A 228,891-nucleotide genomic window follows, 5' to 3' on the forward strand; every position below is an offset into this window, starting at 1 on the left:
GTGTTATCTCAGTTGGAAAACTGGGTTTTGGCCAGGTTCGAGTCCCAGCCACGTGAGTTCAAGTCCGAATCTGAGGTGCACGGTTTCACCAGCACCGCTCAGGCCCTGGCTCTTTCCTCTGCACTCCCCTACAGATGCTAGGAGTGGATTTTGGATGCAGAGATAATCCAACTTGATCCCTATTACCCTTGAGAGGCCCTTAGTCTGGTGGGGGAGACAGATGAATTCAGATGAATTATGATGCACAGAGAGAAGAAAACAGAAGGGAACAACACACCATTTCTTCTTTTTTTTTTTTATAAATTTATTTCTGGCTGTGTTGGGGCTTCGTTGCTGCGCACGGGCTTTCTCTAGTTTCGGTAGGCTGTGGCTACTCTTCCTTGCGGTGTGGTGGCTTCTCTTGTTGCGGAGCATGCGCTCTAGGTGTGCGGGCTTCAGTAGTTGTGGCACACAGGCTCTAGAGCGCAGGCTCAGTAGTTGTGGCGTACGGACTCAGTTGCTCCGTGGCATGTGGGTTCTTCCCGGACCAGGGATTGAACCTGTGTCCCCTTCATTGGCGGGCAGATTCTTAACCACTGTGCCACCAGGGAAGTCCCAGACCATTTCTTTAAATAACTTTTTTCTTATTTTGAAGAGATTGCATGCTTTTTGCAAACATTTTGGAAAATACAGAGAAACAAAAATTAAATAAGGGAGAGAGAGAGAGAAGGTAACCAATATTCATAATTCTGCCACTTAGGAGAACCCACTGTTAACATTTTGTTATATTTCCTTCCAATCTTTCTTCTAAGCCTAAAAAAAAAAAGGTTTTTTTTAAACAGTTCAGTGGGCTTCCCTGATGGCGCAGTGGTTGAGAGTCCGCCTGCCGATGCAGGGGACGCGGGTTCATGCCCTGGTCTGGGAAGATCCCACATGCCGCGGAGCAGCTGGGCCCGTGAGCCATGGCCGCTGAGCCTGCCTGTCCGGAGCCTGTGCTCCGCAATGGGAGAGGCCACAACAGTGAGAGGCCTGCGTACCGCAAAAAAAAAAAAAAGAAGTAAACAGTTCAGATCAGGCTATCATGCAAAGTTATTACTACCTTTTCCAGTCAGTATTATTCCTAATCATTTCCCCTTATTATTTGAAATGTGTAAAGTGGCTGTTTCAGTATCTACACAATATACCATTGTATGGATCTACCATAATTTACTTAACTATTCTTTGATGAATTTCAGCTTATTTGCGATTTTTTTGTTGGGGAGAAACTAATTAGACCAGAATGGAGGAGAGGAGAGTGAGGGAGGTGAGAATCAAGAAAGAACCAAAAGATGACATTGGATTTGGCCTTTGAAGGAAGAGTAGTTGGTTGCTGGAGGTGGAGAAAGGCTCCTTCAGTAGCCAGTGAGCAGGGGTAAAGGTGACTAGTGGGTTGGGGAACTGTTATAATTGTCCAGAAATAAGGGGACCTGAACCAGGACAGTGGCCCCAGCATGGAAGGGAGAGGGGCCGAACTGAGTGGCATCTTTGAGCCAGGGTGAATGGGCATTTGCACGGAGTGGGATGGTGACAGAGGGGTAAATTTTTACTTCTAAATTAGACAGCCTGGGGAGAGGATGAGGAAAGCCAGGGAGCAACAAACTAGGGCTCACAGTGCCACCTGCTGCTGACCTGCCATGTCACTCAGGCCAGGTGACTTTCTGTCTTTGAGCCCCTTTCTGGCAACCCAAGCCTAAAAATACCCACCACCTGCCCCTGCCCCTGTCAGCCTAGGGCCTCTGTAAACTGAGACTCAGAGCGCCCTTAATGAACAGGGGCTAAAACTTGAGTCAGGGTGTGGTTTGGCCTGACCACTCTGGATGTCAAATCGTGTCCGGTTTCTATGCTAAGCATAAGATATGGTGGTAATTAAGACAAGGACTTTGCCCTGGGCTGGGGGTGGTGGTGGTGGTGGTGGTGGTGGTGGTGGTGGTGGTGGTGGTTCATGTGCAGGGAGGAAGAGCTGGGAAGTCATGAACAAATGATGATGATGCAATTGATGATAAGCCTTGTTTGTGTGCTGGAAAGCCCTGAGCAACTTCCTACCTGGGGGCTGGGAAGGACTTTTCCTAGAGGGCTCTTCATGCTACAGAACGTTTTGAAGCATGTTCTCTATACCAACACTTGTACTAAGTACTGGGATTAGATCAGGACACAAAAAGGACAAAAATCTTTGTCCTTGTAGCGCTTACGTTTTACTGGTGGAAGACAAACAGTAAAACAGGCAAACTGTGTCACGATAGAAATTAAGTGATGTGGGAAAAACTAGACCATGGAAAGGGGGAATCGGGACTGCATGTAAGGGGTTTGGCAAGTTTACTAGGGTGGTTAGGGCAGGCCTTACTGAGTGGGGAACACGTGAGCAACCCCTTGAAGAAAGTGAAGGAGGGGGCATTCAGGTGTCTGAGGGAACAGCAATCCCAGCAGAGGGAACAGCCAGTGCCAAGGATTTGAGGTCAAGTGTGCTTCATTTGTTCTAGGAACAGCAAGGGGTCAGTGTGGAGGGAAGCAAGAGGAGGAGATGAGGTTGGACACTGCTGGGTGGATGGAATGTTAGATGAAGCAAAGCTCTGCAGGGATTTGTAAGGACTTTGGCTTTTATTCAGAGTGAAATGCACAGCCAACGGCAGGCTTTGGGCAAAGAAGTGCGGTGTTCTGACTTAGGTTTTAAAAGAATCCCTCTGGCTCCTGCAATGAAGTAGACTGGGACACGGGGCAGGGCTGGAAAAAGGGAAACAGGTTAGGAAAATGTTGCAATAACCCTGATCAACTTGGGCTGCTATAACAAATTACCATAGATTGGGTGGCTTATCGACAACAGACATTTATTTCTCATAGTTCTGGAGGCTGGAAGTCCGAGATCAGGGTACCTGCTAGCGTGATAGATTCTGGTGAGGGCCCTCTTCTGGATTATAGACTGCTAACTTCTTACCGTATTCTCACATGGCAGAAAGAAGGCTAGAAAGTTCTCTGGGGTCTCTTTTTTAAGGGCATTAATACCATTCATGAAGGCTCCACCCATATGACCTAATCACCTCCCAAGGCCCCAGCTCCTAATACTATCACATTGGGGGTTAGGATTTCAGCATATGAATTTTGAGGGGATAAAAACATTCAGTCTATAACAAGAATATTGCAATAATCCTGGACAGAATGTGGACGGGGTGGTGGCAGTAGAGATGGGGTGGAAGAGGTCAGAGTCTAGATATATTTTGCAGGTACAGCCAACATAATTTCCTGCTCCAGTGGGTAAAGGGGTGAGAGGAGGGATTCAAGGATGATTCCAGGAGTTCTAGGCTGGGGGCTGGAAGGATGGAGCTGCTAACCGTTCTGGTGGGGAGGCTGTGACAGTGCAGGTCTCTGCGTTTGAGAGGAAATGGTTCTGTCGTGGGCATGTTGACTTTGAGATCCTATTGGAACCTCACGTATGAGATGGTGAGTACACAGTTCACGGGAGGAGCCTGGGCTGGGGATAGAAATACATTTGGGGATCTCGAACACACCAAAGCCGGAACTTGATTGGATTTTATGTTTTTTAGTTAAACTGAGTTGGGTGTGAACCTGGCAAACAGAAATGGGCTAGGCGGTTTGAATGATATCTGAAGAAATTTGCTAGTTAGGCCACCTAGAGCTCGGTGGGGCAGGAAGGAAGCGCTGCTAGGTCTAGGTGGAGTGGGAAGAAAAACCTCTTTCTCTGTTTTGCAATTTCATTTCGCGTTATTGCACACAGCACCTCAGTATGCATTCATTCCACAATTCCACATGCATCCTTCACTCGACAAATAGCCGTTAGATATTGTTTCATCTTCAAACAGGCCCAAATGGAGGAAAAGAGGTGAAGCTCCATGCAGCCAGCGAGTGCCAGGGACAGAGCTTGGAGCCCAAGACTCTGTCCCTGCACCCCCAAGAAGCTCACTGGTGGGCAGGGATCGGAGTGGGATGGAGGTTGGGGAGGCGACTCATGACTGGTTTACGATCGGCTGGAGGAGAGCGGGATCGCTCCCACCACCTGGGGTTTGGGACGGCGGCTCCTTTAAGGCCGGGAGGGTGATCTCAACCTCGCGCTCGCTGCCCCGCCCTCTCCGGCGGCGCGCTCGGTGCGCAGGCGCGCCGCGGCGGCACTCTGCTGGGCCCGGGACGAGCCGACGGCGGCGAGATACTAGCGCTGCGGTGCCGTCAGCCTGCCTCGCTCTCACAGTCCGGCTGCCGCGCGTCGCCCGCACACGCGCCGCCATGGGCTCCTGAGGTACCCTCCCCACCGGCCCTGAGCTGGAGGCCCCGAGGGGGTCGGCCGAGGGCTTCCGGGGGCGGCGGGGCTGCCCCGTTCTGGAGAGGCCCGCTCGGGGGGCGCCCCGCGGGTCGCATTGGCCGCGGGTCCCCGGGCGGGGAGCGGACTAAGGTGGCCGGCCTGGCGGGGAGGGAGGGGGCGTCTGCGGCCCCGCCCGTCTCGCCCTGCGCTCTCTCCCCACCTTGCGAGGTCGCGGGCCGCCCGTGGGTGTGCGCTGCCCCCTCCTCGCCAGCGTGGCGGGGCCCGCGCCTGGAGTGTAATCGGACCTACCCGTGGGGGTGGCCGGGAGAGAGGGGAAGCGGATGGACAGGCCCTTTGCAAGTGGGATGGTGTGCGCCCGGTGGGTGTGCTGGCGCCTGGCACAGCCTAGTGAGTGGGGGAGTCGGCCTTGCCCTGTGCGGGTAGCTGTGATCTGGGCTGGTGGCTAGCCTGGCGAGGCCTCTAGGGATGCGTGCATGAAGGTGTACACGCGTTGCATACAGGTCAGCAGTTTGGAGGGGCACCGGCAGGAACCTGGGGCTCCAAGGATATGTGCTTGGAAAAGGAACACAGAGACTGGTTTAGGGTGTGTGCATCCGTCCCAGACATTTCTTCTCTGGGCACACTGCTTGGGTCTAGTGCTAGTTGACTCTAGGCCAAGGCAAGGAGATGGGGTTGAGAGGTGGGCGTGAGTATCTGTTCCCAACCCGTATCCCCTCTGGGGTTGTGCAAGGCCAGACATTACACACCCACACACACGCACACACCCACACCCAGGGCACTGTGGGGCAAAGCAGGTGTTTGCACGTCTGATACCTGCGTGTGAGGAGAAGGTCATGTATTATTTATTTGACTGCTGGGTGCTTTATGTAAGGAAAGAAGCAGCAATCTGTGCCCTGGAGGCCCTTGTGCTGTGGAGGCAGCCAGGCAAATAAGCTCACGCACCTGCAAAGGCGGCGCAGGTCTCAGAGGTGTGACTCCCGCACAGCTTGTGTGTGCAGCGTCCCTTCCCATCTCCCTTCCTTTCCAGCGTGCTTGGTGGGCCCCCTAGGCTCTGCACATCGGGACATCTTGCTGGAGGGTGCCGTGTGTATCAGAGCTGGGACCGTGGGTGGGAAGGCCCCAGCGGTCAGGTCTGTGTGCCCATTTTATTAGGCTTTGAACAGAAACACATGATGCCCCTGGGATCCAGGACCTCTCAGGTCGGTCGGGGAATCAAACTTAGAATCAAGTAGTCACAATAATGTGAAAAATATAAAACAATAGAGGGGATGCAGAGTGGGTTCAGTGCTGGGGGAGGGGAAACGTGGCCAGCAGAAAAGGTTCCAACATGGGGTGGAGGGGGCGAGGGGAGCTGAGCTGAAACTGGAAGGCTGACTAGCATTGCTCTGATGCTTTGGTGCTTTCCACGTATATTTCCCCACTTAATTCTCTCAGAGGCTGTGCGTGTACAGAACTGTTTGTTATCCCTCTTTACAAAAGAGGAAACTGAGACCCAGAGGGAGCACATGACTCCTTGTCCATGTATGTGGCAGGCCTGGATGGAGTCATCCATGAACCAGGACCTCTCTTGCTGCCAGGTGTGCTGCCTTGTAACTTACTGAGCATCTACTCCATGCCAGGTACTATGCTAGGGGCACAGGGGTCTAAAGATGAATGGGACCTGGTGCCTGGCCTCTAAGGGCTTCCAGTCTGCTGGGGAGATGGACGTAGACAGTGACCCCAATCACAAGGCCCCCATAGCCAGTGTGCGTGGAGAAGTCACCATCAATTCCCCCCAAGAATTGGCCACAGGCAACCTGGCTCCTTTGTGCAGCCTCTGGGATCCTGGATGTGTTTGAAGTTGCTCCCATGTGGTAGTGGGTTACCCCAGGAACCCCTTCTAAAGGCCTCCAAGTGGGTGGGAAGAAGAGCTTCAGGGCAGAATGGGTGCAGGTGATCTTGTCCTAGTTCACTGGTGTTGGCCGAGTTCTGTGGAGCTCGGGCTTCTGTCTGGAGGCTGTTTTCTCCTCCTCTGCCTTTGAGGTTTTGCTCCTGGTTTCTGGCGGGCCGGCCGAGCTCTCTTCCCCAAGAGGGGCTCCATGCTATTTCCAGTCCCTCCTGTGCTCATTTCTCCCTGTGAATTCCCTGGAGTGGGAAGGCAAAGTACGGTCCTTTATTGTTTTGAAACCAAGTAACTGTGAATACCCTTCTCACTCTGCTGGGCCTTGAGACTGGGGATTTGGTGTGTGAGTTGTGGAAGGCCAGCTGCCGGGCCCTGGGAGAACTCTGGGGGGGGTCTACCACTGGACCTTCACAGGCACTGAGCACTTGCTGAAGACCTACTGTGTGCCCAGCACCGTGCTGAGTCGTGGGTTGTGTCTTTTAAGAGGCTGTGGTTGGCTGAGGCTGTCCACCGTGTAACAGATATGCGACAGAGAGTGCTCTGCTTGTGGTGGAAACAGAGGGCCCTAGTGGGGCCGGAGGACAGTAGGAACAACAGCCTTTCTTTAAGCACTTACCGTGTGCCAGGCACAGTTCAAAGAGCTTTCATGACCGACTGAGTTTCATCCTCCCACCACAGTGAGGTGGGAACAGTTACCTTCACGTTTTGCAGAGGAGGCAGCCTAGGAGGGTAAAGCCGTGCTGGGCCGTGGAGCTGACCTTGGAGCCCACGCTCTTCCCCCACTAACCCTGGGGTGTGCCCGACATCATCGTAGAAGCGAAACCTCCTGCACCTTGAAGGACGACGGGGAGTGCTCTGCCTGTGGAGGGAGAGGGCATTCTAGGCAGAGGAAGCCCCCCTGCGCAGAGGTGCGGAGGCCTGAAATACCTCGCCCAGACATGGCTATGGTGGGCCCAGGGCGTGAAGACCTTTGAAGGCCCCACTGAGGAGTTTGAGCTTGACCCCGGTGTGGTCACCAGGGAGCCCTGAAGTTTTCCAAAAGGAAGCGACAGCCTCAGCCACGTGTTCCGGGACAGTGTGCCCGCGGCTCCTTCTTCCTTCGTTCCTGCAGGTAACTCCAAGGAGACTGGGCCTTTCCCTCCTTTGCTTTCCCTCGGGTCACTGGCATCCTTTTCGGTCCCTGCTGCCTTTCGCTTCTATTCTTCCAGCAGCTTCTGGTCCCGACAGCCCTGTGTGACTCAGGACAGGCCTCTGGAGCTCACTGCTGTAATGGTGGCTCTATCCTGGCCTCCGTGGCTGGTGGAAGGGTGGCCCCCTGAACTGGAACCGGGTTCTTCCTGGCCCTCCCGGGTCTGGCAGGTCCTTGCTGACCTCTCACACTGTGGCTGTGGACAGGGTGGGCCGCTCCTTTTCCCCCATCTTCCATCCTCCATGCCCCCATGCTCATCAGTGCTATAAATACAGGCAAAGGGGGGTGGGGATGTGTGGGTTCACTGAGGGGATGCCTGCCCTCCCCGCCTGCTTTGCTGGGTGTTGAGCGGCCAGCTGAGCGCCCCAGTTTGTCCCTCCCTCCAGGGCTGAAAGACTAGGGGTCTTCGCACAGGATGTCTGCTGAAGCACAGCTTTGGCTCTGGGAGCCCATGGGTGTAGGACGTGAGGGGAGGAATCAAGGAAAACTTCTGAATTGGGTGCCTGGGGAGAGGAGGCGGAGAATTCAGGAAGGGGACAAAAATGGTCACTGGGAACATAGGAGAAAGAAGCACCCCTTTGGGCACCGGGGAGAGAGGGAGGTAAGCTGAGCCTTCTCGAGGAAGAATTGGGAGCTGTGGCTCTCTTGTTAGCTCCGTGGCCTTGGACAAGTTGCTTACCAGGTTCTGATTCCCATTCTTAAAGAATAGCGGGAGATGATGCAACTTCCTTCATTTGTAAAAGAGGAGTAATAATAGTGGAGCCGTGATATGGCTGTGACGCTCTGATGTCTGCGCGGAGCTCAGCACAGCATCTGGCTGTACGTGGTACGTGCTCAGTAAACACTGGCTTTTATTGTTACCTTACAGGCTGTTTAATTTATTCAAGAAAGAGGTGTTGCACGCCTGTATGCCCGTGCAGGGAGCTGAGTCCAGCTGGGGAGAGCCGTTCCAGTTGTCATAGGTGCTCTGAGGGAACACTGAGGCATTCCCGCCTGGGCAGGCACCTCTCTGACCAGGTGACATTTACGCCGTCACCATGTATAAGGAAGCAGGTTCCAGGCAGAGGGAACAGCACGTGCAAAGCAAAGGTCTGAGTTCTTTGTCTGCAAAATTGTTTGGCATTGGGGCTCAGCACGTAGTAGGCCCTCAGTAAATGTTAATTGAATGTGATCTTCTTGGCCTCAAAGAGGACAGGAAGGGGAAGAAGTAAAGCGTGAGGGGCCCTGGAGAGAAGATTTGGAAGGTCCCCCAGTTTCGGATTGTCTCCCGTTTCCTGCCCATTTTGTCTACCTCTGCCGGGTGGCATGTGGTGCAGGTACCTTAATGCAGTGCAGCTAAGCTGCCAGTGTTCTCATCAGGGACTCGTGCTAGGCCCCTGCTTTGTCCAAGTCCTGGGAGGGGCGGTGCTGGAAGTAGGCTGCGTTTGTTCACATTCCTGTTTGCTGCTGTTTTAGTGCATCTGAAACCCTATGCTTGGGCAGAACTTAGAAGGATGACATGGGGCCTCGGTCTGGTTGGTTGTTTTTCCCGTCTTGGATTAATGGTGGCTCAGTGTCTGGCACGACGCCTTGCACAGAGTAGGTGCTGAAATCGCTTTGACTAACAAACCAACAGTTGGATGGGTTAGTATCATTGCCACACAGGATAAAGCTGGAATTATTCTTGAGAAGTGATAGGTCCAAACAGGATTGTTTATTAGAACTGAGTTATACCAGGAGCTGACAGGTACATTAAACAGCCTTGGGTGTGTTCAAGGACAGGCTCCGTCCAATGGTCTGGAGGTCTCAGGCCTGGGCTGAGAGGCAGGAAGCCCCACAGTCACCTCCTTTTCCTTCTCCTCTGGGGCGGAAACCAGAGAGGGAAGATCCCACCCAGAAAACTTTTGTTCCTAACCTACTAATCACTTCCAGTTCTACCATGTTTTTAAAAAGTCACACACAACAAAATGAGTATTTCATGGAAGGTTTGCAGTGTTTCAGCCTGTGAAAAACAATGGGGTCCTCTGCTTTTGAAAATAGTACTTGTTGATTATAGTAAATTTGGAACCCAAATTTCCAAATTATAGTAAATTTGGAACCCAAATTTCTAATAACCAAGAAATAATCACTGTTGAAGAGTGGGCATATTTTCCTTCTAGGCATCATTCCTGCATTAGCTCATTGTTCACATAACACCGAGTTGCAAGCGTTTACCCATGACATGAAAGTTAGCCGTAGATATGAAAGAATCAGAGAAGTTCTAAAACAGAGCCCCTTGGTGCTTTATTTCAAGGTCTGTAGGAAAGACGAGGTCTCCACCCTTCTTGCTGGATGGCACGATGATGTGAGGAGCAGGTGGGGCACTGCACAGAGTCAGAGAACCTGGTGATGACCTTGGGCCACTCACTTGCCCTCCAGTGGGGTTATTTATCCTCCTCTGCCCACCTCCTGGCTGCCACAGGGCTCACTCAGATGAGGTCCCAGATTAGAAAACCTTGAAATCCACCCCGCCCACAAGAGGAGGGCCTGGTTTCTGTCTTGGAGGGAGAGCCGGTCTTCACCGTCAAGTGAAGATGGATAGAGAAGGGGTGCGTGCGTGCGTGTGTGTGTGTGTGTGTGTGTGTGTGTGTGTCTGTCTTATTTTCCAACCTGCAGTCTGTTTTGTGATCCCCCTGAAGACTTCAGTATCCTTGTTTGGGAGCCACGATCTGAGGACCCTGTAGCTTCAGGCCATGGGTGGTCCCAGGATGGCTGTCCCCAGCCCTCACCTCAACGAAGCGGGTGGAATGAGACCTCTGGAAGTTACTACATCTGCCGCCCAGAAAGTGATTTTCAGATAAGACAGCCTCCCCACCCTGGGAGAAGTGTGTGGAGTTTGGTGCCTTTATTTTTCTCCTGCTACAACCCCTGTGGGCAGCCTGCACGCAGGGAGGCCCGGTCCTGTTGGCAGGTGGCTGAACACCTCCACTCTGCTGGGTGGGGCTGTTTCCCAAAGCCCTCTGGGTTATCTCTTACAGGAAAGCTCCAGGGGAAAAATAACTAACCCCACAGCTGCTGCTGCTGTAGCCACTGGCAGAGGCTGCTGGTCTCCATCTCTAGCAGCCGTGGTTTTTGTTCTGTCTGGAATGAACAGAGAACCTGGGATTCCACCAGCAGTCATTTCGGGTGCCTGCAGGCACAACGATAGGTGTTGGTGAACGGATGTGTGTGAGGAAATTAATATTAATTAATGTTAACATACTATTTAGTACTAATGTTACTCTTTTTTTTCTTGTTTTTAATCTAGTTTTTAAAAATTTTTATTGGAGTATAGTCGCTTTACAATGTTGTGTTAGTTTCTACTGTACAGCAAAGTGAATCAGCCATACATATACATATATCCCCTCTTTTTTGGATTTCCTTCCCATTTAGGTCACCACAGAGCATTGAGTAGAGTTTCCTGTGCTATACAGTAGGTTCTCATTAGTTATCTATTTTATACATAGCATCAATAGTGTATATACGTCAATCCTAATCTCCCAATTCATCCCACTCCACCCCACCCCTTCCCCCTTGGTATCCATACATTTGTTCTCTACATCTGTGTCTCTATTTCTGCTTTTTATTTATTTATTTTAAAATTTATTTATTTTTGGCTGTGTTGGGTCTTTGTTACTGCACATGGGCTTTCTCTAGTTGCGGCGAGCGGGGGCTACTCTTCCTTGCAGTATGCGGGCTTCTTATTGCGGTGGCTTCTCTTGTTGTGGAGCCCGGGCTCTAGACGCGTGGGCTCAGTAGTTGTGGTGCATGGGCTCTAGAGCACAGGCTCAGTAGTTGTGGCCCACAGGCTTAGTTGCTCTGCGGCATGTGGGATCTTCCCGAACCAGGGGTTGAACCCGTGTTCCCTGCATTGGCAAACGGATTCTTAACCACTGTGCCACCAGGGAAGTCCTCTGCTTTGTAAGTAAGATTATCTGTACCAGTTTTTTCAGATTCCACGTATATGCATTAATATTTGATATTTGTTTTTCTCTTTCTGACTTACTTCACTCTGTATGACAGTCTCTCCGTCCATCCACGTCTCTACAAATGACCCAATTTCGTTCCTTTTTATGGCTGAGTAAGATTCCATTGTATATGTACCACATCTTCTTTATCCATTCCTCTGTTGATGGACATTTAGGTTGCTTCCATGTCCTGGCTATTGTAAATAGTGCTGCAGTGAACATTGGGGTGCATATGTCGTTTTGAATTATGGTTTTCTCTGGATATATGCCCAGTAGTGGGATTGCTGGGTCACATGTTAGTTCTATTTTTAGGTTTTTAAGAAACCTCTGTACTGTTCTCCATAGAGGCTGTATCAGTTTACATTCCCACCAACAATGTATGAGGGTTCCCTTTTCTCCACACTCTCTCTAGCATTTATTGTTTGTAGATTTTGTGATGGTGGCCATTCTGACCGGTGTGAGGTGATATCTCATTGTAGGTTTGATTTGCATTTCTCTAATAATTAGTGATGTTGAGCATTTTTTCATGTGTTTGTTGGCCATCTGTATGTCTTCTTTAGAGAAATGTCTACGTCTTTTGCCCATTTTTTGATTGGGTTGTTTGGTTTTTTTTGGTATTGAGCTGCATGAGCCGTTTGTATATTTTGGAGATTAATCCTTTGTCAGTTGCTTCGTTTGCAAATATTTTCTCCCATTCTGAGGGTTGTCTTTTCATCTTGTTTATGGTTTCTTTTGGTGTGCAGAAGCTTTTAAGTTTCATTAGGTCCCATTTGTTTATTTTTGTTTTTGTTCTCATTACTCTAGGAGGTGGGTCAAAAAAGATCTTGCTGCGATTAGTACTAATATTACTAATCCTCACTGGAATTGGTGTAGGGCTTTGCAGTTTGCAAATTGCTTTTCACATATATCATCTCATTTTATCCTCCCAATGGCCCTGGCCCCTTGGAATTATTGTGCCTACTTGGTAGACGGATAGACTGAGGCTCAGAGGGGTGAATTTGCCTAAGATCCTGTGGAAGGAAGCACCCAGGTTTTTGATTTCGAATCCTGCGTGCCCTTGCTCCTCTGAGTGACCCCTTCAGCACAGCCGTGGCCCCCAGAGAGCCTGCATTCCCACTGGGAAGGCCAGCAGGTGGAACTGCTGCTTAGACTTGGAAAGAGCGTTCATAGAGGATCCGGTCGAAGCTTTGGGGGCCCCAGGAGACAGCAGTCTGCTCTGCCTGCCGGTGGGCGGGGGGCCCAGGCTCCCTGGGGGAAGGGCAGTTGAGCTGGGGGCTCTGATGGACAGTGGAGGTGGGCAGGTGGAGAAGCAGGGGAGGGCTTTCCAGGTAGCAGGACCACCTGGAGCACAGGTACAGGCAGGTGAGCAGAGGAGTGGAGGGAGGGAGCTCTCCCAGAGCAGTTGGCGTCAAGGCCTCACCTCCCGGAAGAGAAGTACATCTCTACATGTTTGTCAGTAGGTTTTAAACAAATAGGGCGTATGAAAATCTAGATTTAGCAAAACAGTACATACTTGCTTTACAAAGAAAGCTTGATGCCCTGGGCAGTGGTTAGAAAAACGTTAATGGCGATATAACCTTGGTGCATTTAAATATGATTCGATTTACAGGCGTTCCTGGCTGTCCAGTCTGTTGGAGCAGAGCACGGGCTGGGAAACGGGAAGGCTGGCGAGGGTTCTGCCTCTCAAATGCTGGCTTTGCTTTGCCAAGAGGTGTCTCCTGCTTGGTTGGGGGCGGAAGACCATTTCTTCCATTTGCAGTTCTCAGTAGTTGAGCCAGATTCGTGAGGGTGGGAGGAAGCCCTGCCCTACCCGCTGCATTTACCCAGCTGTCCTCACTCACAGGGAGGACACTAGGTGTCCAGAGGCCCTCCTCCATCCTCTGCCAGCCACCGCTTGATGAGTGAGGTTTAGGTGGCCGTGGCTGTTACGTAACAGGTCCGTGATGGACACAGCAGTAAATGTCGTGGAGCCTGAGTGTGTCTCGCATGGCTGTGGTGTCCCTACAGCTCACGCATGGGAAGTGGCCAGAGGTGCTTGTCACTCGTTCAGGATAGCTAGACTGGAAGCACCCCGCCGTCTCGGGCTCTGCACTCCCACCTGTCCCCTCCAGACCTGCTTCTGGTGCACGCTCCGTGGCCTGCCTGCTCTTCCCATGGCACCTTTGCCCAGGGAGACCAATTAGGGTCGGGTGTCGTGGTGACTCCAGTCATCTCCCACACTTCCCCCTGACCTGGGACCAGGGCACCAGAGCCTGTCCGTTATGGGGATGGCCGAGGGGCTGAGCGGGTCTGGCCCTTCACTCACAGGTGAGGAAATGTGAGTCCATGGACCAGGACGCTGGTCCAGGGCGAGTTGGGGCTGATTTGGGTCCAGAGCCATCTCCCGACCTAGTGCTCTCTCTGTGTCTACTGTGTCTTCATCTGGGCATCCTTGGAACTACATGTTGTCAGTATTTTCCCCAATAATTAGGCTTCTTTTTGGATGAGCAATTAAGATGTATCCTGCCTCTCTAGCAACATTTTCAAAATTACAGATCCTTGAAGGCTTTCACCCAGCAGTTGCACTTCTAGGAATTTATCCTACAGATGAGTTACCACGTGTGCAAGGTTAGTCATGGCTGCCTCATTTTTAATAGCAAAAGGTTGGAAGCAACCTGAAAGTCCATCAGCAGGGGCCAGGGACAAATTATGGTCCATCCAAACCATGGACTACTGTGCAGCCATAAAAAATAAGATGGAGACTCCATGCACGGGTACAGAACAGTCACCAAGATAGATTGCTGTGAAGGTAGCGGGTACAGGACGTGTGTCTGGTGTGCTTCCATCTGCGTGAAAGTGAAGGGAAATAGAAAGTGCATTTGCTTATGTATGTGCTCAGGGTCTCTGGGGATTCACACGAAGTTGGTGACTGCACTGTCTCTGGGGTGGTGGCTGGTGCCGGGAGACTGTTCACTGGAGACCCTTCGTACGCTTTGAGTGCCGATTCATGTGAATATGTGACTTTTTCAAAAAGTTAAACTGAATACAATTAAATAAACAAGAACCATAAGAAATGTATCCTCACCCTCTTGCCCAGTGCAGGAAGATCAAGGCTACCCCCTCAAGGACGAGCCATCCTCATTCAGGCCCCTGACCATCAGCTAATCAAGAATGCAAGCTTGGGTCTCAGGAAGGGGACCAGGTGTATCTCGGGAAATCTGACCCATGGCCCCAGCCCTGGAGAAATGTAACCGCCTCCCTGTTGTCTGGCTGGTCATTTAAATCCCTGCTCTGATATGCTTATTTCCCCTGAAACCTTCAGGGGCTTCCCCACTGACACATAAAGACCCTGTCCCAGGCCCTGTTTACTGGGTCCCCTGTTGTTGAGCCACCCTTGACTGGTCGCTCTTCTCTCCACGTGCCTCCTCGCCTTCCCGCCTCCGTGCCTTTGCTCATCCTGTTCCCTCTGCCTGCTTGCCTTTCCCTCTCTAGCAGTCTCCACGTGCCCAACTCCTCTCTGCCTCTCAAGGCCCAGCTCAGACCTCCCCTGCTTCTTTATCTGTTCCTCTCCATTGGCACTTACGCCTTTTACATTGTGTCCTAGGTGTCTTGATTCCCCACTGGGCTGTGGGCTCCTTTAGGGCAAAGTCCACATCACAGCCCCTGTTTTGTTAGATGTTTGCCGAGTGGGTGAATGGTGGCTGCTCTCTTCGTGGTGGGATCAGGAGCCATGGGGGGCGGGGCCCGTTTCACATCTGTGAACGGTGGTGCCTGGCACAGGGCAGGCCCCCCCTGCAACAGGAATAACAAGTCTTATGCCCCAGGGCTTTGTGTACATTCTTTCCCTCATCCTCACAAGGACCCATGAAGTGCTGTGGTTCAACTGTGGTTCCCCCGTAGCATGAAGAAGCAGAGCAAACATCTCGTCCAGGTCACACAGTTAGAAATAAGATTTGGACACAGGTCTGGCTGCCTCCAAAACGCCTGCATTTGATCAGCTTATTCTACTACTTCCCCTGACTCATGAGTAATACTGATCCCTTGGCCCACTCTTATTAACTGCCCCACTGGCCACGGGCAATCTTATATTGTTATTTGAGTGTATTTTCTTCCCCACTGGACTGTAAGCTCTTAAGCAGTTAGAGTCTTGCCGGAGATACCCTTTGGACTTAGCACATAGAAGGTGCTTGAAAGTGTATGTTTATTAACCTACTCCAATAAAGTATACAACTAGACGTACAGTGCGATGGATTTTTACCTCTGTAAATACCCGTGTAAACCACTGTCCAGATCAAGCTGTGGAACATTCCCAACCTCTCCCTGGGGGCTCCCTGGGGCCTCCTCCATCCAGGTCATGAACCTCTGAGGTAACCACTGTTCACACCTCGTCACTACTGACTGTTTTTGACCTTTTTGCAAATAGAGTCTCATACGGGAAAACCTGTAGTGAGTCACCCAGGTTGTGTAGAGCAGTCCTTGCTCCCTGTGCCACGGAAGTTCACGCTGTTTAAATATACAGTTGACCCTTGACCAGCATGGCTTTGAACTGTGTGGGTCCACTTATACGTGGCTTTTTTTCAATAAATACATACCGTGCTACGTGATCCGCGGTTGGTTGAATCCGAGGGTGTGGAACCACGGATACAAAGGGCTGACTGTAAGTTATACGTGGATGTTTGAGGGCCGGCGCCCCTGACCCATTGTTGTTCAAGGTTCAGCCGTCACTGTTCATTCTGAGGATAGGCATTTGGGTTGTGTCCAGGCTTTTTCTGTTATAAACAGGCCTGCAGTGAAGTTTCTTGTTCTTGTCTGTGTGGCGCACATGGACTCCTGTGGGGTGTGCACCTGGGGTGGAACGCTGACTTGCCCAACTTAGTACACGTGGGCATGGATGAAGTTCAGACTAGGATTTCTCACTGGGCTGGAGCTGGGCTGCTTTTTTTGAGTTTTATTTTCTTTATGTTTTTATACAGCAGGTTCTTATTAGTTATCCATTTTATACGCATCAGTGTATACATGTCAATCCCAATCTCCCAATTCATCCCACCACCCCCACCACCCCGCCACTTCCCTCCTTGGTGTCCATACGTTTGTTCTCTACGTCTGTGTCTCTATTTCTGCCCTTGGAGCTGGGCTTCTTACCAAAGGGGTCCCAGGGGTCAGGGCAGGTTCAGGGATCTCAGTTTAGACAGCCTGCACCCAAGGGCTAGCGGGACTGTTGAGGGTTCCGCATCCAAAGGGGACCCGTTTGCTTAGGGCTGGGTGGGGTTTAGCTGGATGAAAAGGTGGTCTCATTAGAGGGACACAGAGTCTAGCTAGAGAGACCGAGCACTGGCCCATCCGTTCTCAGTTTGAGAGAAAACTGTAAAGATCAAAATTTGGCCTGGTATGTGTTGGAAAAAAAAAAAAAGACTTAATTACAAGGCTGAATTAAGTAAGTGTTTGCTGAAGGATTTTGGATTACTTTGTTGTTCTCTTTTATTTCTGCACCTACCCCCCCTGCCCCCAACACCAAGTGAAGGACAGATACATGATTGGATGGTTTTTCTTTCCTGTTGAGAGATTCGTGGGAACTTGACCCCAGGAGAACAGGGACAGATGTGGAACCACTAGCATGGCCTCAGCTTGTCCGTGTTGATCGAAGGGGCGTGGAACTGAGAGGTGGGACCCTGCCCCCTCGTGAGGGCATGTGATCCTTTTTCCAAAGGCTAACCAGGCAGCACCGCCCAGCCCTTGGCTACGCTTTCCCTCTAATCTCCTCTGGAGAAGGGCCAGGCTGTGGGTTGCTGACCTGCTCTGATGTGGGTCAGCCTCCCCCAAAAGACAGCCACCCAGAAGTCCACAGAACAAACAGCCCCCAGAGACCGGAGGGCCCGTCATCCCCAGGCAACTGAAGTGAGAGCAGTGGCCAGTTCAGACTAACCGTGCTCAGGTCAAGTGCTGCTAGTGAGCTCTGCGAAGGTGGAGATTCCTCCGTGTATCTTAAATAAAAGAACCGAAACCCCTCCCAGGCTGCGTTCGTTCGTATTCCGTATTCTGGAGATGTGCGTGCGAGCGTGTTGCCAGCCCAGTTTGGCCCGTGGGTGTGTAGCAACTGCCCGAGCGAGCACTTCATGGGTGCAGCTCAAAAGGCTTTGGATCTGAAACTGATGAATGAAACTCTGACCTCAGAAGATTTAAAAAAAAGAGCCAACTACCAGAGACAGGACTGGCCTGGGTCTCAGAGACCATTGGGAGTGTACTCTCTCAGCCTGGCTGAAGGATGCAATGATTGAAACGGGAGTGAATCATCACAGGTAACGTCGTACGGTGCCAGGGCCTGTTCGCAGTGCTTTCCTTATAGTGACTTGTTTCGGGGCCGGGCCCTGTTCGCAGTGCTTCCTTATAGTGACTTGTTTCTTCCCTGCAGCTCCCTCGTAGCTCAGTGTGGCTGCAGCCCATTGTACCGCTGAGGAAGCTGCAGCAGGGAGAGGTTGTATAACTTGCCTGCAGACGCAGAGCGAGTAAGTGACGGAGCTGGAAGTCAAGTCCAGGTGTCTGACTCCACAGCCCACGGCTCTTCAACAGCCCTTGGATATCTGGGCCCCTGATAGGACGGCACGGGCAGCGTGAGGAGCCGTTTACCAGGATTCTGTGGGCAAATGACTTTAGCTCTCCAGGCCTCTGTTTCCTCATCTGTAAACTGGGTGTATTAGTTTCCTACTGCTGCTGGTAACAAATTGCCGGAAACTTAGTGACTTAAAATGCAAACTTATTATCTTCTGGTTTTGAGGCCAGAAGTCTAAAATGTATTTCATGGGCCTAAAACCAAGGTGCTGGCAGGGCCGTGTTCCTTCCGGAGGCTCAAGGGGAGAATCTGTTTCCTTGCCTTTCCAGCTTCTAGAGGCCACATGCATTCTTTGGCTCTCAGGGCCCTTCCTCCAGCTTCAGAGCCTCTCTTTCCCACTCCTGTAAGAACCCTTGTGATAATATCTGGCCTACTCAGATAATCTGGGATAATCTCTTTATCTCAAGATCCTTTACTTAATCACACCTGCAAGGTCCCTTTGACCATTTAAGGTGAAATAGTCACAGGTTCAGGGGTTTAGGATGTGCACATCTTCGGGAGGCCATTATTCAGCCTTCCAGGCAGGAAATCCGTGGGAGACACGAAACAGCAAGGAGTCTCCCAAGCATGAAGCGAAATGGTCGAATAAAATCTGGGTGACGTGGTGAGATTCTCCGAATATACCTAAATTCCAAGGCAGGTGTCTGAGTCTAGTGACTACACAGAGCTCTGTAGCTTTTCTGGAAAAGGTGGGTGTCTTCAGAAAGGGAGTCAGCCAGAGACGTCCCTCCCAGAGAAGGACGGGGTGGGGCTTGTGTTAGGGGACGTGAGCGTTTGCATCACTCCGAGCTGTTTGCTAAGGCATGGCTTGGTTCATCAGGCCTCGCCAGGGCCTGGTTGAGTTTTACTGAGACCCCTCACTTCCCTGTACTCCCATCCTGTGCTCTCAAGTGCCCTTCTGGCAGCTAATAGGAGGTGGAGAGGACATTCATAAACTGGAACTCCTCCCTTTTCTTGGGAGCTGGGTCTGCCCGACCCTGTTCCCTTGATCCCCTGAAGCCTGGCTTTCTGCACCCACAAGGTGCACTCTGTCCGACCTTGCGGCTTGGTGCTCCCCAAGGCCCTCTCCGGGGACCTTGATACCCCTGCCAGGATGTTCTGACTGCAATAAAACCTACTCCACACGGCTGTCAGGAGCGCTTTGTCAACTGTAGAGTGCCACAGGCCTGCTCTGGGTACACCCCTCTGGGTACACCCCTCTGGGTACACAGACACTGGCCGAGTGTCTGTCAACATATCCCCAAAGCAGTCATTCAGCAAGTACTTTTTCATCACAGTACTTGGTCCCTGCCCTCATGGAGCCCCACTTACAGGATGTTAAGGGAACAAATCTAATCACAATTATGGTAAATACCAGGGAAGACATGCCACGTGCAAACTGTAATAGGCCGTAGAAGGGGATAGCTACAAAGGCAGGTGGGAATAAAGATCTGGGGGTGTGAGGGGGGAGCAGGATAACATGCCATTCCCGGGACTTGGTACAAGGATGGTGGAGGGTGTCAAGGAGTTTTAGAGTTGGAAGGAACTGCAAAGCCCAAACATTCATTCGGTTGCCCCCTTATCCAGCCAAAGCCTGTTGAGTGCTAACCATATCCAGGCTCTGAGGTAGGTGCCGGGGATCAGAGCTACACATAAGACATGACCTCTGACCTCCACAAGCTTGCAGGCTGGTTGGGGAGAAGACGGATGACTGATCACCCTTCAGAGGTTCCTTGATCAGTGTTCCTGCCAGGAGACTCCTAGGCCTGTTTGACTGGGAGCTTCCTTATGCTGGCAGGACATTGCTAGCTCGCGCCAGCTGGTACAGATGTGTCTACCTTGGCAGGTTCTCACCTTCCTGTTGCTCGCACCAGGTGGACTGGGCTGTGTCCTGACGGAGGCACGTAGGACAAGTTCTTTGCCCTCGTTGGTGTGGCTCTCCACGATGGAAGATGTGTGTGAGATGGTGTGACTCAGCCTCCATCCTTTGCCCTCACCCAGCCCATCCCTCCCTCCAGCCAAACGTCCAGGTCCTTAGCTGAGCTCTGGATGGTGGGGAGGGGACCAAGTGACGGAGAGCCGGCAGCGTGCAGCGCGTGGCTTAATGCCGGACATTCATCAGTCATCTGATTGATTCTTCTCTTCCAGGTCCCTGCTGTGTGTCTGGCACTGTGCCGGGCCTACAGAGCGTTGACTCAGGTGTGGGGAGACGGGAACACTGTCAGAACAAACCTCACGGAGCGAGCACGGTGCGGCTGGGCGGGAGTGAGGGGGCCGGCCCTCGGTGAGGCCGTGACGTTGAGGATGACCTGTGAGTGAAAGTTGTCACCCGCCACGAGGACCAGGGCAGAGGGGAGGGTGCGTTGGCACAGGGGCCAGAGCTACATGTGGAGGGACCCGGTATTGCCAGCACTTAGGGAGGGAGGCTGGGACCCAGCTGGCAGGACCCTGGGCTCTGCAGAGGAGTCAGGACTGCATCCCACCTTCAGAGCCTCACATGTTCTCAAAGGATTTCAGGTCAGGAGGCGGGATGGGGTCATGTTTGAAAATAAGTGAAAAAATAAACCACACTGGATTCCTGCTTCCCTGAGCATCAGCCTCCCCGGAGCTCTGGAGGATGGGCCACGCCCAAGTCCCTTCTCCACCTTTCTGGAATCCAGAGCGCTCGAAATCCCAGAGGTTCTTCCTAAGTCTGCAGCAAGCTAATTTCGTGGCAAAAATCTGACCTGAATTGATGCGAGACTAATTAGGGTCTTTAAAAATATCTCACCTTTCTCTGTGGAAGTACTGTGTGTTTGATTTTGGGGTGCCGCCCAGACCCCTCTGGGGGTGTTACTGCCTAAGCACCATATACAGCACCGTAATCCTTCCTAAAGTCTGGAAAGCTCTGAATTCCTAAGCTCATTTGGCCCAAGGGTCCTGGTTATAGCACGATGCACCCAGGAAACAACTTCGGAGACATCCAGTCCCGGCTGGGTGGTGGCGCTGAGATTCCAGCTCAGTTTCCCCGACTCAGAGCCTAGGATTGCAAGGGAGGCGGGTGAGTGAGGGCCTGGGTGTGGAGCCACCTTGCCAGTAGGTGGGCCACTGGGAGAGAGAGGCAGGACTGGGCCTTGACTGGGCTTTTGGTCTGATTCAGCCTGGGACTGAGGGCGGCGGGAGGGCAGAGGCAGAGACATTGCAGAGAAAGTTAAGAGCCATGTCATCGACCGGCTTTTTCCACTGCTTACAGCACCACTCTTTAGACCTTCTCTACTCACACATCCCTATGAGTAGAAGAACTTTGGGGGCATGCACCCCCAATATATGGGTAGTGATGAAGTTATTCTGTACTTGTATTACGTTAGTTATACTTTGTATATCATGAAACCTACACCAAAAACAGAAATCAAAGGATGAGTTAAAGATGTAATAATTTTTAAAAATTAAAAAAAAAAAAGTTTTGTTGGTGGTACAAAAACCTTTTGACTTCATGTACTTATTTTTGGAAACTGTCCTCTGATGCTCTGGGAAAGAGCCGTTTGTTTAGATACTTGGTTTTAATGGCCGCCGTCCCTGAAAAAGATCCCTGCCCAGGACATGTAGCTGCACACAGAGGAAATGCATCATTGGCTTTTTTTCTAAATCGGGTTACTCATTTTTCCATCCCATCCACTGTGTACGCAGAGGATTTGTTGAAATTTGGCTAGTACATTTCCATCCTCCCTGATGCCAATCAGATGTTCTTGTGAACTAAATGGAAGGTATTTTAAAGTTCTTAACACATGAGTCCAAAACCCACTCAAATGCTTTGGAAATTTTTAAACAGATTAGAAAATTCTGTTACGTAGGCTTTTAGGAGCTCAGATATGAGCGTTTTTGTAAGTTACAGACATACTGTTTTTGGTGATAAAATCCGACAACAGGAGAAGCATTTTCACATATACTTTTCCAGAAAGCTCTGCCCTAACTGAGGTTTCTTTCGAAGAGCAGTTCCTTTCTCATTCATTGTGATAACATGCCTTTCCTGTGAAGGGACATATTAAATATGCCTTAAGATGGTTTTGAAACATCCCTGGGAAGCATCTCTCTGGTAACCAGTGGTCACAGGAAAAAATGGGGAATTGCAACTTTTATTTTTGGTAAAAGAAAGATGTGTTGGGCTTCCCTGGTGGTGCAGTGGTTGAGAGTCCGCCTGCCGATGCAGGGGACACGGGTTCGTGCCCCGGTCCGGGAAGATCCCACGTGCCGCGGAGCGGCTGGGCCCGTGAGCCATGGCCACTGAGCCTGCGCGTCCGGAGCCTGTGCTCCGCAACGGGAGAGGCCGCGGCAGTGAGAGGCCTGCGTACTGCAAAAAAAAAAAAAAAAAAAAGTGTTGAGCTCCGTTGTTAGGTTTGACAAATCTTTCTGATTGCATTTCTACAAGATAACCAGTAAATCTCTGATACAATTTCCTGAGTGACTGCCCATCTCTTTACAAATTTGGTGGAAAATTCTACTGTTCTACAGTCTAAAGCTTTTTATTATGGAAAATTTCTAACACAAGTAGAGTGCATAGTATTGATAGAATGCATTTCTACCCGTCAGTCACTCCGCTGCAACAGTTAGCAACATCTGGCAATCTTGTTGCATCTGTCCCTCTCCCCCTTTTCAAAGAGCAAAAGCCCAGATGTCATGTTCTTTTTTGCCCTTAAATAGTTCACTGTACATCTCTTCTTAATAAGAACCCTTTACAAACTTTTAAATTTTGAAATAATTATAGGCTCACAGGAAGTGGCAAAAATAGTATGTAGAGTCCCATGTACCTTTTTCCCCCCAATGGTGACATCTCAGATTACTGTAGGACAGTATCAAAACCAGGACATGGACATTAGTACAGTACTGTTAACTAGACGAGAGACCTTATTCAGTTTTCACTGTTCTTATGTGTGTGTAGTTCTATGCAGTTTTGCCTCCTGTAGACCCCTGTAGCCGCCACCACTATCAAGATACAAAGTATCTCACCGCCTGGAGGGAACTCCCTGTGTTACCCTCTGGGTATCTGTGCGCCCACTTTCCTTGCTGCCTCCGCCAACCACTAATCTGTTTTCCATCTTTATAGATCTCTCATCTTGAGAATGTTATATAAACGGAATTGGGCAGTATGTGATCTTTTGAGATTGGCTATTTTCACTAAACATAGTGCCCTGAGATCTGTTTGGACTGTTGCCTGTGTCAATAGTTTGTTCCTTTTTGTTGCTGGGTAGTATTCCATGGTCTGGATAGAGCAGAGTTTAACCTTTCACCCGTTGAAGGACGTTTGGACTGTTTCCATGTTTTGAGGATTACAAACACAGCTGCTGTGAACATTTGTGTATACGTTTTTGGGTGAATGTACAATCATATCTCTAGGATAAATGTCTAAAAGTGATTACTGGGTTGTATGGTAGGTGCATGTTAATTTTACAAGAAACTGCTAAACTCTCTTCCAGAGCCGCTCAGCCATTTTATACTCCCACCAGGAACGTATGTGAGAGCCAGTTTCTCTGCATCCTCACCAGCATTTGATGTCACTGTTTCGTATTTATATGTGGGTAGTGATATCTCATTGTGGTTTTAGTTTGCATTTCCCTAATTGCTAACGTTGAACAGCTATTTATGTGTTGGCCACGATCCTTCTTGAGTGAAATGTCTGTTCATGTCTTTTGCGCATTTTCTGATTGGATTGTTTGGGGTTTTTTTGGTTTGTTTTCTTTTTTTACTGTTGAGCTTTGAGCATTCTTCCTATACTCTGTATTCTAGGTGCTGGTGTGTTGGGTATGTGGCTGGAAGATATTTTCTTCCACTATGTGGCTTGTCTTTTCATCCTCTTCACAGAGCCACAGCATGAAAGTTGTTACTTTTAGTGAAGTCCAGTCAATTTTTCCTTTTACAGGGTCATGCTTTTGGTGTCAAGTCTAAGAACACTTCGCCTAGCCCTAGGTTTCAAAGATTTTCTCCTGGGTCTTCTAAAAGTTTTGTAGTCTTACACTTTACATTTAAATCCATGATGCGTTTTGAATTAATTTTTGTATATGGTATAGGGTGTAGGTTAAGGTTCTTTTTTGCTTCTGGATATCCAATTGTTCCAGCACTATTTATTAAAAAGATTATTCTTCCTCCATTGATAAGGACTTTTATTTTTACATACCCACCATGCACCTAACAAAATCAGCAAGAATTCCTGTGTGCTGTGTATTTCAAAGAGGTCTTCTTTCAATCATTGGTTTGTTCGCACCAGGACCCAGCAAGGTCTAGTAGACATTGCATTTAGTTGTAATGGCTCCTTGGCTTTGTTCTGTAACAGCCCCTCAGCCACCTTTGTTTATAAGCCCCTAACTCCTGGGAGAAACCAGGTCATTTGTCCTATAGACCGTCCCGTGGTCTGGCTTTGGCTGCTGCTTCCTGGTGGTATCATCTGTTTTGCTACCCTCTGTATTTCCTGGATACTGGTGGTTAGTTCTAGCGACTTGTTTCGATTCCAGTTCACTTTTGGGGTGAGGGTCCTTCCTAGGTGGTGCTGTGTGCTGCCTGTGCACCTCACTAGGGGGCTCAACACTTCTGGCTGCCCCTCTTTAGTGATGTTGACCTTGACTGTGGGTTTGGAGGGTGCTGCCTGTTCCATCCCTTATCAGGTTCCCCATCCGCCTCTCACTTAGCGGTTTCATCGTCCGCTGATGATCTGTATCTATGCCCATTATTTGTGTTAGGAGTTGCAAAATGGTCATTTTTTTGGTCGCGTTCTGTCTCCATTTACTAATGGGCTTGTGTAAAGCGGAACACTCCCCCGACAATGACGTCGTTACCCTCAAATATTATAGACGAAGCAGCTGAAGCTCTGAGAGATGAAGTCAAGCCAGCAGGCAGTGGAGTCCGGCAGGAGCTCGGCTTGGTGACTTCACAGCTGGAGCTCGGTTACGCCCCATAGAGACTCTGCCCCAAAGTCCCTGCCGCTTCAAAGCCTACCCCACCCCTCTCCCCAGCCTTGGCCAAGGCAGTTGGTGCTTCCTCGGGGTCCCCTGGGTGCTCGGCACTCACCCTTGTGCAGTGCGGTGGGGTAAGTAAGGCCTCTGGGTACCCCTGTTGCATCGAGCAGGCGTGTAGAGGAGCCGTGAGTCCTTGAGGCCGAGGCCGGGTCTTCCGTGCCCAGCACAGCACCCAGAGGCCTCCGGATGTGTTTGTTGGAAAGAAGACTCCAGTGTCTCCCCTCAGGCTCTCTGCCTGACCCTGGCAGAAGTTTAACATTCAGTCGATCAAGAAAATACAGGGGACCTGCCAGAGCATCTGGGGTTCTGAGCTGCATCCGTGTATCCCCCCCTCTGGCATGTGTGTGCCGCATTGAAGAAGGGCAGCCGGGGGGGGTGGGGGAGGCTTTTCCCTGGGGAGCAAACTCCCACTTCTCCCAGGTCCGGGGCTTCACCGGACCAGTGTCCTGCTCACCTGTGGGACCCAGGCAGGCAGAGGTCCTTTCCAGGTAGGTGCCCGTCCCGAGTGTGAAAGGATGGGACCCCAGTGTACATCCTCTGCCACCAGCACCCACACTCTGTGAAGTTTGCGGGGTCTAGTGCCGTGAGCTGCCTGGGGTCCTGGGAACAGGGTGAGCTCTGGGAGACAGCCTTCCAGGAGCTGCCTTCACCTGCCTCTCTGGGTGCCGGGGACCCTGCATCTGTAAGTCAGAGCATTGTCTGAAGTGTTTTGGGGGGTGATTATGAAAACCCTCACGTCATTTGCTGCTACCCCAGGAAGCTGTAAAACCCAGTTTCACGTCATTTTTCTCATCTCTAAGATGTAGATAGTGTTGCTTACTTCAGAATTGCTGTGAGAGAAAGCATGCGATCATGCTGGGGAAAATGGTTTGCAAACAGCGAGGGCCGCCCGAGAGTGAAGTAGATGGTTTGTATATCCCAGGGCCCCCAGTACGAAACATGGCCAGCGTGGGTCGGGCCGCCGGAGTGCTCGCCCAGGTTGTGGCTTCCCCTCCTGGGAAGTACCTCCCTCCCCTTCCTGCAAGAAGAAGTCAGGGCCCTGGTGAGACGGCCATGACCCCTGTCCTGGAAGGGGGCTCTGGAGCCCGAGGGCAGCTCATCCACGGCCCGGGTTGGTAGACAGGAGGCACCTAAAACGTGTTATAGGACCTGGGTTTAAGTCCAGCGTCTAATTTGGGGGCAAGTCACCTGCCCTCTCTTGAGTGGACTTCTTGGGAACCAGATGACCTACATAAGGAGGGCACTTGAGTGTGAGGAAGCAGAGTCCCAGCAAGAAACGGGGCGGAGCCTTCATCAGCTCCCACAAGCTACATAGATGCCCTGGTTACCTGTGGTGCAGGTTAGGGTGGGGTCAGAGCTCAACCGTCTCCCCTCTGGGGAGTCTGTACAGGGCCTTCTCAACACTGCCGTTAGTAGAGGACAAAACAGCCTTTGACACACCTGGCCCTTGCTCAGAAGGAGAAGGTTGGGGAGTATTTGTACTTCCTGAAGCCCCCCCTCCCATTTCCTTGTGTTTGTTCATTTAATTTGGGATGACAGACAAAGATGATGATTTACAACCCAAATCTTCTTTTTCTGGAAATATTTCTGGCACTGCTTTTCAGTTTTGCAACCATACTTACAGGAGCTATTCTTAGACTTGTCACTGTGTCTCTTTTTCAAAGCACCACCAGTCTTTATATAGGCACCTTCTCCAGTTTTGAGTTTCTTTATATAGATGACATCTCCAGTTTTGAGTTTTTAATCTAGATTCTTCTCTTGGTTGGTGTGTTATAGATCATTTATTTTTATAGGAAAATAGCAATATAGAGGGCTCTCCTGGGGTAATAACTTACAGCTAAGAGCAGACATGGCTCAGATGGGGGCAGAAGGGTGGGGAGATGGTGGGCAAAGAACCTCTTCTTCATTGCGGGGTCATGGTGCACCCCAGGAAGGCCCAGGGAAACCTCCCGTTGGTGTCAGAATGTTTTGGCTGAGAATATCAGCTCAGACTGGGAAGGCACTGGGAGAGGTCATCTGGGCTGACCTCAGGGTTCAGGCTGAGATGGTTGGGCTTGGGGGTTTGGCCATTTTCTGGGTCAGGCAGTGGGGACCCTCTGGGCCCAGTGAGCCCGTGCAGACACACGGCTGGTTGGGGTGGAGCTGAGACATGAGCCCCGGCCAGGGCTCTTTCGACTCTCACCTTTGCATCTGTTTGCATCAGTGGTTGGTTGGTCCCCTGGTCCATTGCAGGTTAGTCTTCCAGGGCCTCTGTTGCCAGGAGGCTCCGTGGCCCCAGGACGGCGTGCCTAACCTGTCAACAGGTGGCAGCACTGAAAGGCACTTCCGTCAGGGCCTTGGGTCTCGGAAGCTCGCGGATGCAGGAGTGGCCAGCCCTCCCAAGAGCAGTTCCGGGTGGTTCTGACAGCATGGCTTTGCTCTTTGAGAGCGGTTCTAGCCCCCGGCCAGCATTGGTCCCTGTTTGTAAACTTGCCAGGAGATCCCTCACAACAGCTCTTCCCATAACATCTGGGTTGCCATCCAGCGTGAAACCATTAATTTGTTGCCACCAGGAAGTGCGGGGCTGACATGACAGCCCGCCTGGGGTAACTGCCTGGGACCCTGGAGTGCCATCCTGTGTCCCGCCCACTCCCATCTCTCCCACCCAGAATCTTCCTTTAGGCCAGCTTCCTCAACTCTGTTCTTTGCTCCTCTCTGAAGTACCTCAAATTCCTTTTGGAATAAGTTGTGAAAATCAATAGATAATAAAATAAATGTTACAAATGGCCTTGGTGCTCAGCTCGGTGCTGGGGATTTAAAGATGGAAAAGTGGTCTTGCCTCGAAGAGTAGGCAGACTTAGGAGGATAAACGCGAGCCAATGACAGAGCGGCGTGTTACGTAGAACAACAGAGGCGGGTGAAATGCGTGGAAGTACCTGACTGGGGAAGGTGAACAGGACAGGCTTTTAGGAAGAGTGATACATGAGCTAAGTTAAAAGGTGAGCAGTTTGTTGGTGGGGAAGGGCCGCGAAGTCTCCAGAACGGCACAGCTGGTTGGTGAGGAGTGGATGTTAGCCATCAGGGAAACTGGGGAGAAATGGCAAAGAAGAGACACGTACCCGTAGAGGGGATGCCTCAGTGCTAACGTGATCTTGCTAGACCCGGAGGTGTAAAGATGAGCGGAGCCAGCAGGTAATTACTGAGCACCTGCTGTGTGCCCACCCTGTTCCAAGTGCCAGAGATCCAGCCGTGAGCAGAGCGGGGCCCCTGCCCTCGGGGAGCTTGTGTCTGCTGCAGGAGGTAGTTAATGAACATGTGAGTAAGGTACAGTTTGTCAGATGGAGTCGGATGGTAATGAGTGCTCTGGAGAGAAATCAAGCAAAGCAAAGTGGCCAGGAGCGCCTGGGGTGAGGGAGGGTTTGCCACATTTGAGCAGGTGGTCAGGGCAGAGGCCTAAAGGAAGTGCAGGAGTGAGTTGTGTGGCTGGGCAGAGACAGCCAGTGCAAAGGCCCTGTGGCAGGAGCAGGCTTGGCGTGTCCAAGAAACAGCAGGAGGCCAGTGTGGCTGGAGGGAGGGATCGAGATGGGAATTGTGATGATATCAGAGAGCACGGAGGGCCCGTGTGCTCTGTAAGGACAGCAGCTTATACTCCGACGGAGATGGGAGCTGTTGGAGGGTTTTGAGCAGAGGAGGGACCCAATCTGGCTAACATCTTGGAAGGTTCACACGGCTGCCGTGTGGGGATGGTGTGGGCAAGGGCAGAAGCAGAGAGATCGGTCAGGAGCCTGTTCCATTAATCCAGGGGAGACATGCTGGGGGCTGGAGTGAGACGTGGTCAGGGTCTGGTCACATTTTGAAAGTGGAAGTAGAGACCTGGAAGGTTCTTTCCAACACCGCCACTGACGCTCGGAAGGAGGCTAACGTTGCGCTTCCCTCTCTCTAGGCCAGCTCATCGCTTACCCCGAGGGTTTCTCTCAGGAAGCCCCCTGCTGCCGGGCACCATGACTGTGAGGGGGGCCGCCCTGGCCCCAGATCCAGCGTCGCCCACAACAGCAGCAGCCTCGCCCAGTGTCTCCGCGATGCCCGAAGGCAGCCCCACAGCTATGGAGCAGCCTGTGTTCCTGATGACAACCGCCGCTCAGGCCATCTCTGGCTTCTTCGTTTGGACGGCCCTGCTCATCACCTGCCACCAGGTACCCAGGCCGGGCAGGAGCCCCTGAGCCAGTGAGCCCCAGCCCTCTAGGGAGGTCCTGAAAGGTTTGTTGTCCAACAGAGTGTGAGTTAGGCCAGGCCAGGCTACACTGCAGTAAAAAATAAGCCCGAAATCTCAGGGGCTTCACCCGCGGGAGTCAGGTTCCCGCTCAGTCAGCCCAGTGCAGGTCAGTTTCCGTCCTGTGGCCCCAGCATCTTGCAGCTTTTAGGACATCATCCATCTGACAGCTGTGGGGAGGGGCGTGTGCAGAAAGCACTCTGGGTGTTTAACTTTCTCAACCAGAAATGGCCCACTTCCAAGGGCCAGAACTGGTCATGTGTCCAGCCTAAACTGCAGGGGAGCCTGGGAACTAACTGTTCAGGGGCACAGGATGGCAGTGACCCCTTCGCAGATGAGAAAATTGACACCCAGAGAGGGAGGAGGGAGGGGAACCAGCCTAGTCACGTACAGGTTGGTGGTGGAGCTGGGATAGAAGTCAAGTCTCACGTCCCCCTGTGCTCGCTGTCCCCGGGGAGGCTGCCATGGGCTGGGATGTGCCTTGGCTGCCCCAGGAAGAAGGTTTGAAGGTTGCCAAGCGAAGAGGGGAGGCTGAGCCTGTTCGGGTCCCAGTGTTCCCCGTCCCTTCTAGAACTCGACTGCTTCCAAGGTGGTTGGCTCACAGCAGATGGGGAATACTTTGTTCTCTTCCTCCCAAGCCCAGGGCTCGGCTGGGCCAAGCATGAAGTCATGGGAGCGGAGACGAGAGACTCTGGCTGCTGGGACTGTGCATCGTGGTTAGAGCAGTTCTTGGCACTTGTATGCAGCTTTTTTTTTTTCTCCTGCTTTCTAAAAACCACATTGCATTCTCCCAACTTCCCAGCAAGGCAGGCAGCACTGCACCTGTTCAACAGATGGGAAAATGAGACAGGCCATCACTGCAGCCATTCAGCCAGGAAGTGCTCCCACCTTCTGCGAAAGTGAGGGTCCCGTCCCTCCCGCCCTCTACACCATAAGTTAGTTAAGGGACGGGGTGGGGTGGGCGACCACCTGGACGCCTGTGTGTTAGCTCCATGCCCCAGGGGCCAGGTGTTTAGAAAGGCCAGGCGGCGGAGGGACACGCACACGCGTGTTAATAGCCTCCTCTGCACCAGGCACCCAGTTCCCAAACCTGGCCGTGCACACGGGTCCCCAGGGAGCTTGTCACAGCTGTGGATGCCGGCGCGTCCCTGGCTGATGTGCACGGTCTTGGGCGTGGCCTCGTGGCCGGTGTCTGTGTGGTGGCCCTGGCGCCACCACGCGCAGCCTGCAAGCTTCACGCGCCCTGTGGTTGATGCTCCCACAGCCTCACGATGGAAGTTTTGTGTCATCACACTTTACAGAGGAGGACGCCAAGCCTCAGGGTTGAGTAACTTGGTCCCAGCGCTCGTGAGGACGGAGCTAGACACGGGCTGGCCTCCTCCTTCTGTGGAGCAGGCGGGCCAAGGCGGGCCGTGGGCCCTGACTGACCCGGCCCCTCTGCCCCCAGATCTATATGCACCTGCGCTGCTATAGCTGCCCCAACGAGCAGCGCTACATCGTCCGCATCCTCTTCATCGTGCCCATCTACGCCTTCGACTCCTGGCTCAGCCTCCTCTTCTTCACCAACGACCAGTACTACGTGTACTTCGGCACCGTGCGCGACTGCTACGAGGGTGAGGACAGCGCGAGCGGCGCCGGGAGGGCCAGGGGAGGGGGGTGCAGAGCCGGGCCGGGGGCTGTGCACCCACCTTGTCTGGGTGTCCCAGCTTCCTCCCTGAGGGGCCAGCCGTCACTTCTTGAACCCCTTCACGGTTTCCATCCAGGTACCAGCACACATGTAGCCAGCGTCTCACCTGCTGAGGCGCTTTGCGATGCGGCCCCCAAACACCTCCACAGATACCTGGGAGCAGGGACCCTCCACCTGTGTCTCATTTCTCAGTGCCGGCATCTCTGATGGGGGAGTGGGCAGCAAATAAGTGGTCCATTTGTAGGTGGAAGCCCCAGGTACAGACGGGTAAGGGGCTTATCCAGGGGTCCGTGGTAAGGTGGTAGCAGGACTGGACCTCCCTCCCCACGTGTCTTAACTCTGAGGGCTTTGTCCCTGGAGGAGCCTGTGCTGCTGGGACAGGTGACTCGCTGCCTTTCAGGGGGCAGTTCTCGTGTGTGGTGTGAAAGCACCACCCGCTCCTATACCGAGTTGCGAGCACCGGCCAGGCCCTGTGCTGGGCCCTGGGCAAGCCCGCCCTCAACCCGCCTGCTCTCCGGACATCTGTGCCACCTAAACTGTCAGCACAAGGAGACAGGGACGCTCTCTCCCAGTGGCCCTGGCCTGGGGTGGGCGGGGAGCAGCGTCTCAGAGAATGAGTCAGCGTCCGCCATGTCGTACCGTGGATGAGCGTTCGTTCTGGGCAGAGAGGAGTCCCAGCGTGCTGGGCTGGGAGGTGCTGGGAGCTGTGCAGGGGGCCGGCCACAGCCAGAGAGAGACCAGCAGCTGGAGGGCATGGCCATGGGAGCGGGGACGGGGACATACAAAGCCTTGTGGGACACAGAGGGAAACTTAGATTTTCTTTTTACGGGTGATACACAAAAATACGATGTGATTGGAAACCGCAGTTTAGAAAATCTCCAGGTGGTGGGTGGGCGAAGGGGAGGGGGTGGCCAGAGGCCCCAAGACAAGTCACAGGCCAGCGAGGCTTTGGCCTGTACCCAAAGAAGCCAGCAGGGATGGGAAGGAGGGCCCTTGAATGCAGGACCCCTGCTCTGATGCCCACCCTCCTCTCGTGGTCCTGCGTTTTCCCATTTTCTCCCCGTACCTGCACTGTTGGTCTCGGGTAGAGTGACCAGACCTGGTATTCCTTATGCCGAGGCCCGGCAGCTCTGACCACGACTGGTTATTTGCTTCCCAGACCCCAGAGGGCTTTGCCCCAGCCCTGGGCTCAGTGGATATTGGGGTGCAGCATGCTCATCCCCAAAGAAGCTAGAGTCTCTCTTCTTGTCCCACTTTGAACCTGAGGACTCGCAGGGCACAGGAAATGCCTTTGGACTTAGCGAGGGAATGCAGGCACCTGACAGGCACAGACTGCGCCCCACCAGCCCTGCGGTCACATTGACCCCTTTTCCCGCCCACCCGGCACATCAGTTTCCCCAGTGGCTGCAGAGCCTCCTCCTTCATCTTGCCTCCAGCATCTCCTCGGAAAGGCCTCCCCGTCGCTCCCGCTCCCAGCCCCCTGTCCGAGTCCTCTCGGCCTCACCGCGGTTTGCAGTTAAGCTCAGACAGCCTGCGAGCCCGGTTTGCTCCGTCTCCCTCGTGGACTGTCAGCTCCATGAGAGCAGGAATGGGCGGAGAGCCTGTGCGACAGAGCCAGGCACGTGATGGGTGCTCACTCCTTCTGCGTCTTTCGAATGAATAAGGGACTTTATTGAACACCTGCTGCATGCCTTGCGTTCGCCCACATGGGGCCTCATCGAATCCCCAGGCTGGCCCGGCTCTGTCAGGTGAGAACACTGCGGCCAGGCGGGGACCTGCTCAGGGCATAACTGGGGCTCTAGCGCCTGGTGTTCCTGGAAGCAGTGGAGTCCCCAGGGAGACCTTTGGGCAGCTGGGGAGCTGTAAAGGCTGAGGTTGGGGAAGGTGGGGCTGAGAACCCTTTTCCGTTCAGCTGCCAGCCTTGCCCGGTGCTCAGGAGCAGCCAGTGCCGACTGGTTTCTTGAGAAGCAAAGAGCTGATCCCTGCTGGGGGCGGAGGTGGGGGGTGTCTCCTATGTGATGGGGGGCAAGTATAGGCTCCTTTCTCTCCTGGGCCCTGAAGTCTGGGGCGCACGGCAGAAGGGGGGCACCGCCGGGGCCTCCACACCATCCTCACTCCAGGCCTCAGAGGCAGCAGCAGATGGTTGGTAGCTCCCCCCACCCCAGAAGCCCTTTTGTTCAGGCCCTGCCTGTCCCAACTTTCCTCCCAGCCACGTAAAGGTCCTCCCGGGAAGCCTGCTGCCCTGCAAAGCACATCTCCTAGCAACGCTATTATCCGCTTGGCCTCTCCGAGGGAGTTTACAAACAGCACAGCAGCTGCTGTGAAGTTCAGGCTGCCCCCGAGTTCACCAGCTTGCAGTGTCTGAGTCAGTGGGCTTGGCCCTGGCCTGGCCAGCTCGAGCACCTCTGCTCTGTCTCGGACCCTCCCCTTTTGTGGTCTTATCTGCAGCTGCCAGCAAGAGCTTCCCCTGTAGAGTTGGTGATGGGGTGTGTCCCTTACACTTCAAAGAGAAGCCCCCTCCCCGTTCATTCCTTCTCCCACCCTTCCTCCTCAGTGTCCCAACGCCTGGAGCCAGCCCGTCCCGCAGGCCAGGTCAGAGCCAGACTCTCTGCCGGGCATCGCAGGGACATTTGCTTTTCTTTTTAACAAAATTAAAACAACTAAAATTTTACTTTTATTAAGGTAATACATGCATATGTTTGAAACACAGAACTGCCCCAGCTCCTCCTCACTCCCAAAGTCATCCTACTTTAAACTCTTTAAACTGGTTTCTTTTTCTAGAATAACCTAAAAATATGATTATACTGTTGTTTCTTGATTTTTCAATTTTATGTAGTGTTATATAGTGACTTCCTGCTGTGGAAGGTCTTGATTTAGGTATGTTACCTCCAACTACGCACACACACACACACACACACACACACGCACACGTTTTCTTTCCTTCATCTTTTTCATGTGACCCTATCATGATTTTTCTTAGTCTGCGTTCAGCGTATACATCATTACACGTCTGTAAATGTTGTTCAAAGCTGAGCCTTACAGTGTCCCAAGACGACGTTTCCTCGTTTGACTTCATTTTTCCTCTGGTTACTACTTGTCTGGCTTTTTGGTTTGCTCTGTTTTCTGTGTCTCTATCATTACTTTATTCCGCAAATGCTTCAGTCAAGTGAAAAAAGAAGCCCTCCTGTCAGTGACGCCAGACACATCAGCTCGCCTCCTAGTTCTAGGGTTTCCGGGTGGTGGTGCTCCTGGAGCCCTGCCCTTCTTGCTCCCGTCTGCACTGCTTGCCCTTGAGGCCTCCTTCTGCTCAGCTGTGGTCCTGGGTCTTTCCTTCACCGTCATCCCGGGAATCCTGTCGCCTCTCCTGTCCTGAATCACCTGCTCCTTGGATGCCATCTTTTCCACGTTTGACATCTGCTCTCTTCTTAGTTCGCGCACATCTAGGAGCTCCCTGAGAAAAAAAGTTGCATGGGAGTTTCGTTTTTTGAAATCTGAAAATTATCTGCAAATATCTTTATTATATTGTTTATTCGATTGGTGTTTAGTGGGAATATGATTCTAAATTAGAAATCATTTTCCCTCTGAATTTTGAAGGCATGTTTTTCACATTCTCTTAGTTTCCAGTGTTGTTTCTGGAAAGTCTGCTGGATTCTGATCCTTAATGATTGTATGTGACCTTTCTTTTTTTCTTTTTGCGGTACGCGGGCCTCTCACTGTTGTGGTCTCTCCCGTTGCGGAGCACAGGCTCCGGACGCGCAGGCTCAGCGGCCATGGCTCACGGGCTCAGCCGCTCCGCGGCGTGTGGGATCTTCCCAGACCAGGGCCCAAACCCGTGTCCCCTGCATCGGCAGGCGGACTCTCAACCACTGCGCCACCAGGGAAGCCCCTGGAGTTTTGTTTTTTGAAATCCGAAAATTATCTGCAAATATCTTTATTATATTGTTTATTCGATGGGTGTTCAGTGGGAATATGATTCTAAATTGGAAATCATTTTCCCCCTGAATTTTGAAGGCATGTTTTTCACATTCTCTTAGTTTCCAGTGTTGTTTTTGGAAGGTCTGCTGGATTCTGATCCTTAATGATTGTATGTGACCTTTTTTTTTTTCCCCCGCTGGCTTTTAGGATCTTGCCTTTATCCCCATTGTCCTGAAACCTCACAAGAGGTGGGATGTTCATTGTGCCGGGCCCCTGATGGGCCCTTTCAGTTCAGTGTGGAAGCAACCCCGTCCTGTGGTTCTGGGAAGTTTTCGTGAATGTGTTTTTTCACTTTTTTTTTTTTTTTTCTTTTTTTTGCGGTACACGGGCCTTTCACTGCTGTGGCCTCTCCCGTTGCGGAGCACAGGCTCCGGACGCGCAGGCTCAGCGGCCATGGCTCACGGTCCCAGCCGCTCCGCGGCATGTGGGATCTTCCCGCACCGGGGCACGAACCCGTGTCCCCTGCATCGGCAGGCGGACTCTCAACCACTGCGCCACCAGGGAAGCCCCTGAATGTGTTTTTTGATCATGTCTTCCCCTCCGCTTTATTAGCCCTTTTTCTGGGATTCCTGTTAAGCAGAATGTTGCACTTCTGGATTGAGCCTCAAATTTCCTTTACAATTTCCTGGGATTTTTCATCTCTTTTTTGTTCTGCTTTTCAGGAGGTGTTTTTGTTTGTTTGTTTGTTTTGTTTTTTAATCTTTACCTTTGAGCTTTTCTGTTGAAGTTTTTTTCTCTCTCTCCCTTTTTTTTTTTTTGGCTGCATTGGGTCCTCGTTGCTCCGTGCAGGCTTTCTCTAGTTGTGGCGAGCAGGGGGCTGCTCTTCGTTGCTATGTGTGGGCTTCTCATTGCGGTGGCTTTTCTTGTTGCGGAGCACGGGTTCTAGGCACACGGGCTTCAGTAGTTGTGGCACACGTGCTCGGTAGTTGCAGCTCGCGGGCTCTAGAGTGCAGACTCAGTAGTTGTGGTGCACGGGCTTAGTTGCTCCACGGCATGTGGGGGTCTTCCCAGACCAGGGATCGAACCCATGTCCTCTGCATTGGCAGGTGGGTTCTTAACCACTGTGCCACCAGGGAAGTCCCTCTGTTGAGGTTTTATTTCCTTTATCATGTTGTAAAATGTCAGGAGCTCGTCCCTGCTCTCTTTTTCCTAGCCTTGTTCTTGGTATTGGTTCTTCTTTTTCTGGGGATGCTAATTACAGTTTTCTTCTGTTCCCTGCATTATCTCTGTCTCCTGAGTTCCTTCCGTCTGTTTGTTTGCTTTGCTCTTTGACCTTTGGGTAAGAAGCTTTCCTCAAATATCTCATGTCCTTGGCTATTTTTTATATTTAAGAATGAGGGGCTTCCCTGGTGGCGCAGTGGTTGAGAGTCCGCCTGCCGATGCAGGGGACACGGGTTCGTGCCCCGGTCCGGGAAGCGGACCGGCTGGGCCCGTGAGCCATGGCCGCTGAGCCTGCGCGTCCGGAGCCTGTGCTCCGCAATGGGAGAGGCCACAACAGTGAGAGGCCCGCGTACCGCAAAAAATAAAAATAAAAAAAGGATGGGGCTTAAAACTGCTGGGCCTCCTCCCAGTTGGGTGATAGGACATGGGGCGTTTCCTCTTCCATTTTCGTGTGGTGGTGGGGCAGGCACCAAATGAAGGCTTTGATTCTGCACCTGTTTCCCCAGAGAATAATGTTCTCATCTCCTGCCTGGGAGGAAGGAGCTGAGGGGCTGAGCTACAGGTGCAGCCCGGGAAAGGCCTTGGACATCTCCCCTTGGTATTTAGACTTCTTCTCTATATTTTCTGCAAGTCTTCGCATTGCTGTCCTCAGCTGGGCCAAGTTCTGTGAGGACAGAACCATCACAACCTGTCTTGAAAGTAAAAAGCCCAGAGCTCCACGTGGACACTTGTAGGCCAGCGTTTCCGTTTGCACCCCTACCCACAGCCATCAGAGCTGCGTGGTGCGCCCCGTCTTCGGGTTCCTGGGGTTCTCACCGGCTCCCTCCTGTCCCGGGGTTAGTGACCGTGCCGCATCTTCCAGAGCTTTGGTCGACATCCCTTGTTTGCTGCCTCTGGTGCCATGTCCTTGTCCTTGAAGGTTTGTACCTTCCCCCCATTCGTTCTCACTTCAGGGGCATTTCAGGGGAGAGTGGAGGTAAACCCTGCGAATTTGGAGGTGGTGTTTCCATTTTCCAGGGAGAAGTGAATGCTTGTCCACGGTGCCCCTGCTCTGCAGCTACTGCCTGGTAGGGGCCGGAATTCACAGAGCCTAAGGAACGCGCCACCAGGGGGCAGGCAGGGTGGAGGGGTAGAATCCAACCCCCTTACCTACATTTAGTGTTTGATTGTGTTTGGGGTGAGAGGTAGCCCCTAAAGTTCCTGGGGAGCTCCGTCGGCAGACATGTGGGTGGCCAGAGCTCAGACGAGGGAGACGCCCTCCACAGGTGTTTCGCGCGGCACTGTTTCCTCAATAACGTTCGTGTGGCACGTCACAGTTTACCATGCATTTTTCATTACTGTTAGCTCATTCTCACCTCTCAATTACCTGGTGGGGTATATATTATCACCCCCGTTCTACAGATGTGAAAAAAAAATTCACGTAGGCTAAGAAACTTGCCCAAGTTACCCAGAGAGTGATTGCCAGAGGCTGGACTCAGCCCTAGGTCTCTGAGGCCCAGGACTTGCTCCGTGCCAGGCTTGGTGAAGGAATACAGGACAAGTTTCTCCCCTGCAAAAGTGTGAACTCTTGTTAAGGGAAGAGATTTTACATGCATGAAAGAAGCAAAGGATGACGCCTCATTTTCTGAAAGCTGTCCCGGTTCCAGATTTGGGACAAAACTTAGCTTCCTGGAATCTGGCCCAAGTAAAACGTCTTCCCAGGTAGGGAGCACACAGCCTGGATGAATACAGCTGAGGACCACAGAAGACCCAGAGGCCGGTGTGCTGCCAGGAGGACTCACGGGCTGGTGGTGGCCCTTGCTGGCCATGGCTCTGAGAGAGCCAGGAATCAGAAGAGCTCAACCAATCAGAATAAAGGCAGACATCCGGAAGAAACCAATAGAAAGAGGGACGAGAATCAGTGTTTCGGGTGGCAAGAAGCATCAATGAGCAGGAACGGCAAAGGACAGAAAAGCTATGAGGAAGGAAGAGCAAAGTGCCGTCGGAGCAGCTCAGTGTCTGGGGACAGGTGCTTAGGGAGGACCCCGCCCACCTGGCTGTAGCACGTCGCATCCGTCGTTGTCAGCGGTGATTACCAGTCACAGAAAAAGCGGGAAAGAATGTTTGGGTGCCCCTGTTTGCTGAGCAGAGAAGGTTTCTGTCCAAAGTGGTCAGAATTAAGTTTTCCGGGCTCATCCACAAGTTACTCTGAAATATATCTTTCCAAATAACCAAAGTATTTCTGTGCAGCGAAAAGGGCTAGGCCCTGAGGCCGGCTTTAGGGGCTGCGGGTGTGTGGAGGAGGTGAACTTGGGATCGTCAGTGACCTGTAGCCAGTGTCACTTGCAGTGGGGGACTCACGAGGACAGTCCTCTGCAGCTGGCAGGGACAGTCAGAGTGTGCTTCTTAGCGGGTCCTCTCTTGAAGTCCCTCGGGCCCCTGAGGGCTGTGTGGTTGCAGTTGTCAGACCAGGGGGGATGCTGGATGGGAGGCTGGGTGGAGAGTAACCTCTTGGTCTGCAGCTTCCTCTCCAGACAGCTCTTGGTGGGAGAAGTTGCCAGTGAGGAAAGAAAGCCTCGCATCTCAGGGTCGGAAGGGACCTGTAAAATCCTAGCTGCTTGGAACCCCTTAATGTCTCAGCTCAGAGGCTGCCTAGCCTCTGATTGCATGCTTCCACTGGCAGGGAGCTCACTACCTTTCATCTCTGAAGACTACCTGCCAGAAATTGTTTCTTATACTAAGCTGAAGTCCTAGGATCTGCCCCTGGGATGAGTGGGTCCTGTCTGACCGTCTGGACGAAGGTGGTCCACACTTATATGAAAGTGATCCCTAATGTCTTTTCTCCAGGCCTCAAGTCTCCAGTGCCATCCTCCTTTCATCTCCATTCTGGTCCTTTGCCCCTGATTGTGTGCATTTGTCTCTAGTTCCTTTAAGATTTGGTATCTAGAATGGAGCTGAAAGTTCCAGGTACCTGATTTTCCAGGGCGAGAGGGAGAGAGGCCGGGGTGGGGTGGGCGGGAACCCATCCCTTCCCTCATGCTGGATGCTCCCTGTGGGCCCCTTGGTGACTTGTGTGTCTGGGGCCTCTCCGGGGGACCAGAACTGGAGCTGTGGTCAGAAGCGTGGTCAGGAGACAGTGCTGCCGGTCGAGAACCCCACTCATAATCTTTTTTGCTCTTCTGATGTCCAGAGCCAGCATATCACACTGGGGTGTGTGTTGAGTTGCCCAGCTGGGGTGGGGGGTGGGGGTATTTTGCATGGCTCGGAAGGGCATTGATTTGTCCAGATGGTCAGTGGGTCTTGGTGTGGGCTGGTTGAGGAGATCTCGAGGAGATTCTGTCTTGTCTCCCTTCTCTGAGATGCATTATTGACTCACTAATGACTCTTTAACAGACACCGTCAGCAAACTGGTATTTGGCCAGACTGTCTGGCCCCATAGCACTGTGAAAAGGTCAAAAGTCCTGAACTGAGAGATGGATGAAATTTGATGATCTGACCATTGAATGCAGAGCTGCATATGGACAGACAGGTGGACCACGTAATCAGGAGCGTGCCGCGTGTGCTGTGACACAGGAAAGGATGTGAGCTCGGGCACCAAGCTCTTCCCAGGAGTGGACTGCAGGACGGCCTAGCTCGGTGGTTCTGGACAGAGAGGCTGATGAACCTTGGGCCCCTGTGGCCTCGCCTGAGGGTTTTGTCTTTGGGGACTGGAAGTCTGATCACCTTGGGGAAGGTGCAGCTTCCCAGGCTGTGACAGGGTGAGCTCCTTGAGTGCAAGACTGAGTGTTGGCCATACCCGCCTGCCCCGCCTCTCTGAGCCTCACCTGGAGCTGTGGCCTGTGTCCATCCATTCGTTTCGTTTGTTCCTTTCGTGTTGATTGAGTATGGAAGTGTCAAGCCCTTTGGTAGTTGTTGTGGGTGGGCCTCGGTTCCTGCCTGCAAGGTGTTTACAGTGTTTACAGAAGACAGTGGGTAACACTATGGACTGTTCATTGTGAGCACAGCCTTATAGATAAGGCATCACACTCCCACCCCTAAGGCCCATCCTCACAGCAGCCTCACCAGGAAGAAGCTGTTGTTATCCCCAGCTTAGAGATGAGGAAACCGAGGCACAGAGCACTTAAGAAACTTGCCTGAGATCACACAGCTCCTAAGTGGTGGAACCATGATTCACACCCAGGCAGTCTGGCTCCGGGATCCATGGCTTTCTGGCTGCTTTATGCTGCCTCTTGTACTGGAAGGATCAGACAGATCAGCAGAGAGATTGTGGGGTGTGATGTGAGCATGGCGACAGGACGGGGAAGGCCGCCAAGGACAAGGTGGCATCTGAGCTGGGTCTGCCCCTGGGGTTTAGCAGAGAGATGGGGATGTGCCGCCGAGGGGAGGTGAGAGATCACGGCGCGTCCTGGGAACTCCGGAAGTGGTGTTGCGTACATTCCACTTACTGTAGCTGTGTCCATAACTACCCCCAAACAGACTAGTGTAAAACAGCCATGTATTGTGTTCATGGATATTGCACGTCAGGAATTTGGACAGGGCACGCTGGGGACAGTTTGGTCCTGCTCCGTGGTACCTGGGCCTCAGCTGGAGACCTGAAGGCTGGGGGAGGGGCCATCTGATGTCTGGTTTACTTACGTGTCTGGCAGTTGACGCTGATGTCAGCTGGGGGCCTCACTTCCTCCCCCACATGAGCCTCTCCATGTGGACTCTCCACGTGGGCCAGCATGGGCTTCCTCACCGCCTGGTGGCTGGGTCCAAGGGCAAGCGTCTCAAGAGAGGAAGAGCCGGAAGAAAGAGGCCTTTTCTAAGCCCAGCATCAGACATCACCAAGCTTCGCTTCCGCCGTGGTCACCCCAGTTCACCCAGATGCAAAAAGAGGGAAGAAGACCCCATCTTCTGAGAGGAGTGTCGTTGTCATGGGATGTGGCTGCCTTTGGAAGATACCGTCAACCACAAGACAGCTGGACCCAGACTGGAATGGGCACATCCACCCTACTTGGCCTTATATGGTTCTGGACGAAGGTTATTAGCAGCCTGACATGAGATTGGGCGTGATGCCCCCTGCCCCTCACCCCCCTGCCGTCAGATACCCCGAAGTTTCTGTCAGTGGAGAGTGATCTGGAGCCCAGTCAGTGGAGATTCCTGCAGCCACCAAGCATCCCGAGCTGCTTCTGTGTCGGACAGGCAGCTCACAGGGCCCTCAGCCCCGTCAGGGGACAGATAAACAATAGTGGCCGTGACAGCCAACACTGAGAGTGCTGGCCGCTCTCCTGAGCGCTTTGCATACTCACTGAAATCCTGCCACCTCCTAACTCCGCAGGGGCTCTTTCTGTCTCCATTTTAACAGGTGAGGAAACTGAGCCACAGAGAGGCTCCCAGCAGAGTCACACTGCAAACCCTCTGCTGTGTGTCTCTAGGGGGACGGTTGCAGCACAGGTGACAGATGCTGTGGGTCATGTTTATGCAGGGTGCCACTTGGGCCCCTGTTCCCCAGCCCCAGACGTGCAACCTTACTAGGTTAGAGCAACTGAGGGGCGTACAGCCCGCAAATATATTCCTTTCCACGTTGCTGAAGGCCAACTTCTACCTCCAAACGTACGGCCAGGATTTCCTGTGTTCCAGTTTCAGGCAGTCAAGCGTTTGTGGTGTGGTTAGTATGTGCCGAGGGCTGGGCCCACGCTCGAGGGAGAAGCAGGCTCCCAGTCAGTAATCACACTCCGGGGGTGGGCGGGGCGGGGGCACAGCGTCTGTCTGCAAACCGGTAGGTTCCGTGGGTGGGGACGCATGAGCCCCCATGGTGGTGGCCGAGGACTTCTCATGGTGGGTGGTGTCTGATGGGTTGACGGTACCAGCAGGTCAGAGGGCAGGGCGTCCAGGCCGTAGGATCTGCAAGGGCAGAAACACGGAGGGCAGGAGACCCTGCCGAGGGGAAGGGGGCACCTAGTGTTGCTGGGAAGGAAGTGTGACGGGTGGGCAGGGACCAAGCCACCTGGCGAGAGATCTTGAGCTGAGCTAGGGGGCTGCACCGGGGGGCCTTGAAGGCCCTTCTGCTGCACCGGGGTTGGCTGGTCAGATAAGAAGGAGCCCGCTGGCTGCAGGGCTGCTGGTGCCTCTCCCGTGATCTTATTATCCCCTGACCCCGCCTTGACCCTCCCCTTGGCCTCACTCCTGCGCTGGACACGTCTCCTGTTCCCCTGCGCTAGGTCCCTGATCTGCCTCCTGCATCCTCTCCTCCGTGGCGTCCTCCGCTGTGCACCTTGTCCTCCCCTCCACGCCCTGGCTCCCTGGCTCCCGGCACTTCTGTGTGCTTCTAGCACCCTGCAGGCAGCAGCCTGCCTTTGCTGACCCCGCAGAAGTCCTCTGACCAGGAGACCAGTTACAACATAGTGCTGTATTTGCGGCATTTACAGCGTACTTCTACTGTGCCCTAGGTCGCTGTTGTAAATTTTGGATCTCTGTGGGTGATGTCAAGCTGTGTCATGATTCAGGATGAGCTGGCCCAGCTTCCTAAGAAATTTGCACTATATTTTGTGCACCTCTCATAGGTTTTGTTACGGCTTGTCATGCTGTGCTCACTGAGATGCCGCTACCCGCTGCTGAATGCATAAGGGGTTCTATCTCATTCTTGCTGAGCATTTCTCCTGAGATCCCTCTGGAGAAAGTTTTATTGTTGCTTTGTCATAAAATTGTGATCTGTGACACACAAACAGAAAAGTGCATAAAGCTAATAACCAACTGTAAAGCCGAAACCCAGACCACGCACACTGCCAGCTCCTCAAGCCCGCAGCACCCCGTCCCGAGCTCCCCTCCCACAGCTCCCCACACGGCCCTGGATTTGGTGCTAATCACTTTCTTGCCTTTCTTTGTGGTGTGACCAGCAGTGTGTGTGCGCCTCCCTGAACAGCATGATTTAGCCGTGACTGACTTTGATTACAAATGGAATATTCACTGCGGATTCTTATGTCCCTGAGGTTCCCTCCCCGTTGCTGCCTGTGACTGTGGTTCTTTCACTTTCGTTGCTGTTTAGAATTCCACCATCTGTTTATCCATCCTGTTGATTTGAGTGCTTTTTCTCTGGACATTGTTTTCACAGCCTTGGTCATCTATAATTTCCTGAGCCTGTGCTATGAATACCTTGGGGGGGAAAGTTCCATCATGTCAGAGATCAGAGGGAAGCCCATCGAGTGAGTATGAAGTCCCCCCAGCGCCCCCCCACACCACCCTGTTTCCTGGGCCTGACGTTCTCCGAGCTCTCCTGGCGTCAGCCGGTCACACAGAACATCCCTGCCCGTGACCTTGACCTCTGCCTCTCCCACACTTCCTGAGCGAGGCCATTCATTGGAACTCTTGGGAGGGCCTGTCTGGCTCTTTCTCCTTCTCTCTCTTCCTGTCCTTTCCTGTTTGCCTGTTTCTCCCTCTTGTAGTTTTTACGTTCAGTGCCTTTTAAGTTGGTTTGTTACCCCAAGGTCGGTGTCTCCCTGCTCCTGCATATACCCTACTGCATATGCAAACACTCTCCTGCTTCTCTCCCTGTGCTTGGCCTTGTGCTCAAAGACTGCCCAGGATCCAAGCCCCATCCTCACCCTACCCCGCCCTACCCCAGCTTGTCTGGATCTGCAGGAGGGTGAGGGCGGCCTCCCGCAGCCCTGCCTTCCTGAGTCCGGCTCTTTGCTCACCAGCCCCTTCTCTGCTCGCCTCTTCCAGGTCCAGCTGCATGTATGGCACGTGCTGCCTCTGGGGAAAGACTTACTCCATCGGATTTCTGCGGTTCTGCAAGCAGGTGGGCACCCCCAGCAACTGCCCTGGTCAGGAGTTGCAGGCCAGGCACCAGGAGCCTGGGTCTGTGCCCTGGAGTAGCCGCTGCAGGGGCCGTGCTGCCCCTGGTTGACATAGGGACAAAAACGGGCATAGGGCCCACCTGCAGGGTTCCCATTTCCTGTGAGGCACCCCAAGCCCCAGCACCCACTCCCTGAGCAGTTAGGGATGCACCTGCATGGGTGGGGTGTGCTCAGAGGGGAAGCAGCAGGTCTCCCAGGAGTGCCTGATGCAGGCCTGGGCAGGAAGTGGTCCCAGACTCCTGCTCACTTTGACCAAGTTGTGGCGTGTGAGTGTCTGAGGAAGTGCATGGCGAGTCTAGAATCTGTTTGAAAACTTCTGATTAGCTGCGGCTAGAGGCCAGGAGGGTTTCTGCATTAAAGAACATGACAGAACAGGCCTGAGCAGCCTCTGGTCCCTTCCCCCATTTCCCACTTGTCAGGCAGTCTAGCAGCTTCCAGTTTCCAGAGCTGCCGCCCCAGTGGCCTCGAGTGGCCTGGGTGGAGGCAGTGTGGTGTTGTGCGTAAGTGCACGGGTCTGGGTGTCTGACCATCTGAGTTTGAATTCCAGCCTCTCCTGTGACTGTGTGACTTTGGATAAAGTACGAAACCTCTCTGAGCCTTGGTTTCCTCTTCTGTGAGATAAGTGTAATGATACTTACCTCAAGGGATGGTTTGAGGAACAGGTGAGGGAAAGCCCTTAACACAGCCCTGGCTCAGAGCCCGCTGTCCCTTGCCCGGGAGGCAGGCAGGCACCACGCCCAGCTGGCATGACCTCGATTTAGTCTCCTCTGGGGCTCCACAGGGCCTGTCAGCCCGTCCAGCATCATGCAGCGTCGTCACGAGGGGAAATGAAACCCACGGCGCATCACCGTGACCTGCGGGAGGACTGGCCTTTCTGCTCCCTTTTGGGCGGGGCCATGCCCGCAGTGCAGACGCACCCACAAAGCACTGCCTGGACGGCCCAGTCTGCAGTTCTGCTTCCAGATCCTCCTTCCCTAGGGTGTTTCTAAATTCAAAACCTCCCCGCAGGACCTGCAGGGAAGGAGTTCAGACTGTCTTGGGTTCAGGGTGGGGCCTGTCAGAGCCATTGTTTACCAGCGCTGGCCCAGCTGTGACTCACCGCCTTCTTTGATGGTGATGTTGTGTATGAAGTTTTGACCCCAGATCACTAGCTGGGTTGCCTTGTTGCAAATTATTCCCCAGCCCTGTGGGCTTTGATGTTCCACTGCTGTTCCTGGAAGTGGCAGGGTCAGGTAGTAAAAGGAAAGAGCTGAAGAAGCCGCCTCCCTCCTTTCCCACGTGAGAGAGGACACCGCAGCTTTGTCACCAGTGCCGGTGCCTGGGTCCGAGTCTCCTGGAGAGTTGGCCTCCTCTGCCACTTCAGCTTCTCCGTGCCTCAGTTTCCTCATCTGTACCCTGAGGACGCTGACAGTACTTAGAAGTCACGGGGCTGTCGTGGGCCCCAAGTGAGCTGACCCGGGGCAGCACCAGCCTATTGGCAGGCTCGCAGGGCTCGCCTGGGACACGCCGCTGACCCTCCCTTTCCCCAAAGCGTGCTGGGCCCGCTTCCTCTAGGGGGTGGGGGGCAGGGGAGTTCTGTGGGGTTTGCTGACAGCAGCATCGCCCCTCTAGCCCCCGTCACACGCGCCTCTCCTCCTGGCAGCCACGCGGCTCCGGCCGCCCCGGGCTCCCCTGCAAACTGCACTCGAGCCTCTCTCGGGACAGAGACTGTGGGTTCCACGGGTTACTGTCTCTGCTCCGGGCCCTTGTCCCATTTGGAGCCACGCTAGCTTAGCCTTGTTAGATGGCTCCCGACTCCACAGAAGGGCCTCGTGGCTTCGACTTACTTGGTTTCAAGAGAATCGCGCTTCTGGTGATGTTATGGGCACCGAGGGTACCTCTGGCGTTTACTGGCGCCTCTGGAGGGACGTGTGGAAACCTGGCTGAGGGATTCTTCCCGTGGCAGAGGCCTCTGCTGAGCGCTCAGAGTGGGAGACCTCCAAGGACGCCCGTGCGGTCTTGTTCTCCAGTCCCCGCACAGCGACCGTGCAGCACGGGGCTGGTTACAGCCATCTACCGTGAGCAACCGCTCGGAGGCCGGGTGGCCGCCCACTCGGGCTTCGGCAGCGGTAGTTGGCCAAAGGCCAGAATTCAGACGCCTGCCGGGACTCTGGACCTTGGGCTTCAGGCTGCCTCCTATTTTGTGCTCCTGTGGGGTCATCTCCATCCCCAGTAAGACCCCAGCTTGACAGAAACCCTGGACCCAGGCCTAGAGCATGGGGCAGGGAGCCAGACCCGGGGCAGACAAGGAGACCCTCACCTGCCTCTGCTCTCTGGGGCCACCTCCCTGCTGCCGCCCCTCACCAGCACTTAACCCCTTGCACTTGTCCGCTCTCTGCCCCTGGGCCGAGCTCATGCCCCTGGCATGAGCTGCTCGCTCTGCCCGTTCCCCCGTCCCTGGCACATTCACGGTGGCCCCTCCTCTGGTGGAATCTCTGTCTCCTGCGTCTCCGCCATTCTTCCTTCACGCCATCCTGTCTTCTCACGCAGCTGCATCGCCCTGTTACTGTCTCGTGTGTTTTGCCTTCCCCTCCTGACAGCAGTTCCCCCAGGGGCAAGAGGTTGGGCCGCCCCATCCCCTGGCATCCAGCCCAGGCCCAGCTGGCCAGAGGAGCTGCTGCTTCCGTGGTTTCTGTGCTTATCCTTGACTCTTGACCTTCTCTCTGCAACAGGCCACCCTGCAGTTCTGCGTGGTGAAGCCGCTCATGGCTGTCAGCACCGTGGTCCTCCAGGCCTTCGGCAAGTACCGAGACGGTGACTTTGAGTAAGCAGCGGGTCCCCCCACGGCGCGTGTGGGGAGGAGTGGGCGGCCCTGCCCCGAGGCTCGTGCCCTGGCCTCCGATTGCCCCACCCCCGTGTCCATCCTCTGAGTGGAGGCCAAGCCTGACCCCGGCCTTGCTCCCGCCTGCCGCACCCCTGAATCGTGGGGCCGGAGCCTGGCAGTGGTACCATCGCACTCGGCCCCGCCTCTGGCACCAGAGTGAGCGCTCAGCGTCTGTCACCTTCAGGCTGCAGAGTGGTGCTGGGCGGGGGCCGGGGAGAGCAAGAAGGGACAGTGACCATCCCAGGGCAGGGGGCGAGAGGGCCAGGGCCCTGAGCGGCCCGTCTCGAGTCTCCTCTCCTGTGTGAATTGACACGCACACAAGACTGCGGGGGGTTAGTGAAAGTGACCACGTGGCCCACGTGGCCCTGAGCTTGCACGCACTTCAGACACACTCCCTGTACCCTACACGACAGCCCCCAAGGGCCGGTGAGCAAACAGAGGCTCACCGGGGACGTCCCCTGGCTCAAGCGCAAAGAGCAAAGCTGAGCTTCGGAGGGAAAACATATGGGAACATATGTATATGTATAGCTGATTCACTTTGTTATAAAGCAGAAACTAGCACACCATTGTAAAGCAATTATACCCCAATAAAGATGCCAAAAAAAAAAGCTGAGCTTCGTGTCCCTCTGGCCATCAGTCTGAGGCCCCGCCCCCGAGGACACCTGGAGTCCTCCACCAGGAGCGTGGGCACCGGAGCTGCAGGTGGCAGGGCTGGCCTGTCCTGCAGGTGCTCACCCTTGCACTCCCCGCAGTGTTTGGACCGCTTTGATCACCCGTCCCCTCCCTTTGATGGCTCGGGGAGCATTGCTGAGAGCTGTGCAGAGTGGCATGTGGGCAGGGCAAAGGGGGGAAGGAGGCCCCTTGTCCCGCAGAAGGGTCAGTTCAAGCCAGAGAATGCTCCCTGTTCCCACAGCGTCACCAGTGGCTACCTCTACGTGACCATCATCTACAACATCTCTGTCAGCCTGGCCCTCTACGCCCTCTTCCTCTTCTACTTTGCCACTCGGGAGCTGCTCAGCCCTTACAGCCCCGTCCTCAAGTTCTTCATGGTCAAGTCTGTCATCTTTCTCTCCTTCTGGCAAGGTGAGCCTCCTCCCAGCCCCTGTGAGGCTGGCCTGTGCCCCTCTGTCCCCTAAGCCTTGTCCTCTTCCTCCTGCCCACTGTCCCCAGTGCCCCGAGGGCCCAGGCCATGGGGCTGTCCCTAGGCGATCCTGGCCTGGAGCTCAAAGGGACCTCTGTCCACTGAGCACCTGTGGGATGTGATGTCTGGGCCCTCAGGGGCCTTTCACAGGAGCCATGACCGTGGGCGGGACTGCTTCCTGGACAGGGGGATCCAATCCAGGTGGTGTCCAGCCAGGACCTGGGGAGTGTGGTTTCCCTGAGGCCTTGGCCTGTGTCAGCATCCCTGCCCAACAGGAGTAACCGTGGACCCTGCTTCCAGCCTCCCTGGGGAGTGTGGCATTTGGGGGGCTATAAGGAGGAAGGGAGCTGGGGAAGGGGGTCCAGTCTGGGACCAGACGCCCATGCCTCCCCTTCCACACCTCCCCTTCCAGGCATGCTCCTGGCCATCCTGGAGAAGTGCGGGGCCATCCCCAAGATCCACTCGGCCCGCGTGTCGGTGGGTGAGGGCACCGTGGCTGCTGGCTACCAGGACTTCATCATCTGCGTGGAGATGTTCTTTGCAGCTTTGGCCCTGCGGCACGCCTTCACCTACAAGGTCTACGCTGACAAGAGGCTGGATGCACAAGGTATGAGCCAGGGTCTTGGAGTCGACCCCCCCAGTAGGAAGGGTGCTTCCCGGCCCCGCCCCAGGGCCCCTCCTGCCTCCCAGGGTCCTTCAGGTGTTGATGGGTCAGGTCAGGGATCCCAGGTGTAGGAAAGGGGCCACAGAGGTCCAGGCTCCCCTGTCCCCTGTCACAAGGTGTCAGGGTCAGGGACTGGTCCTGGAAGCTACACCCACCTGTCTCTTGCAGCAGATCTGGAGTATGGAGACGATATAGCACAATATCCCCATGGGAAGGTCAGGACAGAGCCCCGAGAATAAGCAAGTTCCTGAGGGTTCCTGACATCGAACACTGTTATCCATTTTGTCCTGTAATTCCCTTGTCTCTAAAGCTCTTTTTTTTTTTTTTTTAACCTGATCCCTTCTAAGAAACAGACTCAGATGGTAATAGTTTTTAACAGCTTTCTTTTTACACCTGCTAATCTTCGCTTTGTTAGAACAGCAGTTGGCAAGCCCGGTTGTATATTAAGGTGCCCTGGAGAGTCTTAGAAGTCCATGCTGTCCAGGCCCCACCCTCGGAGCTTCTGCATAATTGGCCTGGGTTTGGGCCTGGCAGGATGTGCTGACAGATCCCCAGGTGATTCTAACTTGCTGGCTGGAGAATCAGGGGCTGGGGGCTACCTCTGGCTGCTGCTGGGAGAGAGGGGATGCTCATGGGGGCGGAGGAAGAGGAGGCTCGGGATGCCTGAACTGACTCACCCCGTGGGGGGCCGGGGCCTGGGGAGGAGGAAGCCTCCTGGTCTAACACATCCACCCCGGGGTTTGGCTGCTGCCAGCTCCCTGCCTGTGGGGCTGGGTGCCCAGGCCCACCACCTGTGCCCACCTCGGGCCCCGGGAGCGCGTGCTGAGAGGAGTGTAGAAACACTGTCCTGGCCTGGCCTGTGCAGGGCTCCTCGGGCCCCCCACCTCTCGCCCTACCTTCCTTGTTCTTTCCCTGGTTGGGGAGAGGCCTTAAGATACCCGAGGCCGCTGGAAGCATGTGGACTGACTCACCCTCCAGGCCCCGCGACTCGGGCACCTGACACTTGCTGCCTGGGCACTCTAGGTACTTTTTCCGGTTTGCATTCTACACTTAGCGCTGGGCGCTGTACTGGCCAGGGCTCACCGCTGCCGGCCGGTATCCCACCTGCTGGCTGACACCCTCCCAGTGTTGAGGGCGATGTCCCTTCGACCTGGTCCTGACACCCTCTGCCCTTGGGAAATTCACCCTTATGCCAGGAGTCTGAGGCCATGGCCAAGAACCCTTTCTACACCCTTGAGGTTTACCATGGTTCAAGGTGGCGCTTCTGCACTAGTGGCCCTGCAGAGGCTCTCCGCGGTTGCCTGGGCTGTCTTCCCGTCCACCGCCCCCAGACACATCCAGCTCCGGCCAGAAACAGCGTTGTCAGGCATCCACCTGTAGCGGGGATGCCAGCCCAGCCCAGCCCAGCCAAGGTGCTGAGAGCCCTTGTCCACCACTGTGCTGGTCCCAGGCCGGTTGTCCACCCACTAACCGCGGCGCCCGGCCCCTCTCAGCCCGTCAGGGTTGGGTGCAAAGCCGTGGTGTGGTCAGTACACGTCACCTGCCCCCGCCTCCATGTCCCGTCTGTGGAGTGTTGTGAGGTTTGTAAAGCAGGCGACACGGGCTCAGCAGTTCTAGCTAAGCCTGAGAAGTGGGGTGGGCGGTCCCTACTTCAGTGCGGAGGTGGAACTCCGACCAGCGTTCTGGGGGTCCACTCTTTGTCCCCCACCAGAAGAAAGCGTGAGCCTCGAAGGAGGAGTCTCCTAGGTGGACACGCCCCCCAGGCCCCCAGGGGGCAGCGGGCTGCCTGGGTGCGGGCAGGGCCTGGGGCAGGGCGGGCGGGGTGCGTGGTGCGGTGCCGGCCTGGTGGTGGGCACGAGGCGTTCACTCAGCTGTCTCTTGTCTTCTCTGTTTCTCTGGCTCCTCTCCCCCTCCCCCGGCCCCGCTTTTGCCCCGGGTTTGGCCGCGGGCAGTGCCGACATACGGCCCTTACGGTAGGTTCTGCTCTCAGTCTGCACGTCTGTCCTGCACGTCAGTCCTGGTCCCTGTCACCAGCATGTGTGTCTCCCAAGCTCCTTCGCTGTGTCCCCGCCTCCTCCCCCCCAGGCACCCCTGGGCGGCAGAGCCCAGAGCACTCGCCTCCAAGGGGTGCCCTCCGTAGAGCTTTCCTGTTTCCGTCCTGGTCTCCCATTGTCCTGGAACATGCCCTGCACTGTCTGGGGGCACGTGCCTGTTAGTGGGGAATTGGGGAGTTAGTTCTGTTCCGTGGCAGAGAGCGTGAAGGGGAAAAGAGCATGCAAGTTTGAGTCTCAAGACCTGGGACCAGAGTCGGGCTCACCCCTTCCATCTCGGTTTGGGGGCCTGGGCCATTTCTGCCCCCCCAGAGCCCTTGGGGATTAATTGTTAGGGAATTACGAGGAAGCACCTCAAGGCAGGTGGCCCCTGTCCTGTCAAGAGCCAAGATGCCTGCTCCGCTGTGGGTCCAGGCCCCTGTCGGCCTGTCCTGATGGAGCGGGTCCCTGGTCCACTCCCTAGAGTGAAGGGGAGCACCCCGAAGGCGAGCGGGGCCTGGGCCAGTGCCGTGGAGCCTGGGCCCCTCCCCTCCACTCCCTGTCTCCAGTTGGCGCGGAGCTTGTCTTGGCCTCCCCAGGGTGCTCGGGCTCGCGCCTGCAGCACGCCAGTCTCCGCCCCAGCTCCCTTCCCGCCTGCCAGACTTTCCCAAGTGGCTGCTTACCTTCTCCCCGGGGGTGCGCTCCACTCTGCACCCCGCCAAAGGAGCCATTTCTTTGCTTGTCCCTTCTCATGTCCGGGACCCCATTCTCTGTCCCAGGAGGGGTTGGTTAGATGACACAGCCTTGGGGCAGGGGTTTTGGTCCCGGGACCAGGGGCAGGGGGCCAGGCTGCCTTGCCTCCCGCTGCCCAGACCCCTCACCCCCACCTCCCGCCCTGCAGGCCGCTGCGCCCCCATGAAGAGCATCTCCAGCAGCCTCAAGGAGACCATGAACCCGCACGACATCGTGCAGGATGCCATCCACAACTTCTCGCCCGCCTACCAGCAGTACACGCAGCAGTCCACCCTGGAACCCGGGCCCACCTGGCGCGGGGGTGCCCACGGCCTCTCACGCTCCCACAGCCTCACTGGCACCCGGGACAACGAGAAGACTCTCCTGCTCAGCTCTGATGACGAGTTCTAGGTGCGGCTGCTGGCGGGGAAGGACTGGGACCTTGGCCCAGGGCAGGGTGTGCCCCGCCTCCAGCCTCACATCCAGGCTGGGAGGCAGGCTGCCACAGCTTCGGCAGTGCCCTTTAATTTATTGGACCAGAAACACATATCGCTTCAAGAGGAACAGCCAGATGCTGTCTGCCCAGAGGATGGCCCAGGCTCACCCAGGAGCCTTCAGGAATGTTTATACAAGGCCAAGGCTCTACTGCCTGGACGACGGGCACAGGACAGTGGGAGCAACTCCCATGCCCCTGCAGCTCGTCCTTTGGCGGCAGCATGTTGGGACCAGCCGTGCCCAGGCCCAGACGCTTGTGTTGTGGACCAGCGGCTGCAGCCTTCTCAGCCCCTCCCCCAAACACCGTGCAATACTCTGACCCGGGCTCTCCCTCCCGCCTGCTCCCTCCCCTGTCCCCCTGTCTGATGCTAGATTAGCCTCACCCTGGGCAGGAGGAGGGAGGAGGGAACGGATGCTCTCTGTGGACCTTCCTCCTGACCCAGGCCTAGCTGGCATGCTGCAGGGGTCAGAGCCAGACACCAAGAGCCGTGGGTCCCGCCTCAGAAGGGTGCTCAGGTGCATCTGGGCTCCTGAGTGATCTCTCTGTGGCTGCACCTCTGCCTGCCTCGTGCCCCTTCCTCCTGGCCTGCTGAAGACAGCCAGCCGCCCACACTGCCCTCCCACTTGCGGTCTTTCCTCTTGAGAGCATTTTGGGTAGAGCCCTTGCTTCCCAGCTATTCAAAGGGTCAGGGGTTCCCACCCCTCCTTCCCAGGCTGAGCAGTCAGCACCTCTGCTGGATCCTGGTCTCTCTCCCTGGGGCTGCTCCCTCCTGTTTCCTGGGGAGGGTCTGGTCTCCGCATTTCAGACCAGCTTCCAGCTTCCAGAGGAGCACCGTCCTCCGGGAGGGAGGAGGGAGGGATGGGGCATGTGGCGGGGAGCCAGGAGATGGGAGACTCCTCTCTCTGGCCCCGTATCCAAACAGGGCCCGGTGTCCTGCCTCATCTGGCCCCAAGGCCCATCTCTTCTGTGCCTTAGTCACATATGAAAGCTCCCCCTCACTGGGCCCTCAGCCTGTCCCAGACACTCCCTGGGGGCCCCCTGTTAAGCTGCTGGCGCTCAGAGGATCCTGCAGTGCTGGGCCAAGCGCCCTTGGACAGGCCTCGGGTGGCCAGGACCACCAGTCCCCTCCCCCTCCCCCACCTCCACGCCCATATCATGGAGCCTCCCGGGGCCACAGCCCCCAGGCAGGCCGGGCTTACACTGGCCACTGTCTTCGGAAGAGCCTTGTGATGGGACACAATGCACGTTCATACAGGCAGAGTGTTCTGTCACTTGAAACCCAGAGAGCACATGGGTTTGGGCTGCAACAGCCTGGAGGAGGGGGCAGAGCGGGGGAGAAGGGCCTTGCCCTGTGGGCGCAGAACTTCGCTGTGGCATCTCTCCTTCTGGCCACTCTTGGACTGAACTGTGCCGAGGTCGGGAGGGGGGTTCCATCACAGTAGTGTCCCCCGGCCTCCTTCAGTGACCAAGCCAGCTCTGCAGGTGGCAGGCGCAGAGGCCTGCATGTCTGGTACCGGAGACCAGCTCTCAGGCCCCTGGTGGGCCTGGCCAGTGGCGGCAGGCTACGCAGGAGGCAGCCCGTCCCAGGAGGACCTCTGTCCGCCCCCACCATCTGCTTTCATGAATCTGTTTCTCTGATTCTCCTTCCAGGCCAAAGTGTGCTGCTGACTCCCTGCCCCACTGGTCTTTGCCTACCCTGCTACCTGCCCGCTGGCATGGTGGATGCAGGGCTCCGTGGCAGGGAGCTAGCAGCCCCTGGGGGGCTGGGGGCTGGGAACGCGTGCCCGACCACTCCACCCCTCCATCCTAGGATGTGTAATCTGCCTTGTCTTTTTATTTTTTATTTTTTTGTTAATTTTTTTCCCCAATAGAGTAGCTCTTTGTACATAAAAAATACTTGAAAAATTAATTGTATGATGTATGAGAAGACAGAGTCCCCTAGTTTTGTATCTCGTGTGTGACTGCCATGAGTTCCACCAGAAAGCCGCTCTATTTTGGTCTCTGTGACATTTTAAATGCGTGACAGAAGTGAGCAAATACAGTGAGAAAGAAATATATATGAGATAATATAGATTGTATTGAAATCTCTGCCTGTGGGTAAGGCTTTTTCCTTCCTCTTCTTCGGCTCCCTTGTATGTGTTTGGGGGTGAGTTTAGTGGTTGTGGACAAGGGTGTCCTAGGAAACCCCCTTCCTTCCGGGTGTAGGTGTAGGTGATGGGGCGATTCCCATTGCCAGAGACTGAAGTTGGGGTCCAGGCCCCTGTTGGACAAAGTGTCTCCCCCTCCCCTGGCCAGTGGGACATGGTGGCAGCCTTGGTCACTAGGGGTCCACCCTCCTCAACACCCCACAGGGCTGACGTGCACAGTGGATTGATAGCTCGTACCCAGTTTGGTCAACCAGATAGGGGGGCCCATACTCTGGCAGCCCCATTCCTGCAGGTGTCTCCCAGGGGTTGGAAGAGATTTCCCAGGGTCCTCAGGCAGGCTATCTTCCTGCCTCCCTGGGCCCACCCTCCGCCCTGGGACCCAAGGCGCCTTCCCCCAGGGGTAAGGAGGCCTGGAGCAGGGCCTGTGGGGCAGTGGGCATGCGCCAGACACCTGGCACCTTCCTACCACCGCCGCATGCCTTCCTGGGGCCTGGCCTGGCTGACGGGGGCACTCAGGAATGCAGCGTGGGTGGGGGCAATTCCCAGCCCAGCCAACCTCCACTCGTCCCCCTGACAGCTTCCTGCTGCCCTTTCTGCCAGCCTGAGCGCAGCGTCTCTGGATCAGGATCCTGGGCCCCAACCTGTGAGGGGAGAAAGGCCTGTGGACCAACCCAAACCGTGTGGTTTGGCCCTTCCCCAGCTCTCAGATCCTGCACCTTCGACAGGAGCAGCCTTCTCCCAGCCCCGCCATCCCTCCGTACCCAGCCGCGCAGAAATCCTCCTCACCGCTGTCAGGTGCGCTGGGTAAACTTTCACTCTGCGTGTTAAAGCTTGCAGCCCCTCAGGTTCCCAGTGCTTGTCACACCTACGCCCTTAGAGTACCTTAGTTGTACACATGGGTAAACCGAGGCTGCAAGAAGCGAAATAAGTCATCAAAGGTCATACAGCTAGAGAAAAACACACCTCGATTTCCCTGACCCACAGACCACAGAACACCCCATTGGGCTAGCAGATTGGGTTGAATTACAGGGAGTTTGGGGCCTAGGATGAGACACAGCGTTGTGCTTCAGGCCCGCAGGCGGGGGTTGAGGAAGCTACTTCTCTCCCTGCTTCTCAGTGCCTTTTGGAACACGAGGAGAATATTTTTTACTTGGCTGTAGAAAATCTGACCTCAATGTGAAAGGCTGGAAAGATTACTCTTCAATCGGGGAATTTTCCTCCCTGGGCGGGGCTGTTTATTTGCTGAAGGGATGCCCAGGGAATTTAACCCCCCATATCATTATCCTCCTGGCTCTGCCTTCCCCTGGGAAGCTCCTTGGCCCCAGGCAACCAGATGGAAGGACAGATGTTTGGGCACCACTCTGCCCGGTTCCACCTCCACCTAACCTGCCCCCGCACCAAGCCTGGGTGCAAGAGCTAGTGATGGGGCACAATTCCTTCCTCTGCAAATTGGGGCTAACCTTCCCACCCAGCAGAGGGGCCTGTCTGGGGTTGAAAGCAGAACCCCCTCTTGGGCCCCTCATTCAGAACCCCCCCCCAAAAAAAAACATAGACCAGGACATACACTTCTAAACTGTGGAAAAAGAGAACTTGACTTTATTCAGAAAGTCTACAAAATACAGAAGGCGGATAACTCGCTTACTGTAAGTCAGAAAAATAAATAAATTCCGGGGGCCGGGCAATTGTTTTTAAAAAACATTTTTTGGTTGTTTTTGCCATCCGGCTTCTCCTAAGTATAAGATAAAATGTGATTTATTTGCAGATATAAAATATAAAGTCCAGCTCAGGGCCACACACTTTTGCCGGGCAGTGGGCGCTGGGCTCTGGCTGGGGAGAATAACTTAGATTCGTGCAATAAATAAACGGCAGGGAGGAGCAGCTGTATAGTTGGGGGCGGGCAGGCGGGGGAAGGCTCGGGCCGGGCTTCCCAAGAGAATGGCGATCAATGGCAGTGGTCAGCCCCCCTCCCACAGGGTGGACAGGTGGGACCCTTCCCTTTAAGGACCCCTATCCCACGCTGCAGAACCATAGGATCTGTCTTCTCATCTCCCCACCGCCACAGTGGTCACCTCCTTGGTCCCCTTTCTCTTTGGCTGGCCAGCTCCCTGGCTGCAGGGAGAGCCCAGGGTTGAGCCTGGCCAGCTCCTTCCCTCTCTTCCATCTGCGTCACCTTCTCTCTCCCTCTACTTCTCTTCACCTGACTCACAGAGAGCCATCTCCCAGGCCACGGAGGCCCTTTCACCACCTGTTCAGGCCCTGGCCGCTGTCCCCCTGACAACCATGGCTGGAATCTCAGGGCAGCGTGGGAAGACAGGGTTCCAGCTCAACCACTAAGCATATGTGGCCTTGGGCACGTCCGATAGAGGCCTGTTTTCTCATCTGTTAAGTGGGCTTCACTAGGTGATTTCTAATGAGTCTTCCAGCTTTGGAAGGCCAGGCATCTGGGTGCAAGGCGGAGGCAGGAGCATCAGCTTCCCAGCTAGACAGCCCCACAAGACCCATACCGGGCCAAGCCTAGTCCTGTATCCCTGGCGGGTGGGGAGGGGCTGGTGGCACAAGCTGAGCTGTTACAGAATGAGGGGTGGCCGTCTTCCCCTCGATGGCCCTTCTCTAATCCGCTCTGTATCCCCTCCTCCCAAACTAAGAAGTCTGAAATTTTCTACCAGAGGAAACCCCAGACCCCGACCCCACCTACCTCCTATCTCATCACCGTTGCCCCTCCCCAGGGCCATTAGGTCCCAGTTTCAGGGGCCGCAGGAGGAAGACAGGCTCTGGGGAGGGAACGTGTGTGTTCACCACGGGGGCTGGTGGCTGCAGAGATATGGCACTTGGAGACAGAGACTGCGCTTAGGCACTTAGGGAAGGCAGCTGGGGTCAGAGGGGCCTGTGGTTTGGAGAATGGGCGTGGGCGGAGCGAGCGGGGCTCGGCGGCCACTAGGAGCAGGCGGCGGGGCCGGGGGCGGGGCCCGGACCGGGGGCGGGGCCGGGGCTCGGGGCTGACTTGACGATGGTGATGACGCTGGCCGGAGCTACCAGCGCGGCGGGCCCGCGGGCGGCGGCCACGGAGCGGGCGAAGCCCTGCAGCGCCTCGCACTTGCCGCGCAGCGCGTCGAGCTCCAAGCGCATGGCGGCGTTCTCGCGCGCCAGCTTGTCCACCTCGCGCTCCAGCTCCGACTTCTGCTTCTGCAGCTCCTCTTTCTGGCACACGCGCTTCACGCGGCAGCTGGCTGCGTAGCCGCGGTTCTTGAGTGTGCGGCGCCGCTGCTTGAGCCGCGTCACCTCCTCGGCTGAGAGCCCGCGCAGGTGCCGGTTCAGCTCGCGCACCGACAGCCCCATCAGCGCCTCGTCGGACAGGTGCGGCGTGTTCTCGCTCAGCTCGCGCTTGATCTGCGGGCAGCAGGTCGGGCGCATGGGGAAACTGAGGCCCAGGGTCACAGTGCGACCTACGGGCCCAGAGCTCTGGACCTGGCGCGCAGCAGGTGCTGGAGACGGCTCCCCCTCCACCGCTAGTGTTCCCCCTTCACCGCCAGGGGCACTGAGGTGGTGGCTGGACTTGCTCCAAGACTCGGAAGGGGAGCAGTAATCCCGAAAGGGGAAACCGGGCCAAACCGGGATCTGAACACAAAAGGAGCCACCCCAGAGCTCAGCCCGGATTCTAACCCAGCGACCGGGCCTGGACTCAGCCGGAGAAACCCAGGAAAGCACCTTTGAAGTCCTACAGCCCAGGGAACGTTGTTCCGATGCGGAAGCAGGTCCAGAGAGGGAAGTGACCTGCCTCGGGGCACACAGCCTGTGGCCAGAGCCCCGGCCTCTTGGTTCCCAGCCCGGGGCCCTTTCAGTGGCTTCATGAGTGCTGAGCCACTCCTGGGGATTCCAGGAACTGAAGGGGAAGTTGGGATGGGAGCTCAGCGGGGGCAGGGAGGGAGGGGAGGACCAGAGACAATAAGGGCTGCCTTCTCACCTTCAGGGCTTTGCTGGATAAGGGATCCACAGACATGTTTGCAGAAGGTGCCCTCTGGGCTGAGACCTAGGGGAGACAGGAGGCCGAGGTCAGTTTTTTTTCCCACTTGGAATAAAACCCAAACACACTACCTTGGCATTCAAGGCCCCCGCTGTCTTAGAACTCATCTCATACCACTTTCCTCTGCCCCAGTGGTCCAGCCACAGTGGCCTCACTGAGTGGTTCATTCCAGCCTCAGGGCCTTTGCTGTTCTCTTTACTGTTCTCTTCCCTGTTATCTCCCCATAGACTCTTCATCATTTAGGTCTTTGCTCAGTGCCACCTGTTCAAAGAGGTCTAGCTATCCAGCTAAACCACTCCTCGTGCCATATCACATAACCCCATCTACTAACCCACAGGCACCCCAGACTCATTTCCCACTACCGCCCGTCTCCATTCTGCACTCCAGCCACAAGGAATTTCTTTTTTTTAAATATTTATTTAATTTATTCATTTGGTTGTGCTGGGTCTTAGTTGCGGCAGGCAGGCTCCTTAGTTGAGGCACGTGGGCTCCTTAGTTGTGGCATGCATGTGGAATCTAGTTCCATGACCAGGGATCGAACCTGGGCCCCTTGCATTGGGAGCACGGAGTCTTAACCACTGCGCCACTAGGGAAGTCCCAGAATTGCTTACACTTCCTCTCACCCTATGCTTTCTTGCCTTTGGGCCACCCCAAACCTTGTGACACTTCTCCCCCCCACCCCCACTTTATCTGGCAGACTCCTACTATTCAGCCTTCTGCCCTGGACATAGACATCTCCTCCTCCAGGAAGCCCTCCCAGGCTCCTAGGACTTGTTCAACACCGCCCACCCCAGCAGTTCTCCCCTACGTTGTAACGGTCTGTTTCCTTGACTCCCTGCCAGACAGGGAGCTCCACAGGCAAGAACCAGGCCCAGGCAGCTTTGGGTGCTGAGGCTGCCAGCACAGGGGCTGGCAGGGAGCAGGCACCGGTGAAGTGTGAATGGGTCTATGACACTGTCCGTCACCCAGCTTGTCAGAGTCTGAACCGAGTGCCAAGCCCAAGCCCCGCTGAATGCCATCGAGAGACAAACCTCCTGGCCCTACCTCCGATTCTTCCTGCTTTCCATCTGCCTCCTGGCTTCTGCATGGCAGGGATGGTACACAGACACCAGGAGGATGGGAAGGGAGCAGAAGGGATTCTATCCTCATGACTGGCTCCCAGGTGGGGTATGGGAGAGGAACATGGGATTAAGGGTAAAGCCTGGGTTTGAGTCCCATCTCTCTTTGCTCCAGGCTGTGTGACCCTGGGCAAGCCACTCCACCTCTCTGGGTCTCCACTTTCCCATCTGTAGGATGCAAACAATACCTGCCTCGCAGGGTTTTGGTGGAACTAAGTGGTACAAACCGGAGAGGTCAGTGAGCACCTGGGTGGTTATTAGAATTGCTGAGTCTGTCCAGGAGGGGTTGGGCCTGTCGCAGTTCCTGGGACCTCGCTTTGATTTGGCAGCTCCGGCTGGCCAGAGCCACACAGGAAAGGTCCTGAGAGACCGTCTGGCCCCTGCCTCCTCACTTCACCCAGGGGGAGGTGGAGACAAGAGAGGGGCATCTCTTGCCTGAAGTCACACAGCCGGTGAATGGCTGCCTCCCCCCAAATCAGGAGGAATTCTGAACACCTGTAAAGGCCCCAGGACTGAATCCTGATCCCTTTCACACCATCATCACCCCAGTTCTCCCAACAACCCTGTGAGGCCAGAGATGTCAATAGAGTAGTCCAGGGTCACACAGCTAACAGGGGGTGGATCCTGGGACTGAGGCCACATTGAGCCATGTGTCTCCTCCCAGTGTGGCCCTTAGAGGGCACCCTCTCTGGGCCCTGTTTCTCCAACCCTGTGAAGCGGAGGACTTGCCAGTCTACGAGGCTGCCCAGCTCTGATGTGCTAGGATCTGTATCGGGTCTGCTAGGGATATGCAAATGACATACAGATATCCAGGCCCCCTGGCCGGTTGTTCAGGGAGCTGGGGTGTTAGGTGACACCCAGGCAGTCTGGGCTACACGGAGAGCCTAATGGGAGAGGGGAAGCCTCTCCTGACGTAGGTTAACTGAGAGCCTGCTGGGTGCTGAGCACAGGGTGCTAGGGCTGATGCAGAACTCGGGAGGCATGGTCCCTCGGATACGTCATTTTTCCTCTCTGGACCTTGGCTTCCTCACTTATAAAGTGGGGACAATCATCATAGTATTAGCGTGTAAAATACAAGAGGCTTAGACAAGACCAGAAGTGGAAGATGGTTGGTTTATCTCACCATCACCCCTCCTTCCACTCCTAACACAGCCGTCAGTAATCAATCACAGCACTTTTTCCCACTGAGGTTGGACACAGCCCCTGAATCTTTCTCAGCATAGCACTGTTTTCCACTGAGCTTGGACACAACCTCAGAATCCTCGTCAACACAGCCCTCCAGATTAGGCCCAAGAGGAAATTGTTGGCCATGCCCTCTTCTGTCTAATGGCTGAAGGCCCCACCCCCTCTGCTGGCTGTGATTCTAAGTACTTTGGGGCCCTAGGGAAGCTTTGAACCTGTTCTTCCCTCCTTTCATCTTCCTCCTCCTGACCTGGCCTCAGCAGCCTCAAGCACATGCTGGATGTCAGCTGAGGCACCTATGTTTGCGCAGGAATGTCCTAGCTCAGCAAAGTCAGGCAACCACAGAGGGAAAGTCACAAGAAGGGGGACCTTTCCGATAACCTCAGGCTTTCAGCCTGCAACTCCAGGCCAGGGGCTGCTGGGCTGTCAGCCAAGGGGCCAGGGTCCTCCACCAGGCTGCCTCAGCCAGTCCGGTAGACCTGGGACCTGAGACAGCAGCTGTTCCAACCTCCTTGTTCTGTAACTGAAGCAACAGGGCAGCTGTTTGGTGGCAGTGGTGGGTTGGAACCCAGGAGTCCCGACCCCCAGCTCAGGGCTCTTTCTTCATTGCCAGTCACCGCACTTCCCCCACGCCCCCAGCCCTGCTTCTTCCCTTTTTCTTCTTGAGGCCGGCAGAGCTGACCTCTGGGGTCTGGGGTCTGCAGGTTCCTAACATTCCCTCGGCGGCCTGGAGAATGAACTTACTCTTGGGGGATTGACAGCTGCCCTGCCCAGTCAGCAGCCACATCCCCGGCCCCCTAGTAGACGGCCCACCCGCTGGCATGGGCTCCTCGCTGACTGCTGAGCCATTTTGCTTCCTCTGTGAGGACAGAGGGAAAAAATGTGTTTTCCTGGGCCTTGGCAGCCAGCACTGGTGGAGCCTCCTCCCTGCTGGAAGGGGAGCAAAGCTGGGAGAACCCAGCTGGGAAGTGGGAGCCTGGGGGTCCAGCTCAGGTTCTACCACCTGCTCACACCCGCTGTGTGACTTCAGGTATGCCACTTCCTCTCTCTGGGCCCAACACGCCAAACCACCAAGCCTAGGGTACCTCCTAGCACTGACAGTCTCAGAGTTTAGAGTGTCAGATTCTGGCCCAAGACCACTAGCAGAGTAGAGACCCTGGAGGAAGGGAAAGGAAATCAGGGAAGGCTTCTTGGGGGCAGGGGCATGAGAACACAAACTCAGAGACTATCAGCCTCAACCCTCCCTCTGCTCCACTTGCATAGCCAGGGACCACTTCCTCTTTCAGCTGAACCATGACCAAAGCCACCTCCTCACTGGCCTCTAGTTGTGCCTGCCTCCACCTCTGACCCCACCATCCATCCTCCCCCAGGAGCTGTCAGAGGGAGCATTACTGACACAAACCTATAAACCTGATCATGTTCGGCCCATTTCAAAACCCTAGGACGCCAGCCTCCCTTCCAGCCCTTTGGGCCTCCACTATGTTCTCTCCCCACTCTCTTCCAGGATCCTCAGGCTGACAATAAATGAATGAGCACCCAGTAAACTCGACCATCTCTGCACTTTTCCCAGAGGGTCACACGGGGTGTGTGTGGAGGGGCGTGGGGGGAGGATGTCACCCGGACCCTGAAGTATCTGCTCGTTTTGGAGAAACTGCCTCAAGAATCCTACAGCCCATGCCCAGGCTTCTTGTTTCCCTGGGGTTCCCAGGCCTTTTTCTCTAGGTGTTGTGGAGTTCTACCAGAATACTGACCCAGTGCTCATTCATTCATTCAATCAGCAAACACCCAAGAAGCACCTACCCTGTAGGTGCCAGGCTCAGTGCTGGGCTTCCTTAGACCCAAAGTTGAATCAAAGCCCCTGCCCTCAAGGCATTCATAGATGATCATCACTTGAACTGACAACCTGGCTGACTGGTCACCTCCTCAGGGAAGCCTTCCTTGATTGCCCTGGCTAAGTCAGAGCTCTGTTATATACTTTCTAACCACAGTGACTTCCCCCTCATACCACCCATCTCAGCTGTGGTTTTACATTTAGGTTAGTGGCTCTTCCTTCAACTTCATCTCCCTTCCTTGACTGTAAGCTCCCAGAGGGCAGGCTTTGGATCTGATTTGTTCACCATGTTATCCCCAGCATCTAGGCCTTGATGGGCTCCATGGCAATGCAGGCTAAAAGTGTTAGGACTGAGGGAGGCATAGAGGCCAAGGGAGCCGACATTGGGTCCTGGACCCTACTGAAGGCCCAGGGGTGGTTCCATGGGAGGTTAAACCTCTCAGTACTAGCTTTCCATCTATGACTGAGTCAACCAGCCATTCCCTCTTGCCCCCCACCCCCCTGGTCCCTAGCCCTACGCAGGGATGTTTCTTGCCCAGCTTTGAGGATGGGCCTGCTTGATTCCTGTGCTCCTGGCGGCCGCCTCCCTTACTTGGACTCCACATACTTCTGGACACCCTTGGCCTCAGCCTGGGGTGGTCGGCTCTGCTTTCTCTCCCACAGTTCCCCTGGAAATTAGTCTGTGTGTGCAGGCTGCCATACCTCCCCCATTCTACTCCCATCCTACCACCTTGGATGTTGCCTAGTTCCTGTTGCAGATGGGGACATGGAAGTTCCCAGCTGTGACAGCTGCTCAAAGATTCAAAGTTAAAAGTTTATCTGATCGGGCGTCCCTGGTGGCGCAGTGGTTAAGAATCCGCCTGCCAATGCAGGGGACACAGGTTTGATCCCTGGTCCGGGAAGATCCTACATGCCGCGGAGCAACTAAGCCCGTGCACCACAACTACTGAGCCTGCGCTCTAGAGCCTGGGAGCCACAACTACTGAGCCCATGTGCCTTGAGCCTGTGCTCTGCAACAAGAGAAGCCACTGCAATGAGAAGCCCACGCACGGCAACGAAGAGCAGCCCCCCTCGCTGCAACTAGAGAAAGCCCACATGCAGCAACGAAGACCCAATGCAGCCAAAAATAAATAAAGAAAGAAAATTTATTTTTTTAAAAAAGGTAATCTAATCAAGCTCAATGCCCTCCTCCCAACCCCCATGATTCTGTAGCCTTGTGGGTGGGAGGACAGGGAGGGCAGAATAGGACCAAGGAATCCCTAACCCCCAGCCCACCCCTCAGCCTCCCTCAGCAGGGGGCTGATGGGGAGGGGGCGGGGTGAGGTTGGGGGCCCCACCCCTCTCGCATTACCCCCTCATGCACCAAGACCAGCAGTCCGTCCCACTGCTTGTTTTCCATGCCTGGCCCAGGCCCTCAGCTATCTCCTTAGGTCCAGTCATCCATAGGTCTGTCTGACTAGTCCCACCTGTGAACTGAAACCACCAGGAGTGCAGAAACCAGCTCCACCCCAACCTTGGGTTCTCACCCTCCCTGACCCAGCAGGTACAACCCCTAGAACCCAGACCACCCAGAGGAAGCGTGGTATCCCTTCCTACCTCCGACTTTTGCCGTGTGTTTTTCTGGCTCTTCCTGTTTCTCCTGAGACTGAAGGGTTGGGCAACCCTGGGGATGAAGGAGAGTCCTGAGGGGAGTCTGTCTTCCCCCAGCTAGCCAGAAAACCTGGGGACAAGGACCTGGACCCCAGCCTACTTTGTTGCCAGACCCACTAGGGTGCTGGGGCCAGGGGTGGCCCCCTCACCTCGTCGCCCAGACGAGCCCGGTGGGATCTTTGATATTTCGCCCCACCCTGTGGCTGAAGGCGCCGGCTCTGGGCGGGGGACAAACACCGCGGTCACATGGCTGCGGTCCTGGGAAACTCCGGGGAGAGCAAGGGCCTGAACGCCGCCGGCTGGTGGAGAGGAGACAACCCGGGAGAGAATTCCCGGGCCCCTTGTGACTATGGACTGGGGCGCTTCTCTAGCTGCGTCCCTATTCCGTGTTTATTCCTGTGGTCACTCTCTCTCCGAGGTACGCTCCGCTGGTACACAGGCGCCAGGATCCTTATCCTCCTGGGAGCGCGCGGACACACACACACACACACACACACACACACACACACACAACACACACACACACACATGCACGCACTCACACACACGCACACTCCCCAAGGTACACGGCGCAAGCACGCACCTGACGGCATACCCAGGAAGGTGGCCAGGGAACACACACGCACGGCCGCCCTCGGACGTAAACAAACCGCGCACGCACGGCCCGCGGGCACCGGTCCAGGGACTGTTCTCACCGAGTCACGTACTTTCACACACCGCTCCCGGCCCCGCCTGGGCGGACGCTGACGCTCGCCAGCCCGCGCTGTCCCTTCCTGCCTGGCTTCGCCGCCTCTCGGCCTGCGCCCCCCAAATGGGGCCCCTAACCCCCGCACCCCGCCAAGCTTGCTTCGGCCGCGTCTCGGCCCCGCCGGACCTCTGCCCTTCCCCCCCCACCAGTCGTCAAGCCAGTCGTCCCGGCGAGGGATCCACGGGAGCACCGACTGAGTGAGCCCCGGCGCCCTGCCCCAGGCACGTTCCCGGGGTGCGGAGACCCTGCCGCCTCCGGGTCCCGCGCGCCCGTCCCGGTCCAGGACCAGCGACCCTCACCCGCCTCTCGGCCTGCTTCGCCTGGCGTCCCTGGCACTCGCGGGTCCCGCTGCCTTCCGAGCTGCTGTCCCGGCCCGCGCCCTGGTCAGTCTCCCCTCAGGTCCCGACCGCGGGTCGCTCCGAGCCCAGCTCCCGGGAGCGACGCGCCGAGTTTTGTTGTGGGGCGGGAAGCGCAGGGGGCCGCGCGGAGTTGTAAGGCGAGCTTCCCGGAATTACTCACTCACAGGATTCCTTTCATTCATAAAAACTCAGTCATGCGGTGACGTCACCTCCCCGGCCGCCCCCCGGCCCCGCAGCGTCCTCCCAGCTCCTCAGCCCCGCCCCCTGCCAACTCCGCCCCGGAAGACCCCGCCCACATCGAGGCCACGCCCCCAGAATTTTCAATCCCAGTTAGAGCGCGGCTAGGGGCGTTCACGTGACACCTCACTAGAGCCGCTCGGATGAAGGTGTCATTTGTCTCATTTTACAGTCGACAGTTCTGGGCCTCCTTTCGACCTACACCCTCTGCCTTGATGATCTCATCTAGTCTCGTGGTTTTAAATGCCATCTATAGGCTCAGGAGCTCCAAATTTGTATTTCCAGAGCGAACAGCTTCTCTGAGTTTCAGACTGTATCCAACTGCCCACTCAACGCCTCCACGTTGGTACCAGATGGGGCCGGCATACCCTGCACGGCCAAAATCCAACTCCTGAGCATTAACCCTACCTCAGCAACCCACACCTCCAGTCTCTCCCACATCAGCTGTTCAAGCCCAGACCTAGGAGCCTTGCCGCATCCCTTTCTCCTTCCTCTTCACTTCATGAGTCAGGCTGGCTCCACCTCCAACACTACCCTGCATCTGACCACTTCTGGCCACCCCCAGTCCTACCACCTGATCCAGGGACCATCAACTCACCTGGACAATGGCGGAGGGCTCCTGATAACTTCTTCACTTTGCCCCTAAAGGCTTTCTTTGCACACCAATGTTCTTCTCGAAACAAAGATCAGATTGTTTCACACTCTCCCACCCTCTGGCTTAACGCCCTCAAAGGTTTCCCTTTGCATTTAGAATATAAACTGTACTCCTCTCTTTGGCGTACAGGGCCCTAAGCCATCTGGCCTCTACCCAGCGCTGCAGCCTCACCTCCCGTCTCTCTCCCCTCACCACTACTCTTCAGCCACACTGCCCTTCTTACTATTCCTCAAACACACCAAGCTCATTCCTGCCACAGGTCCTTTGCACTTGCTGTTTCCTCTTCTGTTCACTGCCTGGCTCTTTCTCATCTTTCAGGTGAGCTCAGATGTCCCTGCCTCAGAGACGTCTTTCCTGACAGCCCTGGCTAAAGGAGCCCCCACCTCTGAAATTCATTTTTATACTACCTTAATATTCCCATAGGGTATTATCTTGCTTATGTATTTGCTTATTATTCAGTGTCTGTCTTCAACCAGAATGTAAATTTCATGCAGGTAGAACCTTGTCTATCTTGCTGACCACTTCACGTCCTGTACCTAGAGCAGTGCTCTGTACATAGTAAGCCTTCAATAAACGCACGTTGAAGAAATAAATGAGTGAAGGCTCAGAGAGGTAAAGTGACTTTCCAAAGTCACCCAGCCAGGAAGTATAAGAACTTGAGTCTGAATCCAGACCTAACTAATTCCTGATCCAGACGTTTGGGGCTCTGTCCAACTGGGTGGGGCCCAGCATAAATGTGGGGATGTATTCAGGGCCTGGAGCTCCACCCAAAAGAGGCGGCTCTGGGGGCAAAACGGGAGAGTGTCCCAGTTCCTTCTTTTCTTTGCTCATGGTGTTTCCATTGCCTGGAGTGCCTGCTGTCACTCCAAGAACCATGTCTTTTTTTTTTGAAACTGACATCACAGCACCTACCTTATCTTACTGAGTAGGGCATAGGACCTCCCCAACTAGGAGGTCTTTGTGTGGAGCCCTGGTCACCAGCAAGGCTCCCTCTTCCTTTGATGTAGTGTACTTTGATTTCAGAGCCCTTGCTGTATGCTTCCTTGCCTCTGGGCTGTGGGCCTTTGTCCACCTGGGATTGTGACATCTATCCCTTACCTCCCAAAGGCCTTGGGTTTCATATGCAGATTGGCCCACTAGCTTCCCAAGTGACCAAATATTGCAGCAGTTATGTCTGGCACTCAAACAATTCCCCTTACCTTATATTTACATATCAAGGAGAGCCACTCATGTTACCTCTTGGGGTAAAAAGTTCTCAGTTTTAGAAACTGCACAATTGCGATTGTTTTCTTTACCCTCCATTTTCAATGAGCTTTTCAAAAGCTGAGGTCATAGTAGGTGCTCAGCTAGTGAATGAATCCCCAGTGGGTCTGCACAACACCCCTGGACACCAGGCTGCCTAAACCCTCTCCCATCCCCTGCCTGCCTGCACTAGGGGGTCAGGGCTTCAGTATCCACCCAGCAGGGACTGCTCCCCACGGATGTGTCTCCCTTTCTGGTCAAGGTCAAGGGACATGGTGCAATGTCATATTTAAAAGTGGGAGCTCTCTGGCTTGAAGGGGGTTCCTAATGGCCAAATCTGGGACAATTTGAACATCAAAAGAAGTAACAGTAACCATGGATTATAACCTACTGAATAAGAGAGGAATCCAAACTGATATGAATAAATAAATGAGAAAACTCCTCCTTCAAGTAAAAAGAAGGATAGAATTAGAAAATGACAATTAAGACCACAAAGTAATAATAGATTCCTCAAAGAATCACCAGTGGACACAAAAATTTGATGAGGAACATGATATTACATGGGTCCAAAGTATTTCTCCATGGACAATTATTAATTACGAATAGAATGATTGTAACTTTACAGTGGAGAAACCTGGCAGGTACCATCTTCACTAAGTGACCAAAGTTAATATCACCAGGAATGGGACAAATTGACATGTGTAGCTCCTAAATGATTCATGGAGAAGGAGACAGCATCACTTCTGTGGTGTTCCTGCCAAAAATTCATACAATCACTCTCCTCATGAGGAAACATCAGACAAACCTAAACTGAGAGAAGTTCTATAAAATAACTGGAACTGTATGCTTAGAAAAAATGACAGGATCATGAAAGATAAAGAAAGGGGAACTGTTCCAGATTAAAGGAGCCAAAGGAGATGATTGAATGCAACGTGTGACCCAGAATTTTCTTTTGTCATGAAGGACGTTATTAAGATAATTAGTAAAATCTGAATAAGGTCTGAACCCTAGAAAATAGTAGCGTATCGATGTTAATTTCCTGGTTTTGATCATTGTCCTATGGTCATGGTAGAGAATGTCCTTGATTTTAGGTAACACACACTGAAGTGCTTAGAGGTAAGGGGCATCTATCTGCAATTTACTCTCAAATGGTTCAAAACGAGATTGAGAGAGAACAGATTATTGAGAAAATGTGATAAAATATTTACAATTGGGGAATCTGGGTGAAGTGCATATAGAAATTCTCTACCATTCCTGCAATTTTTGGCTTAATAAAGAAGTAGGTTTTTGTTTGTTTGGTTCTTTTTTCAGCCGTGCCACGCGGCATGCGGGATCTTAGTTCCCCCATCGAACCTGTGCCACCTGCAGTGGAAGTGTGGAGTCCTAACGACTGGACCACCAGGGAAGTCCCTGTTTGTTAGTTTAAGGTAGGGGCTGTCAGGAATTCCCTGGCGATTCAGTGGTTAGGACTCCAAGGTTTCACTACTGAGGGACTGAGTTCAATCCCTGGTGGGGGAACTAAGATCCTGCAAGCCACTCGGCCCGGCCAAAAAAAAAAGAAAAATTAAGTAGGGGCTCTCAAGTTAGCCTGTGGGCTCAAATCCCAGCCTCACCCACCACCAGCTGAGTGACTTAACCTCTCCCTGCCTCCTTTGTAACCTGGGTTTACTAATAGCGCCTGCTTCATAGATTGTGAAACAATTTCTTGGGTTCACACTTAGAAGCATTGGGCACAGTGTCTCGTATGGAATAAATACTGGGTTAGAGAGAGATGAGTCCTCTGGAGTCCCCTAGAACACTCCCTCTGAGAACCTGCGTCTTCCCCAGGTGAGTGACTCGAAGCCAGGGAAGACCTCACCCTGCCCAGAGACCCCACCTCCTGTCAATAGGGAGTGGCCTTGTTGCCAGTTTCTAGGGATAGAGCCACCCTCTGCCAGCACAGTCCAGCAGACCTCTAACCGGCCCAGCTAGTTAGTCCCTGTTCACCTGCTCGAGGGTCCAAAACACCAAACAGCACCCAAGCAGATCCCTGTGGGACCCTGGTGCACAGTAGGCACCTTGCCCAATAGTAGCAGCTCAGTAACCAGGCTTGACCCAAGCCAGGATCTGCAGCTCAGATCGCACCCCTGGCTGACCCCAGAGTGGGGCATTCCTTGCTCCGAGCCTCAGTTTTCCACCTGCAGAGTGAGAGTCTAGAATTAGGGCAGTGGTCTTTAAACAATCTCAAACCACAGTAAACTTTCTTCACATGAAAGTTGACTCTGCAGAATGTCCCTCCTCGTAAAACAGCTAGAAGCTGGGCTGCTACGGAGGAGACCAGGTTTGGCTTCAAGGTTCCCCTGTTGAGGGTTCTCTGGAGGCCCTTCCTGCCCTGAGATTTGATTTCCAGGCCCCCATGAATGCCTGTCCCTGGACCCTGGGGCCTTCCCTGCCCCGCTCTGCAGGGCAGCTCCATCAGCTGGGCTGGGTCCCACATTTCCTGCAGGGCCCTCTACTAGGTGGGAGTGATAATCAGAGGCATTCCTTTCGGCACCTTCAGGCACCTTATATTGTCCCAGTTCTTCCACCCACCGCATGGCCCATATCAGTTTCTTCTTACAGCTTATTACTTCTGACTATACTTATTCCTATTACGTTTATGAGATGCTTCCTTTGAGCCAAGCACAGCGCTAAATGCCTAAACCTGTGTGCATAGTATATATTTTCCCATAGTGTATCTTTTCTCCCACTGCTAAACAAAACAATCACCCGAAACAAAAATTATCTGTACTTTTTATCACATTTCAATATCTTTATAAATTCAACTTTTCCTTCTTACCATAGCCCTCCCCAGTGAGGCGGAACGGTGGTGCAGAAACAATCATCCTCATCTTAAAGCGGACGTTCTGGGGATGACCTTGAGCCTTCAGGAGCGACATGGGGCCTCTCTGGAGGCTGAGTGTCCTCTGTGGTGCCGGAGGAGGGCGAGCTCTGTTCCTCTAAATCCCAGTGGTCAGACTGGCTCAGGTCTCAGCATTTCTCTAGGACCGACCTACCCCAGGATGGTGTGGAATACAACATATTCACCTGTCACCCAACCACCATTCTGCTTCCAAGGCTGCATCTCTCCACTGGATTGGTGAGAGGATTGTCAGTGTTTTGCTCCTGGGCCTACTTCCAGCTGCTTATTTGTGTTTTGTTGGTTTGTTTTGTTTTTAATATTTATTTATTTGGTTGCACTGGGTCTTAGGTGTGGCAGGCGGGCTCCTTAGTTGCGGCATGCGAACTCTTAGTTGCGGCATATATGTGGGATCTAGTTCCCGGACCAGGGATCGAACCTGGGTCCCCTGCATTGGGAGAGCAGAGTCTTATCCCTGGACCACCAGGGAAGACCCCCAGCTGCTTATTTGAATCCTTGCTCTGCGATGCACTACTTCCTGGCGGCAGCCCTCACTCTTCATAGTCACTGAGGCATTGGACCAGCTGGATGTTCGAGGGGATGCATGGCAGAAAGCTGTCAAGGCAGGCCTTTTGGTGCCCTCGGCTTTCACCTTTGCTGAGTGGGCTTTGTTATTTCAACTCTCATGATGCGGGCATCTGCAAAGCTGTGGCCATGCTGTGGAAGCTCTGACCCTTTAGACATAATACCTTGAGAATTGATTGTAGACCAGCTCGCCTTTGCTCCGTCATGCCATTCAACTCACAATAACAAGGAAATAACAGATAAGTCCACTGGTGAGACAAACCTCTTCTCCTAATCACCTGGTTATTTTTTTAAATTTTTAAAATTTTTTAAATATTTAATTAATTAATTTATTTTTTGGCTGCGTCGGGTCTTAGTTGCGCACGCGGGATCTTTCCTTGCGGTGCGCGGGCTTCTCTCTAGTTGTGGCGTGCGGGATCAATAGTTGTGGTGCAAGGGCTTAGTTGCCCCACGGCATGTGGGATCCCCTGCACTGGAAAGCGGATTCTTAACCACTGGACCACCAGGGAAGTCCCCGCCTGGTTATTTTTAGAATGTAATCTTTGAGGAAAGATGTGAGAGGAGTTGCATCCAAAAAGCTGTCAGACTGAGTTCTGTATGCTGGGGAGTTAATGGGGTGTCTCTCAGCTTCTCACAAGACTCACAGTATAACTAAACATTATATATGAGCTCTTGCCTTTTAATTTATCAAACTCTTAGAGGGAATTCAGCTTTATTACTCTCAATATCCGATCAAGCATCTATATTTGTCCTAGGATGATGGAGAAAGGGAAAGACTGTTATTTCGTAAGTAAAGGCTTGGCAGAAAATTAGGCAGTGTTTAGTTTTTGCAAACATCCCCTCTCTGTTCAGTTGATACCAATTACCAATGGTTCTGTGTCCCAGGGAAATTTGAAAATTAGAAATGCTGATATTTCACATTACTGATTTCTAAATCCTAGGAAGAAGAGCCTGGAGAGTTTCTGAATATAGAGAAGTTCCATGGAGGGAAGAGGTCCCTTTATAGACGTTTCAAATTGTTACAGATTCTAAACTGAGACTTAATCCTCAAATGTGTTTGTTTTACTGGTCCTAAAATAATCTGTCCACAAATATAAAATTATAAGTAGTAAGTTGTTTTTTTCCCACTGTGGGAATCTCTAATGTGAAAATGTATTCTATGAAGGTAAAGTTTTTTAAAAATCAAATGCTATGTAATAAAAAGTAAATAAATAAGGCAAGCTGAGGTTCTGACTGATTTATGGGTTCACTAACTGTCCAGGGAGTACCCTCCTGTTGCTGGGTGTGCCCTGATGCCCTTAATCTTCTTCCCACATCTTAGGAGTTAGATGTTGCAGGTGAGGAAATTGAGACTCTGAGTGGTGAGGAAACTTGCCCAATATCACACAGCTAGTCCCCAGCAGAGGAGGACTTGAACCCAGGTGGTCTGACTCAAGGGCCATGCCCTCCCACTGCCCAGGGCCAGGCATAACCATGGGCTTTGTTGGAGAGAGATGTCCCCTGTCACGTGGCCATTCCTCCCCCTCTTCTCCCTTCCTACTTTTAAATCATAAGGCAAACTAGGGAGGGGCTGGCAAAGGGTGTCCCTGCACTGGGTTGCTGTCTGCAAGGGTCCTGGGTCTGGGCTAGAGATGGTCTAGCAGGGAGAAAAATGAGTTTGAACAAATCCAGACAATCGTAGTAACTACTGTTGTCCCGTTTATGAGACACTTCCCTTGTGAACATTTTATCTCACAAAACGCTGTGAGATGAGTGTCTTTCTTGTCCCCACTGTGCAGATGAGGAAACTGAGGCTCGGAGAGGCAATGCCATTTGCTCAGGACACCCCAGTGAATAAAGGCCCTCACGACCTCTGTGTGAATATGAGCGTTTCACTGCCACTTCACCAGCTTTGGGTGTTCCCTTTTTTTTTTTTTTCTCATGGCCACGCCACATGTCATGTGGGATCTTAGTTCCTCTACCAGGGATCGAACCCATGTCCCCTGCAATGGAAGCACGGAGTCTTAACCACTGGACCACCGGGGAGGTCCCTGTTCCCATTTTTTAAGTTCTGCTAATTTTCTAGGCAAATAACATTGTCTTGTTTAAATTTACATTTCTCTGAATATGAATGGGCTTGGGCACATTCCCTTACTTTTGCTCATCAGTTGAGTTTCTTCTCTGCAAACTGACATTTCAGGGTACTGAAAAGTACAGGTACATATCTCTGTACTCTGCAAACTGACATTTCAGGGCCCTGAGACTTAGAACTGTACAGATGCCCTTTTTTCTCCCACCCCTCCATCATATTTTCCCTCTAAAAACTTTTTCCTCCTGACAGCTTCAGTGTACTTGGAAATCTGCCACTCCTAGTCTGAGTCCTTTCCATGCCCCGACCCTGTAAACCCATAACCTTGGGCACCTCGTTTGTCTGCTACCCTTCTGCCCTGCCAGCTGCTCTGGGCTTCGGAGAGAAACTACCACCGTGAACACGACACCCACAGCAACAAGACTCCACTGCGAAGTCATCCTCCAGTCACAGCCAGGCACTCGGGGTCCCTGATCACCGCCTCCCTTCTCCAAACCCCATTCTCGCTGGCCTTGTCCTCGCCCCCACCTGCGAGGCCCGGCCTCAGCTCCCTGCACTGTTCATCCCCTCCCTCTCAGTCCCGACACAAGCTGCTCCTCCTCCGGCCCCAAAGCTACCTCCCTCTCTTCTTTCCTGGACCCTCAGACTCACCCTCGGGCTCCTGTCCTCTCAGCCCCGAAATTTCCCCAAGCGGCTGCCATCTGTAACACCCACTCCCCTACATTTCGCTCCTCCACCCACCCAACCTTTGCCTTTTCTTCCCTTTTATGGCCAGACGCTCGAGTCGTCTCTGCCTCTGAGCCCTCCCTGCCCCCTCCCCTCCCAGCCTCGCTCCAGTACCCACAGTCCTCTGAAGGGACTCTTGCTGAGGTCCACGTGACCTCTCTGTTGCTAAATCCGGGGCCCATGTTCCGTCCTAATCTGTCTTGTCCTTTGACAGCCCTGGACCTTGTTGCTCCCTCCCCTCCTCCTTTTGATACGCTCTGGCCCCTGGGGTTCCAAGGCGTGGGTTTCTCTCCTCCTTTTTCAGTCTCCGTCTCTGGTTCCTCTTGACCTCTCGGTGATCAGTGATGCTCAGAGCTTCTGCCTTTGCCCGCAGTCTCTTCTCCCAGGGGAATCTTATTAACCCTCAAGAGTCCAGGCGGCATCTGATGCTGATGACTCCCTAATCTCTCACCTGCGCACCTCTGTGTCTCAGGGGCCAGATCTTCTTAAACAGGTACACAGTAGATGTGGATTTCCCCCTGCCCTCCCCCATCCCTCCACCCCCCGACCCCCCCCACCCTCGTTTCCGGTACGTCCAGCCCACCACAGTCACAGCGCCACTCAGCGTCACCCTCCCAGCCTGCACCCCTGCTCCCCACACATTTCTCAGATGGGTTGGTGACACCACCTTCCAATCAATCACCTTAGAGAGAAACCAGGCCACCATCCTTGCCTCACCCCCGTCCCTCAATCCCACAGCTAACCCGTCACCAAGTCCCCGTGGTCTCCTTAGCTTCGCTCCATGCTCCGCTCTCTTCGCTCAGCCATGGTCTCAGTTCAAATCACAGCATCTCTCCTCCTGGACATGGCAACGGCCTCCTGCCTTGTCTCCCTGCCTCCAGCACCTTCTAATCCAGCCTCCAGGGGGAGAGTAGACAGAGCTTTCTAAAACCTAAATTGGACCCGGACACTCCTGGGCTCAGAAACTTCCACGGCTCCCCACTGCCTTCAGAACAAAGTTGACACTCTCTCCACAGACCTTCTAGGTCTGGCCTCTGCCTCCTCTGACTGCCCAGCTCTCACCCCTCCCTCTGGGCTCTTCCATACCGCCACGCTTTGGCTCCTGTAGACCCCTCGACCGGAAACTCCCTCCCCAGGTGCAGCTTGTCCTTCAATACCCAGCGCACAGGTCACGTTCCTCAGCGAGCTTCCCGAGTAACCCCCGGGCGGACCCAGGCTCCTGCCCTCACGGTAGGGATGGGCCCCCTGCACAATGGCACTTTTCCCTCCGAGTTCGTGTTCTGTGTTTTTGTGGCTGTCTTCTCCTCTTAATCCACAAGTTCCTTAAGGACTAGAACTACATCTTTTCATTTTTGTGTCCCCAGTGCCTAGCCCCGGCCGTCATGCAGTTGTGGCACAGTAACTATTTGCTGGATGAATGGAGGAGTTGCCCTTGCTCCGCTGGGGCCGGGGCCGTGTCCTAGGCTGGAGCAGTGGGGCAGGCTGGGCAGGGGAGGGAGGGAGGGAGGGAGGGAGGGAGGGAGGGAGGGAGAGGGTATGGTTAATTTCCTAAAAGGTCCTTCTGCCCTGATAGTGGAGGCTGTGTCCACTCGCTGGCTGTCCGCTGTGCCCCGCCTGACCGCCAGTGGCAGGATCCTCGGGGAGTCCCTGCCATTCCCCCTGATGACTACTGCGTCCCAGAGACCATTCGATTCAGCCTGCTCACAAACGTGTGATTTGCAGCAGAGTTTCGGGAGCCCCTGGGACATAAACAAGGGCCACCAGGACAGAATGTAGATCATCCAGGATAATTCAAACATGCATGGTTGCCCAGTGGGTTCTGCCCATGTTCTTCCTTCGGGACCTCACCTCCTCTCCCTGCCATTTCAGTCACCGTGCCTGGCCCCTGTCATCACCCAAGGCTTCAGACCCCCTCTCTGCTCTTGGCCTCTGGTGGTCTTCTCTATCTTGGAATCACCCCCTTGAGGGCTGAAAGGGCCTCTGTAGGATGCTGTGTGCCCAGCACCCTCTTTTCTCCTGATAATTCTGTGCATGCCCAGCTAGAGTGGGAGCTGCCAGAGCTGATGGGCTCGGGGGTGGGCACACAGCCCAAGCTGACTCAGTGAGAGTCATTTCCAGCAACTAAGGGAAGAAGCTCAGTCCATTTCCAGTGCTGAGAGCTGTAGGTGGTGCGGGGGCTACGTTCCTCACTCCTGGGCAGAAGAAGCCAGAGAAGCGAGTGAGCTGGATGTGCTGAAAGACAGAGGCCGTGGAGGGCCTGTTTAAGGCTCACCGTGAGGTCCCTCCAGCATTTGGCCGGTCACCTCTTTCTTGGATTCTGGGAGATTCTCTGGTTACTTTCCAGTCTTTTTGCCTGTTTGCCGGTGCTAATTTGAGTCGGGTTTCTGAGGCTTACCATCAAGAGAGTCCTGACTCATTCCGGTCTCTTTCTTCTTAATCCCATAGAACCCTGTGCCTCTTACTCAGTCCTCTCTTCCAGAAAACTCTAAAATTATGGTGGTATTGCCATATTAAATTCATTTATATACATTTTAGAAAACTTTAGGCTGAAGACTGACTGGGAATATGATTTATAGTTGATTAAGCAGGGAGGTTTCTGTCATCACAAACAAAAACGGAACCTCATTGCCTTGTCAATCAGTGTAGTTATTTGGGATATTTGCAACTATCCTAGTTCCTCTTCTTCTGGCCGCCTGGTAGGACTGCATTTCCCAGCTCCCTTGAGGTTGGGTGTGGCCATGTGATGCGCTTCGGCCAGTGAAATGTGAGCAGAAGACTCACGTGTCACTTCTGAGCAGCGGCTTTAAGACCCAGGGCCTGATTCACCACATCCCCAGCCCCGTGTAGAGCTGAGGCCCCTTCAGCCTGGGTTCCCGAGTGATTTTGATAAACAGGACGCCCCGCCCACCACCCTCCCACATCAGACACACAGTGTGAACAAAGATGTTAACTCAGTTAAGCCAGCGAGACTGTGGGGTTGCTCGTTACTGCAGCATCCCCTAGCCTATCCTGCCTGACGGAGTCTGGAACATCATTTGCTGTCAGTTCGTGATCTCCTCAGGAAGACCGGATTTGCCTTTATTCCAGTGCCTTTTCACAACAAACAATTATCTCTGTATTTGAGGCAACTTTGTATTCAATTGTGAACTTCAAGGACAGGATATCTTTTTTTGTTTTTCTTTTTTGCGGTACGCGGGCCTCTCACTGCTGTGGCCTCTCCCGTTGCAGAGCACAGGCTCCGGACGCACAGGCTCAGCGGCCATGGCTCACGGGCCCAGCCGCTCCACGGCATGTGGGATCTTCCCAGACCGGGGCACGAACCCGTGTCCCCTGCATCGGCAGGCGGACTCTCAACCACTGCGCCACCAGGGAAGCCCAAGAATGGATATCTTTCGTGTGACCCCACACCACCAGGAGTGAGGCCATGCAGACAGTAGTAGGCACTTCATAATTGCTGGCTGAGGACTTCCCTGGTGGTACAGTGGTTAAGACTCTGCGCTTCCACTGCAGGGGACACGGGTTCAATCCCTGGTCGGGGAAGATCCTGCATGCTGCACGGCTCAGGGGGAAATAAATCATAATTGCTGACTGAAGAAGCTTAAGTGAGGATGAGAAGCCCAGGAGGAAGAAGACAGGGATGAAGGCTTTGCACACTCTGACCCTCATGAACCCCCCGTTGGACCTCGTCCTGAGAAGCCACATCCTGCATGATCCCCAGCGCACGGCCTGCATCTTTGTCTGAAATGCCGTCTGCTCAGCAGGCTCTCCAAACCCTCCCCATCCTTCAGAACCCAGGCTCAGGCCAGCTTCTTGGCCAAGCTTCCCTGGCCTGCTGGCCCTGAGAACCAGCCTCCCCTCAGCCCACAGTCTGTCCTGTGAGCCCCTGAGCTGGGCTGAGGGACCCCCAAGTGGGGAAATCCTGCCTTTGTTGGCCAGGACTGGCTGTCCCCCTTAGGCTGGGAGCACATGTGGCCGCAGCCTCACAGCTCAAGGTCACCTGTGCTCGTTTCCCCCCTGAGGAAGGCACAAGCCCCGATGGCCCCCTCCTCAAAACAGAGCCACCTCGTTACTGTAATCATTACACAGCTGCCTTGTGGCCTCTGGGCCCTTCAGTCAACTCTTCCACTGCAGCAGAATGATTTTTTTTTCTAGTCACTTCCCTGCCTGTAACCATTCTGGGGCCCCCATCGCCCGTAGGGCAAGGTCCTCAGGCTCAGCCTGGCACTCATGACCCTTCGTGCCTTGCTCTGGGGCTCACCTGCCCATTCACCTGCTCACATAGCAGGTTCCAGCAACACCTGACCTGTTGCCGTTCCCCAAACAATCCACACAATCTCACGATGTTGCCCTTTGCCCATACGGCTCTTTCCACCGGGCTTTCTTACTTTCCTAATCCAGCTGGCAAACTCCCATTCAACCTTTGAAACCCAACTTAAGATCAAGGGTTGGTGATTTTTTTTTTTTTTCTGTAAAGGTCCAAATAGAAATATTTCAGGTTTTGTGGGCCATACAGTTTCTGTCATGATGACTCAACTCTGCCACTGTAGAAAGTATGTTCATACATAAACAAATGGTGCTGTGTTCCAATAAAATTTTATTTCCAGGAACAGGTGGCAGGTGGGATAGATTGCCCACCCCTGTTCAAGAGTCATCTCACAGATCTCCCCAGAAGACAGAGTTCAACCATGCCTTCTCGCAAAGCCCTCTGTACCTTCCACATTTTGTCATAATGCAAACCCCGATTGTAATGATTCTACAGTTGTGATGATTAAATGGGATGGTGGTCACACCATCATCTCTCACCTCACCTGGGTTGCTGCAAGAGCCTCCTCACTGGTCTCCCAAGCCTCTGCCTTGCCCTTACAGTCTATTCCTACAGAACAGACACAGTTTGTTAAAATGTAAGTCTGACAGGCCACTCCTGTGCTCAAAAACTTCCCGTGGCTCCCCATTTCCCTCAGAGGGAAAGCTAAAGTTTAGAAATTGTCCACAGTGTACCACAGGCCCTGATTTCCCTTCAGCCTCATTGCCAACTACAGAGCACAGGCTCCGGACGTGCAGGCCAGTGGCCATGGCTCACGGGCCCAGCCGCTCCGTGGCATGCGAGATCCTCCGGGACCGGGGCACGAACCCATGTCGCCTGCATCGGCAGGCGGACTCTCAACCACTGCAACACCGGGGAAGTCCTAACACACTGTATTTTTTCCAAGCTTTTTTTTTTTTTTGCGGTACACGGGCCTCTCCCTGTCGTGGCCTCTCCCGTTGCGGAGCACAGGCTCCGGACGCGCAGGCTCAGCGGCCGTGGCTCACGGGCCCAGCCGCTCCGTGGCATGTGGGATCTTCCCAGACCGGGGCACAAACCTGTGTCCCCTGCATCGGCAGGCGGACTCTTAGCCACTGCGCCACCAGGGAAGCCCTTCCCAACTTTTTAATTATAAAAATGTTCAAACACACAGAAAATGGAAGGATGAATACAAAGGCACTCATATACACAACCCCAGATTCAACACACTAGGTTTTTTGAAAGTAAGATGGTAATATCATGACACTTCACCCAAAGACTTTAGCAAAACACACTCTATGTCTGACCTCTCTGTCTTATTGTCTGTCTTTCCCAACAAGACTGTGAACACTGTGACGGCAAGGATTTTGTCTATTTTCTTTGCTGTGGTTTCCTCAGCACCAAGAACGCTGCCTGACACATAGTAGGTCCTCCTGCCGTGTAGGGAAAGAAAAGTCAAGACAGGTCTTGATTCTGGTTCTGCCTCTCGCTGACATGTGACTCTGTGAATCATTTCCCCTGACGGAATCTTGGTTTCTCCATCTCTAAGGTGGAGATAATAGTACTACTTCTCAGGATCGTCGTGAGGATCAAACAAGGTAAAAGTGTAAAATTCACCGTGAGCATGTTCGTTAATTTCCATCGAACTCTTTGAGGAGGGGACTTGGGTCGACTTTGGGCTCTGGGATGATTGTAGCTGCAGGGAGCACAGCCCCTCAAGAGAAGCTCTTTGGCTTGAACTGCTCCAAAGCGAAATCCAGCAGAAACTGAAAGGAGTACCTTCTCGGTGCTCACTTGCCCCCTCCCTTTCCACTGCTTGCTCATTCAGCGCTTCCTACCGACTCCGGATTCTTCATCTCTTGCTTTACCCACTCATTTAATAGTTTTCACCAGAAACACCCAAGGGAGGGGCACTCAACTTCATCAGGCCTTGAATCTATTGTATTATTTTCTTCTATTTATTACTTTCTTTCTACTCTATTTTATTAATTTCCTCTATGGATCTTTTAGTGTTTCTAAAGATTGATCCAGATGATTGATCTCTCTTCCTTGGCCTTTTCTGCATTTCAGATTCAGTTGTGTGTCTGTGTTGCCAAACCTGCCTTGTAGACTCACCTTGAATACGGGAGAGTATTTGCTGAAGAATGGGACTCATCCTGTTGAACCTCTGAGGTTTCCCAGGTCAGATTGCTCAGCAGTGGGTGGAATACCTGACCTTTTGCAAGCTCCCTGATAACCATGGCCCTAACTTCAATTGTTTGGGGGTGCGGAGGGCAAGATACATTTCACTGAGAATTCTGAGTCTTCTTCCCATTCTCTCAACGCAAAGCTGAAACTCCGAACAAAATTTTAATCTTAGTTTAAAGGAACAGTTTCTTCACCCGTAACATATGAACAAGAGTAACTACCATCCCCAGATGATGGATGTGAAGTCAAGTTACTTTGTAACTGGCAAAGCTCTGTACAAATAGTACTTACTGTGGTTAGTTTTTCTTAACTTGTCTAGATTCTTAACTAAATCTTGCCCCAGTTACATTGGCTGCCCCCAGTCTGGGCACTAATATCTTGGGACAGACAGGCAGAAATATTCTTCTATTCACAGGAATAACAAACAGAAACTACCCTTCCCATGCCAACAGAGAGCAGTTTGGACAATTTATCTAGATCTAGGGCTGGGGAATGATTAGGGGGAAGAAAATGCGTCTAACTAAGCCTGGCAGGCTGGACAGGGGACATGATCTGTTCAGGCAGAAGCAGATTTGTGACTAAAACCCAGACTCCTCCCTTCTATTTAATGCATTCTCAGCATTACTAATGATAACAACTGTCATTTATTTTTTAATATTTTTATTTATTTATTTGGCTGTCTCCAGTCTTTGTTGCAGCACGCGGGATCTTTAGTTGCAGCATGCGAACTCTTAGCTGTGGCATGTGAGATCTAGATCCCTGATCAGGGATGCAACCCAGGCCCCCTGCACAGGGAGCGCTGAGTCTTAACCACTGGACCATCCACCAGGGAAGTCCCACAACTGTCATTTATTGAAATCCCACTATGTGCAGGCAGGGGGACTAATTTATCTCTAGTCATCATAACAACCCCGTGAGGTATTACTGTGCTCACTCTCAGATGAGGAGTTCACAGAGACCAAGTCATTTGCCCAAGTTTCTACTAAAGTGCTGCAATATTTCCTGAGATCGGCTTGGGGAAGGGCTGCCAGAAACCAAGGAATAATTTTTTTTTTTACCATAACTAAGTATTTTTTGCTTATACTAAAAAATCATTGTTCAGCTGAAATCGAAATTTAATCCCGTATTTTTATTTGCTAAATCTGGCAACCTTAGCTTGGAGGTACCCGGCAAAATCAAAGCAGGTTCCTGCTTGTTATGCCCTAACAGATCTTTGTTGGTTTTGTTTTTGTCTTTACGAGCCGTCGTAAAAGTCAGGTTCAGACTTCAGGCCTCTGACCGTTTTAGTGGGCTGAGGGCGGAGAACGGTGAGACCCCTGCCCCCCATTAACATGTCTGCCAAGGAGCGGTAACGTGAACCTTCCGCCCCGCACAGACGTGGCCGCGCCCCGCCGCCGAGGATTGACTCAGCCCAAAGCCCGGCCTCCCTCGGCCATGGGAGCCCCTTCCATTGGGCAGTTATAGAAGATGGCGGAGCCCCGCCCCTGCCTTCCTCTCGCGAAGCACAGACTTCGGTGACTGGCGGAGAGCCGTGGCCGGGTTGTCACGTGGCCCGGGGCGCGTCTGTTTGCGGAAGTAGAAGGAAGTAGAAGTGCTGAGTTAGCCGAGGTGAGTGACGGCGCGGGGAAGGCGGGGCCCGGGGCACCTTTCCCAAACCTTCTTCGTGTCCCAGACTCCTTGGACTTCACCCCGACCGTCCCGCAGGCTTCCCTCTTGTTCCCCGATTCCGAGGCACGTCCTCCATTAACCCTTTTTTGACCCCTAAATGCCCCCAGCTTCCACCCTTTGATCCCCAAGCGTCCCCAGCTCCCATCCTGTGACCGCTCTTGTCTCATCTCTAACTTGTGTTCCCTCAGGGACCCCAGCTGCGACCCTGGGTTCCCCCTCTTTCTTCCCTGTGCGTCTCTCCTCTATCCCGTGCCTCACGTTCTGAGTCAACCCCTTCCCGTCGTCCCCCAGCTCTCAGTGCCTCTTAGTGCCCCCAGCTTTCAGTCTGGTTCCCAATCATTGTTCCCAGCTTTCTTTCTGTGCCTTTCTAAGTGCTCCCGATTTTTCCGCCTCTGTGTGTTCCCACCCGATCCCCCACTGCATCTCTGTCTTCTGTGTCCCTCCATCTGTCTGCCCTGTTCTCCATCACTCTTCCCCATTTCTAACTCCCTGCTTCTCCCTGCTTATTGTCTCCCAGGTGTCTCCAGATTTCATCTGTGCCTACGCCCCCCATGCTCCCTCCTCTCCCATAGCCTAGTCACCCCAGAGTCTCCCAATCCCCCAGTCCTGTGTCCACCTCCTGCTCCCACTGATGACCTGGAAGCTGGTGACAGGAAGTGTGTGACCCTTGTGACCATGTGACTGGAACGGGCAGGCCGGTGGGTGTGGGACAGGGAGGGCACAGGGCTCAGGGACCTGTGCACATGTTTTGTATGGACTACTCACACGACCTCAAATACCTTCCCTTCCCCTAAACTTCGGAGTCTTTCCCTTCACCTGCCCTCTTACCCACCCAACAGGATGTCAGGCAAGTTTGGTTTGGCACCACAGATGCTCCACCCTTGGGCTGAATGCAGTGTTTTTGTTATTGTCTCTGCCTTAAAATTTTCCTGGAGTTTGTAGGCCATTTCCTGTCTGAGTCTCAGTTTCCTCATCTGTGACAGGGGGATTGTTATTTCCTGCCCTCCTCAGGCTGCCATGAGGTTCAAAATTTGAGAAAATGTAGAAGGCAAAGCTTTGTAACCAGCATGGCCCTGTGCAAATGCATGAGTTTGCTATTGTGTCATTGGCAGAAAAGGGAAAGGGACAGAATGAAAAATCAAGGAGGGAAAGACAAGTCTTGCATTTAGCATGTGCAGATTTATTGACCATCAGCTATGAGTCAGGCTCTTTTCTGTGTTATTCTTACCGTTTATTCATTCATTCCTCATTTATTTCAGAAATATTAGTGGACTGTTTGCTATGTTCTAGGCTACCTTCATAGCCAATGTTACTCCCATTTAAATCAATAAGGAAGAGAGGGCAATTGAGTTGCCTGAGTTCACACCAACTGATGTGGTTGGAGCTAGAATCTGAAGAGAGTACTTAATAACACCAGAGCCTGTGGTGGGATTGCTCTGCTCTGTAAGGGTCGCTACTGTTGTCTAAGTGCCCAGGGCACTTTTTCCCTTCCGTGGGTTACTTTCTTATTAAATGACAGTATCCTCAAAAGGGAATTTCCTTCTCACTCAGCAGAATGACATCACCGAGAGATAAAGGAAGGAGAAATTTAAATGCGGTGTGTGTGTGTGTGTCTGCGCGTATGTACTGGGGGTGTGTGGGAAGAGGTAGGGGCTGTAGTGAAGGGGAGGTCTTGTGTTACAAGCTTCACTTTATAGAATGTGGCTCCTGGGAGAGCATTTTAATAGGTCCATGCCTTAAATGCCTCTTCTCTTTTTTTGTCCATCCTATTTTTTTTGGTGATCTCATCCAGTGACATAGCTTTAAGTACCATCTCTACTCTGACTCCAACTTCCAAATTTATATCTCCAGTCCGGTCCAGACATTTTCGCTGAATGATAGACACACACATATTTGCTCCCTCAACATCTCAAACTTAGGAATTTCAAACTTAAAGTACTTAGACTTATGCACCTGTATCCATCCCCTTCATCCCTTCCCTCACCCTCTACCAAAATCTGTCCCTCACACGCACTTTCCCATCTTTAGGAAATGGCAGTATTCTTTTGGTTGCTCTGGCTCAAGCTGTGAGATTATCCTTTTTTTAAAAAATACATTTATTTATTTAGTTATGGCTGCATTGGGTCTTCGTTGCTGCGTGTGGGCTTTCTCTAGTTGTGGCGAGCAGGGGCTACTTATCGCGATGGCTTCTCTTGTTGCAGAGCATGGGCTGTAGGCGCACAGGCTTCAGTAGTTGTGGCGCACGGGCTCAGTTGCTCCGTGGCATGTGGGATCTTCCCGGAACAGGGCTCAAACCCGTGTCCCCTGCATTAGCAGGCGGATTCTTAACCACTGCGCCACCAGGGAAGACCTGTGAGATTATCCTTGATGCCTCTCTACACCCCGCATCCAGCCAGAGTTAATATCACTCCTTTGCTCTAAGCCCTGTAATAGCTTCTCCTCTCAATGTACCTGCCTGGCTCCCTGTTACCTCTCTGACCTTACTGGCTTCCTTGCTGTTCCTGGAACTCACCAGGCATGGTCCAGCCCCAGGGCCTTTGCACATGCTCTTCCCTCTGCTTGGAAAACTCTCCACCTACATACCCGTATGACTTTTGCCCTCATTTCTTTTAAGTCTTTATTCAAGGTCAAGTTCTTGGTGAGGACTTGTTCACCCTATCTAAAATTTTAATCTCCACATGGACACTTCCTATCTCCCTTCTTTCATTTATTTTTCTCCTTGGCATCTAATCTGAAACTCTGTCTTTATTTTGCCTATTTGTCTTCTTTGTTACAGCCCCCTCTAAAATAGAAGTTCTAGGAGGGCAGGGATTTAATCTGTTTTGTTCACTAGTGTGTTCTCAGCAGTTGTAACAGTGCCTTCCACAGGATTGGTCCTTGATAAATATTTCTAGAGTGAATCGTAAAATGGTCACCCTGTATCATGCCACCAGCCCCCAAATGTCCTAAAGTCATTGGGGTCTCCCGTGCTGGGGAACTCCAGCAGCAGCTCTGGGCAGTTTGCTTCCAGCTGTGGTCCAGCTAAACAAAGTGGGTGAAAGAGACACCTTTTCCTTTTCGGAAAGGCCGTTTTGCTCTGGCCCATGTGAACGGCGGTGCACTGTTCCACGAGAGCCTTGGCTTTTGGCCACGGGGGTCTGTGCATCAGGCCTCACTCAGCCACATTCCATTCGGGATTTCTCCTGAAGGCCGCTTGGGGATTACGAGCTGGGGCTCTGGATTCCAACTAATTGGGTTCAGATCCTGGCAAGTTACATCACCTCCTGCGCCTCAGTTCCCTGTGTGGAACATGGGAAGAAGTATGCCTTCTCTTATGAGTGTTCTGAGGAATAAATATGATCGTTACCCCCAAACTTGGTGAGGCATCTGGTGGGCGCTGGATGGATGGGGCAGTGTTGTTGGGTGCGAGGTGACAGGAGCCAGCCCTCCCCCATTCCTCGATGGCTTAGGGAAGAGTCTGGGAAGAGCTGGGGTCAGGGTGAGCATTTGGAGGGATGTTCTGTTTGGAGGCAGCCTTGGAGGCCCAGACGCTCGGATGAGAGGTAGAAATGCCGTTTCACCTGATGCCTACATTCATCCTGTCTTTCCTCGTGCACTAATTGAGCGCCTGCGTGCTCCGTGCAGGCTCTCTGCTAGCGCTGTCAGGAGTCCGAGGAAGAAGGCGTGAGTCCAGTCGCCAGGCAACACCTCCCATTTCCTCTCTCTGGGCCTTGTTGCCCCGTATGCCAAACAGGGATAGTGATCGCACTGTCCCTGTCTCATGGGCATTTGTGAGCTTTGAGGCAGCTAGCAGACGTGAAAACCCCCTGCCAGCCATAAAGCGAAGTGGCCTTGTGAGAGGATGTGCCGTGGGCCAGCATGCAGTGATGCGCTCGTGGGCTGGGAGGGGCAGATGGCAAGCGCTGCAGGAAGGAAGTCCGCGGGGGTCAGGGGAGGCGGAGTGCTCTGATCTGACCCTGTGTTCTCAGCCCGTCCTGCCAGGGCAGGGCACGGGGATGACGTCGGCTGCACCGGAGGCTGTCCTGTGCCAGTCGTTCCAATCATGGGACATCCTGTCATAAGCAGCTGGGGCTCACAAAGCCTGATTTCCAACTCAGGCAGTTCTGTGTGTGCTTCCAGAATCCGCATGTGGCCCGTCCCGGGAGGTCAGCCACCTGGCCCGGCTGTCCTGGCGCGCACCTCCTGAGAGCCACCCTGCCCCTCTGGTCCAGCAGCGAGCTTGACGAGTTTCCCTGTCTGGAGTATGAATGAGCTCAGCTTCGAGCACCGAATTTTCCAGATCAAAGCCCAGCAGGTGCCCCGTAAAGGTTGCCCTGTGCTGGGGTGAGCTCCTGGGCATTTCTGTTGTGGTCAGAGTGGCGGAGGAATGGGACGTGTGGTGTGTTACCACCGCACAGGGTGAAGAGAGGAGGGAGGGAGGGGTGCCTCAGAGGTGCTGGCCCCCCGGGGCCTCCAGCTGGTTTATTCATTTGTTCTCATTCATTCACCAAACATTTACGTTATACCCACTGTGAGACGGGAACAGCATGCCAGGTGCTTGGATAAACCCATAAAGGGGGGATGGGCCCCCTCCCCCCAGCCAGCAGATAGGCATCGCCATCCCAGGCTAAGTGGTCGTGCACTGGGCGGGGTGGGGCACGGAGGACGCACACGTGCGCCTGGGGCTGGGAGGAGGGGAGGCGCAGGGTGTGATTCTTGAAGGAGCTGGCACGTAAACTGAGTCCTGAAGGATGAGAAGGGGTTTATTCATCTGTCTGACAGCCCTTTCTTGAAAGCAGGCTCTGGGGCAGGTGAAGACGGCAGGGAGGACAGTCCAGGCAGGGGACGGGGATGGGTAGGGGGTGGGGGAGGGGTGCAGGTGGGGCCGTGTGCGCAGGGACCCTCCACGCTCCGAGTGGCAGCTGCCCCCCAGCGCAGCGCCCATCCCTGCAGCTATGCCGGAAAGAACTTGGGCTCCAGGGTCAGAGGTGGCGGGGACAGGAGGAAGGGGACAGAAACGAGGCCAGCCTGTTACAGTCGGTCCAGGATGTGGCCCAGGGTTTTCATTTCCTTTCTTCCACCTCGTGATGACAGTGGCCACTGTTTGTGTGCCCAAAGTGGCCAGCGTCCCACTTTCCCGCCACTGTGTCATTTCATCCTCACGCCTACCCTGGAAGGCTGGAGGAGGGCCAGGCTGCTGTCGGTGTGTGTGTGGGGCACCCTCGCCACCAGCCCTGGGGACCCTGAGGAGGGAGGCTCTCCTCTGGGGCGGGGCATCTGCCTTCCATCCAGCTGGACCCTCACGGTGACTCTCCTCCTTAACCCAGGTGGGCCGTGGGCACTGGTTGCTCCCGACTCCCCAGCTCCCTGTGAGCGCCTCTCCCGGTGCTGCGGCCTGCCCTCTGGGAAGCCTCTGTGCTGCTTTTCTAAGCCAGGCCTGACCCGCCCACGCCCCCCGACTCCCCACATGCAGGCCCCAGAGGCTCAGCCTACACTCCCACTTTCTTTTTTTCTTTTTTTAATTTATTTTTATTTTTGGCTGCGTTGGGTCTTCACTGCTGTGCGCAGCTTTCTCTAGTTGTAGCGAGCGGGGGATGCTCTTCCTTGCTGTGCGCGGGCTTCTCATTGCGGTGGCTTCTCTTTGCTGCGGAGCACGGGCTCTAGGCACTCGGGTTTCAGTAGTTGTGGCACCTGGGCTCAGTAGTTGTGGCTTGTGGGCTCTAGAGCACAGGCTCAGTAGTTGTGGTGCACGGGCTTAGTTGCTCCACGGCATGTGGGATCTTCCCGGACCAGGGCTCAAACCCGCGTCCCCTGCGTTGGCTGGCGGATTCTTAACCACTGCGCCACCAGGGAAGCCCACTCCCACTTTCTTTAAAAAATATAATAGGGCTTGGGCTTCCCTGGTGGCACAATGGTTGAGAGTCCGCCTGCCGATGCAGGGGACACGGGTTCGTGCCCCGGTCCGGGAAGATCCCACATGCCGCGGAGCGGCTGGGCCTGTGAGCCATGGCCGCTGAGCCTGCGCGTCCGGAGCCTGTGCTCCGCAGCGGGAGAGGCCACAACAGTGAGAGACCCGCGTACCACAAAAAATAAAAAAATAAAATAAAAAATATAATAATTTTCTATACCATTTGGAAAATAGGGGAAAGAAAAAGAAATTGCCCATAAACCTAATACTCTCATCTACCCTTAGTATTTTGGCATGTTTTCTATCAGGTTTTTTGTGTTTTTTTTTGCAGTGGCTTTGCAGGCCGAGCTCGCAGCCCAGAACAGCACAGGGAGCATCATGGACTCATTGCCACCGAGCCTATAACGACGCCACGTGGTTTCCCTGAGTTGTTACTGCCTTCTCAGCAGCGGCCTTTAGTGAGCACACGGTGTCTGGGGGGTAACGTGTCGTAACTTATAATTCCCCTAATGCTGGCTATTGAAGCTGCTTCCATTTCTGTGTCAAAACAGAAATTGTTATAAAGCATATTGCCGTGCATGCCATGTGTTCTGTTTTGGGGGAATTCTTTTCCGGATACCAAGTCCCATGCCTTCTCTTGGGGTCCCAGCCCCTCTCCCCTGGCTGTGGGGAAAGGCGCAGGTACCCAGCTCCTCTGTCCTTTCACCTCCCAAGTGTGGAAGAAAGAAGGACCTTGACATAGGTCTAAGCATCCTCATGAACGTTCTCATTTAATCCTCACCGCACGTGAGAGGTGAGCGTTGTCCTCGTTTTAAAGGAGGAGAAACTGACTCTCACAATCTGCTCACACCACATCAAAAAAGGAAAGACATTACAAAGCTTCACAGTGTTTTCAAAGCTCTTCAATCATGGTCTCTAAGCCTCAGTTTCCTTATCTGTAAAAGGGGGTGATGGAACTAAAGAGGGCTAATGTTTGTTGAAAGTTACTATCTGCCAGGTACTGTTATTAGGCACTGTTGTGATCCCCATGTTACAGTTGAGGAAACTGACTCAGAGAGGTTAAGTAACTTGCCCAAGGTCACACAGCTGGTCAGTGGTGAGGCTGGGATTTGAATGCAGTTTTTTTTTTTTTTTTTTTTTTTGCGGTACGTGGGCCTCTCACTGTTGTGGCTTCTCCCGTTGCGGAGCACAGGCTCCGAACACGCAGGCTCAGCAGCCATGGCTCATGGGCCCAGCCGCTCCGCGGCATGTGGGATCTTCCCGGACCGGGGCACGAACCCTTGTCCCCTGCATTGGCAGACGGACTCGCAACCACTGCGCCACCAGGGAAGCCCTTGAATGCAGTTTTGCTCCCAAGCTGCATGGTGTGCTTTGGCCATCTGCCTCCTACAGTTTGTGAGAATTAAATGAGACAGTTACGTGCAGTGCTTAGCTCAGGGCCTGCTGCCTAGTGAGTGCTTAGTAAGCATCTCCTGGTGTGATGATGACTGTTGACCCTGATTGCCTTTTTAGATCATCCTTTGTAGGCCTCTTGCTTTTCCTTTCATCCCTAACGTCGCTCCTCCCTCCACCCACAGGCCAGGGTATGACTAGTATCCACTCACATGTCCACGCTCTCCCGCGCTGCCCACACTCGCACGCTCTGGCCTGCAGCTGACCTGCTCTTTTGGCAGGTGACATCCTGGCACAGAGGCAGGGGTGGCCTCCAGCCAGTTGTCATGCAGCTTTGGTGGCACTGCCTGAGGAAGGTAGTGTGCTTTCTGGGAACCCAGGAAATAACAAGGCATCTGATTCTGTTACCCAAACTGGGGACAGTTTCCATAGCAGAAACTGTGACCCTGTGAGTAGGAAACAAAATTTCCACCCAAACCTATGGCAGTGTTTCTAAGTCTTTACGTTCATGTTCATTTCCGAGGGGCTGCTCTGGCGTTCTCTCAGAGCTCTTTGGGAAGCCCGTGGTAGCAGGCGCCAAAGGTTTTAGACAAATGCCCCCAATGGAGTGTGAGATGACCCTGGTCCCTTTGTGGCGTCCAGTAGAGAGGGGACACTGGTTTTGTTTGTGGAATTCAAATGACCAGTGCTAAGCTCTTTGAGTTCCCAAAAGTTAACTCCATACTTTACAGAGTGAGAACACCCCGTTTGCACAGGGCAGTGTCACCCATCACGTGCGTTCATGTCTGCCATCTCCTTTGATCACAGCAGCCCCGCACTGCAGATGAGGAAACGGAGTCTCTTTTGGGGAAACTGCGTCAGGGGGCAGGACAGTGCTGGTCACCTGTGCACAGTGGCAGCCCTGGAACTTCTCATCAACCCTTCTTCCCTCCCACTCAGTGCTGTTTCTCTCTCTTTCCCCTCCTTTCCAGGTCCCTCCAGGCCCAGAATCTGGGGAGCAGCGCTGGTGGGGAGCCACCTGGGTGCCCGTGCAGGAAACCGCCGTGTGAGGTGAGGTGCGCATGGGAGACCGAGCCCGGCTGACCAGAGACCCCGTTTTCTTCCAGACTGAGGGGGAAGGTGGCGGGGCCTCCCCGCCGGCCCCACAGAGGATGCAGTTCTTTGGCCGCCTGGTCAGCACCCTCAGCGGCGTCACCAACTTGTTCTCCAACCCATTCCGGGTGAAGGAGGTGGACGTGGCGGACTACAGCTCAAGCGGCCGGGTCCGGGAAGAAAGGCAGCTGTGTCTGTTCCAGAACGCTCCCAGTCGCACGTGGGACTGCATCCTGGTCAACCCTAGGAACCCCCAGAGTGGATTCCGGTGGGTGATGGTCCGTTGCCCCACACACACTTCTGTCCTTTGACTCCTCCCAGGTCTCAGCCTGGAGGTCCCTTGGCCGAGAGCAGCTTCTTCAGATTGACATCTGAGGGGTCTGTTGGGGGTGGGGCTGCTTTTAAAACGGAGGGAGGGGCTTCCTGGACTCGACACCTTCCGGCCCATCAGGGTCCCGGCAGCAGGGGCTGGGGCTGGAGGACTGTTGCCTCCCTCGAGGCTTGACCCATACAGATGGAGGGAGGGAGGAAGGATGGGGAAGCCGAGAAGGTCAAGTCGGGGAAGGCCCAGGGATCACCTGTAGCCCTGGGTCCTTAAGGTGTGACTGTCCTTGTAGGGGCTGGTTGGCCGACGTTTGTTCAGGGGAGCCTGCAAGGGGTGGACAGCTGCTCTTCTCAGGGCATGCTGGGCCCCCCTCCGTGGGCTAGAGGAACGTGTAGGAATCCAGGACAGGGCTGAGGAAACTGAGCAGCTGCAGGGCCGGTTGGGAAAAGGGGAGAGGAGTGACCAAGGACCCCAAATGCAGGGTCCAGGGAGCTTGGCAGACCGGGGCTGAGTCGGGCTACGGCTGATGGTCCTGCTTCATTCGTTCACCCATCTGGCTGTCCTGTCGTCCAGGGAGTGAGCTGGGAGGCGCGGATGGAGGATGGAGGGTGGGAGGCTGGAGCAGAGGTTCTGAAGAGCTGCAGAAATGGTGACGCCAAGACCTGGGAGTCGCTGGGAGTGAGGGCTGTTGGGGGGATGGGGGCACTCTGCCAGAGCCCTGGGCTGTTCACTGGGGGTGGTCATCGTGGGGGGTTCTCCACTGCTCCGAACACCCTGCGCTTTGTGGGGAGAAGGCTTGGTGTACTGGACTTCCTCTTCAGGGGGCCGAGGTTCTGTCTTTTAAGTCTCCTCCTTTACTTGCCTGGAGGGCTTTGTCCCCAAAGTACTTAAGTGTGTTGGACGGAGGTGTGAGGGTCCTGCTTCCAGCCTCCAGGTAGAGGTGCTCCTGTCCTGTAACTGCAGAGCTTCCGGCTGGGGGAGGGGATCAGGGTCTTCCGAATCCTCAGGTTTTATTCCCTAAGGCCTGGGAGTCCCACAACACCCCTGTGGGTGGAGAGTTGGACGCCGGCTGATACAGACGGCATCAATGATAGTATCGCGTTATATTAGTGCATGTGTGAGGTGCTGGTCTAACTGTTAGCTCCCTCTGTCCTCACCACAGTCCCCAGAGGTAGGGCTATTATTGACCCCTTCTTACAGAGGAGGAAACAAAGCTCAAAGAAGTTAAGTAACTTGCCTGAGGTCACAAAGCCACTCATAGCAGAGCTGGGGTACAGACATCCTGGCTCCAGAGCCCACCTCTTCCTTTTCCTCCAGGCGGGCCGCTTTGCAGTGTGATGAGCTGGGCCCATCCTGGGCCCCCAGCCTGACATATGGTCCAGGCGCCTGGCTCTTCTGGGGTGAGCCCCGTGGTGGTCACTTGTAGCACCGCCGTGTACATTGTGATAACGTCCATACTTCTCTTCCTGGTACGAGTTAATCATTTACTGCTGACATTGATTTGTGACATATGCTGTTTGATGAAGCCCGCTAGCCCCTCGCTGGTATCTCAGCAGAAGCAGGGCTGCACTTCCCAGGAATCCTGGGAGGAATGATCAAAGCGTGTGTGACACGTGATCTTTACTTCTCGAAAGGCGACTGACTGTTGAGGCCCTCTGTGCTGGGACTTTGCCTGGACACACACCCTAAGGTTTGCCCGTTCACTGTTTATCCAGCCCACAGCCCATCTCCACCAGTGGCAGGTCTCTGCCCTTGAGGGGCTCAGGCAGTAGCCAGAAAAGGTGGATCAGGACCCGGCATTCAGTGGAGTCAATGTGGGGTACATGGGCTTGTGTCAGACTCATGTTCCCCGGACAGACCTTCACTCTTTACACGTTTTCTTTGCCTTTGTTTTTCCATCTGCTAAGAATGCTCTTCCTGCACTCCTTGGCCTGCGACTCATGTGTCCCTGCTCTGTGAGCCTGTGCTCACCCCTCTGTTCTCCCTCAGCAGTGTCTGTACCTTTGTCCGCCCCTCTTGCCACGGATTGCCACATGTCTGTTTGCACATCTGTCTCCCCCACCAGACCACAGAGCTCTGGAAGGACAGGGCCTGGGTCTGAGTCAGTATTCCATTGTATGGAATGTACCACATCTTCTTCATCCATTCATCTGTTGATGGACGCTTAGGTTGCTTCCATATCTTAGCAATTGTAAATAATGTTGCCATGAACATTGGGGTGCATGTATCTTTTTATTTACTTATTTATTTATTTGGCTGTGTTGGGTCTTTCTTGCTGCGCATGGGCTTTCTCTAGTTGCAGCAAGCGGGGGCTACCCTTCCTTGTGGTGTGCAGGCTTCTCGTTGCAGTGGCTTCTCTTGTTGTGGAGCACGGGCTCTAGGTGCACGGGCTCAGTAGTTGTGGCTCACGGGCTCTAGAGTGCAGGCTCAGTAGTTGTGGCGCACAGGCTTAGTTGCATGCGGCATGTGGGATCTTCCCGGACCAGGGCTCGAACCCGTGTCCCTTGCATTAGCAGGCGGATTCTTAACCACTGTGCCACCAGGGAAGTTGGATATTTTTCTATATTATCTTCTAGAAGCTTTATTGTTTTGCTTTTACAGCTAGGTTGATAATCTACCTGGAATTTTTTTTTTTTTTAATGTATGGTGTGAAATAGGACTCAAGTTTCTTTTTCTTGTTTTTCAGCTGGAGATTCAGTTTTCCCAGGACCTTTTATCACAAACTGTTCTTTTCCACTGCTCTAGAATGCCATTGGACATAAATCCAGGCGTCCCTCCCTGTAGGAATGAATTCGTTTCTAGTCACTGTTCTATTTTTCTTTTCTTGCACCAATACAATGCTGCCTTGTAACTTCATAATAAATCTTGATATCTGGTAGAACAAGTTCTCACTTCCTTCTTCTTCAAGATTATCTTGGCTATTCTCAACTCTTTGCATTTTAATGGGACAAAGAAGTTCCACCCACAAAACAAACAAGCAAAGAAAGAAAGAAACAAAGCCTCTGCTCTTGAGAGTTAAGATTGGTGTTGCACTGACTCTATAGATCAGTTCAGTAAGAATTGACAACTTGGTGGCACAGTGGTTGAGAGTCCGCCTGCCGATGCAGGGGACATGGGTTCGTGCCCCGGTCCGGGAAGATCCCACATGCCGCAGAGGGGCTGGGCCCGTGAGCCATGGCCGCTGAGCCTGCGCGTCCGGAGCCTGTGCTCCACAACGGGAGAGGCCACAACAGTGAGAGGCCCGCGTACCGCAAAAAAAAAAAAAAAAAAAAAAGAATTGACAACTAAATACTGTCTAGTCTTCCAGACTATAAAACCTGAAATACCCTCCCACTTATTTAGGTTTTCTTTAATTTCTCTCAATAATTCTTTGTAGTTTTCTGCACATTCGTTTTGGACATATTTTGTTAGATTTATTCCTAGTGTTTGACATGTTTTGATGTTCTAATAAATGATATTTATTAAAGTTTAATTTTCTACCTGTTTGTTGTTGTATAGCCAGGCAGTTGATCTTTTGTACATTCATCTTGTGTTCAGCAACCTTGCTAAACTCATTTATTAGTTCTAATAATTTATCTGTAGGACTTTTTGGGTTTTCTGAGAACATAATCATATCATCATGAACATAATGACAGTTTTTGCTTCTTCCTTTCCAGTCCTTATACTTATTATTTATTTTTCTTGCCGTACTGCACTGGTAAGAATGATGAGTAAAATGGTGACGCAAGCATCCTTATCTCATTCCTGTCTCAAAAGGAAAAGCTTCAACATCATACCATTAAGCATGATGTTTGTTCTAAGTTTTTTGCAGATACCGTCTGTTGCATTAAGGATATTCCTTTTTATTCTCGGTTTTCTAAGAGCTTCCTTTTTTAAAAATTCACGAATGGGTGTTGTATATTATCAAATGCTCATACTGAAACAATTGAGATTTGCATTTATTAGCTCATTAGTTTCTCCTTTATTTTGTCAGTGTGGTGAATTATACATTGATTGGGTGATTGGTTGGTTTTGAAACGTTAATGCAGCCATACATTCTGGGAATAAATCTCTCCTTGTCATGATGTAACATCCCTTTTGTATATTACTAGATCAAATCAAATATTTGTTTAGGATTTTCAGCACTGTGTTTATGAGAGATATTATCCTGTAATTTTCTTTTTAAAAAACATTCTTATCAGGTTTCGGTGTCAGCTTTAACTGGCTGATAAAAAAAGTTGAGAAGTAATCCTTCTCCTATTTTCTGAAAATTGTTTAAGATTGATATTACTACTTTCTTAAATGTCTGGAAGAATTCATGGGTGAAGCCATCTGAGCCTGGAGTTTCCTTTGTGTGAAGCTTTTCAATATGTATTCAATTCTTTAATAGATACCAGACTACCAGATTTTCTCCTTCTTCTTGTGTCAGTTTTGGTATGTTGTGTTTTCAAGAAATGTCAAATTCATTGACATAAAGTTGTTCATAATGTCCTCTTTTATTCTTTTTAACATCTGAAGAATCTGAAAAGATGGTACTTCGGGTTTTCTGTATTTCTCATTGAGTTTTGTTAGGGGTTTATTGATTTTTTTAAAGTCTTTTCAAAGAACCAACTTTTGACCATGTTTAAGCCAAATGCTGCTGTATGTATACTAATGCCATTTCCCCTGTCCATGAGCTGTTTTATTCATGTTTAAGTAGTTAAAAATTGCAACATGCACCCTTGACTTATTACAGTCTAACCTTTTTAAAAAATATTTTAATTTAATTTATTTATTTGGCTGCTTTGGGTCTTGGTTGCAGCCTGTGGAATCTTCGTTGCCCTGTGTGGGATCTTTTTTTTTTTTAGTTGCGGCACGAGGGATCTTTAGCTGCGGCATGTGAACTCTTAGTTGCAGCATGTGGGATCTAGTTCCCTGACCAGGGATGGAACCCAGCCCCCCTGCACTGGGAACGCAGAGTCTTAGCCCTGGACCACCAAGGAAGTCCCACAGTCTACCTTAAATTGGTACTTTGACACTTCCCTGACAATGCAGAAACCTTTGAATATTTCAATTCCATTTATCCATCTCATCAACTTTTTGTGATGTATTTTCATTTTAATTAAATATATATGTAAATATTTCTATCTATATACCCCCAAACATTTTTATTGTTCTTAGAAACAGTCAATTCAGGGAATTCCCTGGCCGTCCACTGGATAGGACTCCATGCTTTCACTGCTGAGGGCCCAGGTTCAATCCCTGGTCAGGGAACTAAGATCCCACAAGCTGTGTGGCATGGCCAAAAAAAAAAACCCAAAACACAGTCAGTTTAGATTTGCCCACGTAATACCCTTTCCAGTGTTCTTTATTCTTTCCTGCATTATGTTGCTTCCATCTGAGATAGTTTTCTCTCTGCTTAAGTCTCTTAGTGCAAGTCTGCTGACAGTGGATTCTCTGTTTTTCTGTCTCTAAAAATGACTATATTTTACCTTTATTCTTTTATTTCAAACTGAATAAAAACGTGGGGCTTACCTCAGTTCCCTGAGTAAAAATGTGGGGCATACGTCAGTGTGCTTCCCTTTTCTCAAAATCCTGGCCCGCTATGCCTTGCCTGCGTTTGGTTCTCTCCAGAACCTTCAAATATTTGTTTGAATTTAATCCTGCCTTTATATTTGTTTTCACCAGGAAGGCTAGTCTGGTACAAACTCCTCTGTCATAGCCAGAAGTGGAAGTTCATCTCACAAAGTTGATATGTGATGTTTGCATTGTCATCGAGTCAAGGTAGTTCCCAAATTTTACCGTGACTTCTTGTTTGAACCGTAGATAATTTGTATGTATCTTGGTTAATTTGTAAACATATGGGAAATTTTTCGTTATCTTTTTGTTATCGATTTCTAGCTTAATTGCATCATGGTTGGAGAACATAGTCTAAATAGTTTCAGGTCTTTGAAATTTGTTTAGATTTGCTTTATGGCCCAGCATGGGACCAATATTTATAATTTTGTGTGTGTGTTTCAGAAGCATGTGTATTCTGTACTTGATGGGAATAGTGCTTTATATATGTCTGTTAGGTCAAGTTTATTAATTGTTCTATATCCAATAGGGATTTTTTTTTTTTGGTCTGCTTTTTGTGTAAGAAACTAGTAGAATATGTTAAAATCTATCAGTGTGACTGTGGATTTGTCTAGTTCTCTTAATTCTGTCAAGTTTGACTTTATTTTGGAGTTTTATTATTAGATACATAATTATCATATTTTCCTAGTGAATTGAAACTGTTATCATTACAAATTGTCCCTCTTTGTGTCCAGCAATGCTTTTTACCTTAAGCTTTACTTTTTCTAATATTGATATAGCTTCACCAGGTTTCTCTTGGTTAGTATTTATATATTTCCTTATAATTTTAATCTTGTAAAGCATATGTAGTTGTCTTTTCTTTTCCCTGTTATCCAGTCTGTTATTTCTTATATTTATTTGGAACATTTAGTCTATTTATACTTCATGTAATTCTGATATATTTGGGTTTAAATCTACTGTCTTACTGTTTGCCTTTTTTTTTGTTATTCTTCCACCTATTTTCTTTTCTTTATTCCTTTCTTTCTTGTCTTCTTTTTATTTTTTGGTTTTTGTTTTGTTTTGTTTTAGCTTTATTGAGATGCAATTTACAAAAAATAAAATTTACCAATTTTAAGTGTATCATTCAATGGATTTTGATAAAGGTACACACTCATGTAACCATCACCACAATACAGATGCACAACTTTTTTGTTATCCCCCAAATTTCCTCCGTGCTCCTTTGTAGTAATGCCTCTGCACCCACCACAGCCCTTAGCAAACACTGATCTACTTTTTTTTTTTAAATAAATTTATTTATTTTATTTATTTTTATTTTTGGCTGTGTTGTGTCTTCATTGCTGCGCACAGGCCTTCTCTAGTTGTAGCGAATGGGTGCTACTCTTAGTTGCGGTGCGTGGGTTTCTCACTGCGGTGGCTTCTCTTCTTGTGGAGCACAGGCTCTAGGCACGTGGGCCTCAGTAATTGTGGCTCACGGGCTCCAGAGCACAGGCTCGGTAGTCGTGGCGCATGGGCTTAGTTGCTCCACGGCATGTGGAATCTTCCCGGACCAGGGCTTGAACCCGTGTCCCCTGCATTGGCAGGCGGATTCCCAACCACTTTGCCACCAAGGAAGCCCCAACACTGATCTACTTTCTATCCCTATAGTTTTATCTTTTAATCATACAGCATGTAGTCTTATGAATCAGAGTTTTTTCCCTTGGCATAATGCTTTTGCAATTTATGATTAAATGTTTTCTTATTATTCTATTTTTCCGTCTCTATTAGCTTGGAAATTTATACTCTATTATTTTTTTATATATATATATATTTTATTATACTCTATTATTATCTTTTAATGATAGCTTTTGGGAGGTAGTTCTCCTTGGGTCTCTTGTGTTTCTGTACATCTTACAAGCAGAGGCTCTGACTAGTTTTGTTTCGTACTGTCTTTACAAGCATGTTTGTATTGTGAACAGCCTTGGAAGATAGAGGTAGAGTCTTTCTCTAGAGCAAAGGGTAGGTTTGCTTACTCTTCTGTGTAATAAAGATAATATTTTCCTCCAGAGCAAAGATTAGACAGATTTTCTCACTGATGATTATCACAGATTCAAGTTCCCTACACTAGCGTTTCTGTCTTCTAATGCAACATGAGCAGGTGTCACCTGACCCTCTTCATGTCACCCTCTGGGAAATGGATCCCAGGGAATAGGCGCAAGTGCTGATACTCTGGCACAAATGCTACTGCTGTGAGTAATAAATTGCCCTTTGTCCTCCATCCGGGAACCTTGTGTCTTCTGCCAGCATCCATGAAACTGTGTCAGGCTAACTTGTTAGTTTGCAAGTAGGGTAGAATCTGAAACCCTTCACAGTTCTTTTATTTATTTATTTATTTATTTAACATCTTTATTGGGGTATAATTGCTTTCCAATGGTGTGTTCGTTTCTGCTTTGTAACAAAGTGAATCAGTTATACATATACATATGTTCCCGTATCTCTTCCCTCTTGCGTCTCCCTCCCTCCCACCCTCCCTATCCCACCCCTCCAGGCGGTCACAAAGCACCGAGCTGCTCTCCCTGTGCTCTGCGGCTGCTTCCCACTAGCTGTCTGTTTTACGTTTGGTAGCGTATATATGCCCATGCCACTCTCTCACTTTGTCACAGCTTCCCCTTCCCCCTTCCCATATCCTCAAGTCCATTCTCTAGTAGTTCTGTGTCTTTATTCCCGTCTTACCCCTAGGTTCTTCATGACCTTTTTTTTTTTTCCTTAGATTCCACATATATGTGTTAGCATACGGTATTTGTTTTTCTCTTTCTGACTTACTTCACTCTGTATGACAGACTCTAGGTCCATCCACCTCACTACAAATAACTCAATTTCGTTTCTTTTTATGGCTGAGTAATATACCATTGTATATATGTGCCACATCTTCTTTATCCATTCATCTGTTGATGGACATTCATCTGTTGCTTCCATGTCCTGGCTATTGTAAATAGACCTGCAATGAACATTTTGGTACATGACTCTTTTTGAATTATGGTTTTCTCAGGGTATATGCCCAGTAGTGGGATTGCTGGGTCGTATGGTACCCTTCACAGTTCTTGATAGAACCCTAGAGATTGTAACACACATCCTTGGTCTTACTGAAGTATAATTGGTACTTTGGCCTCTTCCAGAACAATACAAGGGTCTTAGAACCCTTTAACTCCATTTATCCCACTCCAGACTTCTATGCCATATATTGTTTTTTATTAATATTTTTATTTTAAACCCAACAAGGCATTATACTGTCAATATTTATTTAGATTCACTCACATATTTACCATTTTCATGGTGCTTAATTTTTTTCCTGCATCTTTGACCATCCACCTAGGATCAACTTTCTTCTACCAGAAGAAAATCCTTTTGTATTTCCTTTTATTTGAGTCTGCTAATGTCACAGTCAGTCAGTCTGTCTCTCTGGTGCATTTGTTTGTTTGACTAGTGAAATATTTTAATTTCAATGTCATACTTGAAGGTTTTTTTTTTTTTTTTCTGGGTGTAGAATTCTCCATGGCATTTATTTTCTTTTAGCCCTTTAAGGATGTCATCTCATTATCTCTGGCTTCCATTGTTGAGTTTCATTGTTGAGTCTGATGGTTGCCCTCTGAAAACATTTTTTCTCTTCGCTGTTTTTTTTTTTTTTTGTAGTACGCAGGCCTCTCACTGTCGTGGCCTCTCCCCTTGCGGAGCACAGGCTCTGGACGCGCAGGCTCAGCGGCCATGGCTCACGGGCCCAGCCGCTCTGCGGCCTGTGGGATCTTCCCGGACCGGGGCACGAACCCGCGTCCCCTGCATCGGCAGGCGGACTCCCAACCACTGCGCCACCAGGGAAGCCCTCTCTTTGCTATTTTTAATGTTTTCTCTTTGCGTTTTGTTTTCAGCAGTTGTTACATGGCACATGTGTCAGTTATTGCTACGTTACAATATGTTGACCAACATGTGTCATTTTCAGTTGTTGCTATGCAACAAACTCTCCCAAAATTTAGTGGCTTAAAACAGTATCAGTTATTTAGCCCACAAATCTGCCATTTGAGCAGAGCTTAGTGGGAAGGGCTCAGTTTGATTCTACATAGTATTAGCTGGGGTGGCTTGACTGCACGACCCACTTTTAAGATGACTCATAACTGGCAAGTTGGTACTGGCTGTTGGCTGGGAGTTTATCCAGGGTTAAGGGTCCAGGAGTTAAGTTTATCCAGGGTTAAGGGTCCAAGAGTCATCTCCATGATACGTCAGCTTCACTGTGGTATGATGGCCGGGTCCCAAGAAAAAAGAGATAGAGGCTTCCAGTCTCTTAAATCCTTGCTCTAGAAACTAGGACGGCATCACTTCTGCCATATTCTTGGTAAAGCAGTTACAAAGCCAGGTTAAAGGGTAAAGACACATAAATTCCCACTGCTCAGTGGCTCAGTGGGAGGAATGTAAGTGTGGATTTGGCGGGAGGGGGTAGAGGAGGATTTATAGAATATTTTAAATTAATGGAATAATGTTTTCCATCAATTTTGGAAAGTTCATAGTCATTAACTCTTCAAATATGGCTTCTGTACAATTCTTTTTCTATTCTGTTTTTGTATCTCCACTTATATGTATGTTAGATCTTTTCATTATATATTCTATGTCTTTTATCTAGTTTCCTGTATTTTCCAAGCTTTTGTCTCTCCATGCTTTATTCTGTTTACTTTTTTCTTACCTATCTTCCTTTTCACAATTTTCTATTCAGCGTTGTCCAATCTGCTATTATACCTAACCACTGAGCTCTTAATTTTGGCAATTGTATCTTTAAATTCTGCAATATCCACTTGGTTCTTTTTTTTTTTATATAGTTTAAAGTGTTTTGCCAAAATTGTAAATCTTCTATTTTATCCTAATATTGTCATAGTTATTTTAAAGTCTGTGTCAGGTAACTTCAGTATTTGTAGACCCCCAGTTATAGATCTGTTTCTCTTGTATATTGTCTCTGTTGGTTTTCTTTGATATTTTCTTTTTTAAAAATATTTATTTATTTATGGCTGCACTGGGTCTTAGTTGCGGCATGTGTGATCTTCCGTCGCGGCGCACGGGCTCTTCGTTGTGGTGTGCGGGCTTCTCTCTAGTTGTGGCACGCTGGCTCCTCTCTAGTTGTGGTGTGCAGTCTCCAGAGTGCGGGGGCTCAGTAGTTCCAGCGCACAAGCTGTCTAGTTGTGGCGTGCAGGCTCAGTAGTTGCGGCACGTGGGCTTAGTTGCCCTGCGGCATGTGGGATCTTAGTTCCTCGACCAGTGATCGAACCTGCGTCCCCTGCATTGGAAGGCGGATTCTTAACCATTGGACCACCAAGGAAGTCCCATCTTTCATGTTTTCTTATCTCTTCATGTGCCTGGGGAGTTTTGCTTTCATGCTGGACCATGGATTTGCAACAATGCTTGTGGAAATATACGTGATGATATTTTTTGAAAAAGAAAGAAAGGAAAGGAAATCTTTTCAAATAAAAAGAAAGCCCCAACTCCATTTAGGGGTGTGTGTGTGTGTGTGTGTGTGTGTGTGTGTGTGTGTGTGTGTGTGTGTGGTGGGGGAAGGGAGTCCAGCTGGAGCAGGTCAGTCCACAGCAGGAAGCAGGCAGGCACCTGTTTGCAGGGACACAAGTCTTCAGATTCCATCAAGGGCACAGGCCAAGGGTTCCTCCCGGCTCACTTCTGTGTCTTCCTCCTCTGCCCTGGCTCCTCAGGCTCTTCCAGCTGGAGACAGAGGCCGATGCCCTGGTGAACTTCCAGCAGTATTCTTCCCAGTTGCCGCCCTTCTACGAGAGCTCCAACCACATCCTGCATGTCGAGGTCCTGCAGCAGCTGACCGACCTCATCCGCAACCACCCCAGCTGGTCGGTGGCCCACCTGGCGGTGGAGTTGGGGATCCGAGAGTGCTTCCATCACAGCCGCATCATCAGGTGGGCGGGGGGCTTGGCCAGGTGGGGCAGGAGGGCAGGACCCTGGGGATACTGGGTGTGGATGGGGAGTCTCAGTCCAGCCTCAGTTCCCCTCCATAAACTCAAAGGTTGCCCAGAACGTTTGACTTCAAAAGGGGCAGCATTGCCTCTGGGTTAGAGCAGGGGAATGCTGACTAAAGTCAGAAGGAACAATGTAACATTTCTGGGGTGCCTGCCAGGTGCCAGGCCCCTGGTAGCTGTTTTATACCCACCATGAACTTGAATCCTCTCAACATGCCCATGAAGTAGTGTCATCCCAGTGAGAGGTTATGTGACTTGTGCAAGGTCACTCAGCTGCAGAGGGCTGAAGAGGCTTCAGGTCCTTGGTGTCTCCTTCCAAAGGCCTGGTTGCCCTTCTGGAAGCTGGAACGCTTAGTCTCGTATGTCTATTCGGCCAACGTGCCCCTGGGGAGGGCCCCGTGCCAGCCAGAGGACTCGAGCTCCCCATCCTGCCCTGAGGTAGCCACGCCTCCAGTTCTCTGCTTCAGGCAGCTTGGTGCAGCTCCCGGGCCCAAAGCTCAAAGATCTTCACTGCCTTTTACAGTTTACCGGCACGATCTTGGACATAATGGTGTTCGATCTCACAACAGTTCTATCGATTTCCTAGGGCAGGCGTGGCAGGTATTATTTTTGTGTTTTTGTAGACAAGGATATTGGACCCTAGAAAAGTTCAGTGAATTGCCCGAGGTTGGTGAGATTCCTGCCTTCTGCGATTCTTTCTGTGCCAGCCCACTGCCCACCTAAGGCTGGTGTGGCCCTGGGGCACATCCCTCATACCGGTGTGCAAACTGAACTGAAACCCGATACAGATCACATCAGTTACAGGTAAATTGTGACTCAGCCCTGAGTTTGAACCAGCCAGCTTGAGCAGGGCACGAATGCTCTTGGGCTCCTCCCCCACCTCCCCTGCATCTGCACTTGGCTTTCTCAGTGCCCCGCCCACCTCGTGCCACACCCCTCACCTCCCCGGCCCTCCCCTGCAGCTGCGCCAACAACAGGGAGAATGAGGAGGGTTGCACTCCCCTGCACCTGGCCTGCCGCAAGGGCGACTGGGAGATCCTGGTGGAGCTGGTGCAGTACTGCCACGCCCAGATGGACGTCACCGACAACAACGGAGAGACCGCCTTCCATTACGCTGTCCAGAGTGACAATTCCCAAGTGCTGCAGGTGAGCAGGGGTGGAGACAGGGCGACTGATTCTGGCCGCTCCTTACCACGGCCGCAGCTGTCTTTGGGCCTCTGGGCTCAGGTGTCCCTCCGGGCCTCTCACTGTCCCCACCTTGATCCTTGAGGCCTGAGCCCCTTCGTGGAGGGTGTAGCCCCACCTGGCACTTGCCTCCCCATGCTTGTCAAGGAGACACATCCTCGGCCACTTTGCTCCTACAACCCTGGGAAAGTCCTCCAACCCAGCAAACTGAGCTCAAGGTCTAGTCCCGTCAGTCAGTTTAGTTCAGCTTCTCCTGATCACTCACTGTAGGCTGGGCCCCTGGGCCGGGTGAATTTCAGCCCCTGCCTGGAGGCGCCCATGGTCCAGCAGGACCTGAGCTTAACTTTTTACAGTAACTCAAAACAAACAAAACTCCATCTGGCTCCTGTAGGCATTTGCACCAAAGGCACTCCTTCCGTTAAATTTTTGATTAGCTGGGCAGAAAAATAAAAAATAAAAATTGTAGGCAAGTAGATCAAATGATGAAAAGGCTACCTTGTATATCAGATAGAAAAGACAGAATACTGGGCAGTATTTTATTGCCTAGAATTAGAAGATTCTTCTAAAGGTTCTATCCTTCTCTGTGCCTTGACATCAGAATGGGACCACATTATTCCAGAAAATTTGGATTCCTGTCTCATGATTAATGCTCTCAGGGAAGGGAATTCTATACCCACTGTTGAACTCTGCCCTCACTGAGACCCCACTGTGTGCTCAGCACAGCAGCACGTAGAACCTGCCTCGATTCAGAGGGCGGGTACACACTCTTATCAATAGCTGTCCTTTACCGCTGGGCCCGTGCCTGACCCTGTACTCAGTGTTTTATTGTTCTAGTTAATTCTCAAGATAACCTCTGTGGGCGGGGGCCGCTATCTTCTCTTCGCCAAAGAGACTGAGGTTCAGCGAAGTTTTGTGCCCGGGGAGGGGTGCCACGGAGCTGTGAGCGGTGGGGCTGGCCCTTGAATCGGGCCTGGATGCCAGCACCTCGGCCAGCACCTGCTGTGTCCCTAGCCTGTCCACAGACCCAGCCGGTCACAGGGGTGCACGGGGTCATAATGAACCTCAGGGAAACAGCTTTCAACCACAGTCGAGGAAATAAAATCCTCATGGCTGTTTTATTAATACTGGTGTTTTGTTTTGTTTTGTTTAATGAAAAAATAATACCTACACGTAGCTGAAAAATTCAGGCAGGACAGAAGGGTATGCAATGGAAAGCAAGTCTCAGTCCCACCCAGACCCCCAGTGCCCATCCTAGGTACAACCTCTTTTACATTTCCTGATCGAGAAATTTATCACGCACGCCACAGCCATGCCAGCCCAGCGGCCCAGCCAATGCTGGCACGGTCCGCTTCTTTCTCCCCCCAAAGCCTCCCTTCCTGGTGGCTTCTATCGAAGTTCTTGTCAGTGTTCTCGTGGAGTCCAGCTTCCCTTCCCCTGAGGCCCCAGAGAGGGACGGCCACAGTGGTGGATGTTAGCAGAGGGACAGGCCAGGGGCCTCGCTGCGTTTGGCGCCTGCCCACCCCGAGGTCTTGCTGTCAGCTCCTAGGGAAGAACGCATCGGCTGGTGTGAACCAGGTGAATAACCAAGGGCTGACCCCGCTGCACCTGGCCTGCCAGCTGGGGAAGCAGGAGATGGTCCGTGTGCTGCTGCTGTGCAACGCTCGCTGCAACATCATGGGGCCCAGCGGCTACCCCATCCACATGGCCATGAAGTTCTCCCAGAAGGGGTAAGACCCTGCCCTGACCCACGTGATCCGAGGGGCCTCCCGTCTGCGCGGCCAGTCCCCCTGCTCAGGCGAGCAGTGGCCTCCACAGGCTCATTAGGTGCGTGTCAGATCCTGGTGCCAAGGGCTGCCCTGGTACAAAGACAGTATGTGATAAATGTGTGGGAGTGTCAATCTCGGTCCATGAACTCTGCTGTGCAGAGAATAGAACTTTGAAAGTTGCTCAGTCATGCACCTTAATTTCTGACCGTGAGCCTCCCTCTACCAAACTGGAGATAAACAATCTTAAGCTTCCCACCACATCTGAGCTGAACAGCCCCTTCATGGCTGCTGTGCTGGTGCAGCTTCTGTGCCCAACTCGAAACCTAGGAATGCTTAGCAAGGTGGCCCAGGGCCCCATCCGCCTGAGGCCTCCCTCCTTCCTGGGGGGTGGCCCTGCTGGGACTCAGGTGCCAGGCCCATGTCCTGGGGAGCTCTAGACCACTCATTTCTTCCTTTCTCCCCAGCCCTGGGAAACCTGGTCTCAGGATAATTCTTCTCCACGTGCAGTGTGTGCACGTGTGTGTGTGTGTGTGTATGTAAGAGGGATAAAAGAGATGACTATCCCAAAATACTGCCCAGCAGGTACAGTAACTAGAATGAGTGAGTGATGAGTCAGGTGGTCCCTCAGTCCCGGGCACTGTGCCTTACAGAGGTGGTTGAGAGAAAGCCCGGAACAGGGGATACAGAAGTCGCCCAGTACTTTCCAGAGCCATGTGGTAGACGGGCAGCAAGAAATAAGCTCAGAGGGGCTGCCCTCGGGTTGGGGGCAGGCACGCTCCCCCTCCCTCAGGGTTTTCCTTCCTCTGGCGTCTGCACCCACCTTTCGGCCCCTGGAGGGCACTGATGTCCCCTTGAAGGTCTGGTCCAAGCTTGGACAAACCCTCCTTTCCTTGATTCTTCCTTGTACAGCCAAGATGAACTAGAACTTTCAGGAAGATTTGACCAAATGGTTGGAGACAATCCCAGCGCTCCCACCCCCAGTCACCCCCAGTTACTGAGTTGCAGGTTGCAACCTGAATGGACACACGTGATGAGCGATGCTCTCCCATACCCAAGGGCTGGCACGGTGGCCCTGCTCCAGCTTGGCTCCAGCCACCCTACTGGCTTCAGTCACCTTCTTGTACAGGTTACTTCCAAGATCCCGATGTGGCCCAGGTTGCTCCCTCCTCAGACACCTGCAACCACATCCCAGGCCTCCCGTGTGGATCGTTGCAGATGAGACAACACGAGTCGTCTCATACCTCGGGTGTGCCCTGCACACAGCCACGCTCCTCTCAGGGCTCCAAGGGGGCACGTCTCTCCGTCACCACATGGCAGCCCGCGCATTCATACTCCAAGAATCACAAGTGTTAGGGTTACTGGGACCGGTTCCATCCCAGCCCCAATCTGGGGGCCCCTCTGCTGTTGGTATTGGCTCAGCCGAGCTTCACCGAGAGCTGGGTTGGGCCCAGGACCCCGCTTTGACTTAGCATAATGTCTTCAAGGTTCGTTTGTGCCGTAGCCTGTATCGAAAGGTCCTTCCCTTTTAGGGCAGAATTACTCCATTTTATATACCACACTCTGCTTATCCATTCATATGTCCGTGGAGACTTAGGTTGTTTCCATCTTTTGGCTATTGTGGGTAATGCTGCAGTAAACACTGGCATACAAATATCTTCTTGAGCCCCTGCTTTCAGTTCTTTTGGTTGTCGATCTAAGAGTGGAAAGCAACTGCACTTGTAACCACCCTGCCTACTGCCTCCTACAGGACGCAGTCACTACTTGCAACACCAGTCGTTTGGGAAGCAGGGGAGGATAGAGGGTGGCTGTGTGCTAGTCACAGGCACCCATGTTACAGACAGGCCCAGCCACTTTCCAGAGGTCACCAGTGGGAAGCTGGGGCTTAACCTCAAGCCTGTCTGACGCTGCAGCCAGCACCAGTGAGCGTGGTCATTGCTGACCGAAGTCAGCAAGGAAGGCTTCCTGGAGGAGGGGGCTTGAGATGGGACTTGAGGGGCTCAGGATACCGTTGCCGTATCACCGTATGCATGCTGGTTGGTTTTGTTGCAACTGTATCTGCAGGAGCTCTCCCTCACCAGTAGATGAAGCCTTGATTCGTGGCCTCTTCCAGTGTCAGGCTGCCCCCGCCAGCCTTCCTCACTCCCACGTGGCTTCTCTCTCCCCAGGTGTGCTGAGATGATTGTCAGCATGGACAGCAGCCAGATCCACAGCAAAGACCCTCGCTACAGAGCCAGCCCCCTCCACTGGGCCAAGACCGCAGAGGTAGGCAGGTCTGAGGGTGCGTCGGGGCAGGGGGAGGGTCCCAGAGCCCTTTGTTCCTTAGCTACCTATGGGAAGGAGGTTCCTGAGAGGTCTCTGCAGGTGGCACTTGGGGGCCCAGGAGATAAGCCCAAGGAGGGATGGTGTCCTGGCATTGCAGGTGAGTGTCCCCTCTGCGGTTTCCTCATGTGTGAATTGGGGATCTGTGGCCTGCCTGTGGAGGTATCGTGAAGTCAGCAAAGCAGTGCGTGAGAAAATTCTTCATAAATTGTCAAACACCTCATCGCAAATAGAAGGTGACGGATGGTGATGATGCCGACGGTGGTGAAGATGGTGGCTCTAGTTTCGTCTGTAGAGAGCCTGGCCGGCATCTCCTCTGAGGCCTCTCCCTGAGCTAAGCTCTGAGCCCCTGGGAGGATGGAGCTCTCTGATCACTTATCTCCAGGAAGCACAGCTATCAGTGCACTGGATGCCCTCAAAGATGATGGGATACTCGTAAATGTTGACAGGCCAGGAGGGAAGAGACTGACAACCACTGTGGATACCTTCCCACCAGGAGCTAGACACCAAGTCAGGCCCTCCTGTATGTTTTCATGTTCCTTGTCAGCACACTCTGTGACGTGGGCACTTGCATTCCCATTTTCACAGCAGAGAAAACTGAGGTGCGCAGGGGTACAGTGACCCTTCCAGGCTCAGACAATGGGGATGAAGTGGGGCTGAGCTTTGAGCTCAGGTCTGTCAGGGTCCAAAGTCCAGGCTCTCCGGGGCTGTTGGGTGAGCAAGTGTGTGTGTTGCCAAGGCCCAGATGGGGTCATACCTTGGCAGGGTCCTGGGCAGGGTGGCAGGGAGTGGGGCATTTCTGGGGCAGGGCCCAGGGGAACCTCTGCAGGGAGGGATGGGGTCCTGTGAGCTCCAGGAAAGGACCCTGAAGCCCTTTGAAAAAGTCACCACAGCTTCAGCTTTTTGTCCCCTAGTTCCTGGGGTGTGGCCGGTGTGGGAGGCAAGATCTGGGGCCACCCCCAGAACTGGGGCCTACCGCCTTGGCTCCTCCCATTGCTGGAGCTTTCCAGTGGCCCGAGACCTGAAGGAAGCGGCCCTGCCCAGGTGCCACCAGGTGCCACAGGCCGCAGCTGCTCTGAGCACCCTGCTGACTCGGGCCGGAACCCTGTCTCCGCAGATGGCCCGCCTGCTGCTGAAACGGGGCTGTGACGTGAACAGCACCAGCTCCATGGGGAACACAGCCCTGCACGTGGCCGTCATGCGCAACCGCTTCGACTGCGTCATGGTGCTGCTGACCCACGGGGCCAACGCCGAAGCCCGCGGCGAGCATGGCAACACGCCGCTGCACTTGGCCATGTCGGTGAGCCCCGGGCTTACTGCCTACTCGGCAGGGGTGCAGGCGACCAGCAGGGCTGGGGCATGCACCGCTCTGAGCCCAGAATAAGAGCCCCTTCCTCTGCTCTCCAGGGCCTCTCATTCCCATGCCCCCATGTGACATTTGGATGCTGTGAGAGGGGAAAATACAGCTCTGGCTACTGACCGTGGCCTTGGGCAACTCACATCACCTCTGCCAGCCTTGACTTCCATCTGGAGAATGGAGGTGTTGGTACCCACCTGACAGAGTGGTTGAGTGGATTCAGTGATAGACATCCGGTAACTCTATGAGGGATGTCTAAGTAGCACATGTAAGACCTGGCATGGAGTAAGCATCCCCGAGACGTTCGTTCTCCTTCCCTGCATCATCAGGGAAAACCATTCATCTGCATGTTGCCCTTATCTCCCTGGTAGACGCCAAGCTCCTGGAAGGCCGGGCCTGCTTACACATCTTGGTGGCCCATGGTAGCTGCTGGTCACCTTTGCTGGTTCATTAGAGAGCACAGTTCCTGCCCTTAAAGCCCCTACAGTCTGGTTAGACACCTACAGCATGAACATACTAAATGCAGGGGAGGGAGTGTTATTTGTTACAGACATGTGTGTGTGTGTGTGTGTGTGTGTGTGTGTGTGTGTGTATCTGTAGCAAACCATATGTACCCATAATTCTGTTCAACATGTCTCGGAGTGATAGAATAGGAGATTCCCCTGGAACTGTAAAAGAAGGAGATTTAGGACAAAGTAAAAGACATCCTGTTTTATACCAAAGGTCATAATTGTAGAGGGGATGTTGCCCAAGGGACTGAAACTATAAATAAAACTGTGGACATTTTTAGCACCGAATGGGCCCTTTGAATTATGTAGTTGAACAGTTCTTAAACTTTTTGGTCTGTTTGATCCTTTTATGCTTTTCAAAATTATTGAGAATCTCAAAGACTGTTTATTTGAATGTTATCTATCCGTATTTACCATATTAGAAATTAGAAGTGAGGGATTTTCAAGGTACTTATTAATTAATTAAAAAAAAACAATAATTTACCAAGCCCATGCTAACATAAGTAACATTTTTATGGAATATCGACTTTATTTTCCAAAACAAAAAATAATTGGAAAGAGTTGGCATCGTTTTACATTTTTGTGAATCTTTTTAATGCCTGGCTTCAGAGAAGGCATGGATTTTCCTATCTTCTGCTACATTTATTCAGTATGTTGTTGCATATGTTAAAAATATGAAGAAACTCTGGCCTCACATAGATATGTACATAGTTGGAAAAGATATGTAGTTGTACCTTTGCAGATAATTGTGGGTATTCTTTCTTTCTTTCTTTTTTCTTTTTCTTCTTTTTTTTTTTTTTTTTGGCCACGCTGCGTGTCTCTCGAGATCTTAGTTCCCCAACCAGGGATTGAATCTTAGTTCCCCAACCAGGGATTGAACCCGGGCCCCAGCAGTGAAAGCATGGAGTCCTAACCACCGGACCGCCAGGGAATTCCCCCTGGATATTCTTTCGTATTGCACCAAAACTGACAAGGGGTAGTTTCTGACAAGTTGGTTGCAGTGGACACTCTGAAATCATCTCCTCGGACTTTTCACTCTGTTACCGTGAAAACCATTGGCATCTTTTGCACTTTGCCTGGCTCTTTACCCCCACACAGCTTCGTGTCATTCTTGGAAAACATTGGTTTGCTGAGTGTGCCTAGCTACCAAATGTTGACCCATTTTGTTATATAGTCTCAAAACCCCACAGTTGTAAATATCACCACAATTTCATCAGAAAAGTCTTTAAATTTGGGGAAGCTGTCAAGCCCATCATGACATAGAGCAGTGTTGTAGAATTCCAGTTCTTTTTTTTTTTTTTTTTCGGTACGCAGGCCTCTCACTGTTGTGGCCTCTCCCGTTGCGGAGCACAGTCTCCGGACGCGCAGACCCAGCGGCCATGGCTCACGGGCCCAGCCGCTCCGCGGCATGTGGGATCTTCCCGGACCAGGACACGAACCCGTGTCCCCTGCATCGGCAGGCGGACTCCCAACCACTGCGCCACCAGGGAAGCCCACAGAATTCCAGTTATTCTTTGAAAGCTTGAGTTCTATCACTGGCACAAAATACTGCCAGCTGTTTTTCTTGAAGTGATAGGCTCACCGCATTCATTTTTGAGAAAATACCTCCTAGATACCCAACGCTGAACAACTGTAGTTTGTCTGCCAGTTGTTTCTCGACTAAAAACAGTTTCTCTTGCAAAAAAAGCAGCTCGTTCTGCTTGCAGCTGAAGCAGTCACGCAGTGCTTTTCCCGAGACAACCATCATACGTGGTTAGGCCACAGAAATGCCTTGTGCATACTGTGTATTTTATGACAACGAATACACCAGTGTCGAAACTTAATGAGATTACCATTTCTTACGGCTTCATCAAGGGCCTTCTTAAGTGAAGCTGGCTGTTTAATGAATGAATTTACTTTTTACGGTGAGTGCGTGGCAGAGGAGAAAAGCATGATGACTGTTACTTTGGTGCCACTGCCTTGCTTCATGCTAAGGCACCAGCAGTTTTATCCACAGTTGTTTGTACACCATCGGTGCAAAAGTTAACACAGTGCAAATGCAAACAACACCTTGATGTTTTCATGAATATGGTTCTAACCTCTTGAACCCTCCAAGGGGTCTCCGTATTCATAGGGGTCCACAGTGCTTACTTTGAGAACTGCTGACGTAGGCCATTGCTTCCATACTCAGTCACCTGCGCACCATGTGTGCAGTTTCTGGCGGACTCACGAGCCACTTTTACAAGTTTGTACTGAATCATTGCTTTAATTTGGCTTGCTTTTAAGCATAAATTTATTTTGAAGGAACTGTTATATTACACTGGTAAACCAGTGCCACAAATAAAAGGTAACCAAAGAAGAAATACATAACTAATGGTTAAAACACACGTTTACCTGTGCCCATATACATCCTAATGGTACACGAACAGCAGTTTGGAAAACGGCTTTCTAGACACACCTCTTCATTCTCTAGGCAAGGAAATGAGGCCCCGAGAGAGGGAGGTGATAAGCCCAGCACTCAGGTCTCCTGGCAGCCAGTCTGTTGGTTTGTGCTGGGAAAACACACCCAGCCCGGCCCCGCTGCCCAGGCTCCAGACGTTCAGTGCGCATTCTCTGGGGAGGGGGTTGCCGTCAGGGAGGATGTGTGCTCGGTTTCCCCCTCGGAACCGGGGCCCTGGACTTGATGGGGGCCTTTCCTCACTCACCCTCTCCTGCTGGTCTTGCGAGCGACCAGCAGCTGACTCTTCAGTGGCCCCACGGCTCCTGGGTCAGGGGTCACAGATGTTTTGCTTCTTTAGAGAAGGAGCTGGTGGGGCTGGGGGCTGGGTTATTAAATTCTCACCTGGGGATACTTGTAAGCCTGTTTGTCAGGGCAGTGGCAATATGGGATTGACTGCGGGTGGGGGTCAGAGGGGTTCCAGTGTCTCTCCCCATGCTGGTGAGAGGTCCGCCAAGTTGATAGCTTGGAGGGGAAGAGGCTGGGGTCCTTTCTGTCTTCATTTCCCTGAGCTGTTGCATATTTCCCCCTCACTCCATCACCTACAGAAAGACAACATGGAGATGGTCAAGGCCCTCATTGTGTTTGGGGCAGAAGTGGACATCCCGAATGACTTTGGAGAAACTCCTGCGTTCATAGCCTCCAAGAATAGCAAACGTATGTGTTCTACACTCTGGGACCAGAGTTGGGCAGGGGTGGGTGCGGGGTGCAGGGACTGGGGAGCAGGGAAGTCCCAGCCATCAGTTGCCCACGTCCCGTCCATACCCGCCCCCAGTTGCTCCCTGCACAGAGTGGCTAGAGCAGTGGGAGGCCCAGAGGGGAAGTTTCCTTTTCCCAAGAACAGGGCCCCTGACCACTAGATGGGGGCCCCAGGGGGCTTGCCAAAGCAGTGTCCTCTTCTGTGCGGCCACCATCCTGCCTCAGGGTGCCAGGACTCTGGGGAGTGGGGGGCAGGGTAGGCAGCGGCAGCAGCCCTCTTCCCCACTCTTGGGGAACTCACTGACGGAACCACTTGCAAGAACAGCCACTAGCCGATGCATGTGCTGCATGACACGTTACCCCCGGTGCACACAGGCATGTGCTGCATGACACGCGTGCACCCCTCACGCACACAGGCACCGTGCATGTGCTGCACGCTGGCTCAGTGAGCCTTGGCTTCAGGGCTGGAAAGAGCAGATCTTCCTCACCAGAAGGCTGGCGCCCTCTGGAAGGTTCCGGGGAACTGTGGAGGTTGCTGTGGGTGTGTACCTGATAGCGTTTGCAAGCAAGCGTGTGCGCATGTGCATGCATGTGCGTTTTCAGTTATCCCATCCGTTAGATGGGAGTAAATGCCCACTGGCTGGTTCATTCCTGCTGAGCTCTGAAAGCCTCAAGAATTGCTGAACGTGGAGGTGGGAGTCCTGCTTTCTTGACTGGTGTAGAAGGGAAAGCGGGGGTTCCTCAAATACTCGGGCCAGGCGACACCGACCTCCTCCTTCCATGTTCCGAGTCCGACTCCTAGGACCCGCCCCAGCCCCCAGCAGCTGCTTTGGATATAACAGACTAGAGCCAGCACGCCCTGGGGCACCCCCGACCCCCCACATACCCAGGGGGCCTGGGAGAGGGGACCGTGTATGGAAGGGAGGGACCTCTCACTTGCACATCGACAGTTTCTGATCCTGTGCGATCTCCCCCTCCCCAAACATGACAAGTCGTCACCAGGAAGGCGCTCCTAACTCTGCTGAGAACCGTGGGGGCCGACTACCGCTCCCCACTCGTCCAGGGGGTCTCGGCGGAGCAGTGCTCCCCAGCAGCGCGCTCCTTCTCCCTGGAAAGATCTCCGCCCCCACCGATCAACTTCAACAACCTCGGTAGGCAGCTCCCCTCCTCTCTACCTGGCTCCCAGGCCCTTGGGTCAGAGCAGTCCCTGTGGGAAGGAAACGGGGCCCCATGGGAGAAGTTGTTGAAGGAAGCAAAGGAGGGTGGGCAGCACTTGTCAGCCTCGGGTGCAGCCAGCAACCCGTAGCGCCCAGAGGCTGCTGGGGTCCCTGGCTGATGGCCCGCGGTCCATTTCCCCCAGAGGGTGCCCTGGACACCCATGAGGTGGGGACTTTCTTGGCCTCTCTGTGCCCTGGGAGCTCGGGTGGGCAGTGAGGGGTGCTGGTGGTGGCTCAGAGCCCTCAGCCCTCTGGCTGTGACCGGGAGCATTTCGGCCACGCTGCTGAATCTCTGTCAGATCTCTGTGTGCTCCTCTTCCGGCCCCTTTGGTGACCTACTGGCCAGGCAACCAGGATCTGCCCCATGCATCCTTGGTGTCCGTGGAGACAGCCCCTGAGGAGGCGGAGACCTTCTCTGGGCTTCTGTGGGCTGGCCCACCCAGGGCCCCGGATTGTTTGGGAGTGGGCTTCCCGGAACAGGGCAGTCAGAGACCGATCCTTGGCACGCTGGCGCTTTTTTTTTTTTTAACTCTTGGCGAATCAGACGCCAGCATCTTCAGCCAGGATACCCCGGCCAGCCCTGGAGCTCAGGACGGGCAGAGCTGGCAGCCACAGTTAGTCCTTCTGGCTCCGCCTCTCTCCTCCCCCTGCCCCTCCCCACCCAGGACCTGCCCCCCATCGTTATCTCTCGATTTTACAGGCAATCAGCCACCTAAGCCAGGCTGGATGGTGGGCCTGGGGCGTGGCGTCAGATGGGTAATGCCCTGGGCCTAGAGGGGCCGCAGAGCCCGCTGTGCCCCAGGTTAGCTGCGCCTCTAGTCCCCGCTGCTCCTTTCTCTCAGCTGCACGTCCCTCTCCCTGGTGCTCTGTCCACGCCTCTCCTGGCCAGTCTCCCACTTACCTTGTCCCCTCTGGCCACTTGCCCTGGTGAGGGGGAGATACACTGCCTGCCAGCCTGCCGTCCTGCTTTGCTGCTTCTAGACTCCGTGCACAGCTGTGGGAAGGGCCCGTCAGAATCGGGATGACGTGACACTGCTGGGCCAGGCGACCTGGGGCCGGGCTGCTTGTCCGGAGGGCAGCTAATCCATTTGATGGGCGTGGGATGGGCCTTGGGCACAGGGGCAAACGTGGATGCTACGGGTGGGTGCATCCGATCTGAGGCCGCTGAGGAAGTTTCCAGACCTGGGATCAGGGCAAGAGGCATCTGGAAGATGGTCGGGATATCTCCATTCCTTCATGGAGTTAAACCCCAAGGAGTGTCCTGACTCTGCCCTTTTGGCTAAATGACCTTGGACGAGCTGTATAACCTCTTTGAGTCTCATCTGTAAATTGGGGGCAATGATTCTGTGACGGTGGCTGTCAGCAGCACCGGCTCCTGTGCAGGAAGAAGTGCTTTGTGAACTGCACACACAGGGCACGTGGGGGGCGCTTCGGGGCTTTGCGAGGAAGACACAGGAAATCGGGAGCTGGCCGGGCAGGGTGGGGCGCCATTCCCAGAGCAGCGGGCTCCCCTCTGCATTCCAGCCCATCGCTCCCTGAGGGGCCTGTGGCCTCTGGCCCTGCTGTATCCTGGGATGAAGAGCCCTTCCAGGGGGTGGGAGGCGGATGCTCCTGCTAGGGACAGTGGGGTAAGGGCACAGCTCCAGATTTGCCCTCAGGACCCATGGGGGGGCGGGGAGCGGCACGTGCCTGGCCCCAGCCCCCCCTGCCCTGTGCCTCACAGAACTGCAGGACCTCATGCACATCTCCCGGGCCCGGAAGCCGGCCTTCATCCTGAGCTCCATGAGGGACGAGAAGCGGACGTAAGTGTCGGGGGCAGGCTCATGGGCAGGGCCTCTGCCGGGTGCCATGCAGCAGGTGTGGGACTTTTTCTAGTCTGTCTCTGGCTCTGCAGGGTAGCTCGCACTCTCTGTAGTTCACAGCAAAGAGACTGAGCCTTTAGGGAGGCTGGGCCTGCTTCTCCATCAGTCACTGTGCCGGCTCCGGGCCACACAGTGGAGCTGGCTGCGGCCCTGTCCCTTCTCTCTCCGACCCTGTCATGGACTGTCGGGGGAGATGGCCCCGCTCTCCTCTGGAGGGAGCCCCCAGCTGCCCTGATGCTGACATTGCCTCCCTCCAAGAGCTAGTGGGTGGGTTGGTTCCCCAAGTATCTGCCGTATACCCAGGCCCATTCTAGGAGGCAGGCTGGGGTGATGGGCACAAAGGGAAGAAACCCAAGCCCTGTCCCTGAGGACAGTCCCTGGTGACAGTGGTTGTCAGAATCAGTGCCCACCAGCTCGGCGAGTTACCAGGACAAACGTGTTTCCTGTCAGCTGTGCTCTCTCCACCCTTCCCTGTAATGCTGGAGGTGGTTTATCAGTTCTCTGTTTTTTACTATCCTGTGTGCCTAACAGCCTTCCTAGGGAGGCATTAGTAACCTTGTTTTGCAAATGCAGAACTTGAGGTTAAGTGACTTGTTTAAGGTCAGAGCAGACTCAGCCCAGGGCTTCCGAGTCCATGCCCTTTCTGCTCCTGCAGGCTCTCTCCTGGCTGCACCCCTAGTGCCCTCCCCTGCAGGGAAAGCTCTCTTCTCCCAGAAGCAGCTCCTAGGACCAGGCAGCCACATCGGTGGCTGGGCCTCTCCTTGTCAGAAGGCTCGGCCTCCCCTTGCTGTAGCCCACTCGTTTCCTCGGCCACCCTGTGCCATGTGCCCTGAGGGTGCACCTGCCCTATTGGCCGTCTCCCCCTTCCCTCCCACTGCGCCCCCCCTCCCACACACACCCCTGCGCAGGCGCCGAGCAGGGTACCAGAGGGAGGACTGACAGGTCCCCACCAGTAAGAGGAAGGAGGCGGCAGATTCTCCAGCAGGGCTGGGGAGTCTGCACAGCCTGAGCGCCCTCCCTAGAGGTGGGGCAGAGACAAGAGTCAGGATACCCCTGTGAGGACCTCCCCACGCAGGTGTGTGAGGACCTCCCCACGCAGGTCTCTGAGCCACACAGCTCAGCCCTGCTCCCTCCATTGCCAGCCCCACATCTTCAGAAAGGTCTCTTGCCTCTTTGCTCCAGCCTCCCTGGCCAGGGGCCCTGCAGGCCTCCGGCGACAGCACCGCCTCCTCTGACACGCTCTGGGCTTGCTGCAGGACTGGGCAGCTTGTCCAGGAAAAGACGAGGGACCCCGCAGGCGGGCGGCGCAGGCTCCTTCATCTACCAGCTGTGCGTCCGTGGGACGCCTCCCACCCGCAGAGCCGGGCCTTGCCCTCATGGGGGGAAGAAAGGCAGCAAACAAGTGACCAAAAGCAATTGCGGATGGAAGCGAGAAGGGCTCTGCACCACAGAAGTGGGTGGGGCAGGGGCAGGCTGAGCGGGAGCGTCCCGATGGCATCGGGCAGGCTTCTCTCAGTGGTGACATTTAAGCTGGGATAGAAAGAAGAGGAGGAGACCGGAAGGAAGGTTCCAGGTCTGAGCACAGACGATAGAGGCCTTCTTCCCCGGGGCAGGGGCTGGGCGTGGCGGGCCGTAGGGAGACGGGTCAGGATGTGTTGGAGAGTGTGTGACCCGGGAGTCCACAGACCCCGGTCCAGATCCACCTGTGTGACTCCGAGCTTCGTGTCCTCACAGATATGCACAGGGTGACAGGGAGTATGCACCTGGAAGGGGTTTGGAGCATTTAAGTGAGCTCATGCTGGTGGAAGCTCCTTATGACTCCTGACGCACAGACGGTCCTTCCCCCGTGTTGCTCCCCCCTGACTGGAGGGGCCTGACCTTCTTGGGCGCCTGTTCCTTGTGGCCGCAGGAGAGCAGCCCTTCCCCCAGCCTTGTTTAATTCAAACAGACTTTTATCAGGCACCTGCTTCGGGTCAGGTCCGGGACTGGGGATCTGGATCTGACCAAAACCAAGTGGCCTTGGGGAGCCCCTGTTCAAAGTGTGGGAGACAGACCCAGGCGTCTGCCGAGGTGGCACATGGCCAGGGTAGTCTTCCCTGCCCCCTGCTGCCCTCACCTTCCTGTGTCTGTCTCTCTATTGCACCTTTCGCCTCCTGAAGTCCTGTGTTTATTCCTGTACTGACTTCGCTACCACCTCCCCGAAGCCCCGGTAGCACACGAGCTCTGCAGGGCTTGGTCTCCACGCGCGCAAGCGGCTACCACGGGGCAGGTGCTCAGGGACACGGCATGCAAAGTGCCGGCTGTAATGGGACCCTCTTCTCTCCCACTGCTGTCCCCACCACAGCCGCGACCACCTGCTCTGCCTGGACGGAGGGGGCGTGAAAGGCCTCGTCATCATCCAGCTCCTCATCGCCATTGAGAAGGCCTCGGGCGTCGCCACCAAGGACCTCTTTGACTGGGTGGCGGGGACCAGCACGGGGGGCATCCTGGCCCTGGCCATCCTGCACGGTGAGGGCAACCCCTGGGCTGCTGAAGCAGGACGGGTTGGGGCTGAGACCTGCCCTCAAATGGGGCTGAGTTTGTTCTCCGAGCTTTGCGGAGAACGTCATGGGGGAGGGGAGGGCCCATAGGCCCTTCGGGGGGTGGCTGGGGTGTTGGGGTCCGAGGCTGGAAGGAGGAAGGGCTGGGGGGTGGGCTAGGGTGATGCCCACCCAGCCACAGAGGACAGAACTGGTTTCACTCTCAGCGTTGGGAGCATTTTTATACCGGTTGCCATGCCCCTGCAAGGCAGACACAGAAGGGCCTCAGAACTGCTGGAAATGAGGAAAAGCATTCTGAGGGTGGGTGGAGTTGGTGGCCTCAGGAATGAGGAATGTGACTTGGTGGGGTCACAAATGCCAGGGCCCTAGTCTGCACACTTCATTTTACCCACACAGGGTAATGGAGGCCCTGGGGGGAGAGGTGACCCCAAGTCACACGGCCCACTGGAGGGCTTGCTGGGGCTAGGAGTCCCAAGGACGCCCATCCCAGCACTCCCCAGCGACACAGAAAACCCACGCAGTTTGCTGTCACTACAACCTCCCAGAGGTGACGGGGCATTTTGCTTACCGGACAGACTGCCGGGTAGGCCTTGTCTCGGCTCGAGCAACGTCTCCTTTATGGAGCTGTCTGGGCTGCGTGATGCTGCGTGTGGGGGGCCCCCTCCGACCGAGCTACCACCCGGCGGGAATTGTCTCAGAATCCCTGACTGGGGATCCCTGCCTGGGTTGGGTTCCGTGCCCTCCAACTCGTCCTGCAGATCTGAAGGCACCAGGAGAGGACCCTCCCCCTCCAGGACATCAAGGCCTTCGGGCCAGGCCTGTGCTGGGTGCTAGGCGTGCAGGGCTGAGTCAGGTGCACGCCCCACCTCAAGGAGCCCCGGGTCCCATGGGGGAGGCGTAGGCATCCGGGTGTTCCCAGTGTGAGGAGGCCATGGCCCGGCACCCAGGGTGTGTGTGGGAGGGACATGGGGCACAGCCAGCCCAGGAGGTGACCTAGAGCAGCGTCCCGTGGGGCCCTGGGAGGAGGAGGATTATGTCAGCAAAGCTGCTGGGACTTCTGTCCCCTGGCCTCTGGGGCCCCGTGTCCCCTCTCTGGTCTTCCCTGAGAGAAGGGCCAGCTCAGGGCTGGCTTCCGCCCGGCTGGGCATGAGATCTGGGCGTGGAGCAGAGTGGGCGGAGGTTCTAGTTTCTCCTCCAGAAAGGGTCACTTCCTTCTTCAGGGGACATTTATCCCCCATGCAGGGTCTTCAGGCGCCCGGGGGCTATGGAAGGGATCTGAGAAGCCCTCCCCTCCGCAGCCCCCCGCTTGCACACCCCTGGGCCGACTGGGGCGTGCTGGGCAGCTTCTCCATACTGTGAGGTGCAGCCTGCCCCTTGGAAGCTGTCTGTTCTCGCGGGACAGGGCTGGTCTTTCTACTCCACGGCAAATGGGGTGGATCTAGATTTATAAGCTTTTACACGTTCAGGACCCCTTCTTTAAAGAAAACATGCAAATTACGAGTACAAGGTTAAGTGCCGAGCCTTGGAGCTGCTGAAGGGGGTTTCTGCCTGTGGGGGAAGTTGCGAGGATGGTCCCAGGAGCCCCAGCTTGGTTGGTGCTTTGGTAAATCTTCCCCCCCGCACCCCGCTGGTTCCTGTGCTCAGGCCCCCTGTCAGGGCAGCCCTCGCATCTCTCCCCACCTCCGACCCCCTTGTTCCTAGGCAAGTCCATGGCCTACATGCGTGGTGTGTACTTTCGCATGAAGGATGAGGTGTTCCAGGGCTCTCGGCCCTACGAGTCAGGACCCCTGGAGGAGTTCCTGAAGCGGGAGTTTGGAGAGCACACCAAGATGACGGATGTCAAGAAACCCAAGTAAGCCTCCTCCCCCTCCTTTTCGGGAGCACAGCGGCTTTGGCCCCAGCCATGCACCCTGTCAGCTCTTCCTTGGAGCAGAGGACTCCCTGCCCTGGTCTGATTAAAGCTGAATGGGGGGGGGCGGCTGGGGAACACAGGTGCAGAACACCCTCGACCCATATCTGATGTTTTTCCACCCAGACAGCACATCCCTGGGTCAAAGGGGGTTGGTTCTCGTCCCTCACACACACACTTGCTGAGCACAGCTCTGCCCCCCCGCACTGCCTGTGTGTGTGTGTGTGATGGGGTGATGCAACCATCAGGTGGGAAGGCTTACGATCTGGTTAGGAGATAAGTGACCTAAAAAAATGGCAGCCACACAAGGCAGCATGTGCTTATTAAGAGGTCCCAGAAGAACCTTCAGCACCACCACTTCTTTGTAGTATTTATTTCCCATCCTGGAATTACATTATTGTCTGCCTAATGCCTGGCTTGCCTGCCAGACTGTGAGCTCCGTGAAGCAGGAACGTGACTGCCTTGTTTTTCTGTTGCCCCGCCATCTAGCACAGTGCCTGCCCCAGAGCAGACCCCTGAAAAGTGTTCAGCAACTGACTATCCGTGGAAGCAAGGGGGAGAAAGGACTGAGAACAAGGTGGTCAGGGAGGGCTTCCTGGAGGAAGTGAGGTGTAAGCGAGCCCTGGAGAGTTGGGAGGATTTCTTTTCATAGTAAAGCTTTTTTTTTTCCATTTAATAATAACACATAGTTTTTTAAGAAAATTTGGAAGTTTTGGAAAGTAAAAAGAAGAGGAAAATATCCATGATTTATTAACCAAAAGTTAATGTTTTGAAAAACATTTTTTGTATATTTTATCCTAGACATTTTTTTTTCTTTTCTGTGGTGAAATAGAACATACATTTAGAAAAGGACATTAAACAGTTCCATGAATAATTCTAAAGCAGAAACCCAGATATGACCACCAGCCAAGTCCAAAAGCCCCTTGAGTGTGTGCCGGCCCCCGTCATAGCTCCTGCTTCCCTCCACCTCCCACGGAGGTAACCATTCTCCTGCAACCCGGATTTCCTGGACTCTCTGTCTGGTTTCGGCACCTGAATGCAGCCCTGAGCACGGTTCCGGTCCTGCCTGTCTCTGGGCTTGGATGGAATCCTTTTGTGTGTTATCCTTCCTTCTGTCAATGCCGCATTAGTCAGCATGGTCCCTACTGTTGGGTGAAGCTGTACTTCGTTCATTCTCACGGCTCATATGACTATGCCCCCAATGGCTTATTTCTCCAGATACCTTCAACGGGCACTTGGGTCGTTCCGTTTGGGCCTCTTGAGTCTGCAGTGGACATCTTGGGACTTATCAGAAGACCCCGTGGGGCACATGCGTAGGAGTAGAGCTGCCAAGTCTGCTTGGCCTCAACCCTTAGATTCTGCCCAGCTGTTTTCCAAAGTGGTGGTTTCTATTTCCACTCCCATTAGCCATGTTTGAGAGTTCCTGGCACTCTGCATTCTTGCTAACATTGGTTATTGTCAAACCAATTTAGCTTTATAACGTTTTTGTCTTTATAAATCTGGGGTGAAAGATACTGTCTCTGTTGATTGGAATTTTCATCTTCCTGATTACTAGTGAGGTTGAACACCTTTTCATATGTTTAGAGACCATCTGCATTTCCTCTTTTATAAAGTTCCTATTCAAGTGTTTTACACATTTTGGGCACAATTGGGTTGTGTGTTGGGGGTTATGAGGCTTCTTAATTCTCTTTTTTATATTTTGAAAACTAGTCCTTTGATGGATTTCTTCTCCCACTCTAGGCTTGTCTTCACTCTCCTTATGGTGTTTTGTTGATGAGCAGATGTTCTTTTTTTTTTTTTTCCCGGTACACGGGCCTCTCACTGCTGTGGCCTCTCCCGTTGCGGAGCACAGGTTCCCGGACCGGGGCACGAACCCACGTCCCCTGCATCGGCAGGCGGACTCTCAACCACTGCGCCACCAGGGAAGCCCGAGCGGATGTTCTTAATGCACCAGAATTTAGAAATGTTTTCCTTATTATGATTTGTGCTTCCGTAACTGGAGGCACAGAGCTGCTTTCCTGGGTCTCAGGTCGGGAAGCTCCCTCCATCTGCCTATCACGTTTAGGTCTTTTATCAACCTGGAGTTGATTTTTGTATCAGGAGAAATCCAATTTCCTGTTTTCCCCATGAATAACCAGTTTCCCCAGCCTCATCTGTTAAAAGTCTGTCTTTCCCTCCACATCGCAGGCCTTGCTTCCTAGTGGGTCCAGGGTCCTTCTTGGGTGTGTTTTTGACCACGGAGCCCTTATTCTGCAGTGTTTATAGCAAGTTTATAGCAGGGCTTCCCACCTTGTCCTTCTTCAGGACTATTGTTGGAGGCCCTTTAGAGAAGTAGTTAAGAGCATGTACCTTGAAGTTTCCTTTTCTCGAAAATGGGAATAATATACTGCCTGCTTCCTGGGGCTTACACGAGAAGTAAAAAAGTTGTGTTTATAAAGCACGTAAAAAGCACCTAGCACGTAGAAGTGCCGTATAAGATGTGGGTTACTTGTTGCTATTTGCGCTTCCATAGAGATTGTAGAATCAGACTGTCAGATTCTACAGAAAAGCAAATCCTGTTGGGATTTTGGTTGTGATTATATTGAATCTGTATGCTTTATTTTTTTCTTATTGAAGTATATTTGATTTACAATATTGTGTTTCTGGTGTACAGCAAAGCGATTCAGTTATACACACACACATGTATTCTTTTTCATACTCTTTTCCATTACGGTTGATTATAGGATATTGAATATAGTTCCTTGTGCTCTACAGTAGGATCTTGTTGTTTATCTATTATATATATAGGAGTTTTCTGTGAGCTTATTTAGGGGAGAATTGACATCTTAAAACACCAAGTCTTCCAATTAGGGAACATAGCAAAACATTCCATTTGTTGAAAGTTTGTCAGTACAGTTTGATAATTTTATCTATAGCAGTCTTACATACCTGTTATTTTTATTCTTTTTTTTTTTTTTTTTTTGCTGTACACGGGCCTCTCACTGTTGTGGCCTCTCCCGCTGCGGAGCACAGGCTCCGGACGCATAGGCTCAGCGGCCATGGCTCACGGGCCCAGCCGCTCCGCGGCATGTGGGATCTTCCCGGACCGGGGCACGAACCCGTGTCCCCTGCATCGGCAGGCGGACTCTCAACCACTGCGCCACCAGGGAAGCCCTCTCAGAATACTTTTTGCCTTGACTTTGTCTGATATTAATATAGTTATCCTAGCCTTCACTGGTTATATCTGCATGTGGTGTGTCTGTGCTCGTGCTTTAATTCAGCCTTCTTGATCCCTATGTTTTACATGTCTCTCTTGTAAATAGCCTATAGTTGGACTTGTTCTTTATCTGATCTGTGCATTTAGTGTATTTATAGATTTTTATTGCATAGTAATATATTTAAGTTATTTAATTAGTTAAGTCTGTTTTAGCTGATTGGTTTGGCTATCAGAGCCTTCATATAGTTAATCTAATAGTTTATGTGGCTGGTCCATTTATACTTAAATAATTACTCATATTTGGGGGACGACATATGCGATCCTATTTTGTTCCGTGTTTCTTGCCTTCTTTGGGATTTACTAAATAGTTTTAATCATTACATTCCGGCCCCAACCCAGTAGTTTGAAATTTATGCACTCATTTCTGTTGTCTTTTTTTTTAGTGCATATTATAGAAGTCTAAATTTAACTGATACCATTATCCCCCCTCAGATAATCAAGGATTTTTTTTTTTAAAGAAAATTGCAGAAGAATTTGGACGGCACAAATCATTCTTTTTATTTTTTGAATTTTATTTTATTTATTTTTTATACTGCAGGTTCTTATTAGTTATCCATTTTATACATATCAGTGATTGTCAATCCCAATCTCCCAGTTCATCCCACCACCACCACCCACCCCCCGCTTTCCCCCCTTGGTGTACATACATTTGTTCTCTACATCTGTATCTATATTCTGCTTTGCAAACCGGTTCATCTGTACCATTTTTCTAGATTCCACATATATGCGTTAATATACGTTATTTGTTTTCCTCTTTCTGAGTTACTTCACTTGTATGACAGTCTCTAGGTCCACGCCATCTTATGGGAAAACCCAAACGAACTTTTTGGCCAACCCAATAATTACTTTTCTGAATTTTAAATCTATCTTGTTTTTTTAAAACCTCACAAGATATTGTTTTTTGAAGTTGATGTTTATTTATATTTATCTAGTGGTGAGCTGGGAAACCAGATCTCTAGGGGGATAAAATCCTGGTTTTTAGTGTTTGCCAATTCCCATGGCGTAAATACCCCCACCGTGGCTGATTTCAAGCTACCAACAGTTTAACAACCAGCTCGTGAGATTTAGCAATAGGTTCTCACAAGCCAGTGTGAGCTGGCTCCAGCTCATGCATGTGTGTATGTGTATGAGTATGCGCATGTGTGTGTGTATGTATACATGTGTATCACTTCTTTGCTTTACAGTCTTTCCTGTGACCACCTTCCTCCTGCCTAAAGTACCTTCTTTTGCCTTTCCCATAGAGATGGTCTGCTGGTAGTGAATTCTCCACTAGCAGAGTTGTTTGAAAATAAGTTTATTTCACTCTCATCATTTGAAACTAGTTGTATTTCACCCTTATCAGTTGAACATTCTTTTATTTCTCTCTTATTCTTGTTGAGTATAGAATTCTAGGCTGGTGATTTTCTTGTAGAACAAGAAAGATATCATTCTGTGCCTTTTAGCATCCATTGTTACACTTGCAGTCAATTTCAATTTAACTCTTACTCCTTTGAAAGTAAGTAGTCTTTTTTCCTCTGGCTGCTTTTATTTATGTGTTGGTTTATTTGTTTTTGGTGCTCTGCAGCTGCACTAAGATATATCTAGTTATGAATTCCTTCTAATTTATCCTGCATGGGATTTGTTGGCCTTCTTAAATCTTTGGATTCATGTCTTTCTTCAGTTCTGGAAGCCTGTGTCATTATCGGTTCAACCTTGCCTCTGCCTGATTTTCTCTTGCCTCTCCTTCTGGAACTCCAGTTGAAAATGTTAGAGCTTTTCTGTCTTTCATGTCTTTTAACTTCTCCTGTATATTCTTTCATTTTATCTCTCTGCATTGCATTCTGGATAATTTCTTCTTACCTATTTTCCAATTCACTAATTCTGTCTTTAACTTTATCTGATTTTCCATTTAACCTATTCATTGAGTTTTTATTTATTTATTTATTTAAATTTCTAGAAGTATTCTTTGTTTTTTTCTTCAGATCTTCTAGGTCATTACTTATAGTTTTCTACTCCCTGAAAATATTATCAAGCTTGTGTTTAATGTCTTTCAACATTGTAAGCATAGCTGGGTTTTTTTTATATAATTTTATTTTATTTATTTATTTTTGGCTGCATTGGGTCTTCATTGCTGCACGTGGGCATTCTCTAGTTGCTGCAAGCGGGGGCTACTCTTCATTGCAGTGCAGGGGCTTCTCAGTGCGGTGGCTTCTCTTGTTGTGGAGCATGGGCTCTAGGCACACAGGCTTCAGTAGTTGTGGCACGCGGGCTCAGTAGCTGTGGTTCGCAGGCTCTAGAGCTCAGGCTCAGTAGTTGTGGTGCATGGGCTTAATTGCTCCACAGCATGTGGGATCTTCCTGGACCAGGGCTCAAACCCGTGTCCCCTGCATTGGCAGGCGGATTCTTAACCACTGTGCCACCAGGGAAGTCCCAAGCATAGCTGTTTTACAGTCTTTGTTTGAGGATTCAAATAACTGCTGTCTATGTAGGTATGTTTTGCTGTTTGTGTTGTTTATGCTTATTTTTATTCATGGTGTTTTATTTCTTGACGTTCCCCCCCCACCTCTTTTGGAACTGTGTGGTATTCCTTAGTGTTGAGAAATATGTGCAGATTCTGTGAAGCCTAGAATGAGGGTATCTTCTCCAGAGTGTCTTATGTTGTGTCCTCCAGGTACCCATGTACAGTAGCATCTAGGGTCACTGTAACTAAATTCTTGGCATGAAGGTTTTGGAACTTCCCCCCAGGTGATGAGAATTTAGACTACAGATCTGCAGGAGGGTTAGTTTGTGGTTATACATTTTCAGGGATTTTTTTTTCTCCTTTCTTTGTTTAATGCCAGCCAACTTTACTCACAGCCTCCAGGCATGGGAAAGGGGCAGGTTTATTTCTGGTTTACCCTTATCCAAGAGGGTAGCCCTTTGGGATTACAATCTAATGTGGGGAGGGTCTCCCATTAGATCCCTAACCTTCAGTGAACCCTGGGCTTTGACTTCTGTCCCTCTGGCTCCATGAGGCCATCAGCATGGAAGTTCAAATTGATAGTTTGGTGTCTGCCTTCAGGTCAGAGATGAGTCTGTGCTCCATTTACCTCTGTGAGTTCTTGCTTATCCTCAGAGTTTACCCTCATCTTTCCTTTCTATCTTATCAGATCTTCTATGCTTTTTTTTTTGAATTTTATTTAATTTATTTTTTTATACAGCACGTTCTTATTAGTCATCAATTTTATACACATCAGTGTATACATGTCAATCCCAATCACCCAATCTTCTGTGCTTTTTAAAAAATTTTTTTTGCGGTACACGGGCCTCTCACTGCTGTGGCCTCTCCCGTTGCAGAGCACAGGCTCTGGACGCGCAGGCTCAGCGGCCATGGCTCACGGGCCCAGCCGCTCCGCAGCACGTGGGATCTTCCTGGACCGGGGCACGAACCCGCGTCCCCTGCATCGGCAGGCAGACTCTCAACCACCGCGCCACCAGGGAAGCCCCTTCTGTGCTTTGAAGATCAAAAAAAAATTTTTTTCCAGCATTTAGTTTTTTGTTCATTGAGAGGTATGTTCAAATAACCTTTCCACAAGATTCTTAGAGGTGGAAAACTAATCTTTTTCTCCCATGAGTAGTTTTTGTTCCCTTTTCTTTATATTTTTCACTGTAACAAACACCTTTCTGTGTTAGTCTCAACTCCTTGCTAGTGTAATTTGAAATGGCTGCAAAACATTCCATTGTTTAGGCACTCCCTCCTATTATTTCCATGTAGAGCATTCACTTTTCACTGTAATAAATTACACTGCATGAATAGCCTTAAACAAAAAGCTTTCATTGTAACCAAGATTATTCCCTTAGGCTGGACTTTCCAAAACGGAATTCCCAGATCAAAGAGCCAGGACAGGTCTTCCCTGGTAGCGTAGTGGTTAAGAATCTGCCTGCCAGTGCAGGGGACACAGGTTCGAGCCCTGGTCCAGGAAGATCGCACATGCCGCAGAGCGGCTGGGACTGTGCGCCACAACTACTGAGCCTGTGCTCTAGAGCCCACAAGCCACAACTACTGAACCCGCATGCCACAACTACTGAAGCCCGCGCGTGCCTAGAGCCCATGCTCCGGAACAAGAGAAGCCACCGCAATAAGAAGCCTGCGCACCTCAACGAAGAGTAGCCCCCACTCGCCGCAAATAGAGAAAGCCCTCATGCAGCAACAAAGACCCAACACAGCCAAAAATAAAGAAAGAAAATAAATTTTTTAAAAAAGAGCCAGGACATTTGTAAAGGTCTGAATACATATTAGTTTCCAAGGGGGCTGTGTCAGTCTACACTCCCCTCAGTATTTAAGGATGTCTGAGTCTCTTGAGACAGTTAGGAGTCTTCTTTAATGGGTTGTAGACTCATATGGTAGAACACTGATTAGGTATCAGAGATGACATGCTGAAAAGTCTCCCCCGACTCCTGTCCTGGAGCTGCAGCCCCCAAGCAGTCCCCTGTCCCAGAGGCAGTTCACTGTTGCCAGGTTCTGCACATGGGTCCTTCCAGAGTTACCCTCTGACCAAGCAAATAGGTACATAGGGTCTTTGGGGGTTTCTTTTTAAAGAAATGGTGGCATATTATACACACTGTCCTGAACCTTGCTTTTTCCACTTAAATATAAATCTTGGCGCTCACCATCCATCAGTACATGAAGCAATACCTCAGCCGTTCTCCAGCGACACAGACCCCGCTGCGCAGAGGAGCCACGGAGCATGAACCGTCCCACTGGTGGACATTAGTTGTTTCCAGTCGTTTGATTTAATGCCATTAATAGCCTAGTGTGTGCCTATCTCCCCGCACATGTGGGAGTGTCTTAGGATGGGTTCCCAGAAGTAGGAATGCTGAGTTTAAGAATTAGTGCGTCGGTGGTTTGGACAAAAATTGCCAAAGGTGGATTGTCCAGGGCAGATGGGTCAGTGGCTTCAGTGTCCTGCTCCTTGTTTCTCTCCAGGGTGATGCTGACAGGGACACTGTCCGACCGGCAGCCGGCTGAGCTCCACCTCTTCCGGAATTATGAGGCTCCGGAGTGTGTACGGGAGCCTCGTGTTGGCCAGAACGTTAACCTAAAGCCTCCACCTCAACCCTCAGGTTAAAACCATGTTTGGTGCATCTGTGGGAAGCGATTGGCCCGAGAGGCTGCAGGTTGGTGGGTGGGAGTCACAAGCTTGCTGCCAGGCACCCCCAGCCCACCACCATCCCACCCATTGCCCTGGTCTTCCCTCCCAAGGGTATCAGCTGAGGGTCGGCAGAGCCAGGGAGCCATCAGGCCTCGGGCAGGCTGCACCCTGCCTTCCACCAGGATGGCGGGGCCAGACAGCATGGCCTGTCGGTCCTGCTTCTGAAGAGTCCCCAGCCTCACCCTCTTCCCACAGTGCCATGTGCACACACACACACACACACACACACACACACCCTTAGATCCGAAACGCACATCTCTTGTGCCACTGGGCCCCCTCCTCCCCCACCCGCAGAGCAGCTGGTGTGGCGGGCAGCCCGGAGCAGTGGGGCAGCCCCCACCTACTTCCGGCCCAACGGGCGCTTCCTGGATGGCGGGCTGCTGGCCAACAACCCCACGCTGGACGCCATGACGGAGATCCATGAGTACAACCAGGACTTGATCCGCAAGGTGAGAGCCACCTCGGGTTGGAGGGGCTGGAACTGACCGCCCACAGCGGCCTCTCCTGTTTCTGCAAACCTTGACTGTACTCTGGGCTGACTCCTGGGAGAGCAAATGGCTTTTCTTCATGCATTCATTCATTTGTGCACTTAACAGCAATTTTATGTCACACTCGAACCTGCCTGATGGGTGGTGTCTGCCCAAAGCACTGTGCTAAGAGGGATTCTGAGGCCCATTCCGGACTAGGTGGTGAAGGGTGTTACGATCAATTAACAGCATGTGCTGTTTGTGGGGAGGACAGCATGCACACCAGTATGTGCCGGTTTACAGGCCGAGCCGCGCTGCCCGGCCTGGAGACACACGCTTGGGGAGCTCACATTCAGGGGAGACAGTCCATAAACAAGGACACATCCATCCGGGTGCTTTAGGTGCCGTGACCGAGAACTGTGCAGGGGCCCAGGAGCATCACCCCTGCTGAGAGACATGAGGGCTCAGAAAGGGCTCACAGAGGAGGGGAGCCCATGCTGAGGCCTTTGGGGATGGGGCAGTGCAGAGTCAGTGACCGTGAGGAAGAGAAGCGGCCCTCAGCCCGAGGAGCTTCCTGCAGAGGTGGGCGAGGCCCACTCAGGTTAGGAGAAGCAGTGTGGTGTGGGGGCCTCTGGGTCTGGGGCCTGTCTCTGCCCGTGCTTCACTTCAACCACTGCCTAGGACTGTTGATAGTACCTGCCTGGGGACTGTCGTGAGGCTTCCGTGGCCTCTTATCTGTGAAGTATTCAGAACAGCGCCTGACCTTGAGTGTGCCGCATCCTTGTTGGCTGTAGTTGTCACTGCGGTCATCACCAAGCCCCTGGTGAAACCGCAGGTGGCAGGGAGGCGAGCGCTCTCTAGGGGCCAGATGTGGAAGGGCAGGCTTCCTGGAGGAAGAAGGAATCAGTGAGAGACTGGGGGATGGGGAAGGGTGCTCAAACATCACTCGTCTGAGTGCATGGGGAGCCTGGGTAGGTGGGTTGCCAAGGTCACCCAGAAGATTGGCAGGAGAACTTGTTCTGAAGCAAAAGAGAGGCAGCACAGGCTGTGCCTCTGCCACAGGAGGCCTGTACTCCTCTTCACAATCCCCCAGGGAGCCTCTCTTACCCCTGGTTGCCCCCGATCTGTGGGGCAGGCCTCCTCTCACCTGTCCTGTCCCAACAGGGTCAGGGCAACAAGGTGAAGAAACTCTCCGTTGTCGTCTCCTTGGGGACAGGGAGGTCCCCGCAGGTGCCTGTGACCTGTGTGGACGTCTTCCGTCCCAGCAGCCCCTGGGAACTGGCCAAGACTGTTTTTGGGGCCAAGGAACTGGGCAAGATGGTGGTGGAATGTGTGAGTATGGGCCCCTCCCCAGGCCCACTTCCCTCGGGATCTCAGCGCCAGGATGAGGCTTCCCGTGGGACCCTGGGTGTCATGGGGATGGCAGGGCTCTGTTGACCCTCCTCAGCCAGCTCGGGGCAGAGGCGTTCCCCTTCCCCTATAGCGTCTCAATGCTGGCAGGGACCTTCGGTGACCACCTCCAGTGGGATTTTCAAGCATTTTTTAGCTGTGGATTTCTTCCTTCAAACACAGCCCATGTGGAAGCCCAGAATGTCAGATGGACAGAAGCTAAGGGGGCAGGGAGGTGGAGGCCTGTCCACTCAGCCCCTCCATGCTCACTGACCCTGAGCGCTGCCGAGCCACCCGTCAAAGCCACAGACCGTGCCCCTCTGCATGGCTGGGACGGTCACTGCAGCCCAGGAAGGGGGATTTGCCTTAGGTCACTCTGCTGATAGGGGGCTAAGCCAACCTGGAACCTGGGGACCCCAGGCAGGGGCTGTGTGTGTGGTGTGTGCTGGACGCTCACAGAGGCTGCTTCTCACCAGTGCACAGATCCGGACGGGCGGGCCGTGGACCGGGCCCGGGCCTGGTGCGAGATGGTTGGCATCCAGTACTTCAGGTGAGGGCTCTGCTGGCCCCAGTCCCCAGCCTGGACTTTCCCTTTCCCCAAGGAGGTGCTGTGTGTCCCGAGTCCGCCCCAGTCCTAGCCCTTGTCCCCTACCCAGGCCGAGTGTCCTGGGGGTGACCCCTCCTCCTTGATCCGGACAGACTGAGTCCCCAGCTGGGGACAGACATCATGCTGGACGAGGTCAATGACACGGTGCTGGTCAACGCCCTCTGGCAGACTGAGGTCTACATCTACGAGCACCGGGAGCAGTTCCAGGAGCTCATCCAGCTGCTGCTGTCCCCGTGAGGCCGCCGGGCCCCCAGCTGTCCCCAGGCCCAGCTGGGAGGCGGGGCAGAGCCAGGCCCAGGCGGCTCTGTGTCCACAGCCCCGGCCTAGCGGGGCACGGGGCTTCCTGCGTAAGGCTGGTCCTCAGGCCTCTCTCCCGCTCTGTCCCCGCCTGCTGGCTCTTTGTGTCCTTCCAGCTTAGGAAGCCTCAGGCCTCACTCAGGCTGCTCCCTGACCCCCAAGGTGGCTCAAACACTAAGGCCTCCCAGAGGGCCCCAGGTTCTTCCCGGGCCCCTGGAGCTGCAGAGACCCCTTCTACCCTCTGCCCTCTCCGCTGGGGGTGGAGCCAGAGAAGCAGGCCATCACCACCCCATCGGGAGGGAAAACCTAGGAGTGGGGTGTCCCATTCGACTTTGCCCCTCCGCGCACCCCAGCCGCCCGCCCACGAGCTCTCCTCAGCTCTCAAAGGTCGCTCCTGTGACTTAAGTTATTCTTCCCGACAGAAAGTGGTTTATGACTGGAGAGGGGCTCCAGGGACTGCCCCAAACTGTGAAATAAATGGTTCAATTCTGGTTTGCCTGTGTTGTGTGCACTGTGGTGTGAGTGCCCCCCACCCGCCAGCCCCCCTCAGCCTTGACCTTCAGCCTTGGCTGTCACCTGCCTGTGCCCACGCAGACGGATGGAAGCTCTGGTTCCCAGGCTCCGCGGGCCAGGGACACCTCTCCTCTTTAGGCCTCCCCAAATCAGGGCTTGAGGGTGTGCAGAGGCGGCCGCCAGGCCCACCTGCCCCACGGTGGAGGGCGAGCGAGGGCCCCACTTGCCAGAGGAGGGGATGAGACCCAGAGAGGGCAGGGGGCTCGGGCACCGTCACACAGCAAGTGACCAGGGCCAGAGCGTGCCCGCAGGTCTGTGCGACTCCAGGGTTTGTGCGGTCCCGTCTCTGGGTGGGCGGCAGCGGGCGGAGGAGCCTCAGCCCCTGGGCTGCAGGTCTGAGGGGCTCAGGGTAGAGAGGGGGCCTGAGAACAGTGACGAGCCATGGGTGACTTCCGCCTGCAGGGACGGACTTCCAGGGAGGGTCCGGGGGTGGTCACTGCACAGCTCGAGCCCAACAGGGTGGGCACTATCCAGTGTAGGCAGGTGGGAGGGCAGGGGTCCCCCAGAGCTAGGGGTCCCTGCTGGCCTGGGAAAGGCTCTTCCTTGAAGAGGAGGTGACCCAGGAGAGTGGCCATCCACGCGTGCCCACCGGTCCGCGGCTCAGAGGGGTAAATAATTGAAGCGCAGGTCACACGAACCCGCCCGCGTCACAGAATGCCTTCCCCGCCGGGTCTGGTTACGCCCCAGATCGCATTCTGACATCCCTGGCTGGTGAATAATTAAGCTGCCATCTCCTCCTTGGCCAGCCCTCCATCTCCGGGTCCCACTCTGCAGCCTCCTTCACAGCCCGCTGAGCAGTGGGCATTGGAGGGTACCGACCCCCGGTGCTCCCAGGCCTGCTAGTGCCACCAGCCTTCTACTCAGTGCCCGGGTGCACCCACTCCATGGCCCCCGAGATGGACCAGTTGTACAGGTCCACCATGGCCATCTACAAGGTGAGTGTGTGCGTGGCCCAGGCCCCGGCTGCCGCCCCCGCTCCCAGGGCTTGAAGGTCGGCCAGCTCTGGAGGACAGAGAGTGAGCATAGCAGCAGCGTGTTCCAGGAAAGAAGGCCTAGAACCAGGCTGGGCTGAGCAGTGGGCATGGGGGTGGGGGTCCCTGGGGGCAGTCGGCCACTCCAGCCCCAACCTGAGGCTCCCAGAACACGGGTTCAGCCAGTGAGTGACAGGACTGCTGAGACAGACTCCCAAACACTGGATGAGGCAGGACAGCGCCCAGGGTGGCCTTAGCTGGGAGCAGGGGGCCCGCCCAAAGAGCTACCTGGCCGCCCCAGGGTAGGGGAGTCTCTCTTTGTCTCTTTCTCTCTGTGTCTCCCTGTCTGTCTCTCTCTGGTTTCTGAGCCCCTCACTCAAACTTCCTACTCGACTCCAGGGGGGTTGCTGCCGTCTCCATAGACATTTACTGAGCACCTACTGTGTGCAGGACACTTTCAACATGTAAACCTCACAACACCCTATCTTTGAGGTAGAAAATAATCACCCCATTTGATAGATAAGAAAACTGAGGCCAGAGAGGCTAAACAGCTAGTTCAAAGTCACCAAGGGAAGAAGAGGGGCTGCTGAGATTTGAATCAAGACCCAAGTCTAAGTCCTCAACACAGGGTGCTCTCCAGCTGGCCATGGCCTGCGGCGGCCCAAGGGACTCGGCCACAGCCTTGCTCCCCAGGGGCTCTTCTTTGAGCAGGGCAAGGTCTGCCCTTGCCCCTGAGGTGGCTGAACTCAAGGCAGCGCTGAGCCACGCCCAGCTGGGCGCTGTGACAGACCACAGGCTGCAGCCAGTGGGAGGAGAACCTTCCAGGCACGAGTTCCTGCTGGGCAGGTGGTGATCTGGAGCTGGCCAAGGGGACCCCGGTCTGGATCCTGGCCTCTGAGGTCCTTGCAGCCGAGAGCCAGAATTCTGGGTGACTCCAGGTTTCTAGGCGGGCTCCCCTGAGTCAGGCTTCTCACTGGGGTTGGGGGTGCCCTGATCCTGAGGCCCATCATTCCGTCTTCCTCTCCCCATCTCTACCCTCCCACCACCCTTGGACTCCAGAGCATCATGGAGCAGTTCAACCCCGCCCTGGAGAACCTGGTGTACCTGGGGAACAACTACCTCCGGGCCTTCCACGGTGAGTGCCAGGCCCTGCAGGCTCTCCAAACCCCAACGACACACACTTCTCTATGTCACCCTGATGCTGCCACTGAGCCCACTGCCATACCCAGGCCACCTCTGCACCCCCAGCCTGGCACCCTGACCTGCCCCACTTCCAGCCACCTACAGCCAGACCTCACCACTCGCTCAGCGCCTGTGCAAACAGCTCCCATCTCCCCCATTTCCCAGCAACTGCCCCACCCCCAGAGCTAATCAGCAGAGGGTTGTGAGCCACCTGCCGAGGGACAAGCCAGGGACACACCCAGAGCTGAGTGTCACCCAATCCCTCCCCTCCCTTTAGGACTTCAGAGTCCTCACAGCAGTGACCTCAGCCCGTGCCACCCCCAGACCCACTTGATGCCTCACAGCACACCCGCCCACGCCCTCCCGGGCACACACAGATGCCTGCACCCCGCCCCCTCCCAGACAGAAACAGGCCGAGGCCCTGCGCCCTGCCCCGCAGGGAGAGCCCATTCCCCCCCTCCTCCATGCCCCCTCCTCTGGCCGATGCCCCCTCTCCACACACGCTGCCCAGGGCACCCCATCCCTGTCGCACACACCTACACCAGAGCCCGAGGCATCCCCTCCACACTCTCTCCCTCCAGAAGGAGAGGCCTCCAGAAGTGGGGAGGGGCACACGGAGGAGGGCTCCGGGGCTGGACGCATCCCTCTCTCCACGCAGCTCTGTCTGAGGCGGCAGAGGTGTACTTCAACGCCATCCAGAAGATCGGGGAGCAGGCCCTGCAGAGCTCCACCTCGCAGATTCTGGGTGAGGCACGCCTCTTCCCCTCCATCTCCCCCACTCATCTTCTTAGGCCTGGGGGACACTCCTCCTAGCCCCCCTCCCCCCACCGGCCTCCTCCTGTGTTCCAGGCTCCGGGCCCCCCTCTGCCTGCCTCCCTGGTGCCTCCCCTCAGGCCCGGGACCGGCCTTGCCCCCCATTCTCAGGTCCCAGAGAGGGTTCCTTTTACAGTCTGGCCCTTCCAGGAAGTCCCCCCCAAAGACACAGGTCTTGCAGCCCAAGGCCCAGAGCCCAGACTCTCGTCTGGAGCCAGGGCCCCTCCGCTCCCCTCCCTGCAGGACTTTGCCATGGCTAGGACAGGTGCTGCCAGAGGCCCTGAGTCGTATGGGGAACCCCTGGAATTTGGTCCCCAAATCCAGCCTTGGACAGGCCCTTCTGACAGCTGCTGGTGGGAAGAGGGTGGGCAGGGTAGGTCCCCGCACTGAAGCCGCTGCTCTCCGTGCCTCCAGGTGAGATCTTGGTGCAGATGTCCGACACCCAGCGGCACTTGAACTCTGACCTGGAGGTGGTGGTGAGTCCCAGACCCCACAGCCTGGAGGGGTCACTTGGGAGAGTGGGCTGCATTCTATGGGGGACGAGGGCCTCCACACCCTTCCTCAGAGAGGACTTTGGTGACATGACAACTGCGGCTGCCCTTTTGGGCACCTGCCAGGGCCCAGCTCTGCTGGGCACATTTACCTGCACATCTTGTTCAAGCTCCAGCAACCTGGGAGGCAGCTGCCATTTCTATCCCCATTTGACAGAGGAGGAAACTGAGTCTTAGGGATCTAGCCACTCGCCCAAGATTCCAGAGTGAGTGGAGGAGCCAGGAAGCGAAAGGACCGTCACCCACGTGCATCAGGCCCTGCCCCTACCTGCCTCCCCAGGGAGCAGCCAGTGATCTGACCTTGCACACCTAGAAGAAAACCCTTCCACGGCCCTGCCACCTGCAGAACTAAACCCAGCCCCTCGGCAAGGGGTTCCAGGTCCTGCTGAGCCAGCAGCCTCCCTGCACCTCCAGTCACAGCCCAGCCAGCCGGAAGAGCTGCCCTCTGCAGACACGCCTGGCGTCCCCACCATGGGCTGCTGTCACGCTGTTCTCTCAGCCTAGGACCCACCCACCCCCACCCCTGCTGGCCAGCACAGTCACCCCCTCCTCCAGGAAGCCTCCCCTGACTCCTGGGCAAGTTCAGTCTCTCCTCCCTCTGGACTTCAACAGATGCTTCTATCCATTCTTAGCAAGTAGTGGTGAAGAAAACCAGCTCTGCAGCCAGAGCGCCTGGGTTCAAAGCCCAGCTCCACCAGTTACTGGCTTTGTGACCTTGGACAAGCTACTTAACCTCTATGGCTCAGTGTATCTGTCTGTGAAATGGACATAATCATAATAACTGCCTTGCGGGATTCTTGTGAGCATTAATTGTATTAATAAGTATAAACTATTGACCTTGGCAGCTGTAGCCTTCTATGTACCTTAGCTATGATCATTAGAAGCAGAATTTACCCCCATCTCTATCCCTGCCAAGACTGGAAGCTGTGCCAGGGCTGGGACGCGGTCTTCTCTGTAACTCCAGGGCCTGGGACAGGGACCTGGGACCAAGCAGGGCTTCACTGACTGGGAAGGAAAGAATAAGCTTTGAAAAGGGAGCGGGGCTGGGCCAGAGGGAGAGGGCCTTCCAGAGGTTGCCGGGGGCTGAGCATGTGCAGAGCATGGCATCGGGCAGAAGAGAGCTGGGGATGGGAGGCAGGCAGAGAGGGAAAGGTGGGCGGGGCTGGGTGTGAGGAACCTTGGAAAGTTCGGAAGGAAATTTCAACTAATCGTGGAAGTGCACGGTTCTCAAACGTGTGTGTGGGAAACCACTGGAGGTCTGGATACTCTTTGGGGACACCATAAAGTACTCATCAGTTTGGTAACCATGTTGAAATGGGGAACAAATTCACCAGCAGAAAACGTGCATCCACTACACTCGATAAAACCAGGACCCTTGGTCCCTCTCCTAGGCACTTGGAGGCTTAGCGCTAAGCCCGTGCCACCTCCTGGGGCTTGGGCGGGGAGTTACAGAGCATGGGTCACGCTGGCAGCCTGCAACTTCCTGTCCTTGTGTCTGATGGCTCTCCATGTCAACTGTGGCACACCTGGGCTGGACGCGGACGAGTGTCACCCAGGCCTGCTCTGTAAGGAGAGCTGCCTTCTTTGGGTACCAGCGTCTTGGCTGTGACAACAGGGCAGGGCCCTTGGCCAGAGCCATACTGGGCCGAACACGCCAGAGGCCACCTCCCCCTTGGGCTCATTCATTCGACAACTATTTACTGCCCTGTGCCAGGTACTGCTATGGGTACTGGGGATACAGCAGACAAAACCCCCTGCTCTCCCCAAGGGGGAACCAGACAAAACCCAGGACAAGTAAGTGAGTACAGATGTGATGGGTTAGATGCAAAATAAGCTATGGAGAAAAATAGACCAGGGAAGGGGGGTAGCAAGTATTGGAGGGATGCAATTTTTAACAGATGCTCGAGGTGAAAGGCACTAGAAAGGTGACATTGAGAAGAGGCCTGATGGAGGTGGGGAGTGAGTGGGAGACACCTGCAAAAAGAGTGTCCTGGGCAGAGGGATCGGCACATGGGAAGGCTTGAGGAGGCCCACGTGGCCAGAGTGGAGGCAGCAAAGGCCAGCGTGGAGATGACCAGCCGCTAAAGGGGCCGGGCCTTGAGGGCATTGTCGGAACTCCGGCCATGCCTCTGAGTGTATTGAGCAAAGGAATGACAGGATCTGACTCAAGTTAGGTTTTCCAAAACCAAACCTTTTTTATTGTAAACTAAAATACAGGCATAGAAAGTGTCACTGAACAAATTCGAGCTTAATGAATCATTATAAGGCAAACCACCTTTGAAACTCCCACCCCGGTCAGGAGCTTTGCCAGCCTTTCCTGGAGCCCTTCTACATGCCCCCATCAAATCACAGACCCCCTCTTCCTCCAAAAGGGACCACTGGTCCGACACTGCCTTGTGTTTCTTCGTAATTGATCACCCAGTTGTATGTCCCTGGATGCTAGAATTTGTCTTGCTCTCTTTTTTTAAATATGTCTTTGAGTCTCTTTTAATCTACTGGCTCCCCCTCCATCCCTTTCTTTTCCTTACCATTTATCTGTTGAAGGGCCTGGGACCTTTTGACCTGTTGGTTTTCCAAACACTCCTCATGCAGCTCAGCTTGTTCCTCTGTCCTCTGGCCCCAGAAGCTTGATCAGACTCAGGTTCCATCCGTTTGGCAAGACTAGAGTGGGTGCTGGCTTCTTCCATCAGGAGCATGTGGCCCCTGCCGCCTTGTGGCGGTAACAGCAATGGAGGCTGCGTGTCCGCACCCACTCGTACGTGGAGTTACGAGATGCTGCTATTCTGCTCTTTCACTTATGAACTGGAATATTTCTCTAAAGAGACGTTTCTTCTTATGTGCTATTTTTTACCCAGTGGCACACTTCTCATGGGAAAGACAGGATAAAGGCTTATTCCCGCCTTGTCAGCTTCCAAGATCATGAATTTTCTCCCTGTCATCCTCTGAAGGTGACCAGTTAGCTTTATTTTTTTACTAGTACCATCATTATAATATTTTTTAGTATCATATTTTTTAGTATCTAGTCAGTCTCATAGATCTAAACATATTTGTTGTGTTTTACTCCTTTGCAATCATTATTTCACTGAAGTTGAAAATGTCCCCGCTTTGACCAGCAGAAGCCTCTTCAGTCTGGCGCACGAGTTCTTTGACATAACTCTCATGGTTCGGACAGTCTCCTTGCTATCCAGCCTGACGAGATGTTCTGCCCTCATCTGGTACTTTGCTGCTCTACACGTAGAATCAGCCATCTCTCCATGAAGCCCTGTTTTTATTTTTTGCTTTTAGTGGAAAGTGGTATCTCAAGACCATAATCTGGGCACTAGGGGTGTCCATTGGGTTGATCGTTGCTCCTAGGCTTTTTCAGTGGCCAGTGCTATACAGACATACATACATACACATGTGCATATAATAGATATGCTACAGATGCCTAGATACATAGATATATGCCTAGATACATACATACATTTGTACAAACATATATATACACATACATACGTGACAATATATATAGTTAAAGATAGAACACTTCATAAATTCATACTGATACTTCCAATTCAGATTCAGCACTAGATTTTTACTTAACCTCTTCCCTATTCCACCAGTATCTCTTTTGTTTCACATCAAGAATCCTGATTCTTGGGAATTCCCTAGTGGTCCAATGGTTAGGACTCCATGCTTTCACTGCCAAGGGTGCGGGTTCAAGCCCTGGTCGGGGAACTAAGATCCTGCAAGCCGTGCGGCGCAGCCCAAAAAAAAAAAAAAAAGTCCTGATTCTTAAGGATACAGAGAATGAAAGAATAAGAATATCCCATAGTTACCATTTGCTTTATCTCATGTTACATATACACAACAGTCTCTGAATAATGATAGTAATTCTACCACCACCAATATGATTTCTGAGAACTGTTAAAATCTGTTTTGCATTTGCTCTCCCCAGCATCTCCCCACTTTCAAAATACAGGCATGCTTTGAGATATTGTGGGTTCTGTTCCAGACCATTGCAAAAAAGCAAATATCACAATAAAGAGAGTCACACAAATTTTTTGGTTTCCCTGTGCATATAAGTTATGTCTACACTATACTGTAGTCTATTAAGTGTACAATAACATTATGTCAAAAAAACAATGTTCATACCTTAATTTAAAAGTACTTTATTGCCAAAAAATGCTAACCATCATATAAGCCATCAGCAAGTCGTAATGTTTTGCAATAGTAACATCAAAGATCACTGATCACAGATCACCGTAACAGATTATGACAATAATAAAAAAGTCTGAGCTACTGCGAGAATTACTAAAATGTGACACAGACACAAAGTAAGCAAATGCTGTTGGAAAAATGGCACCGATAGACTTGCTCGAAAGTTGCCAGAAATCTTCAATGTGTGAAAAACGCAGTATCTGCAGCTGCGCTTGTCTACACTGTCAGGACCCAGAGCTGCTGCGCCTTGCTTGCTCCCCTTTCACCCTCATTGATCTTTGTTTACAAGTAACTACATATTTAATGTTCACCTCAAACCACGTGTCCATGTCTTGCTCGTCGTTTTGGCCTTGTTCTGACTGTCCCCACAGGAAAGGCTCGTGTGAACAATGTTCTCTGAGTTCTGACACCAAGATAACAGCTTGTTCTCCTGATACTTGAAAGTCAGATTTGTTGGATATAAAATTCTTGGCTCACATCTCATTCCTTCCTCCCTCCCTTCCTTCCTTCTTTCTCTTTCTTTCTTTCTTTCTTTCTTTCTCTCTTTTCTTTCTTTTTCTTTCATCTTGAATGTTGCTGTTGAAAAGTCTGATAATCTATTTCTTCCATTGTAATCACTTGCTTTTTTTGCCTTAGATGCCCAATTTTTTTCTTTTTCTGAAATCTAGTAACTTTTCCAGACTATTTCTTGATATTGGTCAGTCTGGGACAATATTCTTAGTTATGTGGTATACTCTTTCAATATGTAGTTTGAAATCTTTCTTTTTTTTTTTAATTTCAGGAGACTTGTCTGGAATTACAATTTTTAGACTTTTTTTTTGTGCTCTTTCTCTGCGTTTCTTCTTCAGGGACTCTATTATCTGTGTGTTAGACCTTCATAGCCTATCTTCAGTATTTGTGTCTTCCTCTTGGCTGAATGGACCCCATATTGTCATATGGATGAGACTGGAGTTTGGGGGAGGATCTGGGCTGGGACATACATCTGGGAGGCGTCAGCCAGTGGACTGCATGAGCTCACCAAGGGAGTGGTGTAGATAGAGAAGGGAAGAGGCCCATGGCTGAGCCCCGGGGCAACTCAACCTTCGGGGACCAGGGAGATGAGGGACACTGAGCAAAGGACAGAGAAGAGGCAGCTGGGGCGTGTGAGGAAAACAAGGAGAGGGTGGTGGGCTGGAAGCTGAGGGAGGAACTTGTCTCAGGAGGAGCGAGTGGCCAACTGTGTCCAATGATGATGAAGGGGCAAGTTGGGTGAGTCCTGAGAATTGATCATGGGGCTTAGCGAGGTGCTGTCTCGGGGATTTTGAGAACAACACTCTTTCTGGCGTGGTGGGGCAGGAGCCTGATGGAGGGTGTTCAAGAGCAAATGGGAAGAAAGGAGCTGGGGTCAGCCCACAGAGACAATTCTTTCAAAGGGATTTTCCTGAATCAAAAGCAAAAGGATTTCTCAAGTTACTGGAATAACTCGATACATAGAACTTACAGTGCATGTTCTCAGCAGTGGGTCTGCTCTCAGCTTCTGTACTGAGGGGCTCACAGGACCCCGCTAATGGAGCGTGTCCCAGGGGGAGGGGAGCAGGGCACGGCAGCCTCTGTTCTGACTTGCTGGGAATTCCTCAGCCTGCCCTGGGTTTGGTGACTTCATTGTTTCAGAAGCCACCGGCTAATTATAGGCAGTCCTGTGGTTCCCCCACAGCAAGAGTTCAAAGTTCTCTTCAAGTATCAACATCTTATTAGATCAATTTCTTCGAGAGCTTGACAATGACTTTCCATTAAACCACTGATGCCTGGGCCCCGTCTGATTGGGGCATCCTGGGTCTGTGTCCTCTATGCTGTTGGCGATCACAGCCAAGCCCTGGTAATGAGAAGAATTACAATCCACCTGCTTTAATCCTGTCCTGCTCTAATGCATGTTTCCGTGGCGTGACATAGTCCCTACGCGACTAGAAGCAGGAGCCATACCCTATGACATGGAAGGTGGCTTGTTCATAAGTGAGGTTTCCTAGGCGAGGGGAGGGGAAAGTTAGGAATTAGGAAGAAGGGTAAAGCCCCCAGCTTGTCTGCTGCACTGAGAGCAATAGCCCTTCAGGCTGTTTTTTTTTTTTTTTTGGTACGCGGGCCTCTCACCGTTGTGGCCTCTCCCGTTGCGGAGCACAGGCTCCGGACGCGCAGGCTCAGCGGCCATGGCTCACGGGCCCAGCCGCTCCGCAGCATGTGGGATCTTCCCGGACCGGGGCACGAACCCGCGTCCCCTGCATCGGCAGGCGAATTCTCAACCACTGCGCCACCTGGGAAGCCCCAAGCTGTATTTTAAGAACATTTTAAAAGAGCTCCTGCACCCAGGCCTCCCTGGGGAGGACAAGCACCCCCCAGCCTCCTGGGTCTCTCAGCTGGGGTTGGGTGTCGCAGCCTCCCATTTCCACCATCATGACAGCCCCACCTCCTCCTGAATCACTTCAACAAACCAGCTCTGCAGTAATTCAGGTGTTGCCAGTGTGTCCATTCTATTGGTTTTGTGCATTTTAAATATTTTCCACGGCCTTAGGCGTGGTTCAAGTTCATGTCTCCAGGTACCATTCACCGTCTCTATTAATGCTCTGGTTGCCACGTTTGCCTGGGTTTTGAGCATCAGTCCCAACCCTGCATCTTCCATAAGCCCTGTTGTTTAATTGGGCGATCTGGCAGGATGTGGCAGTTTTCAGGAACATATGTCCTGTGTTGGAGCAGAACCTTGAACCGGGAGGTCCTGCAGGTATAGGTCAGGAAGGCTTACTTCCTTACTGCCTGGATCCAGCAGAAAAGGGCCCCCATGGGGCAGAAATGGGGACTCAGAGAGGCGTGTAACACTGATCCCGTGCCAGCCCCCAAAACACACACTGGCAGCCACACTCAGGGGTTTAAGGGGGCCACACCCAAGCTCCCTTATAGACCAGCAGTTAGCAAGGTTTCAGAAACAACTGTGGAAGAAAAACTGAGAACTTTTATAATTTACTGGTCTTTCCTGACGACAAGCATTCCTTTTCCTGAGGGACAGAGCTCCCACAGCACAGCTTGGGGACGCCCGTGGCAGGAGGCAGGATCCACCCAGGGTTCTTTTTTTTGTTTTTAAAGTCTTTATTGAATTTGTTACAATATTGCTTCTGTTTTATGCTTTGGTTTTTTGGCTGCGAGGCATGTGGGATCTTAGCTCCCCGACCAGGGACCGAACCTGCACACCCTGCATTGGAAGGCGAAGTCTTAACGACTGGACGGCCAGGGAAGTCCCCCACCGAGGGTTCTTGAGCCGGGACTCCTGAGGGGAAAGGCCAGGCAGACAGAGAAGGCTGAGCAGAGTTGGAAGTGTCCCCAGAGGCGGCAGCAGGATGGGAGATGCTCCTCTTTGCAAAGAGTACAGATGGAAGGATTTAGGTCTGATGTCCTAACAACACGGAGTGACCCAGGGAGCACTGATGGGGGACACAGGGGAACATGCCAGCTGGCCACCAAGGCCCACAGAATCAAGCTCATTGGGTTCTAGGGCTGGACCTTAGGGACCCTCTGGGCAAAACTTTCCTATTACAGATGGGGAAACTGAGGCCCAGGGAGGGGCAGCAACTCATCCAAAGTTACAGGGCAAATTGGAGGCAGAACCAAAACGGCTAGAACGAAGCTTTTCTGAGCCTGAGCCCCAAAGCCTTCCTGGTCCTCCTGGTCACCCAAGTGGTCAGCCACCTCCTTCTCACCTGTCACGGGAACCTGCCACCCCAGTGAAGCCCTCAACAGTTGTGAGCTCTTTTGCTGGGCCAGGCCCAGCCCACGGTGCTGGGGCCACAGAGATGGGACAGAGCTTGTTCATGCTGCCCATACAAACAGGCTATGAGCAGGGGCCCAGCAAGAAATTCCATCTTATGGCTGGAGGAACGAACAGTGAACAAACAAGTTGTACACATGCCAGAAACAAAATGAGAGAGTGATGAATTCTGCCTGAGGAGTCGGGGGGCCTCCCAGCAGAGGGGGCAGTGAAGCTGGTATTTGAAGACTGGTAGGAAATTCCAGGCATAATCAAGGCACAGACTGAGACTAAGAACCGGAAGATGTCGACACATTTATGGAGGATGTGTTTCAAGCCAGGGACTGCACTAAATGTTTTGTGTGTTTAACCATTTAATCCTCCATCCAAATAGGTGCTCTTGTTTTACCCATTTCTCTGATGATTGGCGAGGTGCCTGGTGTGTTAGGAATGCAGTGGGCAATGTATTGGAGTGAGCAGTGCAAGGAACTCTGGGGCCTGGGGATGATAGGGCCGCCCTGATCACCCCCACCCTGCACTCCACACAGGTGCAGACATTCCATGGAGACCTGCTGCAGCACATGGAGAAGAACACCAAGCTGGACATGCAGTTCATCAAAGTGAGTCTGGCCACACATCCTGGCCCCACAGCCCATCACCAGCAGGACCGTCTCTCCCCTTTTGAGGGATGGGCACACTGAGGCCAGCGCTGGGCATTGACTGGCCCCAGGTTATACACGTTCCCAGCTGAGTCCCTGCCCCTGTCCAGTACTCTGGCCCATAAGCCAGGTGCCTTGAGCTCTTTGACACGGGGGTCTCCCTCCTCTCTCCACCCCATCCAAGGACAGCCGCCAGCACTACGAGATGGAGTACCGCCACCGAGCCGCCAACCTGGAGAAGTGCATGTCCCAGCTGTGGCGTATGGAGCGCAAGAGGGACAAGAATGCGCGGGAGATGAAGGTGCAGGGGCTGGGGGCGACACGGGGCTCCGAGGGGACCCCCAACACCCGCTGGAGCTCTCCCACCCAGCACTGGCCCAACTCCAGGAGCGTGTCCCGCCCCACCCTGTGTGGCAAGCATAGCTGGAGAGGTCAGCCAGCCCCTGGCGCGTGGGCATCACTGTCTCAGGGACACCCTCAGCGCCGCTCCTTGTCCTGTCGCTGCCTGGCCCTCCCCACACTCCCCTGGCCTCCTTGCTTCTCCTACTTCATTGAGAAAACCTGAGGCCCTCAGCACGCTGCTCCTGATCAAGGTAGCAAAGGCAGAATCCACCAGCAGCCCCGCCACCCTCCCCCTCCCTCCTGCCCCCCGGCTAAGGCCAGCCCCTCCTCCCGAGCTCAGGGCCCCATCCTTGGCCTCTGCCTTCAAGACCTCTATCTCCTTTCCTGCCTCCTCTTCTGGCTCCTTTAATAAGCTCTTATCTCTCCTCTTTGAAATCTTCGCTCCCAAGTCGGGGGTTATTAATCAATTAATTTGCGTTTTCATTAAACCAACTCTCTCACTTCTGTGCTTGGCCCTGTGCCAGAAGGATGGCTCAGACACCAGTCCTACCTGGGAGAAGTGCCCGGGCCAGAGGGCAGGCAGAACCCAGGCTCGTGAGGATGAGGATACACCTGAGAGGGCAGGCCCAGAAGCGAGGGCAGGCTGGGTGCTCAGGGGAGGCTTCCGAGAGGAGGTGGCTGGTTCAGGAAGGAGAGAGAGGCTTCAGACAGCTGGTACTCGTGGGAGTGGGATGAGGGACACACCCCCTGCCTCCAGCCAGAATCCCCTTTTCCCCCAGGAGAGCGTGAACCGGCTGCACGCGCAGATGCAGGCCTTCGTGTCTGAGAGTCAGCGGGCAGCTGAACTGGAAGAGAAGCGGCGCTACCGCTTCCTGGCTGAGAAGCACCTTCTGCTTTCCAACACCTTCCTGCAGTTTTTTGGCCGGGTGAGCTGGGGCTGGGGGACAGCTAAATGAAGCCTTCTGGGGGCTGTGCGCTCTGTGAGCTGGCTGTGCATGGAAATTCCCCTCCCTTCCTCCCCATTCCCTTCTTTCCTTCCACCCTGGAGATATTTATTTTACTTATTTACTCTCTCCATCTATTTCTTTATTCGTATCATCACATATTCATTCATTTATTGTCATGATTTTTTAAAATTCTCACATTCAGTAACTAATTCCTGCATTTATTCATTCACGTATGGACCATTTATTTTTTTCATTCCTGTTTACATACACTCACTATTCACAAAATCATTAACTCATAGGTTTATTCAATTACTGTCTATGAATTTTCTCATGGTATTTAAATCTTCTATGGTCTTGCTTTGTCTGATCTGCTAGACTATTTTATTTCTAGTGGATTTTGCTTTCTGCATTTAGCTGCCATGTTGTTTACTGCTGTGGGGTTTATGACTTGACTATTATACCTTCTCTGTAAATATTGCCATTTATGTATATAATATATCTCATAATCCAGTCTGATACTTTTAATTCCACTTTTACATTAATATTGCCCTTCCTACTTTCTCTTTTCTTATCTTTAAGTGTTTTATGTTACAAAGATATAGCTCAGTTTTGACTTTTGACCAGTCTGTCTATGTCTTCCAGTAGGAGAATTCAGTTCATTCCCGTTTAACCGAACAACTGATATACCTGCCCTATTCTTTCTGGATAACTTGAGTTAACTGTATTTACTTTGTCGTTTCCTCTTTTTCTCCCATTCTTGTTCTCGTCAGTTTGATAAAATATACATTCCTCTGTCAACTTTAACAATATAATAGCCAGTTATTTTACCAGGAAAAGCAAGCTTATTCAGGAACAGTCAGAGGAACTGCAATTCACATCATGTGAAGTATGGCAGACCACGCGCAAATCCAGAAAACTGGGACTGACAGCTTGTTTTATGGGGAAAAGAGAGGATTTGGGAGGGGCTGTAATAACCAAAGAGTCCATTGGAGGAAGCTGGGAGTCCAAAGTATGGAGGTTTCTCATTGGTTGGGCTGCTACAGTCTGATTGGCTGGGCTGTCACAGTGGTGGGGGTTGGGGGAGAAGTTTTCTTCTGCTGCTGGATAACAAAGTAGGCACCAACTTCCTGTGGGAGATGTGGGCTTGCTTCTCTTCCTGCTTGGAATAATTGAGGCTACGTAGCAGGGTATGTGAGCTCCCCCTACAGGCCTGCCCCATCCCAGTTTTAGCTGAGAGTCATTTAATTTATTTAATTCCACATCCCTCTCCCCTTTATTATTTTGGAAAGCCTATTGTTCTTTTCATCTCTGCTCATGATGACCTCACTCTGTGACCCTCATAATCATATATATTTGTCTATTACGTTTTTCAAAAAATAATGCCCACCCCCCACACACACACTACTTGGTCCTTTGCTCCCCTCACCCCATAAGGGGAGACCTTGCGAAGGATTTTCCTGCCCTCCCTGATGCTCTAAGACGAGGCTTGTAAGGTCTGTACTCCTCTTCTAATCCTTCCAAACCACCACCTCTTGGTTTTGCCAAGAAACTTCAGGACTTTTAGTTCCAGACCCTCACTAGTCATTTCTTTGCAGCATGGCCCTTCTATTTCAAGAATCTGTACTTAGATTACATATATTACCATGGCCAGTGCACCACCATCGTCCACTAACATTTCACCACACATAGGATCAGATACAATGCTTACCACTGTTTTCAATCCTTTTCACCTCCCACTGTCTTGAGGTTTCTGTTTTGATTAATTGGCATGGCTGGAGAACTTGCATGAGTATTTTCTGCATATACACTGTCGGAATCCTTGCATCTCTGCAAATGTCTCACTTTTACCCTGCTGGTGAGGGCATATCGGCTGGTTGAAGGAGCGGCAGCCTTTTTTTTTCTCATGGTCCAAGATGATTTGCCCCTGTTTTCTAGTGCTCGGTGTTGTAGGTGCTAAGTCAGGTGCTGGTCTGTCTCCTTTCCCTTTTAAGTAACAGGCTCTTTCTCTGTGGATGCTTGGAGATTTTCTTTGTGTCCTTGCAACTCGGAACTTGTCCCGGTACCACCTAGATGAGTGCCTGTCAGTGGCCCTTCAGCCTGCAGGCTCAAGTCTTTCTTCAGGTCTGGGGAGCTATTTCCTCTTCTGTTTCTTTAATTATTATCTCTCTGCCATCATTACCTTTTCTCTTGCTGGAACTCCAATCATTTGAGCCTCCACATCTATGACCATCTTCTCCCCCACTATGTCTATTTCATTTCTTCTTGCTCAGTATTTTGAGATATTTCTCCTCCTTGATCTGCAAGCGACTGATTCTGTTCTCAACAGGACTGTCCTCTCTCTCTTTTTTTTTTTTAACATCTTTATTGGAGTATAATTGCTTTACAGTGGTGTGTTAGGTTCTGCTTTATAACAAAGTGAATCAGCTATATATATACATATATCCCCATATCTCCTCCCTCTTGCGTCTCCCTCCCACCCTCCCTATCCCACCCCGGACTGTTCATCTGTTCAATTTTAAATCTTAACATCATGCTTTGTCTGGGTAAGAAGGTCTTTGTTTTGCAGTAAGTACCCTTATCAAGTCCTTGTTAAGCTTGTCACTCCCTCCTCTCAGCTGCCAGGGTGGTTTGCTGTGTTCTCCTCGCTGACCACTGGGTCCTCCACTAGATGCCTTGTTTCTTTCCTTTGCCTCCTCATGGTCCTGTTCCCACTCTGGGTTGAGCTGAACTGCGAGGGCTCAGGCAGTGGTGCTGGCAAATGTGGGGGGGGGCAAGAGAATGGAGCAATCTCTACCCAGTGGGACCCCACTCTGCCCCAGGTCTTCCTTTTGCAAGCATCAGCTGTCACTCAGCCTCTCATGTGGAGAACCACAGCAGACAGGGCTTCTAGGGAAGGTTGTACAGGTTGTGTACTGCACAAGGAAGCCTGGCTGAGACTAGAGCTATGTTCTGCTCTCCAAGCTGAACATACTGGTGCAGACTGTGTTTGCCTGAAGAAAGGAGCATCATTACCTTTGCTATCCTCTAAAGAAGCCATCCTCTAAAGAAGATGTGATACACACACACACACACACACACACACACACACACTGGAATATTACTCAGCCATAAAAAATGAAATAATGCCATTTGCAGCAACATGGATGGACCTAGAGATTATTATATTAAGTGAAATAAGTCAAAGACAAATATCATATGTTCGTTTGTATCATTTTTTAGATTCCACATATATATGTCATATGATATATATGTCATATCATATATGTGGAATCTAAAAAATGATACAAATGAACTTATTTACAAAGCAGAAATAAACTCACAGACATAGAAACAAACTTATAGTTACCAAAGGCGATAGCAGAGGGTGGGGGGAGAGTTAAATTAGGAGTTTGGGATTAACATATGCACACTGCTATATATAAAAAAGGTAAACAACAAGGACCTAATGTATAGCACAGGGAACTATACTCAATATCTTGTAATAACCTATAATGGAAAAGAATCTGAAAAAGAATGTATATGTGTGTGTGTGTGTGTGTGTGTGCGCGCGTGTGTGTGAATCACTTTGCTAACACAACATTGTAAATTAACTATACTTCAATTTTTAAAAATTTATCAAGAAGGGCTTCCCTGGTGGCACAGTGGTTGAGAGTCTGCCTGCCGATTCAGGGGACACAGGTTCGTGCCCTGGTCCGGGAAGATCCCACATGCCGCGGAGCGGCTGGGCCCATGAGCCATGGCCGCTGAGCCTGCGCGTCCAGAGCCTGTGCTCCGCAATGGGAGAGGCCACAACAGTGAGAGGCCCGCGTACAGCAAAAAAAAAAAAAAAAAAAAAAAATCAAGAAAATTAAAAAAAAAAGAGGCCATTCTCTCACCAAATGTGTACCCACCAGGCTGTGTCCATCCAGACAGAACATCTGTTTCTAAATTACAAAGAAGTACCTTAGGGGCTAGCAGCTGCCCAAGCCTATGGATGGCTAGAACTCAGGAAAGCCAGCAGCCCCTCTCAGCGCACACTCAGGAGGGACACTTGATGTTGCCCTACCCAAGTGTCTCTGTGACTGCACTGCTCAGGCCCCTGAGCCCTGTTGCCTGGCCTCTCACTTGCAGATCCTCAGGCCCCGGCCAGCCCACTGGTGGTCAAAGTTCTGTCCTGCCTTCTGTGAAAATCCAACAGGGGCCACATCCTCCCAGTCACCCTTCTTGCATGTGGACTTGCCCACCTCCCTGGCCTGGCCCAGCTGTTGACCCCTCTGGGGAGGGGGATGATGGAATCTGCAGGAGGGGAGGGGCCAGGTCTGTTGGGAAACCATCCTTCCATCATTCCCTAAAAATCCTTGCATTTTTCCAATGTCATTTGTTCATTCATTCATTTATTGAACACATAGTCTTTGAGCCCAGATGACATATCAGGCTCTGGTTCTATTTGGTATCTGAGAGAGACCCAGCCAGCCAGCCAGCCTCTGTTTCCTGATGCCACAAACATGGGCTCCGCTGCCCCTCCCCCAGCCTCATTGCTCTTTCCATTACTTTCTATTTCTTTGTATTCTTGTTCAGTTTCCCAAATACTGTGCCCTGGCTGCAAATTCTGGCAAGTGATTTCATTTCTGAGTCTCGTTTTCTTATCTGGAAAAGGAGGGAAATAATCGCCCCAGCAGAAGGTTGGTGCGATGGTGGAGCCTGGCCTATGCGGGAGCCCAGCGGGATTAGGTCCTCCTGCCCCTGCTCTCTCCCCTCCAAAGATGAAAACAAAGGCTCCCATTCAGGAGACCCGAGTGCTTGCAGTCAGCTGCCCCCAACAGCCGGCAACCGACTCCCGCCTCCCCACCTCGGGGTCCTTACCTTGCCAGGTCCTCCCTGAGTCTCTGTTTCTGATCCCAGGGACCCTCTGGTGCTGAGCAGAGGTGGGAGACGTGGCTGGATCCAGTGACTGATCCCAGCCCCGGCTGACATTCTCCCACTCTCACCACCGCACCCAGCCCCGGGCTCAGGGCTCCGCCTTCTCCTACCCTACCCCACCCCCACTGAGTGATCCTTCAGGGAGGAGCTGCTGCTTCTTCCTTTAAACAGTTGTATTGAGATATAATTCACACACCATGAAATTCGCCCATTTAAAGTGTGCAATTCAACGGTGTAGTATAGGAACTTCTGTGGTGGTCCGGTGGGTAAGACTCCATTCTCCCAGTGCAGGGGGCCCGTGTTCAATTCCTGGTCAGGGAACTAGATCCCACATGCTGCAACTAAAAGGTACCACATGCTGCAAGTAAGACCAGGCACAGCCAAAATAAATAAATATTTTTAAAAAAGTGGTATAGTATATTCACATCCATTGCCTCAAGTCAACTTTAGAACATTTCATTACTGCTAAAAAAAAAAAAATCAGTACTCCTTAGCGGTCATTCCTTGATCCTCCCATTCCCCCTTGCTCTAAGCCACCACTAATCTACTTTCTGTCTCTATAGATTTGCCTCTTCTGGCAATTTCATACGAAAGGAATCATACAATATGTGGTCCTTTGTGACTGGTTTCTTTCACTGAACGTCATGTTTTTCAAGTTCATCAGTGTTGGAGCATGTATCCATACACCATTCCTTTTTATTGCCAAATAGGATTCCATCATCGGGATGTGCCACATGTACTTACCCATTCATCAGCTGATGGACACCTGGCTTGTTTCTACCGTTTGGCTATTACGAATGGTGCTGCTATGGATATCCACGTAAAAGTTTTTCCGTGGACGTGTGTTTTCATTTCTCATGGGTATATAGGAGTGGAATTGCCGGACTGTATGGTAACTCTATGTTTAACTGTTTGAGGAACTTCCACACTCTTTCACCATTTTACATTCCCACTACCAGTTTATGAGGTTTCCAATTTCTCCACATCCTTGCCAATGCTTGTGACTGTCTGTCTTTTTGGTTCTAGCCATCCGAGTGAGTGTGGAGTGGTATCTCATTATGGTTTTGATTTGCATTTCCCTGATGGCTGATGAAGCTGAGTATCTTTTCCTGTACTCACTGGCCGTGTGTACATCTTCTTTGGAAGGAAACTCCTTTCCGCCTGTGTCTTGAACAGTTAGCCTCCAACATTAAGAGGAGAGCTGGCTCCTCCGTTGGCTGCCTCCTGCTGAGTGATCGCCCCCTCAGAAGGGAGCTGTGGATTGAATGAACCAGACTTCCCCTAGGTACAGGGGAATAGGTAGCATGTTGTCTGACCCAGCTGGGCTTTAGGACATACACGATCTAACTCCTAAGACAGTGAAGCATAAATATTTACCTGTTAAGTATATCTGTACGCAGAATGCACAAGATTTAAAGAACTCTTCACAGGAAGGTGTCTTTCTCATCTGCCTCCAATAATCGGTCCTTGCTTAGTCCAAGTCTAGTCAATAACACGCCTTTCTACCTCACCGTCAGCTTCTCTGGGTTTATCGCAGTTGTGTAAGTATACCTCTAGGATAAATGCCTAGAAATGGGATTGGTGAGTCCAGGGATATAAGCATTGGCTGTACCAATTTACACTTTCACCAGCAATGGCGGAGATTCCCTGTTTCCTTGACAACAGTATGCAAGCAAACTTTTTGATTTTTGGTAATCAGAAAGATAAAAATGGTACCTCAGTGTAGTTTTACACTTGTTACACTTGTCTTATAAGTGAGATTGACATCTTTTCGTGTTTCAGAGCCATTTGATTTTCTTTACTGTGACAGGTCAGTATCTTTTCCTCCATTTTTCTTATGAATTTGTAGGAGCTCTTTATATGTTACTGAAATTAGCCCTTTCATAGTGATGAGTTGCAAATTATTTTCCCAGTTTGTTCTTTATCATTTGATTTTGCTTATTGTGAGTTTTGCCGTGGTAAAAAAATTATTTTTATTTAGTCAAATTTATCAGTCTTTTATAGTTTAGGGGGTTTGTATCATACTTAGAATGGCTTTTCTTTTTTTTAATATTTTTCTTACATGATTAATTTAATTTTTAAATTTTTGACTGCGTTGGGTCTTCATTGCTGCATGCAGGCTTTCTCTAGTTACGCTGAGCAGGGGCTACTCTTCGTTGCGGTGCGCGGGCTTCTCATTGCGGTGGCTTCTCTTGTTGCAGAGCACGGGCTCTAGGCACACAGGCTTCAGTAGTTGCGGCACGCAGGCTCAGTAGTTGTGGTTCACAGGCTCTAGAGCGCAGGCTCAGTAGTTGTGGTGCACAGGCTTAGTTGCTCCACGGCACGTGGGATCTACCCAGACCAGGGATCAAACCCGTGTCCCCTGCATTAGTAGGCAGGTTTTTAACCACTGAGCCACCAGGGAAGTCCCAGAATGGCTTTTCCACTCTGTAAATATTTTTAACATTCTCCCCTGGTCTCCTCTATGTTTCTTCCCAACCACTGGCTAAACTGCCTAAAGGCAGGGCTGAGGGGAGCCAGTGAAGTTGAGTGCCGTCCAGGCCAAGACTCAGTGCTGAGGCCATTACTCCGAGAACCCCCTAGCACCCTGGCAGGCACTTTCAAATTGGACAAAAACCCTTTTTTAAATACGATAAGCAAAACTTAATGGTCTCACTTTGCTTACTGTCTCTGAAACAAGCGCACGAAGGCCTTTGGAGTTTTGTCTTTGTGCTGTTTTGCTAATTAACTATGCAAGGCAACAGAGGGGGCGGCCACCTAGCCACCAACTGAACTAGTTGCTCCTGCGACTTGAGGCACTGAGGCTTTCTGTTTTGCTGCCTGAGATCAAATTTTCAGCAGCTGGGCCAGACTGAAGGGAAAAATCATGGAAATGTAGTCACAGGAAGCTTCCTCAAGACAGACGAGTACAGGCCACTCCATTGCTTACTGGATGAGAGACCTCGAGCCAGTCATTAACTGCTCTGACCCTCAGCATCTTCTTCTATGAAATGGAGATAATAATGGCACCTACCTCGCAGGGCTACTGGGAGAATCGAATAGGATAATGGAGGTAAAGTCTTTAACACTGGGCCTGGCACAGAGTAAATGCTCAGCAAAGGGAAGCTTTTATTATTCCTAAGGTGACAGTCCTGAACTTGGCCTTGAGGGATCGAGTATTGGAGTAGAAAATGGAGAGACACTGATAACTGGAGAGCAGAGTGTTTTGATTGTACCTAAGATGACCTGAGCGACAACACAGAGAGGTCAATGCCACTGAAAGAAGCTTTATTACATATCACACTTCCCAAGAGAAAGGGTCATGACACACTACGCAGGGCCACATGGGAGTCGTACTGGGGGATGGTCAAGAGGCAGAAGGAGCCAGGGGAAAGCATGGCCCAGAACCTTTGTTATGGTTTCCATGGGAAGGGATGGGCAAAGACGGGTAAGCAAGTTTAAGTAAGTTTAGGATTGGATGGTTTGAATGATTTCAGTGGGCTCTGGGCTATAGGGGGTATTCTAATTGTCTGGTACCTGGCTTGGGTGATTTAGGGCAGGGGAAACTTTGGTTTGGTGTGTGAATTAGAAGGAGGTGATTGGGGATATGGGTTTTGGGTTGGTTGGTTTGCATATGAAAGGTGTGCTCCAAGCAAGCTGTTTATCTCTAGGAATTATCTGGCCCTGTGAGGTGCAGTCTTTTCAGATTGACAAGGCCTCACGATGTCAAAGCATCATAAAGTACAGAAAATTAAAAACATGATTAATACACACAGCAGGTCTAACATTTAAAACCTCCCCACCCTAAGTTGTTATGGACTATGTGGTCAGCGGCTGAGTTTCCTGTCCTTGAAGGTATTCAGGCAGATACTAGAAAAGGGATGCTTATGTAAACTAAACGGATAGACTGGAAAAACTATTTGGATGTCTTCTTTTAGAAAACTACTCAAACTGGCTTAAACAGAAAAGGTGTTTATTATTTTAGTCACTGGAAAGTTCAAGGGTTTCAGGTACAGTTGGATCCAGGAGCACACAAGATGTCATCAGAAATTTGCCACTGTCTGTTGCTTAGTTGAAGTGTCCTATGCCGGCTTCGCTCTATCCATTTAGCAAACCCCGTGAGGTGAGAGAATATATTTTTCCAGATTGTTCCAGGGTAAGTTCCGGGACTGGGTTCTTTGGTAACAGTTTTTGGGTAGGTGCACATACCTAACTCCATCTCTGTAGCCAAGCCTGGACTGCACCCTTACCCCTGCATCAGACAGTGGGAGAGCCCCCGTCAAAGCACAAGACTGAGAGACGGGTCAGGGGAAACTCCTCCAGGAAAAGTGAGGGGCCTTTGACAAAAGACCGGGAGGGCTGGCCAGTGGGTGAACCCAAAGTGACCACAGCGATCTTTGGTTCCTTCCAGCTGGAAAGTCCGGTCATCCTCATCTTGCAGGGCCCGAGTTCCCGGGTCTAGGATGCCAGTTTTGAGTCCCCGGGATTCTGGGGTCTGCTTGGATCTCGCTGACCCCCGTGTCCCCACCCGGCCAGGCCCGGGGGATGCTGCAGAACCGCGTGCTGCTGTGGAAGGAGCAGTCAGAGGCCAGCCGCAGTCCGTCGCGCGCCCACTCCCCGGGCCTGCTGGGCCCCTTGCTGGGGCCGCCCTACCCCTCGGGCCGCCTGACGCCCACCCGCCTGGACATGGTGAGGCCCTGGGCGCCCCCGCCGCCGCCGTTCGCGCCCCCGCCGCCGTTCGCGCCCCCGCCGCCCCCGGCACCCTCCGCGGGGCCCTGGGGCCTGAGGCCCTCCGCCTGGAGCCTCCTCCCCCCGAGGGTCCCGTCCTTCGAAGCGCCCCTCGGCCGGCCCTTCCGCCCCAGCGTGACCTCGGCGCCCCCGTGGTTGCTCGGCCGCAGGCCAGAGAACCCCTACGCCGCCGACGCCTGGGACTGGGGGTGGGGGCTGGACTAGGGCGCCGCGGCCCCGCCCCTCCCCGCCCCACCCTCCCCTGCCCGTCTCCCCTCGCAGCCCCAGAGGCCTCTGGGAGAGTTCGGCTCCCCACGCAGCCGGCACGGCTCCGGCTCCCACGGCCCCGAGCCCACTGAGGCGAGATACGCGTCCCAGCTGGAGCCAGACCGCCGGTCCCTGCCCCGGACGCCGTCCGCCTGTGAGTACCCCCGGCGCCCGAAGCGCAGAGGGAGGGCCAGGTACCCAGGTTGGGGACCCAGGGCCGGGAAGAGGAACCGAGATTGCGCTGCAGCAGGAGGGTTCGAGGGTAGACGCCAGGGAGAACTTCCCACCCACGTGCCGCGGCGCTCTCCTGCCTCTCGGCAGCCTCGCTCTACAGCATCAGCACTGAGCGCTCGCGCTCCAACTCTTTCGGCGAGCGCCCGGGCTGCAGGGGCGGCGGCGGCGCCCGGCGAGTCCGCGCCCTGGTCTCCCATTCGGAGGGCGCCAACCACACGCTGCTGCGTTTCTCGGCCGGAGACGTTGTGGAGGTGCTGGTACCGGAGGCCCAGAACGGCTGGCTCTATGGCAAGCTGGAGGGCTCATCCACGTGAGTAGGAGCCTCGGGGCGCAGGGTGGGTTGGAAGGAGGACCGGAAAGCCTGGACTTCAGCTGCAACTGAGTCTTCCAGGATGGAGGCTGTCCCTGGGCCTTCGAACAACCCATCCCCCATCCCCCATCCCCTCCTCGTCCCACACCAGTTTCCTCATCCATTCAACGAGGGTAGGAAGAGTCTCTCTATCAAGTTCAGGGTGGTGGCCCTTGAGAGGGTGGTAGAGGATGGGGAATGGGAAGGTTCTCTCACAAGTGGGAACAATACAGAAACCCTATTGCTTGAGCACTTACTTTGCGCTTTACACTAAGAGAGGGGGCAGCTTGCCTTCTACCCTGAGGGAGTCCGCCAAGCTCTGACGGAGGGAATGGACAGAGAGGGGGGCCAGGCGCAGGGGCGGTGCTGGGACCTTGCAAGCTGAGTGTGCTCACCTCCTTGCAGTCAGGCGCAGTGGACATCCTTAAAGAACATAAACGGGCTGCTTTTGACACCATGAGTAGAAGGGGGAGGCTAGGGAGTACACTGCAGTTGCGGTAAGCCTGGAGGAAAGCAGGGATCACTCTTTCTGCCAAAGAAAAAAGGGAAGGTGGGAGCTTGCTGGAGCCGGGCAATGCCCCCCACAGGGCTTTATGGGCAAGAGACTGTGTGGTGCCCACGCCCACTCACGCTAAGGAGAGAGGAATGAATGAGGGCAAGAAGAGCGGATGAATGAATGGAGCGTCGACAGGGGAGTCAGCAAGTGCATGTGAGGGCGCTTGCTGAGATGGTCATGTGATTAGTAGATGGACAGGTGGAGGATGGATGAGGGCGTAATGGGGTGAGCAGATGGGTAGATGGAAGGGGGCATGGGAGGATGCACGGATGTGGGGTGCATGTATCGATTAATGGGTGACTGGAGAGGTGTGTGAGTGGGTTGATAGAGAGGCGGGCAGGTGGGCAAGTGCTGATGGATGGGTTAGTGGATTGGTGGTCCTTGGGTGGTTGCCCACATGGATCATGGATGGGTGATGCATGGATGGGATGACGTGTAGATAGATGGGTGGATGGCAGGTGACCGCATGGATCAGGAATGGAAAGAGGAGCCGGTGGGTAGAGACGCGACTAAGAACACGAGTAGTGGAAAAAACACCTGCTTTGCAGACCCACATCAGAGGGCAGCAGGGTGCCTCCCTGAAAGTCCCCAAAACAGGTGTGTAGCAAAGCTTCTGGGGACCTGATTATAAAACCACCCAGATCTGAGCTCTCAAACCGCGTTCCTGGGACATCGTTATTCTTTCTGTGACTCAGGTTAGGGAAAACAATGGCAGGTTTCATCAGTAGGCACTTTATGGTGAAGACAGAAGTAAAACGATCTGAAATGGTTTTACTCTGTCAGTTTGACTTGAAATAGCTTCCAGTTACCTACAGGTGAGAATGTTATTGATCAGGTTTGGGGATGTAAGGTGGCTGTTTGGAGAACACTTTCCCAGATGTTCTGCAAGAATCTAATGGGTTCCATGGAGTCTGAAAAGGCTAAGGAACATGGATCATAGTGCCTCTCCCTCATCCCTGGCTGCTCTGAAGATGCAGTAATGAGCCTCCAGCCAGACAAAGACTCCAAGAGCAGGGTGGCTGGGGTCACCTGGACCAGAGGGCCTATGGTGGAGGGTTGGTAGCCAGGCATCCCCGACTCTGGTTCCCCATCCTCTGGGCTCCTACAGCTGCCTTTCGTCCCCCCAACCGGTCCCCTTTGCCTCACCCTTGTAATCATCTGTCTGTGGGTCTGTCTGCCCCCCGCCCCCGGGCTGGCTGGGAGCCCCTGGGGAACAGGGACTGCATCTGGCTCTCCGTGGACCCTCGTGTGGTGGGTACTCAGCAAGTAGGGAATGAAGCTGTCACCACATGTCCTTGGATACAATGCTTTCCTTCTCGGATCTCCAGTTCCTCCTCGCTAAGGCGCCCCAGCCCCTGGTGGGACATGAGGCTGGATGAGTGACTTTGAATGTCAGGAAAGACCTCCTTCAGAGGATGAAATGAGTTACTCTTAGAGCCAGGCCTGGCACACAGCAGTGCCCGGTAATCATCTGCTCCTCTTAGAAACGGTGTTTTGACCACCATTGTCAGGCTTTTTGCTTCCACCCCACAGGAGCGGCTGGTTCCCCGAGGCCTATGTGAAGCCTCTGGAGGAGCTGCCCATGAATCCCTTGAATGCCTTGAACCCCGTGACCTCCATGAATCCCACGAACCCCTTGAACCCAGTGACGTCCATGAACCCCATGAGCCCTATGAATGAGCTGCCTTCCAGGTACCGCTGTGGTCAGAGATGGGGCAGGGGTGGGGACTCAAGGGGGGGTGGCCCCAGCCACCAGGAAGGGCATCTCTGAGCTGCAGTCCGGAGTTAGCCCAACCTCCTTCAGCTCCTGGAGAAAGGGCACCCCCATCTCTCTACTTGTGAAGGTCATGTGTCCATCCCTCTGCCTCCTCTCAGGACTGCCTTCAAGCCAAGTCTCCTCTCACCCAGGGGCAAGGGAGGAGGATGTAGGGTGCTCAGGGGCCCAGCAGATGGGGTGGGGGTGGGGTTGCAGCAGGGCCTGACCCCTGACCCCCTTCCCGTCCCTCCTTTCTCTGGGCTCAGGTCCTACCCACTCCGGGGCAGCCACAGCCTTGATGACCTCCTGGACCGGCCAGGCAACTCCACAGCATCCTCAGACTACTGGGATGGCCAGTCCCGCTCCCGAACCCCGAGCCGGGTCCCGAGCCGCACCCCCAGCCCCGCATCTACACCCTTGCCTGGCAGCCGCCGAAGTAGCATGGGCAGCATGGGGGTGGCCAGTGACATCAAGGTGAGCCCCCTCCCCCAGTCTGCCCTCAACCCTGGGGTGGTCCGGTGGGCAGGAAGACTGGAGACCAGGTAACCCTCCCTGCCCTGCCATTGGCTCTGTCCAGCCTCAGTCTGCTCATCTGTGCCGGGAGGGGTGGGATGGGCTTCTGAGTGTGGGGTGGAGGGTGGGGGGAATGCATTCCTCTAGTGGCTGGGAGCCCTGGGCCCCTGCTGGGAGCACTGGAAAGGCCTCCCCTGGGGGCGGTGTTGGCCCTCGGAGGTGGCACTTTGGCCCAGAGGCTCCTCAAGTCTGAAACTCACAGCATCTTGGGTTTCGGAAGGCTGGGCCTCATTTCCCAGAAGCCTGGCGCTGCAGGGGCCTCTGGTCCAGTGCTCTGCCCTGCTGGATTGGGGAGTGGGGGGTGGGGCAGGGGCTCTCTTGCTCCTTCCCACCCAAACCTGGCCCTCCCTCCCCGCTCACTGCAGAAACTCATGTCCTGGGAGCAGCAACCCCCAGAGCTCTTCCCTCGGTGAGTCCTTGAGTGAGGGTCAGAGGGGGCCGGGCTCAGCAGAGGGCTGTGGAGGGGAGACAAAGGTGGGCGTGAGTGGAGGTGAACCGACGGGGACAGGAGGTAGGGGGGACACCTGGCTCAGATGCCCAGCTGCCTTCCCTGGATCCACAGCCAGCTGGGGACCTGGGCCCCTCTCACCCCCTCCTCTCCCCCAACAGGGGCACAAACCCCTTTGCCACCGTAAAGCTGCGTCCCACTGTCACCAATGACCGCTCAGCGCCCCTCATCCACTGAGGTGCCTTCCTCCACCAGGGGTCTGAGGTCGTCCCCCCGACACCTGCCTGGGGGCTGCCCAGAGCTGGCAGCAGCAGAAGCAGCAGCAGTGGATCCAAGGAGCCGGGGCCCTGGTACCGGGGGCAGCTGCCCTTCCCCAGACCACGCCCCAGCCTGAGCAGTTCCAAAGGCACCGGCCTGGGGTCTGGGGACTTCAAAATAAAGCAGCCGGAAGTGGGGGACAGAACCATTTCTTCCCCTCCAGGGGCCCCGGACTCTCCCTGGGGGCCTGCCTCATGCCCCCCAACCTCTTTCCCCCTTCTCTGTCCCACTGGGGAGGAGCCCCTCGCACACCCCCTCCCCTGCCCCACGCACCTCCCCTGTTTAACTTTTGTAAACGGTGAGAAATAAAGCAAGTGAGACACGGCAGCGGGACTGGTGGAGTCTGACTTGGGGTACAGGGTGGGACAGGGTGGGGATGGAGACCTCCCACTGAGAAGGGAGTCCAGAAGGTTCTAAATGTCACTGGCAGTTCCCTGGGAGGCCTCACTCCCTCCCAGCCCTTCACATCCCTCATTTTAAGTTAAGTCTTTAGGTCTGGCCTAACTCCTGCAAGCTGGATCCCCCCCTCTCTGGCCCAGGCTCATTTCTGCTGTGGGTTCCCTGGAGCCGGACGGATGGCAGTGGTTGAGGCCTGGGACCATCAGCAAGTCACCCTCGGGTGCCCTGGGACACAGCACCCTTTGTTCCGGCCCATCCCCACCCCCCTCAGTCCCAGGCTCTGGCTTGGATTAGCCTTATCCAGGGGAAAGCCATGGAGGCCCCTCCAGGAATGTGGCCTGGGGGCGGAGGGCGGGTGAGGAGTTGAGGTGATTAGGGCTGGTGGGGTCTCTCCAGGGCAGGGCTGTGCCATTTGTACCACTCGGACCCCCCAGGGCAGGGCTCTCTGTGTTCTCTGCCCGAAACTCCAGGCGGTGAAGGGGCCCCCCTATCTCTAGCTCTCCCTGGATGGGCCTGGGACGGGGGGCCCCACCACGCGGCCCAGCCTGGCCCTGTGCTGCGGTGGCTGCCTGGCCCTTCTCCCCTCCCAGCGGAAAGCCTCTTAGAGGGGATGGGGGTGGGGAACACTAAGCCCCAGGCTTGGGGGAGCGAGCTGTTGAGTGGCTGATCTGCGGGAAGCCTGGGAGTCTTCAGCTGCGGCCCCCATCGGGCTAGGCTTTCACAGGGGAGCCAGTGGGGCGGCCCCTCCCTGCAGGCCTCAGGAGATGCGAGGCTGGACACCCAAACCCCCGGGACGGCTCAGGTAAGTGTGCAGCGACGGCTGACAGGGACCACCTCTTGCCCTGGTCCTCAGGTGGCTGCAGCTGTGGTGACCAAGCCAGAACTTGGTCCTGGTGGGGCAGGGGCAGAGTCCCACGGGGCCCTTGGCATTGCCCAAGGCCAGGCGGGAGACCCCAGCGCAGAGGAGTTGCAGGAGGGAGGGAGGCTCCAGCTGTGGGCTGGCCTATCCTGCCTGCGAGGCCCCCCCGGTCTGTTATGGGGGCAATAGGGGTGCTGTGTGAACCCCTGGGTGGAGCTCTGGAAATGTGGAGGTGTTGGGGGCTGCTAAGGGTTTGGAGGGCAGAGGGTCTCTCTCCCAGTGCCCCCTCAAAGGTCTGCATCTGTCCAGTGGAGCCAGAGATCTGACCCTCCCCACACCAAGATCCCCAGCTGGTCTGGGGTGTTCAGTCACCCACCTTACAGGTGGGAAAACTGAGGCTCAGCAAGGGGAGGGGAGCTGCCCAAGTCACGGAGCAAATCCATGGCTAAGCTGGGATGAATTGGAACTCAGCTCCCTTGGCTTCTGGGAGGAGGCTAACATGGTTACAACATGTTTTGGTTTTCCTTTCATAATTTTCTAAATGACAATAGACATTCCTGATCACTGAGAAAAATCAGGTACATACCCCAAGGCCAGGGAGGAAAACGAACTCCACCCACTTTGCCACTGGCACTTGTCTCCCCCTCCACCCCACACTTGTTTGTTCCGTTGCCCTGAGACCCTCACATGTACACCCTGGGGACATTGCCGGTGCCCACACATGCCTCCGGTCACACACTGGCTGTCGGCTTTCCCACTCATCCGAACCCCCTCTCCTGACGCTACTAGGTCCTGAGGGGCAAGGAGTATCCTCCAGAGGGAGTCTTCCTGAAGTTAAGACTCAGGTGGGAACGACTCTATTACCCACCCCTCATCCTTCACGCCCCTTGGAGGAGGGGAGATTCGGGGTGAGGTCCTACCTCGGTTTCCCCTCCTGGCTCCATTCCCCGAGCAGGGCTCCCGTGGGTAGCCCTGTGCCTCACTTTCCCCACACCGGGGTCTCCATCCCCCTTTCTTGTCTGGGCTACAGACCCTCGCCGCTTCCTCTTGTCCCCTCTCCTCCAGCAGAGGCGGTGACGATGGGCACTAGAGGCCCCCGGCGGGGCCCTGGCCCCCCAGACGGCGGCTGGGGCTGGGCCGTGCTGGGCGCCTGCTTCGTGGTCACCGGTTTCGCCTATGGCTTCCCCAAGGCCGTGAGCGTCTTCTTCCGCGCGCTTATGCGCGACTTCGGCGCGGGCTACAGCGACACGGCCTGGGTATCCTCCATCATGCTCGCCATGCTCTACGGGACAGGTCAGCGCCCCCTCGCGGATCCCTCCCCCCTCCCCCAGGCCCAGGATTGAGAATCGGGATCAGGGACCAGGAGACACCCGACCCCTTGATCATCTTCCCCCAGGCCCCTCGGGGTGGGCATGGAAACCCCTTCCTTCCTGTGGAAACATTTGCACCGGAGAGGGGAGCAGAGGGCAGGAGGGTGGCAGCGGCCAGAGGTGGAGCCCGCACCCAGCTGGCTGACCTGTCAAGCTTGGCCAGCTGGAAGGGCCCCTCCATTTCTGTCAAAAGACCCACACCCGCCTATGTTACAGGTGGGAAAACTAAGATCTAATTAAGATTCCCAGGCCCAAAGCTCTAACCACCTGTGGAGTGGGGGAGATGCTGGAGATATCCTGGCCAGGCAGCGTGGAGGGGTGGAGGAGAGGGATGGGGGAAGCCTGGGGAGGAAAGCGGCTCAAGCTGTGATTCCAGCTGTGAAGGTAATAAAGCGAATGGGGTCCGCCCCTTCTGCTTTATGTTCCGTGTTCTCAGGAGGGCTGGGGACCAGTATAGAGGCTCCTCCCCTGCATCCCCCCATATGGCTCTCTTCGGTCTGTCCCAGCCAAGCTAGTGACCTTGGCCACAACACTGCCCTCTCTGAACCGGGGGTGACCTCATTCCTTCAAGCCGTCTTTCAAGGCTGGGAGGTACAAAGCCTGGAGTGTCTGCCACAGAGGGGTCCAGCCTGATTGGTGATCCCGCCCTGCCCACAGGCCCGGTGTCCAGCATCCTCGTGACCCGCTTTGGCTGTCGCCCGGTGATGCTGGTGGGTGGACTGCTGGCCTCGGCTGGCATGGTCCTAGCATCCTTTGCCACGCGCCTCCTGGAGCTATACCTGACAGCTGGGGTGCTCACAGGTGAGGGCGCCCACTGCTCTCTTCCTCGTGGGGGTCGGGGTGCAGGTGGGGGTCAGCAGCCCTTGCTGCAAGACCTCCTGTCCTCAGTTTCCCCACGAGGGGCGGTCCTCATCCTTCGGCCCCGTTCCCACCCCCCACCCCGGGGTCTGCACACCCTGTCGGGACCTCGCCCCTCCCTCCCGCCGGGGCCTGGGGTGGGGGCACCCTCGGGGAGCCCGCCACAGCACCGCCTCGCCCACAGGCCTGGGCCTGGCCCTCAACTTCCAGCCGTCGCTCATCATGCTGGGGTTGTATTTCGAGCGGCGGCGGCCTCTGGCCAACGGGCTGGCGGCGGCCGGCAGCCCCGTGTTCCTGTCGGCGCTGTCGCCGCTCGGCCAGCAGCTGCTCGAGCACTTCGGCTGGCGCGGCGGCTTCCTGCTGCTCGGCGGCCTCCTGCTGCATTGCTGCGCGTGCGGCGCCGTCATGCGGCCGCCACCCGGGCCGCGGCCACGCAGGAAGAGCGCGGGCGACGCTCCCGGGGAGGCGGAGGCGGACAGTGCGGGACTGCGCTTGCGCGAGGCGCCCTCTGGTGGCCGGACCCGCCGGCGCCTGCTGGACGTGACCGTGTGCACCGACCGCGCCTTCGCGGTGTACGCCGTCACCAAGTTCCTGATGGCGCTCGGGCTCTTCGTGCCCGCCATCCTGTTGGTGAACTACGCCAAGGACGCGGGCGTGCCTGACTCCGAGGCTGCCTTCCTGCTCTCCATCGTGGGCTTCGTAGACATCGTGGCGCGGCCGGCGTGCGGCGCCCTGGCCGGCCTGGCGCGCCTGCGGCCGCATGTCGCCTACCTCTTCAGCCTGGCCCTGATGGCCAACGGGCTCACGGACCTGAGCAGCGCGCGCGCGCGCACCTACGGCGCCCTTGTCTCCTTCTGCGTCGCCTTCGGCCTCTCCTACGGCATGGTGGGCGCCCTGCAGTTCGAGGTGCTCATGGCGGCTGTGGGTGCGGCCCGGTTCCCCAGTGCGCTGGGCCTTGTGCTACTCCTCGAGGCTGTGGCTGTGCTCATCGGACCGCCCTCTGCCGGTGCGCGCCACAGGAGGAGAGGGTGACGCGGCCTAGTGCCCCTAAGCCCAAGGGAAGCCCCTCCCTATCCCAGATGGAACGTCCAGGGATGAGAGAGGGGAAGGGACCCATGGTGGGTGGGGAGGGGGGAGAGACAGCCCGGTGGGGTAGACTCCCCTTACCATGGCCAGTTAGCCTCCATCCCCTCCAGGCGGTACCACCAGAGGCCCAGTACAGGTTGCAGTCCCAGAATCAGAGCGGGGCCCTGCCCAGTGCTCAATGCCCATACCTTTGAAACACTGTATCTGAGTGCTTGAGTGTCCCCAGCCTCTAAGGGTGACTGGAGTAGGGAGAGTCCTTGGGGAACCAGGAGCAGAGTGGGAGGGCTCATTACGCTCACAGAGAGGCGGGCACGGGAGGCTTCCACCGTGCACACCGCCTGCTGGGTGCTCTACACATCATAGGAAATCCTCATGACAAGGTGGTAGGGGAAGGCTTCCTGCAGGGGCTGGCATAAAGGCAGTCTCACGGGGCAGGGCAGGACCCCCCAGGAGAGGGCACAGGGAGTGTTTGAGGGACACTGTTCCTATACAAGTAAGGCAGGAGCTAGGATCAGAAAGGTGGGGTGGGGGACATTAGGGTCTCGCTGGGTTGTCAGGTTATCCCTGAAACAGCAGGAAGCCTGCCTGTGAGCAGGAGAGAGCTGAGGTCAGGCTGTAGGATGGAGCAAAGATGGGGGCCACCTTTGCTAGGGCCCAGGCTGCACCCGAGATGAGGTGAGCTGCCCATTCTTCCAGGGCTGGGCTAGCTGAGTGCCGTCAAGCTTTGTCACCTCACCTGACCTTGAATTTCCACTTCGGTGCAGTGGGAATTGCACTGAACCTGAACCCCTGTGTGAGCAGCCCCCAAACCCAACCACCAAAAGCTATAAAACCAGCCGGAGGCTCAGGGACCCATCTTCCATTTTCTTGGGTGACCCTGGGGTGGATCTAATAGGCAGAGAAGGCACGTGGGGTGAGAAGGTGGTGAGGGACACCACAGGGCTGTGTGTGGAAGGGGCGGGACTGGCTGGCTGGGCAGGGGTCAGGAAGGCAAGTTTGGGGTACTGCTCAGAGGGGCTCAGGCGGGCAGCTGGCTTGGAGGACTCCAGGGAACCTCCCCAAGGCCTCAGAGATACAGACTGAGAGGTCACAGCCTGGTGTGGACAGCCACAAGGATGCCTCCGAGAGAGGGGGGAGCCCACTGAGGAACCACACTTTAGGGGAAATATTTGCAAGTAAAAGGTTTTGCCGAGTATGAAAGTAACATGTACCTGTGATAGAAAACTTGGAAAATACACAGAAGGAAACAAGAGTTCTACAAGCCCTGTCCCCAGCCCCCATGCTAATGATAGTTCAGTCCTGGGTACACGGGGCCTCCTGGGAGGGGGGAGGCCTGGGGGTTGCGGGGAGAGCTGAGCCAGGCTCCTGAAGACCGAGGAGGTTAAGTGGAAAGAACAAGAGTTGGGGGCCCCCAGGAGAGCAGGGCTAAGCCCAGTGCTCTCCCCACTCCCGGGTCAAATATCCCCAGCTGGGCAAGTCCCAGGGTACATGTGGGGCTGGAATCCCGAGGACAGGAGGTCCCTTGTAAACTGTGAAGTGCTGCCTCACCAAAGGCCCCATATCACTTAAGAAATTGAGGTCCAGGGAGGTGAAGTGACAGTTTTAAGATCTCAAATGGCAGAACCCTCATGGATTTTTGCATCTGTAAAATGGGAACAAAGACTGGGGCGTGTGTGTGTGTGTGTGTGTGTGTGTGTGTGTGTGTGTGTGTGTGTGTGTGTGTGTGTGTGTGTGTGTGTGTGTGTGTGTGTGTGTGTGTGTGTGTGTGTGTGTGTGTGTGTGTGTGTGTGTTACCCGTGAGCCCCACCAAGAGCACTGCCCTTATCTGACGGTGTGGGTGTGAAGGGTGGGCTCCCCCGCAGGCCCTCACCTCCCCATCCGCCCTCCCCGCAGGCCGCCTGGTGGACGCGCTGAAGAACTACGAGATCATCTTCTACCTGGCAGGCTCTGAGGTGGCCCTGGCCGGGGTCTTCATGGCTGTCGCCACCAAGTGTTGCCTGCGCCGCTCTCAGGACGCCACGCCCAGCCCAGGCACCAAGGGCGGGGCCAGCGACACGGAGGATGCTGAGGCCGAAGTGGACTCTGAGCCCCTGCCTACCAGCGCCGAGGAGCCCGGTGGCCTCGAAGCCCTGGCGGTGCCAAGCCCAGGGACTGGGCCCTCGGAACCCGAGATGGAGGCAGAGCCGGGGCTAGACTCCGAGTCTGTGTAGCGTGGGGGCACTAGGTGGGGTGGCCAGGGACTTCAGGAATGGGGCTTCCCCTCTCAGAGCCCCGGCTGTCCCCACAGGGCCTGGCACACGGGAGGCTGCTCCGGTGGTCACCGCCAGGGTCCATGCAGGGAGCTGCCCCCCTCATCTGCCCACTGGCCCTGGCACGGCAGGGTGTGGGCCTGTGTCAATCTTAAGTCCATAAAGCTGAGCTGAAAGAGCTTCTGTTCCTGCGCCTCTGGCTGCTACCCGGCGGATGGGTTAGCAAGGAGTCTGAGAGGCTCCCCCTGGGGCCCTCCGACCCCCCACCCCGTGGGTGTTGGGGAGGAAGTGGCAGAGGTGGAGGACGGCAGGGGAAAGTGTCCCAGCTCCAGCCCCGCTGCTCGGAGCTGTACACTGAAGCCCTCGCAGGCAGCACCTGCCGCTGGAGCAGCCCAGAGCAGAGAAAGAGCGCAGGTCCGAGTGGCGGGCTGGGGCTGGATCCTGGCCCTGAGCCCCCCGGGCTCCTCTCGCACACTGGAGGTGGAGAGTACCTGACTCTATGACTCCATCCTGTGGACAGCAGGGGGGTGGCGGAGGGCGGACCGGCACCTGCCCTGCCCCCTCACCTTCCTAAGAGGGACCCTCCTCCAGCCCGGCTCTGGGTCTCCTCTCTCTAGGGGATAAACTCGGGTGTCCTGGGACCTTTGCTCTGGACACGTGTCCCTACGGACGCCACTGCGGACCCTGGCATCTGCTCCCCCGCCTGCCAGTGGAGTCCCAGGGGTAGCTCCTCAATGGCACTTTGAGTCAAGTGCAGGGAGCTCCAGGTCTCACCCTGGCTGGAAGATTTAGGGATCTGTTTAAGTATTCATTCTCTTCCCACAAACTAGACACCCCTTTCCTTGCCTCCCTCCCTCCAAATCACCAGCTTGGTGACCCGGGCCCAGTGGAGGAAGCAGCCTTCCCACCGCAGACCCTGACTCCATTCATCTGTACTCCTCAGGGGAGCCCATTCCACTGGTGACCCCCCTCCCCACTAGTCTCATTTTCCATCCATGCCCCAGGAAGGTGTGGGGAGCCCCTGCAGATGCCGGCCAACTTACACCGTGTCTGTGCTTTCCCCTGAGCCACTACAACAGCGACTACGTCTTATTTTAACAAATCCCACAGAGCACTGACTGTGCCAGGCACCGTGCTAAGCCCGTCACAAATGTTAACTCATCTAATCCTCAGTAAGGACCCAAGGTAGGTACCCTCATTAGCCACACTCAGATAGGGAAACTGAGGCACAGGAAGTGAGGAGGTAGCTCAGGGTCACAGAAGCTATGACTGGAACCTAGGCTGTCGGTTCCAGTCTGTGCCCTTGGCCTCCACACTGGCTGCCCCTTCAGGGAGCTGGTATAGTCTGACAGTTCTAGGGGATCTACGTGGTGACAGCCCATCCCTCTCTCCACACTCCCAATCCTGCCTGAGGATCCCATTCAGGTCTCTGCCCGGGACCCCCCGCCCCGGCCATTGTGGACCCTGCCCACCTCTCACACCCTCTTGCACCCCTCCCATTCTGAGGACGAGCACATATTTCATTGTCCAAACAGGGACACTTTGAGATTGAAAAGGGCCACTATTAATAATTACACTAGGACCACAGGTGTGCACTGGGACTGTCCAGGTGAAGCTGGACACCTGGGATACTAGCGTGGTACCACCCACTGGGCTTCTCCCCTTGGCCCTGGCAGAACAGGCGACCTGGAATGGCCGGGGCACCCTTAACACTCTCCCCAGTTTGGGGCCTCGGGTCCTCCTGACCTAGTATCTGCCCTGCCCTTCCCCAGATAAAGGTTGAGTTCATGGCCAGAAGCACTGAAGGATCAAAGACGAGGGAGGACGTAAGAGGCTCCACAGAGCAGAAAGCCTGGGAGGCAGGGGGAAAAGTGCAGTCTTCTGAATTTCATGGATCCGAGTCCAGATCCCACTCTGTCCCTGTACACCATGTGGCCCTGGGCAAGCCTCTTCTGAGCCTCAGTTTCCCATCTGTAAATGGGGACAGTAGTGCTAATCCACAGAATTGCTGTGAGGAGTCAGTGCTATAAAGGGAATGTCAGTAAACCTTGTTGCCCTGCCTTGGTGATCAGGGGGCAGAAGAGGGGGACGTCGAGGGGAGAGAGGGTCTGAGGCCACTGCAAAGAGCCCGGCTCCATCTGGGTTTGTGTTTATTCAGTACAGACCCAGCGCCCAGCCCCTCCCCAGGGAAGTGGCTGAGCGAGGGAATAAAACAAGTCAAGGCCGCCGAGGTGAGTGTGGACTGGGGCGGGGCCAGCCTAGGGCAAGGTGAGGGTGCGCGTGAAACCCTGGTCCCAAGCTCGGCGGTCCACCCGCGCCCCCTCCTGGCAGGTCTCCGGGGGGCCAGTGGAGGTGCCCACAAGGAACGGCTCCTGGACTCCCCGCCACCTCCAGCCCCTCTTCCTTTCTGCCCTCTTTCTCCTTCCTATGGCAGGTCCAGAGACCAAGCTCTCCAGCTGGCCGGGGAGGTGGGGAGGGAAGGTGGAGGGGCCAGCGTCCAGGTCCCAGGCCACGGCCCGGTGCCTTTCCTGGGCGGGTGCTGGGGTTCGCTGTGCTGGGACAGAGGAGCAGGGACGCAGGCGCCCCAAGCCAGCAGGCCTTTATGCGCCACCCTGTTGTGCGGCAGCCCTGCCCCCACTCCCATGCTGCCGTCCTCCCACTCGCCCTACCCCCCAGATCCGCACCCCAAGGGGGCACTCAGGAGTCACACCAGCTTCCGCCCTTGTCCAGGGGCCCGGCAGCCCCTCGTGCATCCCTGGACGGCTCCCCGGCTGCTGTGTCCTCCTCGTCTTCCTCCCCCTCATCCTCGCCGTCAGTGAACTCATCCTGGCTGAAGCCGTAGGCCAGCGTGGTGTGGGCCAGGTCCACCTCGATGGGGAAGACGTCGGCGTCACGCAGCACTGAGTAGCAGTCGTTGTAGTACTTGGACATGGTGGACACAAAGCGTTGCAGCTGGAACACGATGTCCTGGACTGGGGCAGGAGGGCGGGCAGACGGGCGCCAGTGGGCCAGGGCTGCCTGCGCGTGGAGAAGACCCTCCCTGCCCTCCTGGGCATCCCATCATGCACCTCACTGACCCCTCGTGCCCCAGGCCGCCTCCCAGCTCCCAGTCAGGCAGTGGAGGAGGCCTGCCAGGGTGGGGGGATGGTGGACTACACCCCAAGGAGTCCACGGGGCACGGCCAGTCCCACCCAGGCCAGGCTCCGGGAAGCTCCCATCTTGGGTCTGACTCAGAGCTCTGCCATGCGCTGGCCCTGGGAGCTCAGGTAAGTACTGTACCTCTCTGGGCCACAGTTTTCCCAGCTGTGAAATGGGGAGAGGATGGTGTAGGGGTTGCCCGAGGCAGGGTGTGGCCCGTGGGCCGGGCGCCTGCCCACAGCCCACACCCCTCACCATGTTTCTGGTCCAGCAGCTCCATCTTCTCCAGCACGTCCTTGCGCATCTGGGAGAAGCGAGCGCGGGCCTCCTGGCGGCAGCGCAGGATCAGGCGGTACTCGTAGTTGCCTGTGCTCACGCGGTACAGGGGCTCCCCTAGAGCCTGGGGCAGGGGAAGCACGTCAGGGACCCTGGGCGGGGTGGGGAGCCTGCTCTGGAGCAGAGGGGGGTGGGGGCAGGGAGGCTGCAGAGCCGACCCACGGGTTCACACCCCTGCACGGCACGGCACTCTTCAAAGCTCCCATGGCTCCCCATTTCTGAGGCGCCAGGACTGCTAGAAGCGCTTAGTGATAGCTTTGTTGAAAAAAACAACCTAAAACCCAAACACTTGCCATATTAAATAAATGAATATTTAGTTCTAGATGGACCCTGATACCAAAAATATTAAAAACGGGCTTCCCCGAAGGCGCAGTGGTTAAGAATCCGCCGGCCAATGCAAGGGACACGGGTATGAGCCCTGGTCCAGGAGGATCCCACATGCCGCGGAGCAACTAAGCCCGTGAGCCACAACTACTGAGCCTGCACTCTAGAGCCCACGAGCCACAACTAATGAGCCCACACGCCACAACTACTGAAGCCCATGTGCCTAGAGCCCGTGCTCTGCAACAAGAGAAACCACTGTCATGAGAAGCAATGAAGAGTAGCCCCGCTCGCTGCAACTAGAGAAAGCCCACGCGTAACAACAAAGACCCAACACGGCCAAAAATTAATGCATAAAAAAAAAAAATTTAAAAAATTTTAAAAATCTATAAAAAAAATTAAAAAGAAGTAAAACACCACCTCTCAGGAGTGAGGAAAGTCAGTTTTTCCCTGCAAGAGCCCCACAAAGTCTGGGGGGCAGCTGGTCTGGGAGCAGGCACTGGGAGTGTCCCACAGCAAGCTGGCCAGCACTCCGAGGCCCGGAGGGGCCAGGGGTGGGGGGATCACCCCAAATCTCCAGAAACAAGAGCCTGGCCAAACCCCCAGGCCTCTCCTGGATTGGCCTGGCCCACCTGGTACCCCGGGCAGACCCAGCCCGTTCTTGGTGCACCCTGAGCCTTTCCAATAGCACAGCCACGCCCCTCCCCCCGTGGCACTCACAATGCAGCTGTATTCCTCGTCGTCCATCTCCTTCACCTTCAAGCAGTACGACTGTGGGACAGGTGAGGCCAGGTTGTCAGAGGGGCTGCACCACCTGGGTGCCCACCCTGATGTCCCCAGTTCCTCCCATGCCACGCTGTACCCCTCGGCCACCCAGAGGAGCCGGTGTGCCAGGCCTCATGGGCCCTGTGCACCCTCAGCTGGGATGAGCCGAGACGTGTCAGGGAGAGGCGGGCCCCTCAGTCAGACTGGCCTTGCTCGGGAGGCTCAGGACAGGGCACTCATCTCGGAGGGCGGAAAGGGCCTGAGAGACAGCCCAGCATTTACCACGCTCAAGTCCCAAGAGGTGCTCTGGGAAAAAAGGCTCCATGGTCCAAAGAGCTTGGGAAGGCCCCTGAAGACCCTTGGTACGTCTGGGTCTACCAAAGGCTCTGACAAGTCCTCAAGCAAAGGACCTTGGCCTCTTTGATGGAGTATTTTTCCTCACCTCCTTTCACCACAGAATTATTATTTGAACATAAAACTCATTGACATCCCTTGGTACCCACTTTATAACCACCGACCTAGTCTAATCCATTGTTAAAAGTGACCAAAAGGATTCCCATGGGGTCAGAGTGCTCCAGAGTGAGGGCTCTACCCACCCCAGGCTCCCAGGGGCTCCTCCAAACAGCTGAAGCAGGGCCTAGACTGCTGCCTGATTCCCCAGCACCCCCTAGGCCCCTGGTCCCACCTCCTCAATCAGATGTGACCGAGGCTCTGGCCCTGCCCTGCTGGCCACCGTGTAGCCGACCGAGGGGGGGCAAATCTCCAGGTGGGCTCTGACCCCAGCAGGCCAGGCCCACACCCCCGCAGAGGCTGGAGACCACTTACCAGGTACTCAAACTTCACGTCCAGGTACTTCTTGATGGTGAGGCGAGTGTCTGGGATGGCTTTGTTGAGGTACGTGTTCAGGTCCGTCAGCATCTGGAAGGGGAGGATGGGGCGGACGCTTAAGCCCCCACGGGCAGAGGGGTCAGGCTGGCCAGGGTGGCAAGGAATGGCACTGATGTGTCAATGCTTCTAGTGGACTCAGGTGTCACAGCCAAAGGCTCCTGGACAGCCTTGTCCGTTTCAAGGACAAGAAGACAGACCAGGTCACGGGCAAGCTGTAACTCCGGTGGAGCCAAGGCCAGAAAAGAGCCTGGAGGTCGATGCTGAGGCCGCGGAGGAGGAGTGCCTCACGCATGGTCAGCTGTGTAGGACACCAAGCCAGAGCCGGCCCCCCGGTGCTCCGAGTCCAGAACGGGACCCCTTCCGCTCGCCACACCGCCCCCTCCCCCATCACGTGCTGACACACACACGCTCCACGGGACCTACCGGCTTGATGGTCTTCAGCAGCCGGATGCCGAACTTCTCAATGCTGCGGTGGGCGTCGGCGAACTTCACGAAAGCCTCGCTCGCAGCTGGCTGGGGCTCCCGCACCCCAATCACGGAGAACACGTCCCCAAAGGCTGCGTGACAAGTTTGTCCTGAAGGCTGCCCCTACTTGACCCCTTAACGGAGAAGCCAGGGATTTGTTGGGGAGAAGCAAGGCGGGGGGTGTGGCAGGCTGGAGGCCAAGGTCTGCCCGAGGTCCACGTCCCAAGGGAGATGGGTCTACACCTCAAGAAAGGTGAATCTATACCCCCAAGACAGTCGGACCTACATCCCCAAGGAACGTAGACTCCGGGGTAGACACCCGAGTCTACACCTTGAGGAAGCTGCGTCTACATCCAAGGGAGCCGGCCCTCATTCCCCACAGCGACCAGACCGTGGAGAAGGCTGGGTCAAGGCTGAAGGAGGTGAAGTTGTCTGGGGGCAGAGTACTAGTCTGGGAATCTGGGCCTTAGGTCAACTCTGCCCCTAAGGAGCTGCATGACCACTTTTTCTATCTGGGCTTTGTTTTCCCAACTGCAAAACGGGGTTAACTGTAGCTGCCCTGCCCAACTAATAACAAACTTGTAGGAAACGAGATCACGAATAAGGAAGGGCCTCGTACATTGTAAGCGGCAGTACAGATAGACGGGACAGGGCCCGGAGGAGTAACTGTGCCCCACAGAAGACAAGCTGGTCTAGGGGACTTCCCTAGCGGTCCAGTGGCTGGGACTCTGCGCTTCCACTGCAGGGGGCCCAGGTTCAATCCCTGGCCGGGGAACTAAGATCCCACAACCCGTGCGGTGCGGCCAAAAAGAAAAAGACTAGCTGGTCTACATGCTCCCCGCTGGCCCCATTATTGCTACACCCCAGCATCTAGACAGTGCCCAGCCCAAACCTGGCCCGAGGTCAGATGCTGCGGTGTCTGCCTGAGCATGGGCATGAGAAAGGCCCCAGGGAGGAGCTTGGCCGCACCCTCACTGTATGGGTGTAGGGGAGGTGCTGAGCCCAGAGGGTAACAAGGGTTTTTCCAGGGTCACGCAGCAGGTTTGGGGCATCCTTACCCCGGTGAGTCTGCGACAGCTCATAAAAGGCCCGTAGGAGGTTCTTGGTGTGTTCTGTCATCCCTGTGGGAGAGACCCAACCGAGGGGGCTGGGGGCACATGGTGGGGACCACACTGGCCGAGGACACGGCCTCCAAACGCCCACCCCACTCCACCCCGAGGCCCTCACTGTTCCTGCGTCTCAGACTCTTCTCGCTAGGTTTACATGTGCCATTATTTGATTTTTATGGGCATGTATTACTTTTACAATCAGAAAAAGTATGTCTTGGGCTTCCCTGGTGGCACAGTGGTTAAGAATCCACCTGCCAATGCAGGGGACACGGGTTCAAGCCCTGGTCTGGGAAGATCCCACATGCTGCGGAGCAACTGAGCCCGTGCGCCACAACTACTGAGCCTGTGCTCTAGAGCCCACGAGCCACAACTACTGAGCCCGCGTGCTACAACTACTGAAGCCCGCAAGCCTAGAGCCTGTGCTCCGCAACAAGAGAAGCCACGGTGACAAGCCCGCGCACCGCAACAAAGAGTAGCCCCCGCTCGCTGCAACTAGAGAAAGCCTGCGAGCAGCAACGAAGACCCAACACAGCCAAAAATAAATTTATTAAAAAAAAAAGAAGTATGTCTTAAGATTTCTTTCCTTAAGAATATTTAACGGCCATGGTCCCAGAATTGCACAGGCTCGCACTCTGCCCCCACTGCCATCATCCTTAGAGCAGGGCTCCAGAGCTCCACCCCAGGGCAGAGCCAGTGCCAGGCACTTTCCAGACTGGGATACCCCACCCACCATGGGGCTGCCAGCCAGAGGGTGCGTCTGCCCACCTTTATACAGCTCGGCGGTCCGCTCCAGCTCCTCAAGCCTCTTGACAAGCCCATCTGTGGGGATCAGAGAGCCACAGGGTCAGGGGAGAGACCCACAGGTCACCTGAGCCAGGCTTGGGAGGGGCAAGGTCGCCCCCAGAGGAGCAGCACAGGACGTGGTCCCAGGGAGGGGGACTTGGCACCTCAGGGTCAGCTGGGCTCACTGGTGTTTTGCAGAGAGCCTGGCACACCCAGACAAGTGGAGGTAGGCAGGGCAGCCCTCAGATGCTCCTGAGATAAGCGCCACCCCAGCAGGCTGGGGCACAGCAAAGGGGCAGAAAGGTCAAGAGGATGCGGGTACTTCCGGAAATCAGGAGTGAAAACCAGTTGGGCCGTTCCCAAGGCCAAGCCCGCGGATGGCTCCCCATGGCCGGCAGAAGGCAGGCCCATGGCTGGCAGTCAAGGCCCTGGGACTTCTAACAACTCCCTGCTGATGGCCGAGGAGCAAGGCAGTCAGAGACAAGCAGCAGAGACGGGACGCCTCGACAATAACTCTAAGGTAGGCTCCAAGGCAGCCTCCCCCCCCACCGGCCGACTCAGAGGCGAGAGCAATCGGGGAGGGGAGAGAAACTCAGCGAGGGCTTCGAGGAGGACCTTGCACGGGAGCGGGCCCTGGTGATCATCTTCGCTGGCTTCACAGGTAGTTTACTGAGCACCCGCTGTGCGCCGGACCCCGTCAGGCCCAGGAATGATCGCGGTGAATGAAATCTGAGTTGTGCCCTCAAGGCTTATAGTCCAGCAGCGACAGTGGCCAGGCCACGATGGGCAGGGGCAGTAAGGGCTGTAAGCTGAGGGGCAGGGGCAGTTGCCTCACCTCACAGGCTCAAAACGAGAGCAAGTGGATTGCCAGGGAGGGGGCCGCATTCCAGATCGGGGTGGGTGGGACTCCCACCAGCAGCGAGTGGCACCCTCCTCCACTCCAACAGGGCTGAGGTCCACCCCCAACTCCCCACCGGGGGCACCGGCAGCAAATGCAGGGCAGGGCCCATGTCGGTGGCTTCCTTGCCCGGCACCTCCTAGACGGGGCCTGGCCTTACTGAGTGCCCTCCCCGCAGCTCAGTCCTTCCACATGAGCCTTGGAGGCAGAGACTACTTTGCTCATCTTATAGAGAAAATCGAGGGACAGAGAGGTAAAGTAACTTGCCTAAAGGCACACAGCGAGGGCTGTGCAGGCTGGGGTGCCCTCTGCCCCCCAGGCTCCTGTGCTAACCTGGGCCAGGGTTTTCAGAGTGGCAGGAGAGAAGGGGAGTAGCAGAAGCCGGGCCTGGGCCTTTCTCTGGGCAGAGAAGGCGGCTGTGTGTTGGGCTGTCAGGGAGGAAGGCCCGGGCTCTGGGGGCTGGAAGGGAGAGCCTCGGAGGTCTTCAGGAGGCTTCGGCCACTGGGCTGGCCTCCAGGCCCTGGCTCCCCAGAGCCTTGGCCCCTGGCCAGCCTGGCAGGGAAGGAGCCACGTAAGCACCATGCTGTTGTTTTTAGCTGGGTCATGGGACATCATGACAGCTTCAATTTTAGAAACCCTATTTAAGGCTCGGGAAATTGCAAGGTCTGGGGGGAAAAACACAACAACCAGTTCTAATTTCATCCCAACGTATGGTAACTACAGTAACAGGGATTTATAGACACCAAGAAGCTGGAAATAGCAGCCGCCACTTTTGTACCCCATTTGGAACAAGCTCAGACCCCCCCTCCCCTGCATCCCCGCCAATAAAGCCCAGTGTGCCCAGCTGAGCCTACAATGTACGCAGGTATTTATATCTGTTCCCGCACGTACACAGCAGAGCTGCTGCTATTTATACACTCAGGCTGGTGACAGCAGGAGCAGGACCGAGTGCTTCACTGGCCCCCTGGGGAGACAGCGCGTGTGTGTTTGTGTGTGTGCGCGCGCGTGCGCGCACGAATGTGCGTGTACGCGGTTTTCCCCCAGCCCTAGGCGGCAGCCACCTCCAGCCCTGGGATGCGGGCAGCAGCGCCACCTCCTGGAGAGAGGCGGGGCAGAGCGGGCAGTGTGGGAGCAGCGCAGTGCATGCTGGGGTGACAAGAGGGCACAGGGTGGAACTGGGCTGGCGTGGGGCGGTGGGGGGGGGCCTTGGCTGCGTGAGAGCAGCTGGGGGCAGTGGCGAAGGCATCAGCTTGGGGAGCTGGAGGGAGGCACCTCCCCACCATGAATCTGTCTCATCTGTGACCTGGGCCTGTGAACCCTTGCTGGGGAATGGAAGACACTGGCTGTAAGATGCCTACGCTGACTACTGTGAATGCTCTGGGAGCGGGAGAGGCCTCCAAGGATGCAGCCGGTGGGCAGCCATGGTGCCCCCGCCCCTGAGGCCTGGGCCTGAGTCCCCCGGGACCGAGGGTCAGGGGGTGGAAGGAGGGGACTCACCATTGCACAGGATGGCCCGGCTCAGGCCCAGAGCATCTGCGGTCCCCGAACTCATGTTCTCAACCAGCCGATGCTTCACCTTCTTCAACACTGGGACCAGGTGAGAAAGGGACTCAGTGAGGTAGAGTCTGGGCCCCCAGGCCATCCCCGCCCCATCGCGACTCACTGGGAGCGACACTAGGGGCAGAAAGGGCTGAACCGGGGTTTGGTGTGTGCGTGACTGTGAAGTCGGGAGGGTCCCAGTGAGGGGTTCTGGGCCCCCGCCCTGTTCACTCTCTACCTGAGGGAGGCGCTGGGAGCCTGGAAGGGTAAATATGTAAAGCGCTTAACCAAGGGCCTTGCACTCAAAGTGGCTACTGGCTACCACTGAGAGCCCAGAGCTGCCCAGGCTTGATACCAGCTGACAGGCCGACCGCGGAGAACCTCTCCTCCGCCTCTCCTCCACTTCCGGGAGCAGAGGCACCATCAGTGACAACTGGCCTCAGGCCCCAGACTCGGTTGCTGCACATGTGGTCACATAGTCGGTCCCTGGAAGGGGACTAGGATGATATGTGGTCACATACTCGGTCCTTGGAAGGGGACTAGGATGGGACCAGAGGGTTTTAGAGGAAGAACCTCCAGGACAGACTTGATCTGCCCTTAGCCTCTTTCCTTAAAAACCAGGAGGAGGCTGTGGCCCAAGGGTGTAGGAAAAGGGTGCTGGACCCCAGAGCCAGGAGCTCAGGGTGTGCCTTCACCCAGGGGACACAGCGTCTCTCTGGATCTCGGGCCTTGATCTGGAATGAAGTGTCTGGCCCAGAGGACCCTGAAGCTTCTGTCCCACTCTTGAGCCTTGAAGCTTCCACAGAACCAAGGCCCAGAACCCCTAGCAGGAGGCGACATGTCCCAGGGCATGCTATGGGCAGAAGGGCTGGCTTCTGCCCCAAAGCTGAGGTCCAGTTCAGACCCTGAGGCTTTCTGGGAGCAGGTGCGCAGAAGGGGCCAGGGCTGAGGAGGGGTATGCAAGTGGGCATGAGATGCCAGGCCAGGGCTGGGCTGCCCTCCCTTTCAGAGGGTGAGGGACTGGGCCTGGTGAGCTGGAGGGCTGCCCTACGAAGGACAGCCCTAGGGCGGCAAGGACCTAGAGGAGGCAGCTGGGGGAAGGGGGTAAACACAGGGCAGGGAGGAACCAGGGACAGGCTCCTGGGACCAGCTGCAGGGGGAGCACCCCTGCGTCCTCCCAGGCCCTTTGCATCGGCTTGGTCAGAAGAGTCAGAGACCACATCCATGTGAGTGCTGATGCATGGTCGTAAGAAGGCAGAACAGGGGCTTATGGGGCCACTGGACGCCACTGCCCCAGCTCAGCTTACCAATGTCCAGGGACATGCCCTGCTTGGGGTCCGCCTGCAGCTTGTTGTAGTGGATAGTCACCTCCCCCTGGAAAAGCAGGACGAGCAGAGTGGTGACGGAGTCCCCCGGACCCCAAGCCCCTTCCCGGGAGAGGCCTGTTTTCACTGGAGTTTGTGGTCATGAAAAAATCCTGAGCCCTGGAAAAAGGTCCCTCCTTCTCTCACCACCCGCCAGGCCTGGAGAATCAGCAGGGACAGGGGAAGACAAGGTCCCTGTTGACACTGAGCTCGCAGCCTGGCGATCTCTGATGTCCTGTGCCCCTGCCACCCCCATGCCACGGCCACACTCCAAAGCTCTGCGACATCATTCTTCCTGACACGCAGAGGATCTTCTCCCGCGCTCTAAACCATCCCCATCCTCCCTCCATTCGCTCCACAAACTGTCCCAGCACATTCTCTGTGCCTGGTGCGGGGATGGAGGAAGCAGGTGCAGGGGCAGGCCCAGCCCCCAAGGGCCTGAGGCCAGCAAGGGAGGCCGATGCAATTCAGGGAAATTACATGAATTGCAGTCTAGTGACTGGAAGAGAGGTGGCGCTCCTCCTGAGAAGCCTCCCCTGACCACGTCACTCTCTCTCGTTCTCGAAATCCTAAGACCTCTGAACTTGGGACAGAATCCATTCAAATGCAAAATGCACAGGATTTCAAAATGCACAGGATTTCAAAATGCACAGGATTTCAAAATGCACAGGATTTCAAGATTGCCTCCTAAGTGACCCCATGCAGTGAATCAGGTGTAGGCAAAAGGCTCTAGGGCTGCAGCACAGTGTGTGGAGAGCAGCTGTGGGGAAAGGAAGGAGCGCTGCGGCAGCAGTCAGACCTGGGCTCTGGTCCAGCTGTGCGATCACGAGCAAATCCTTCCCCCCACTCTGGGCACCAGTAAAGTAGGGGCCGTATCTCTGCGTGGCACCCAGACGTGGGAGCTGCGGAGTCCCTGCGCAATGGCAAGGCTGTGCTCACACACCGAAAGCTCCTGTTCTCGTGGGCAACGTGAGGGGCTGGCGCGACACAGGCCTGGGAGGACGAGGAGGGTTCTGCTGAGTAGGGATGAGGGAGGGGATCCAGAGGGGGCACATGCACCCCACTTCTGTACCAGAATGAAACACGGTACAGAGGACACGGAGGACGGATGGGAGGTGAGGAGAGGTTTGGATGGATGGGGTGAGGGAGCTCAAACTCTCGGCCAAGCTCAACACACAGCTGGGAAACTTGACTCTCAGACTTTTAAGTCATCCTGTGGCTTTGCACCTCCTTCACTGTTTTGGTTTCCCAAGAGCTACTAGCAGCAAAAATCTCTAGGAAATGACAAAAGGGCTGCATGCTTCCAGGACTGGCCAGAATGCTCCCTGCCATTCAGGGAGAGAAGGGCCCTGTGGGGAGAGGCCTTGGCCTGGAGCAGCGGGGGCAGGGAGGGGGAAGCCGGGAACAGGCAGAGTGCAGTGTGGTCTGCAGAACAGGAGACCATCCGCTGGACCAGGAGCTGCCCCAGGCCCCAGGGGACTGAAAGTTCCTACAGGGATGGGGGTTGTAGGGAGGGGCCCCTCTTTCCCTCTTACAACTTCCTGGGCCCAGCATGGCCCAGTGGACATTTACTGGATGTCTACTGACCCAGGTAGCTTCACCTCAGACTTCCAGCTTCGGCTCCAGCCCTGACTGGGGACACACTGGCCCGCCCTGAGGAGTGATTCCGTCTGACAGCTCCCCTGGGAGCTCGAGGACAGGGACCTTTCAGTCCTGGTGCCCACTCTCTCACCAAGGCCCAGCACAAGTCCTGGATCATAAATAGTATGTACTGAATGAACACGGAGCTGGGATGTGACCCAGACCCCGATGCACTGAGGAGGGAGCTGTGAAAGGGCCGGTCCCCCCTTCCAGGCCCTCGGGCAGGCTGGAGGGCCTGCAGCAGCCCTTACCTTCACCTCCTGAATCATCTTGGCCACCTCCACCTTAGTTTTTCCTTTGATTGACCTGCCATTGACCCCGGTGATCTCATCGCCAGCTGCCACGGTGCCGTCCAGCGCGGCTGGGGTGTTGTCAAACACCTGTGGGTGCATAAGGGGGGGTGGGTGGGGGTGAAAAGGAAAGCTGGGAAGAAACCTGGTGGGGGACAGTCATTCCCTCCACTCCAACCGGCACCCGGCTCCATGCTGGTCTCTGCCCTCTATCCCTTAAGTGGTGCTGGAGAAGGGCAAGGGGAAACAGCACCCTAACAGCCAGAAACGAGTGACCCACATTCTTGGGGGAGGGGAAGGGGGACTGGAGGTAAATGCGACTGATGAGACTTTCCTCTTCTGGTATCAAATACACAAAAGCTTACACGACTACAGGAGTGTTTGCTCCTCCCAAGCCATTTCTTGAGATTTTTTTCCAACAACACTGCACTGAACTGACTCAGAGCCTCAACACACCACTTATCAGTTCCTGCACTTCATCTCTGTCTCCAAGGAGCAAGGGCCCCGCCACACGTGTGAGCCCCTTCTCCCAAGATGACCCCTAACACAGGGTCTGCACTCACTGGCTGAGTGCAGCTGAATGTGTCTGTTAAAGGACAGACGTATGGGGGACGCTCGGGGCGAGGGGCGAGCAGGCTACACAAGTGTACGCAGAGACGGACCCAAGAATACAAAAGTCACATCAGGCAAAAACCACCAGGAGAGACGCCAAAATTATTAGCTGTCTGCCCTATACCTTATCTTTAGTTTCCAAGTTTTCTATGCAAAGCACGTAGAAAGAATATTTCATGATGTTTCATATACGTTAATATTATAAGAAAAAAATGAAATAATTAAAACAAATGTTTCTTTCTGCTACCTTCCAGAATCACAATAAAAACATCACAATTATTTGAAAAAGAATGGTAAAGGAGATCACAACAATAAAAGATATACAGCCATTTCCGGAAGATGGAACAGTGGGGATCCAAGGGCCTGCAGAGGGGGTTGATGAAAGAGAGCTAGTCTTTGCTGGAAACTGCCGGCAGGCCAGGAAACAGACCTCTGGAAACATCCGCAGGTGGGTGGAAGGCAAGGCAGAAAGTAGGGGGACAGACTCAACTCCAGGCTCCCTCCCAACCGACACAACCCTCCACGACCCCTTCTCTAGGGAACACGGAGGACACGGAACGCCACCACCTCAGCGCCGGCCACTGGCCTCCCTGCCCACATCCTGCTGGAGCTTCAGCAGCAGACGTTTCCCAGACCGTTGCGGGTTTTGGCAGACGATCTGCAATGAAGCCTCTGGGCCCCCCGAAGCAGCCGCAGGGATTAAGGCGGGGGGGGCAGGCAGGGACCAGCATTTCTAGAGTCTTCAGGCAGTGCCATCTGGTACAGCAGGAGAGCACGCGGATGCTTTGGGGCCTGTCAGATCTGCTTTCTAACTTGGCCTCTACCACTCAGCCAGCTAGGGACCTGGGCCAGGAGCCTGGGTCTGCTCACCTATAAAACCACACGAGGGCTTCCCTCGTGACGCAGTGGTTAAGAATCCCCCTGCCAATGCAGGGCACACGGGTTCGAGCCCTGGTCCGGGAAGATCCCACATGCTGCAGAGCAACTAAGCCCGTGTGCCACAACGACTGAGCCCACGTGCCACAACTACTGAAGCTGGCGCGCCTAGAGCCCGTGCTCCGCAACAAGAGAAGTCACCGCAATGAGAGGCCCGTGCACCACAAGGAAGAGTAGCCCCCACTCGCCGCAACTAGAGAAAGCCCGTGTGCAGCAGCGAAGACCAAACAGAGCCAAAAATAAATAAGTAAATAAATAAATTTATTTTAAAAATAATAATAATAAACTATACGGGAGGATGTGCAGAGGTCATATGCAAACACTATGCCATTTAAAAAGAAAGACAAAAAAACAGCATGTTACTATGCTCCGAGCTCTCTGAGGGCAGGGTCTCCATTTTCTTGCTTTCTTATCTCTAGTGGCTACGAAAGAGCCTGGCCAGGCCCTCAGAAAATATTTCCCGAACATAATATCTGTTGCACTGATACTGATTTAACCAAAATTGACACGATAACTATGTTGGGAAGATAGATAGATAGGTTTTGGAAGAAAGCTAAATTTTTAGCTCTTAGACTGAGAGAAGCTGACAGATGTTTATAAGCAATAGACCAAAAACTAACAGGCTAAGCATCTTACTGAGAAAAATGGGACCTCATACCTGAATCAACAGCTAAAAGGGTGGGAAGCGGCGTTGCTGCCGGGATTGGGGTGGGGGAAGGGCGGTGAGAAGGCGGCGAGCAGAGGGCATTGCTTATTTGACACTAGCCTTTTAGTACTCTTGACTTGTTCAAAGCAAGTCAGATAGCCTTTGATTAAAAATAAAATTGACTTTTGAAAAAAATCAATTCTATTATTTTATAATCACAGTTCATATTAAGAACAAACCTGGCCCCCCACAGGTGGTGAGGGGGAGGTGGCAGGGGAGGCTGAGCAGGGAGATGGCAAGGAGGCCAGGCCTGGGGGAGGCCTCCCTAACACCTCCTGGGCCAGAGGAAGCCAAAGCGCTCGTAAAGGCCACACCCTAAGCAGGCAAGACCAGATCCAGGGAATCTCCATCTTCTAGGCCTTAGAAGTGACTCTTTTGCAAGATCCTCAGAGAAACTGCAGTTTCCCATCTGCCACCAATGGCTACATAGCTGAGAAGGTTAAAACATAGCTGGAATCCAGGTCAAGTTTATGTCTGAGGGGGGCAAGCTTCCTTCCAAGGCTACAGAAAGATCACTGACTCTGACCAGCCACATAATAAACGAGGCCTGTCCCCATTCCTGCGTCCCAGCTGACAGAGTATCACCAGGGCAGCCCTTCTTATAAGGACCACAGAATTGTTCAGTATCACTGGCAGATCATCTGGGAAAGTGAACTGTCATAAAAATAATCGCAGCTGCTATCGAGGGAGTGCTGCTTAAGGGCCGGACATTGTGTGATGTCATTTTGTTTAATCTTCACAACAACCCAAAGATGCCCAGATCTACATATTTTATATCCCCATTTTCCAGGTGAGGAAACTGAGGCCCAGAGAGCTTAAGTAACTAGTTAATAAGCAGGGAAGCTTGCACTTGGACTCAGGCCATTATTATTTCATAGTCTTAGTCTTTCCATTATGCTTCACTTGTGTTAGTACCAAAGGCTGATGATTTTATTAATTCACTGATGACATTTTTATTGAAGGTCCGCTATTTGCCAGGCATTGTACAAGGTGCTGACTGCAGTGAAAAAGCAAACTGGGATCCTGACCTCATAGTGCAAAGAGTCTGGAAAAGAAGTTAGATACAGAACTAATGAGCAAATCCATGAGTACAGATGGTGATAAGTGCTGAGAAGGAAAAGAACAGACTGAAATGATAGAGGAAAACAAGGGCGGACCTACTGACAGTGGGTGTTCGGGGAAGCCCCTCTGAAGAGAATGAGGAGTCAGCTGTGCAGAGGGGAGAAATGAACCTTTGTCACGCCCAAGTAGGGAGGTGGCTCGCCCCCTCCAGCACCTCCCTTCCACCTCCAAAGCACTCAATACCTGGACAATATACAGGCAGGGACAGTACTGGGCTCCTCCTCCAATGCTGATCCCAATCAGGTTCTGAGCATCCTTCTGCAAGGTCACCTTCCCAGGTACGGTAGGGATTCCGCTGGAGAGAGAAGCACGTGCAGCTGAGTCCCCTGGAGAAAGGATGACTGGAGGGGACGGGGACAGACAGACCTTCTAAAACTCCCAAGAGCCTCCAAGTGCTGCACAGCCTTTTCTCTTTCTCACTTGGCCAAAAAGACAGCACTTTGTGCTGGAACGTCACAGAGCTCTTGGAGCCATGCTGATGGGGGATCAATCCCAATTCAGCCATTTATCAGCTGTGGGACTTGGGTAAGTAAGTCACCCTCTCTGCATCTCAGTTTCCTCATCCATAAAGTGGTATGGATTAAAAATGGCCACTTTACCAAAGTTCTTGGAAGAAAGTACATGGAAGGCACTTAAATACCACCCCAGCCCAGAGCAGGCACTCCGTAAAAATAGGTCCCCCTTCCCTTTCCTTCATTCTCTCTCTAAGATTTGAGTCAGACTCTATCCTTGTCACCTTCTCAGGCACATATGGAACATAACAGCCACCTCCTCCAGGAAGCCTTCTCCTGTTAAGCGATCCATCACCCATCTGTCAATTGCTGTACTCAATTACCTCTCAGTTTTCACTATACATTAGCACTGATTTATGTTTTGTGGTAAATATTCTCATTTATTCTCTTATTCACTTGATAAACATTTGCTAACAACCTATTGATGCTGAGCACCGTACTAAGTGCTGAGGACACAGAAAGGCATTGGACCCAGTCCCTGCTCTGCGGGAGTATATATTCTATTAAGGAAACTAACTTAATTTTTGAAAATCTGCCCCACTGATCATCTGTGCTGGGGAGGAAAGTATGTTTATGATATTCCTGTTCATCCTTCAAAATGTGGCTCAACTGTCACCTCCTCTATGAAGCCTTCCCTGAACACCCCAGAAAAGGCACTGCTTGGCCTGCTCGGTTCTCCTCGTGTAGCCAGGTCACTCTCCATTAGCACCCTTATGGCCCTGAACTGTATTTATCCATCAATGTGTCCACAGCCCCCTACAGATGGTGAGCTCCTGGAAGGGCAGGATTCATTTCTGCTACAGTACGAGACCTAATCTTCTGCTGAGAAGCAAGGTCTGTGGAACTGGTAAGTCCAGGCACCTGAGAGACCTGGGGCTCCTGCACTAGTGGGACTTGGGGTAACAACATACTCACAGTTTATCCTCCTCGATGTCATAATCCAAGTCTGCAAACATGGTTCCGAGAGTTTCAGTGTGCTGGCTAACTGCCCAGCTCGGCAGGGGAATGGGGAACTGGATCCGGGAAAGAAAAGAGCTTAGCGCTTAGGGAACCAGTGCCTAAATGCCAACCCCAACCCCGGCGATCTGGGAGAGTCGGGCCCTCCCACTCCCCTCCGGACGATGGGGGTAGTCCCCGGGGTGGGGGGTGGGTAGGTGATTCTTACTAGGTACAGGGGGGAACTCCAGGCCAGGGCGGAGCCTCAGATTCCAGAGCCCGCCCCACGGGTCTACAGGCCCTTGGGAGCTCGCCTCTGTCGCTCACCGGAAGCGTCAGTACCACAGCCGGGTCCGGGCCAGGCTGGCACCTGAACCCACCTGCCGTTCCACCTGTCGGCGGCCGCGACTGTCGCGTCACTTCCGGGGGGACGCGGAAGTCCCGTCTTCCCGCACTGGGTATTTGCCTGGGTCCCTACAGGCAACCCTTCCCTCCCTGCCTCCCGGGGTTCCCAGAACGAGAAAGGAGAACAAGTATTGACGGAAGGTCCCCTTTAGCATGAAAAAGCGGAAAGAGAGGAAACGTCCGGACAGGCCGACGGCGCTCAACCCCGCCCCTTGCCCTGTGGCCGCCGCCATCTTGGTAAGGTCAGGGTTCTTCCCAGCTTCCTCAGCGGGACGCCGGGGGACCAAGCCGCCTGGTTGGTTGCCGTGGCAACGGAAGCATCCTTAGGCGGGGAGACCTCCAGAGAAGTTCAGTGGACTACAAACCCCGACACTTTCCCTTTCACATTTTCAGCACCCCGTCCTAGGGTGCCGTCACTCCTCTACTAGAATGACAGTGTCCGAGCTGGAAGGATACTTCGAGATGCCAGCCTAATAGGAGTTTTGCAGGCCAGGAAACTAAGCGCCAGAGAGGGGAAGAGAGTCCAGAGCCACTCACAGTTAATATAAGATCCAGATCTCGACCCTGAGACTCCTGCCACCTAGTTCAGTGCCCGTCTTAACACCTGCACACCTGTGGTCAGCGGCTCTGCTATTGACAGATTGGATTCCCTTCCCTTTCCTTTACGAGCCTCCTTTCTCCCAATGCAAACTAAGAACACTGAGGCAGATGCTTTCTGTGATATTTAGTGAAAGACTCCTCACACCCCCGCTTAGTCTTGAGCAGCTCCCCTGGGGTCCCCTTGAGAGTAACAGCCCCTGTGTACTTGAGGCTCAGGGAACGCCATCAGTGCTTCCCAGCCGAAGGGTCCAAACCTCATCTCCCCAACAACCTCTGCTGCCACTGGTATTGTGTAAAGTAAGTTTCCCGGAGCGGGTTGGTACTCCCAGGGACCCAGCGCTGGCATCTGCCTCATCCAGGCAGCATAGGCCCAGGCCTGTCCAGCTTCCTCCCAGGGGCAGCAGAGGAAGGAGAAATGCAGAAGGATGATTATCCACATATCCCATGGCCTGATGGGAGCTGCACCCCACCCCCTCCTTAGGGAACTATCTGAGTTTCAGCAGTTGTGCAGAACGCCACAACAGCGACAACTTTCCCATGTACCTACTGCTCCGCTGTTCAGATCACTTTCACAGGATTTCAAAGTTCACCTCGACCCTGTGAGAGAAGAACAAGTATTGTCAGCCACATTGTGCAGGTAAGGAAACTGAGGCTCAGAGAGGCACTTCCCCTTGTCTCTCACGTGGTCAGCGGCAGAGCTAGGGCTGGGACCTCCAAGCCCTGTTTGCAGGCCAGAATTTCGACTCTAAAAAATCAGCAGTCTCCAAACCCAGATAATTTAACATGGACTGTGGTTCTTCCACCTCACAATAGCCCTAGATCAAGCCCAGATGCTGCCATCTTGTAGCTAGGGGATCTTGGGCAAGTCACTACCTGACTCTGAGCTTCAGATATCTGTAGACTGGGGAAAATGACTCTCCCAAAGATCAAGATAAAAAGGAGAAACAGGTATGAGTGCTTGTAAACAATTCACATGACACAGATGTCCCTCAAGCCTCCTGACCAGCCCCCACCCAGCCCACTCCAGTCCCTCTCCCCAGGTGAGGGCAAGATGCCCAGCCTCCTCTTTTCTTCCTTGTTCTCCCCATCTCCCAGGCCCGGCTCTAATCCACCTCTCGCAGGCAGAAGTAGTGCTGCTATGAACATAGGGGTACATGTATCTTTTTGGATTATAGTTTTGTCTGGATATATGCCCAGGAGTGGGATTGCTGGATCATATGGTAATTCTATTTTTAGTTTTCTGAGGAACCTCCATACTGTTCTCCATAGTGGCTGCACCAACTTACATTCCCACCAAGAGTGCAGGAGAGTTCCCTTTACTCCACACCCTCTCCAGCATTTGTTATTTGTAGACTTTTTAATGACATCAGAGGTTTTTATTGTCATTCCTCATTATAGTCATTTTGCCCAACCACTTCAGAGGGCAGGGCTGATGGCACACTTCGGGGGCCTTAGGATGCTCGGGCCGCTGCTTCAGACTCGCCTGGGAAGTAGCTCACATGGAGGCTCCTGGGCTCTGTCTCAGACCTATTGGATCAGAGTCTCCGGGGAGAGGGGGAATCTTGGAGGCTGCATTTTCACAAAGCTCCGTGGGTGGCTTCAATGTCTCCTGCAGCTTGAGGACCACTGTGTCACAGGCTCAGAATGTACAGTGTCTGTGCATCCTCAGGGTGGGCCTGTTCAGCTACACCAACGATTCCTGCCCTGGGGGCCTCACCACCTAGGAGGAGCCCAGGATGTTTTGTGGGCCCATAGGAGGGGCTTCTGCCCAGGACAAAGGCCAGGGAAGGGTTCCTGGAGGAACTGACATCTTAGCTGAGTCTTGAAGGAGGTGCTGGTGGGACCTGGGTCAAGAAGAGGGGCAGGGTGACCCAGGCAGAGGACATAGCTGGTGCAGGCGACAGTGGGTACAAAGCACAGTCCCCTGTCCTCAGAGAATCACAGTGTGGCAGGAGAGACAGACAGTGGGGCCAGTGACAGGCATGATCAGGCTACCAAGTCCTGGCCAGAGCACAGGGAGAACTACCCCTCCCCCTCCTGCTGCTCCAGAGTCCATCCAGGCAGGAGGGTGACCCCTGGCCTGGCCCGGCCACTGAAAGCTGTGTGACCCCAGGCAAGTCCTCTCTGGGCCTAGGTCTCCTCCAAGATTCTAACCTTTGGGTTCTGAGCCTCAGATTCAATCAGAAAAAGCTTGCGCCCCCCACAATCCCATATTCCTGGGGAAGTGCTGCCACCCAGTGGCCATTGGGAGAAAAACCTCCTGGGGCACCGGAGTCCCCCCCCCCACCCCCCACCATTCCTGTCACTATTACTGCCCTGCCTATCTCAGGGCTGGCTGGGGAGTCTTTGGAGTCTGTGGGCAATGGGTGCTGAGCTGTGCCTGACGTGCCCACCCCTCAGTGTTGCCATGGCCCCAGAACAAGGCCTGACTCCTTACTGACTCACCCCTGGCCTCATGGGCCCTTGTAAAGGTCAAGGAACCAGGGGTGGGTGGGTGGAATTCAGTTCAATTCATCATCAGCATAGAGATTTAGAGCATGGGTTGTTTTTTAATTTTTTTTATTTATTTATTTTATTTATTTATTTTTGGTTGCGTTGGGTCTTCCTTGCTGCATGCGTGCTTTCTCTAGTTGCGGCAAGCGGGGGCTACTCTTCGTTGCGGAGCACGGGCTCTAGGCACACGGGCTTCTGTAGTTGTGGCTCGTGGGCTCTAGAGCACAGGCTCAGTAGTTGTGGCACACGGGCTTCGCTGCTCCACGGCATGTGGGAACTTTCTGGACCAGGGCTTGAACCCTTGTGCCCTGCATTGGCAGGCGGATTCTTAACCACTGCGCCACCAGGGAAGCCCAGAGCATGGGGTTTTTAAAGCAAACAGATAATAGCAGTAATACTAGAAGCTAACACGTATTGGCCATTTCCACATCGGGGGCAAGAGAAGCAAGGTCCTGCCCTGCCAGAGGTCACATGAGTGGGAGTGGCAGGCATTGACCCAGGTAACATTCCCCATTTCAGAGCACTGGGCAAGACCCCAAAATAAAAGGGGAGCCCAATGGGAAAGGGTGTAACTGGACTCGTGGGAGCTGGTGGATGAGCTGGACAGAGCACTGGCTCCATGGCAGCTGTGTGACCCCGGAAATGTCCCTTGACCTCTCTGAGCCTTAGTCTCCATGGGTAAAATGGGTAACATAAGAGCCTGAGTGCTGATTTTAAAGTTAAGTCAGACCATGACACCCCCTGCCCAAACCCCACAATGTCTTTCCGTCACAGGCAGAATGAAGTTCAGGTCCTTAGCTAGAGATCTGGGCCTGGCTGCTTCTCCCTGTTCATTCTGTTCAGGGCCTCTGGCGGCTTGCTGTTCGTGGAACATGCTGGAATGTTTCCACCTGAGGTCCTTTACTGTTGTAGCTTCCTCTGCCTGGAACATTCTTCCCCCGGGTATGCTACTCCCTCACTTCATCCTCATCTCTACTTCCACGTTACCTTGTCGCTTTCTCCAGGAAGCCCTCGATGAGCACCAGCTAAAGCACAGCCCTTGGCTAGTCTCTTTCAGAACATCCATCTCCCACCTGACATGGAGCACAGTTTGGGTTATGCATTTGTTTGCTTGTTAACTGGCTTCTTGTCTTTCTCTCCAAATTGCAAGTTCCCTGAGGGCAGGAACCTGGCCTGTTTCAGTCACACCTCTATCGCCAACACTTAGCATGGCGCCTGGCAAGTAGTACGTTCAATGCATACCTGATGAATGAATGAATGAATGAAAAACTGTGTCACTAGGATCCCAGAGACCAGGCAGTGGTCAGAGGTAGTGGAGGTCTCCAATTTCAGAATCAGAACCCCAGACCCTATCAGCCTGGCACTGAGGTGCCACAGGAGACTAGCAGAGGAGGGATAGAACAGTCAGATCTGCGCATTGGCTGGAGTGCACAGGCCACTAGCGGCAGCTTGAGGGAGCCAGAGACGCCTGTCGTGGAGGCGGGGGCATCGCCTCCCCCTCCTGGAGTCTGAAGTGAGGTGGGGAATCAGACTGCAGGGGTGGCCTGACTGGTAAGCTGGGCTGGGGAGGCAGAAGGGAGTCCTGGTCTGGTGGGGGCCTGATCCCCTTAGGGACAAGGAAACCTCTCCCACAAGGGCAGCAGTGGGTGGAAAGGGGGTTAGATTGCATCCTTCCAGAGGCCCGTTCCCAGCTTTGAGGGAGCCATGGCCCTCACTCCATGGGCAGCTCTCACCTTTCTTCCCGACCTGCCTCCTCCAATCGGCTGCCTCTGGCCAGAGGTGGGATGTGGGCTCCCGTGGGGCCCCGAGTTCCCCCAGCCACCCCCAAAGCAGCTCTATTCCTAGTTCTGCTTGGCATGTAATGGGCTGACCCCTGACCTTCCCCTCTCGCCCCCGCCTAGTGCTCTGCCCCCCCCCGGGTTAGGTCAGTGATGAAAGCCAGTGGGAGCCCGGGGGGCAGAGGGAGGCGGACAGTGCCTGATTGTTCCCCGCCCCTGGCAGCGCAGCCATGCTGGCTGCTGAGGGACTGACTTTTGCTCTCTCACTCTTTCTCTCCCCCTCTCTCCCCCTCTCTCTCTCCCTCTGTCATTCTCTCTCTTTCTCTTTCTCCAGGTCAGGGATTCTCAGTCTCAAGCGGGAAGTTAATACCTATGTAGTTCCAGGAACACCCCCCAGAGATTATATGAATCATCAGGTTCAGCACTGGGGCCCGTGATTCAGACACGGGGCTGGGAGGTCTGGTAGGACCCCACTTTGGAAAGAGACTGGGACCAGAGCCAGAAGACCTTGGGCATCCCTGGCCCTCTTTGAGTTCCACCAAGTGTGAAATGGCATCTTGGGATGCTAAGAGCAAAGCCAGCCCCACAGGAAGGTGTGGGGATGGCATGTGACACAGCTGTGACTCTGTCTTCTCCTTCTTTCCCCTCTGACCTGCCCCCCACCCCGCCCTCAGGATCCATACGTGTCAGGTCTGTGTCAGGCTCTCTGTTCTGTCCCATTGGTCTAGCTGTCCATCTTTCTCCAATAAATACCACACTGGCCAAATTACTAGAGCTTTATAATAAGCCTGGCTAGCTGGCAAGTGCCCCTACCTCATTCTTCAGGAGTATCTCAGCTATTCTTTTTTTTTTTTTTGCGGCACGCGGGCCTCTCACTGTTGTGGCCTCTCCCGTTGCAGAGCACAGGCTCCGGACGCGCAGGCTCAGCGGCCATGGCTCACGGGCGCAGCCGCTCCGCGACATGTGGGATTTTCCCGAACCGGGGTGCGAACCCGTGTCCCCTGCATCAGCAGGCGGACTCTCAACCACTGCGCCACTAGGGAAGCCCCTCTCAGCTATTCTTAGTGCTCTGCCCTTTCTTACTGCTTTTAGAATCAGCTTGACAAGCACTACCAAAACCCTGTTGGGGTTTGATCAGGACTGAACTGAATCTAGACATTAATTTGGGAAGAGCTGACATCCTTAATATATTGAATCTCCTTATGCAAGTTAGTGGCTGTCTCTCTGCATTTATTTTAGTTTCTTTATTTTACTTCTTATTAAGGAAAATTTCAAATGCACAAGATTAGACAAAAAAAAGGATAACGAAGCTCTTTTTACCCAGCACCAAGCTTTACCAATTAAACCTCTCAGCCACTGTATCTTCAGCCATAATCCTGCCCACTCCCATCCCAGCATTCATTTTTTTTCCAGCCAATCTTTGAGGTCTTCATTAATGTCTGCCAGTAATTTTTTTGTCTCACTTTTTGTTTTCAAAGAATTATAGATTGACAGGAAGTTGCAAAAATAGTACAGTTTCCCCCAATGGTGACATCTTACATAACCATGGCACTCTACCCAAACCAGGAAATTGACATTGGTACCATCCACAGACCTTGTTCAGATTTCACTAGTTTTCCATGCATTCCTCTGTGTGTGTGAGTGTGTGTGTGTGTGCGTGTAGGTCCATATGCAATTTCATCAACTGCGTGAATTCATATAATCACCCCTAAAATCAAGACACAGAACTCTGTCCCACAAGACCCCTCGTGCTACTCATTTATAGCAACACCCATCCCCCCCTTCCCCTCCCCAACTCCTCCAGTCGCTAATCTGTGCTCCATCTCTACAGTCTTGTTTTGAGAACGTCACCCCACAGCATGCAACCTTTCGAGATAGTTCCTTTCACTCAGCATAATTCCCTTGAGCTCCGTCCAGATCCTCACATGTATTGATTGTTAATTCTTTTTTATTGCCAAGTAGTATTCTGTGGTCTGGAGGTACCAGTTTGTTTAATCATTCACTCACTGAAAGGCATTTAGTTTGCTTCCAATTTTTAACTATTACCAATAAAGCTTCCGTGTACAATCATGTACATATGTCATTGTGGATATGAGCTTCTGTTTCTCTATAATAAATGCCCAGAAGTGGGTCATATGGTTAGAAGATATTTTCTTTTTTAAGAAACTACCAAACTATTTTCCAGCGTGGCTATACGCCAGTAATATTTTACGCTTTTCTCTGTAAATATTTTCTTATATTTAATTTCTGTTATTATCGTAAGTGGAGGACTTTTTAAAATTATATTTTGTTTGCTCTGTTGTTTATAAATGCAATGACTTTTTATTGAAATGATTTACACACTAGAAAATTCACCAAGTGTACAATTCAGTTTATATTCACAAGGTTGTACAACCGCCACCTCTATCTAATTTCAGAATATTTTCATCACCCCCAAAAAGAAACACATCCGTTAGCGGCCACTCCCCATCTCCCCCCCTCCCCTGCCCCTGGCAACTATTAAGCTACTTTCCGTTGCTTGGATGTGCCTATTCTAGGTGTTTCATAGCGATGGAATCATAACATGTGGCCTTTTGTGTCTGGCTTCTTTCACTTAGCGTTGTGTTTTCAGGGTTCATCCATCCACATGTTGTAGCTGCAATTTTTAAAAAATTAATTAATGTCTTTATTTTGGCTGTGTCAGGGCTTAGTTGTGGCACGTGGGATCTTTGCTGCGACATGTTTAGTTGTGGCGTGCGGGATATAGTCCCCCGACCTGGGTTTGAACTCGGCCCCCTGCATTGGGAGCGCGCAGTCTTACCCACTGGACCGCCAGGGAAGTCCCTGCAGTTGGTTTTTGCTATTGATTTGATGTAGGAAGATCCTATCTCTAGCTCTGTGACATTTCCTTCATAGTTCTAATAATTTGCCCGTAGATTATTTCGGATTCTCTATGTAGTCAATCTTATCACCTGCAAATAATGCCAGTTTTACTTTTTCTTTTCCAATCCTTATACTTTGTTGTTATTGTTTATTTTTTTTTCATGTCTTACTGCCCCAGATAGAGCCTCAGGTACAATGTTGAATAGATGCATGGATGAGGGCAAACTTGTCCCTGATTTAAGGAATGTATCTATTGGCCCTTTAAGAACTATGTTTGTGCTGGTTTCTGTAGGTAATCTTTATCAGTTGAAGGAATTCCTTTCGATCCCAAGTTTGCGAAAACATTTTTATCAGAAGTAGATGTTGAGATTTATTGCCAGTGCCTAGATGATCATGTGAGTTTTCTCCCTTAATTTATTAACGTGATGAGTGGCATTATAGACTTTCGAATGTAAAGCCACGGTTCCCTTTCTAGGATAAACAAAATTCCGTTATGAGGTATATATACCTTTTATTCATTGCAGATTTGTTTCGCTAATATCTTACTTAGGGTTCTCACGTTGAATTTCACAAGCGGGACTCGTCTGTAACGGCCCTTTGAATGTTCTGTGTAAATGGAAAGGCGCCATCCGAGTCTAAAGTGTGTCTCGCAGAAACTCTCCATCCCTATCCCTGTCTCTCTCAGGGTCCCTCTCTGTCCCTCCTCATATACACTGCTTTGGCTCAAGGGTACTCCCGTGGGTGGCAGAGGGAGGAGGAACCACCTGACCCCCAAGGTGGCTGCAGAAGGTGGAGCTGGAAACCTGGGACCTTGAGCTTTGGGAGGGACACAGAGCTGCGACTCCCCAAACCAGCCAAGGGACCATAGCTCCTGGGCCCCTCATTGAAGAGGGAGGCTTAACAGAAATCCTCCCCTCCCTTCTCTGTGGGGAGGGGGAAAGCCCTCCAGAGGAAGTGGCTAAAAAGGGGCAGGGGGCAGGGGTTAATGGCCGCATTGTGCTGCAGGCTGACGGATGGCCGGCTTGTCAGTGGCAGTGGCCCAGCCTTAGCAGCCCCAGGGAGATCCCCTCCCCCTCCCAGCCATCCTCCGAGGGAGGGGGCCCTGCTGGCCTTTGATAAGTGCTGGGGGCCGCCCTCCCTGATGCGGGGACACAGGGCCAGCCTCTTTGGTGGAGTCTGGTCTGCTGAGGCCCAGAATGCAGCCCTCCACCCCAACCCGTCCCTACCATTAAGCAGGGCAGGTGGCCACAGGGGACGTCCATCCTGACTGAGGGCCCCTTGCCTCACTGGATCTCGGGCACCACCAACAGCCCTGCCTTCCTAAGGATGACTGGGTTTCAGAAGGGACCTGGTGAAGCCCAACTCCCCCACATTTGGGGCAGGGAAACAGGGCTATGACTTGTCAAGGCTCCTGGAGGAGCAGAGGGAGAGCCAGTCCTATGACTTCCTGCTGAAATGTGCCCAGACTGGGGCCAGGCCGATGCTGAGATGAATCAGACACAGTCCTCCCTCAAGGGGCTGGAGGCTGGTGGGGAGCGGAGCCAGCACGTGAACAGAAAAGTATAACCAAGTGCGGTAGAAGCAGCAACCACAGTGCACTGTGAGTGCCGGGAAAGTGCCACTAGCCCAGCCAGGAGGTCAGGAGGGCTTCCGGGAGTTAGACCAGAGAGGGTGGCGGCAGTAGGGAAAGGCATTCCAGGCAGAAGGAACAGTATAAGCAAAGGCTCAGAGTAAAACCGGTGAGGTGTCTGTGAGCCACAGCAGTTCAGAGCTGAGTAAGTAGGTCCGCAGGACCTGGTTTTCCAGGTCCTCATGTGCCACGTCAAATGGTTCGACTTGGCAGTTTGGGGAAGAGCCATGTTCTAATCCGGCCTCCATGTGACCATCCATCCTTCGGTCACTCAGCTCACTGAGCAGCAGTGTGACCTTGGACAGGTCACTTCCTCAGGAACAGCCTCCCACAGGCATACCCTGACCTGGGCTGCCTGGTCCACCTGAGGTTCTCTAACATCCTAATGTCACTGGGCTGGGGTGGGGCAGCATGTGCATAAGCTGTTCTTAGTTACAGAATATTGAGAAACGGCATGGGGGACAGAAGCTTGAAAGAGATGATTTCTGGGTGGAAAACATCTGCTTCCACAGCGGCATCGCTGAGCACATCAGCCCTGGCTGGCCTAACAGGGACCTCCCGTTATTGGGAAAAACCAACCTGCTCTCTGTTACTTGTAGTCAAATGCATTCCTAAACTGATTCAAGCTCCTTACCTCAAGCTGAAAAATACAGAGTATTAAATACAGTCCAAGATCTTTCACATCCACATAAAAAGATTTTCTAGAGAAATAAGACTCTTTCTTAAATACAGGATACACTCTTTGCCTTTATTTCAAATAACTTTCAAACTTGAAAGTGTTTATTGTAGAAATTTGGAAATACAATAAAAGACAAAGTACTAAAAATTTAAAAATCACTCTACATCCCACCATCCAGAAATAAATAAGGTGAGCGTTTTTGTGTTTTCTGTTTTTTCCTTATATGTTGTGAAATGAAGTCGAGCTCACAGCAGTTAGTTTTTCCTTTTCTCTTTTTATTGATGTAATATATATGCAAATACCATTTTGTATCCTGGTTTTATACCAAAAGCGTTTCCTATGTTATTACAATTTTTCATAAGCATCATTTTTAGTGGCTGCATCACATTCTGTCACAGGAAGGTGCTGTGATTCATTTCGCCAAGCCCCAAGCCCCCAGTGCTGAACACTGAGGCAGTGGCCAGGTTTTCACTATTCTGTGAGTTGCAGTAGACATCTGTGGGCATAAGTCTTTATTTATACCTAGCTTGCTTTAACAAAATGTCCTACAAATGCAGCCTCCACTTGTATCAAGGCATTCAGCAGTGACAGCCAGGACAGCATCCATGGGTCCTGTGACCAGCCGCCCGGCAGTGCCCACAGGTGGCCTGTGGTTATACAGTGGCTCTGGGTCCTCCCTTAGAGTATGCTACAAATGTTGTTAAAGCCAAGTCAGCAACTGTGGTTTGCGTTTGTTTTATGATAAGAATAATTAAATATAAGACAGACCCTCTCGGCAAATGTTTTGAGTTTTAGCAACTATTTCCCTCTTTCTGGACCCTCCCTCCCTCCCTCCATGCACGTTTCTAATGATCTTCTTCTATTCTGCTCTGATCTAGGAAATCGAAGCACCACAACTGCATCAAAAAGTAGAGGGGCTTCTCTGGTGGCGCAGTGGTTGAGAGTCCGCCTGCCGATGCAGGGGACGCGGGTTCGTGCCCCGGTCCGGGAAGATCCCACATGCCGCGGAGCGGCTGTGCCCGTGAGCCATGGCCGCTGAGCCTGCGCGTCCGGAGCCTGTGCTCCGCAACGGGAGAGGCCACGGCAGTGAGAGGCCCGCGTAACACTAAAAATAAAAATAGAAATAAAGGAGAAGAAATGGGCTCTGAGTGGGGCCGTGCGGGGCTCCCCAGGGAGAAGTGCCTGATGGGGGTGTAGGGACTCCAGCAAGACCCTCTGAGCCTCAGCCTCCTGAGAGAATCACGCATGCTCCGCCCCCCTCACGGGATCCTGGCCCCATGGAGGTCCTGAGTGCAGGCCCAGCCCAGTCTCCCTGCCAGCCTCCTGCATCACGGAGACAAGTCCTGAGGCATGGGGTGGGGGTGCAGGGGGCTAAATGGACCCTGAACAAAAGGGGCGCGGCGGCTGTGGCCACAGAGGCCTGGGGAGCTGCCCAGAGCTGCCTCATCTCCTGCTCTTTGGCTCACGCCCGGGGGCCCCTCGAGCCTCTCCGCACAGCCCCATCCTTGGCTGGGACCATGGGTCGGTCGCAGCCATTCTCAGTCGGGAGGCCTGGATGTGCTCCTGGCAGTGACCAGCATCAGTGCCGGGAGGAAGGGGGACCGCCATACCCCAGCCTTCCCTTCACACCCTCCCGTCCTCCTGGACCCCCAGCAGACTCCGGGGCCCTCTTGTGGGAGAAGCTGGGGTGCGAAACTTCTGGGTGAGCTGTTGACTGGGGGTCTCGCTCTTTCAGGAAGAGCAACTGAGGCATTTTCCTACCCTCATTCCTCCCCAGCCTCCACCCAAAGTCAGGGGCGGCAAGCCTCCAAAGCTTCCTGGTTGGGGGTTTACTGCTTCCTGAGGTGGAGAGATCTCCATCCAGGTCCCAAAGGATGACGCACTCCTCTTGCGATCTCCACTGCCAGAAGGGCCCGTCCACCCACAGGGCCGGGTCCCCAACCAGTGTGGACCAGGTCACCAGGGAACCTGGACTGACAAACTCCAAGGAACGTCCAGGTCTCACACCCTGGACCAGTCGGGAGCAGCTAATGCTGCAGACAGCATCCTCCCCCAGCTTCTCACCCAAACCACCCTCCTTCCCGCTCCCGAGGCTCCCCTGCCCCTCCAAGCCCTGCTTCCGTCTACTGGCTGGGCGCCTCTGTCTCTCCCCTGGCTTTATTGACATGTAATTCACGCGTCTGAAGTGCACAATTCAATGTTTCTTAGTCTATTTATAGAGTTGTACAGCCATGACCACAATCATTTTAGGACATTTTCATCACCCCCCAAAATAAACCCTGTACCCTTTAGACATCATCCCTTAACTCCCTTAACTCCCCAGCCCTAGGGAACCACCACTCTACTCTCTGTCTCTACAGATGTACCTATTCTGACATTCCAAACAGAATGTCTCTTGCCTGACTTTCCCCGTCTATAAAATGGGGATGGTAATGGCATTCCCTCACAGGGTTTGTTGGGAGAATTGAAATAATACCAGGGCTTAGGATCATGTCTGGCCCAGAGTCAACACTGTGTAACGTCTGCTGTCGACATCACCTCCAGGGCTGGGGCTCCTCCACCCACCCACATGCCTTCCACTTGCCCTATGAGCTCATTTCGCCCTCATCCAGACCACCCCGCCTAGACGCCAGACCTCCCGGGCATCCCCACCCAGACACCCTAACAGCCCCTCAGACTCAGCGTGTCCTTCCTCCCCAAGCCTGCCTATCCTGCTGTGTCCCTCACTCAGGAAATGGAATGACCTTCCACCTGGTCATCCAGGCCAGAACCTAGGGGCATCCTTGATAACTCCCTCTCCCAGGCATGCCCCCACCATCTGGTCCATCAGTCTGACTCTGTCCCCCCACCTCTCCCTGCCCTGGTGGCTGCCCTGACCTGTCTCCATCACCAGCTTAGTGGTCACAAGCTGGGCTCTGGTGTCCAGTGCAGTTCTGTCCACCACTCACTGGCCTCAGGGCCTCGGGCCAGTCACCTCACCTGTCTGATCCTCAGTTTCCTGGACGATAAAATTGGGATGACCTATAAAATACTGCCTTCTCCATTCACTTGTCTTGAAGATTATATGAATAAAATATGTAAAGAACTTAAGCCTTTTTTTTTTTTTTTTTTGTGGCCACACCACACAGCATGTAGGATCTTAGTTCATCGACCAGGGATCGAACCCACGCCCCCTGCAATGGAAGCACAGAATCTTAACCACTGGACCACTAAGGGAGTCCCAGAACTTAAGCCCTTAATAAACATTATTGTTGTTGTTAATATTATTCTCTCACCTGGGTGACTCCACCGCTCCTGACCCGGGTCCCTGCCTCTGTCTTGCCCACAGCACATGCTGCTCGGGTCGTGGCGGGCTGACCACGTGCAGGACACCGAGGGAGGCCTTGCACGTGCTACTTCCTTTCACCTCCCAAGAGGCAGGTGTTGTTACCCTCGTTTTACAAGCAAGGAAACTGAGGGCCCAAGGTCCCAGTGCTGGAGTCAACCACAGCCTAGTGGTACACTGTTGGCATTCATGTATTGATTGAAAACATTTATCGAGCCCCTACTGTGTGCCCGTTACTGAGCTGGGTGCTGGGAAAACAGTCATAAACCAGACTGGCATAGATTCAGCCCATAAGATCTTTCTAGAACACAAATCCGACCCCTTTAAAATCCTTCAGTGACCACCCCACTGCCCTCAGGATCCAGTGCAGTCTTCAGGAGCCCTTCTTCCCTGCCCTCTGCATCCCGCACGGCTCTTTCCCTCTGCCCAGCTCTCCCACCTTCCCTGCTCCCGCTCTGCTCCAGCACACAGGCCTAGTGGGGCCTCCCCACACCAACACATACCGCTCGCCGTCTTCCCAGCCTCACCCCCGACACCAGCTCCGTCCCCACCTTCTCTCTCAATTTCTTTGCCTGGTGAACTTTCACTCATCTTTTGAGGCTCCATGCACAGTCACCTCCTCCAGGAAGCCCTCCTTCCCCCACCTCCCAGCCTGGTGATGAGCTCCCAGGCTGCCTGTCTTGCAACATGCTGGCTCTTTACTGATATGTCACTCCTCCTGGACTGTGGCTCCCTGAGGGCAGGACTAGGGGCTTCCTTCTCCCTCTGGCCCCCTTGCCCCCCCATCCCATCCATCACCATGTCAACAGATTTTACCTCTTCTTGCCATGGACCGAAGGCCCCAGCCCAGCACTGAGGTTACAGGTGACTGCACACTGCCAGCACCGTGCGGGTGATCCACGAGCGGTCACTTCGCTGGTTCACGTCACTGTAAATTCGGGGGCAGCATGAGATGGAGGAATTGGTGACTGTTTGGAGCATCTGAGCACAACCTCCTCAGGCCTCTGGCTTCTGCGATTCCAGACAAGGGAACCAGGGTTGCTGGGATCTGCCTAAGTCCCCACCCCAAGGCCCCAGACCTCTCAAGGGGTGGGTGGGCATTAGCGCTGGAGAGAGATGCCCAGGGCAGGAGTCACCTGGGTGAGCCCCAAGTCCTGGCTGGGCAGCCTCTCTGTGCCTCAGTTTCCTCATCTGAAAAATGCGTCGTCAGCCCATCCTCACCTGCCTTGCAGGGCTGTCAGGAGGGGAAAAGGAGGGGACAGTAGACAGAGACCATCTTCTCTGAGAGCAGGTACTTCAACACCGACTGGCTTCCTGACACTCCCATCTTGGACACATTCTGTTTCATTTTCAAAAAAATTCCAGAAAACTTGGTTTCAGGTTTTCGCCGGAGGCTCAGCCCCATCCCGGTGTTTCCCGTGGGACGGGGTGCATCCTGAGGGCTCTTTCTCAGGGAGGTTTTGGGGGGGAGGGGCACACGGCTGGGTCCAGCTGCAGCACCTGGTTAGGACACTCCCCCTCCGAACCTCAGCCTCCACCTTGGGGGATAGATGGGTCGTCACTCCCACCCCAAGGCTGCTGTGCCGTTGGAGTGGGATGGTGGATGGGAGGGGCAGCTTGTCTCGAGGCAGGGAAGAGGCCTGGGGTGGGGGGCGGAGGGTCCCCTCCCTGGGACAGGAGGTGCACCACAAGAACTCACATGGTGCCCCAGGCACCCCGTACCCTGCCCCCCGTGGCCTCCCAGAAGCCACCTGGCCGCCCGCAACGCGGTCGCCTCGGCCACCAGGCCCTGCGCCCGCTCGCGGGGCGCCAGGGGACGGAGGGCGCCACGGCCAGGCCACGGTCACTCCTGGCGGCCCGGGGGTGCCGTGCAGGGCGGGAGGCGCGGGCAGGAGAGAGTCGGAGCGGGTGGGTGTGTGGGGGGCCGGGGAAGAGCCAGAGAGAGGGGCAGGGAGGGGAACAAAAGGTCCCTTTGTGGAGCGGCCGGGAGAAGAGGCGCACATTACCCAATGCCCAGAAGCCATGTTGGTAACAAGAGAACCATTCTCTGCCTCGCTTGGAAAACAACTTGGAGAGAGAGACAGGGAGAGAGTTAACCCCATGGGCGCGGGGCGCAGGAGCCCGAGGCCACTTTGGGAGGCGGGAGGGAGCGAGGGCCCACTGGGGGGCCTTTCCGGCCCTGAGCCCGCAATTTCCTGTCTCCCAGGCCTGGTCTGCGGTCGGAGGGCCCAGAGCCCCAAGATGGCCGCTTGGCCGGGGCCCAGCTACCTTTAGACGGGGGACTGGAGCCGTGGCTTCCGCTGCCTGGGCCTGGCCAGACGTGTGACCCCTGCCTGCTTCCAGCCTCAGGGCGGGCCCATCCCACCCCGAGGGCACCCCTCCACTCCGAGTCCTGGCAGCACGGCCGCAGGTCCTAGGGCTGGTCCCGGCTCCAGGGCTGCCCAGCCTCCACCAGCCTCCCTCTGCTGCCAGGCGGTGTATTTCCTCCTGAGGAAGTCCCTTCCATCTTTGCAGAGTTTTGCTGTAAGTTTTTTCCAAACTTTAATTAAATCTCTTTCAGCCCCACCCAGCTTTCTCCCCTTCCCACCTCGACCCACGAGCCCGGGTTCTCAGGCCTCTAGAGACCGCATCTGTTATGAGGCACAGGATACCGGAAGAAGCCACTGTGCTCTGGGCTCGTCACGTGTACCTCGCGGCCAGCCTGGCTGAGGTGAGCTGTGGTCCCTTCTGCTGATGCCCGTCGTTCTAAAAGCACCTGACACTGGGCCACGTGTGGGAGGCACCCCATGAATAAGCAGGAGAAGGAGATCCTTCCTTCCTTCCTTCCTCCACAAATACACATGGAGCCCTGTGCCCAGCGCTGACCCGGCTCTGGGGCTCAGCAGTGGACCAAACAGACCACCCTGCCCTCAGGGGGCAGATGAGGAACAGGTACACAGGCTAATGGCAGGTGGCTACAAGCTCGATGATGACAAAGCAGGGCAAAGGGAGACCGTGACAGGAGGGGTTACATTAGAAATGGTGGTCAGGGAAGGCCCCTGCAAGGGTGTGCTATTCGACAAAGATCTGAATGGAGAGAGGAGGAACATCTGGGCAGAGAATATTCCAGTTAGTTGGTACAGCGCTTGCAAAGGCCCTGAGAGGGACTGTGCTGTGAGTCTCAGAAGAGCTAGGAGACCAGAGTGGCTGGAGTGAGCCAGGGGTCAGATCACCGGGAAGGCTGGAGGGGCCCAGGTGTGAAGGGCCCACAGGAGCTTGGAGCAGGGCTCGAGTCGTCTGAGTTCCATTTCAACAAGGACTCTCTGGCTGCCGTGTGCAAGATAGACGGCAGAGGTCAAGGGCGAGAGCTGGAGACCCAGCAGGACTTCTGCCACAGCCCCTAACCCTGCGTGCTCCCCTCTCGCACTCCTCCTCCCCGGCTTCCCACCCTCCCATCACAGGTGCAACCGTTCTCTGAGTAAGTGTTGGCCCAGCACTTTCTAGGTGCTAAGAATGGGTCACATGGTCCTTGGGCCAGGCAGGGCCCTATAGAGAGCAAGGCTTCCCCCACCTCCGGGGTGGGCGTCGGCTCACAGATGGTGGGGTCCCAGGCGTCCGAAGGGGACCCACTGGAGCGCGATCCTTGCCTGTGGACCCCTGGTCGAAGAACGAAGCCTCTTCTTCGGGCAGTTTTTCGAGCTTCACAAAGGGCTCTCGGGAGCCCCCACCCCCCCAGCCCCACTGTGTTGTGACATCAGCAAACAGCCCAGAAAAGCAGGGGCTCAGCACCCTGCCTTCCACCTCAGGCAGGTGCCTGGCCTCCCAGAGCCCCAGATTCCTCATCTGTAACACCACATGCGCCTCGCAGGTCTGGTGGGTACAGATCAATCCTCAAGGGGTGGAAATAGACTCTAAGAGGTGAGAGATGGCAGATGGTCACCAGCCGAAGGGGCAGTGCCTCCCGACCCCTAGTGCTAGGCCCTTCCCTGCACCTCTGTGTCCCGATGCACCTGTGGCCCCAGCTCAGCCCTGTCAAGCGCCTGGAGCTGTGAGGTGGGGCGGGGCAGTTGCTACAGAAAGTAGTTGCAGTATGAGGGGGCTTCAGACAACAGAGGGGCCAGTGGGTAGGAGAGGGAGGCTGTGAGGCCCAGAGGGACAAAACAGGACAGATTTGGGGGTTCCAACTGAACAGAAAGCACCCCAGCCATGGTAGGCACCGTGGGCCAGGCGAGAGAGAGACCCCTGTGATCCTGTCTGCCCCACTGACTTGCTGTAGGCAGCCCGGGCCTCTCAAGCCTTTGCATCCTCATTTGCCCAATGGACCTCATCCTTTCTGGCCCCACAGGGTGGTGGTGAGGATCAGATGAGGTGAGAGCTGTGCGCGCGCTGGGGTGGGTGTAAAGCCGGCAGGGAGGCACTGCTGATGGTGGTTAATGGTCACGGGGTCCTGCTGGGTTCCAGGCCTGTGCACCACTTACAAGATGGTCAACACGGTGGATTTGTGCAACAGGCAGGGCTGCAGAGGAGTGAGAGAAAACAGGAGCAGGAGAGAGAGGGAGTGGGGGAGGGAGAGGGGCATGGCCATGGCAGGGGGCCCAGAGGCTTCCTGGAGGAAGCAAGGTGTAGTTGTACGTATCATGGGGGATGGGTAGGGTTTGCGTAGGCCAGGAGGCACCGGAGGGCTTGTGGAAGGACCAGCATAATAAAGGCACGGAGCAGGGAACCAGCTGGGAGAGCAGGAAAGGTGAGGGCTGCGCCCTGGCTGGCAAGGTGGGGTGGGGAGGCTGGGGTGGGATCCTGGGTAGCCCCAGCCCCGCCTAGGCCAGAGCTCCGAGTCTCACCTCCACCCCTTCCAGCCTCGGGCTTAAAGCTCCCGGTTTCCATGTCCAGCCTCTGCTCAAGCCCTGCCCTCCCTGTGGAGCACCCACCCCCCTTGTCTCTGGCTGATTCTGACCCACTGTTCAGAGCTGTATGGCACAACTCCCTCTAGGAAGCCTTCCCTAGCCAGGTTGAGAATCCCGCCTGTGGGAGTAGTTCGTTCCGTCCCAATGGGAAGGAACTATTATTATACCCATTTTACAGAGGAGGAAACTGAGGCTCAGGGAGCTGTCATCATCATTGTTGAGGGGTGCACAGCTGGTGTCAGAGCTGGGATTCTAACGCTGGGAGAAGCCTGGCTCCTTTGAACTCTTGCGTTACCTCCCCCACCCCGCCCTGTGCCAAGCACCTCTGTCTCCTTAGATCCAGCACGGAAGCACAGAGAAGGGCTGCAATTCAACTGTTGCCACTCAGCCAGGAGGTGGCGGAGCGGATCCTGAAGCCAGGAGCAGCTGACCCCACCCCTCGCCACCAGTCTGAGAAGGTGCAAATAGGCCCAGGACGCAGCGGGGAGTGAAAGGGGAGAGGCCAGGCCTGAGGCCAGGGACCTGAGCGAGGGCAGCCCCGGAAGGCAGGGAAGACAACCAGTGGGGACGTGAGCCCAGGGTGGCCCGGCTGGGGCAGTCGGGGACCGATGGCCCGTGGCAAGGCAGCTGGAGGAGGGGGAACTGGCCATGGAGCTGAGAGGGGCAGCTGGAGAGGTCGGAGGGGAACTGGGAGAACTGGGGTCCTGGGTGCCCGGCTATGGGGTTCTGCTGCAAGCGGGGTCAGGTGGCTGTCGCAGGCACTCACAGTCTAAGGTTTGGGCCCAGTGGAAAGAGCACTGGAGATGCTGCGGGTCACGCGGGAAGTCACCAAGCGCGGGCCCAGTGCCCTGGCCCACGTCACACCCTCGCCAGGACGGAAGCCTCGAGGCGCTTCCACGCGGTACTGTCGTCAGTCAGGGGAGTCACGTGGGGGGCGGGCAGCAGGGCCGTGGTGCCTTCCGGTGGCCTCCCCGCCTCCACCCCGCCCCTGGGGATCCTGCCACCGCTCTTGGAAAACAACTGAGGAAATCAAGTGGAAACACAAATCCGCCACCCAGTCCCTCCCGCTTCCTCGGGCCAGACCCCTGCCCCCAGCGCACCCCAGAAGGGGGCTCTGTGGCAGAGGCTGAGCCAGACCAGCATGGTTTGCCCTGGCGAGACCCAGTGGGAACGATCCTCGGTCCGGGGCTCCCAGCAGCTGGACCTATCGGCCCATCTAGTCCCACAGAGGCTGCCCCTCCCCAGGAGGACCTGGGGCACCAGGCTTGAGCCCCCTCCCTTCCCAGTGACCTCTAGACTCTGGGATCCAGGACCAGGGAGCTTCCAGGCCTGACTCTGCCCAAGACCAGCTGGTCACCCTGGGCAAGCTCCTACCCCTCTGTGGGCCTCAGCTTCCTCATCTGTAAAATGCAAGCAACAAGCCCTGTCCAGTCCCACCTCACGGGAAAGAAAGACAAGGGCCTAGGGAAGGACAGCATTGTGTAAACTGTCAAGTGTCAGGCCCACAGACTGTCACTTTGATTTTTTTTACAGAGGAGTTGCCTCCGTGGCTGGGGGAGTCAGCTCCGCTCAGGGGACATGAATTCCAGATGGCGATAAGGGGTCCCTGCCGTTGCTCACCCCTGAGCAGCGGGGAGCCCGTCCCTGGCCCACCCGGTCCCTCTCAGCACTGGCCATGCCAAGTGCCTTCCAGCCCCTCTACGCACGCCATGGACAGGCTGCCTGCCCCACCGGAAGAATTGTTGCTCAGCCGAACTACGCCCCGTCCTCCAAGACCCAGCTGAACGGCCCCTCCTCTGCGAAGCCCACGTCTTAACCATCCTGGAGCCCCTGCACACGCTCAGCACTACGCGTAACGAAGAGCAGAGTCAACAGGTGTGACTGAACCAACGTGTGCGTGGACATGCGTGTGCGCACCAGGAGGGCTGTCTCGGGAGGTGACCCACTCGGGACATGACGGGGAAGGGTCGGCGTTTACTATGTGCACCCCCAGACTCCACCCGGGGCTCCCTCTACCCCCAAGACCGAGACCCCAGCCTCCCCCGGGCCCTCGCTGACAGTCAGGGCAGCTCATCCCATGCCGGCTCACAGGGGTGCGTTCCTAGGAGGAGCGCACTTGTGGCATTTCCAGAGCTCTGCTGGGTGTGATGGAAGGTGAGGGGACACTGGCCCGTTAGAAAGCGGACGAAATCATCCAGACTTCAGACGGAGGGGACTCGACTACCAGGGAGGGACAACGGATGTGAGCAGCGTTTTGAAGGAAAAGCTGTTGTGGCTGCTGATTAGCTGTGGGGGGATGAAGGGGGCGGATGAGTCGAAAATGACTCTGAAGTTTCACGCCGGGGTCGCTGGAGAACAGTGGAGCCATTGATGGGGCGGGGAAGCGGGGTGGGGGCTGGTGTGGGGGCAGGGTGGTGACTTGGGTTTGGGACATAGACTCACAGCATTTGGGGCTGGACGCAACCTCAGAGATCATCCAGGTCACAGGTGAGGAAACGGAGGCTCCGGGAGGAGCAGCCACTTGGCCGGGACACTGCATGGGTCGATGTCACGGCCAAGGCCGGGGACCTGGCCAGGATTAGTCCCGGAGGCAAATCAGACCCAGTCCCCACCTTCAGGGGTTCGGTGTCCCCTGGAAGACACAGACATGGCCATAATTGCAACCTGATCGAAGGGGTATCCACGAGGCAACGTGGGGATGCAGAGGGCATGGGGGAAGGGGGAGTAACAAGGAATAATAATATCACGGTTATCAGAAGTGGGGCCCCTGTGCCAGGTGCATCTCATGTAACCCTTGCAACCATCCTACAAACTACTAGCCTTGTTGTCCCCATTTTACAGGCGAGGTTGAGAAAACTAAGCAGATGGTCCAGGGCCTCACAGGTCTGATGATGCCCAGACTCATGCTCTTAAGCTCTGCTTCTTGGTAGAGGTGTTCTGGAGCTGAGGCCTGATGGGTGAGTGGTTTTCCAAGTGACGGAAAGGGACGGGGCGGCATCAGGCAGAGGCACCAACATGTATCAAGGCCCAGGAGCCCACCCTTCCGTCGTCAGGGTTTGAGGTGTTCTGTAAGCCCACCTTCATACCTCTCGCCCAGGGCCTCCTACCCTGCGCCCCACCCCCCTTCCCAAGCCCCTAACTTCACAGGACCTCACCTGTGCCAACCCCTACTGGTGATCTGATGGATTTGTCAGGAAAATGAGCTGGGGGTAGAGGGGTTGGGGGTGGGCCTGTCCCCTATCCCCAGGGAACCGTTGCCCCTGCTCCCATGGCCTTCACAGCCCAATCCTGCCCCATCCCCTCTTCCCCACTGCGCCATCTTCTCATCCCAGGAGTGATCCTGAAAAAGTGAGTCAGCACAGAGGAGGGAGGGGTTGGCCTGAGTCACCCAGCATGTGAGCAGCTGAGCTAAGGCTCAGACCCACAGGGCCTGGGGTGTCAGACTGTGGCGGAGCCCCTGAGCTTGGACAAACCACGGCGTGGTCCCTTTCTGTACTTCTCCATCCTTGGGCTCCTTATGGTCACCTTGGGAGTGAACCAGGAGAGAAGGAGGGCTGAGCACTGGAACTGCAGCTTAAAACTCAGGGTGCAGTAGTGTGCTGGCGTCAGCCCCTACCAGCTCGTGAGAGCCAATTGCTAAATCTTCTGGAATTTTCCAAGCCTGTTGATGTCACCTTGGAAGCTTGAAGTCGGCCCCGGTGGGAGTTTTTACAGTGTGAACACTGGCAATTCATCCCTCTATGGCCACCCCCTCCCTGACCGAGCTGGTTGTTAAGCACTTACCAGCACACCACCGTTTAGGAGTCCCACCTCCTGGCTTCCCTGGAGGCTTCTGGGTCCTCTCAGCCCAGTCTTGGGCTCTTGGGGGAGTTGCTCTTGTGCTAAATCTCGTGGGATCTCCTTCCTGCCACAGGGCATCCAGTGCCAGCATCAGCCGATCTTTCATGTTGTATCTTGGACGGCTCCCTTCCTGCCCCTGTGCTCCAGCTACAGAGAAACAGATGATCCTCGCTGAAGAGGCATTTGCTTATGTTGTTCCCTTCTTTTGGAATGCCCTTCCCTCATCTCTGCTTCTTGAAGTCCTCCTTACTCTGTCAGAGCCTGGGGCTCTGGGAAACGCTGAATCCATTCCCCTGCCTCAGGACAGAAACACACCAATACCCTCCTGCCACCCCCAGCCTGCTTGTGGTCTCTAGCGGAGTGGGGTGTTAACGGAGGACAGACTGGTTGCTGCCCTCAGGGGTGGCAAAAGCAAGAATCAACTTAAACCACCCAGGTTACCTAGAAACGAATCCCTTCATTCCCTGTTCAGCCTTTTGAACTCCTCTTCATCCTTCAAAGCCCAACTCAGATGTTACCTCTGCCAAGAGGTCTTGCCCAGATCATAGTCTTCCATCACCCCCTCACCCCTCTGCCTTGTATGTTCTTTGATGGTCACACTCATGGCTCTGGGCAGTGCTTATCTGTCTGTGTGTCCAATGTTCCACTGAACCACGGCCAACTGACGCATGACAGGCCCTTATTTAAGGCTGAGCTCTCAGCCTGGTGCCGCATAGGCTCAGGAACTGCTTGTTGAATTAGGTCCGTCGCTGTCTTGGGCAAGTCCCTCTTCTCCCTGGGCCTCAGTTTCCCCCCTGTATGAACTAGACTTGAACGAGGTAATCTCCAAGGACCCACCTCTCACGTTCTAAGGGTCTGTGAGTATATGCCCCTCCTGCCCCCCATCAGCCTCTCACCTTCTAGTTTCCTTCCCTAGTTCCCCAGTGGGTGACACCCCTTCCTCTGCTGCCTTCGCCTCTCCCCGCAAACACCCTGCAGCCGACACACGGCTCGGGCTCAGGCCCCTGGACTCCATCCTCCTGGGTGCTCTTTTCCTGCGGACCAGGGGTTTCTCCGAAAGGGCAGGGGCCTTGCGCACCCACCCCGGGCCCTGCCCACAGGCCAGGCATGCAGTCAGCATCCAGGAGCGCCAGTCAGCGGGCCGTGATGGAGCTGCCAGGACTTGCGAGGCCTGTGGCTAGTTTCAGCGCCCCTGTTCAGACAGGCCCGGAGCTGCATGCCCCTCACAGCCGGGCTTCCCCTGGAGCCCCCGGGGGTCCACAGCCACATCCCGCTCTCTGCCTGTTTTGCTCCGACCTTCATAGGGTGCGTGCATCCGGGAGTGCATGTGTTGGCGGGGTGGGGTACATGCCAGCCCCTTCCTCCCCAGCCCGCACAGAGCACTCAGGTGGCTGTGGAGCCAGTGTCCCTCTCACCCTCTGCCCTCTCCTCACCTCCCGAGAGCGCGCGTGCGCACACGCACTCAGAGAGTCCTGAAGCGACAGAGCGGTCAACCTGCGCCGGCGTTTGGAGCACAGAGTGGTGTCACTTGTGCCATTGGGCATGTTGAGCAAGAGAGGACCAGATGGGATTGTTAGAAGAGACTCTGAATCCCTTGTTGGTTCTGAAATCCAAGGACCAAAGGCTATCCCTGCCCCTAAGGCAGCCAAGCCTCCCACCCTGGCCCTGCCTCTTTGTCTAAGTCACCAAGCCCCTCACGGCTCTCGTGGGGCGACACCCTGCAGCTCAACGCAGCGTCTCACAGTCTCTCACAGGCACACGGGGCAGAGTCAGGGCCCAGGGATGAAGCGAACAGAGCAAACCACAGGACGTGGGAAGGAGAACCCAGTGTGGGCCAGTCCATCCCAGAAGGCTCCAGGGAGCGGTGGCCCTTGGGCGATGCTGATGTAAGGGTCTACAGCCCAGACTCTGATGCCTCCTGTTTTGGGAGTAGGATGATCTTTAGCAAAATCCTAACCTCTCCGTATCTCAGTCTTCCCATCTGTGGGGCCGTGGCAGGTCACAGCGCCCACCTCATGTAGCCGTCGCAGCTGAGTGAATTGACAGGTGTGCCTGCGTCTGGCGTGCAGTAAGTGCTCAGGAAACAGCGCTGCTGATAGACGCACAGAAGAGCCCAGCCCGCCTTGCTCCATTCCTGAGCACGGCCCCTGTGCTGGGTGCTGGGAAGACACCCGAGGCCACGCCCTCCGTGAGCTTCTGAAGACGGAGGAGGGTGCAGACAGGGAAAGGGCGGCTCTCAGGCTGTCTCTGGGTGTGCCAGGGAGCCAGACCAGGACAGCTGAGGGGGCAGCCCTGATGGCGGAGGGTCAGGGACCAGGAGGAGAGCTGTGGCCTCAGAACAGAGGGGAGTGAGAGGAAGGGGTTCCAGGTGGAGGAACAGCCTGAGCAAAGGTGCAGATGGTGACCTCTGGTCAGGGAGGGCGTGCTGCAGAATCCCGCGGCTCTAGGACCGTCGCCACCAGCACAGGAGGCTGCTCCTGACCCCCTTGTGCACAAGGGCCCCATCCCCATGCAGGACGACACACCTATTTTCATGCCTCTGCACCTGCGATCACGAAGCCCCCTCCCGCAGGTGTCGCCTCCTCCAGGCAGCATGTGAAGTTAGTGCGCTTCAGTGTAATCGTCGGGGCCTCTCTATCCCTCTGGGACAGGCGCACCTGAGACCTGCCCGTGGTGGGGACTCAATAGTGATTAGCTGAATGAATGAACCAACGAATGAACGACTGAACAAAGGCAGTGATGCCGTGTCCCCCTACACACTGGCGATTCACCCGATGACGGACACCATCACGCACCCTGTAACCATAGGGCATAAGCCGCAGGAACTCTGACACACACCCCGCCAGGCCATCACCACGCCAGCAAGCCACGTGGAAAGCTGCTCTCTCCCCGCGTGCCCCCTCCCCATCTATCCTCCCACCCGAGCACACTTTCCCTCTCGCCTGGGGCAGCTGGTGGGAGGGTGGGGGCGGGGGAGGGGCAGGGCCGGAGGGGCCTCAGAGGCAGTGGGGGCAGGGGGCTGGGGGAGGCTGGGAAAGTCCAGGCTGTCTCTCCTGGGGGGCGGTGGGCGGCATGGCGGGGCGCTCGCAGTGATGAGGGAGGGAGGAGGGTCTCGGCCCGGTACAGCTGCGGTTCCCTCCCCAGCAGCCTGCCCGGGTGCAGAAAGGCCTCTTTGTTCTCCGCCTTTAAAGGGTAAGAGAAACACTTATGCATGGCAAATTAGCCCAAAAATGTATTTCTCTAAAACACCCAATTGTCTCACCAGGCCTGCAGCTGCAGGGAAGTTCCAGGGAGCCGGGGGAGGGGGCGTCTTTGGGGTGACCCTGAGGGACAGGGAGAGGTGGTGGGGAGAGAGGGGCCATCGCTCCTTCCCGCCTCTGCTCTCAGAATCTCACAGTCGAAGAAGGGCACAGCTGGGGAGGGCCCGAGGGTCAGGGAACCCCCCTCCAGTGGTACAGAGAGGGAAACTGAGGCCCAGAGAGGTGGCTGGTGGCAGAGAAAGGGCTGATCCCAAGTCCCTTGGACTCTTGCATCTGTACCCACTGCCTTGTCCATGCTGGAAGGGAAAGGGACCCAGGGAAGGGGACCCAGGTCCCCAAGGTGAACCAAGCCGGCTGCCCTAGGCATGAAGGAGAGAGGAAGAAACTGGGTGGCTCTGCTCATAAGCTGCCCACTCGGGGCTTCAGTGCCCAGGAGGATGGCCAAGGGCACCCACCACGCCCGCCTCCTCCCCAACCTGGTGCATCTGAAGGCAGCATGCCTGGGGCGATGGGGGATTCAGGCAGTGGCAGCTGTAGGGAGGCCTCCACCAAAGCCGTCCCAAGAGCAGGCAGGAGAACCCCCCTTCGTCTGGACCTGAACCACATGCATGTTCAGAGAAGGTTCGGGATCCTGCCTTGTCCTCCCGCTTGAGGCACGTTCCCGAGGAGCCTGCTCTGTGTGGTCCACAGGAGCATCCGGGCTCCCAAAGGTGAATCAGAGACAGCTCTGTCCCCAGGGAGCTCCTTGTCCCCTGGGGGAGGCAGATGAATAAACAAACCACTAGCATGAAAGAGTCCCGTGGGGAGGTGAGGCCCAAACCGAACGACGCAAACATCGAGGACAAGGATATGGAGGGACGTCTCCCGAAGATGGCCCCCGGGCCGGGCCCTGAAAGGGAGTCTGAGAGTGGGATGGGGGGACATTCCAGGCAGTGGGGACAGCACAAGGACACAGCTGAGGCTCCTGAGACCACCCCTTGACATCAGAATTCAGAAGCATTGATTTAAGAGAATTTGTTTGTTTGTTTTTGGCCACGTTGGGTCTTCGTTGCTTCATGTGGGCTTTCTCTAGTTGCGGCGAGTGGGGGCTACTCTTAGTTGCAGTGCGTGGGCTTCTCGCTGCAGTGGCTTCTCTTGTTGCGGAGCATGGGCTCTAGGCGCGCAGGCTTCAGTAGTTGTGGCTCGAGGGCTCTAGAGCGCAGGCTTCAGTAGTTGTGGCGCACGGCCTTAGTTGCTCTGCGGCATGTGGGATCTTCCCGGACCACGGCTCGAACCCGCGTCCCCTGCAGTGGCAAGGCGGATTCTTAACCACTGCACCACCAGAGAAGTCCTAAGAGAATTTATTGAGCATCTTCAGAGTTCCAGCCCACGTAGGAGACACAAGAGGAGAGAACATGGCTCTGACCCTGGGGTCAACTTGACGAGGTGAGTCTATGACAGGGAAAAGCCCTGAGCTGGCCGTGAAAAGTGCCGCGGGGGTCTGCAGAGTTCGGATCCGGCAGCTCCTGGGGAACCGTCAGCTCCCCAGGTGTTCGTGCCCCTGTACGACGCGGGGATGGTAACAACCCAGGAAGACCGTCGTGAGGAGACATGGGAAGAGCCAAACCCAGTGACTGACACCCCGTGGTTTCTCAGTAAATGTTGGTTCTGCCCCCTCACCCCCCCAGAAGTCTGGAAACGAGAGAGATGAGAGGAAGTGGGAGAGGGGAGACTGTGTGTGTGTGAGTGTTGCGGTCACATGTGTGCACGCATATGAGAGAGTGTGTTTATGTGTGAGTGTGTGTGTGACTGTGTGCACGTGTGCATGTAGGAGTGAGGGGTGTCGTGAGTGTGCGCACACACGTGTGTGCGTGGTGCTGTTGTGTGCAAGTGCACAGTGAGTGTGCGTGCACAAGTGTCTGCAGAGACAGAATCACATCCAGGATGCTTGTTGGGGAAGGGGACTGAGGTAAGACTGAAATGTCAAATGCGTGAAGAGGTCAAGCAGCCGGAGAATGTCTTCTCAAGGCGGTTGGAGAGACCAGAAAGGAGACCAGGCCCCGTGGGTGGGCAAGAGGCCGGGAGACACCAAGAAGGGAGAAACCTACTGTGGGGCAGAGGCCTCCCCTCCACCCAGCCTCCCCTGGTTCAGGGAGGCACATGCAGTTGAGCCTGACCTTGGGGTGGAACAGTCTTACCTAGGTCCCCCTCCCAAGCTTATCCAAGAATCTTCCTAGCTTTCTCTTCCATCCAGGAGAAACCCGGGTTCTTCGAAGGGTCGACTACCCCCTCCATGGCCTGGTCCCTGCCCTGCTCTCCCCACTCTTCAGCCAGGTCGATTCACGTGCCCTGCGTAGAGGCACCACCTTCCAGCCACCCTCTGAGCTCCGCCCTCCCCACACCGTCGGCCTGGGGAATCCTGAGTCAGCCACCAAGTGCCCATACCCCCCACTTGTCCCTTCGTCTGCCTTCCTGCGCCCTCATAACGTCTTGTGCTCCCACATACAACTGTGACCAGCCTCACGGCATGCTGTAATTTACAAAACTGTGATCACTGGACCCAGAACCACGGGAAAACTTGTCAAAGAATCCTCTCTGTAAAAGGCACCGGGAATTGAAAGCAGGGATTCGAACAGGTCTTTGTACCCCTGTGTTCATAGCATCATTATTGACAATAGCCAAAAGATGAAAGCAACGCAAGTGTCCACTGACAGACGAATGGATAAACAAAATGTGGCCTATACGTACAAAGGAGTATCATTCAGTCTTAAAAAGGAAGGAAATTCTGACACATGCTACGACGTGGTGAACCTTGAAGACGTGATGCTAAGTGAAAGAAATCAGACGCAAAAGGAAAAACAGTGTTAGCTTCCACTCATATAAGATACGTAGAGTAGTTAAACTCATAGAGATAGAAAATAGAACAGTAGTTATCAAGGGCTGTGGGGTGGGGGGAGAATGGGAAGTTATTGTCTAATGGGTAGAGTTTCTGTTTGGAAGATGAAAAAGTACTGGAGGTGGATGATGGTGACGGTTGTGCAACATTGTACTTAATGGCATTGAATTGTACAGTTAAAAATCGTTAACATGGTAAATTTTATGTCATGTGTAGTTTACCACTGGGAAAAAAAAAGGCACCAGGCACAGACAGTTTTTCAAGGAAGTTCTCTTTAGAGTTTAAGAAACCATTTTCTTAAAGGGAACCCTCCTACGCTGTTGGTGGGAATGTAAATTGGCGCAGCCACTACGGAAAACAGTATGGAGGTTCCTGAAAAAACTAAAAATAGAGTTACCATATGATCTTGCAATCCCACTCTTGGGCATATATCCAGAGAAAACCATAATTCGAAAAGATACATGCACCCCAGTGTTCATTGCTGCACTATTTACAATAGCCAAGACATGGAAGCAACCTAAATGCCCATCAACAGATGAATGGATAAAGAAGATGTGGGGTGTGTGTGTGTGTGTATATATATATATATAGAGAGAGAGAGAGAGAGAGACAATGGATGGACCTAGAGATTATCATACTAAGTGAACTAAGTCAGAGAAAGACAAATATCGTGTGATATCACTTACATGTGGAATCTAAAAAAAATGATACAAATGAACTTATTTACAAAACAGAAACAGACTCACAGACACAGAAAACAAATTTATGGTTACCAAAAGGGAAAGGTGGGAGGGAGGGATAAATTAGGAGTTTGGGGTTAACATATACACACTACTATATGTAAAATAACAAGAACCTGCTGTATAGCACAGGGAACTGTACTCAATATTTTGTAATAACCTATATGTGAAAAGAATCTGAAAAAGAATTTATGTGTGTGTGTGTGTATATATATATATATATATATATAAAACGGAATCACTTTGCTGTACATCTGAAACTAACACAACATTGTAAATCAACTATACTTCAATTAAAAAATAAATAAAGTTTTAAAAAAGAGAAAGTTTTCTTTCTGTGTAACCTGTTAAGAGCAATAGAAAAAGATGAATAGACATCACCAACTCCCTTCAGGCAGATGTTGTGTCTCCTCCTTGACACCTCAGGCCCAACACAGGGTGAGGGTGGCACAGAGGCACAGTGAAGTGTGTTGGTAACCAACGGCTTCTATGACTAGGTTTCCTGAGACCCTCTGGGATAACCACTCTGGATGCGTCCTTACCCCTCAAAACCCCTCATTTCAGCCTAGAAGTCTTCCAAGAGGGGTAAGGCACCCCAGGGGAAACGCAAAATGACTCAGTGGGGTGCAGAAAGAAAATATTAGCATTTCTTTCCATTTAAATTTTGATTCTCTTGGGCTTCCCTGGTGGCACAGTGGTTAAGAATCCACCTGCCAATGAAGGGGACACAGGTTCGAGCCCTGGTCCGGGAAGATCCCACATGCAGCGGAGCAACTAAGCCCGTGAGCCACGGCTACTGAGCCTGCGCTCTAGAGCCCATGAGCCACAACTACTGAGCCCGCATGCCTGCAGCCCGTGCTCCGCAACAAGAGAAGCCACCGCATTGAGAAGCCCGCACACTACAACCAAGAGTAGCCCCCGCTCACCGCAACTAGAGACAGCCTGCATGCAGCAACGAAGACCCAATGCAGCCAAAAGTAAATAAATAAATTAATTTTAAAAAATTTTTTGGCTCATTTTTTGGAAACTTCTACTTTGCATATGTTTAATATAGAGTACACATATATAATTTGTAAATAAATAAACAAACAGGTACACCTTGAGATCTGACTTAGGAACTGAATAGATTCTGTTCTAATAGATTCTGTGATCTCTTTCATACCCCAAACTCAGGAACCAAACGTATTTCAATAATGGCCTCAGTAATCAAACTTGGCATTGGATTCTTGCCATTCAAACTCAGGAGCCAGACAGATTCTGACAGTGAGGAATATTTGTACACATTTGGGACATTGTGCCCCCCACATTTTTACTGAGAAGGACACACAATCAAAAAAGTCAGAGACAGGGACTTCCCTGGCGGTCCAGTGGTTAAGTCTCTGCACTTCCACTGCAGGGGGCACATGTTCCATCCCTGCTCTGGGAACTAAGATCCTGCATGCCGTGCGGTGCAGCGTGGGAAAAAAAAAAAGTCAGAGACAGCTGCCTGGACCGTTAGAGTAGTGAAGTCTGTGGCCCCATTTAAAGGATGGAAGAGGTGAGACTGTCATTTTCACACCTCTCACAGGAGACAGATGCCATTATGCCCTTTTATAGATAATGAAACTGACGCTCAGAAAGGTTCATTAGCGGGACTTCTCCAGTGGTCCAGTGGTAAAGAATCTGCCTTACAATGCAGGGGACAAGCGTTCGATCCCTAGTCAGGGAACTAAGATCTCACATGTTGCAGGGCAACTAAGCCCGCGCTCTCTCAGCTAGAGCCCACGTGCTGCAAACTACAGAGCCCGCGCGTCACAACTTGAGAGAGAAAACCCGAACGCCACAACTAGAGAGAAGCCTGCATGCTGCAACGAAAGATCCCACGTGCCACAGCTAAGACCCGACACAGCCAAAAATAAATAAAATAAGTAATAAATAAATCTTTTAAAAAAAGAAAAGAAAAAAAGGTTCATTAGCTTCTCCAAGGTTACAAGGCTAGAAAGCATCACCTGGGTCTAACCCTTGAACTATACTATTTCTTCTGGAGTTCCTCCCCACGAACCATGAGGAGGAGATCGGCAAAGCAGCCCTGAGGCCAAGCTCCCTCTTTATCAGCAAGCTCTGGGCCACTCCCCGACAACACACACACCCTGCCTGGACTTTCCTCCTTATCTGCACACCTGAATAAGGTTCAAGGATGCCTTTCCCCAGCTGGGCAGTCCCCCAGCCCAGCCCTCCCTTGCTGGCTGTTGTCCCCCAAGGTGGCAGTGGACTTCCCGAGGATCCTCCTCTGTGCCCTGGATGCTTGGCCGGGGGCCTGGTACACGACAGGCCTCAGTGAGTGGTTGAGTGAAGGGGCAGGAGTGACATACACAGAGCAGCCCTCTTACTCGGGGCCCCGCCCTTGTGGGTGTGGCACTCAAGTCCCTTCAGACAATGACACCCTATAATGACCCTGAGGTAAGTGAATGTGCAGCTGACCTTTGGATGAGAAAGAAACCCCAGAGATCTGGGGGTAGGGGGGCTAAGAAAAAGGATACGGAGAACACAAGAGGACGAGGGCATAGAAACGTCCAGGGGCCATCTTCCACCTATTCGGCTACTGGACGGTGATGGCAAAAAAGAACCAAGAAAACAGTGGCAATGGAGGGGGGGATAAGCAGCAGACCTTCAGACCCCACCTGACCTTCTCAAAAGGCACTGAAGATCCCGGCTGCGGTGAGCTGCCCCACCCACGTGATGAAGGGATGCCACCTTCCTCCCTGACAGTGGCCTGGCCTCAGCTGGTGCCCCCACTCTGTGCCCACCCTTGTCCTCCCATAGGACTCCCTCTGTTTGCCTTGGGCTGGTCTATTTCCCTTGACAGGTTCCTGTGAATTTAGGTTGTGCTTGGGTGATCTGGGAGGTGTGTGGTCCACAGGGTCATAACCAGGGCCCATAACCTGAGAGTCTCACTCCCCCACCGCCTCCTGAGGATGTTCTTGGCAAGGTCATGGACTGTTCCAGAGAGGGCTGCTCCTGGAGTGCTTCCTGCTACCAGACAGTGGGTCACGGGCTCTCAGCTGATGGGTTGTCAAGGGCTCAGATGCCAGTCATGTGGGATGGCCAGGACCCTCTGGGGATGCAGAGGCTGAGGGCTGAAGAAGGGGCACCAGCAGCTTGGAGATGGAGGGAATGTAGAGGGTGGAGGACAGTGTCACCCTACCCCCATGATGACACCACCCACAGCCATACACGTGCCCCCCCAAACACGTGCACGCTGTTACCATCACACTCCCAGACACAGGCACATCCATACACACAAGCCCACCGGCACAAGTATTTCCCCATCAACACACTCCCAGCCACATACCTGCACACATGTCTACACACACATTCACGATTCACCATGCAAGGCACGTCTGCACAGAAAGAAGGGCCAGATGCCCCTGAAATTGCTCTTTCTCTCCTGTTCCACCTTCTTCCACCCCGTCCCACCCTGGCCACTCTTCTCCACGTCAGCCATGTTTCCCAACCCCAAACCACCCCCAAGAATCTGTTGGAAATCCTGAGGGCAGTGGCTTGGTTCTCACACCTCTGGAGAGCCTGGGGAGGATTTCACCTGCCCAGGCCATCTTGACCCTGACCCGTATCTGACCCCCAGCCTCCCCTGCTCACAGGTATCAATCGCACTCTGGTCTTCTCCCATGGGCTGCATGGAGAGATGTTGCCTCACTGGCAACCCTTGTGCTGTGCTCTCCTGGCGCACCCTGGTGCTGCCAGCTCTGGCGACGGCTTCTGGAGATTGGCGTCTGCCATGAAAAACCTTGGTGAGCTGAGCCATTAGAAAGCGAGATGCAAAAAAAAAAAAAAAAAAAAAAAAAGCATATTCAAGAGTTCAGCCCCAAACAATGTCACCTAATAGTAAGAAACACAGCCTCCGACTGAGTCCTGACCCACAGCCACAGACGGAACCTTGACTCCAGTTAGAGATCGTCCATCGAACCAGGGTGATAGTCTGAGCCTCGACCCCAGCCTGCGCCTGAGGCCTGACCCTGACCCTGACCACAGCCAGAGGCCTGACTCTAAACCCCAGATGGATGCTAGTAAAGCCTTCTTGGCCACAGATTGGAGCCTCATCCTGACACCAAAAACGAACACTTCCCCTGTTCACAGCCTGAGCCCTGACCCCAGACTGAGCCGTTACTCTAGCTCCAGGATAAACTATCTCAGACATTATCTATAAACTGAGCCCTGAGTTCCAAACCATAATGAGTTCCAAACCATAATGATCCTGGTCTTGACCCCAGAATGAACCCTTATCCTGGGTCAAGCTTGAATCCTGACCTTGACCCCAGACGGAGCCCTTACCCTCTCCCAGAATGAACTCACCCCAGCTGCAGCCTGAGCCCTGACCCTGGCCCCGAACCGAGTGCTAATCCTGACTGACTGCAGCCTAGCCCGGATCCTGACCAAAGCCTGGGGCCTCACCCTGAGCTAGTCCTCTCAGAAAACTCTGCCTTTATTCACAGAAGCAACGGCCCCACCTTCCTTTCCCAAGGACAGGAAACCCTAGATGAAGCCTAGGAAAATCTGGAGAACTTTCCGCAAGAGCCACATGACAGCCTTTGCCACGTGGCAGGAGGCCAGGGACGATCCTTCTCATTTTACAGGCAAGGAAACTGATTCTCAGGGAGGCTTAACTTGTTCCCTGTGGTTCCAATGAATAGACCTGGAACCAAAAGGCAGAAGCTATAGGGAGACACGTTTCAGAAAGAACTTCCCAAAATTCTGGGCTGGGCAAGGACAGAGCGAGCCAGTGCAGAGGCCTGAGCTCCGTGTCACTGGGGGTATGCCAGCGGAGGCGGGCGACTTGCTGGCTGGTGCTACGGAGAGGCCCGGAAGCGGGGGCCCTCCAGCCCCGAGATGTCAAGGAGGCTTCATGCCTCATTCAGAAGCTCTGAACTCCTCCTCCCAACCCAGCAGCCCCCTAGATACAGCCCAGGTGGCCACACCTGGAAGGCCCAGAGTCCTACCATCTGAGGAGGGAGAGACCCAGCCCAACCAGGTGGAACCAGAGCTCCACCCTCCCCTGCTCAGGCTCCTCTCACCAGCCCTCTACGATGTCTGGACCAGGCGCAGATGGGAGATGAGGCCCACCTTGCCAAGCTGGCATCGGGCGCTGTCATGCTCGGGCAGTGCCAGGCTCTCTGCCCCAGTGCGAGTCCCCACTCCGCCACAGGCTCAGAAGCACACACCCAGGGCTGGGAGGACATGCCACCATTTTCCAAATGCCAGAGCAGTCTTTCTCCCCCATCATCCTCATTTTGTAGACCTTGGACACCAAGACCCAGAGAGGCTCAGTGGCCTGCCTTGGGTGGCACAGCGAGGCAGGGGCACATCAGGATGTGGACCCCAGACCCTGGCACCTCTCCCACTCACATGGCCCCACAGCTGCCCCAGGAGGGTTGGAGGATGGTGGGGGCACCTGGTGCCAGGCGGCAGAGGCTGGCATGGGGGCTGCATGGCCCCTTGCGCCACCGCCCCCCGGCACCCCGGCCTGGCTCCATCCACCGGCCGCCCAGCTGCCGGCACATCCGCCCAAGCCCAGACATCCATCCACACCAGGGCCCTTGCTCCCTCTTTCTCTTCTGCCCTCCTCTTCCCTCCCCAACTCACGTCTTTTTTTCCCTCCTCTCTCTCTTCCAACATGTCATTACAGTAGGAACAAAAAGCGCGGGAACAATGCGGGCATTGACGAGGGCCCGCCGCCGGCCCCCTCCCCCACGGTGCGTGCCAGCACTCTTCCCACCCGCCCAGGGCTGGACCCACTGCCAAAGGAGCCCTGCTAATAAACAAGAGGAACCAGATAAACCAGGAACACAATAGAGGGATTTGTTGCACTTAGAATGGTGGGAACAATGTCAACGTCGCGCGCAGCTGCTTCTAAGCCCCCACCCCACCAAGTGCTGCCAAGCAGCCCCCTCGTCCCCTAGCCCCTCTGATTTATGAAAGGTCAGAGGGCATCATGGCTAAAGGGCCCCTTCCTCCCATCCCTCGTTAACCCTTCGGACACAATGGTCCCTTCTCTGGGAGGTGGCGAGTGGGGGCGGGTGTCATGCACAGTACTTCCTGGAGCATCCTGGAGTTGGCTGGCGCAAAGGGAGGAGGAGCAGACTCCAAGATGCCTTCAGGCCAGGGGCTTCGTCTGGAGTCACGGCCTCATTGGTGGAGGCCTTCTTCTTAGTGACCCCCCAAGGCTGTGACCAGAGCCACAATTGGGTCTACAAGATGGCAACCTGTGCTGCTGCCTGAGTAGTGCATTCAGGGCAAAAGATTCATTCTCTGATGTCTTAGTGGGTGCTGAGATGTGAGGATAAGCCAGACATAGTCCCTAATTTGGGGAAGCACAGGTGATGAGTGTGTGGGAGCCCAGGGAAGTGGGCCTGAGACTGCTGGTGCACGGCAGGTAGTAAGGAGGACAGTCAAGGGAGAGTTCCAGGAGGAGGTGATGCTTGAGCTGAGGAGGCAGCACTGGCACGACAGGCTGAGGAGGGAGCTCCGCTGGGAATCAGACACCCTCCTCCACCACTTTACCACAGCTTTTTTGTTAGCAACTTGGGGATAAGAAAAATACCCATCTCGCAGCGTACTTGGGAAGATGAATTAATCCAAATAAGGTACTTAGGAAACAGCCTGGCGCAAAGCAGTAAGTTTCAATAGCTGTGACCATTTTTATTACTGTTGGTGGTGGTGATGGTTGTGGTGCTCACAGCCACCCTGAGCCTCATAACATGGTCCCATAGATGGGGCAACTTAGGCTGGGACTCCCCTTGGACCACAGCTGGCATTTACAGAGCCAGGATTCCAACCCAAGTTTCCATACTCCAAATCCAGGAATCCTGCCTACTTAACTGCTTTGGGATGGACACTCAAATTAGGAATCTGGGATTACGGGACAGAGGAGTACTAAACGACCTATTTGGGAGCTAATCCCACAATGAACTTCAGCCCGTCTTCCCTCAAAAAAAAAAAAAAAAATCACATGGAATCCTCTTAGTCCCTTCACATTTAAGCCCAAACTGGAAGAAGTAAGATGCATAGGAAAGTCTCCTGTTCACCCACCTCTCACCTCTGCTAAGCAGGGACCTCCTGACAATGCCCTGACCATTCCTGCCCCCCACAACCCATCCCTACTACTCCTGCTGGGGCCTCAGGCTCCTTCTGTGGGCACTGACTATTCCTCCAGCGGAAGAAAGCCAGTGTTCATAATAATCACTAAATATCAATCCTTTAGGAAATCACCTTAGCTTTATCTTCAAAATATATCCAGAATGCCCAATCTCACTTCTATTCTACATTGTACTAGAAGTGCTAGCCAGTGCAATAAAGCAAGAAAATGAAATAAAAGCCATACAGAGTGGAAAGGAAGAAGGATTACTACCTTTATTCACAAGCAACATAATCATCTATATAGAAAATCCTAAATAATCTACAAAAAAAAACTACTATAAAAAAATGAGTGAGTTTAACAAGGTTGCAAAATACAACATCAATATACAAAAGAACAATTATATTTTTATATACTGGGAAAGCAGAAATTAAAATTTTTTACATATCATTTAAAATAAAACCATAAAATGTGAAATACTTAGGGACAAATTCATATTACAAATGCATGGGACTTCCCTGGTGGTCCAATGGGTAAGACTCCACACTTCCAATGCAGGGGGCCTGGGTTCGATCCCTGGTCAGGGAACTAGATCCCACATGCGTGCCGCAACTAAGAGTCCGCATGCCACAACTAAGAAGCCCAAGTGCCGCAACGAAGATTCCACATGCCACAACTAATACCCAGCACAGGCTAAATAAATAATTTTAAAAGTTTTTAGAAAGAAAATGAGTACTCCATTAAAAAAATGCATGATATAATAAGACTTAAGAGGATAGAGAAGAAAAGACCTGACCTAAGTAACTTTGTACAATGGTATTTTCCCTAGATACTGTAAAGCAAGAAACAAAAGGAACTGTATACAAATATTATACGTTGGTAAATTAGTTTTTCACAAGGCCTGGGTTGGCAATTCTGAGGCAATTTTATATGTACACTAAGTTTGAACAAATAGGTAAGTATGCTACAGATAATGAGAGCCGTATTTCTCACTGTTAGAGAAAGAAATTACAAATAAGCAATGGGGAAAGCCTAGAATAAACCCTGTGGTGCTGGAAGAGGAGCTCAATTTCCCTCTCCTTGTCTGTGAGCTGGACTTAGTGACTCACTTCTAACAGATAGAGTACGAATAGGAAAAATAGTATCTTTACAGTTGAGGAACCTGGCAACCACAACCTTAATCAAATGGTCAAAGTTGACATCACCATTAATAAGGCCTATCCATGTCATGTTCCCCTTAATATGATGTGATGAGAAGGAGACATCCCCTATGCAGTGGTTTTCCCCAAAATTCATACCCTCAGATTAATAATGAGAAAATATCAGAAAAACCCAAATTGAGGGACATTCTACAAAATGCCTGACCAGCACTTTTCAAAAATGTTGAGGTCATGAAACACAAGGAAAGACTCCTGAGGAACTGTCACAGATGGGAGGAGACTAAGGAGGCATGACAACTAAATGCAATGTAGGATCCTGGCTTGGATCCTGGAACAAAAAAGGGCATTAGAGGAAGCTGGATGAAGGATATACAAGGACTCTTTGTACTGTCTTTACAACTCTTCTATAAGTCTAAAATTATTTCAAACTAAAAAATTTTTTAACCTTATCACTTAATATAGCATAAAAATACTTAGGGATAAACTGGACAAAAGGTGAAACCTGTAAGACACTGTTGACAGAAATTAAAGAAGGACTTCCCTGGTGGTGCAGTGGTTAAGAATCCGCCTGCCAGTGCAGGGGACACGGGTTCGATCCCTGGACCAGGAAGATCCCACATGCTGCGAAGCAACAAAGCCCATGAGCCACAGCTACTGAGCCTGCACTCTAGAGCCCACGAGCCACAACTACTGAGCCCGCGTGCCACAGCTACTGAAGACCCCGCACCTAGAGCCCGTTCTCCACAACAAGAGAAGTCACTGCAATGAGAAGCCACTGCAGTGAGAAGCCCGCGCACCGCATCGAAGAGTAGCCCCTGCTCGCTGCAGCTAGAGAAAGCCTGCATGCAGCAACGATGACCCAATGCAGCCAAAAATAAAAATAAATAAATAAATTTATTAAAAAAAAAAGAAATTAAAGAAGACATAAATAGAGAGATATAACATGTTCGTGGATTAAAAGACTCAATATTGTTAAGATATCAATTCCCCCCCAAAATTGCTCTATCAGATTAATTGAATCCTAATAAAAATCCCAGCAAGCTATTTTGGAGAAATTAACAAGCTGATTCTAAAATTTATATGGAAATGCAAAGGATCTAGAATAGTGGAAACAATTTGAAAAAGAACAAAATCAGAGGAATTATACTGCCTGATCTTAGGACTTATTATAAGGCTACAATAATCAAGAGTGTGGTATTAACATAAAGAAAGACATATAGATGAATGGAAAAAAACAGAGAGCTCAATACTAGGCCCACACATATGGTCAACTGATTTTCAACAAAAGTGCAAAAGACAAGTCATCAAGGAAAGGAGAGTCTTTTCCACAAACGGTACTCAAACAATTGAATAGCCACTTGCAAAAAAACCCCAAAAAACAAAAGGCAAAACAAAAAAAACAAAAACAAAAATCTTGACACTTATCTCACACAATATGCAAAAAACAAAAAACATAAAAAACAACATCTCATCACCTCCAAACAGATCACTATAAAACCTCTAGAAGAAAATATAGGAGAAAATCCTGGGGACCCTGGTCAGGCAAAGATTTCCTAGATACAACATTAAATGCACAACCTGTAAAAGAAAAAATTTATAAATTGGACTTCTTCAAAATTTAAAAATTTTGCTTTTCTAAAGGCACCATTAAAATAATGAAAAGACAAGCCAAAAACTGGGAGAAAAATATTTGCAAGTTGGACACCTAACAAAAAACTCCGATCAGAATAATGAAGAACGCTCAAAACACAATAATAAGTAAATAAACAACCTCATTTAAAAAATGGGCAAAAGATTTGAAGAGACACGTCACCAAACAAGATATACAGATGGCAAATAAGTACATGAAAAGATGTTCAGGATGATTCGTCATTAGGGAAACGCAAATTAAAATCACTACACATTTATTAGATGGCCTAAAATTAAAAAGGCTGACCATACCAAGTCTGTGGAGGAAGTCGAACTCTCATACACTGCTGGTGGGAATGTAAAATGGTACAACTACCTTGGAAAATGGTTTGATAGTTTTGTTTTTTTTTAAATAATTCTTTATTTATTTATTTTTGGCTGTGTTGGGTCTTCGTTTCTGTGCGAGGGCTTTCTCCAGTTGCGGCAAGTGGGGGCCACTCTTCATCGCGGCGCGCGGGCCTCTCACTATCGCAGCCTCTCTTGTTGCAGAGCACAGGTTCCAGACGCGCAGGCTCAGTAGTTGTGGCTCACGGGCCTAGTTGCTCCGCGGCATGTGGGATCTTCCCAGATCAGGGCTCGCACCCATGTCCCCTGCCTTGGCAGGCAGATTCTCAACCGCTGCGCCACCAGGGAAGCCCTGATAGTTTCTTAAAAAGTTAAATATACACCTTGCATACAACCCAGACATTCCACTCCTAGGTATTTACCTTCTAGAAATGAAATCATATGTACACACCGACTTCACATGAAAGTTCACAGCAGCTTTATTTGTAGTAGACAAAATTTGGAAACAACCCAAGTGTCCATCAACAGGTGAACGGATAAACAAATTGTGGTCTATCCATACAATGGCATATTCTTCAGCAATAAAAAGGATAAACTGTTGATACACACAATGACATGGATAAACTCAAAACAATTATGCTGAGTGAAAGAAGCCAGGCCAAAAAAAAAAAGAGTACACACTGTATGATTCCATTTAGATATAACTCTAGAAAATGTGAATAAATTTATAGCGAATGAAGCAGATCATGGCTGCTTGGGGATGGGGTGGGGGTGGAGGGAGGGATGACCAAGGGACAGGAGGAAAGTTTAGGAGGTGATGGATATGTTATTTTCTTGACTGTGGTGATGTTTCACACATGTATGCAGATGTGTCAAAACTCATCAAAGTGCACATTTTAAATATGTGCAGTTTATTGTATGTCAACTATACCTCAATAAAGCTGTTAAAAATAGTAATTAAAAAAATTTTTTTGATAAACATTTTATTTATGTATTCATTTTTGGCTGCGTTGGGTCTTCGTTGCTGCGCACAGGCTTTCTCTAGTTGCAGCGAGCGGGGGCCACTCTTCGTTGTGGTGCGCGGGCTTCTCATTGCAGTGGCTTCTCTTGTTGCGGAGCACGGGCTCTAGGCGCGCGGGCTTCAGTAGTTGCAGCACGTGGGCTCAGTCGTTGTGGCGCACGGGCTTAGTTGCTCCGCAGCATGTGGGATCTTCCCGGACCACGGCTCGAACCCGTGTCCCCTGCATTGGCAGGCGGATTCTTAACCACTGCGCCACCAGGGAAGCCCCCAGAATAGTAATTTTTAAAAAGGAGAAACAAACACAGCCAGGAATCTGCCTAACACTCACAGCCACACTGATGCCACCCTGGCCATGGCTGCCACCACCTATCCTCTGAATTACCTCAGCTGCTTCCTCACTGGTCTCCCGGCTCCTGCCCGGCCCCTCAGGCGGTTCTCAGGCCCCCTCACTCACTGCTCTTGTCCCTCCAACACCCCAGACACACTCCCACCTTAGGGCCTGTGTCCTGACTGCTCCCTCCGACTGGAATGTTCTTTCCAGACACCCCTATGCCCAACTACCCCAAAAACCTCAGGTCTTTACTCAGTGAGGCCTACCTTAATCACCCTGATTAAAGCTGTGAGCCACCCTTCCCTCCACTCCTGACACTGCTTTCCCTGCTTGACCTCCCCCCTTATTACATCATATACGATTAACTTATTTTGGGTTTCGTTTGTTTCCCTCAACTGGAGTTTGTATTTTTGTTATTGTTCACTGATGTAGCCTGAGGGCCCCTAGTAGGTGTCCATAAATGTTTGTTAAAGGAATGTGTATTGTATTCCAAGTGTTCTAAGTGCTTTTCATAGATCACAGTGAGCTCCAGAAGGAGCACTGTAATTCTCCCCACTTTACAGATGGGGAAACTGACGCACGGGAAGGTTGAGCGTGCCCAGGGTTACTCCAGAGCCTTGTTCTTAACCAGTGTGCTCTGCCATCTCCTCCCCAGGGACTGGGTCACCAGGTCTCAGCTTCTGGTCACACCTGACAGCTACACCCCGATTCCTCCCAACCACTGGAATCCAGGCCCCGCCCCTACCCCAATTCCAGAGGTTGAACCAGATCTTATAACAACAACAACGAGAACCTTCCTGGTTTCCTCTTGGTGTTCTCTCTGCCTTGGTCCAAGAGAGACAGTAGAAGGGTCCATAAAATACAAATGGCTTCATTAAAAAGGGGGCAGGGGGGACCTCCCTGGTGGTGCAGTGATTAAGACTCCGCACTTCCACTGCACGGGGTACAGGTTCAATCCCTGACTGGGAATCTAAGATCCCACATGCTGCGTGGCCTGGCCAAAACAAAAGACGGGGGGCGGCAGGGAGTTAGAGAGAGAGAGACAAGGGGGAATGTGGTAACACGCAGACCACACTCTGAGTGGGGCGTGATCCTGCCAGCTGGTCGCAGGGAGCCGACAATACGGTAATTCACAATGTTCTCAGGACAGAAATCAGCCGCGGCTACAACTAGTTTTAGTTCCCTCTCCCTCACTCAGGCATTCACGTGTTCACTGTTCATTATTCGGCAAGTATTTACAGGGCCTGCTGCGTGTACACGGCACCTGTAAGGAGCAGAGTGCCCCAGGCCCGCCTTCTTGGGAACCAGAGGCCCCATGGCCCCAGCTCTGTTGTTTGCCCCCCACCAGAACCCCCGGGAGGCATCACTCCCACCCTCGTCTAGTAGTTGTGGAAGCGGGGCTTGGAGGCACGGCCCAGCTTGATCCCCCGCCTCTGACCACCAGACGCTTCGGCTTCTCCACCAAGAAGGAGGAAGCTACCACGGCAACCATGGCTCCTGCCCCTCTCCCCACCTGCTCTGAGCCCAGGGCCTTCTTTTTTCTGGCTCATCCTCACAGGTTAAGACCCCGGTCCCTGCAGCTGGGTGCCCCCTCCTGCCTGGCAGCCACCCTGCCACCCCTCAGGGTCTGCTATGTCCCCGAGCATAGGTCTACCTGCTTCCCTCCGCCCCCTGCCCTCTCAGGAGGTGCCCCTACCCTGCAGCCTGGGGCAGGTGCTGTCAGAAGACCCAGTGAGGAAGGGGTGGGGGCCGGCCAAAGACACAGTCACTGCTGTCTTACTGCTCCCCGCAGGTTCCCAGGGTGCCTGGCACTGTGTGCTGGACCTCAAGTCAGGAGTCAGGTTCAAGTTCCCAAGCTCAGCTCACCACTGGTACCTCAGGCTCATCCCTGACCCTCACTGGACCTCTTGGTTTTATTCACTGAAAAATGGAGCTCTTGTTACTAGCAAAATCCAAGTTCCTTCCAGATTTTTCGAGCCTTCCCCAAAGACTTTTGGGCTTCTTGTCTCCATCCTCCAAGCTCCAGCAGCCCTTCTCCCAGCCACTTGTGCAGAAATCGGGTGCCCCACCTGGCACTGTTTTCAGTTCTGCATAGGAAAGTGCTCTCAACCCAGGAACACTGTAAGCGGCTACTCAGAAATCCTCGAATTCCCCACAGCACAAGGCCCTGCAGACAGCGGGTGCCCACTCGTAACAATCTTTTATTTTTTTATTTATTTATTTTTCCTTATTTTTTTCGCTGCATCGGGTCTTAGTTGCAGCACGCGGTCCCTTCGTTGAGGTGCTCGGGGTTTCCCTCTAGTTGTGACACGCGGGCTTCTTTCTAGTTGTGGCGTGTGGGTTTTCTCTCTCTAGTTGAGGCTCGAGAGCTCAGTAGTTGTGGTGCGTGGACTTCGGTGCCCCGTGGCATGTGGGATCTTAGTTCCCCGACCGAGGATCGAACCCGCGTCCCCCGCATTGGAAGGTGGATTCTTTACTACTGGACCACGAGGGAAGTCCCTATTTTTTTATTGTATTTCTTTTTTAATTTTTTGGCCATGCTGCACAGCATGCCGGATCCTAGTTCCCTGACCGGGGACGGAGCCCGGCCCCCTTTAGTGGAAGCGGGGAGTCCTAACCACGAGGGAAGTCCCAACAACCTTTTATTTTTAGTGCAAGACTTTTCTCCTCTAGTCACAATAACGCTGTGAAGTGGTTATTAGTCTCTTTCATTGAAAATGAAGATTCAAAATATTAAGGGACTCACCCCCAGCCACACACCCAGTGAATCTCAGAATCAGGATTCCAACTCAGTTCTGTTGGCCTCTGGAGTTCAAACGTTTAAATATCTACAGTGTGTATTTGTTTGCTGATGGTGAGGGCATACCAAGAAAACACCGATGACCAGGGCTTGCAACCTTATGATCTGACGAAGTTAAATTTAGGTCAGAAAGCATTAACAATGATGAGAAAGTGAAATTTATAAAGCTAAAACTGAACATAATAAGGATATAAAAATATAAATATTTATGCACCAAATAACATAGTGTCAACATCGATAAAGTGAAAACTAGAGAAGATTCAAGGAGAAACTGAAGCATGCTAAGAATAGGGGACTTCAGCCAGCTTCTCTCAGTCCCTGACAGATTCAGTGAGCAAAAATAAATAAGAACCCATGGGATTTCCCTAGTGACGTAGTGGCTAAGAATCCGCCTGCCAACGCAGGGGACACGGGTTCGATCCGGGAAGATCCCACATGCCGCAGAGCAGCTAAGCCCTTGCACCACAACTACTGAGACTGCGCCTATGTGCCACAACTACTGAAGCCTGCGCACCTAGAGCCCACGCTCCACAACGAGAAGCCACCGCAATGAGAAGCCGCGTGCCCCAACGAAGAGTAGCCCCCGCTCGCGGCAACTAGAGAAAGCCCGCGCGGCGGCAAAGAACGAACACAGCCAAAAATAAATAAATAAATAAATTGATTAAAAAAAATAAATAAGGACCAGAACAGCTTGCTGCCCGTGAAGCTGATGTAAACCCAAACTCTCAGATACGCACATGTACACAGATAAACCCCAAACATCTACTATGTCCTCCACCTAGAGACAAGCTCATCTAATGTGCGTTGAACTGCTCACACAGACACACAGAGACATTCAGATGTACACATAGCTGCACACACGCAGGGATAAAAGTGTGGAAACATTTACATCAAACTGTTACCACTCTCTGAACAATGGGATTAAGAGTGAGTTTTACTTTCTTCTTTTTGTTTCTCTATATTTTCTAATTTGTCTATATCTCAGTTACATGTTTGTTTGACTTTTTTTTTTGGCCATCCATGCAGCTTGCGGCATCTTAGTTCCCCAACCAGGGATTGAACTCTCTTCCTCAGCAATGAAAGCATAGAGTCCCAACCAGTGGACCGCCAGGGAATTCCCCAACATTTTTTTAAACGCAGGGCACCTAGGACTATGGTTAGTTTAAGGATCACACGATGCAGATTTCCCTTAAGTGAAGCCTGTCTCCTGTTATAAGGATTCAGCCGGGAGATACATCACGAAAGCGCCAGGCCCACAGAGAGCACTCGGGGAATAGCAGATGTTGGTATCACCA

At 53.5% G+C, this 228,891-nt stretch overlaps 6 protein-coding genes, 3 long non-coding RNA genes and 1 pseudogene across 34 annotated transcripts; 5 read left to right on the forward strand and 5 right to left on the reverse strand.

The window, feature by feature from the left end:
• Window positions 1-4,143: 4,143 nt before the first annotated feature.
• On the forward strand, window positions 4,144-53,772 carry TMEM184B (transmembrane protein 184B). 5 transcript variants are annotated; one of them, XM_060164862.1, is made up of 10 exons: window positions 4,144-4,261; window positions 28,792-29,041; window positions 30,566-30,731; window positions 43,014-43,104; window positions 43,625-43,700; window positions 46,470-46,561; window positions 47,535-47,704; window positions 48,175-48,369; window positions 50,379-50,399; window positions 51,358-53,772. In XM_060164862.1, the coding sequence occupies exons 2-10, from the start codon at window positions 28,850-28,852 to the stop codon at window positions 51,597-51,599; spliced, it is 1,245 nt and encodes a 414-aa protein (XP_060020845.1). In that variant the 5' UTR covers window positions 4,144-4,261; window positions 28,792-28,849; the 3' UTR covers window positions 51,600-53,772. The 5 variants fall into 5 exon arrangements, with proteins under 5 accessions (XP_060020845.1, XP_060020844.1, XP_060020847.1 ...); XM_060164861.1 differs by lacking the exon at window positions 4,144-4,261 and adding an exon at window positions 6,446-7,278; XM_060164863.1 differs by lacking the exon at window positions 4,144-4,261 and adding an exon at window positions 19,803-20,197.
• On the reverse strand, window positions 33,483-45,333 carry LOC132528789 (uncharacterized). 2 transcript variants are annotated; one of them, XR_009543297.1, is made up of 3 exons: window positions 40,556-45,333; window positions 39,745-39,856; window positions 33,483-34,256 (listed from the first exon to the last, which is right to left on the reverse strand). It is a non-coding gene; the product is annotated as an uncharacterized LOC132528789 (long non-coding RNA). The 2 variants fall into 2 exon arrangements; XR_009543298.1 differs by having other exon boundaries at window positions 39,745-39,852; window positions 40,050-45,333.
• Window positions 53,773-55,392: 1,620 nt separating the features above from the next.
• MAFF (MAF bZIP transcription factor F) lies at window positions 55,393-71,210 on the reverse strand. Of its 10 annotated transcripts, none has more exons than XM_060164867.1 (3): window positions 69,693-71,210; window positions 57,793-57,858; window positions 55,393-57,218 (listed from the first exon to the last, which is right to left on the reverse strand). In XM_060164867.1, exons 1-3 carry the CDS (start codon window positions 69,693-69,695, stop codon window positions 56,766-56,768), a joined length of 522 nt encoding a protein of 173 aa, XP_060020850.1. In that variant the 5' UTR covers window positions 69,696-71,210; the 3' UTR covers window positions 55,393-56,765. The 10 variants fall into 10 exon arrangements, with proteins under 10 accessions (XP_060020850.1, XP_060020857.1, XP_060020849.1 ...); XM_060164874.1 differs by lacking the exon at window positions 69,693-71,210 and adding an exon at window positions 65,576-66,093; XM_060164866.1 differs by lacking the exon at window positions 69,693-71,210 and adding an exon at window positions 64,905-64,993.
• On the forward strand, window positions 64,322-71,551 carry LOC132528788 (succinate dehydrogenase [ubiquinone] cytochrome b small subunit, mitochondrial-like; annotated as a pseudogene).
• Window positions 71,552-81,126: 9,575 nt separating this feature from the next.
• PLA2G6 (phospholipase A2 group VI) lies at window positions 81,127-131,010 on the forward strand. Of its 6 annotated transcripts, none has more exons than XM_060165169.1 (17): window positions 81,127-81,208; window positions 89,654-89,907; window positions 101,217-101,432; window positions 102,455-102,638; window positions 104,217-104,404; window positions 106,609-106,705; window positions 107,880-108,062; window positions 111,653-111,761; window positions 112,796-112,954; window positions 114,744-114,822; window positions 117,227-117,390; window positions 119,124-119,274; window positions 127,533-127,669; window positions 128,053-128,207; window positions 129,390-129,557; window positions 130,091-130,164; window positions 130,314-131,010. In XM_060165169.1, the coding sequence occupies exons 2-17, from the start codon at window positions 89,699-89,701 to the stop codon at window positions 130,456-130,458; spliced, it is 2,418 nt and encodes an 805-aa protein (XP_060021152.1). In that variant the 5' UTR covers window positions 81,127-81,208; window positions 89,654-89,698; the 3' UTR covers window positions 130,459-131,010. The 6 variants fall into 6 exon arrangements, with proteins under 6 accessions (XP_060021152.1, XP_060021151.1, XP_060021150.1 ...); XM_060165168.1 differs by having other exon boundaries at window positions 81,161-81,208; window positions 89,519-89,907; XM_060165167.1 differs by lacking the exon at window positions 81,127-81,208 and adding an exon at window positions 87,487-87,613 and having other exon boundaries at window positions 89,519-89,907.
• Window positions 131,011-131,960: 950 nt separating this feature from the next.
• On the forward strand, window positions 131,961-158,710 carry BAIAP2L2 (BAR/IMD domain containing adaptor protein 2 like 2). Its single transcript, XM_060165173.1, has 14 exons — window positions 131,961-132,026; window positions 133,122-133,197; window positions 133,903-133,989; window positions 134,472-134,533; window positions 143,123-143,194; window positions 143,418-143,534; window positions 144,355-144,501; window positions 153,937-154,089; window positions 154,411-154,549; window positions 154,717-154,939; window positions 157,068-157,226; window positions 157,557-157,764; window positions 158,229-158,272; window positions 158,473-158,710. Exons 1-14 carry the CDS (start codon window positions 131,976-131,978, stop codon window positions 158,546-158,548), a joined length of 1,614 nt encoding a protein of 537 aa, XP_060021156.1. The 5' UTR covers window positions 131,961-131,975; the 3' UTR covers window positions 158,549-158,710.
• LOC132528989 (uncharacterized) lies at window positions 153,357-155,772 on the reverse strand. The gene is made up of 2 exons (XR_009543349.1): window positions 155,374-155,772; window positions 153,357-153,966 (listed from the first exon to the last, which is right to left on the reverse strand). It is a non-coding gene; the product is annotated as an uncharacterized LOC132528989 (long non-coding RNA).
• Window positions 158,711-159,027: 317 nt separating the features above from the next.
• On the forward strand, window positions 159,028-165,626 carry SLC16A8 (solute carrier family 16 member 8). Of its 5 annotated transcripts, none has more exons than XM_060165174.1 (5): window positions 159,028-159,830; window positions 160,677-161,180; window positions 161,915-162,058; window positions 162,300-163,121; window positions 165,095-165,626. In XM_060165174.1, exons 2-5 carry the CDS (start codon window positions 160,967-160,969, stop codon window positions 165,409-165,411), a joined length of 1,497 nt encoding a protein of 498 aa, XP_060021157.1. In that variant the 5' UTR covers window positions 159,028-159,830; window positions 160,677-160,966; the 3' UTR covers window positions 165,412-165,626. The 5 variants fall into 5 exon arrangements, with proteins under 5 accessions (XP_060021157.1, XP_060021159.1, XP_060021158.1 ...); XM_060165175.1 differs by lacking the exon at window positions 159,028-159,830 and having other exon boundaries at window positions 160,715-160,732; window positions 160,956-161,180; XM_060165176.1 differs by lacking the exons at window positions 159,028-159,830; window positions 162,300-163,121 and having other exon boundaries at window positions 160,075-161,180.
• A 1,957-nt stretch (window positions 165,627-167,583) lies between these two features.
• On the reverse strand, window positions 167,584-184,974 carry PICK1 (protein interacting with PRKCA 1). Of its 3 annotated transcripts, none has more exons than XM_060165181.1 (13): window positions 184,192-184,974; window positions 183,791-183,888; window positions 182,547-182,658; window positions 178,949-179,077; window positions 177,000-177,066; window positions 175,651-175,740; window positions 173,238-173,291; window positions 172,422-172,484; window positions 171,322-171,455; window positions 170,836-170,928; window positions 169,966-170,016; window positions 168,844-168,988; window positions 167,584-168,422 (listed from the first exon to the last, which is right to left on the reverse strand). In XM_060165181.1, the coding sequence occupies exons 2-13, from the start codon at window positions 183,829-183,831 to the stop codon at window positions 168,148-168,150; spliced, it is 1,254 nt and encodes a 417-aa protein (XP_060021164.1). In that variant the 5' UTR covers window positions 183,832-183,888; window positions 184,192-184,974; the 3' UTR covers window positions 167,584-168,147. The 3 variants fall into 3 exon arrangements, with proteins under 3 accessions (XP_060021164.1, XP_060021165.1, XP_060021163.1); XM_060165182.1 differs by having other exon boundaries at window positions 184,139-184,974; XM_060165180.1 differs by having other exon boundaries at window positions 184,041-184,973.
• Window positions 184,975-195,371: 10,397 nt separating this feature from the next.
• Window positions 195,372-208,418, reverse strand: LOC132528988 (uncharacterized). Its single transcript, XR_009543348.1, has 4 exons — window positions 208,319-208,418; window positions 206,250-206,453; window positions 204,909-205,098; window positions 195,372-198,511 (listed from the first exon to the last, which is right to left on the reverse strand). It is a non-coding gene; the product is annotated as an uncharacterized LOC132528988 (long non-coding RNA).
• Between the last annotated feature and the right edge of the window lie 20,473 nt (window positions 208,419-228,891).

This window comes from Lagenorhynchus albirostris, chromosome 11, assembly GCF_949774975.1.
Source record: "Lagenorhynchus albirostris chromosome 11, mLagAlb1.1, whole genome shotgun sequence".
Classification (NCBI taxonomy): domain Eukaryota; kingdom Metazoa; phylum Chordata; class Mammalia; order Artiodactyla; family Delphinidae; genus Lagenorhynchus; species Lagenorhynchus albirostris.

Coding starts and splice junctions, on each gene's coding strand:
- TMEM184B (XM_060164862.1), top strand. CDS start 28,850: ATGACTGTGAGGGGGGCCGCCCTGGCCCCAGATCCAGCGTCGCCCACA. Junction 30,732..43,013: donor CGTGCGCGACTGCTACGAGG/GTGAGGACAGCG, acceptor TTGTTTTCACAG/CCTTGGTCATCTATAATTTC. Junction 46,562..47,534: donor TACCGAGACGGTGACTTTGA/GTAAGCAGCGGG, acceptor CTGTTCCCACAG/CGTCACCAGTGGCTACCTCT.
- MAFF (XM_060164866.1), bottom strand. Junction 57,219..57,792: donor TATCCAGCAAAGCCCTGAAG/GTGAGAAGGCAG, acceptor TGCTGCCCGCAG/ATCAAGCGCGAGCTGAGCGA.
- PLA2G6 (XM_060165168.1), top strand. CDS start 89,609: ATGGGAGACCGAGCCCGGCTGACCAGAGACCCCGTTTTCTTCCAGACT. Junction 89,908..101,216: donor AACCCCCAGAGTGGATTCCG/GTGGGTGATGGT, acceptor CTGGCTCCTCAG/GCTCTTCCAGCTGGAGACAG. Junction 117,391..119,123: donor GGCCCTGGCCATCCTGCACG/GTGAGGGCAACC, acceptor CCTTGTTCCTAG/GCAAGTCCATGGCCTACATG.
- BAIAP2L2 (XM_060165173.1), top strand. CDS start 131,976: ATGGCCCCCGAGATGGACCAGTTGTACAGGTCCACCATGGCCATCTAC. Junction 143,535..144,354: donor AGAATGCGCGGGAGATGAAG/GTGCAGGGGCTG, acceptor CTTTTCCCCCAG/GAGAGCGTGAACCGGCTGCA. Junction 157,227..157,556: donor ATGAATGAGCTGCCTTCCAG/GTACCGCTGTGG, acceptor CTCTGGGCTCAG/GTCCTACCCACTCCGGGGCA.
- SLC16A8 (XM_060165174.1), top strand. CDS start 160,967: ATGGGCACTAGAGGCCCCCGGCGGGGCCCTGGCCCCCCAGACGGCGGC. Junction 162,059..162,299: donor GACAGCTGGGGTGCTCACAG/GTGAGGGCGCCC, acceptor CCTCGCCCACAG/GCCTGGGCCTGGCCCTCAAC. Junction 163,122..165,094: donor CATCGGACCGCCCTCTGCCG/GTGCGCGCCACA, acceptor CCCTCCCCGCAG/GCCGCCTGGTGGACGCGCTG.
- PICK1 (XM_060165181.1), bottom strand. CDS start 183,831: ATGTTTGCAGACTTGGATTATGACATCGAGGAGGATAAACT. Junction 177,067..178,948: donor AGATGATTCAGGAGGTGAAG/GTAAGGGCTGCT, acceptor CTGCTTTTCCAG/GGGGAGGTGACTATCCACTA. Junction 168,423..168,843: donor GCTGCTGGACCAGAAACATG/GTGAGGGGTGTG, acceptor CTCCTGCCCCAG/TCCAGGACATCGTGTTCCAG.